The following is a 238,035-nucleotide window of genomic DNA, read 5'->3' as shown; positions in this document are numbered from 1 at the left end:
TATTTTGAGAGCATATACTTGTAAGAATTGTCTCTGTTCTCTCATTCTATCTCCATCTGTATCTCCCCTTCCTTCTTTTCCATTTGAATCTGCATTTTCTTCTTTTCCTTATTGCTCTGCAACTGTATTCCCCTTTCTTCTTTTTCTAGTTGTCTCTTTCTTTCCTCTCACTTTGCATTTGTTATTTTCTGTCTCTATGCATCTGCATTTCTTACCCCCTTTCTCCCTTTCTATCTGAGTCCCCCTTTCCTTCTGTTCCTTCTGAATCTACATTATCTTATTTTCCTTGTTTCTCTGCATCGATATCCCCCCCCCCCCCTTTCTCTCTCATTTCTTTGCATTTCTCTTTTCCTGCAGTTGCATCTGCCTCTCGTCATTCTCTTCCTTCTGAAGCTTTAATCATTCTAATTCCATTTGGTATTTTAGCTGTAATTTTAATTCCATCTGGTACTTTACCTGTAATTCTAATTCCATCCATCTGGTATTTTAGCTGTAATTCTAATTCCATCTGGTATTTTAGCTGTAATTCTAATTCCATCTAGTATTTTTGCTGTAGTTATAATTCCATCTGGTATTTTAGCTGTAATTCTAATTCCATCTATATTTAGCTGTAGTTCTAATTCAATCATGTATGTTAGCTGTAATTCTAATTACATCTGATATTTTAGCTGTAGTTTAGTTCCATATGATATTTTAGCTGTAGTTAATTAAATCTGGTATTTTAGCTGTAACTCTAACTACAACTGGCATTTTAGCTGTAATTATAACTGCATCTGGCATTTTAGCTGTAATTATAATTCCATCTAGCATTTAAGCTGTAATTCTAATTACATCTAGTATTTTAGCTGAAGTTATAATTCCATCTGGTATTTTAGCTGTAATTCTAATTCCATCTGGCATTTTAGCCGTAATTATAATTCCATCTGACATTTTAGCTGTAGTTTAATTCCATCTGGTATGTTAGATGTAATTCTAATTCCATCTGGTATTTTGGCTGTAATTCAAATTTCATCTGGTATTTTAACTGTAATTCTAATTCCACCTGGTACGTTAGCTGTAATTATAATGCCATCTGGTATTTTAGCTGTAGTTAATTACATCTGGTATTTTAGCTGTAATTCTAATTACATCTGGCATTTTAGCTGTAGTTATAATTACCTCTGGTATTTTAGCTGTAATTCTAATTCCACCTGGTATTTTAGCTGAATTGTAATTCCATCTGGTACTTTAGTTGCAGTTATAATTCCATCTGGTATGTTAACTGTAATTCTGATTCCATCTGGTATTTTAGCTGTATTTCTAATTCCAGCTGGTATTTTAGCTGTAATTCTAATTCCATTTGGTATTTAAGCTGTATTTCTAATTTAAGCTGGTATTTTAGCTGTAGTTCTAATTCCATCTATTATTTTATCTGTACTTCGAATTCCGTTTGGTATTTTAGCTGTAATTCTACTTCCATTTTGTATTTTAGCTGTAATTCTAATTCCATCTGGTATTTTAGCTTTAATTCGTTTAATTTCCTAACAAAACCAGATTTATCAGTCAGGCCCAATCGGTAAGACTGGTTCAACTTCAGATATTAAGGTAGGAATGAAGTAAACATTAATGTAACAAATTAAGACAAAATAGCAAAGCCATGATGTAGGTCAGTTTCCTTTCTGAAACATTCTCATCAGGAATTTACAAATGAAAAACTAATGGCATACATTCAGATAAAAATAAACATGTTTACTCCCATTAATAACGAGCGAATATTTAACCTATGGTCACAGAGACGTATTAGCTATGTATTATGTTGTTTACAAAATAAATTTCACTAGACAGGTAGACAATTAACTTGATTGTGGACAGAGGTCAATTACAAAATACAGAAATACATGACGTATAATTATGGAGAAAAGCCGACAAGCACTACAAATTAAATATACACAACACATTACGCCCACTGAACTCAACATTCGCTATTGGGTCATGTTTCAACAACAACAAATCAGTCGCAAAGCAGAAACATTTTCTTTATTTAGGCAAGTATCTGCGGTTTTGAGTAGGACAACAGCAAAAATACCTATGACTTGTCCCCTTTTTACAAAGGTCAAATGCACGAACTTTACCAATCATATCATTACAATATAAATATTTCCGCAGAATGCTGTATAACTTATGCTTTTTTTTTCTCTCGGAAATTTTGTTTCCAAGTTAGTGCATAAAATAAGTTAAATAGTTTTGGTAACGTGATCGATGACCCATCTCCCCTTAGACCAAAAAGGATAAAGAAAGCAATCAGCTCACTTTATCAACGACAATCTTAGAAAAGGAATACACATGATTGCTCAACCACTCCCTAAATAATAGAGATCTAGAACGTCCAAAAAACTGGAACAACTACAATCAACAAAGGAATTTGGTGACCAAAGTCAGACGTGAAGCTATAAAAATCTTTTGTTTAGAACGCTACTCGGGCGGAACAAAAATTAAGGATTTCTGACCAACCATTAGGTCCTTCCTGGTAAACAAAGTAGTTTTATCACATAACTCAATTATACTCCAGCAAAATGATAAGATCAAGCCTGCGTAGTAGAGGTATTTAATGAAGTCTTCATTCGTTTGCTAGCAGCATAGGCAATAATCACCAAACTTACGATGACCACCCAAGCATACGGGCTATCAAAAAGAGCTTCAAGATGTCTATAAAATTTGATTTCTCTCACATCATTGAAGATTTTACAGCTAAAGTCATATCAAACATCAGTATAAGAAAGGCACCAGGGATTTCACCCAAACTCCTAGAAATTGGAACTCAGTCACTGACTGGACCTATAGCCAAACTCGTAAACTACAGCCTTGACATACACATTTTCCCGACAAGACCCAAGGAAGCCCAGATATAAGAAAATTTACCACTTGCTAAACAAAACTATTATCACGTCTGTACTCTTAGAACGACTTGTCTGCGACCAGGTCACTAATTATTTTGAGAATATATTACACCCAGAAGGGGTTTCAACTGTCAAACAACGCCAACGCGACAACTAGAAGAGTTGCGCCTATCCCTGACAAAAACAAAAAGCTGCTGATATTTTTATGGATTTATCATAAACATTCGACAGTTTACCCCATCAACCCTTCCTCCAGAAAATGGCAGCATACTGACTTTCAGATTCGGCAGTAAAAGATACGGAAGATTACAAAAGCAATATAGTTCACAGAGTATACTGTATAGATCACAGAGTATACGGTATAGTTCTGGGTACGCATCACTCTGTGCACATTTAAATTGCTGCAAGCTGACAACAACTAGGAAATGGTCATGTTTCTGTCGTTAAATTTGTCCCAATAAAGAAAATAATTTGCTTTGTACAGTGTTTTATTCTGTTGTTTCAATTTTACCTTCAGACAGCTGATTATTTAGCACCTTTTGATAATCTTTCTTCCTTTATCCCGACATCAACGCAGTGGGAATTTATTTCTCCATCTTCTTTACAAAGGCATGCACATTACACAACCGAGTAAATAGGAGGTTTAACCACATGAAAAGTTGCATCTATATACCATATGTTTGCCATTGGTAAAATTTCCAGCCTTTGGTGTGTTGCAAAGAGTAAGTGGCGTCGACCCGTGTATTTAATGACTTTTTAAAGAACAGCTCTGGTATGTCCTCAAGCTCAAGATAAAAATCTAGATCGGGATCCACTGCACGTCTTTTTTATACATCTATTGGCTGTTCTAACTAAACAATTAGGAACAGGTTCGTTTAAAGGCAACAAGTTCACAACGCATTCATGTTCAATTGTTTTAGCTGACTTGTCGACTTCGTTGATAGCACTGTTATTTACTTCCTAATTTATTTTATGAATGGTTTTATAGGATAACAATGTCCGTATATTCCTGGCGAAAAATTACCCTCTCTCTAAAACTGTAGCTTGAACTTGGTGTGCGTGTTTCTCACTGCACGCTGCCAGAGTAGTGACATTTTTGTGCTTATCATTGCATGAAAAGCCTTCGCTGTCGACTATTTTTCATTTCTCTGATGAATGAGCTTCAATTTCCTAAGTTACTACATCATCACCAACAGCATCCAAACCAGAGGCTCCTATGGACAGTCTTGCGTCTATTTGTCCTCCTCCAAGTTCATTGGTTGGTCAGGTTCAATATCAACAGCATGATCAAGTGCCTAGAAATGGACAATAGTAATTGCAATAGTAGAAGATCCACAATATAGCCTCCTGTCAGTTTCCGTATGATGATTGTTCTCACTATTGACCATTGTCCTATGCATTCAAATCTACAGAATTACAGATACGGCATGTCCAGTGTGATCTGAATTGTTCCCTTTCTGCCAGTCGGTAGTCTTCTAATGAAATCCCATTTCTATGTTGCCACTTATTGCAGCCATCACATTGGGTTGCATGTAGTCCCTGTATAACTTCTTTTCACAATGTAAACATACTATTACTATCCATTTGGAAGTAATGATTGCGGTGGAGTAAAAACGTATCATTTCACATATAAGTATAATCGGGGGGTGTTCTTTAGTATTCAAACATGAAACTATAAAACTAGTCAATCAAATGTAAATGTAATGTAAACATTGTTTTCAAATACTTTTTACCGACATGCCACCAGTTTCGTGCCATGCTTTATTCTGTAATGGCTTTGATGTTGCCGCCGCATTAACGTAGACGCTGACTTGAGGACACTTTCTTTTGGTTTGCGCTTTCATCTACTGTCACCATAGTAAATACAGCACATTAAAAGAATGCATATGCCCTTCATCAAACTGGAATGAAACCAACAAAGCCACAATACATGATGTTTTGTAGCAATGCAGCTGTCCATGCACAACTGGGGCATATCCTTTAATAAATTTCATAGCCTATATTAATATAGCGTATACAACCTTGTAGCAACAACCGCACGCCTTGTGCAAAGAAAAATGTCTGTGCTAAGTCAATGTGAAACTGGTCTGGAAAACTGATCCCACACAAACCGCAGAAAGCCCCCAAAGCTTTGAAAAGATCCACAATGGACCATACAGTCATTTCAGGCTTGTCCAAACCAATATAATTTTCTCATACTTGGGAAAATATCACATCGGGCAAACGGAACAAAAGTGGGGCATTCCGCAGCAATGTAAATATGCATGCACATAGAATCCCATAGAATTCCACATTCTAACCCGAATCCTGTCTGCACAAGCAAGGGAGTTCGCCATGGCGACTTAAATGTACCAGTAGGCTATGGCGGAAAATCAATTGATGCATGTTGAGCAAAATCCCAACTTGGAATGAAAATTAAATTAAGAATGTTTTCAAACACATCCGCTCAGTTTACTTACCAGCCCATATATATATGTACTAAAGTAACACAACCAAAACCCAACTAAGATGTTTTCAATCATGTCCGCGTAACATGAAATTTCAATCATATACCTGACTAAACTGACCATGATTGCAAAACACAAATAGAAACAATATGCACCAAATCACGTAACCTAACCTTGAGACAAACAAGCTTCTATACGCTTTATTCTTTATTCTTATTTATATTTAACGATCCTTTTGGAAACATTTTCATTATCAATATAAATTCAAAAACATTATTTTCATCCAGTGCCATACTAAGGGTAAATGGCACCCAGAGCGACGATGATGGCCCAAAAGAGTTTTGGCGCCCGGTAAAACCGCCTTGTCTGCCCCCCCCCCCCTCCCAGAATTAAAATCCCACTGTGTGAACTTCAGAGAAGTTCTCTCAGACCAAGAACAACATTGCACTCATACTTGTACTACACAAGATGACAAATAAATATGACTCTTGCAAAGTCACTTCAATCCAAGTATGCGAAACAAAAACGGAATAATAGGTAAGGTAACCAACTCAATGATCCCAAGACTGTTCCAAGAGGGGAAAGTGAAGCACGACCCTAGTTCCTACTGAAGTGATAAAGAAACTACTTCATTTGTTGGAGCCAAGCCAGTGACAACCTGATCAAAACCTATTTCCAAATTCATCAACATTATTATTTTTATATAACAAAACAACAAGGGGGGACGGGAATTGAGAAACACCAAATGTAATATTTAAAAAAATAAAAGGGTGCCGTCTCCATGCCCTAACCAGCAATATATACCGGGATGGGGTTAGAGTGGTCTTAACATAATGCTGTGAAGCTTTGGATTGAATTTATAACAAAAAAAAAATATGAAATTTAAAATTTAAAAAATATTCGTTGCAATCTACGTTTTGCTCATAGCTCATAAACGCATCCATTAGGTTTCATGACTACATAAACCAGTGTCAGAGAAACTGAGCTAAATGCAGTGACATATTTTGGCCCATTCAAGTATAGAAAATAATGAATAAATTTAACTAATAATGGGTAATGAAATGGCAAACATATAATATAGTAACATTATAGTAACATTCAATTATTATATGATACATTACAAATGGGTGTGACTTAATTAGATACTTGGGTGCGACATAACTTGACCGGTGTAGTATATCTTGCTGTGTGCTATGACTGATTCGCTTGCACGAGTTCAGAGTATGGCTAAGGTGGCAGGGTACAGTTTCGTAAATTGGTCCTTGCACATTTCTTAACTTATTATTGTTTACTATTTATAGACATGGATATATTTGTGAACTAGGTGTTTCGGGCTTGTGTTGTTCTTGAAATTTATGTCAGGCATGTACACCTTCCATAGTTGCTCTGCAGTATGTTGATAGTGAAATACCAATGGTCGGCTAGGAAGAAGAGCTAGCCTCCCATAGCAGTAGACAAGTGGGTTCAAGGCAAGTAGAATATCTCAAAAAACGGCTTGGATGACAACTATTTTGAATTACATCAAGCTATTTAGTAGACAATGTTTTTCAAAATTTTCATCCAGGGAAAGGGCTTGCGTTTGCACTGTGAGCACCACTTGCTGACAAAAATGGCCTTCGATGTGAAAAGTGCATGTATAAAATAGTGGTTGAGGTACTTACATTTCTTCTGCTATTTACTGCCATTGACTTCTCTGGTCAAGTGGTTAATATTCTTATGCTTTGTTTTAATATAGGTATCTAAAAATATGGACCCCACTTGTGTATTTGATTTTTTAATGATTTTTTAAATTATATACTAGGTCGCTGATTGCGGCATTAAATTTGTAGGTAAAAACTGGCCCCTGCCCCATAAGTAGGCGTATGCTTTTGGCAATTGGAATACCTCGTATCTTTTCATGTGTTCAGGTTGCTCGTAACTCCAAAATATATATTCTTAGACTGGTCCCATATCGTAAATATGGTATGGGCTGATATCGAGTATATATCAGATAATCTCGATGATTTACGTATTAGAAATTGCACGAATTGACCGAAAATTGCGAATGCATGGATCTATTTATTTTTAATTCGCAAAGCACCAGTCTGTCATGTAATCAATCTATAATCATAGAAATAGCCGATGCAGTTCAAATAGATTGCAGTTTCTGAGACGTAGTTGGCGAACAAAATGTATGCATTTTTTTTCTTCTGTAAATTACTGCTCCGAGGCGTAACTTAACTCAGAAAAAGCAAATTATAATCTTTTGCAGAACTTAATATTGTAGATATACTACAGTATATTTCTTGGTCTTAGTGTATATGTTAAAATAGATGCGGGATCTGTTGAGGTCCGGAGACTACCGAAAACATAAGGAAGCAGTCTAATGTAAAGGTATCCGAAATATGTAAACATGGCAAGATGGCCGTTGCGAGAACATTTTCAACCGGACAAGGATTGTTACAGGACGATATAAGACTAACTAACATTCCGGACCAACTGACATGCCCCTTACGAAATAGTGCACATATACAAGGGCAAAAGCACCTCCATATTAGGTTCCCTCATGAGCCGCTGAGCCATTCACGAATGTCATCCTCGGACAGTGGTCGAATCGATCTATACGCTGACGATGTGGCAACGACACGTTGGGGAGACGACATCAGCAATGATACCCCCTCCCACTCTGGCCTTTCGAGATTGGAAAGGCAATCGTCCATCGTGGATGGCCTGCTTTTCGAGATCTATGACCGCTGGCACGATAGTCGTCGGGACAGTTTTGATAGCGATACGTTCACTGAGTGTTCCAGTACGTCTGAGGTCATGCATTGGCGGAAGAACTCGTGCTACCAGACCGAGGGGGAAGGAAGGCACGGAGGAAGACTCCACAGAACATTATTGGAATCACAAAGTAAATAATATGGATGTTCAATTTGTGTCCTTTCCCCAACAAATTTCATATTTCTTAGCTTTCATTCAACTTTTGGAAGGTAATTAGAGATAATAATAATAATAATAATAATAATAATAATGAGGACTTTGTATAGCGCCTAATCTTTAGAAGCTCTAAGCGCTTTACAACATTAGACAACACCTATAAGATAAAAATATATAATAATATTATTACAAAAACAAACACCATGAAATTAGAAAAAAATCATTAAAAAATAAAAAAACATGCTGAGAATATTTCAGGTAGGAAACATTATTAGATCTTTAAGTTTGTTCTTGAAGTCGAAATAAGTGAGTTTTGAGAGCCCTCATGAAAGTGATCACTGTGTCTAAGTTCAGTGGGTAATTCATTCCATGTTGCTGGGCCTTGGTATGCAAAAGAACGCTGTCCATGTGACTTTGTTTTCATAGTGGGAATAATGAGTATATGATTGTCAGAGGATGAGCATAAGTATCTTGCTGGTGTGTACACATGGGTGAGATCGGATAGGTATGTTGGACTAGAGTCTGACAGTGAAACGTAGCACAGAGAACAAATTTTGTGTTTGATTCTGGATCGAATGGATAGTCAGTGTAGGGTACAGAGCAGCGGGGAGGTGTGCTCTGATCGTGGTACTCTAAGTATGATCCAAGCAGCTGTGTTTTGAACTTTTTGAAGTTTCTGGAGTAGATATTGAGATGAACCAGACAGAATTGAATTAAAATAGTCCAGTCTTGAAAGTATTAATGAACACAAAAGTGTTTTAGTGGCATCAAGTGAAAGATATTTGCGAATGGAGCTGATGCATCTCAGCTCAAGATATGCAGCCTTACATATGTTCATGACATGTTGGTGCAATGTGAGAGTACTGTCCAGAGTAACACCTAGGTTTTGTACTGATTGTGTGAATTTAATGTTGGCGTTGCTGATATTTATTGTTTGAGGTAAAGGATCTGAATGAGAAAGTCTTTATGTTGTGATCAGAATGGCCTCAGTTTTATCATCTTTCATCTGCAGCTTGTTACATGTCATCCATGATTTCACATGAGAAATGCACCTCTCTACACCTTGGATGGTAGCATCAACTTCAGTTGGGTGGCTAGATTTGTATATTTGGGTGTCATCAGCGTACAATTGGTGAGACACTGGATGATGATCCATGACACTTGAGAGCGACTGAGTGTACAGAATGAAGAGAACAGGTCCAAGAACAGACCCCTGTGGAACACCACAACATAGATCAACTGGGCTGGAGTGTATTCCATTTGCAGATACAATTTGTGTCCTGTTGACCAAGGAAGACTTGAACCACAGTAAGGCTGATCATGAATGCCAAATACATGCTGGAGACGGTGAAGTAATACATCATGGTCTATTGTGTCAGATGCTGCAGACAAATCAAGGAGGGGCAGGACTGTAATCTTTCCGCTATCCAACGCAGAATGTCATTAACTACTTTTAGAAGAGTAGTTTGAGCACTGTGGCAAGGGTGATATGCAGATTGTACATTGCTAAAAAGACTGTTTGAATTTAGATGAGATACAAGCTGGGATAGAGCAACCTTTTCTAAGATTTTTTTTATGAATGGGAGATTAGAAACTGGGCAATAGTTCTTTAAATCGTTATGGTCTAGTGTTGGTTTCTTCAGCAGAGGCTTTACAATGGCAGTTTTGAAAAATGATGGGAATTCCCTGGATGAGAGAGAGGTATTAATAACATCAGTTAGTGAAGGCAATACTGGATATAAGCACTCAGGCAGCAGTGATGTTGGAATTGGATCAAGTTCACATGACTTTGGTGCACTCTTCATCAGGATTGTGCATATGAAATCCATAGAGACAGGTTCAAATGTTGCTAATGGTTGCCGCTGAAATTCTGTATCCCAACTATATGGTGATGACGAGTCAATTGAAATTGTGGTGTAAAGCTTATCTCTAATGGTTTGTTCTTTGTCACGGAAGAACTTTGCAAACATGTCCGAAAGGACGACTGGAGAGAAGGTAGTTGGAAGTGGTGTTCATTTGTTCCTTGACATTACCTTGTTAGTAATCTCAAAGAGCTCTTTGCAGCTTGAACTTTCCATGATCTTAGTAGTGTAGTGTGCTGATTTCGCTGCATGGACTATATTTGTGACATTCTTCTTAGCGACTTCATAGATTTGCTTATGAATAGTGAGTCTGGTGGAAAGCCAGAGCCTCTGAGCTTTACGGTGGTCTCTTTTAGCAGTGCGAAGCTGGTCCCTAACACTGCTATACCATGGAGAACACTTTTGAATTTGATAATCTGCACTTGGTAGCTGGGGCATGTTTGTCAAGCAATGAACGCAGACAGTTATCGAGTTGTTCTGCGGTAGGAGGTAAGCAAGTTGTTAGGTTAGCTTGGATGTTGTGCATTAGTTTGGTTCAATTTATCATACGGAGGTTTCTCTTAGTAGCAGATTAAGGTAGAGGGTTAGGGACTGATACGTCAATACGGCATATAATGCAGAGGTGATCTGATGCAAGGTCATGGGATACCAGGGAGGACCGTAGAATGTTATCATCAGGTCTATGAAGAATCCAGTGTAAAATGTGACCATGTTTATGGGTGGGTTGGTTAACTGACTGTTTGAGGTTGAAAACATTAATGGAACCTATGAGTTTTGATGTATTTGAGTTTCCGGGACAGTCAAAGTGAAAGTTGAAATCTCCAAGAATTATCAGGTTGCCACCTATCGAATTTCCATAGTCCAGGAGATTCGGAAACTGCTCCAAACAGAGAGAGTCAGCCAGCTTGTTTTTTTCTGCTAGGAGGAGGGCGGTATAGGCAGAAAAAATGGACTGACCTTTGCTCCAGTGTGAGTGTGGTTTGGACTAGTTGAAACTATGTGTGGTTGAAATTGAATGTTGTGATTTTAGTTAAGACGTTTTATCATGGAGTTCTTTGTGATGACAGCAATTCCACCTCTGCGAGAATTACGGGGGAACGACTTGATGGAGTAACCAATGGGTGTTAGATCCGCACACTTGGGTTCATCGCCTGATGTTTATAGCCATGTTTCTGTCAGGAATAATGTCAACATTTTGGTCGTTGATAAGATTAATTATTTCTATGCGCTTTTCCGGTGGTCCTATTGACTGGGCATTAAATAATGCAATGCATAGAGGTATTTCTTGGATAGTTGGCACAAAAGTTGACGAATTAATGGGGATTTGAATTAGGTTATCTAAAAAAAATTAACGGTAGAAATTTTTTTAAATTGTTGAGCCGAAATAAGGGAGGTAACTGGGATTCTTCTTCCTGTTCTACTCCGGCCAGCTTCTTTTTTCGCTTCTGTTTACATTTAGGTAATGATGAATATAGTCCCAGTTTGTTTAGTCTAGAGCACAATGTAGTGTGGAGAGCCAAGGAGTGATCATTTAAAGCAATTAATGAGGGTCCATCATAGCATAAATGGGTTGATTGGCGAGTATCATGTGATGGCGGTTTGTTCAAAAACAGTGGAGCAAGACAGCTGAGAAAAAGTCTAATTGTTCTCATTTTCAAAACAAGGAGATGAAGAAACATACAAATTTAACAGCCAATACATAATGAACACAATAACGAAGATGAAAACAGGCAACAAGCACAACAATCATGAAAACGGCACTAAAAAACGGAACAGCTGCTTCAAGCCGGTTAAGCGATAGCAGCCATCTTGTTTTATTTTCTTCAAATAGATCCAATGATATAGGATGCTATAGGCACTTTTGTAACAGCCTATGTTTATTGTTATTGCTGTTTCATTATCAGGTGTTTAAAGGTTTTAAATTTTGGTAACTTGAAGCTAGGTCATGCTTTAAATTGAACATGCTCTATATATCGATATTGCCAAATGCAATACTGAATATTGATTAGTGATGCAAGATGCAGTCTTTGGTTTAATAGACCTGTATAACTGCAAGAGAGATAAAGTAAATTTTCAGTCACATTAGTTATTCAACTATATTAAAAGGTAGACACATAAAATTTATTTTATGATGCTGGATGCTAACCTGTATGATTACAATGAGAATAATAAAAGAAATCCTGAAATTGCAAAAAGGCAATAATAAATAAATATGAAAAACATTCTAGACTGCATTGAGAGAAAACCAGTTTATGAAATTGATTGGGTAAAACATTGAAAGCTTTTTGTATTTATCATGACATCTTGAAATGAACATGTAAAGAAAACAGAATTTCAAAAAAGGACACAAATAAATCACCACAATGGAAATAGAATATCTTAACAATTGTCAGATTAAGACAAAGAAATATACTACATGTATAATGTATAATAATTTTTTTTTACAACTTCTGCCAAACTCATTCTTATGTAGTATGAATCTGTCCCAGAAAATAAAACAGTGTAATGTTTCTAGGTAACTTAGGCTGAACTCTTAAAAAGTTTTGTGCTTTTAAGTCTGTTTTCATTCAGCAGATGAAATAATGGCAGTTTTTATTTAGCACTGGAATGTTATCAAGAATCATTGAAATTTATTTATCAGCCTTTTCCAAATCTTCCTGTAACATGGTAGTCAACAGAGTTTCAGTATCAAGAGTCCTGGACTCCACTCAAGGAACAAGTTTCCAGCATATTTCTTAGAGGCCCTGGAATTAACTTGTGAGATCCTCATTGGAGAATGATAGAAAGGATAAATGAACAAGTACATGATCATTATTTGGTACATATCAGGATTAAATTCTCAGCCACTGAAGATCACATTAGAGAGAAACTATTTCAGTAATTGTCTAAGAAACTTTATATCATACTCAGGTTGCCAGTGATGTTGAAATCTTATGTAAAATTATGTGTAGTTCTAAATCAAGCCTGCAGTATGAAAGTGTTTTTGTGTGTGTCAGCAAACTTGTATCCATTTCTACAAAGCACATATAAGTTAATTAGTATGCATGGTATCCAAAAGGGTTGAAGTGTATGTACAGGGATTTATGTGAAGATGCATATGTTAGCAGACAAGGATATCAAGACACCTGTTTTTTGAGTGATAGTGCATAATGATGTGTGATTTGGATTTGTTACTTATCTTGAACAATTTTTCAGTCATATTGCAACAATATCTGCAGTGTCTCAGTTTATAATGATGTCTAGCACTGGGGCATTATGCTGCAGAGATGTAGCATGATGTCCCACCCATTCACAGTATCCTGACACCTGACCAACCAGTCCTAACACTAACATGGTGCAAAATGATTGTTTAAGCAAAAGAAAAAGTGCTTTAACACCACACCTTGATAAGCATTACTCATCACACTTTGAATCTATAGTAATTTAAATCCTTCAGCAATGTTTAGAACCCTTGCAGTATAGTGCCAGTGATTTTAGTAAATTTTTTGTTCATATAAATATTAACTTCTACACTAATTATCATAATTTGAAATAAGCAGTTCTTTTCTGCCATATATTTAAAGTAATCATCATGTGTATTTGTAATTATACTTAATTCCTTTGGTGCTAGGTGCAAGGCTGCAGATGAATCTGATTCTGACATGCTGAAAATGTTTATTGAATGTGGTTTTGATGAAGAAAACAGATTGTCAAAGAAACTGATAGATTCATGAAATGAATAGGACATTCCCATGGGCTGCAGAAGGAAAAAAACATAGATGTTGATTAAACATGTTTGTCATTCAAAGTACACTTGTTTGAATAGAGACTTGTATCCCATATTTTGTTGGGGTATGTTTATGTGAATGAATTGCTCGGCAATATCTCCTATTGTCATCAGAGGATCATGATCAGACTTTCTCAACAAGTGCTTCTGGGGGAAAAGGTCAAGGCCACATGTTTCACATGTGGCTGGGTACTATATTATTATTGTCATGTTTGAATTAACATCAAAGTAAAGATGTTAACCATGGGATATAAATATCACTACTGGTGTGGAAGTAAAACATTACAGACATGCTGTTTACTTACTTATTAATTTGATTGGGAAACACTTTTATATTATGTGTCTGTTGATCGGCTCTAGAGTTTTAACCTGATTTACCAGTGGACATGGCACATCTTTGGAGATGATGGGTTCAGCCATGAAAGGTCATGGTCACAGGGTGTATTGTTATTTAGTTTTGGGGGTAAATTATATAGAGTTGTATGGAGGATGCTAAATCTAAAATGTATGTACATGTAATGTTATCACAGTTGTAACTTATTAGCAGATTAATAGAGTGGTTAAAAGTTCAGAGATCAAGGTCATGGAGGTTGTTGAGTCCAGTTTACTTTTTTCTTAGGTAGCAGTGATGTCATGGCAGGACACAAAAAATGGAATTTTTATCAAAACAATGTAGCACATGTGACATTGACAATAAAGCACACGTGACATTTAGTTAGGTAGGTAGGTAAGGTAGGTAGGTAGGTCATATAGCAACTTTGCAATACAGCTACTTCTTTACTGTTTGTTATTTTAAAGATAACAAACATTGAAAAGGCTGATTTTTTAAAATACAATTTTGGTACTCTGTATTGTTTTTCTAATAGTGGATCGTCATATCAGTAAACACCAGCAGGTAATTGATTGAATTGACTACCAGTAGGTAGGTAGGTAGGTACAGCACAAAATACAATTTGGTACTATGTATTGTTTTTCTGAACAGAATGGATCTCATATCACTAAACACCAGCAGGTAATTGATTGAATTGACTTCCTTTAAACTTCTGTTGTTGATTATATGAAAATGAATATTGTTGTTGTTGTTGTTGTGGGGTTTAACGCCATTTTTCAGCACACGATAGGCTATACATGGCGGCCAGTATTAATGGTGGAGGAAGAACCCGGGAAAACCCCGGAAAGAACCACCAACCCTCGAGAAGCTACTGGCAAGCTTTCTCACATACCCACATTGGCTGAATCTTAGACTCGAACTGCCGCAGACAGAGGTGAGATGGCAGCGATCCGTAACGAAGAGCGCTTTAGACCACTCGGCCACTCGGGGCCCCAAAATGAATATTGACAGATGCTGTTGTGAAGATAGAATATCTTACTGAGACCTGAATATAGTCCTGCAGTTTTAAAATAAAAAAAGGTTTTAGTATATTTTATATTGGCTGCAGCAGAATTTGTGTGAGAATTTTATATGAAACAATTATAGTTACACACACACAAACCCTTTCTATGTTCAGAGAAGCAAAATTCATAACTGATATATACAAACACTCCAAAACATTTAGAATTCTTGGATTAGACACTGCAAACAGAAGTATGCTAGTTGGTGCAGTTTTCATTGTTGGATCATTTGAGCTCATTTGCGTCAGCATTGACTTAGGACACATTTTACTTAAGTTTGCATATTTTTTTGTAACTGGTTATTGAAATTGCAAGCATGTTTATTTACAAGACCTTCAAATAGTATTTCAGATTATCAGAACTGATGAGCTTACTTTTTGGGGTACAGTGTTCTTGCCCAATTAATGTGCACATATATAAAAAGTTAAGTGGCATTAAGATGAAAATATAAACTTTGCACCAGAATATATTATTACAAATACTGTAAATCAAATTTAATTGTGTTACCTGTACTTACAAGTACTACTGCATGTGCTGGTGAAGACTTCCCAAACCAATGGTTAGAAACACCCAATAATGTTATCAATTAGAGCATGATTTTCCTTGTATATAAGCATGTAGACTGTGAGCCAGCTCAAGAGAGGGATAAGGATTCCAAGAGATATTAAAAAAGCTGAGATACTTGTATGGTTAGGACTTTCTTCAAAAGCACCGCAGTTGACTGAAAAGCAACTTTTCAAAATAGTAGCACAGTATTACATGTATATCAAGATTCATGCATGGGTCAAGCAGAACAATATAGCATAGGTGGCTGGCAGTAAACAAAAGCAACAGCGCTGTATTAGAATTGTAGCATCCAAAGCCCAAGACCTGTAGCACCCAAAGCTTAAGGGCTATAGCACCCAAAGCACAAAAGAAACAAAAACATCAATCACCTACACTAGAACAGCAAAAGACTTGTAGCAAGATTGAATCAGTCAGTGGAAGAGCCTATTAATAATCAAGCAAGATTCCAAAATCTGCATGCGTGTGCATGCACTCAGCTCAGCTATCCTAATCAAATCTCTAACATTTGTGGGATGCGGATTACAGCTGTCTTGGAAAATATATTCGATGAATATTAGCAAAAATGATGGAAAAAGGTTTTCCCCGATACCATATGGGACATGTGTTTGCCTCAGAGGTTAGATTGCGGCAAGAAAATAGTTTTAGTTTTAATTCATATCTGGCTAGGGACTTCAGAATATTCAACCAAGAATTACAATCTCTGTATTTTATTTGAGGTAAGGCCTTCTTGGAAATAGAAGGAAAACTGATGCAGGCAGACAGTAATATTCATCCTGCCAATACCAAGGTTGAAATTATTAACATCTGAATCTGACAAACAAATATGATAATCTATTTTCTCAAAAAAGATCAGAAATATTTAAAATTCCATAGATGCTGTTATTATATTGCTAGGTATGATGCCAATTATCCGATTATGTTCAATATTTATTTTTATGTTCATTATTTGAGGCATGGCTGATATATTATTTCAGTTGCTTTTATAATAACCAGTCTTTTAGGAGCTTTAAAACTATTTTCTTCTGCTTTATGCGCAACAGTTTTATTGCTTTACTTCTTCCAAGCAACTTGTGAAATCCTGAAATTGATGTGCGAGGAAGAGGAGACTGATTTAATGAGAGTCTTGTTTGAGTTACTTCCCTTGAATAAATGAGACCCTGTTCCTTTCATTAACTTTAGGCAACACTGAGATCAATTAAAATGTTTAAATTCTTTGGAACAAAAATGAAAGGCTTGTATAAAATACTCCAGGAAGGACTTGGACCTGAATTGTGTCACAAATAATGACAAATTCAGATTATGCAATGATTTTATGATGAAGAATAATGAAAATATTTTAAAATCATGGCAGTCTGAATTAATAATACAATCACTTAAAAACTTTATAGATCTGCAAAAGAAAATGCTGCAAATGAGCTTTACAATCTCAAATCATAAAGTAAACAAAACACCCAAATGTTTCGAGTTGCACATAACTCAAAAAAATAACATATCCATTATCAACTGTAGATTTCTCGTACTTCATGCCATATTTTCATGTTCCATTATTACTAAAGGGCACCAACGTGCATGCATTACTGTTGGGTACTTTGCATGTGTTACTGTTGGGTACCTTGCATGTGTTACTGTTGGGTACTTTGTATGTGTTACTGTTGGGTACTTTGCATGTGTTACTGTTGGGTACCTTGCATGTGTTACTGTTGGGTACCTTGCATGTGTTACTGTTGGGTACTTTGTATGTGTTACTGTTGGGTACTTTGCATGTGTTACTGTTGGGTACCTTGCATGTGTTACTGTTGGGTACCTTGCATGTGTTACTGTTGGGTACTTTGTATGTGTTACTGTTGGGTACTTTGCATGTGTTACTGTTGGGTACTTTGCATGTGTTACTGTTGGGCACCTTGCATGTGTTACTGTTGGGTACCTTGCATGTGTTACTGTTGGTTACTTTGTATGTGCTACTGTTAGGTACTTTGCATGTATTATTATTGGGTACTTTGTGCTACAGTTGGGTACTTTACATGTGTTACTTTTGGGTACTTTGCATGTGTTACTGTTGGGTACTTTGCATCTATTACTATTGGGTACTTTGTATGTGCTACTGTTGGGTACTTTGCATGTGTTACTGTTGGGCACCTTGCATCTATTACTGTTAGGTGCTTTGCAGCTATTACTGTTGGATACTTTGCATGTATTACTATCGGGCACTTTGCATGATTATTGTGCAACACTCCAAACCTGTTCTACCAACACTGTTATAATGCACCAGTCAAAAACCACAGCATTTAAACTAATACAATGGAAGTTAATGCACCAATCAAAAGCTGAACCAGTTACACAAATACAGTACAAGCTATTGCATCACTTAGAACCCACAGCCTTTACAGAAACTAAATGCAAGTTTACAATCTGAAAGATGGTTTTCATCTTCTAAACATTGACAGGTTTATCCGGTTTAAAGAATTTGGCATCTGAAATTCAGAGACGTGTTAACCAGATATCAGCTCGTCTTGTGCGGCAACTGAAGCGCCGTGACCGCCGATTGGCCAAGCTCCAGCAAAGTTATGACATTGTGACAGCCATACTGCAGGCCTCATCTCTCAAAAGACGTGAGTACAGTAATTAAGCAAAGTAAAGGAAAATTAGGTGTGTTGCTTTTTATGTGCAACATTTTTTTACTTTAAATAAAATATGAGCACTATTAGTGGATATGGTCACCTTGCCATTTACAGAGCATTCTGTGATGGTTCCATAACAGCAGGGCATTATTGCATGCCTTTGAACTCAGGGTGTTTTTAACTAGTCCAATATCTGAATCAAGCACCTGCCATGGGCTTAGTCATGGGCATATGATGTTTTTTTGTGCTCCATCATGACTTCTTAATGGGCTTATGGTGTTAGCCTTATTCATCAGTCCATTTATCTGTCGCCTTTGGTTAAGTTTTTTTGTTTAGGTCATTTCAGGAACCTAGAATGGGCTTATGTGTTCCACTAACATTTCTATTAAAAAATTAAATTTGTACAAGTGAAATTTTTTAAAAACAGTAAATTCACTGATTACTCTTAATTAGCATTTGTTTACTTGTTCCTTGATCCAAGTATTCCTGTCATGTTGTAATTTCAGTCAGAAATTTTACCAGCAAGAAATGGGTAAGGTTGAGACAGGTTGACTACAAAAAAATGGTCTTGTAAGAAACTGATAAGGACATATCACTTTCCCAAAATCATTTGTGTTGACCAGAAGACCAATCCCATATACCGATATGTGAAAATTCCAAGGGGTAAATACAGTGGATTTGTTAAAATAATATTTATTTGCAGAAATAAGAGGTTAGTGTTAGGACTGGTCGGTCTGGTGTCGGGATAATTTGACTGGGTGGGACATCATGCTACATGTCTGCTGCATGATGCCCCAGTGCTAGGCATCACTGTAAACTGTCACATTGCAGACATTGTAGTGATATGACTGAAGAATTGTTAAAGCTACTTTAAAAATCCAAATCACACACACACTCACACACAACAAATGGTTACCAAAGTAAAGATTTGGCTGTAAAGGGGAATCAGTGATTTGTTGCAAGTCTACAAACACATAATTCCAGTCAACAAAGGGTTTCTTTGCTGCACTGGACTTCAGCAGCAAATAGTAAGATCCTCCACTGTTAGGCCAGAGTGGGCAATGGGTAATAGGCTAGAGTAGGCAATGGGTAATAGGCTAGAGTAGGCAGTTAGTAATAGGCCAGAGTGGGCAATGGGTAATAGGCCAGAGTGGGCAATGGGTAATAGGCTAAAGTGGGCAATGGGTAATAGGCTCTAGTGGGCAATGGGTAATAGGCCAGAGTGGGCAATGGGTAATAGGCTAAAGTGGGCAATGGGTAATAGGCTCGAGTGGGCAATGGGTAATAGGCCAGAGTGGGCAATGGGTAATAGGCTAGAGTGGGCAATGGGTAATAGGCTAGAGTGGGCAATGGGTAATAAGCCAGAGTGGGCAATGGGTAATAGGCTAGAGTGGGCAATGAGTAATAGGCTAGAGTGGACAGTGGGTAATGGGTATCAGGCTAGAATGGGCAATGGGTAATACGCCAGAGTGGGCAATGGGTACTAGGCTAGAGTGGAAAAAGAATATCACATTTATCACACTTACTAAAATCAAATAGTAAATACAAATTCACTCTTGTACCATAATCAACTACCATACAGAAATAAATAATTCAGTTTGTCTAGTGTTAAAAAATTATATGTAAAAGTATTTTTTCATAGAAGGCATATCTAACTATAGTACAACATTAAATAAATAGATTTAGCACTATAATGGTTGACTTAATCTCAGCCACAGAGCTTTATGTGACAAAAGTGACCAGAAAATTTGGATGCATTTTAGAGCAACTCCAGTAGGGGATTCAATGCAGTTTTTACCTGGCACTTACATGTTTTAAACTTCTATTAAACTGGCTTTTTCACATATGACACAGTCATGATGAATACACATCATGATCATGGTGGATACATATCATAGTTGTGGTGGATACATTTTATATACATGGATGCATAACATAATCACATGGATACATATAATCATGATGAATATGTATCATAATCATGATGAATATGTAGCATAATTGTTACGTGTTTAGGCTCGAATAAACAGTAGCACAGAAAGAGTGAAAACAACAAGCTTTTTAAAATTTAACAATTTATTTTGCTGGAAAATTCTGTACAAATTAAAAAAGGAGAAGAACTTAGTTTCAAGAGTCAAATCCAAAAATAATCAAAGAATAATCCACAAATTAAATTGCAAAAGTCCTAGTAATAAATGTTCTAATAATTTCAAGTTCAAATCCTGATGGAAAATCCAAGATGGATGACGATGACATATGCTGTAGTCAGTACTGTGCTTATCTACAGTTCCTTGTAGAAATACAAATAATGACACTCCAGTATTGGAAATCCAGATTAAATTTGGAAGCAATGTCTTTACAAAATTTCAGTGTGAGCACTCCTCAAAATATTTCCAGAGAATAAAGAATTAATCCTTTTGAAATCCAAATGGTTTGAAGATAATTAACTTAAAAATCTGGCAACAACAAAAGCAACTTAATACCAAGTGTAAAAGCCCAAAAACTGAGATCTCTCTCTCTAAAACAAAGGTTATATTGTATCATAAGACACAGTTTCGAAATTCCCCCAAGTTGCGAAATCAAAATTGGGGGTCGCATGATCGTGTTTATATCACGTACACAGAATATGGCCTTAATTAGACCAATGATTTTATTCCCAGAATAAAAATTTTAAAAAGTGTTTACTTCTTAACCCACGTAGTTCCATCATGACCTTGACAACAACTAATCATTTTAAAATATAAAAAAAATTTGTTTACTAATTTTGAATCAAGGTCCGCTTCTAGGCCAACACCTGGTGTTTATGAAAAGAATGATTCAGGTCAACCAATTTTCTGAAAAAATATCATCTCCAGTGAATAAATTTACATTACAATAGGATGTAAGAAAAATTACAAAAAAATTAAAATTGACAAATAAACAAATTAAATTAAAATAAATATATATTAAATCAGATATACGTAACATAATCATGATGGATATGTATCATAGTCATGGTGGATACACATGGTGCATACAGTAAAATGTGAAAAATTGACAAATTCAGATAATAAATCAGTAAAATGAAGTTCACTTGTTGAGCATATTTCATTTGAATTGTTTCGTTGGGAATTGTCTGTTTGATTCTGTCATAGAAAAACACAGATGTTGATTGATCATTCCTCTGCTTCTTATAACTGGATAGTAAAGCATAGTAATGAAACATCATATTACATATTTTATATAATATCTCTACATGTATGTAAGTCTATGGTTTACTGGCACATAAGGATGATCCAGACTACATAGTGTTGTGTAAGTATTGGCACCCCCCCCCCCCCCCCCCCGGGGTGTTATAATGCACCGTGAAAACCAAATCTGTACAGGTAAAAACCAAATCTACACAGGTAAAAACCAAATTTGTACAGATGAAAACCAAATCTGTACAGGTAAAAACCAAATCTGCACAGGTAGAAACCAAATCTGCACAAAAAACCAAATCTGCACAGGTAAAAACCAAATCTGCACAGATGAAAACCAAATCTGCACAGGTAAAAACCAAATTTGTACAGATGAAAACCAAATCTGCACAGGTAAAATCCAAATCTGCACAGGTAAAATCCAAAATGCATTACTTTCATGCTCCTTACATTTCTTTTTCTGTACTTGTTGAAAAATTTAAAGAATATTTTTTATATATATCACAAGACAGATGGTTGATATTAATTTTGGTTTCAGTTAGTTCACCCTTTGTTAGTGTTTAGAAAATGTATCTTTAATAAATTCCGAACAGTTTAGTCAAAAAGTTTGTTTTGAATTTAAAGAAAATCTAATCAGAGTACCGGTAGTTTATATATCTTTTTTCAATGAAGATATAGTTTTTATTTTATTATTTACATGAAAAAAAATCTGTTCTTGAGAAGTAAGGAATAACTTAAAGGTATGTGTTCCTAAGTTCTACCAAAAGCTGCCTGTTCAGAAAGTCCATTTTAAGTACTGAAAATTGTCAGATTGATAAGTTTGGTTGGGTTTTATTGAAAATTTTCAGATTGATAGGTGTTGTTGGGTTTTATTTAAAAGTTGTCAGATTGAATCGTGTGGTTGGGTTTTATTGAAAATTGTCAGATTGATAGGTATGGTTGGGTTTTATTGCAAATTGTCTTATTGATAGGTGTGGTTGGGTTTTGTGGCACATGATACAGGGAGGCCAGTATATTTGATGGAGGAAGAAACAATGACTCACATTTTGCTTGCTACTGGTAAGTTTTCCCACATACACACATTCATGGGACTGAGACTTTAGCTGCTGTAGAAAGAGGTGAGATGCAGGTGACAGGTAAAGGCGAGTGCCTTAGACCACTCAGCCACCATGGGTCCCCCAAAAATGTATAAACCGTACTTGTAAAAGTAATAGATATATAAAATAGTATTTTAAATAAATACTTAATGTCATTTATCAAAATTCAATTCCAGTTCTCTGTATGCTATCAGCTACTCTAAACATTGCTTGACTAGTCAGACTGGAGGGTAGTTCATAAATTCAGAAATAATTAAACCAGCCGGATAGTGAATTCACTTTGCAATAAAATAAATAAAATAATTTGAAACTTTTTTATATGTGATATATGGCACAATACAGTGAGCAAAATGGTCAAGTGAGATAAATCTCTGTTATACTGTTGTGCTATTAAGAGTTACCTAGCTTAGTAGTTCAGCACAGCTAACAGATTATTTTATCCAGATTAAAAACAAATTTAAGAAACTACCCCGATTAATATCAATGAAAAAAACAATTAGTTATGAAGGTTTAAACCAAGAATAAATATTTCATTCAGTCTGTTTAAAGAATTTCAAAAGGGTTTGTTTGCTTTTAAAGTTACTTGACAATAAATACTCATTTTAATGATTGACAGACATGTAACACCATTCAGTACATATTTTTGGAAATTAGCATCTTTATAACTGAGATCCAATTTGTTGATAGAAGGTCACTTTCTAACTGATCAAGCAGACTGATAAAATAAATAAATACAAGCTTAATGACTTTGCAAATTGTTTGATTGAAAATCTTGAGAATAGACCCTTGTGTCAGACCTTTATTACTCAAAGAGATTGTTTTTCTGCCAGAGCTTTCAAAAATACATCGTTTCCTTGATTGAGAATAGACCCTTGTGGCAGACCTTTATTGCCCACAGAGACTGTTTCTGTGTCTGAACTTTCAAAAATGCATTCTCTACCCTTTCAGCACAGCACGAAAGCAACTTTTTAACACCTTCTGGGAGAACGAAGTGCAACATTGATAAAATTGTCCTGGCTACCATGTTGATAAATCTGTCCCTTTTGATAAATCATAAAAGAAATGAATTGATGTTTGTATTTGGAATTAAGTGATTATGCAGTTAACTCCAAAGTAGTCATATCATGCTGGAGGCAGTAGGTTTAAGGTTCATAATTTTGGGTATCACTGTTTAATCACTTTCAAGGCTTTTGCAGATGTTGTGTTAAATCGGAGAAGAGCACAAGGCCAAAGTAAACAATGATTTGTTCTTATTAGGAAGATTGGTAGTCTAAACTTGTTACTAGACACTGCCAAACTTTAGGACAAGTATTTTTGTATCTGATCTCAACATTCCTAATCTTTTATAAATAATGCCTTTCTGTCACAAGTACCCAAATTGCTTACAACAGAATTTTTAGGATCTCCTTTTTCATTCATACGATTCACACAGACCTAGTGCAATAAATACCTGTCTTGAATGGCTCCTCTTTATGTGGATTATGGTACAGTTTATTTAACTTGTATCTTCTGTGTTTAGCTGATGGGTTATGAACCAAAAGAGCTGATTCTAAATGTGATTTCAGTCTATATATCTTTGCTGGTTATTGACTGTTGGATGGATTTTGGTCCATCGTTTGTGATCCGTCCATCCGTTAGCACAAGTTTGTTATCGCTACTCCAAAATTGCTTTGATGATTGCCATGAAACATTGCACACTTTCACCCTGTGGTCTAATTCGTCCTAAATGAAAATTATGCTTTTGTGACACCCATCATGATTGCAATACTCAACAGTGACCATCTTGAAAATCTTGTTATCGATACTCCTAAATAGATGCTCATGTCAACATGGACCACTCCGGTAGCCTAGTGGTTAGAGTGTCCGCCTCAGAAGCGGGAGGTCGTGGGTTAGAACCCTCGCCGAGTCATACCAAAGACTTACAAAAATGGTACTAACAGCTGTCTCGCTTGGCGCTCAGCATTAAGAGGTTAGTGTTAGGACTGGTTGGTCTGGTGTCAGGATAATGTGACTGGGTGGGACATCATGCTACGTGTCTGCAGCATTATGCCCTAGTGCTAGACGTGACTATAAGCTGCCACACTGCAGACATCATAGCGATATGACTGAAAAATTGTTAAACGCTACGTTAAAAAGCCTAATCACACAGACACACACATATACGGGGTTTTCAATGAAAGAGCTTTAAGATGATGTCAAATATGACCCGTGGAAGCCATCTTGAAAATCTTGTTATCTCAATTCCTTCAGAACAGAAAGGCATATTGATATAGGGTTTTCACAAAAAGACATTTTATTATGTCTGGTTGGTCGTAAATTATAATCGTGTCTATCTCGCATTCAAGATGGTGACATCACATCAGACATATTAAAAATCTTGTTATTCATACTCTTTCTGAATCCGCTCCGGTGGCCTAGTGGTTAGAGCGTCCGCCTCGGATGTGGGAGGTCGGGGGTTCGAACCCCGGCCAAGGCCAAGTCATACCAAAGACTTATAAAAAATGGTACTTACATCTGCCTCGCTAGGCGCTCAACATTCAGATGTTCGTGTTAGGACTGGTCTGCCTGGGTGGGACATCATGCTACATGTCTGCGGCATGATGCCCCAGTGCAAGACATCATTATATACTGCCACACTGCAGACATCATTAGCGATACGACTGAAATATTGTTAAAGCTACATTAAAAATCCAAAACACATACACACACGAGCACGCGCATATCTCCTTCTGAATTGATGGTTGTATCTACATCATGTTTTCGCTAAAAAACTCCTGATGATGTCTAGTTGGTTTTCGAAAGAAAATGGTGTTGATCTGATATCCTATAGTGCTGACACAGTAGCCATCTTGAAATCTTACGGTTATCCCTACTCTTTCTGAATGGATGGATGCTTGTATCAACGTGATTTTTCACTGAAATACTTCTTATGTTTTTTGGTTCTAGACCAAAATGGTCACCACAGCAGCCACCCTTTGTTGGATTTTGTTCATACGTTAGCTGACTCTTTTTGTTGCCAAGACAGTTATTATGTGACACGCTTGCTCAGTCTTTTGACCTTGTGGTAGCTTGGTTACTTTTTTTTTCTCTCAGAAATGCTTTGTTCGTGGACTTAGCATGCAGGTCTCAGCCATCTTGTTGAATTGGAATTTAACCTCGAGGATAGGTCATTTGATAATTGTTTAGTTTCAATTAATAGAGAAGTGGAATGTGAATTTCTTTATGTATTTATTTCAGGTCAAATAAGTTTTTATTTACCTTGGTCCTGGTTTTTTAAAACAAAAATTTGCTTATTTTCTTTTATCTCTATACAGGATGTAAACACACTAAAATATAATTAGTCAAGCACTTCCAATACTTTTACTATAACTTTAATTATGAAATTAGAATGATAAAGACTGGTTGATTAAAGTTTCTTCCATGGACTGTTGATGAGAAGCACAATTTAAAACTTGCATTTTCTAGCTTGTTGAACTTCCTGACATATAAATATAATATGATTTTATATCTCACCTTCTAAAGGTACGATATAATGGTCACCAGGTACGTTTGCCCAGATTACTTTATTACCGTTTTTAAGATTTGATTCAAGTTTTTCGTAAAATGGGACACGCTTCCTGCTTGACCAATGGATGATGGTCATTAAATTGTCCGCAAGAGCACGAGGGAGTTGAAGAATAACGCTGGAGTTTCTAGGCTGAAAAATATACGAAGGAGAATCTTGTAACGTTTGGGGGAAGGGTTTAAATATTTAAAGCTTTCTGATCTGGTTGTATTTCATGGAATGAGATTGGCTTAGAGCAATTCAGTGTCTCTATGCATCCAATAGATCTGGAGATTTCAAGATGTTAAAGATCACGGCCATACATTAATTGTTCAATGCTAGCCGTTTGTATGCAGTTCATACAGACATACACTCAGTTAAATCAGAATTAATTGTTCATTGCTAGCCATTTGTATGCAGTTCATACAGACATACACTAAATTAAATCAGAATTAATTGTTCAATGCTAGCAATTTGTATGCAGTTCATACAGACATAACACTTAAATAAATCAGAATTAATTGTTCAATGCTAGCAATTTGTATGCAGTTCATACAGACATACACTAAATTAAATCAGAATTAATTGTTCAATGCTAGCCATTTATATGCAGTTCATACAGACATACACTAAATTAAATCAGAATTAATTGTTCAATGCTAGCAATTTGTATGCAGTTCATACAGACATACACTTAAATAAATCAGAATCAATTGTTCAATGCTACCCATTTATATGCAGTTCATACAGACATACACTAAATTGAATCAGAATTAATTGTTCAGTGCTAGCCATTTATATGCAGTTCATACAGACATACACTAAATTAAATCAGAATTAATTGTTCAATGCTAGCAATTTGTATGCAGTTCATGCAGACATGCACTTAAATAAATCAGAATCAATTGTTCAATGCTATCCATTTATATGCACTTCATACAGACATACACTAAATTGAATCAGAATTAATTGTTCAGTGCTAGCCATTTATATGCAGTTCATACAGACATACACTAAATTGAATCAGAATTAATTGTTCAGTGCTAGCCATTTATATGCAGTTCATACAGACATACACTAAATTAAATCAGACATTGGATTTACTGCTATATGTATGGGTAACAAGAATAAGGTTCATGTGGTTCACATAATTTTCATGATAATTTTGTCATATATTGAGATGTTGAAGTTTTTTAATGGTACAATATATGGAGGATGGTTATTTTCCAAACTGCCGTTGAGCCATGTCGTGAATTTTTTGCTTAGTTGGTACACATTATATTTTTAACATCAGCCTCCTCCTCGTGAGACCAAATGTTCTATAATTTGTCACTGATTGAATACCACAATACATTATGTAGTATTGCTTTCGACGTCAGTCTTGTATCGAATTTACCATTTCAAAGCTCATCGTTTTTTTCTTCTTCTTCTTCTTCTACCAATTAGGCATTAGATCCGACCAATATACACAGTGCAAAGTAGCATTCCATAACGAGAAGATAATTGATTTTCCACCACAGTTGGTCTCGTTCTTCATTACGATTCCGCCCACAACACACATCCCAGTATTGTATTGACAAGAAACTCATTTCAGTGACGTTTCATCAGAATACAAATTGTGATAAATACACAAAACTGCATGCTTGCTTTGTACGGAGTCTGCGAAACGAACAGGTTTGATATGGCGTAGGGATCTGTCGAGGCCGTGAGGAAGATACGTATACATAACCCGTTATCAGACGATTTCTTTCCACGACTTAGAACAAAACACGAAAGCGGTTTTTTATTTATTGCATTCCCTTTCTTTTACATTTTCTAAATATGTATGGCTCTACTGTATGACTGTAGTTCACAATGAATTGGGTTGATAAAAGTTCAATTCACTGCGTCGAAGAATATCCACGCGCGTACATCAAAGAAACCGAAGTAGTTCGAATTCAGACTGTGTGTTACGGAAATAAGGATTGAACAGCTATCTCGAACACTAGATTAAGCATTTTTGATCAAATGAGTTTGTAATAATCACACAAAACTGCATACGTGTTTAGTTTCGAGTTAGCGAAAAGAACGAGTCTGATATGGCGTAGGGATACGTCGAAGCCGTTAGGCCAAGATATATTAATAAATCATATCAAATAAGTTTTTTTCTCCGAGTCAGAAAAAAATACGAATGCGGTTTTGTATTTTTTTACATATCGTCTCTTGTACGCTTATAATTTTTTTAGATTTATGGTACAATTCAAAACGAACTGGGTTCGAACCCCGGCCGAGTCATACCAAAGATTTTGTAAAATGGTACAGCTGCCTCGCTTGGCGCTCAGCATTAAGAGGTTAGTGTTAGGACTGGTCGGTCTGGTGTCAGGATAATGTGACTGGGGGGACATCATGCGGCATGGTACCCCAATGCTAGACATCACTATAAACTGCTACACTGCAGACATCGTAGCGATATGACTAAAAAATTTTAAAGTTACGTCAACAATCCAAATTACACACACACACACACACACACACACACACTGAGATTGATTTGTAAAGGTTCGATTAACTGCTGCTAAAAATATCTACGTCAAGGAAGAAACCTAAATAATTCGAATCGGGGTGTATGGTCGAGAAATAAGGATTGAACAGCTATATCGAACACCAGATCAAATATGTAAGTTCAAATTGAGATCTAATAAATGTCAGTATCCTATAGTGTCGAACAAGATGCATTTTATGATTTGTGAGCCAAAATTATTCTAAAAGAATGGCGGCGTATAAATTATTTCTATGCTGCGCCATTAGTTGTCAAGAGATGTGTCTTCTTGGTGCTCTAAATCAAATCCCATCTTACTCAAATACGATGCACAAGGTCACAAAAGACGAAGTAACTTGAACCCTCTTGGAACATGTATCACCGTTCACATTGTAATGGAAGATCATATTCCCCCGTGATTGTGTGTTTGTGTTTGATTCTTAGAAATTTTGCCATTTTCGATTTTTCCAAACGAAACCAAATTTTGCTTATATCTCGAAACAACAAGGATATACTGTAATAGGTTGGACTGTTCCAGCATTTTTTAAGAATGTAATTTCGTTATCTTTACTCGCTGCGATGTTATTCCAGTTGTGAATTCAGAAGCGATTCTTTGTTTCCAAGTTTTACAAAAGTTCAGCAGATGACGCTGTTCTTCATTAGCTAGAGCATATCAACTGATTAGTGATCAGAAAGAAAAGGTTGCCACTGAGTTATACCATATGTTGGAGTTTATGTTTTTATTCACACGACGTCTATTTGCCTGTACGTCCATCTGTCCGTTTCCTTATCTCCTGATAGAACACAGCTGAAATTCACTAAACTTTTAGACTGCTTGTTCATATAGAAACCACGTTCCTTTATTTACGTTCCTGGAGAGGATAAAAAATGGAAAACGGTCAAATATACTAAGATAATAAATACACTATCTTTTTTGTCTTCTCAAAACTTCTTATTTATTAAGTCATTGCAGAATATATGTATTGTAGGGAAAATGATATCGGAGTCCAATCCCTTGGTCAATTTTCAAGGTGTTTATTGTTATGGTTAATTACGGGATTATCCCGGTCTGTGTACGGGTCAAAAACGATATTGATCCATTTAGGCAGAATGTGACCCATCGAAGTTAATCTAGTTATCCTCACGCTTGTTTAAAAAAATAATGGGGATTATGTCTGTACTTTCTCTTCCGTCCTTTGGTAATGTAGTACATCTCCTCCAACACTTTTGAAGATACATACCTGAAATTTTGAGATATGATATGGTTAACGAGTGAGGATCTCGTCAGTTTCCAAGTTATGTCTGTGTTACAGTTGGTATACACAGTGGTTTTATGTTTTTTATTCCACTCCAGGGTTGGGGCTAGTAGCTTGGAATGGGCTTTAAGATCTCAAGCAGTTTGTTTAAATATCTTAGGTCTACCTCAGAAATTAGACATGCATCATCAACAAGGCCAGGGCTGCAATATATGTGATGGCATTTTGGGTTGAGCTGTTGAGCTCCCCATATAAAATTTTAAAAACATATGGAGGCGATGTATCCAACACAGATCCTGGTGTATCGGATTTGCACCCGAGTTATAACTCGGAAACTGATACGATCCTCAACACATTAACCACATATAGGTTTGGAGGACACATGGAAACGAAACAGATATATTCATTTTATACACTGTGTCATGCCCCTTCGATAGCGGACTTAACGATGTGTCATTACTTGGAAACTAATGAGATTAGCATCCAGTAACCACGTAGACATTTTATGTGCATGAGAATACGGACGCGCTTCTTCTGGCTGTTGTTTTGGGTTAAACGCCGTTTCTTAGCGCAAAACAGACCATACGTGGGGGGCAGTATATCTGGTGGAGGAAGACCAGGTAAGAACCACAGACCCTAGGGAAGCCACTGACAGCTTTCTTACATACCCACATTGGCCAAGCCTGCGACTCGAACCCACGCTTGACAGGTGAGATGGCAATGATCTGTAAAGGCGAGTGCTTTAGATCACTATTCCACACGGGGACCCCAAATGCACATGTAAATACAATGCAGGGAGGTTGGCCATGCCCATAGGGTAGGAGACTTGACTCGTAAGTTGGGACTATCAAGACCCCCACCGTACAACCATTCTGTAAAGAAATAAATAGAGCACGAAGAGACAATACACATTTCCAATGTAGCAAACATTACCCGTGGATCATGCCCTTGGTATCGTGGCTTGGATGGGGTGGGACGTATGATGACATGCAGTTGACCTTGTCTGGTTTTATTTTAATTTTGTCTGAATAAATATTAAATGGTACTAAAGAGTACATATCGCTACATCACTTTCAACGAAGTATTTGAATAGATGTCATTGTTACCAAGAAGCATTCCTTAGATGTTTTAGTTGCAAAAATTCTTTAGAAACAACTTGCACGTATTTTTACTATGGATTGTTATATGTGACCAATAATACCTATGCATCTCTGCCAGTTATTCCATGCTGTTAAAGCTTGGAGTCGTTATTGGATGTTACATCCATATTTCATGCTGTTAAGGCGGGGATGCGTACTGAATGTTATATTCAGTTTGAGATAATCTCTTATCTCAGCCAAAATATGTCTTTGTGTCTTGCCATTTGACCAGAAAAATTGATTGTTGAATACACACCCTATTTAAAAAAAATCAAAGAAAAGAATGAAATTTGCCTAACGATTCACTTGTATTCATTTTCCTGATTTAAAATTGAATCATATAGTGGTATATAGTAGTTATATTCGTAAGCAAATCTATGAAGCCTCTAAGAAGAATATCACAAATATAGTCCATGCAGCGAAATCAGCCCACTACACTACTAAGATCATGGAAAGTTCCAGCTGCAAAGAGCTCTTCGAGATTACTAACAAGCTAATGTCAAGGAACAAATGAACACCACTTCCAACTACCTTCTCTCCAGTCGACCTTCCGGACATGTTTGCAAATTTCTTCCGTGACAAAGTACAAACCATTAGAGATAAGCTTGACACCACAATTTCAATTGACTCGTCGTCACCATACAGTTGGGATACAGAATTTCAGCGGCAACCATTAGCAGCATTTGAACCTGTCTCCATGGATTTCGTACGTACAATCGTGATGAAGAGTGCACCAAAGTCATGTGAAGTTGATCCAATTCTAACATCACTGCTGCTTGAGTGCTTAGATCCAGTATTGCCTTCACTAACTGATGTTATTAATACCTCTCTCTCATCCGGGGAATTCCCATCATTTTTCAAAACTGCCATTGTAAAGCCTCTGCTAAAGAAACCAACACTTGACCATAACGATTTAAAGAACTATCGCCCAGTTTCTAATCTCTCATTCATTTAAAAAATCTTAGAAAAGGTTGTTCTATCCCAGCTTGTATGTCATCTTGATTCAAACAGTCTTTTTAGCAATGTACAATCTACATATCGCCCTTGCCACAGTACTGAAACTACTCTTCTAAAAGTAGTTAATGACATTCTCTCTGTGTTGGATAGCGGAAAGATTACAATCCTTACCCTCCTTGATTTGTCTGCAGCATTTGACACAATAGACCATGATATATTGCTCCACCGTCTCCAGCATGTATTTGGCATTCATGATACAGTCTTACGTTGGTTCAAGTCCTACTTGGTCAACAGGACACAAATTGTATATGCAAATGGAATACACTCCAGCCCAGTTGATCTATGTTGTGGTGTTCCACAGGGGTCTGTTCTTGGACCTGTTCTCTTCATTCTGTACACTCAGCCGCTCTCAAGTGTCATAGATCATCATCCAGTGTCTCACCAATTGTACGCTGATGACACCCAAATATACAGATCTAGCCACCCAGCTGAAGTTGATGCTACCATCCAAGGCGTAGAGAGGTGCATTTCTGATGTGAAATCATGGATGTCATGTAACAAGCTGCAGATGAATGATGATAAAACTGAGGCCATTCTGATCGCAACACAAAGACTTTCTCATTCAGATCCTTTACCTCAAACAATGAATATCAGCAACGCCAACATTAAATTCACACAATCAATACGAAACCTAGGTGTTACTCTGGACAGTACTCTCACATTGCACCAACATGTCATGAACATATGCAAGGCTGCATATCTTGAGCTGAGATGCATCAGCTCCATTCGCAAATATCTTTCAGTTGATGCCGCTAAAACACTTTTGTGTTCATTAGTACTTTCAAGACTGGACTATTTTAATTCAATTCTGTCTGGTTCATCTCAATATATACTCCAGAAACTTCAAAAAGTTCAAAACACAGCTGCTCGGATCATACTTAGAGTACCACGATCAGAGCACACCTCCCCGCTGCTCTGTACCCTACACCGGCTATCCATTCGATCCAGAATCAAACACAAAATTTGTTCTCTGTGCTACGTTTCAGTGTCGGACTCTAGTCCAACATACCTATCCGACCTGAGGTATGTGTACACACCAGCAAGATACTTACGCTCCTCTTCTGACAATCGTATAGTCATTATTCTCAATATGAAAACAAAGTCATATGGACAGCGTTCTTTTGCATACCAGGGCCCAGCAACGTGGAATGAATTGCCCACTGAACTTAGACACAATGACACAGTGATCACATTCAAGAGGGCTCTCAAAACTCAGTTATTTCGACTGCAAGAACAAACCTAAAGACCTAATAATGTTTCCTACCATAAATATTCTCAGAACGTTTTTTTTTAATGTTTTCTAATTTCATGGTGTTCTTATTTTGTAATCATATCATTATATGTTTTTTTATATATTATCTTATAGGTGTTGTCTAATGTTGTAAAGCGCTTAGAGCTCCTAAAAATTAGGCGCTATACAAAGTCCTCATTATTATTATTATTATTATATATTGAGTGGTTTTGAGGCATATATAATTGCTAATTAACAGTTTGAAATCAGGTCAAGTTAGATTGCCACTGAAATTGATTTTGAAGTAGGATGTTGCTCTATCAAAGATATGAGTGCGTTTTGTTACGATCCTCCTGAATTAAACAGGATTTAAATGATTGATGGAAAATCAATACGGCCAGTATGCCTTCATTTGTAATGGACCTATTTTCCATAGAATTTACGTATGTTAATAGTTACGGTTACGCACAACACTAATGGTCTAAAGCCACCAATTATTGATTCCTATGAGCCCGGTACTGCAACATCTCATTGGTACATTGAGAGACACAAGAGATCGGTGTCTGCAATTCAAGAATAAGCTACTGGAAGACCGAACACAAGGAATCGGTGTATGCATTCAGTGATAGGTTACTGGACGACCGAGCAAGGGATCGGTGTGTACAATTCAGGGATAGAATACTCGAAGACGGGACAGTTAATAGTATGTGAAAAATAGTACTTGTAGAGGTTACCCGTTGAAATAAGTGGCAGCAAAGATACAATACAGTCCATCTTTGTTCGACACTAAACATACTTTAATTTGGAGGTGACGAAAACCTCAGAATCGCCTGACCTATCAAAGGTCCGACAAAAAGAGATACAGACTATTATCATGTGGAAAACTGCCCATGAAGGCCTTCGTGTTGTCTTGATGTCATAAAACGTAGGGTACGTGCATTGATTAATAAAAGCAAGATACTTCAAAAGCATGATTCCAGAATTGTTTGGGTCGGCGATGTTTGGATTTGTTATGGAATCATCACCGTGTACTTTTGTAATTTGTCCGTTCAAATTAAACCCAGAACTTACAATTACGTTAGTGTCATTTTACCACGATACTAAGGGGCCCCGAGTGGCCGAGTGGTCTAAAGCGCTCTCCGTTACGGATCACTGCCATCTCACCTCTGTCTGTGTGGGTTAGAGGCCCAAAATCCGCCCAATGTGGGCGCGAGAAAGCTTGCCAGTAGCTTCTCGTGGGTCGGTGGTTCTTTCCGGTGGTTTTTCCGGGTTCTTCTTCCACCATTAATATTGGCCGCCATGTATAGCCTATCGTGTACTGAAAATGGCGTGAAACCCTACAACAACAACAACAACAACCACGATACTAATCAATTTTAATGTTTGCTCCAAAATGTGTTACTGTATATAAAATAAATATGTACTAATTCTTTTTTTTCTGAAAGTGTATTCAAGCAAGGACGAGATACTTAAGAGCAAAGCGTCACAAAGATTTACGGGCTTGTTTCCGAAGCATGTTCTAATTTTGTTTTAAACATAAATGTGTAATTTTCCTTTTTATCCATTTCATTATCTTTAGATGAGATAATTATGTTGGCATCATGTTATCTTTTAAGATAACTAAACATTTTTTAAAATCTATATTGTTAAATTATCATACCCCAAATGTACATCCCTCTTCAATGAATAGTGGGAAGTTTCAAGTATCGTAAAGAGAAGAGGAGCGTGCTTGCTTACCTTTATAAACTATCGTCATTTCGATCTTTTCATTGCATTTGGGTATTCAGAATATATCTCCTCGAAACCATGTGCGTTGGGAAGACTTTCTTCAAATCCATGTATTATCGCTTTTCTACTATTTAACAGTGGTGAGGAAGATGGTATAATAATTGAAATATTCTGGAATGTCACCCAGGTGTTGGTCACGTCTTTCTTCGTTTAAGCAATGCATTTCATTCTTTGGGTTAATGACAACCAATATTTCCTGCAGTTCCAAACCATCCTTTATTACCATATATAAGTGGTCAGTTGTTGTATTGAGTCATTTGGTAGAAATCAAGTAGATTAACCGATTCCACACACGTCATCGCAGGTATAATAATGCCATATCACGGATATGACGCACATGTTCAGCAGAAATAGCCATGTCTTATGTACAAGAAATAGAAGCAGTCGATCAGCTGATCGATATTTGTTAGTACACGAGTGGAGTGATTCCCCCAGTTTTTCACAAGTCAAAGGCACTGTTGCAGATAATCTATAACCAGAGTAGCTTGGTTGCCACACAAGTACGGTCCACTGTGCTTTGGAGTGGTTAAGATACATCCTTCGTTTATGTGGTGATGGATGTTTGGCTGATAACACTGCCCACGCAGTAGTCGTTAAGCAGAGACTTTGAGTTTACATTCTCAGAAGTTCTGGTGGTTTACAGAAGTGAATTATTACATGTAGCCTTTTATACTGCGGTAATCAACGAATTTTCTCAAGGTTTTTGCCAGGTGTGGCATCTTGTTCACATAGACCCCACTTGTTGTATGCACACGTAACTGAAGATTGTCAACTTACAAGATCGTTTTTTTTAGTTCGAGTTTCGCGTCAGTTGAACCTGGCTTAAAATTGATGTAAAACTTATTTATAGTGTTTTGGAATTTTAAACATGAATTTCACTAGGACAAATGGAATAAATGGTTTAGGTAAACAAGAAGGAAAGTCTGGTAAGTTTATTGAATCGTCACGTTTACTACCAACATCTCTCTCTCTCTCTCTCTCTCTCTCTCCATATGTTCATTGATTACGTTTCTTTTTTTCTTCTAAGTGTTTATTGGCTGGCATCACGTGAGGAGATTTAAATTATTGTTGGAGACTGCGATAGAAAGGGAAAGCGGAGGCAGGTTCTGAAATGTCACCTTTAATTGAATGTTATCTTTTATTTCCAACTTGTCGTAGAATGCCAAAATTTTATTATGGTTATATTACATAATTGATGTGACTTTTCTTAAACCATGTCATGCATTTTGAATGACCACTTGTGTAGTATCATATCAGGACGTCACATAATGTCTGTCAGACTAAATGCAATGTCCGAGGTTTTCGAATGCGTTCAAGGCATATTCCACATTTTAAGGAAGTAAAATATCCCACTTTCTTACACTGAAATTCTCAGTAGGTGGATGCTGAGAAACCCGTTAAATAATTTAATTTTTAGTTCGCAAAGCCTTTCAAAGCGCATACTACTTTCGTAAACTTTGTATTTGATGTGCACATGTGTTCAGTCCTCAGCATGAACTTTATGATAAATAATAGTAGTCAGGAGATAAAACACCCTGTAAACGAATTTGTACATTCTGCGTGTTTATTACAAACACTCTGACAAGGAATTTATACACTCTGCGTGTTTATTACAAATACCTTGTCAACTAATTTATACATTATTACAAACACGTCATATATGAGAATGAAAATAGCGTTAACTGTACCAGAAATCGAGGATGATTGATAATCAGTTCATGCAAGAAAGAAAATTACTTGTATTTCCATTTGGAATACACGTGACTGTTAGCCAGTCATTGGTCTTGACTGAATGGGATAGCTTATGATGCTGCAGAATTCAGGCAAATCGTTTGGTGTTTAGTCGTTTTTCTAATAACTTAATAATTAAATCTCATTTCGTTCCATTTTTGAAAGGACATTGGTCCTTGCATTGAATGTTTCATGAAAGCAACGTTTTGTAGCAATTTCACATCAACCTTCTCTATACTTGTATTTCTTTATATAAGGAGAGAACTCCGTCCTGTTCGAGAACTTATATTCGATCCGATTTTGGCGTTTTTATTCACGGCATACAAGTCTTTTGCTAATATATACCCAGATGCCAATAATGTAAAGTTAGCAGTCATTTAAAACAAGTACCGACGAGAATATTGTCTGAGATTTGTTAATTATATGGCTTTGTTTCAGCCCCGTAAACTCATTTAATTTGAAGATGTTCTTTTGTAGAATCATGCTCCAATGTTTGATACACGTGACCACAATACGGAGTTAGAACTGCGGTGTCGTGTGCGGTAAATGGTAGTTTATTCTTTTGTTAAGCACAACAGTCGCTTGGCACTGACGCTGCATTTTTGGAAAATAAAGTCTTTCATTTTCCTCTTTTTATACCGAATTCTCTTGGTGTAATACAAAACATTTAGTTTCCATCCAGTGAAATACTTTCAATAAAATGTTAGCAAAAACATGACCTTAAAAGATGCTTTAATTTCAAGTGGAAACTTGTGCTGGGAGGTCCAATTTTACATTCCTTTTTAAAAACGTAAGGACGGTCATTTCTGTAATGAAAGTTTTGGTAGACTGCAGCCTTTAATATCTATAGTATTAGTTAATGTGCCTGACATATCCGTGAATTTGACCGTTTATTAGAATATTTTCAGTTGGAGGCTCAGTTCTAGGAGACCCTGTTCATCTTAATTTATCTTTTATTAGAATAAATCATAGGGTACTCCCACAACTAAGTTTTCACTGTCCAAGGGAGAAACATACATCAATGATGTGACAAGCACAAATTGCAGTACATCAGTATTTCTTAGTCAGAACTAACAATCATGCTTGTAATTTTTGAAGGTTATTCTCGAAAAGTTTCACTTTTAATTCAGGCTGGTCGTTTTCGTTAACTTTCTTGTGGTTGTGTGATGGCATAGTTCCGACTAAAGTGTAACTGAAGCCAATACTCTGTTCGACAGAAACAATATGTGGGAACACGCGGGGTAGGGTGGGATGGGATGTTTAGAACCTTAGATAATCCCTGTTTACTAAAGCACCAGGTGAACATGAGGTCGCCGCCTTTGCTCTTACTGAGATTTTGCCCATGTGTGCGATACACTTTTCCAGTTTGATTAGGGACCAGACATTTAATCTATTTTAAAAAATGGGGGGGGGGGGCCTGAGATTAATTTCCAAATGAATTTTTCTCCTTTTTTCTCGACAATTTTTATTTTTTAAACAGATATGATGAATAGAATAAGTTTTTTCTTTTTACAAATATGGGGCCGAGCGGTCTAAAGCGCTCACCGTTATGGATCACTGCCATCTCACCTCTGTCTGCGTGGTTTCGAGTCTCAGGCTTGGTCAGTGTGGGTATGTGAGAAATCTTTCAAGTAGCTTCTCGTGGGTCGGTGGTTCTTTCCGGGGTTTTCGTGGGTTCTTCCTCCACCATTAATACTGGCCGCCATGTATAGCCTATCTTATGCTGAAAATGGCGTTAAACCCAATAACAACAAAAACAATTCCATCCCCGTCCGCCTCCACGCCCACTAGTTTGAATTTTCTCAGACCCTTCCCACCCCATTTTAGATATTTTACATTTATGTTGCATTTTTTGGGTTAAACCCAGTTCCCTATTTAAAAGTTTGTATTCGCCACCACCGCACGGTGGCGGAATAGGGTATCCAGTAGTCACGCCGTCGGTTTAATTTGAAATTTATATGAGACATTAAAGAGATTTGCTTTGCTATGTTGCTGATTTGTTTGCATCATTCTGACATTCCAAAGCAAAACACTTTATATATAAAGATCGTCAGATCTTGTACTTTTTTATGAAAATTTAAATAATTATCTAAGCAGAATCTAGGTATGCCGCTCCTTGAAAAGGAAACAAAATCAATAAAAAAAAAAGAGTTATAATTGTTACGTGTTGTAGTTTCGCACGATGAAAGTCACGAGTCACGTGCTCTTGTTTTGTAAATACGTACATCTTAATGAAGGCAAATGGGGTCACCTGTCAATCCTAAGTACACAATTTATACGCATGATAAAATAGAAACATAAAACATTCGACATGGTTTATTGATAAAGCATTGCATTAAACTACATGCGTTTGTAGCGGTGGAATCAAAGTAGCAAGGCAAAATGTTTTTTTTTTATTTTTTATTTACGTCAGCATTTAACGAAGAGTTGCCGAGCAACAATGCTGTTTCCTCCTCGGAATAAACGGAAAAAAGCCATTATTGTTGCGAGCATAACTTGACGTAGTTATTATTACACTGTACACAAAAGATAACACATTAATTGCTTTTTTATTGTGATAATCTCGAAGATAAACACGTGGATGCATGTTTTTCCACTCTTATGACAAAGCACACTATCACATACAAATTGATCGCCATCAGGTATGTCTTTGTATCATCTCCGAATTAATGGATCGGCATGGTCATGTAATTAAATATATTAATGGCGCTCCAAGTATGGAACTTTTACGTGCAGGTCAAGGTAAAAACAAATGCACAAGGGGCTGGTGCCGGTGGAAATTAATAGTTAATAGTACGAAACTATTCTGGAACCTATATGTTCGGATCAGAGTGAAAGAGTTACCGTCGAACTCTTTTGGGAATGTAGATAGTAATATCACTACGAATGTATCTCTCTCTGGCGAATATAGGACGCCAAAGAAATTAACCGATAATCGAGATCTCGAGAAATGTATACGCCTACAACAAAACTACATAATTCATATGTTAATAGCACTGCCACCCACAAGTAATATCCGTTTCTTGATGAAGCTTTTTTGTGCGGCTGCTTTGCTTTAGTGTCACAATTACCGATATATTATGTGTCGTCTGCTTCTTTTGTGGGCGTTTGAAGATTCGTTTAATGCTGAGTATGGCGATGTATTATTGATACAGAATGCGGGTTGTATTTCGAGTCTTTATTGCTTCCCTTTTTAAAATCTCTGGATATTTTTTTTCAAAGATTTCAAGATTTGACATTTTGATTGTGATAATCACGTGGAGCTTGTACATAATTTGTGTTTCATTATGTTTTAATCCCATTAGAGACTTTTGACAGTATTTTTTATACACGACCATGTGTAAGATGTTTTAAAATCTTCGCGTGACACTATTAGTTTTGGTCTCAGTGTTCTTGATGTTAAACGTGCGACGAAGATTACTATGGAACGGATCATCATTTCATTTCCGGGGCTGGGGTGGTGGTGACTGGTATTATGTTCTACATCACTTGCTGCGTTCAACTTAAACTAATATTGTATAATACAAATAAGGTGATATAACATGTTTTCTTGTATCATCTGCTTTAGAATAAAGCTACGAAAGCTACGTATCGTACCAAGGGTTCGCCCCCCCCCCCCGAAAAAAACGACACACCTACGCGAAATCAGATATCACAATAATTGAATAAATAAATATCAACGTGTCTTGTAACTATTTAAAATTTTCGCCAACGCGCTGCCATTGATACTGCACTGTAAAGTCTAACCCTATGAGCGATGATCTCCAAGGGATTTTCATTTACGATTTAAAATGCTGTAGTTCAACATAACTTAGTGTTCTATTCGATGCTGCGAATGGTAATTCCAGACAAATATTAATCATTTTGAGTCTGAAAGTTTAATCCAAACGTAATATTTCTTTGTTGAATGTCATTCGAATTTTATTCATACAGTAAGTTAGAGGAGAATCATATTGGAAGATTTGCACCAGAGACTGCAGTTTCAGCGGGCTTAAGACAAAATTCCACTATAATACTAGTTGATTTTCTAGCTGTTGCACTGAGTCCACATTTTCCTGTGTCGGAGGACCCTGCGGTTAATCATTTGCTTTTGTGACATTAGCGTGGGAGTCGAATTTTCTGTGATTAATTTTTTTCCTAAGGACAACACCGGGAACCAGTAAATGTGAATACACTATTATTCGGTGACTACTATTTTTATTATTATTACTTCATGAATGTTATAAACAACGAATATGGAAAGATGAATGTTACATGCTTCATGCAAAATGCATGATGAGTTCTATATTATGTGCCATGCTTTATGTCAAATCTAAACTGTATGTTTTATGCACATGCGAATTTCTTTGTATATTTTTCAAATCAGGGAAAACATTTTCACTCGATGCAAGCAAATTGCTAAATGCGACATGCTTCATGCGAATAGTTCCATGTAAAATGCATGCAGCTTTTTAGCTCACCTGACCGTAAGACCAAGTGAGCTTTTGGGCCGTACATGCATAGTGCGTTTTGCGCCGTCCGTCCGTCAGTTAATAATTGCTGGTTACCAGTCTGGAGGCCATAATTTTGGTCAGATTTTGTTCAGACTTGTAATAATCCTTATTAAGGTCTCTGATATGATCTTGCATCTGATTGGCTGAGCTTACCACTAGTTCAGTAATGAGCGAGATTCACACATACTCATTATGTGATCTTGCGTCTGATTGGTTGAGCTTGTAATGACTTCAGAAGCCATATTTCTGAGCTGATTTGGATCAAACTTGCTACATGGACTTGTACCCTGATGCTTTTGGGGTCCCGAGTGGCCTAAAGCGCTCTCCGTTACGGATCATTGCCATCTCACCTCTGTTTGTGTGGGTTCGAGTCTCTGATTCGGCCAATGTGGGTATGTGAGAAAGCTTGCCAGTAGCTTCTCATGTGTCGCTTCTCATGTGTCGGTGGTTCTTTCCGGTGTTTTCCCGGGTTTTTCCTCCACCATTAATACTGGCCGCCATGTATAGCCTATCGTGTGCTGAAAAATGGCGTTAAACCACACAACACCAACAACAACACCCTGATGTTTTTGTATAGCTGCCGTCGTAAAGAGCGAGATCCATGCATATTAGTGAAGTAATCTCGCATCTGATTTTCTGGTCTTGTTGCCATTATGGAAACTACATCTGATCCAATTTTGATCGAACATGGATTATATTGTTACAAGCCAGGGGTCCTTACTTGACCGAGCGGTTGTCAAACCCTGGCGCGATTCTCGCTAGAAGACATAATTTTACCCCAGCCTTCCAAAGACTTCCGTACAACTTTAGTTGTAAATTAGAAAGCCTGACGTGTCCATTCTGTACCTAAATTTTACTCTAATTAATGCAAGACCACAGATAAAACAACCTGCCAAATATCTGTCAACCGCACATCTGCATGGTTTATCTTCATCAGGTTTCCGTACCGACAGCCGTTCACGCCTTAGAAAATATACTAGTATCCCCTAACACTGGGAACTATTTTAACTCCGCCACCTTAGGCCAGTCAGTGTCTGCTTTCCAGGCACATTTCGCCAATATAACTGCACCAGATTTGCCCCCATGGCGACATAAACGGTATCTGCCGAGTCCCTTCTTATTTATTCCTTTGTGTAATTTACCGGTTTCCTACCGTAAATACTGCCACTGCAGTCACAATACTAATGTACACCACTAGATTTTAATATGGACTATCTTAATACAGGGACATTCATTCGGTTTTTGCCTGAATTCACTACTAGTGAACCATGGCATCGTGGAAACTCACTAACACTTCACTCCGTGACGTTTGCTTCTGGTAATTGGCAAATTATTTCGGGCTAAGGATATTTCCATTGCGCCGAATTCCAATAATCACATAAGTACTCACACAAATCTAAGAAATCCTTAAAACGGGGTGCTATAATCAAATGTGCATACTCCAAATTTATTAGAATCCAAATTTATTAGAATATACTTGTATTGTCATGCACTCATATGACATCATTTGTGAGCAAGATCCACGGATAATAATGAGGTGAGCTTCAGTCTTATTTACAGAGCTTGATATTACCTGGTGGCAGTATTTCTGCCAGTTTTTCTCAAGCTTGGAATAAATGCTTATGTCATAAAGATTATACAAGATAATGAGCGAAATACATGCATATTATTTAGGTGATCCAGTGCCGCGATTGAATTTTCAAGGAATTTTTATAAAAGATTTTTTTATAGGAATATAACTAAATTTTATGTAATTTTAATAAAGCTTATGATTTTTGGAATTCTTACTGTCGAACTCAAAATCGTATACTTTAATAAAAAATGTGATTGTGTTTATATACTGCAACACTTTTAATTGGCACAAATATATTACTGTGTTTATCACATATTGAAATAAAATAGGTAACAATTACAGTACAATACAAGAAAAGTATATATCTTAGCAGATTCTCCGATACTTACGTCCGTAACATAAAAATAGATGTCACGAGGTTAGATTAGTTTCATTTGATATAATTTTGGTAACTAGCCTGAAATATTTGATTCAGAAGTATTTTGGATATCACTAATTCATTCGATATTATTCACGTTATATTCTAAAAATACAGAAATTTCAGATTTTTATGAGGTTGGAAAGCTTGAAATAGATATAATGATTCTGTATTTAAAATATATAATTTCATGTGTATGTGATTTGTTTATATTGAGTGTTGTTTGCTTTGAATAAAAAAATTGCTGTGCCAGTAGCTTCAGAATCTGACTTCCTTTTTGCAGTTTGACCCTGTACCTATCTGCACCCCAGCAATCCCATACTAATCCGCACCCCAGCACCCCAGCAATCCTGTACCTATCTGCACCCCAGCAATCCCATACCTATCCACACCCCAGCAATCCTGTACCTATCTGCACCCCAGCAATCCCGTACCTATCCGCACTCGAGCAATCCTGTACCAATCCGTACCCCAGCAATGTAAAAGTAACATCTCATTGCTAGGTGTGACACTACCACAAAAGAAGGCCAGAATGATGTCTCTGTCTGTCTCTCTTAAATAAACTGACCATAAATGATGTGATAAAAGAATTAACCAATATTTTTGTAAAAGTATAATTCCAACAATCATAATTTGTATTAAAATTACAAATATTTAAGCTATGATGAAAATTTCTTGAAAATTAAAATAGAAAGTCAATTCCTTTACCACATCATTATGGTAAGTTTATTTAAGTAAAGTTCTTTTAAAAATGCCCAATTTAATGGCAGCACAACTCTCAGGGAGATTGAGAGATCATTCTGGCTTCCTTTTGTGTAGGTGCAAATGCTGACGATGACGATGTTATTTTACATTGCTGTGGTATGAAGAGATACGGGTTTGAATTGCATTAACGGATATCAGACCCTGCAGCTTGTTGACTATATTATAGGGCATTATATATATATATATATATATATATATATATATATATATATATATATATATATATATATATATATATATATATATATATATATATATATTCCGTTTCTAAAAATGGTTTGCTTATCTGATGTTGATGTTCACGGTTCTGACCTCATGACATCTATTTTTATGTTACTGACATAAATTTTAGGGAATCTGCTGGTAAATACACTTTTCTTGTGTGTGTGTGTGTGTTGGATTTTTAATGTAGGTAATTAGCTTTAACAGTTTTTCAGTCATATCACTCCATTGTGAAAGTTTCCAGTGATGTACATAATGCCGCAGACATGTAGCATGATGTCCCAGCCAGTCACATTATCCCGACACCAGGCTGACCAGTCCTAACACTAACCTGATAATGATGAGAGCCAAGCGAGATAGTTGCAAATACCATTGTTGTAAATCTTTGGTATAACTTAGACTGGGTTCGAGGCAGACATTCTAACCACTATGCCACCGGAGTGGTACATTTTTAAAATCATTTTTCTGTATTTGTGAACTGTCTCACTACAGTATAAGAGAAACAATAATATATGTGCGCAATGTACAAGTGTGTGTGTGTGATTTAGATTTTTAATGTAGCTTTAAAATTTTTCCAGTCTTATTGCTACGATGTCTGCAGTGTGGCAGTTTAAAGTGATGTCTAGCACTGGGGCATCATGCAGCAGACATGTAGCATGATGTCCCACCCAGTCACATTATCCTGACACCAGGCCGACCAGTCCTAACACTAACATCTTAACGCTGAGCACCTAGTGAGGCAGCTGTTAGTCCCATTTTTAGAAGTCTTTGGTATGACTCAGCAGGGGTTCAAACCCACGACCTCTCGCATCGGGAGGGATGTTCTAACCACTAGGCCACCAGAGCAGTCACAATGTACAAGTGTTGCTGTACATAAACACAATCGTATTTTTTATTGAAAGTATATGATTTTGAGTTACACAACAAGTATTACAACAGTTATAATCTTTATTAAAATTATACAAATTAAGTTATAATAAAAAAATTGCATTTAATTAAAATTCATGATAATTCAATGATGATACTTGCATCAGATTGGCTGAAATTGTTTTCCCTCAAGAGTTCATATTTCTTATTTTCTTTTAATAAAACTTGAACCATTGGGATTTTTTCATGGTGATCTTGGTTGGGTTAGATAATAAGCTAAAAACAACGCATATTAATAATGTAAAACTTGTTACCACTATGGAAACCATATTGTTGGTCTGATTTTGATCAGACTTGGAATATATGTTTAGGTCCTCATTGTCTTGGATTGGCAGTGCTTATTTACGAGTTTCATGGAACAGACTGAGATTATTACCACTCTGGAAGCCATGATTCTGATCCAGTTTCATCGCAATTGGAATATAATGGCTTATATCCTAACAAATCTTGGGCTGTTTAAAAAATAATAGGTATCCATGCATATTAATCTTGTGATATTACATCTGATTGACTGACATAGTTATCACTCTTCAAGGCACATTTGCACTGTTGGTGTATTGACAGTCATATCTGGGTGGATTCGATTATGAGCAAGAAATGGATGGCTTCGAGTATGAGCATGAAATGGATGGTTTCGATTATGAGCAAGAAATAGATGCTTCAATTATGAGCATGAAATGGATACTTTGAGTATGAGTAAGAAATGGATGGCTTCGATTATAAGCATGAAATGGATGCTTCGAGTATGAGCAAGAAATGTATGGCTGCGATTATGAGCATGAAATGGATGGCTTTGAGTATGAGCATGTAATAGATGCTTTGATTATGAGCATGAAATGGATGCATTGAGTATGAGCAAGAAATGGATGGCTTCGATTATGAGCATGTAATGCTTCGATTATGAGCAAGAAATGGATGGCTTCGATTATGAGCATGAAATGGATGCTTCGAGTATGAGCATGAAATGGATGGCTTCGAGTATGAGCAAGAAATGGATGCTTCGAGTATGAGCAAGAAATGGATGGCTTTGATTATGAGCATGAAATGGATGCTTCTATGTATGAGCAAAAAATGGATGGCTTCGATTATGAGCGTGTAATAGAAGCTTTGATTATGAGCATGAAATGGATGCATCGAGTATGAGCAAGAAATGGATGGCTTCGATTATGAGCATGTACTAGGTGCTTCGATTATGAGCAAGAAATGGATGCTTCGAGTATGAGCAAGAAGTGGATGGCTTCGATTATGAGCATGTAATAGATGCTTCGATTATGAGCATGAAATGGATGCTTTGAGTATGAGCATGAAATGGATGGCTTCGAGTATGAGCAAGAAATGGATGCTTCGAGTATGAGCAAGAAATGGATGGCTTTGATTTTGAGCATGAAATGGATGCTTCGAGCATGAGCAAGAAATGGATGGCTTCGATTATGAGCAAGAAATGGATGGCTTTGATTATGAGCATGAAATGGATGCTTCAAGTATGAGCATGAAATGGATGCTTCGAGTATGAGCAAGAATGGATGGCTTTGATTATGAGCATGAAATGGATGCTTTAAGTATGAACAAGAAATGGATGCTTCGAGTATGAGCAAGAATGGATGGCTTTGATTATGAGCATGAAATGGATGCTTTGAGTATGAACAAGAAATGGATGCTTTGAGTATGAGCAAGAAATGGATGGCTTTGATTATGAGCATGAAATGGATGCTTTGAGTATGAGCATGAAATGGATGCTTTGAGTATGAGCAAGAAATGGGTGGCTTCGATTATGAGCAAGAAATAGATGCTTCGAGTATGAGCAAGTTACAAAATGGATGGCTTCAATTATGAGCAAGAAATGGATGCTTCGATTATGAGCAAGAAATGGATGGCTTTGATTATAAGCATCTAATAGATGCTTCGATTATGAGAAAGAAACTGCATATTAATTATGCCTTTATCTTTAGAATGAACTTTTATCTGGATATGTTAAAGTAGGTAATTTTGTTACCATTACTTCTCTTTCATGAATCATCATATCGACATGGGGTTTTCATAACGTACCTTTGTACAATGTCTGGTTGATCCTTTTTACAATAACTGGTTGATCCTAAATGAAGGCGATGCCCCTATGACATCCAGTATAGCCACTATGTCATGATGTCACTACTTCTGCTAGCGGATGGTCATATCAAAGGGACTTCTGATGATGTAAAGTTGGTCCATTCTGTAAATGGTGCCCTTGAGTCATCCAGTAAACTTTTAATTATGCCTAGTTGGTCATACATGCAAATGGTCTTAATCAGAGTTCCAGATTATGGTTATGGTGCAGGCATTGGATTGATTACAGGTGCTTGATTACGGTCCTAATGAATATAGTTCTGATTGAATTCTCGTAGTGTTCAATATAGGATCTAGTAATAAAGGTAATGATGTGCCTGTAGTTTCGATTGTTTTAAAGTACCAGTAACCTGAAGTGTGATGATGTGCAAAAAGCCTTTTGATAAATCACAATATAATCCAATATATCTTTGTCATAATTCACTCTAATTTCAAGTTAATGTTTCTGTCCAAGAATATTATTGAGCACTTTGTAATCCCAGAGAATAATAATTGAATAAATAATTCTAGTCCAAATCATATACGCAACACAACAGTAAGACTGATTCTGCCTAAAGATATTAAAGCAAGAATGAATAATTTCTCAAGTTTGCAAGATTATATTTTATGTAAAAAAAAGATGTAAAAGAAGAACCAGGATGTCAGACAAAAGTTAATTTCCAGAACAATCCAATCTATAATTAGAATGGTCTGTTACTAAAATTATAATAAAGAACAAGGTAAACATAATGTCCTTGACTCAGACCAAGATAATAATCCTAATATTTAACCTACACTCTAATAAAGTTATTAGTTCTGAATTATTTGTTTACAAAAAAACAACAGGATTAGTTTCTTTTGTTAGGAACACAATGAACTTGATTTTGGACAAGGTCAAGTAGAAAATACAATTATTCATAGCATATAATGAAAAAGAAAACAACAAACTAACAAACAATACAAATTAAATATAAACAACAAAATGCTCATCTAAAATTGTATGACACATTATATTTCTAGACAAATTAGCTTGTATATTGGCCTATTAAAATTACCCAATCCTTATTGTGTTGCTCAACATTCATGGTCTTAAAATTACCCAATCCTGATTGTGTTGCTCAACATTCATGGTCTTAAAATTACCCAATCCTGATTGTGTTAGTCAACATTCATGGTCTTAAAATTACCCAATTCTTATTGTGTTGCTCAACATTCATGGTCTTAAAATTACCCAATCCTTATTACATTGCTCAACATTCAAGGTCTTAAAATTACCCAATCCTTACTGTGTTAGTCATGGTCTTAAAATTACCCAATCCTTATTGTGTTAGTTAACATTCATGGTCTTAAAATTACCCAATCCTTATTGTGTTGCTCAACATTCATGGTCTTAAAATTACCCAATCCTTATTGCATTTCTCAACATTCATGGTCTTAAAATTACCCAATCCTTATTGTGTTGCTCAACATTCATGGTCTTAAAATTACCCAATTCTTATTGTGTTGCTCAACATTCATGGTCTTAAAATTACCCAATCCTTATTGTGTTAGTCAACATTCATGGTCTTAAAACTACCCAGTCCTTATTGTGTTAGTCATGGTCTTAAAATTACCCAATCCTTATTGTGTTAGTCAACATTCATGGTCTTAAAATTAGCCAATCCTTATTGTGTTGCTCAACATTCATGGTCTTAAAATTACCCAATCCTTATTGCATTGCTCAACATTCATGGTCTTAAAATTACCCAATTCTTATTGTGTTGCTCAACATTCATTGTCTTAAAATTACCCAATCCTTATTGTGTTGCTCAACATTCATGGTCTTAAAATTACCCAATCCTTATTGTGTTAGTCAACATTCATGGTCTTAAAATTACCCAATCCTTATTGTGTTAGTCAACATTCATGATCTTAAAATTACCCAATCCTTATTGTGTTGCTCAACATTCATGGTCTTAAAATTACCCAATCCTTATTGTGTTGCTCAACATTCATGGTCTTAAAATTACCCAATCCTTATTGTGTTGCTCAACATGCATGGTCTTAAAATTACCCAATCCTGATTGTGTTGCTCAACATTCATGGTCTTAAAATTACCCAATCCTTATTGTGTTAGTCAGCATTCATGGTCTTAAAATTACCCAATCCTTATTGTGTTAGTCAACATTCATGGTCTTAAAATTACCCAATTTTTATTGTGTTAGTCAACATTCATGGTCTTAAAATTACCCAATCCTTATTGTGTTGCTCAACATTTATGGTCTTAAAATTACCCAATCCTTATTGTGTTAGTCAACATTCATGGTCTTAAAATTACCCAATCCTTATTGTGTTGCTCAACATTCATGGTCTTAAAATTACCCAATCCTTATTGCATTTCTCAACATTCATGGTCTTAAAATTACCCAGTCCTTATTGTGTTGCTCAACATTCATGGTCTTAAAATTACCCAATTCTTATTGTGTTGCTCAACATTCATGGTCTTAAAATTACCCAATCCTTATTGTGTTAGTCAACATTCATGGTCTTAAAATTACCCAATCCTTATTGTGTTGCTCAACATTCATGGTCTTAAAATTACCCAATCCTTATTGTGTTGCTCAACATTCATGGTCTTAAAATTACCCAATCCTTATTGTGTTGCTCAACATTCATGGTCTTAAAATTACCCAATCCTGATTGTGTTGCTCAACATTCATGGTCTTAAAATTACCCAATCCTTATTGTGTTAGTCAGCATTCATGGTCTTAAAATTACCCAATCCTTATTGTGTTAGTCAGCATTCATGGTCTTAAAATTACCCAATCCTTATTGTGTTAGTCAGCATTCATGGTCTTAAAATTACCCAATTCTTATTGTGTTGCTCAACATTCATGGTCTTAAAATTACCCAATCCTTATTGTGTTGCTCAACATTTATGGTCTTAAAATTACCCAATCCTTATTGTGTTAGTCAACATTCATGGTCTTAAAATTACCCAATCCTTATTGTGTTAGTCAACATTCATGGTCTTAAAATTACCCAATTTTTATTGTGTTAGTCAACATTCATGGTCTTAAAATTACCCAATCCTTATTGTGTTGCTCAACATTATTGGCCTATTAAAATTACCCAATCCTTATTGTGTTAGTCAACATTCATGGTCTTAAAATTACCCAATCCTTATTGTGTTGCTCAACATTCATGGTGTTAAAATTACCCAATCCTTATTGTGTTAGTCAACATTCATGGTCTTAAAATTACCCAATCCTTATTGTGTTAGTCAACATTCATGGTCTTAAAATTACCCAATTTTTATTGTGTTAGTCAACATTCATGGTCTTAAAATTACCCAATCCTTATTGTGTTGCTCAATATTCATGGTCCTAAAACTACCCAATTCTTATTGTGTTAGTCAACATTCATGGTCTTAAAATTACCCAATCCTTATTGTGTTGCTCAACATTCTTGGTCTTAAAATTACCCAATCCTTATTTTTTTGCTCAGCATTCATGGTTTTTTTCTTATGAAAACTTTTATTTTTCTTAAAATTATTAAGAATATAATTAGTGATTTTTTTTGTTGCAGTCATTTGAATTCACGATGACACTATGCATTTAAACTGCCAATGAAGGACAATTATGATTATGATTACAATTATAGAGCTTCTGTAATCAATGATAACAGTTATAATTACAGATCACAATGTAATCAGTTGCAATCTTAATCAGCTCCATGCCTGTTACGGTGACCATATTTTGAATCTTGTTATTGCCACTTGTCCAGAATTGATAATTTTAGTGATATGGAGATTTCACTAAAAGACTTCTTAAGATGTCTCGTTGGCCCATCCATTGTGGTCTCATTGTTGTTAACACTTTCTATTCCCAATGAATGGATAATCATACAGATACGACATTTTGAATAAAAGTTTTCTTATGTTGTTTAGATGGTCCTGAAAGAAAAACACACTGCCCCATGGACATTGCACTGCCCCATGGACATCCATTTGGATTTTTATTGTTTAGTTGATCCTAAATGAAAATTGATGCCAATAAGACCTTTGTCTTTTCTGGATATAGTGTATGACAGAATCTTGTGAATGCAATGGATGTAGTGTATGACAGAATCATGTGAATGCAACAAGATGTAGTGTATGACAGAATCATGTGAATTAAACTGGATTTGATGTATGAGAGAATCATGTGAATGCACCAGGATATAGTGTATGGCAGAATCATGTGTGTGCAACTGGATATAGTGTATGGCAGAATCATGTGAATGCAACTGGATGTAGTGTATGACAGAATCTTGTGAATGCAGTGGATGTAGTGTATGACAGAATCATGTGAATGCAACAAGATGTAGTGTCTGACAGAATCTTTTGAATGCAAATGGACGTAGTGTATGACAGAATCATGGGAATTCAACTTGATGTTGTATATGACAGAATCTTGTGCCAACATGATGTAGTGTATGACAGAATCTTGTGAATGCAACTTGATGTAGTGTATGACAGAATCTTGTGAATGCAACTTGATGTAGTGTATGACAGAATCTTGTGAATGCAACTTGTTGTAGTGTTTGACAGAATCTTGTGAATGCAACTTGACAGAGTATGACAGAATCATGTGAATGCAACTAATCTCTCAGTTTTCAGTGAATTGTTATGAAACTTTATACATCTTATGGCCATTTGAAGATATGTCTAACACCAAAATACTTTGCTAAGCAATTTATTTGGAGTTAAAGTGGTTTTTTTGTCTTGTAGCTGAATGCATTGTTAGATGTAATCTTTTGAATGCAACTTGCAATTTTTGGGGGATTACTGCAAGCTTTGCTGCATATTACTGTCATCACAATGTGCATATTGATACATTTTTGTACTCCAGTGATTTATCTAAGAGTTGCTGTCATTTTTTATTTCAAGACAGAATTTTGTGAATGCACTCTTGCAGTTTTCAGAGACTAACTGTACACATTACCGCCATCATCAGAAGATAATCCTGTAGATCATATTTAAACTATTTTTAGTAGAGCTATGCATTTACTTTTACTGTAAACTCATCTTTGTGATGGTGCTGGGGAAGTGATGCCAGAGAGGTGAGTGTATATTTACATCAATGACTCCGTCCGTTCCTTTGTGACTTATAGACTCGAACTACCTGTACTTGTTGTAATGTCAGGAAAAGTTTTGAAAGTTTGATGTTTTACCAGATATGTTGATGAATGTAGGAAAAGTTTTGAAGGTGATGTTTTACCAGATAGATCATTGTGATTATCATCTTCACCTCCAAGATTCCAACAGTTAAGTTAAGATCTGTCAAATTTAAAGAGTGAAATTTTTTTTTTAGTCATTTGGTCATGTAAGGACTTGATGTTAAAGGTGCTTATATCTTTGATTAATAAATATCAGCAACGCCAACATTAAATTCACACAATCAGTACAAAACCTAGGTGTTACTCTGGACAGTACTCTCACATTGCACCAACATGTCATGAACATTTGCAAGGTTGGATATCTTGAGCTGAGACGCATCAGCTCAATTCGCAAATATCTTTCAGTTGATGCCACTAAAACACTTGTGTGTTCATTTGTAATTTAAAGACTGGACTATTGTAATTCAATTCTGTCTGGTTCATCTCAAAATCTACTCCAGAAACCTCAAAAAGTTCAAAACACAGCTGCTCGGATCACGATCAGAGCACACCTGCCCGCTGCTCTGTACCCTACACTGGCTATCCATTCGGTCCAGAATCAAACACTAAATTTGTTCTGTGCTATGTTTCACTGTCGGACTCTAGTCCAACATACCTATCTGATCTTACCCATGTGTACACACCAACAAGATACTTCCACTTCTCTTCTGTCAATCGTATACTCATTATTCCAAGTATGAAAACAAAGTCATATGGACAGCATTCTTTTGCATACCAGGGCCCAGTAATGTGGAATGAATTGCCCACTGAACTTAGACACAAAGACACAGTGATCACATTCAAGAGGGCTCTCAAAACTCAGTTATTTCTACTGCAAGAACAAACTTAAAGACCTAATAATATTTCCTACCTTAAATATTCTCAGCATGTTTTCTAATTTCGTGGTGTTTGTTTTTGTAATCATATCATTATATGTTTTTTATCTTATAGGTGTTGTCTAATGTTGTAAAGCGCTTAGAGCTTCTAAAGATTAGGTGCTATTCAATGTCCTCATTATTATTATTATTATTATTATTATTAAGCTGGGTACAATTATTTCTTAAAACATGCTCTATCAAAGTGGTCCTTAATGGTGACACCCATAGCAAGTTAATACTGCATTTCTGATTTTCAGAAATCGACACAAGGATGCGGTTTAGTATTGAACCTCCCCCTGGGAAAAGTGCATTTGACCAGTGGAAGGATGCCATGAAAGCTGTGGCTAGACTCCCACTGGGCATTCCAGATGAATTCAGAAAAACAGTAAGGTCTTCTTATATATTCTGTCAGCTTTTAGGCCATATACATTTTTGTAAGCTGTTAAGGCTGCATATTACCTGTGAGAACGTGTAACAATCAGATGTTCTATCCATGTCTGTGTATTCATTCGCTGCTTACAACAGCCATATTTCTCAGTAACCAAGTGTCATATTATCATGTCAAGTGGTTTGTAAGTTGCCCATCACATGATTTTGTGGTCTTTACAAGTTTTATTGCTTTGATAAAGCTAAGATCCTTTACTGTTAAGTATTGTCTCCACATGGGGAGTTTGTATCTACCTTGCACTACTAAAAGCTAAGTAAAACTTGACCCATATTTGCTAGACGATGTTTTGGTAACTTGTGGAAGGTTACAGCATGGTTCTTTAGATGTTGATGTTTGTTACCTTGCTTAAGGTTACAGCATGGTTCTTTAGATGTTGATGCTTGGTACCTTGCTTAAGAGTACAGCATGGTTCTGCATGGTTCTTTAGATGTTGATGTTTGTTACCTTGCTTAAGGTTACATCATGGTTCTTTAGATGTTGATGTTTGGTACCTTGCTTAAGGTTACAGTATGGTCCTGCATGATTCTATTAGATGTTGATGCTTTGGTACCTTGGTGAAGGTTACAGCATGGTTCTGCATGGTTCTTTAGATGTTGATGTTTTGGTACCTTGCTTAAGGTTACAGCATGGTTCTGCATGATTTTATTAGATGTTGATGTTTTGGTATCTTGCTTAAGGTTACAGCATGGTTCTGCATGATTCTTTAGATGTTGATGTTGGTTCATAAAGCAAAAGGTATTTTAAGGAACTTTTATTTTAATGCTGTATTTAATCTCTTATAAGTCAAGTCAAACTGATCATAAATGAAAATGGTGCCAATCTTATATCCAGTATGGCTGCTATGACCTCCAATAAAGATCCTGATCTGCTGAAGCATAATATATTTGCACATTACGGTCTTTGTTGTTTTGTTTTACTGATTGGTTCTAACAAAATGCACAAACCCAGATCTGCTGGCTTATTATGTGGGGTCAGATCTGGGTCTGTGCAGCTTGTAACTGCTCTGGTGGCCTAGTGGTTAGAGCATCCGCCTTGGTTGCGAGAGGTCGTGGGTTCGATCCCTGGCTGAGTCATACCAAAGACTTACAAAAATGGAACTAAAAGCTGCCTGCTTGGTGCTCAGCATGAATTAGTTATTGTTAGGACTGGTTGGTTTGGTGGGACATCATGCTACATGTCTGTGGCATGATGACCCAGTGCTAGACATCACTATAAACTGTCACACTGCAGACATTGTAGTGATATGACTGAAATTTTTTTAAAGCTACGTTAAAAAATCCAAACCACACACTGTGCAGTTTGTAGTTGGATTCATCTTATGAGTGAGCACATACAGTACATAACACACTTATGTAATATGATCATGTGACTGGTCATTTGGATCCTTCTCTGAATGGCAGAGCAATATAGTTTAGACTAAGTGTGGACAACATATATATTGTCTCAAACCTATAAAAACCAATATACCTGGTACTTCTTCACTTCTACATTTGGATTAAAATAATGCTCACTCATCCTGATTTTTGCACTTTGGTACCATATATAAAAAAATTTGGAACAGTTTTTTAACTTTTGAATTTTATTTATCACCAACTTTTACAGTTCCCATATTTGTTGCCATTCACCCTGGTACTGCAGTGACATGATCTTTGTATATTGTGAAAGAAAGGATCCCGTATGTGATATACCAGATTTCATGTGTACATCTTTTGTGATCATAGACACCTTTGGTAATGAGCAATATCCACAGATGAGGTAATCTTGCATCTGATTGGTTAAGCCGGTTACTGCTGTGGTAGCTATGTTTTTGCCCTTTGATCAAACTTGGAGTAAGCTTATATCATTAGAATCTCAGACAAATTTCATAATTAGTGAATTCCACCAATTTTTAATAAGATGATCATGTGTCAGATTGAGTGATCTTGATGAGGTAATCTTGCATCTGATTGGTTGAAGTTGTACCATTCTAAATATCATCAATGAAATAATCAATGATAAATATAATCATCTTATTATATAGCAAGGTTTAATCTTGTAAATGAGATGCGATTTTGCATCTGATTACACTTGATAAATGGGCTTATATTATTGAAATTTTGCATCTGATTTCATTTGATAAATGGGTTTATATTATTGAGATTTTGCATCTGATTATACTTGATAAATGGGCTTATATTATTGAGATTTTGCATCTGATTACACTTGATAAATAGGCTTATATTATTGAGATTTTGCATCTGATTACACTTGATAAATGGGCTTATATTATTGAGATTTTGCATCTGATTATACTTGATAAATGGGCTTATATTATTGAGATTTTGCATCTGATTATACTTGATAAATGGGCTTATATTATTGAGATTTTGCATCTGATTACACTTGATAAATGGGCTTATATTATTGAGATTTTGCATCTGATTACACTTGATAAATGGGTTTGCATCTGATTACACTTGATAAATGGGCTTATATTATTGAGATTTTGCATCTGATTACACTTGATAAATGGGTTTGCATCTGATTACACTTGATAAATGGGCTTATATTATTGAGATTTTGCATCTGATTATACTTGATAAATGGGCTTATATTATTGAGATTTTGCATCTGATTACACTTGATAAATGGGCTTATATTATTGAGATTTTGCATCTGATTACACTTGATAAATGGGTTTGCATCTGATTACACTTGATAAATGGGCTTATATTATTGAGATTTTGCATCTGATTATACTTGATAAATGGGCTTATATTATTGAGATTTTGCATCTGATTACACTTGATAAATGGGCTTATATTATTGAGATTTTGCATCTGATTACACTTGATAAATGGGCTTATATTATTGAAATTTTGCATCTGATTTAAGTTTGTCCAATTACAGTTATGAACGTGATCCATGCAAATGATGGAGTTGATCTTGCATTTGATTGACTTAGGTTGTCAACACTAGCAATGCTGTTTCTGACCAGAGTTTTATCAAACTTCTAGAAGTCATGTTTCATTATGATCAGGTCACATTTGTTGAAGTTATTTATCATTATGATCAGATCAGACTTGTTGAAGTTATGTATCATTATGTTGATTTGAAACTTGTTGAAGTCTTGTATCATTATGATCAGGTCAGACTTGTTAAAGTTATGTATGATTATGAGCAGATCCAACTTGTTGAAGTCATGTATCACTATGATCAGATCCAACTTGTTGAAGTCATGTATCATTATGGTCAGATCAGACTTGTTGAAGTTATGTATTATTATTATGATCAGATCTGACTTGTTGAAGTCATGTATCATTATGATCAGATCTGACTGGTTGAAGTCATCTACCATTATGATCAGATCCGACTTGAAGTCATGTATCATTATGATCAGATCAGACTTGTTGAAGTCATGTATCATTATGATCAGATCAGACTTGTTGAAGTCATGTATCATTATGATCAGATCAGACTTATTGAAGTCTTCTGTCATTATGATCAGGTCAGACTTGTTGAAGTCATGTATCATTATGATCAGGGCAGACTTGTTGAAGTCTTCTATCATCATGATCAGGGCAGACTTGTTGAAGTCATGTATCATTATGTTGATTTGAAACTTGAAGTCATGTATCATTATGATCAGATCCAACTTGTTGAAGTCATGTATCATTATGATCAGGTCAAACTTGTTGAAGTCATGTATCATTAGGATCAGATCAGACTTGTTGAAGTGTTCTATCATTATGATCAGGGCAGACTTGTTGAAGTCATGGACCATTATGATGATTTGAAACTTGAAGTCATGTATCATTATGATCAGGTCAAACTTGTTGAAGTCATGTATCATTATGTTGATTTGAAACTTGAAGTCATGTATCATTATGATCAGATCCAACTTGTTGAAGTCATGTATCATTATGATCAGGTCAGATTTGTTGAAGTTATGTATTATTATTATGATCGGATCTGACTTGTTGAAGTCATCTACCATTGTGATCAGATCAGACTTGTAGAAGTCATGTATCATTATGATCAGATCAGACTTGTTGAAGTCATGTATCATTATGATCAGATCAGACTTGTTAAAGTCTTCTATCATTATGATCAAGTCAGACTTGTTGAAGTCACGTATCATTATGTTGATTTGAAACTTGTTGAAGTCTTGTATCATTATGATCAGGTCAAACTTGCTGAAATCATGTATCATTATGTTGATTTGAAACTTGAAATCATGTATCATTATGATTTCGAATGAGTTTCATCATGAGAAGAGTTGTACATGTTTTTGAGATATTCTTGTATCTGATTGGTTGAGCTTGATACCATTCGATAGACCAAATTTTGATAGGATTTCACTCAGACTTGAAAAAATAAACTGTCTCTCGATACAAAGAACTACTCTAGATCTCTAATAAATCTCTACCAAAGATAAATTTAACTTTTGAATACATAAAATCTTTCTTATTACATACGCGTCATATGGAACCTTAATTGTTCATTATAGCAAGGGACCATAATTGTTCATTATAGGAAGGGACCATAATTGTTCATTATAGCAAGGGACCATAAGTTTTCATTATAGCAAGGGACCATAAGTGCATCTAAAAATGACATGTTATAAATGATGGGAGATAGCTTACATAGGGTTGGGTTTTATTTATAATACTATGTAAACATGATTAGTGCAATGATAAACTTAAGTAATGTAACAGTTAAGTAATGTAGTCAGGTAAGAGATATCAGGCCCACTTGGGTTACATGTCAACTCAAATGGACATAAGTCAAATAAGTGAATAGTATGGTCCTGCATGCACATTGTGTGTTGTCTCAGCTGTCCACATTATTGCTGTCTTTTCTAAAGCCACTCAGCAGAATTGTGTATTGCCTCAGCTGTCAACATTATTACTATCTTTTCTAAAGCCACTCAGCAGAATTGTGTGTTGCCTCAGCTGTCCACATTATTGCTATCTTTTCCAAAGCCACTCACCAGAATTTGACCAAATAATGGAAAGCATCGTGGCATCAATGTATATCAGATTTATACTAGCAATGCTGATTTACTCACACATTTGGCTGTTGATACATAAAAACGGGCAATTTTAATCACTTAATCTCTAAAACCATTCAGCAGAATCTAACCCAATTTGATAACAGACATTCTGGTATCAGGCTCGATGACGTTAAGACAAATGTTGCGAATTCACCATCAGATATGACTACTGATCTTCAAAATAGAATGGCCCTCAAATGACTTTTATTTTTATTTTTTTAAAAGTACACTCATCAGGATCTTCTAAAATCGTGGCATCATTTTAGCAACTTGAAATAATTTGATACCCACTTAGGCCTCGCCTTAATTAGTTGATCATCAACTCAAGGGGATAGTAGTACTGCCCCAATTGATAAAACTTTAAAAGGCATTAAATTAATACTTTCAAAGACATAACATAACACCTTGAAGTATTGTTGTTGTTGTAGGGTTTAATGCCATTTCTCAGCACACGATAGGCTATGCATGGTGGCCATTATTATTGGTGCAGGAAGAACCCAGGAAAAGCCCGGAAAGAACCACCAACCCACGAGAAGCTACTGGCAAGCTTTCTCACATATCCACATTGGCTGAATCCTAGACTTGAACCCACACAGACACAGGTGAGATGGCAATGATCCGTAACAGAGAGCGCTTTAGACCACTCGACCACTTGGGGCCACTGAAGGATTGTTAAGTTAATGATGAATGATAAGCCCACCCCACGCCTTATTGTTGTATGGATATCTTTGATAACACGTTAACTCTCATCTGACAAATTTACTAGACTGGTTACCTCATTTGCTTACTGGAAAAACATGAAATTGTTTCATATTTCGATTTTGTAAACCCAAGTTTATTCTTTTTGTTTGTCACAGTTTAAAATAGCTCATCACTTTGATTTGTACAACTAGTGTACATTTGATCTGTTTAAGATTGTTGATAATTTGCTGTAAATATTTTAGGTTTGGTTGAGCCTAGCCGACAGTCATATTAGTGAACTTAAAATTGACTGGGAGAAAACAGTTCGGCTTGCATTCAATGAGAAAAGCAACCCAGATGACAATAAACTTGGACTACAAATAGTCAAGGTACGCTGTTCTTACAACTGTTTTCAACAATTGTTGCATATTCTTCACTGGTAGAAAGTAATCATAGCAGAATGTTTAGAATTATCATACACACACACCATGATTACTACATGTATGCAGGTATCCTGAGTATGACATTTACATGTACACAACTGTTTTGAGTATGACATTTACATGTACATTGGTATTCTGAGTATGACATTTACATGTACACAGGTATTTTGAGTATGACATTTACATATACACAGGTATTTTGAGCATAACATATACATGTACACAGGTATTTTGAGCATAACATGTACATATTAACAAGTATTCTGAGCATGATACTGGCATGTACATGGGTATTCTGAACATGACAATGCAAGGGATGATTAAATTGTAATAAGAACTAGGAGAATCAGATGTCAGTTTCACTACAGAGAAAGTTAAAGCACAGTTATATTGCAGGTAAGTGAATTATGCAAAATATGATGTTATTTTATACATAATTTAATTACTTTCATAGATTTAACAATTGTATCATATCTATCATGCTCAGTATATTTTACCAGATGTGTATCTGCTGCAAATAAAAATCAATGCTGCTAGCATTAATTAAATATACAAAACACAGCTGGACATAATTAAATATACCAAACACATTGGACATAATTAAATATACCAAACACATTGGACATACTTAAATATACCAAACACATTGGACATACTTAAGTATACCTTACACATTGGACATACTTAAGTATACCAAACACATTGGACATAATTAAATATACCAAACACATTGGACATAAGTATACCAAACACATTGGACATACTTAAATATACCAAACACATTGGACATAAGTATACCAAACACACTGGACATAAGTGTACCAAACACATTGGACATACTTAAGTATACCAAACACATTGGACATAAGTATACCAAACACATTGGACATACTTAAGTATACCATACACATTGGACATACTTAAGTATACCAAACACATTGGACATACTTAAGTATACCATACACATTGGACATACTTAAATATACCAAACACATTGGACATACTTAAGTATACCATACACATTGGACATACTTAAATATACCAAACACATTGGACATACTTAAGTATACCATACACATTGGACATACTTAAGTATACCATACACATTGGACATACTTAAGTATACCAGACACATTGGACATAAGTATACCAAACACATTGGACATACTTAAATATACCAAACATATTGGACATAATTAAATATACCAAACACATTGGACATAAGTATACCAAACACATTGGACATAAGTGTACCAAACACATTGGACATACTTAAGTATACTAAACACATTGGACATAAGTATACCAAACACATTGGACATACTTAAATATACCAAACACATAGGACATACTTAAGTATACCATACACATTGGACATACTTAAGTATACCAAACACATTGGACATAATTAAATATACCAAACATATTGGACATACTTAAATATACCAAACACATTGGATATACTTAAATATACCAAGAACATTGGACATACTTAAATATACCAAACACATTGAACATACTTAAATATACAAAACATATTTGACATACTTAAATATACCAAACAATTTGAACATAATTCAGTGTTTCCCTTTATGCACATTTGTGTGTCAGGGATGCACGCTGGAGAAAATTGATGTACACATTTTGTTGCCATGCATTTTTTTGACACAAAGGATTTTCATAATGTGATCAGGATTTATTTAATACCCAATGCATTGGACGATGGATCTCATAATATATACGTCGAGCATAGGCATTGACTGGTTCCCTGCTTTGTTTGCTTCCTGCCTTGCGCTCCTCTATTCATATAGCAGAGTGCGATGCAGGGAACATTCGAAACAATGAATCAGACTAGCATAGGCAATGTTATGACAGAGTAGCTTCCCCATATCTTGTGAGCTCTCACGCGATTTTCATCGAGCTCAGCAAGCTGTCATCAAGATGTTTAATCTCAATGCATGTTGCACTAGAAAGTGATCTCCAGATTAAAACGCCGTGCACTAAAAATCATTAGGGAAGAAAGTGAAAGAAGCAGTACACAAAAGAGTAACTGTGGATCTAACTTTAATGAAAAATAATGCCCTTAACTGGAATATGGTATTCATACATTAGGATTACCGGTGTGACTTACGATCATGTGATTGCAAAGACTGCAAAAGTGAATAATCCTTTCTTGACAAGGTTTTAGAATTTTTTAAAATCTGCCCTCATTTACTACAAGATATCTGGAGAACACATTATAACCCAAGACATTCTTTCAAAACAAAGAAATCAGTAAACTTGCAGAGACAAATGTGTTGTTTGGATTACAAAGTCAGCGGGCCATTGCAGATTTTGTTGGTTTTTAACTTTGCTGCAATAAATGATAGATCTTAATATCAAGTGTAACTTGTTAGAAAGAAGATGAATCATTATCCTCCTTGATATTTGGATAAATATGTTCTAGGACGAAGTACAATTAAACCGATGATAGATCACATTTTATGAAAGGCATTAATTTTACTGCCATTTTGTTAAAAAGATTTATTTGGCTTTTTGTATTGGCTTGTATGTACTGTGTTCGGCTATAATATTGCTTCATATTGATTATAAAGAGACTGTTAAAAGTACGACTTTAAAAGAAAAATGAACTAATAAAATTCTTTGAATGGACAATGTATTTGTTTGTTAATTGTGCATGTTGATTTATTTGTATGTTTAGAGAGAGAGAGAGAGAGAGAGAGAGAGAGAGTATGTTGTGCAAGTTGCAATATCCTATTTCAAGCTGAAAAAGTATGAGTCATATGAAAAATTGTCAGTACATTTTTGACCCCAACATTTGTTATTTGACCCCCAGTTCGGAATCCGAGGTTTTTTTTTAACCCTCAATTTTACACCCCTAGGGGATACACTGATAATTAAATATACCAAACACATTGGACATACTTAAATATACCAAACACATTGGACATACTTAAATATACCAAACACATTGGACATACTTAAATATACCAAACATATTGGACATACTTAAATATACCAAACAAATTGGACATACTTAAATATACCAAACACATTGGACATACTTTCTTTCCTCCGTAGCATATTATTCCAGGCTGCTGAAGTGAAACATTTCTCACTACTATATAAAGAAACATTAATAAAACTGCATTATTTATAGCTGCCTTCACCATACACAACTATGCATACTGCTTTCTCTGCTAAATGTCCTCAAAGTCTTTATTACTGAATGAAATAAGACGATTTATGAGTCGAAAGAGCCCACTTCCTTCAATAATTATGGGTCCAATCAACTGTTATTGATTTTTCCATTTCACACACTGAGGGTGTGAACCATTAACTAGAACCACTTCATTCTTTACTTCACTGCCGGTACTGATCATTGCATAGTTTATTGTTTTTGCCACACTTTAAATCATGATATGCCTGTCACTGCCTTAAGCACATGAGCAAATTGGATTTTGGTGTGGTATTGAAAGAAATTAATGGAAGACAAGTTGATTTTGGTATGGTATGGAAAAAGATGTCTGATGGATAGCTGAAAAGGAATTTTTTTTCCACGTTAACAAACTGCTTAAGTTACCTACAAGTGCAATTGCATACATGCCAACTTTTAAACTTTTGGCATAATCATTATGCTTCCTTGGTGCATTCCAAAATAAAAATAAAGTAATAAAAAGCCTTTTTGTCATTTTTATTATCATCACTTTATTTTTCACTCATAAAAATGAATGATGTGTAAGAATAGCGTAAGCATAATTAACTTATTTGCTATTTATAGCAACTGTATATGACCCCTTTTCCAAGAATACAGATCTGTTTCCTCGAATATGAACTTTGCCTCACAGATTCATTATATAGACAAACTAGCTTGTTAGCAGACCAGTCTATACTTTTAAAGAAAAAGGCACCATATGTCAAGTGAAACGCTTTACGGTGTCAGTTGTGGATGTTAAACAATGGAAATTGTTAGAGTAGATCAAGCTTTGCAAACTTTAAAACAGGTCAGAAAAAATGACAAATCAACAAATCTTTACAAACTTTAAAAGAATTAGAGAGTAATGTAATACAGCACTCAGAGTACAATACATGATTTTGCTCATTGCAAAATTTCTGTTTATGATGATTCAGCAAAAGTTACCACACAATGCTGAATATGAATAATTTTTCAGTAGATTTTGTGTTCTTATTCTGGTTTTAGTCCATATACATTTTGCTCTTTGTGATAAGAATTTTGACGAGCTGCAAAATGATGTTAGCTGAAAAAGTAAATGTATCTTTTTCATATGTTCTGTCATGTAAAATATCCTATAGATTACAGTTTTTATGGCTTAATTATGCTAGATGTTGAGCAATACTATGACTAACAGGAAAGCAGAATAGGCACAAGTACTTGATAATTTACCCAAAACCAAATGTTGAACAATGTTCAACAAAATTAACTTTTCTTAAAGGTATGAAATGGACACAAGCTTTCTTCTAATGGTGTGAATCTGCATCTGCTGGGGACAAGTGGTTAGGTTTTCCGTGGCAATTTTACTTGGTCAGGAGAGGAGGAGTCAGCCCTGATTAATGGAAGGGAAGTTGAGTTTGTGATGGTAATCTGTATATTCATGGAAGGGAAGTTGATTTTGTTATGGTAATCTGTATATTCATAGAAGGGAAGTTGATTTTGTTATGGTAATCTGTATATTCATGGAAGGGAAGTTGATTTTGTTATGGTAATCTGTATATTCATGGAAAGAAGGTTGATTTTGTTATGGTAATCTGTATATTCATGGAAAGGAAGTTGATTTTGTTATGGTAATCTGTATATTCATGGAAGTGAAGTTGATTTTGTTATGGTAATCTGTATATTCATGGAAAGAAAGTTGATTTTGTTATGGTAATCTGTATATTCATGGAAAGAAAGTTGATTTTGTTATGGTAATCTGTATATTCATGGAAGGGAAGGTGATTTTGTTATAGTAATCTGTATATTTATGGAAGGGAAGTTGATTTTGTTATGGTAATCTGTATATTCAGGGAAGGGAAGGTGATTTTTTATGGTAATCTGTATATTCGTAGAAGTGAAGGTGATTTTGGTATGGTAATTTGTTGATTCATGGTATGGAAGTTGAGTTTGTAGGTAATCTGTATATTCAGGGAAGGGAAATTGATTTTGTTATAGTAATTTTTTATTATCATGGAAGTTAAGAAGTCACTGTTAGGACTGGTCGACCTTGTGTCTGGATAATTTGACTGGGTGGGACATCATGCTACATGTCTGCAACATGATGCCCCAGTGCTAGATGTCACTATAAACTGTCACACTGCAGACATTGTAGCGATATGACTGTAAAATTGTTAAAGCTACATTAAAAATCCAAATCACACACACACATACACACATTTTGTTATGGTAATCTGTATATTCATGGAGGGTAGTTGATTTTGTTATGGCAAACTGTATATTCATTTAAGTGAAGTTGATTTTGCTTGGTATTCTATATATTTATCTAAGTTGATTTTGTTATGGTAATCTGTATATTCATGGAAGTGGATGTGATTTTGTTATGGTAATCTGTATATTCATGGAAGGGAAGTTGATTTTGTTATGGTAATCTGTATATTCATGGAAGGGAAGGGGATTTTGTTATGGTAATCTGTATATTCATGGAAGGGAAGTTGAGTTTGTTATGGTAATCTGTATATTTATGGAAGTGAAGTTGATTTTGTTATGGTAATCTGTATATTCATGGAAGGGAAGTTGAGTTTGTTATGGTAATCTGTATATTCATGGAAGGGAAGTTGATTTTGTTATGGTAATCTGTATATTCATGGAAGGGAATTTGAGTTTGTTATTGTAATCTGTATATTCATGGAAGGGAATGTGATTTTGTTATGGTAATCTGTATATTCATGGAAGGGAATGTGATTTTGTTATGGTAATCTGTACATTCATGGAAGGGAAGGGGATTTTGTTATGGTAATCTGTATATTTATGGAAGTGAAGTTGATTTTGTTATGGTAATCTGTATATTTATGGAAGTGAAGTTGATTTTGTTATGGTAATCTATATTCATGGAAGGGAAGTTGAGTTTGTTATGGTAATCTGTATATTCATGGAAGGGAAGTTGATTTTGTTATGGTAATCTGTATATTCATGGAAAGAAAGTTGAGTTTGTTATTGTAATCTTTATATTCATGGAAGGGAAGTTGATTTTGTTATGGTAATCTGTATATTCATGGAAGGGAATGTGATTTTGTTATGGTAATCTGTATATTCATGGAAGGGAAGTTGAGTTTGTTATTGTAATCTGTATATTCATGGAAGTGAATGTGATTTTGTTATGGTAATCTGTATATTCATGGAAGGGAATGTGATTTTGTTATGGTAATCTGTATATTCCTGGAAGGGAAGTTGAGTTTGTTATTGTAATCTGTATATTCATGGAAGGGAATGTGATTTTGTTATGGTAATCTGTATATTCCTGGAAGGGAAGTTGAGTTTGTTATTGTAATCTGTATATTCATGGAAGGGAAGTTGATTTTGTTATGGTAATCTGTATATTCATGGAAGGGAAGTTGAGTTTGTTATGGTAATCTGTATATTTATGGAAGTGAAGTTGATTTTGTTATGGTAATCTGTATATTTATGGAAGGGAAGTTGATTTTGTTATGGTAATCTGTATATTCATGGAAGGGAAGTTGAGTTTATTATGGTAATCTGTATATTCATGGAAGGGAAGTTGATTTTGTTATGGTAATCTGTATATTCATGGAAGGGAAGTTGAGTTTGTTATTGTAATCTGTATATTCATGGAAGGGAATGTGATTTTGTTATGGTAATCTGTACATTCATGGAAGGGAATGTGATTTTGTTATGGTAATCTGTATATTCATGGAAGGGAATGTGATTTTGTTATGGTAATCTGTATATTTATGGAAGTGAAGTTGATTTTGTTATGGTAATCTGTATATTTATGGAAGTGAAGTTGATTTTGTTATGGTAATCTGTATATTCATGGAAGGGAAGTTGAGTTTGTTATGGTAATCTGTATATTCATGGAAGGGAAGGGGATTTTGTTATGGTAATCTGTATATTCATGGAAGGGAAGGGGATTTTGTTATGGTAATCTGTATATTCATGGAAGGGAATGTGATTTTGTTATGGTAATCTGTATATTCATGGAAGGGAATGTGATTTTGTTATGGTAATCTGTATATTTATGGAAGTGAAGTTGATTTTGTTATGGTAATCTGTATATTTATGGAAGTGAAGTTGATTTTGTTATGGTAATCTGTATATTCATGGAAGGGAAGTTGATTTTGTTATGGTAATCTGTATATTCATGGAAGGAAGTTGATTTTGTTATGGTAATCTGTATATTCATGGAAAGAAAGTTGATTTTTTATGGTAATATGTATATTCATGGAAGGGAAGTTAATTTTGTTATGGTAATCTGTATATTCGTGGAAGGGAAGTTGAGTTTGTTATGGTAATCTGTATATTCCTGGAAGGGAAGTTGAGTTTGTTATGATAATCTGTATATTCCTGGAAGGGAAGTTGATTTTGTTATGGTAATCTGTATATTCATGTAAGTGAAGTTGATTTTGTTATGGTAATCTGTATATTCATGGAAGGGATTGTGATTTTGTTATGGTAATCTGTATATTTATGGAAGGGAAGGGGATTTTGTTATGGTAATCTGTATATTTATGGAAGTGAAGTTGATTTTGTTATGGTAATTTGTATATTCATGGAAGGGAAGTTGAGTTTGTTATGGTAATCTATATATTCATGGAAGAGAAGTTGATTTTGTTAGGTAATCTGTATATTCACGGAAAGAAAGTTGATTTTGTTATGGTAATCTGTATATTCACGGAAAGAAAGTTGATTTTGTTATGGTAATCTGTATATTCATGGAAGGGAAGTTGAGTTTGCTATGGTAATCTGTATATTCATGGAAGGGAAGTTGAGTTTGTTATGGTAGTCTGTATATTCATGGAAAGAAAGTTGATTTTGTTATGGTAATCTGTATATTCATAGAAGGGAAGTTGGTTTTGTTATGGTAATCTCTATATTCATAGAAGGGAAGTTGAGTTTTTTATGGTAATCTGTATATTCATGGAAAGAAAGTTGATTTTGTTATGGTAATCTGTATATTCATGGAAAGAAGGTTGATTTTGTTATGGTAATCTGTATATTCATGGAAAGGAAGTTGATTTTGTTATGGTAATCTGTATATTCATGGAAGTGAAGTTGATTTTGTTATGGTAATCTGTATATTCATGGAAAGAAAGTTGATTTTGTTATGGTAATCTGTATATTCATGGAAAGAAAGTTGATTTTGTTATGGTAATCTGTATATTCATGGAAGGGAAGGTGATTTTGTTATAGTAATCTGTATATTTATGGAAGGGAAGTTGATTTTGTTATGGTAATCTGTATATTCAGGGAAGGGAAGGTGATTTTTTATGGTAATCTGTATATTCGTAGAAGTGAAGGTGATTTTGGTATGGTAATTTGTTGATTCATGGTATGGAAGTTGAGTTTGTAGGTAATCTGTATATTCAGGGAAGGGAAATTGATTTTGTTATAGTAATTTTTTATTATCATGGAAGTTAAGAAGTCATGTTAGGACTGGTCGACCTTGTGTCTGGATAATTTGACTGGGTGGGACATCATGCTACATGTCTGCAACATGATGCCCCAGTGCTAGATGTCACTATAAACTGTCACACTGCAGACATTGTAGCGATATGACTGTAAAATTGTTAAAGCTACATTAAAAATCCAAATCACACACACACATACACACATTTTGTTATGGTAATCTGTATATTCATGGAGGGTAGTTGATTTTGTTATGGCAAACTGTATATTCATTTAAGTGAAGTTGATTTTGCTTGGTATTCTATATATTTATCTAAGTTGATTTTGTTATGGTAATCTGTATATTCATGGAAGTGGATGTGATTTTGTTATGGTAATCTGTATATTCATGGAAGGGAAGTTGATTTTGTTATGGTAATCTGTATATTCATGGAAGGGAAGGGGATTTTGTTATGGTAATCTGTATATTCATGGAAGGGAAGTTGAGTTTGTTATGGTAATCTGTATATTTATGGAAGTGAAGTTGATTTTGTTATGGTAATCTGTATATTCATGGAAGGGAAGTTGAGTTTGTTATGGTAATCTGTATATTCATGGAAGGGAAGTTGATTTTGTTATGGTAATCTGTATATTCATGGAAGGGAATTTGAGTTTGTTATTGTAATCTGTATATTCATGGAAGGGAATGTGATTTTGTTATGGTAATCTGTATATTCATGGAAGGGAATGTGATTTTGTTATGGTAATCTGTACATTCATGGAAGGGAAGGGGATTTTGTTATGGTAATCTGTATATTTATGGAAGGGAAGTTGATTTTGTTATGGTAATCTGTATATTTATGGAAGTGAAGTTGATTTTGTTATGGTAATCTATATTCATGGAAGGGAAGTTGAGTTTGTTATGGTAATCTGTATATTCATGGAAGGGAAGTTGATTTTGTTATGGTAATCTGTATATTCATGGAAAGAAAGTTGAGTTTGTTATTGTAATCTTTATATTCATGGAAGGGAAGTTGATTTTGTTATGGTAATCTGTATATTCATGGAAGGGAATGTGATTTTGTTATGGTAATCTGTATATTCATGGAAGGGAAGTTGAGTTTGTTATTGTAATCTGTATATTCATGGAAGTGAATGTGATTTTGTTATGGTAATCTGTATATTCATGGAAGGGAATGTGATTTTGTTATGGTAATCTGTATATTCCTGGAAGGGAAGTTGAGTTTGTTATTGTAATCTGTATATTCATGGAAGGGAATGTGATTTTGTTATGGTAATCTGTATATTCCTGGAAGGGAAGTTGAGTTTGTTATTGTAATCTGTATATTCATGGAAGGGAAGTTGATTTTGTTATGGTAATCTGTATATTCATGGAAGGGAAGTTGAGTTTGTTATGGTAATCTGTATATTTATGGAAGTGAAGTTGATTTTGTTATGGTAATCTGTATATTTATGGAAGGGAAGTTGATTTTGTTATGGTAATCTGTATATTCATGGAAGGGAAGTTGAGTTTATTATGGTAATCTGTATATTCATGGAAGGGAAGTTGATTTTGTTATGGTAATCTGTATATTCATGGAAGGGAAGTTGAGTTTGTTATTGTAATCTGTATATTCATGGAAGGGAATGTGATTTTGTTATGGTAATCTGTACATTCATGGAAGGGAATGTGATTTTGTTATGGTAATCTGTATATTCATGGAAGGGAATGTGATTTTGTTATGGTAATCTGTATATTTATGGAAGTGAAGTTGATTTTGTTATGGTAATCTGTATATTTATGGAAGTGAAGTTGATTTTGTTATGGTAATCTGTATATTCATGGAAGGGAAGTTGAGTTTGTTATGGTAATCTGTATATTCATGGAAGGGAAGGGGATTTTGTTATGGTAATCTGTATATTCATGGAAGGGAATGTGATTTTGTTATGGTAATCTGTATATTCATGGAAGGGAATGTGATTTTTTTATGGTAATCTGTATATTCATGGAAGGGAAGTTGATTTTGTTATGGTAATCTGTATATTTATGGAAGTGAAGTTGATTTTGTTATGGTAATCTGTATATTTATGGAAGTGAAGTTGATTTTGTTATGGTAATCTGTATATTCATGGAAGGGAAGTTGATTTTGTTATGGTAATCTGTATATTCATGGAAGGAAGTTGATTTTGTTATGGTAATCTGTATATTCATGGAAAGAAAGTTGATTTTTTATGGTAATATGTATATTCATGGAAGGGAAGTTAATTTTGTTATGGTAATCTGTATATTCGTGGAAGGGAAGTTGAGTTTGTTATGGTAATCTGTATATTCCTGGAAGGGAAGTTGAGTTTGTTATGATAATCTGTATATTCCTGGAAGGGAAGTTGATTTTGTTATGGTAATCTGTATATTCATGTAAGTGAAGTTGATTTTGTTATGGTAATCTGTATATTCATGGAAGGGATTGTGATTTTGTTATGGTAATCTGTATATTTATGGAAGGGAAGGGGATTTTGTTATGGTAATCTGTATATTTATGGAAGTGAAGTTGATTTTGTTATGGTAATTTGTATATTCATGGAAGGGAAGTTGAGTTTGTTATGGTAATCTATATATTCATGGAAGAGAAGTTGATTTTGTTAGGTAATCTGTATATTCACGGAAAGAAAGTTGATTTTGTTATGGTAATCTGTATATTCACGGAAAGAAAGTTGATTTTGTTATGGTAATCTGTATATTCATGGAAGGGAAGTTGAGTTTGCTATGGTAATCTGTATATTCATGGAAGGGAAGTTGAGTTTGTTATGGTAGTCTGTATATTCATGGAAAGAAAGTTGATTTTGTTATGGTAATCTGTATATTCATAGAAGGGAAGTTGGTTTTGTTATGGTAATCTCTATATTCATAGAAGGGAAGTTGAGTTTTTTATGGTAATCTGTATATTCATGGAAAGAAAGTTGATTTTGTTATGGTAATCTGTATATTCATGGAAGGGAAGTTGATTTTCTTATGGTAGTCTCTATATTCATGGAAGGGAAGTTGATTTTGTTATGGTAATCTGGACATTCTTGGAAGGGAAGTTGATTTTGTTATGGTAATCTGTATATTCCTGGAAGGGAAGTTGAGTTTGCTATGGTAATCTGTATATTCATGGAAGGGAAGTTGAGTTTGTTATGGTAATCTGTATATTCATGGAAGGGAAGTTGATTTTATTATGGTAATCTGTATATTCATGGAAGGGAGGTTGATTTTGTTATGGTAATCTGTATATTCATGGAAAGAAAGTTGATTTTGTTATGGTAATATGTATATTCATGGAAGGGAAGTTAATTTTGTTATGGTAATTTGTATATTCCTGGAAGGGAAGTTGAGTTTGTTATGGTAATCTGTATATTCCTGGAAGGGAAGTTGAGTTTGTTATGGTAATCTGTATATTCCTGGAAGGGAAGTTGATTTTGTTATGGTAATCTGTATATTCATGGAAGGGAAGTTGATTTTGTTATGGTAATCTGTATATTCATAGAAGGGAAGTTGAGTTTGTTATGGTAATCACAGTGCTTTTGGTATTGTAATTTTGTATATTCATGGAAGGGAAGTTGATGTATATTCATGGAAGGGAAGTTGATTTTGGTATTGTAATTTGTATATTTTTGGAAGGGAAGTTGATTTTGTTATGGTAATCTGTATATTCATGGACGTGAAGGTGATTTTCTTCTGTATATTATTGGAAGGGAAGTTGAGTTTGGTATTGTAATCTGTAAATTATTGGAAGGGAAGTTGAGTTTGGTATTGTAATTTGTATAATTACAGTGCTTTTAAAGCTAGTAGATGTGAAATCCATTTACTGAGGCACTGATGAGACTTGGATCATGATAAGTTCATTGCAAATTATATTCCATACTAGAATCAATAACAAATTTAAATATTATATTCCATATTAGAATAAATAACAAATTTAAATATTATGTTCCATATTAGAGTCAATAACAAATTTAAATATTATATTCCATATTAGAGTCAATAACAAATTTAAATATTATGTTCCATATTAGAGTAAATAACAAATTTAAATATTATGTTCCATATTAGAGTCAATAACAAATTTAAATGTTATATTCCATATTAGAGTAAATAACAAATTTAAATATTATTTTCCATATTAGAGTAAATAACAAATTTAAATATTATATTCCATGTTAGAGTCAATAACAAATTTAAATAGTATATTCCATATTAGAGTCAATAACAAATTGAAATATTATATTCCAATTTAGAATCAATAACACATTTAAATATTATATTCCATTTTAGAGTCAATAACAAATTTAAATATTATATTCCATATTAGAGTCAATAACAAATTGAAATATATTCCATATTAGAGTCAATAACAAATTGAAATATTATATTCCATATTAGAGTCAATAACAAATTGAAATATATTCAGTATTAGAGCCAATAACAAATTGAAATATTATATTCCATACTAGAGTCAATAACAAATTTAAATTACATAGTAAGGGGTTGGTTTTAAACCTTGTTAGAGTTTATGTTATTTGTTGTATTTAATCCATTGAATGTACTTGAACTTCCTTGGATTTGTAAAATTCCTTCAACTCAAATCAGTATTTAAGGCATTCATGTGGCACAATTGTGTAGGACATGCTATAATTGTGTTTTGCACACAGAATTATTTTCAAATGGTATTTGCTGTAACTTGTGCCAACTTGTATCCAAATTGGCAAACATGGACATTGATGTTATAGGAACATTGACATTGATGCCAAATAAACAATAACATTAATGCCATATAAAGATTATATTGATGCCATATAAACATTCTATTGATGCCATATAAAGTGTATATTGATGCCATATAAACATTATATTGATGCCATATAAAGTGTATATTGATGCCATATAAACATTATATTGATGTCTTATAAACAATGACGTTAATGCCATATAAACATTCTATTGATGCCATATAAAGTGTATATTGATGCCATATAAACATTATATTGATGTCTTATAAACAATGACGTTAATGCCATATAAACATTATATTGATGCCATATAAACATTATATTGATGCCATATAGACATTGAAATTTATACCATATACACATTGACATTGATGCCATATATAAACATTGACATTGGTGCCATATAAACATTGACATTCATGCCATATAAATATTGACATTCATGTCACACATAAACATTGACAATATATATGTACCCAATTCACAGGACTTGCACCGTACAGGCTGTAGTGGCTTCAGTGGGCAGGACAACGAGGAAGAGAGGGCACTTTTGAAGAGAGTCCTTTTGGCATATGCTCGATGGAACAAGCATGTGGGTTACTGCCAGGGTTTCAATGTCATTGCAGCCCTTATCCTTGAGGTCATGAACAGAAAGGAAGATGATGCCCTAAAGGTAAGTTCATGTTTCCATTTTTACCTCACCTGGAAGCCATACATTCCTGATCTGATTTTGATTAAACTTAGAATATTTCATTATATCATGTATATTGCAGGTGAGTTAGATAACAAGTAAAATTATCACATATTACTGAAATGATCTTGCATTTGGTTCGGTAGAGGTGGTGGCCTATTTTTGGTCTCAATTTTATCAAACATGGAGTATCGGCTTACATTTTCATGATCACAGACAGGTATGTATATTAATGTGTGAAGTCATTGCATACTAACAATGTGATCTTACATCTGATTGACTGAGCTTGATACCACACTGGTGGTCATATCTCATGTCTGATTTTGACAAGATTTGGAATGTGGGTTTCTGTCATTAAGGTCTTGGAGAGGTTTGATAATGAGCAAGGCAAGGTATCTGAACATCTTGACTGCTCTATGACATGATTTCTACTAGAGTTGTTAAATACGCTGTATAGTTACTGAAGAGGCAAGTGGTGTGGGTGTTGATTTGGATGAAAATATAGAAAATGTATGTGGGGTAATTGATATTTTAGGAAGTGGGGATTGTGAGCATGGAAATAAATTTAACAAATGATACCTAATTAATTGGTTTGTTTAAGTCAGATATTGGCAATGATGAAGACTTTGTTGGTTTTCAATCTAACTGGACATTTGAGAACTTCACTGCTTGTAAAGCTCACTCAGATACCAAGGTTGGAGGGACAGTGATTAGACACCCAGACAAAGTTTTATCTTGTCATTATTTTGATTTGAAATGGGAATAAGATTTTGGGCAACATATCATTGCTTTACACAGTACAGGACCACTCACCCTCTGCACCATTGCTTTACACAGAACAGGACCACTCACCCTCTGCACCATTGCTTTACACAGTACAGGACCACTCACCCTCTGCACCATTGCTTTACACAGTACAGGACCTCTCACCCTCTGCATCATTGCTTTACACAGTACAGGACCACTCACCCTCTGCATCATTGCTTTACACAGTACAGGACCACTCACCCTCTGCACCATATTTGATGCCAATTAATATTCCAACTTTGAAGGTATTTATAGTTTTATGTCTTTGCATGTGTTTTATGTCCCTCATCCATGAATAACTGTTCGGGATATATAAAAAAATGTCTGTTCAACAATAATTTCAATAGCATTATGTCCCGTCATCATTTTAATCAAATATGGAACTACTTACTAAAATCATGTCGAGTAACTCACATTTTTCAAATAATTAAACTTTTAAAAATATTAATATTTGAGCATAATACTATGCAGTATTACTGCATTCCTGGAAATGGACCAAAATAAACCCAACAAAACTCTTATATGTTTACATTAGAATTTATTGTGGAATAATGATACTAAAAGAAAAAGAACAGCTATGTCAACTTTCTAGTAAGGATCTACTCATGTGAGTAAATTTAGTAAAATGTTAATAACCTTTGACATTCTTGATGGATGTATATTATGTATTCACATCTTTAATCTATATTGGGATTATGATTAAATTTGGTAAAATTCGTTATGTTCCTGCAATACTAAAATAGTCAGATTAATGAAATAGTCAACTGTAATGTAAACCAGGTTGGTGATATCAGGCCAGTATGTATCTCTTGTTTAATTTACCACATCCGGGGGAACCTGTTCTGCCCATCAGTCTTAACAAACAGTTGGTTGTCCATCCTGGGAAGCTCATTAGATTGACACAAAAACTACTTAATGTTGACCAATTTTTTATGCATATGTAGATTTCACACAAGAGAGCAATATTTTTTGTACATTTTGGAATGTTCTGACATACTTTTTTTGAAACCATGTAGGCAAAATTTTACACAAATCACGACACAGAAGATGCTACTTGGATTTAAATCGTATTTGATGATGGGCTTACAGTCAGGAAGTTCTAGGTCAAAGTTCATTTCCGTCTTTTCAAGGTTTCGTTTGAGTTATGGACTCTGTGCGATATAGGTTTTAATCTTGAAAATATTGAACTTGTTTTCATCAGTTATACCGTGTAGCAGGAACACCTTTATGCTTAAGACACATTTTTTTATTTTTGTTTGTTTGTTATTGGTTTGTTTCTTTTTTTTTAAAGCATGCAATGTTTTGCAATATCATTTGTTTGTAGGACTTGTTTGTACATAAGAAAGTTGTATTATTGAAAGGACTCATTTGTACAGAAGAATGTCATTCATTTATAAAGGACTTGCATATAAAACATCAATTTTTGGTAAAGAACTTGTAACGAAGAATGTCATGTCATTTGTTTGCAAAGGACTTGTACAGAAAAATGTTATGTCATTTGTTTATAAAGGACTTGTACAAAAGAACATCCTTTGTAAAGAGGTTCATTTCTTTATCTCTAAGATATCTGCATATCTATAGGAAATACTGTGAATAAAACTACAGACTACTGCAAAGACACAAGTACAAACTATTGCAAAGATGCAAGTACAAACTATTGCAAAGACACAAGTACAAACTATTGCAAAGATGCAAGTACAAACTATTGCAAAGACACAAGTACAAACTACTGCAAAGACACAAGTACAAACTACTGCAAAGATGCAAGTACAAACTGCTGCAAAGATGCAAGTACAAATTATTGCAAAGATGCAAGTACAAACTACTGCAAAGATGCAAGTACAAACTATTGCAAAGATGCAAGTACAAACTGTTGCAAAGATGCAAGTACAAACTACTGCAAAGATGTAAGTACAAACTATTGCAAAGATATAAGTACAAACTATTGCAAAGACACAAGTACAAACTATTGCAAAGATGCAAGTACAGACTATTGCAAAGGCACAAGTACAAACTATTGCAAAGATATAAGTACAAACTACTGCAAAGACACAAGTATAAACTACTGCAAAGACACAAGTACAAACTACTGCAAAGACACAATTACAAACTATTGCAAAGATGCAAGTACAAACTATTGCAAAGACACAAGTACAAACTATTGCAAAGAGATAAGTACAAACTATTGCAATAAATGTAACCACACAGAAGACTAAAATATTTATGTATTCCGTTCATGAGAGAGCCTGTGTGGTCTGCTCTTACTTACAGTCTGATCTATAGACTTTAAAATGTATTTGCTTGCACATGCAATATTGGTTTCTTGTACGTATTTTTTTCTTTTTTTTACAAGTGCAATTTGTGTAATCAAATAGATTCACATCTATGCATTAATTAACTGTTGATATTGATCTACCTCTTTAAGGCGTTGTAAATAAATAGCAAATTTGCATATTTATTTTACACTGACAATTCATCTAGAAACATCAGGTTTGAAGCTTTTAGTCCAGAATGGTATTGCTCTTGCCAAAAGCACATTCCATAGTGTATGGGAAATTGGTGATGACCTATGTCACCGTGACCACATTCCAGTTTTTTAAGAAGTAATATTTGCAGACCTCAAGTGTTTGGGAAAAGATGAAAATTGAACAAGACAGATTGAAAAACGTTGAAATACCTTTGTAATCATTTGGACAATGTAGTAATCCAGTATTCAGATTTACATCATATTCCAGGAGGATGCTGGGGATACAGTACTAAAAACTGATTTGATGATGCATGCAAAGATCAGGCAATGAAAAATTACAATATACACCAAGCTAAAGCTTGTCATACCATGAGAGAGAGAGCAAGAGGAAGACATGTAGATCCTGTGTCTCCAGGCTACACTCACTCTTCTCCATTAAATTAAATATTGACAAAAATAAAAGCTGTTTCAAGCAAGAAATCTGATGAAGTGGTCACAGAAAACTCAACTATACTGCAAAGCACTCTTCGCTAAGGCATTGTTCTGAAAATTTCTGTTATTTAAAAAAACTAGAAGGAAAAGGTTTTCTCAATGTCAGATCTGCTTATACAGCAGATTACAATAAATGTTTAACTCTCAGAAAGATGCAGGGCTCTTGTTTGAGTTTATGACACTTCAGCAGGACCAGATGGTGTCCACTATTAACTTTTGAAACACTTACCTGTCACAGACTTAACCACACTTACCTGTCACAAACTTCACTACACTTACTTGTCACAGACTTCACAACACTTACCTGTCACAGACTTAACCACACTTACCTGTCACAGACTTCACCACATATACCCATCACAGTCTTAACCACACTGACTTGTCACAGACTTAACCACACTTACTTGTCACACACTTAACCACACTTGTCACAGACTTGATCACACTTATTTGTCAGACTTAACCACACTTACCTATCACAGACTTAACCACACTTACCTATCACAGACTTTACGACAGGACTTAACCACACTTACCTGTCACAGACTTAACCACACTTACCTGTCACAGACTTAACCATACTTACCTGTCACAGACTTAACCATACTTACCTGTCAAAGACTTAACCACACTTACCTGTCACAGGCTTTACACTGCTAAAGATTTTCAGTAACATTTAGAAAACTGGCAATTTCCTCCAGTTTTGGTTAGGAGCAACAGTGATACTTGTACACAAACCCAGAAAGGACCAAACTGGCCAAACTGAACTTACCAGCTCTTGTCCCATAGCATTAGCAAGCTGTAATTGTAAAATATAGAATGGTCATGTTCTTATATCTCGAGTTCAGCAACATATTATCTGATGTTAAAGGTGGATTCAAATGGTGGAGAAGCACAATAGACCACCTTGTTAGACCAATAGACCACCTTGTCAGACTCTAAGCATTTACTAGTAAAACTTTCATAAAGGAAGAACATGTAGTTGCAGTTTTATTCAACACAGAGAGCTTAAAGTATGGTATAGTGAATGACTTTTTCAACTCAGAGAGCTTGAAGTATGGTATAGTGAATGACATTCAATTCTGAGAGCTTGAGGTATGGTATAGTGAATGACTTATTCAACTCAGAGAGCTTGAAGTATGGTATAGTGAATGACATTCAACTCAGAGAGCTTGAGGTATGGTATAGTGAATGACTTATTCAACTCAGAGAGCTTGAATTATGGTATAGTGAATGACATTCAACTCAGAGAGCTTGAGGTATGGTATAGTGAATGACTTATTCAACTCAGAGAGCTTGAAGTATGGTATAGTGAATGACATTCAACTCAGAGAGCTTGAGGTATGGTATAGTGAATGACTTATTCAACTCAGAGAGCTTGAATTATGGTATAGTGAATGACATTCAACTCAGAGAGCTTGAGGTATGGTATAGTGAATGACTTATTCAACTCAGAGAGCTTGAAGTATGGTATAGTGAATGACATTCAACTCAGAGAGCTTGAAGTATGGTATAGTGAATGACGTTCAACTCAGAGAGCTTGAAGTATGGTATAGTGAATGACATTTAACTCAGAGAGCTTGAAGTATGGCATAATGAATGACTTATTCAGCTCAGAGAGCTTGAAATATGGCATAATGAATGACTTATTCAGCTCAGAGAGCTTGAAGTATGGCATAATAAATGACTTATTCAACCTAGGTCTTAGGGGCCCCTACCTAACTTTATCTCGACAACTTAGAAAGATATAAATTTTATGGTTAAGGTTTTCTGAGAACTATCCTCAGGAAATGAATGTACTTCAGGGCAGCGTATTGTTAGTCACCCTGTTCAAAATTAAAATACGAAATGCCTTAGTCCAGGAATTGCCTGATCATTATGTGTTGACCACTTTTAGAATATGCGTATTATTGAATATCAACTAAAGATGAGCATAAAAAGTTCAGAAATGGGCAGATGAAAATGGGTTTAAATTCTCTGTATCAAAACTGTACACTGTATGCATTTCTGCCAATTGCATCATATTCGCAATGATCCAAAGCTATAACTTAATGGTTGTATTATTCCTGTTGTGGAGAAGAGCAAATTTTTTAGGGCCTGTATTTTACCATAAACTAACTTTTCTTTTGCATAATAGATAGTTCAGAGCCTAATGTCAAAAGGCCTTGGATTTAATTTGAGTCATGACAAACACAGATTGGGGAGCAGATCAGAAGGTCATACTTCAATTGTACAGGCTATTACTAAGATGAATACTTGATCATAGGTTGACTTTGTACAGATCAGTTTGTAAATATTACCTGCACATCCTTGATCCAATATAGTCAATGTGGAATGCTGTACAGGGCTTGAGTATGAGCCAAGACTGAATGTGGCACAAGGCATTGCAAACACAGGAAGATTGGAATGCTGTACAGGACTTGAGTATGAGCCAAGACTGACTGTGGCACAAGGCATGGCAAACACAGGAAGATTGGAATGCTGTACAGGACTTGAGTATGAGCTAAGGCTGACTATGGCACAAGGCATGGCAAACACAGGAAGATTGGAATGCTGTACAGGACTTGAGTATGAGCCAAGACTGACTATGGCACAAGGCATGGAAAACACAGAAAGATTGGAATGCTGTGCAGGAGGTCATTACTTTGATCTGATGGATCAGCTTGCAAATCTTACCTGTAGATGCCTGATCTGATATAAATTCAGAGACTTAAACTTTGTGAGCAATCAGAACTTGCTTCTTTGTTGTGGAAAATTAATTGTTACTTGATCTGAACTGAACGAAATTCCCAAACTATAATCTCAAAGTCCATCTACTTCTGCATATGATGTATGCCCAGAAATAAATTTAATTCCAAAATCACCACCTTGGTTATCAAGAACCCACAATGCTAAATGATCTTTACAAATTCAAAAAGTCCTCAACAAAACCCTCAACAGTAACATTTTGACCCTTGCCAATTCAAAAAGTCATCAATAAAAACCTCAACAAAAATATGTTGATCCTTGCCAATTCAAAAAGTCATCAACAAAAACCTCAATATATTTTGATCCTTGCCAATTCAAAAAGTCCTCATCAAAACCCTCACTAATAATATTTTGATCCTTGCCAATTCAAAATGTTCTCAAGAAAAACCTTACCAATAATTATTTTGATCCGTGCAAATACAAAAAGTCCTTGACAAAATCCTCACCTTTTTTAGAGTAAATTCAATAAAATCATGCCCATTGTTATGTATATTTGATTTAATTATATCTGATTTAATATATATATTTATTTCAATTTAATTGTTTGTCAGTTTAATTTTTTATATTTTTCATTTCATGGTATTGTAATGTAAATTTATACATTAGGGATGACATTTTTTCAGAAAATAGTTTGATCATGACTGTTCGTTTTATAAATACCAGGTGTTGATCTAGATCCTGACCTTGATTCAAAATTCGTAGCAACCACGTAAACAACTTCTATTTTTATTTTAAAATGATTTTTTGTTGTCGAGGTCATGATGGGACTACGTGTTTAAGATGTAAACAATTTTTATATATTTTTATTTCTTAGAGTAAAATGATTCATTTTCATCAGGGCCACACTGGGTGGACGTGCTCTTTAACAAGTACCTAATTTCTATAAGCTTTTAGAACATGATCGTGTGACCCCCTGTTTATGTTTTAAAAGACAATATAACATCTGTTTTGGAGAGTTATTCTCAGTAGAAGTTGGGCTGTTACATTGGAAGTTGTATGTTGTGCTGTTTGGAGTTATTTCAAATTACTTGGATTGGAGTTATTTCAAATTATTTTGATTTAAAAGGATTAATTCTTTTTTCCTGGAAAATACATGTGCTCGTGTGAGATTCTTAATCTAAGACAATTCTTATAAGAAATTTGTTTTGCTTTTCAAAATTGGAGTGATAATTCTTGTTTCTACATGGAACTTGTTGTTGTTGCTGTTGTGGGGTTTAACGCCATTTTTCAGCACACGATAGGCTATACATGCATGGCGGCCAGAATTAATGGTGGAAGAAGAACCCGGGGAAAATTACAAGGAAATTTAGGCTTCAAAACTACCGATTATAGCATATGTCAGCTTCCATTTTGGATTCTTTGTCAGGATTTGAACTTGAAATGAGTAGAACATTATGTTAATAGGCCAAAAATAATTGTATTGTTGGAATATTTTTGGATTTGATTCTGTAAAACCATAAGTTCATATTTTTTTATTTTTACAGAATTTTTCCAGGGAAATAAATTGTCTTTTTTTCCCAAAGCTTGTTGTTTTCACTATTTCTTGTGTTAGTGTATATTTGAGCCTAAACACGTGAGAAAAGAATTGTTGAGCTCATCCTAAGGATAATTTTGAATTTTGGATAGAATATTTCAGAATTTTTTATAAAAAATTTGAATTCCTCATGTTTTTGAAATCTTAGTGAAATCGGCAAAATTTTTCCCCTAAAATGTCATCAAAAGTAGAACTCTTTCTTTCAGATCCTGCCCAGGAGCTATTAGATCTTTTAAAAAAAATATGATTTGATTCAACTTGCCAGAAAATATGATCTTTCTGAAGTAAAGGTTTCCTTAACAAAACAGGAAATAAGAAATATTTTGGTTCAGTATTTGGTAGAAAAGAATGTTTTTGGATAAAAGTGCTTTGGTTTCGGTCATTAAGTCTGTATCAGACTCTAGCATAAAATGAAGTAATTAGAATTAAAATACAAGATGGAATTGGAGTTGAAGAAGCTGGAGCTTCAGAAAGATAAAGAAGAAAAACAAATGCAAGTGCAGTTGCAATTGGAAAAAGAGAAAGAATAAATGAAATTGGGGAAAGAAAAAGAACAAATGTTCTTATAAAAAGAACAAATAAAGTTAAGATTTGAGAAAGAGCAAAAGAAAACATACAAATGCAGTTAGATAAGGAAGAAAGAGAGAAAGAAAGACAAATGCAGTTACAAAAAGAGTAAATGCATTTACAATCAGAGAAGGATGAAATGGAATTTCAAATTTGGTTCAGATAATTAGAGCTGTCAAAGGAAAAACAGTCCCCAACTTTTGATGTTTTAAGAAATATTAAGTTAGTACCTCCTTTTCTGGAAGAAGAAGTAGACATGTTTTCTTCATTTTGAAAAAGTTGCTGAAAATTTGAAGTGGCCAAGGGAGCATTGGACTCTGTTATTGCAATGTGTACTGACTGGTAAAGCTTGTAATATTTACATTTCGTTTTCACTAGAGCAGGTCACTGACTATGATGTAGTTAAGGAATATATCTTGATGGGTTATGAGTTAGTCCCTGAGGCTTATTGGCAAAAATTGAGGAACTATAAAAAAAGAAACTGACCAGATCTATGTCGAATTTGCAATGGAAGAAGCATGACAATTTGATAGGTGGTGCACGTCTAGAAAGGTAAATAAAGATTATGAAAGTCTCAGACAACTCGTATTGGTAGAAGAGTTTAAGAACTGTATTCATAGTGACATTAATGTCTATCTTGACGAGCATAAGATTGAAACCTTGGAAAATGCTGCTCGTGCCGCTGACAATTATGCTTTAACTCATAAAGTTCCTTTTGTAAATAAGACTTCTACACAACAGTCTTTTTGACTGAAAAGTATTTCAGTCTAATACAAGCCCTTCTAAAACTAAAACTGGCACAACTTAACAACAATCAAACTTCAGAGAAGCTTGATTCATGATCCTTGTCTCATCCTACGTGTATCCATTGCAAGAAAAAGGACATGTTATTTCTGATTGCTACAAATTGAAAAATAGGCATCAGAATCAAGACAGACCTATTCCAAATGCTTTATTTCTAAGAGGTCATGGTAATGGTCATGTATTGAAAGCAATACATTTGTTGGGTCTAATAAACCCCAGTCTGATTTTATTATGGGAAATTATGAACCATTCATATTGAAGGGTTCTTTATCACTCTTAGGTGATTCGACCAATCCTATCCCTATTAAAATTTGAAGGGATATAGGATCTTCTCAGAGTCTTTTATTGTCAGGTACTTTGCCTTTTTCTGAGAAGTCTTCTTTTAATGAAAGTGTTCTTATTCAGGAAATAGAGTGCAGCTTTGTTAATGTTCCTCTCCATTGTGTAAATTTATCATCAGACAAGGCTTGTCAGTTACAAGTGGATTAACCACAACCTTGTCTCCAGCTAGGGTTTTGCCTAGTAATAAATGAATGTCCTAAATGGGTAAAACAGAGACTGGCCCATGAAACTCTATTGGTTGGTCATTTAGGGATCAATAAAAGTTATCACAGGATCCTAACTCACTTCTATTGGCCAAAAATAAAAAGTGATGTTGGTAAATACTGTAGATCTTGTCATACCTGTAAAATGGTAGGAAAACCAAATCAGAAAATTCCCAAGGCTGATCTACGAACCATTCAGTAGAATTTTGGTAGTCAAATACCTGTTGACCATTATGTGTGCATCAACAAGGTTTCCAGAGTCAATTCCCTTGAGAAATATAAAATCTAAAATAATAGTAAAAGCTTTGATAAAGTCTTTTACTCAGTTTGGCCTTTCCAGATTTATCCAATTGAGTCAAGGGTCAACTTTTAGGTCTGGAATTTTCCAGCCTATTCTGCTTGAATTTGGCACTCAACAATTCAAGTCAGAAGTGAAATCATGGCTTGACAGAACTGTTATAGAGAGAACTTTTGAGTCTGGTAATAATGGAGTTATGTCTCTCTTGCTCGTTCTGCAAGTTTTTCTTCAGTTTGGATATTATGTCCCCTACAAGGTTAAGAAGAAAATGAATGAGATAAATTATAATATTAGTGCTCCTGGGATCTAAATAAATTATAGGAGTACCAGCATATTGAATGAGATAGCCAGGTTAAACATGCAATTAATTTAGTTGTACCTGTCCCATTCAGTGAAGATTTATGTGAAGGAATATTATTGGATTCTACTGATATTGGAGTGACAAATCTTTGGAATTCTGAAATTATGAAAGATCTGGACCAGAAACTTTCACATTTGCAAGAGCAAGAAAGAAATGAACTTAAACAGGTATTATTTGAATATGAGTACTTATTTCCAGATGTTCCTACAAGGACAAACAAAATTTTCCATGATGATGAAATTGTAAATTCTAAAACTTTCAAATATCAGCATTTTTAGAACTTACCTGTCCATGGGCACCATTAGTTGCATGGTGTTACCAACCAGCTGGTGATTATTTATTGATTTTGAATTAACAGATAGGCATGGCTTTGGTCCTACATTTGATAAAGAGAACACATTGCATCATTCTGAAATGGTTGAGATTGCTCAAAGTGAGGAAACTAATTATGTACTGACCCAGTTTGGTTGAGATGGCTCTTTTTATCTAGTAATATGGCAGTTGGTTTGAGATTTAAAAAACATAAAATTAATGATTAGTTTATTAACATGGATCAATTAGTCCTGCCACATGATTGAATAGAAAAGATGAGCAACATTTCCCTATAAACAGGAAAATTATTAAAACGACATTATGATCTCTTATCATGTAATTCCCATACAGGACACACGGTACTAATTATATGGAAGAACTGTGAACCAGTCTAGAAATGGGTGAAGAAATAATAGAGTATTTACAGGTTTGGTGGTCCATAATTGGTTAATAATGAAAATTAAAATTTTAGGAAAAATATCTTTTGAGAGCTTATCCTATATGTAATGTAAAAAAATATTGACAAATTTCTACTGATGCAATTTTAGCGTTTTTACAGGCTTGACTCAGGAGTACTCAATACTGAAAGTAGCACCTGATTCATTTGGTGCAGAATCAATAACACGTGTTTCATGCACATGTATGTAAACAAAGTGCCGCGGGTCATATGGTGTTCTCCACACATAAGTTTACACCAAGGTTAGATGTGCATGAAGAATTATAGGTGTCATTATCAGCACCCAGAAATTTTAAGTTATTGAATTTTAATATGATAGTGTTTCCATATGTTTACCATTGGAGTTGAATTAGTACTGTGAGTCCTACAGGTTTGGGAATAGGCCCCATGTGCCTACCTGCATGTCATATAAGGCAGCTAATGATAGCAGCATTACTGCTATGGGATGGGTCCTGTGAAGATCATCCAACTGACATCTTGGGCTTTTTAAAAGAGCAAGGTTTACATAATACAATGTTGGTCTCATTTAAGTTATAAATTAGCCCATTTGTCCCTTTGTTTTTTATGATGTTGGAGAGGATGCAACATATCTGATGATACTCTTAGCTTGTATTACACAGATACTTTTGGTTACAGAGCTTAATTATTATCCTTTATATCTGGGCAAGGGTTTTGTTTCAGCCATTTTTGCTTCAAGCTCTTAGCTTGGATTATTTATCTTCCTATAGACTTTTAAATTTGTTTACTTTTACTATTTTATAGCCATGATTGTGCCATCAAATTGTATTGAGACATGTTTGCTTACTCTTGTCCAGCAAAACATGTAGTACTTTTCAGCTAGACATGTGGCATTTTTGTCTGTCAAGATATGCAACACTTTTGTTAAGCAAGACATGTAGCACTTTGTCGAGCAAGACATATAGTACTGTTCAGCTAGACATGTGGCATTTTTGTCTGTCAAGATATGCAACACTTTTGTTAAGCAAGACATGTAGCACTTTGTCGAGCAAGACGTGTAGTACTGTTCAGCTAGACATGTGGCATTTTTGTCTGGCAAGATATGCAACACTTTTGTTAAGCAAGACATTTAACACTTTGTCGAGCAAGACATGAAGCTTTTTTGTCATGCAAGACATGTAACACTTTAGTCCAGCAAGACATAACACTTTTGTCAAGCAAAACATGTAGCACTGTTCAGCAATACATGTAGTACTTTTGTCCAGCAAGACATGTAGACATGTAATACTCTTGTCCAGCCAGACATAGCATGTTTGTCCAGGATGACATTTTGGACTTATGTCAAGCAAGACATGTAGTGCTTTTGTCCAGCAAGATACGTAGCAATCCTTTAAAGCACCGTTGTGATCAAATTTTGCCTGAAGTGTTTTTTGTTACCTATGAGAATGTACTTCATTTGGTTGGTTGGTTGGTTGGTTGGTTTGTTCATTGGTGTTTGGCAGGTCATCAGCACATGAAATATTTTATTTAATGCAGTGGTTATGTTTTAAAGTTCTAGACATGCATGATGGCAGCAAGCCAGTCTTGGTCAGGGCAGGATACTTTGACTTCCATAGCACTAAGATAGTGATAGTGAGCTCACAACAAAGATTTCAGTCAAGTTCGATGACAGGTTGCATTTAAATAATTTTATCATGAATGGTTGTCAGTCAAGTTGCTCAGAATGTTTCATTAGCACAGAGAATATGAGACTGCAATCCAAGCACATACAAAATGGGTTTATGTCAGTTTACTTTTCTGTATTGAACAATTTGTATTGTTTATAGTTTTGCTTCTTTGTGTGCACTGTTATCCAGTATTATGTTAATGCAGTTTTAGAAATAGGCTTGTTTACTGAAATACAGAATACATTTTGTTGTAATGTACTTGTTTTTACAACTGAACCAATAACGTCTTGTCATCCTGATATCAGTAATGTAAATAAGATCTGCATCAGCCTTCCTGACAACATTTTATTTCCACCTCATTTGAAGCTGAGATCAGACTGATTGAAAACAGGTATCCCTCGAGAAATAATTAACACTGCTGATACACATTTGCAAGAGTCTTCAATCTATTTATTTGCTAGTCACAAATTGTTAATATCCAATATTAAGGACATGCCGAATAAATTGTGAAAAGTCAGTGACTGGAAATTGACATAATGGTATGGTTTGTGCCTTAGAGGAATCGATTGTTTTCATTACATCTGTCTTTGTACCTGATAAGCACTATATGAAAAGATGTCCTGATACAGAATGGTGAGGAGCCATATCCCGTGAGGTAAAGCAAAGAATATACTTACAAATAAAACCTACAATCAGAATGTCAATCTTTGTTATAAAACAGTGCTGTCATACTTGCATACTCTGGTTAATGTTGGGGATGCATGCATCAAAAGTAAACATATAGTTAAAGTATGTATAGTGAACCATTTATTCCCTTAATAATCAATTTATCAATTGGGAGAGTTGTGCAGACAGATAAATTAAATCAACAAGGTTTGACAAATGCATCTACGTTTTATGTATTTAATTGTAATTGAAAAAATATAGTTCTTAAACAAAAAGGTCCAGTGTATATCATTTTTAAAGCAATTTAAAGGCATGAAAATATTTATATGACATTGTATAGACTTAGCACATATAGTACTGTAGGTTATTTAGATTTAATTTATATTGTTTGCTTGACTTTTGTCCATGGTTGAGGGTAAAGTTTTTGTTCTATCTGACTATTGTCATGTTTTGCCTACCTGATTTTTGTCATTATCATAAGCGGTAATCAACATATTTAAAATTTAAGTTCAAGGCCTGACCATGTTTACCAATTAGCAAATTGTTCCATTAGAAATTATAAGTTTTACAGAACATTATGTTACTTCATCAGTCAGGTTACAGTTTGTGTATAAATAGAGGTTTTGTAAACAAAGTCTTCATTCCTGTTGTATGATCAGTCTTGGCTATTATTGTAGTTAAGATATAAATTGATAGTAATTTATTATAATTATTGATTGGAATTACAAAGTGAAAATTGACTTTTAGGACTTTTACTTTGGGATTACTGAGGACTCATTCAAAGATCTTCAAGATTACATCATTGTGATACATAAAGACATTCAAGACTACTGGAATTCATTTGGAACATTCTATACTTTTGGACTTTGATAGGACATATAGGATTATTTGGGGATTCACAATACAGTAAGGTCCTCTTAAATTTTCACTTTGTAACTTAGATAAATAAATAACTTTTTGATTTTATTGATCTTGTTGGTTCTTTTTTCATTCTGTTATATAATTTAAGACCTGTAGTCATAAAATTTAATAATAAAGTTCAGTTGTAGAGATGTGATCTGATTGCTAGATAAATATATACATGACTTGTTGAGATTTTGTCTTGTTTGTATTTAGTAGACAGAAAGAGAGAAGTGTGTATCAACATCTTAGCTGAGAGCTTGTCATTCCTGCATGAGTGAGAGAGAGAGAGAGAGAGAGAGAGAGAGAGAGAGAGGAAGGTTCAACTTCCAATCTGAGATCTCTTGCATGCATTTACTAGATGCAGAGAGCCATGTACATCATCTTCTCATCACCTATCATTTGCTGAAAAATGGCATTAAACACAGAAAATCCAAACCAAACCAAATTTTTTCTTCTTGTGAAAAAATGTTATACAGAAAGTAAGTAGACTTAAGTCTCATTGGTATATGCTTTAATTGCAGTTTTAGCTTTGCAGTGTAATTATTAGCAGTACACCCATTCATGACAGAATTAGGTCATCATTTAAATGTATTTTTGTCATTAAATTTGACATTTTAAATGAAATCTATTTTGTGAGCTGTTACTTTAATTTTGATCAATATCTAAGTGCTGATATTTATTCTTCTACAGCAAGAAAACTCCAATCTACAAGGAAATATCCCCACACAAATATGAACAATTTAGAAGTTTTTACTTTTTATCTGACCTGGTTAAGGTCTAGTGAACTTGTGGTATGGCCATTATGTCATTTATCCATCTCAGGTCCATCCTTCAGATGTGCTTATTACCATTTTAGAGACTGGGTTTCTGATTTGATTTTGATCAAACTGGAAATATAACATCTCAGATAAGTTTGAATACAAGTCAGATTAGTTTATAATAATCACTGAACTTGCTTCTGATTGGCCGAGCTTACTACCACTCTTAGATCAGGATTTGATTTTTATTAAAGTTGGAATTTATGCTTATGTTATATAGATCTTGGACAAGTTTCATAATTAATGAAATCCATGCATATTAATAAGTTGTTGTGCAGCTGACTGACTGAGCTTGTTAACACTCTGGAGCCTGCATTTTGGATCTGATTTTGATCTAACTTGGAATATGTACAAATGTTATCAAGTTGCTTAACAGATTTGGTTAAAAAGAGCTTGATACACATATATTAAAGAGGTGATGTTGCACTTGAGTTTGTAAATACTCTAGATGCCATATTTCTGCCCCATTTGGAGCATATTTGGTTACATAAGCTTATATCATCAAGATCTGAGTTGAATTTGATCATGAGTGACATCTACACAGATTAATGATGTGAATTTGCATGTGATTGGCTGAGCATGTGAGTTCTTTGGAGGCACTAATTCTGACCAGATTTTGATTGTATTTGGTATGTAAGCTTATATCATGAAGCCCTCAGGAGAGTTTGATTATGAGCATTACATGTGTCTAGTTATTATTTTATGTGATCTTTAATCTGGTTGGTTCAGCTGTTGAAGATTCTTTTGGTCATATTTCTCATCCGATTTTAATCTTATTGGATATGTAAGGTTATAGCATTAAGATCTACGATGCCTTCATTTATGAAGTACATCCACACTTATTAATGAGATGATACTGCATCTGATTGAATGAGCTTGCAAACACACAAAATGTTTTATTTCTGATCAGACCTTGATCTATGGCAACACCAAGTAAAGTGTATGTACTATTAGAATGGGGTATGGGCAGTTGTGAGTCAGGGTCTAGTCTCAGAAGCCAGGGAATCATCCATGGTGAATAATTATATCAATGAATTATCAATTTTATGAATAGACATTAATTATGTATGTATGTTTGGCATAGTAAAGAAGACAAATGACAACAACAATAATAGCAAATAAGCAGCTATGTGTTTCAAGATTTTTTTTATTCTTTACAGTTTCAGTATGTTTGTGAATTAACACTGACAAACTGTCATGTCAACTACACATGTGTACAATATCAGGCCCACATGGGCATTTTTTGTTTGGTGTTTATGGTTTATTAGAACAAGTAGTTTATTTGGTGTTTATGGCTCATTAGAACAAGTAGTTTATTTGGTGTTTATGGCTCATTAGAACAAGTAGTTTATTTGGTGTTTATGGCTCATTAGAACAAGTAGTTTATTTGGTGTTTATGGCTCATTAGAACAAGTAGTTTATTTGTTGTTTATGACTTATTAGGACAAGTAGTTTATTTGGTGTTTATGGCTCATTAGGACAAGTAGTTTATTTGTTGTTTATGACTTATTGGGACAAGTAGTTTATTTGGTGTTTATGGCTCATTAGGACAAGTAGTTTATTTGGTGTTTATGGCTCATTAGAACAAGTAGTTTATTTGGTGTGTATGGCTCATTAGAACAAGTAGTTTATTTGTTGTTTATGGCTCATTAGAACAAGTAGTTTATTTCGTGTTTATGGCTCATTAGAACAAGTAGTTTATTTGTTGTTTATGACTTATTAGGGCAAGTAGTTTATTTAGTGTTTATGGCTGATTAGGACAAGTAGTTTATTGTTTATGGCTCATTAGGACAAGTAGTTTATTTGTTGTTTATGACTCATTAAGACATGTAGTTTATTTGTTGTTAATGACTCATTAGGACAAGTAGTTTGTTGTTTATGACTCATTAGGACAAGTAGTTTGTTGTTTATGGCTCATTGGGACAAGTAGTTTATTTGATGTTGAGTTAATTGGAGCAAAATCTCCATGGATGAACCACAGTAGCCAACATCCTAGGCTTCTTTGATGGTAAGATTAAGTTGTGTGTCAGGCATGCATACATTCCAATTGCATAAATTGAACACAAAGATCAATCTACCAATGTATGCTTCGAGTCATATGGTCCAATGTGAAATTACTCTTCTGACGACATTACTTCTAATGAACTGAATTATATTTTTTTATGACATTCTATTTCATGCTTTTTATTGATAAGAGAATATAGTTTTTAGAAGAGTATGCTAGTTGTTAAATTTTGGTCTCTTTGTTAAATAAGCGATAAAAGATTCCAACTTCTAGAAGAAGAAAAAAAGCAACAGAACTTTAATTTGCTGTTGTTATGTATATTTGATTTACTTGTATCTGATTTAATATATATTTATTTCCATTTAATTGTTTGTCAGTTCTAAATTTTACATGATATTGTAAAGTTTATTTATTCACTAGAGATGATACTTTTTAGTTTATAAACACCAGGTGTTGATCTAAATCCTGACTTTGTTTCAAAATTTGTTGGAAGCCATGTAAACAATTTCTATCTTTATTTTAAAATGATTGATTGTTGTCGAGGTCATGCTTAAGATGTAAACAGCTATTTAATTTTTTATTTCTTAGAGTGAAATGATTGGTTTTCGTCAGGGCCACACATGTGCTTAAATTTCTATAAGCTTCTAGAAGATGATCACGTTGACCCATTGTTTGCATTTAGAATACGAGATATGTTTTGGAGAATTGTTCTCAGTAGAAGTAGCTGGCTGTTAAACTGGAAGTTATATGTTGTGCTGTTTGGAGTTATTTCAAATTACTTGGATTGAAAAGGATTAATTCTTTTATTATTCTGGAAAATGCATGTGCTCATGTGAGCTTCTTAATCATAGACAGTTCTTATAAGAGATTTATTCAGCTATCAGATACCGGAGTGATAAATCTTTTTTTATACATGGAACTGTAGAATTCTACACTACAGATTTCACCATAGGTTGTCACCTTCCATCTTGGATTCTTCGTCGGGATTCGAACTTGAAATCATTAGAACATTTTGTTATTAGGACTTCAAAATTTTACTCTTGGATTATTTTTGGATTTGATTCTTAAAATCTTAAGTTCATATTTTTTCATTTTTACATAATTTTTCCAGGGAAATAAATTATTTTATTTTTTCAAAGCTTGTTGTTTTCACTCTTTCTTGTGTTACTGTTTATTCGAACCAAAGCACATGACATAACACTATGAAACTACCTTAAGGTACTTCAAGATACTGGAGTACATTTATTCTAAACACATGCAAGTGACACAGATTCCAGTAAAATTTATGTTTTAAGAATAAACTCACAGATTTGGTGATTGCAAACCCTGTCTTATATTAAGAACTTGTTCTGAAAAAGCTGTTTCATACCAAAAAAAGAACATCTAATGTCGTCATTTGTATGTTGCACTTAAGCACTATTATCTCATCTGAAATAGTCTCCACACAGTGTAATACCTCTTGTTAATTTGAAACACCATGCATTTAAAATGTCATTGATTTTATTTTAGTAAACCATGCATTTCAAATGCCATTGACAGTTATTTTAGTAAGCCATGCATTTCAAATGTCATTGATAGTTATTCTAGTAAACATAGATGTTTATAAGAAAATAATAATTCTGAGTTTCTCAATTGCTAAAAGAATCAAATTGGGAAAAAATCACCATGGTATTCTTAATTTGTAAGCAGACAATTTCAGGTTAATCTTATGAATTTATTTTTTTGTACAATACCAGTATCAGGTCTCCAGGGTTTAATGTTTTGGAACCAGTCATCATACTTAGTAATTCATATCTCCATAAGTGCAAAGTGTCAGTAACAAAATGCATGAAGGTACAGGAGAAAGGTATTATTTTAACTGTATTAATTATTATAATTCTTATAAATTAAATAGTTAAAATAAGTTAAACATCAAGAGTTAGTTAAAGGTTTAGGAATTTGTTTTAGTATTCAAGTAAAATTAGCCATTGGTTAGAAAAGGCCAGTACTTTTCTACAAACAAAAAAAAAGGGTGGATTGGATGTGGATTGAACTTTAAAATGTTTGGTAAATTGTTTTTTCTTGTGAATATGCACAAGTTATAATACTAAAAACCACCTCTAAACTTCAGTGTTGACAGCTCCACGTGACACTTGATAATACAATACACTACTGCAGTGAAATCTTATTGCTGTCAGATGTTGAGTAGCTAATGGCATGCCAGTTATGATGGGATGATGACATAATTTTCTGTCTATTTGAATCATTGGTGACAACAGTAAACAAATGTTGTGTTCATTGTTAGATATGTTTTCTTGAGAAATTGGAGTTTATGATACTGCATTAAAACTAATCAACATCAAAATGGGACAGGATGTTACAATGACACTGCATCAAAACAATGTCAGAGTGGAACAGGACAATACTTTGACACTGTCAAAACTAATCAACATCAAAATGGGACAGGATGTTACTATGACACTGCATCAAAACTATCAGAGTGGGACAGGACAATAATTTGACACTGTCAAAACTAATCAACATCAAAATGGGACAGGATGTTACTATGACACTGCATCAAAACAATGTCAGAGTGGGACAGAACAATAATTTGACACTGTCAAAACTAAGCATCAAAATGGGACAGGATGTTACTATGACACTGCATCAAAACAATGTCAGAGTGGGACAGAACAATAATTTGACACTGTCAAAACTAAACATCAAAATTGGACAGGATGTTACTATGACACTGCATCAAAACAATGTCAGAGTGGGACAGGACACACCTTATACTACAACAAAAACCACATACATGTGTAATATTAACTTTGTTTTTAATGATCTTAAGAATGTGATATATTTTAATTTTGTTTTCCATCCTTGCTCGGTTCAGATTGATTCAGTTGTTATTGTGCATTATTAGGAACTGAAAGGATCAGGTTTGAATCCTGTCCTTGGATCAGCTACCATTGTGTGTCCATACTAAATGATGTATTTGTGGTGTACCATACAAGACAAAAGCAAACTAACCCGCTGTGAAATGCTCAAATAGACATAAACAGGGTTAAGTTTAAACATAGCTTGCAGAATGATTATGTCAAGGGAAAAACATAGAAGCATTATATCTTTGAGGATTTAAATTTTTGACTTTTTGTACTGTATTTTCTTTCCAGCCAATAAAAATGTTTGTAGAAAGCAGGTTATCCTTACCAAGTCAGAAATCTTCCTTTTATGAACTTGATATTCTAAGACCTTTTATTATACCTCATTACAGTTGATATGTATATTTAATTTATTTGCTTGTTGGCTTTTCTCCAGATTATATGTTATGTCTATCAGTATTTTGCAATTGACCTTTGTACAACTTTACGGGGCAAGAGGTAGTAGCCTACTGCCGAGCTCTGTAGTGTCAAGGTCATGCATGACACACTAACGTGGATGGTATTATAGAAAGGTAGACAGATGTAGCTCTACAATGATACCAAATAATCTGGAATATCTAGTTGCACTACAAAATACAGATAGAAAAACCTCATTTATTGGACCCGACGTTTTTTTACACAAAATTTGCCCGTGGTCGGAATCCCATTTTGTGTCCAGATTTTAGACTTTTTGGTCTCACATCTAAGGCAAACCGGTAAGAACTGCAAGCAGACAGACGAGCCTTTGCAAAAAGTAGGATAAGATGGGCATTTGGAATAAAGAGTGGTCTCCATACGAAAATAATGGCTCCGTTTAGCAAAAAAAACAAAAAAAAAACAAGTCCAACTTTTACCCTTCTGCTCATGCGCGAGTCAAATAGCCAATGAAAAATGATGTTTCTAACACAACTAGGCAGTATGTTATTGAAAGATGACCGGGGATTTGGTGTTTTCAAGTCTGTTCAGAAATAGCTTTCAAAATGTGTTTCATACTCGATTTTCAGGCAAAAATGGCAAAAACCTCCAGGGGTTAATGTGTTAATGGAGGTTAACATATTTGAATCTGAGTCTTGGATATCAGTTTTCAACTTAAAATGTTTTAAAAAGAAAACTGACGTAGATCCTGGCTCAGTTATTGTGGCCTAGCTATTTATATGAATGTTGTTTATTTCAAAATTACTTATTCCTACCTTAACATCTGAAGTGAAATCAGTCCTGTTGCAGTGCTCAGTCTTTGACTGAATTTATTTATTTAAGTTGTTCACTGGAATTACAATGTGCTTGTTGATACTTCTGGATTAAATAGTTGACTTGGAATTATGGTGAATTCATTCAAGAACAGTTTGGATTATACCATTGTGATACATTAAAAGACTGATTGGCACATTAGCACATTCAGGACTAAAGGCATATTAACACATACACTATTGGAACTCACTTGAAACACCACTGGAATTCATTTGGACCTTTATACATTTGGATTTGTGATAGAACTTTCAGGATTCTTTGAGATTTTATTTACAATCTTGTAATTTAAAAAAAAAATTCACTTTGTATTCTTGGGAAATAAATTATTATTTAATTTTACAGAACTGGTTGGTTTTCGCTTTTTTCTGTTACCTAGTTTAAGACTATGGTAACAGTTCAGTGATTGGTACATAGAATGTCACATTTCAGGGAACGAAACATGTCTCCATGATACTCATGGAATCTATGTTTGGATTTGGAACAAGACAAGGAAATCCCAGTCAGGTGGTTATAATATTTGCAGGATTGATAACTTTCATCATTTCTTTCTTCAATTTCTCCATCTCGTTTTGAAGTTCTTCCAGCTTTGTATGCTTCTTGATGTATGTAATTTGTTAAAAGTCTGCGATATCGTAAAACTGCAGTATTTCAACTAAATTTGGAAATGCTTGGATGAAACTTATTGGAATGATTTTTATTTAAACACTCACCTGCAGTGTTCATCTATGAGTAGGATATTCAATTTAGCAGGTGTACTTTATTGTTTGTCCTATTGATTGATAGTATCCTGGTTATTTTATGAGGTAGCAAATTTCAAACCGAATTGTGGTAAAAGACATGGTGTGGAGAGACTAACAGCTGGACTCCAAATAATATTGGAATATTTTAGACTAGGTGTCACAATAAATTGAATTCCAGTATTATTTAACTAATAATTATGTACCTTGTGATTGCCACAGTCTTTTCAAATATCAACCAACAAAAGAAGAGTATGGCCATATGATGCAAGAACCAATTAAAGTTAGAGATTTAAGTGGCAAGACTTGTTAAGCTGGATAGAATTGTACATAGTGAACTTTTGTTTTTGGTAAGTTCTAGCTATTTGAATTTACATTTGTAAGTTTTATGAAGTAACTGGTTTTATCAGTACATCACTGACCACTGATGCCTGATGAATGCAGTTTTTAATTAATTACAGTACCATAAGGCCAAGTGTAGCATGATGAAGAGGGATTGGGATTGGATTTAAGTTTTGTGAATGAGTTGTTTATGGATAATGTAATTGAATGATGAATGAATCTGACACCCTTTTATTGTACAAATTATATAGATTTACAATCAAAATTGAACACCAATACAAATCTTTAAACAAATTCTTTAAAAAACCCACCTCATGAACAGAATTGGACCAAGTTTTATAGAAAGCACCCACACATGTTGAGATTTCAAATTTGTACATGTGATCCATCATTAGATATGGCTGTTGTTACTAAATATAAAAAAGCTTTTGAACAGTTTCTTCTAAAAACCAGCTCAGTAGAAGTTTGCCAAGTTTGACCAAAAATGTCCAAGTTTGAAGGCCTCTCAAATGTACATGAATCATGTAGATTCACTATCATGTAGATTCACTGTCATGCAGATTCACTGTCATGTAGATTCACAGTCATGTATGTTCACTATCATATAGATTCACTATCATGTATATTCACTATCATGTAGGTTCACTATCATATAGATTCACTATCATGAATATTCACTATCATGTAGGTTCACTATCATAGATTCATGTCATGTAGATTCAGTCATGCAGATTCATTGTCATGTATATTCACTATCATGTAGATTCACTATCGTGTATATTCACTTTCATGTAGATTCACTGTCCTTTAGATTCACGATTATGTAGATTCACTAACATGTATATATACTGTCATGTAGATCACCTAGATTCACCATTATGTAGATTCACCATCATTTGGATTCACTGTCATGTAGATTCACCATCATGTAGATTCACCATCATGTGGATTCACTGTCATGTAGATTCACTATCATGTAGATTCACTATCATGTAGATCATGTAGATTCACCATCATGTAATTCACCATCATGTGGATTCACTGTCATGTAGATTCACTATCATTATGTCTTCTGTTACTAAATATAGGGAAATATTTAAACAACTTTAATTTACACACAAAAACATTAAACAGAACTAGACTTTGAAAGAAAGAACCCTGACACTAAAACCTTTTAGTATTGGACAAAACAATGCTGATTTACTACCAAATATGGATAAAAATAAAAAATGTAAAGAAATATTGAAACAATTGTTTTAATTCATAGCATATGGAATCAACAGCACTGGAAGAAATTTTTAATACATCTTTTGCTAATAGGCAGATATCAGGGCACCTCATTTACCCAATCTTCTTCCATTGTCTGGAATTAAGAAAACCATGTCTTGTTTGTTTGAGTCTCAGGCTTGTGAGAAAATGTGCTAGTAGCTTATCATGGGTCGGTGGTTCTTTCTAGGGATTTCCCTGGGTTCTTCTTTCACCAGTTAATACTGGCTACCATGTCTAGCCTATCTTGTGCTGAGTAGTGGAGTTAAATCCCAAAACAGCAACAACAACCAAAAATGATATTTCATTTGCTTTATTCAGCATGTCAATATTAGGAAAGACATGATGCAACTCCAAAGATGAGAACTCCCAATGTAATAAAAATGTACCTATTTGTTCTATAGACACATGATTTGGTTATTACTTTACTTCTCCTGTGCCATTGAAGCTAGTAGAGACATACATACATACACACACACGCATGCACACACACACACACACACACATGTTCTCTATTTCAGTAGGTATTTCCATGTAAACTGACCTGTACAGATAGATATACAGATATTACTAAAATGCATTCAGGAACCAGAAGGATTTAGCTACATGTATAAATTATTACTGACTTTAATGCCCACATTGAAAAGTCTTAGCTTCATGAAATTTATAACAAGCAATATTGATTGATTTCAGCTGTAATGCACTAAAATAATCAATAGTCCTTAAATTAAGAAAATTGATCTTGTTTATGTCTTATAAAGCATTACTAATTAAAAACTGATCACTGTGTTCAGACTTCGAGCTATTGGATGTAATGCAGCATTGATACCATTTCATAAATGACATCAGTATGAAGAGTATTCCTTAGTTGATTTTGTATAAAGTTAGATTGAAACTTTATATGACTTTTTTCCAAAGTTATTACATTCTATATTTGACCCAATCCAGGATTATTCCAGATGATTTCAACTTCATAGTTTTGTAAAAAAAAGAAATAATGAGTCCAAGAGACGTCACTTTTCTTGGGTTTTGGTGCCCTTACACTTGAATCCAATATTCATGTTTCAACATTCAGTTAAAGTTACAGTAAGTGCATTTCTTTTCTGTCTCACCTATTTTTTCTTTCATCCCTGAGAATTGCCAGTAGAATGTGTGAAACACTGTCAATGATATACTCCTGCTTAGTATAGCATGATACACTGGCAGTGATATGCCTCTGCTAAATATGTTATACACTGGCAATGATATAGTCCTGTTTGGTATAGCATCATACATCGGCAGTGATATACTCCTGCTTAGTAAAGCATGATACATTGGCAATGATATGCCTCTGCTAAATATGTGATACATTGGCAGTGATATACTCCTGCTTAGTACAGAATAATACATTGGCAATGATATACTCCTGCTTAATATAGCATGATACGTTTGCAGTGATAAAATCCTGCCTAATATAGCATGATACATTGGCAGTGATATACTTCTGCTTAGTAAATCATGATCCCTTGGCAGTGATATACTCCTGCTTAGTAAAGCATGATATGTTGGCAGTGATATACTCCTGCTCAGTTATAACATGATATATTGGCAATGACATTCTCGTGCTTAGTATAATGTGATACATTGGCATTTACATACTCCTGCTTAATTTTGTGGGATACATTGGCAATGATATGCTCCTGCTTAGTATAGCATTATACATTGGCAGTGAAATTCTCCTGCTTGGTATATTGGGATACATTGGCGGTGACATTCTCCTGCTTAGTATAGTGGGATACATTGGCAATGATACAGTCATGTTTAGTACAGTGGGATACCTTAGCAGTGATATTCTCCTGCTTAGTATAGCATGATATATTGGCGGTGACATTCTCCTGCTTAGTATAGTGGGATACATTGGCAATGATACAGTCATGTTTAGTACAGTGGGATACCTTAGCAGTGATATTCTCCTGCTTAGTATAGCATGATATATTGGCAGTGAAATTCTCCTGCTTATTAAAGCATGATATCATGGCAATGATAATAATTCTGCTTAGTAAAGCATGATACCTTGGCAGTGATATTCTCCTGCTTAGTATAGTGGGATACATTGGCAATGATACAGGCGTGTTTAGTACAGTGGGATGCATTGGCAGTGATATACTCCTACTTAATATGTGATACACTGAGGATCCAAAATGGGTAATGATTGCATATGAATTATGAAATGAGCTGATCAGTGTCCTGCTCTTGTGAGCTTTGGCATCGAAAAGTCAAACTCACACCTTTTTAAGAACAACTTAACCATCAAAAGGTCGAAATCACACCTTTTTGAGAATAATTTTACAATCAAAAGGCTGAAATACATTAAAATAAATCTCACCTTTTTAATAACATCTTTACCACCAAAAAGACATAATGATGTGTAAAGTTTTTGTTAAGTCAGCACATGATTACTTAAAAAGTACTTTTCTGTGCAGAGGATCCAGTAACACCCCAAATCTTAACATCAGTGACATTACTAACCTTATGAATTCCACAAGCAAAGAAAGAATCTTGATAGGCCATTCTCATATTTCAGGCCCATTATATGGCATACAATCATAATAGGCCATGTTCATATTTTGGGTCCATCATATGGCATACAATCATAATAGGCCATTCTCATATTTTGGGCCCATTATATGGCATACAATCATAATAGGCCATGTTCATATTTTGGGCCCATTATATGGCATGCAATCTTAATAGGCCATGTTCATATTTTGGGCCCATTATATGGCATACAATCTTAATAGGCCATGTTCATATTTTGGGCCCATTATATGGCATACAATCTTAATAGGCCATGTTCATATTTTGGGCCCATTATATGGCATACAATTCCAAATCCTCTTTAGCTGATTGTAGATGAAAAAAGAAATTATGAAGCCATGTTCTAATTTATCAGTTTTTTAAAATAGATGTATTAAATCCAAGTCATATTTACTATCATCATGCCGATCCATCTCCACCTGCTATTTTTCTCTATGCAAGTGTATTTTGGCTCATGTTTGCACAAGTTATCTTTACTAGTGAACATACAGAGATATAATTACTTTGGTTACATACAGTTTTGTTGTGTAGTTGCTTTGTTTGGTCATAAACAGTTTTATGTATAGTTTGTCTGATTATATACAGTTCAGATGTGTAGTTACTTTGTCTGGTGATACACAGTTTAGATGTGTAGTTACATTGTTAGGTTATATATTGTTTAGATGTGTAGTTACTTTGGTTATACACAGTTTAGATGTATAGGTACTTTGTCAGTTTATATATAGTTTGGATGTGTAGTTACTTTGTCTGGTTATATACAGTTCAGATGTGTAGTTACTTTGTCTGGTTATATACAGTTCAGATGTGTAGTTACTTTGCCTGGTTATACACAGTTTACATGTGTAGTTACTTTGTCTGGTTATACACAGTTTACATGTGTAGTTACTTTGTCTTGTTATACACAGTTAACGTGTAGTTACTTTGTCTAGTTATACACAGTTTACATGTGTAGTTACTTTGTCTTGTTATACACAGTTAACATGTGTAGTTACTTTGTCTGGTTATACACAGTTTAGATGTGTAGTTACTTTGTCTGGTTATACACAGTTTACATGTGTAGTTACTTTGTTTGGTTATATATAGTTTATATGTGTAGTTACTTTCTCTGGTTATCCACAGTTTAGATGTGTAGTTACCTTATCTGATTATACACAGTTTTGATGTGTAGTTACTTTGTCAGGTTATATATAGTTTAGATGTGTAGTTACTTTGTCTGCTTATACACAGTTTAGGTGTGTAGTGATTTTGTCTGCTTATACACAGTTTAGTTGTGTGGTTACTTTGTCATGTTATATATAGTTTAGATGTGTAGTTACTTTGCTTATACACAGTATTGATGTGTAGTTACTTTGTCTGCTTATACACAGTTTAGATGTGTAGTGACTTTGTCTGCTTATACACAGTTTAGATGTGTAGTTACTTTGCTTATACACAGTTTAGATGTGTAGTTACTTTGCTTATACACAGTTTAGGTGTGTAGTGATTTTGTCTGCTTATACACAGTTTAGTTGTGTGGTTACTTTGTCTGCTTATACACAGTTTAGATGTACAATATGTAGTTAATAAATGCTCATTTTTTTCTCCATTAACTTTACATTGTCAGAATCGTTTGGTATTTTACAATGTTGCACTCGTGTGCACAATTCATATTGCACTCATAAAGGAACTATTTTCTATTATAAACAAACAGTGGATGCAGAGGCCAGCACTTTTGATTTTTTTTGTCTGTGGATGAAGTAAACCAACTGTTTTTGAAAGCAGAGATGCCAAGTTGACATTGTGGATGAATTCATAGACTCACAAAAGAAACTTTCAACTAAACAGGCAACTGAACGTGATATCAGAAATGTGTAGCAATTCCTGTATGATAACTACTTTGTAAACAAATCATGTACACTCATGTAGTAGGCACTTTACATTTTGGTTGAATAAATTTATTTCTGATTGAACCAAAGCATATGTTTCATAGACTGCCACATACCAGCTGCTTTTTTACATTCTGTGTTAACTTTTTTGATACAATGTTTCAGATTTAGGCGGGTGACAGATGCCAGATTTCATATAATTGCTGAGTCCCTACAAATAACATGCAAGTGACAAGGCATAAACTGTCTTCTTTAGGTGGTAATAAGAATGGCAAAAAATATACTTACCGTTTTACATCCTGAATTTCCTCAAGATGTACTCTCTTAGTTCTGCAAACCCAAATTATATTAGCCATGTCATGGTACTCAAGCTTGATTACACATTTCAAAATTGTACTGTAATTTCCAGTATAACTGCATTTACATCCTTCTTACTGCACTAAAAATGAAATAAACATTATATTCCATAGTCTTTTAATAATTGCAATTGAAAGACTTCATATTTTTCCCCACATTATGATTTCAAACATTCAGTGACAGAACAGAAACACTTGCAGATGTCAACATACTGCTCTGTCACTGCTGAAATCCGATGTACTTCATGTAGAATTGGCACAGATAAATTGAGTCCATAATCACAAAATTTCATAGGAACTACACAAATACCAAAATCTATTCATTCCAGATCAAATGGAAACGTTGTTGCAACGTGCATTCATTCACAATGTGACTCCAATTTTCAATTTTAAGTAGACCAAAATACCATTTTCTTTTGAAAGTTATGTCTAGCATGTGACTAAGATAAAATTTATCTGGGCAGAGTTATGTGCCCATTAATAATGTTGTTGTGTAATGATGAATCTGCGCTTTTGTATTTAGTTTGGAATATGGCATACATTCAGTTACTTTGTTTCTTGTAGTGTATTTTGTTAATATAATTAGGCATTAGGTAGAATAAAAAAATGAGCACATAATAAAAAGGTTATTGCATTTGTGTGGGAAAATATGAACTCATTTTGTCGGATGGATATACTGCACTCTCAAGGTTATGCAGTATTTCCATCAGAAAAACTCATTCATATTTTCCAATACAAATGCAGTAACCTATAATTACTTGGCCTGGATATATATATACAGTTTAGATATGTAGTTCCTTGGACTGGTTATATACAGTTCAGATATATAGTTAGTGTATCCCCTAGGGGTGCAAGACTGTGAGTAAAAAATCCCCTTGGTGTTAAAACTGGGGGTCAGACTGAATAAAACACAAACTTTGGTATCAGAGCTGTGGGTCACAAAAAATTGGGAGTCTCAGAAGCACAAATGAAGGTAAAGGGTAATACTGGTTACTTAGACTGATTATATACAGTTAGTATGCGTAGTTACTTTGGTCATATATAGTTTAAATTTGTTATTACTTGGTCTGGTCATGTACAGTTTAGATATGTAGTTACTTTGTCTGGTCAAATACAGTTTATATGTGTAGTTACTTAGTTTGGTTTTCTAACTTGTGTTTACATGTGTGTGTGTGTGTGTGTGAGAGAGAGAGAGAGAGAGAGAGAGAGAGAGAGAGAGAGAGAGAGAGAGAGAGAGAGAGAGAGAGAGAGATAAGTAGGGATTGATTTAATCCTGTTATACCTGTCTGTTCATCATAACTAATCTCAAGCTTAATTAGTATATTTTTGAACCTAGTAACCCTTGAACATTTTAACTAAATCCATCTGAAATATTTACGCAGATTATGGTTAATTGATGCTGTTTACTGTCACACTTAGTGACAATCTGCTGAAACAGTCGTTTGTACATGAATGTTAGTAGGACAAAAGCATAATGAAGTTGTATGGGTATATGCGAAAACTTGCCAGTATCTTCCCCTGGGTTGTTGGTTCTTACTGGGGTTTTCCTGGGTTGTTTCTCTGCCCGTTACACCGGCCATCATATATATAGCCTATCTTGCTTTGAGAAATGGCATTAAATGCCAAAAACAACAACAATAACATCAACACCTGTATTTAGGTGGATAAGGTAAAATGTAGGTGGATAAGGTAAACTGTCAAATGATATTGTTTGTACAAATATAGTTTAAGTACAACATACATTGAAGTGGATATGGTAAACAAAGGCTTGGAGTGGAAATAATGAACTAGGTTGGGAAATGTGTTTACATGCATCATTCTTCTTATGTCCTTTAATATTATCAGTACAATACATTGTAGTTGACATGGGAAAGAAAGGCTTGGAGTGGAAATAATAAACTAGGTTGTGTTTACATTCATCATTCTTCTTATCTTGTCTCTTAATACTATTGATCTCATTGGTTTCTTTATGAAATATTTATAATAACACTACATCAGATATTGTATTTTCCTTCACAATAGAGTGTTAATATATTTACATATTTATAAACTTTCTAATTCTAGCTAATAGGAAGACCAAATAGATATATGATGTTTGGAATGAATAATTTCCTACCTCCCTCCAGTGTATTTTTGTTTGACATTAATTTGCCCAGCTCTGGTGCTGTGTTGGATCAATGGAACTAGAATTAATTAAAATCATGGGCAAAGACTTCAGTACAGATCCTGTTACAAATCAAATGGGTTAATTAGGAGTCAGTTTCATATAAAACAGGAAAAGTATAACAGTAACTGTGTCAGTATAATCATATTATTTTTGTACATGATAATCAGAGTGTTTGCATCGCATGATGTTCTGATTGTAGGCAAATCAAAGAGATGCTAGATGCATATACAAGAACAAAGTTGTTACATATCATTGAATGAGAAATGTTAAAGTATCTTATTTTTGACACCTTTTTGAATAGCAGCAACATTTCTTTGAAATCAGATTTCACTGTATATATAGAATGCAGAACATGAACATTTCATTTGTCAGAATAGTGTTCAACTGTAATTCATTTCTGAAGCCAATTTAAGAAGCAATTAGCTTTCAGCAAAGCCCAACAAAAATAAATTTCAGAACTCTTGATTGACCGAGTTTTACTTTGTGAAGCACACCAGCACACAAAAAATAAGATGGTGGGAGCTATTAATTCTTTGCACATACTGCAAACAACACATCAACTTATGTCAGCTTGGTTCTGACCAGGATTCACTCAGAGAATCCAGCAGAGAAGTTTGAACACCAGAATCATCCAGTCACTAGTGACTGTAGTAATGAACACTAATGACCTTCAAACCCCCTTTGAATGATATTGAATTTGTATTTAAAATTTTAGCTATTGCAATGTTGTGCAACCATATTAAAAAAGGGGAAATTTTGGGCATGTGGAAATTGGAGTCTGGGCTTGTGAAATTTCAGTCAGGGCTTGTGAGTTTATTTAAGTCACCAGCCCATGGCCTGTGTTTAAAAATAATTCTTTGAGCACTGCACGCATATAAATTTGAGAATATTGTTCAAAAGATGACTGCTGCATAAGAATAGCAGAAGAGTACTTTCCTTATTTGCTATTTATAGCAACAATATATGACCCATTTCCAAGAAAACAGATGGGGGTGTCTTCAGATGTGAACTGTCTAACAGATTGATTATATTGATAAACCAGTTAGTTAGCAGACCAGTCTATGGTGCCAGATGTGAAGTGAAACACGTTATGGTGTGAATTGTTGATGTTATATGATGGAAAATGTAAGAGCAGTTAAACCTTTTCAGACTTGGACACATGTCAGATCAGAAATTAAACAAATGAACACTGCTTTACAAACTTTAAAAGTATATGAGAGTAATGTAATACAGCACTCAGAGCACCTGACCATGATCATTACAGAATTTCAGTTCATAATCATTCAGTGAAAGTTACACATGTAGACTATAGTTAAAGTGAGTGCTGAATATAAATAATTTTTCAGTATATTTTATGTTTGTATTCTGGATTTAATCCATATGGATTTTGTCTTTTGTGACAAGAAGGTTGACCAGCTGCAGAACCAGGTTAGCAGTAAAACTATCTTTTTTCATGGGTTCAAGTCATGGGTTCGGCCAATGTGGGTAAATGAGAAAACTTGCCAGTAGCTTCCTGTAGTTGCGTGTTTCTTATGGAGGTTTTCCTGAGTGTTTCTTATGGAGGTTTTCCTGGGTTCTTCATCCACCATTTACAGTGGCCCCACATATAGCCTATCATGTACTGAAAAATGTAGTTAAGCCGAAAATAGCAACAGATGGTTTCTGCACAAAATTTCAGTTCCCAACCTTGTACTTTCACCAGAGTTTGTGGATGACTTGTACATTGTTTAAGTAAGGAGCCTATTGATAATGAGGCCAGACATGATAGTCACTGTGACCACCAGCAGATAAATGGTTTTTGCATCAAAATTCAGTTCTACACCATGTTCCTTCACCAAAGTTTGTGCATGAATTGAACTCAACATACGGATGAGGCAACTTGACGTGGGGGTCAGATTAGGTAAGACTTTATGATCACTTTGACAAAAACAAAAATGGGTTTTACGGAATAACATTTGTTTGAGAGTAACGTCCATGACCAAGCTTTGTGGATGGTTTACACAATAAAGAAAGCGGGTCTAAAGTAAAAAGTATTATGGTCATGATAAATTTAAGAAGAAATAATGATTTCTGCATAGCAACTTCAGTTCCAGACTGATACCATGACCAGTGGTTCAAGACATTGAGACAGTGGCCATGGTCATGAATCTCCAGACTGGACCATGAAGTACTGGTGCTGAAAGAGAGGACTCTGACACCTGGGATGGACATGTAATGTACAGAGAAGGAACTCTTGTTGATTAAAATTGCAATGAAACTTGGAGAAAAAAATATGCTCATCACATCAAGATGTGCATCTGAACAAACCACTTCATGCAGTGAAACTTAGTACCTATTATGGTAATCCATCATGCATTATACGAGAATACTCTGACCACATCAAGTCTTTCAGTTTATGATGGTTCACTGTGAAACTGAGTACCTTATATGGTAATCCATCATGCATTAGAAGACAGTACTGTGACCACAGCTAGTCTTTCTGTTTTTCATGGTTCACTGTGAAACTAGGTACCTATTGTGGTCATCCATCATACCTTATATAACAGAATACTGTGACCACAGCTAGTCTTTCATTTTTTGATGGATCACTGAGACTGAGTACCTATTATGGTCATCCATCTGAAGACATTTACATTGACAAATCCCAGTACTCTATGAGTATTATGAGAGTCATCTCCCATTTTTTTACTTTGAGCTGGCTGTAGTTTATGACTGAATCTTGCAAATGGATTGCTGTGAAATGTAATACATATTATGATGATGATCAGAAGATTTACCTTGTGAACAGTTATTACTACATATTTTGTGCAATTAAAATGGGATGCAATATATGACAATACTTTTGTAAACTCAGTTCTGATGTTATTGATGGATTTTTGTTATACATATAAATGGTACATATCATGATGTTATATATGTGAATGGTACATATCATGATGTTATACTTGTGAATGGTACATATCATGATGTTATACATGTGAATGGTACATATGATGTTATACATGTGAATGGTACATATCATGATGTTATACTTGTGAATGGTACACATCATGATGTTATACATGTTAATGGTACTTATCATGATGTTATACTTGTGAATGGTACATATGATGTTATACATGTGAATGGTACATATCATGATGTTATACTTGTGAATGGTACATATCATGATGTTATACATGTGAATGGTACACATCATGATGTTATATTTGTGAATGGTACATATCATGATGTTATATATGTGAATGGTACATGTCATGATCATCATATGAAGATTTACATGATTGCAATATTTGTAGGAAGTCATGCCTTTTTAACTTGCATCTTGAGGCAGTTAGTCTCACAGTTAAGACTTTACTATGAACTTGATCATCTCTAAATTTCCATCATATTGTTAATAGTGAGATATAGGAGAGGTACAGGTAAATTTATGGCAGCAATTGCTTACCATACCTCTACTCTACTTTGTTTTCAGGTGATGATCTACTTGGTTGACCATGTCTTACCACAAAGTTACTTTTCCAACAATCTGCGAGCACTGTCTGTAGATATGGCTGTGTTTCGAGACCTCCTCAGAATTACAAACATCAGACTTTCTAAACACCTGGATTACCTACAGCATGCACAGGACCAGACTACAGGTAAATCTGCAGGATATACAGGTAACCTGCAATGTATGAATAGCGTAGCAAATTTGATCATGCTTTGGAACAAGTAACAAAAAAATACTTTTGGAGGAATGAATGAACACATTAAAAATCTCAAGTATACCCTGAAACAATCAACAGTCACTTGAAAACTTTGTAGCACAGTGAAAAGCAAGCTAAATTAAGGTAGTCATACTAAGTTACTGTTAGCAAGATATGTACCAGATATGTCTGTTTATAATAATAATAATGACCCCAAAATATGCATCAATATGACTGGCAATACTAGATCATGGAAGATATGTACCAGATATGCCTGTTCATACTAATGATCCCTAAATATGTATCAAATATGCCTGGCAGTACTAGGTTAATGACCCCAAGTAATGGACTAAATACATCTGGTCATACTAGGTTACTTGCCCCAAACTATGGACTAAATACATCTAGCCATACTAGTTTACTGGCCCCAAACTATGGACTATATACATCTGGCCATATTAGTTTACTGGCCCCAAACTATGAACTATACACATCTGGCCATATTAGTTTACTGGCCCCAAACTATGGACTAAATACATCTGGCCATATTAGTTTACTGGCCCCAAACTATGGACTATATACATCTGGCCATATTAGTTTTCTGGCCCCAAACTGTGGACTATATACATCTGGCCATATTAGTTTACTGACCCCAAAACTATGGACTATATACATCTGTCCATATTAGTTTACTGGCCCCAAACTATGGACTAAATACATCTGGCCATATTAGTTTACTGGCCCCAAACTATGGACTATATACATCTGGCCATATTAGTTTACTGGTCCCAAATTGTGGACTATATACATCAGGCCATATTAGTTTACTGGCCCCAAACTATGGACTAAATACATCTGGCCATATTAGTTTACTGGTCCCAACTATGGACTATATACATCTGTCCATATTAGTTTACTGGCCCCAAACTATGGACTAAATACATATGGCCATATTAGTTTACTGGCCCCAAACTATGGACTAAATACTTCTGGCCATATTAGTTTACTGGCGCCAAACTATGGACTATATACATCTGTCCATATTAGTTTACTGGCCCCAAACTATGGACTAAATACTTCTGGCCATATTAGTTTACTGGCCCCTTACTATGAACTATATAGATCTGGCCAAACTAATTTACTGGCCCCAAACTATGGACTAAATACTTTTTACTGGCCCCTTACTATGAACTATATAGATCTGGCCAAACTAATTTACTGGCCCCAAACTATGGACTAAATACTTCTGGCCATATTAGTTTACTGGCCCCTTACTATGAACTATATAGATCTGGCCATACTAGTTTACTGGCCCCAAACTATATACATCTGGACATACTAAGTTGGTGGCCAGAAGAAATGTAATTGACTGAGGCTTCAACTGAGATCAGACCCTCATCAGGATAAATCAAGTTTTCCTGTAATGTGATCCTTGGATTCTAAACTCTAAAAGGTCAGATCTTCGAATTTTAAATACAAGTTCTGCTTCGGTCTGTTACTGGTCCCAATATATGTATCAAATACACCTGCCCATACAAGGTTACTGGTCCCAATATATGTATCAAATACACCTGGCCATACAAGGTTACTGGTCCCAAGATATGTAACAACTACATCTGTCCATACTAGGTTACTGGCTCATAGATATATAACAAATACATTTGACCATGGCTACAGGATGTACTAAATGTGTCTGACCATATTAGATTACTGGCCCAAGATAATATACCAATTAATCTAACAATACAAGATTACTGGCCCAAGATATATACCAAATACACCAGTCCATACTAGATTACTGGCCCCAAGGTATGTACCAAATACATCTGTCCATACTAGATTACTGGCCCCAGTATATGTACCAAATACATCTCTCCATACTAGATTACTGGCCCCAACTTATGTACCAAATACATCTGTCCATACTAGATTACTGACCACAAGATATGTACCAAATACCTCTGACTGTATTGAATTTCGGGCCCCAAGATAGATAACTAATATATTTGACCATGGTCTAAAGAAATGTGCCAAATACATCTGACCATTCTAGGGTACTGGCCACAAGATATATACCAAATGCATCTGATCTTGCTAGATTACTGGCTATAAGATATATACCAAATACAGCTAACCTTATTAGATTACTGGCTACAAGATATATATACTAAATAGCTCTGACTGTACTTGATTACTGGCCACAAGAAATAAACCAAATAGCTCTGATCTTACTAGATTACTGGCCACAAGACATGTACCAAATACATCTGACCATTCCAGGTTACTGGCACCAAGCTACGTGATTCACTGAGGCTTTAGCCGAGTATACTGATTGAGTGTTTCAGTAATGTGATCACTGGATTCTTTACTCTAAAAAGTCAGATCTCAAAATTTTAGATAGTTCTGTTTAAGTCTGATTTTAGGAGATTTAATTATGGTTGTATTCAAAATTTTGATTGAAGTTAACCATGTTTACACGATTTACCTAACAAAATGTTTTCTTTAATTGATTTCCTCATAGCATAAAAGAAGTTTTATTTCAATTCTTATGGAAAAATGTTTTAAAATAGCTCCTATTGTTATTGAAGTGGTTATTATTTCTTTCTTTTTTAATATTCTTTGCTGCGCAGGTGGATGCTATGAGCCACCATTGACCAATGTGTTCACAATGCAGTGGTTCCTGACCCTGTTTGCCACCTGCCTGCCAAAAGCCACAGTGCTTCGAGTATGGGACTCCATTCTCCTGGAAGGCTCAGAGATTCTCCTCAGGACAGCACTTGTCATCTGGGGAAAACTGGCAAGGTGAGGAAACAAATTTGAGGCTGAAGCCATGCATAAAGGGAATCAAGCTCCCAGTCTTTTGATCCTGATTGAGCCTGCAGTGCCAATCATTACACCACTTGACATCTGGGCATAATTCTAAAACCTGTCATACATATAGCCATATCATGATGCTAACCTGTATTTTGTTGAAAGATGTCACATTACTGTACAATACAATATTGTGATGTCATTGCAAAAATGCACAGCTGGTGGTCAAGAGAGACACTTCTAGCAACTAGATCAAAAGAGTTTAGTCAGATTGAACAACCAAATATTCTTTTATCCATGCCAGATTTGAAATAATGACTTGAAAAGAAGTTCAGATTCAAATCCCTCTTTGTAATGTGATATTACTCTAATTCCCTCATGCTTATGCATTTGGGAATTATTTAAAATTTGAACATTACAAACACATATTAAAATAAATGCCTTATTCTGAGTCATTACTTTTTAGGTATTAGGCTGATTGTTGTAAATAAGTGAAAAGCTATTTCCGTTGCATAATATCAACTAGATGACATTTCAATTAATTTCTGTCAGTTGCTTAAAAGAGGTGTTCACTTTTATAGGTCATAAAAATAATGATTTTTTAAAATTAATATGCATTGGTATTTTTATATTAATACTGGGCCCTTGGGTGGCCGAGTGGTCTAAAGTGCCTGTATTTACTGGTCACTGCAATCTCTCCTCTGTCCACATGGGTTTGAGTCTTGGGCTTAGTCAATATGTGAGAAAGCTGGTCTATAGCTTCCTGTGGTTCACCTGTTCTTCTAGGGGTTTTCTGGGTTATTCCTCCACCAGTTGTATTGGCTGCCATGTATAGCATAGTGTGTGCTGAAAAGTTATGTTAAGCCCAAAACAACAAAGCATATTAATATGAATAGGCATTTTTATATTAATGTGAGTTGGTATTTTTATTAGCCCTACAGGTACTAGACCAGAAGAGTTTATGGAATGGTCTGTTGTCTGGTGCCCATTCAGCCATTAGCTAAAGTTATCACTACTTCTTCTGAACTTCTTGGTGCATTACCATGAAACATTACACATGCATTCATCCTATTGTTTAGTTGGTCCTAAAAGAAAATGGTGCTGCTTGGAATTGCAATATGGCCACCACTGTAGCCATCTTGAAAAACTTGTTATTGGTTCTCCAAATGGATGGTCATCCCTGTTTTGTTTTACTAAAAGACTTTCTATTATGTGTAGATGCATCAGAATGAAAATGGTGATGATCTGTTATCCAATATGGCCATCTTGAAAATATGTTATCATGATTTCTCCAGAACAGAAAGTCATATTGACATGGGGTTTTCACCAGAAGTCTTATTAATGAGCTCTAGTTCTTCCAATATGTAAATGATGCCAGCCTGTTATCCAAGATGGCCACTAGAATGACCTTGAAAATCTTGTTATTGCTACTCCTCCTGAATGGATGATCATATCAACATGGGGTTTTCGCTGATGAACTTCTTATGAAGTCTAGTTGGTCCTACATGGAAATGGTGCTGATCTGATATCCAATATGGCCACCAGAGTGGCTATCTTGAAAATCTTGTTGTTATTCCTGCTAAAGGCACTGTCACATCAACATGGAGATTCAACTAAAAGACTTCTTATGATGTCCTAAATTAAAATTTGGAAACTCTGATGTCCAATATGGCCACCACAAGAACCATCTTGAAAATCATGTTATCACTATTCTCTTGATTGAAATGTTATATTGCCATGGAATTTTCACCAGAAGACTTATTGTATGTTTAGCTGGTTCTAAATGAAAACAGTGTTGACCTGATGTCTGATATGGCCGTCTTGAAAATATTGTCATTGCTATTGCTTCTGCCATGGAGTTTTCACAAGACTTCTTTTGGTATATAGTTGGTTGAAATGAAAATGGTGTCAATCTGATGTCCAATATAGTTACAGTAGTGGCCAGCTTAAAAATATTAATACTACTTCTTCTGAATAGATGGTCATATCAAAAAAGGGCTTTTACTAAAAACCTTTTTATGATGGTGCCATTCAGATATTCAGTATGCCTGCCACAGTGGCCATCTTCAAAATCTTATTATCATTATTTCTCATGAATGAATGGTTGTTGTTGTTGTTGTTATTGTAGGGTTTAACGCCATTTTGCAGCACATGATAGGCTATACATGGCGGCCAGTATTAATGGTGGAGGAAGAACCTGGGAAAACCCCGGAAAGAACCACCGACCCATGAGAAGCTACTGGCAAGCTTTCTCACATGAATCTGAGACTCGAACCCACACAGACAGAGGTGAGATGGCAGTGATCCGTAACGGAGAGCACTTTAGACCACTCTGCCACTCAGGACCCCTGAATGAATGGTCATATCAGCATGGGGTTTACACTGAAAGATTTTTTTGCTGTTGAGTTGGTCATAAATGAAATTGATGTCGCTCTGACTTCTAATGACTACCACTGGCCATTTTAAAATGTTTTTATGAATATTTTGGCTGGTCATATTGACATTGTACTTTCACCAAAAGACTTCTTATGATATTTCATTGTTACTAAATAGAAATAGTGTCAGTCTGATATTGAATATGGCCACCATGGCATCTATCCTGAAAGTATTGTTGCCATAGCTCCTTCAAAATGGAAAGTCATATTAACATGGGGTTTCCAACTGAAGACTTCTTATGATGCCTTGTTGGTCCTAAGTGAAATTGACATCCAGTATGCACACCACAGTGGTTAATTTGAAAATTTTGTTATTTCTGAAGAGTATCAAAGATAGTTTCAACACTCCATGATTAGAAGGAAAGAATGGTTTTATCTCGAATTCATGTAAATTCTTTTCAGACAGTAGATCATCAGTCCATTCAAGGGACTCTTGTTTACTTAAATGCATTGATATGCTTATATTAATATGCATTGGTATTAAGTTTAATAACAGAATAGCTTCAGAACCTGATCCATACTGCAATACATCTACTTTATCCCACAGTTATCAAGATAATTGATTTCCTATATACAGAAAATTGTTATTGGCTTTCCAAAACCTTTTGGTCTCTTCTTTTTCCAAGTTTCCTGCCTTGAATGTTCACACAGAGATGTTCCTAGGCAAGTAAGTCACTGAAGGAATATTGATCTTTCCTAAAATCACAGGCTTACAATTTATTTTATTCAAAACATCTTGATACCCAATGAAATAATTGCCTTGTCAGAAAGGGACATAACTCTAGAATAACTTATTGGTGCATTCAGAGGTTTATTCCAGTGTGTAAGAGTTAAATCCCCTATAGTTCAGCTGTACGTTTTACTACATTTTATTCTTACAGATTCAGCAGCACATGTAGATTGATTTAATACTAATTATTTCATTTGAGGAACATAATATCAAGATCTGTTCAAGTGTTTAACAGGAGGGTCCATAGCTTCCTGTATTAAATCATTGAAACTAATCCAAAGATTTAAATAGCACTGTTCTATTTGAGACTAAAATTTAAGGATGATCACTTGTGAAATTTCAAGTTCAAACAATACAAAACTGAAAAGGAATATTACAGAGTTCTGTGATATCAAAGAAAGTATATGGATGAACTTTTCTCTCATTATGACACTATTATTCAGATCTCATCAGAATTCTGAGACAATTTACAGAATGGCATAAATCGTTAATGATTTCCCATAGTGTCATATACCTTTCATTGACTATGGTTTTCTTTCACAGCATTGTCCTTGTGTCATTAAAACATTAAATGCTTGCATGATTAAGACCTTGAAGGAGTTTGATAACAAGAGAGATCTGTGCATACTGATGGGGCGGGGTGACATTTCTGACCCAGCTTTCAGGAAACATGGAACATATGCCTATATCATTAAGATCTCAGATGAGTTTGATAATAAAAGAGATTTGTTCAAGCTAATTTGGTGTCTGATTGTTGAAACCTATTATGCCTCTGCAAACCGTATTTCTGATCTGGTTTTGATGAAACTTGCAATGTTAGCTTACATCATTAGGATCTTGGATGAGTTTGATAATGAGTAAGGTCCATGCATATTATTGAGAACACACAATTGGCCTGCCTTGTTACCACTCTGGATGCCAGATTTCTGATCTAAGTTTGAACCAACATGGAACATTTGCTCATATCATCAACTTAGAGTCTGGTAAGGAGCAACATCCATGCATGATAATGAAGAGATCTTGCTTCTGATTGGCTGAGCTTATTACCACTCTGGAGGCCCTATATTTTATATTTAATTTTGATCAATCTTGCAATACATGTAAATGCTTATAACATCAAGCTCTTTGCTCAATAATGAGCAAGATGCATGCACACTAATGAGTTGATTTTGTATCTTTTTGCCTTTGATTATTACCAGTCTAGATGCCATGTTTCTGATCCCATTCTTAGCAAACTTGAAATTTGGGTTTATATCATCGTTATAATTGGTGGCTTTAATAGTTAAAAAATTCCATACATATTAATGATGATATCTTGGATACGATTGGCTGGACTTCTTACCACTCTTAAAGCCATATTGTTGATTTGAATTTGATCATGTTTGGAATATATACATGTATCATAAAGCTCTTTAACTCTGTCATAAACAGGTAAGGTCCAGGCATATTTATGAGATGAACTTGCATCTTACTGGTTGAGCTTATTGCCTATCTAGAAGCCATAACTTGGATCCAGTTTTGAAAAAAGTTGAAATATTGGTGCCACAGGTGGCTGAGTGGTCTACAGTGCTCATCTTTTCAAATATCTGATGTCTCACCTTTGTTTGCATGGGTCTGAGTCTCGAGCTTGGCCATTATAGGTATGTGAGAAAGATCGTCTTTTGCTTCCTGTGGGTCTTTGTTTCTTCCTAGGGTTTTCCCAGGTTTTTCCTCCACCGGATATACTGTCCACCTTGTATAGCCTATCATGTGCTAAAAAAATGGCATAAAATCCACAACAACAACAACAAAATTTAAGTATGGTCTCATATTACCAAGATCTTGGACAATTTTGAATGAAGGCAGGAGCCTTGCATATTAATGAGGTGATCTTGCATTTGATTGGCTGACATTTTTATTACTCTTGATGCCATATTTTTTATATGTTGGGTGTTTTATGATCCAGATCTGGATAACTTTGATTTTGAGCAAGAGACTGTGCATATTAATTTAGAAATAATCTTTATCAGGATGTGTTAAAATGGGAAATTAGTAAACTTTATATAAATGTGGGAATAATTAAATGGTCGACTGTTAAGTTGTATATGCCAGGTGAGCAGTATCAGGCCAGCTTGGTCATCTTCTTAGTACAGTATTTAAACAGTTTTAGGAGCAGCGAGGTCATCTTTCATCCTGTTTTACACAGTTCACGGGTACTAAGGCATGCTGAGGTTAAAATTGATGTTTTTTTGATGATACAATACTGTAATCACCATGTCATTTTGAGCTGTGCAAGAATAATGTGTTTTCCAAAAGCAGACATCTTTATCTCCTGATAAAAGGAAATTTTAAGAATTTAGAACATATACAATGTTGGGGTTTTGCGAATTGCCTGTAATGTATTAAAATATGGGGGATATTAGAATGAGCAAAATCAAATCATGTAGCATGGAGAGACCAAATTTTGAGGTTTAAAATTGTGTTCCCATGATGGAAAGTTTTACTGTTTAAAATTATGTGGTACCACGATGGAAAGTTTTACTGTTTAAAATTATGTGGTACCATGATGGAAAGTTTTAATGTTTGAAATGATGAGGTACCATGGTGGATAGTTTTTCTGTTTAAAGATATGTGGTACCATGATGGAAAGTTTTACTGTTTAAAATTATGCATTCTCATGATGGAAAGTTTTGCTGTTTAAAATGATGTGGTACAATGATGGCAAGTTTTAAATTTTGATATGATGTGGTAACATGATGGATAGTTTTACTGTTTAAAATTATGTGGTACCATGATGGAAAGTTTTACTGTTTAAAATTATGTGTTCTCATGATGAAATGTTTTACTGTTTAAAATTATGTGGTACCATGATGGAAAGTTATAATGTTTGAAATGATATGGTACCATGGTGGAAAGTTTAACTGTTTAAAATTATGTGGTAACATGATGGAAAGCTTTACTGTTTAAAATTATGTGTTCTCATGATGAAATATTTTACTGTTTAAAATTATGCATTCTCATGATGAAATATTTTACTGTTTAAAATTATGTGTTCTCATGATGAAATATTTTACTGTCTAAAATTATGTGTTCTCATGATGAAAAGTTTTACTGTTTAAAATTACGTGTTCTCATGATGAAATGTTTTACTGTTTAAAATTATGTGGTACCATGATGGAAAGCTTTAGTGTTTGAAATGATGTGGTACCATGGTGGAAAGTTTTACTGTTTAAAATTATGTATTCTCATGATGGAAAGTTTTACTGTTTAAAATGATGTGGTACAATGATGGAAAGTTTTAATGTTTGAAATGATGTGGTACCGTGATGGAATGTTTTACTGTTTAAAATTATGTGGTAACATGATGGAAAGTTTTACTGTTTAAAATTATGTGGTAACATGATGGAAAGTTTTACTGTTTAAAATTATGTGTTCTCATGATGAAAGGTTTTACTGTTTAAAATTATGTGTTCTCATGATGGAAAGTTTTACTGTTTTAAATGATGTGGTACAATGATGGAAAGTTATAATGTTTGAAATGATGTGGTACCATGATGGAAAGTTTAACTGTTTAAAAGTATGTGGTACCATGATGAAAAGTTTTACTGTTTAAAATTATGCGTTCTAATGATGAAATATTTTACTGTTTAAAATTATATGGTACAATGATGGAAAGTTTTACTGTTTAAAATGATGTGGTACAATGATGGAAAGTTATAATGTTTGAAATGATGTGGTACCATGTTGGAAAGTTTAACTGTTTAAAATTATGTGGTACCATGATGAAAAGTTTTACTGTTTAAAATTATGCGTTCTCATGATGAAATATTTTACTGTTTAAAATTATATGGTACCATGATGGAACGTTTTACTGTTTAAAATGATGTGGTACAATGATGGAAAGTTATAATGTTTGAAATGATGTGGTACCATGATGGAAAGTTTAACTGTTTAAAATTATATGGTACCATGATGAAAAATTTTACTGTTTAAAATTATGCATTGTCATGATGAAATATTTTACTGTTTAAAATTATATGGTACCATGATGGAAAGTTTTAATGTTTAAAATTATGTGTTCTCATGATGAAAAGTTTTACTGTTTAAAATTATGCGTTCTCATGATGGAAAGTTTTACTGTTTAAAATGATGTGGTACCACGATGGAAAGCTTTACTGTTCAACAAAATTGCAAGAGTGCATTGCTATTTTAAATAGTGGAAGAAAGTACCCTTGAGATTCCCTATGTAGTGAAACGGCTTTATTTGTTTTGCAGCCGCATTGTGACGGTGAGCACAGCTGACGAGTTTTATACATTAATGGGGGATCTTACTCAGGAGATGCTTGAAGGAAAGAAGCTGGATGCTGATTCAATGATCAAGGTACTAAGCAGGCACAAAATGACATTCTGACACTGATATTCAACACTGCATGTTTCTCTTGCTAACTATTCTCTGGATTGGAGAAAAAAATTGCAAGAAAGGTAGATTTAATCACCTTAGATTTTATAGCATTAGGGAACCCACTGATAGCAACTAAACATTTTGACATGTCCACCATAAGGTGGAGTGTGTTATGGTATATTGTCTTCCTGTCCATCTGTTAGCAGTTGGTTTTTGTGTGGATGGCTTACACTTATGTTAAGGATGAAACCTTGTGATTTTGGAGTCAAGTGCTCAAAAGTCAAGGTCAGTGGGACTAAAAAAATAAAATGTGGTTTCAGCACTATAACATTAGTTCTACACAATATACCTCAACCAAAATTTGTGGTTATCTTGCATATATTTTAAAGAATAAAACTTGGTCAATGGAATTACAAGGTTATAGGTCAGTATTGCTGACTTAAAGAAGAAAAGTACCTTCTCTGCAAAACTTTTAGTTATATACATAGATAACTATTATTCATGGGGCAGTGATGTTATTTGCCATTCGTACTGCACTTGTTACAGTTATATTGGTATCTTTAATTTAATTAACCCTTTACCTCATAGAGCATAGTGACAAAGTGCAGCACGCTATAAATAGAACACCTGTTACCTAGTCATACGCATACGCCTGTCTGTGAACTGTTAAGCAATGTAGTGTATGTTACGTTTAACAGCAATTTTAACCTTTTTGCATTTTGGCACACATCTATTATATGTGGAAAAATTTAAGAGTAAAGTCTGATTGTTATAGCTGTGTAATTATTTTTCATGGAAGAATTTTTTATGTGCTTTAAAATCTTGAGAGAACTCGTTCACTGTCATGTCAAATCTTGAGAGAACTCATTCACTGTCATGTCAGTGAGGCCGCGTGACCAACCGTAGCTGCCATTTCCCATACTCGAAATTTACGTTTCTCGTCTGCGTCTTCATCACTAAGTCATCTGAATTTGATAATTTATAAAAACTAATTGCTGCCTACATCAATATCAGAGCCTTTACCTAAGTTATTGAATCTTTCATAGTTGTGACTCTAATCATGAAAACTTTGTAAGTACTGAATGAAATCTGCTACCGCCATTTTGGAGAGTGGAGATTACAACCCAGTTACTTTAAATAGCAGATATCGACCAGTGCATAAACAGCGACCATGTGATCTGATGTAATTGTCATTCACAGAAATGAATGTAGTATCTAATGGGGGGGGGTCCCCAAAGGTGGCGCTACAAAAACCAGCTCAAAATAGCTGATGTGTACAGCAGGCGTCAAAAGGCGCTTCCATGCAAATGGAGTAGAGGTGTCAAAAGGTGCTTCTATGCAAATGGAGTAGAGGCATCCAAAGACGCTTGCATGAGGTAAAGGATTAAATAATCTTTTTTTATATGGATGAATGTTAAAAAGGTAATCATTGTTATATATTTAGTTATATTGAGTATCAACATGGGAGAGTCTTTAAAGTTAAGATGGTTGAGTAAACAGTGTACTTATTTAGGGAATTATGGGATAATTATTTTTGAAACTAATTCAGATGTATTTCTTTGAGAATTTAAAAATCTTTTAATGTTGCTTGATGCTGCTTTAATTCAACAGGCTGTAAGAAGTTGTGAGTTTATGGTTTAACCCTGCATCCATTGCCCCCCCCCCCCCCAATTGTTTTTCAGCTCTCTTTGCCCATTAGCAATTGCTGTTTACCATATTTCTAATCCAGTTTTTATTAAACTTGGAATATAAGCATATACCATCAGGATCTCAGACAGGTTCAGTAATGTGTGAGATCCATACATATTAATCATGTATTTGATGGCTGAGATTGTTACAACTATGGAAGCCATATTTTTGATCAAACGTGAGACAAGCAGTAATGAGCAGCAAGAATTGTGCGTATTATTGAGGTGATCTTGCATTTGATTGGCTGAGCATGTCAGTACTGTAGCAACTATGTATGAAAAGATTTTACCTAAGTTATTAAATAGTCTTCGTCAGGGTGTTGGATGAATTTTGTTTACGAGTAAGATCTATGCATATTTTTTAAGTAATCTTGTATTTTACTGGCTGCACTTCTTACCGCTGGAGACTGAATTTAGATTGGATTTGGTTCTTAACAATTGAGATTTGCCCATATTGATGAATCTGATTGGCTTGTTACTTCTCCAGGGATTATATTACTCTTCTGATTTTAATCAAACTTGGTAAATAGGTTACTAGCATCAAGTTCTTGGTTGAGAGTGATTGTGAGCTTCAGCTGTCTTATTACGTATGCCATTATCTTTAAAAAAAAAAAGATTTTTTTAAAAATTTTAGTAAAAGAAAAGAAAATCTACAATATATAAGAGTTGGAAGATAATCATAATATTCATTGATATAATCACATCAGGGTGCAGGCCATTTTAGGAATTTTTAAGGAGAAAAGAGCATATTGGCTGTGTTAGCAGTAATACTATAATAGGGCTTGGACAATCTTGCACTTGAGTTTTAGACTCCACAACCTGTCAGTGGGCTTGAACAACCTTGCACTTGGGCCTAGGACTAAACAATCCTTCCATAAGCCATACACTTTACACTTGGCCTAGGACTAAACAAACCTTCCATGGGCCATACAAACTTTGCACTTGGCCCAGGACTAAACAATCCTTCCATGGGCTATACAAATTTTGCACTTGGCCCAGGACTAAGCAATCCTTCCATGGGCCATACAAACTTTGAACTTGGCCCAGTTTTAATAAGTGTTCATTATGCTTGGACAACCTTGTAAATGGGTCTAGGACTAAACAAACCATTCAGTGGGCTTGGGCAAATCAACATTTCACTAGGCTTGGACAACCTTGTAATTGGGTCTCGGACTAAACAAACCCTTCAGTGGGCTTGGGCAAATCAACCTTTCACTAGGCTTGGACAACCTTGTAAATGGATCTAGGACTAAACAAACCCTTCAGTGGGCTTGGGCAAAACAACCTTTCACTAGGCTTGGACAACCTTGTAAATGGGTCTAGGACTAAACAAACCCTTCAGTGGGCTTGGGCAAAACAACCTTTCACTAGGCTTGGACAACCTTGTAATTGGGTCTAGGACTAAACAAACCCTTCAGTGGGCTTGGGCAAATCAACCTTTCACTAGGCTTGGACAACCTTGTAATTGGGTCTCAGAATAAACCAATCTTCAGTGGGCTTGGGCAAATCAACCTTTCACTAGGCTTGGACAACCTTGTAAATGGGTCTCAGAATAAACAAACCCTTCAGTGGGCTTGGGCAAATCAACATTTCACTAGGCTTGGACAACCTTGTAATTGGGTCTCAGAATAAACCAATCTTCAGTGGGCTTGGGCAAATCAACCTTTCACTAGGCTTGGACAACCTTGTAAATGGGTCTAGGACTAAACAAACCCTTCAGTGGGCTTGGGCAAAACAACCTTTCACTAGGCTTGGACAACCTTGTAAATGGGTCTAGGACTAAACAAACCCTTCAGTGGGCTTGGGCAAAACAACCTTTCACTAGGCTTGGACAACCTTGTAATTGGGTCTAGGACTAAACAAACCCTTCAGTGGGCTTGGGCAAATCAACCTTTCACTAGGCTTGGACAACCTTGTAATTGGGTCTCAGAATAAACCAATCTTCAGTGGGCTTGGGCAAATCAACCTTTCACTAGGCTTGGACAACCTTGTAAATGGGTCTCAGAATAAACAAACCCTTCAGTGGGCTTGGGCAAATCAACCTTTCACTAGGCTTGGACAACCTTGTAATTGGGTCTCAGAATAAACCAATCTTCAGTGGGCTTGGGCAAATCAACCTTTCACTAGGCTTGGACAACCTTGTAAATGGGTCTAGGACTAAACAAACCCTTCAGTGTGCTTGGGCAAAACAACCTTTCACTAGGCTTGGACAACCTTGTAAATGGGTCTAGGACTAAACAAACCCTTCAGTGGGCTTGGGCAAATCAACATTTCACTAGGCTTGGACAACCTCGTAATTGGGTCTAGGACTAAACAAACCCTTCAGTGGGCTTGGGCAAAACAACCTTTCACTAGGCTTGGACGACCTTGTAATTGGGTCTAGGACTAAACAAACCCTTCAGTGGGCTTGGGCAAATCAACATTTCACTAGGCTTGGACAACCTTGTAATTGGGTCTAGGACTAAACAAACCCTTCAGTGGACTTGGACAAATCAACCTTTCACTAGGCTTGGACAACCTTGTAATTGGGTCTAGGACTAAACAAACCCTTCAGTGGGCTTGGGCAAAACAACCTTTCACTAGGCTTGGACAACCTTGTAATTGGGTCTAGGACTAAACAAACCCTTCAGTGGGCTTGGGCAAATCAACCTTTCACTAGGCTTGGACAACCTTCTAAATGAGTCTCGGAATAAACCAATCTTCAGTGGGCTTGGGCAAATCAACCTTTCACTAGGCTTGGACAACCTTGTAAATAAGTCTCGGAATAAACCAATCTTCAGTGGGCTTGGGCAAATCAACCTTTCACTAGGCTTGGACAACATTGTAATTGGGTCTCGGGATAAACCAATCTTCAGTGGGCTTGGGCAAATCAACATTTCACTAGGCTTGGACAACCTTGTAATTGGGTCTAGGACTAAACAAACCCTTCAGTGGACTTGGACAAATCAACCTTTCACTAGGCTTGGACAACCTTGTAAATGGGTCTAGGACTAAACAAACCCTTCAGTGGGCTTGGGCAAAACAACCTTTCACTAGGCTTGGACAACCTTGTAATTGGGTCCAGGACTAAACAAACCCTTCAGTGGGCTTGGGCAAATCAACCTTTCACTAGGCTTGGACAACCTTGTAAATGGGTCTAGGACTAAACAAACCCTTCAGTGGGCTTGGGCAAAACAACCTTTCACTAGGCTTGGACAACCTTGTAATTGGGTCTAGGACTAAACAAACCCTTCAGTGGGCTTGGGCAAATCAACATTTCACTAGGCTTGGACAACCTTGTAATTGGGTCTAGGACTAAACAAACCCTTCAGTGGACTTGGACAAATCAACCTTTCACTAGGCTTGGACAACCTTGTAAATGGGTCTAGGACTAAACAAACCCTTCAGTGGGCTTGGGCAAAACAACCTTTCACTCGGCTTGGACAACCTTGTAATTGGGTCTAGGACTAAACAAACCCTTCAGTGGGCTTGGGCAAAACAACCTTTCACTAAGCTTGGACAACCTTGTAATTGGGTCTCGGAATAAACCAATCTTCAGTGGGCTTGGGCAAATCAACATTTCACTAGGCTTGGACAACCTTGTAATTGGGTCTAGGACTAAACAAACCCTTCAGTGGGCTTGGGCAAATCAACATTTCACTAGGCTTGGACAACCTTGTAATTGTGGGCTTGGGCAAAACAACCTTTCACTAGGCTTGGACAACCTTGTAATTGGGTCTAGGACTAAACAATCCCTTCAGTGGGCTTGGACAAATCAACCTTTCACTAGGCTTGGACAGCCTTGTAATTGGGTCTAGGACTAAACAAACCCTTCAGTGGGCTTGGACAAATCAACCTTTCACTAGGCTTGGACAGCCTTGTAATTGGGTCTAGGACTAAACAAACCCTTCAGTGGGCGTGGGCAAATCAACATTTCACTAGGCTTGGACAACCTTGTAATTGGGTCTAGGACTAAACAAACCCTTCAGTGGGCTTGGGCAAATCAACATTTCACTAGGCTTGGACAACCTTGTAATTGGGTCTAGGACTAAACGAGCCCTTCAGTGGGCTTGGGCAAATCAACCTTTCACTAGGCTTGGACAACCTTGTAATTGGGTCTAGAACTAAATAAACCCTTCAGTGGGCTTGGGCAAATCAACCTTTCACTAGGCTTGGACAACCTTGTAAATGAGTCTCGGAATAAACCAATCTTCAGTGGGCTTGGGCAAATCAACATTTCACTAGGCTTGGACAACCTTGTAATTGGGTCTAGGACTAAACAAACCCTTCAGTGGGCTTGGGCAAATCAACATTTCACTAGGCTTGGACAACCTTGTAATTGGGTCTAGGACTAAACGAGCCCTTCAGTGGGCTTGGGCAAATCAACCTTTCGCTAGGCTTGGACAACCTTGTAATTGGGTCTAGAACTAAATAAACCCTTCAGTGGGCTTGGGCAAATCAACCTTTCACTAGGCTTGGACAACCTTGTAAATGAGTCTCGGAATAAACCAATCTTCAGTGGGCTTGGGCAAATCAACATTTCACTAGGCTTGGACAACCTTGTAATTGGGTCTAGGACTAAACAAACCCTTCAGTGGGCTTGGGCAAAACAACCTTTCACTAAGCTTGGACAACCTTGTAATTGGGTCTCGGAATAAACCAATCTTCAGTGGGCTTGGGCAAATCAACATTTCACTAGGCTTGGACAACCTTGTAATTGGGTCTAGGACTAAACAAACCCTTCAGTGGGCTTGGGCAAATCAACATTTCACTAGGCTTGGACAACCTTGTAATTGGGTCTAGGACTAAACAAACCCTTCAGTGGGCTTGGGCAAATCAACATTTCACTAGGCTTGGACAACCTTGTAATTGGGTCTAGGACTAAACAAACCCTTCAGTGGGCTTGGGCAAAACAACCTTTCACTAGGCTTGGACAACCTTGTAATTGGGTCTAGGACTAAACAAACCCTTCAGTGGGCTTGGACAAATCAACCTTTCACTAGGCTTGGACAGCCTTGTAATTGGGTCTAGGACTAAACAAACCCTTCAGTGGGCTTGGACAAATCAACCTTTCACTAGGCTTGGACAGCCTTGTAATTGGGTCTAGGACTAAACAAACCCTTCAGTGGGCGTGGGCAAATCAACATTTCACTAGGCTTGGACAACCTTGTAATTGGGTCTAGGACTAAACAAACCCTTCAGTGGGCTTGGGCAAATCAACATTTCACTAGGCTTGGACAACCTTGTAATTGGGTCTAGGACTAAACGAACCCTTCAGTGGGCTTGGGCAAATCAACCTTTCACTAGGCTTGGACAACCTTGTAATTGGGTCTAGAACTAAATAAACCCTTCAGTGGGCTTGGGCAAATCAACCTTTCACTAGGCTTGGACAACCTTGTAAATAAGTCTCGGAATAAACCAATCTTCAGTGGGCTTGGGCAAATCAACATTTCACTAGGCTTGGACAACCTTGTAATTGGGTCTAGGACTAAACAAACCCTTCAGTGGACTTGGACAAATCAACCTTTCACTAGGCTTGGACAACCTTGTAAATGGGTCTAGGACTAAACAAACCCTTCAGTGGGCTTGGGCAAAACAACCTTTCACTAGGCTTGGACAACCTTGTAATTGGGTCTAGGACTAAACAAACCCTTCAGTGGGCTTGGGCAAATCAACCTTTCACTAGGCTTGGACAACCTTGTAATTGGGTCTAGGACTAAACAAACCCTTCAGTGGGCTTGGGCAAATCAACCTTTCACTAGGCTTGGACATACTTTATCTTGGGCCCAGGACTGAACTACTTTGGTGCAACAATTAAATGATCTATTCATAAATGTATCTAAGTGCAGTATGTTAGTTGCAGTTCTTAATAAAAGTTTAATAAATGGGTATAGATATTTCTTTTTATTGATGGCTGCTTTTTCAAAGTTTTTGTAACCAGTGAAATTTCACAATGAGAAACAAGTCATGATGGCATGCTTGATTAAATTATCTTGTAAAGAGGGTATATTGAAAAAAATCTGTAACATTTTATCAACAATTTTTTAAAAATCATTTCATTTTTGCATCTCAGCAAAAGCCATAAACACCGTTCTTGCAGTCTGTTAGAATGCACACAGTCCTTGTTGTTCTAGTGGCAAGTGAGTAGAGGTCTTCGGGTGTTATATAAAGTAAGAGTACTAACAAGTTACCATAGGCTGTACTATTTGTCAGGTTTCAGTTCTAAGTTGTTGTTGTTGTTGTTGTTGATCTAGGGTTTAATGCCATTTTTCAGCACAAGATAGGCTATACATGGCGGCCAGTATAACTGGTGGAGGAAGAACCCTGGAAAACCCAGGGAAGAACCACCGACCCACGAGAAGCTAGTGGCAGGCTTTCCCACGTACCCACGCTAGCCTAGCCTTGGACTCGAACCCATGCAGACAGAGGTGAGATGGCAGTGATCCGGAACGGTGAGCACTTTAGACCACTCGGCCACTCGGGGCCCCTCAGTTCTAAGTAAATGAAGTTGTGTTCCCCTACATAATCCAAATTAATTGATTATGACAGAATTTATTTTTGTTTGTTGATATATTATTAGAACAGAATTTTCATGACTATCAGAAATTTTTGTCCTAGAAATACATGCCACATTCAGTCTTGTGGAAAAAAAAAAGAACTGGTTGCTCACATATAAGCCTGACACCCTCATTCTTAGGAAACAAATATGGGCTAACGTGGTGAAGATTTTTGTAGTTTGGATAGGCTCTGTTTTTTAAAAACCAATTGTGGTTTGTGAAATACTTGATGATTAACCAGGTGTAAACCAGGTGTGTCATATCAGGTCTAGGTTGGGCTCTTGTTTGTATAATTGGATATATGTAAATAGATATTATTTTTTTGAAATCATTCAGACATGTTTTGTGATATTCCTGCCTCATTAGAGGCAGGGATATATAGGAATGGTGTCTGTCATTCATAAGTCCTTCCATCCATGATATCATTATGTAGTCCCCTAGTTCTTGATGAATTGCCATGTTAACATTTTAGTCATCACCTGATGATGTGCATATGACAAATCACTGTTTCTACAATTTTTAGCTTTTCTCTTTCTGTCCGAAGAACTTAAGGTATGGCCTGCTATCTGTTGTCCATCCAACCATTAGCACCAATCTGTCACCGCCTGTCCTCAGTCCATCCATCCATTAGCACATATTTTTCACCGCTTGTCCTCAGTCCATCCATTCATTAGCACAAATTTGTCACTGCTTGTCCTTGGTCCATCCATCCATTAGCACAAATTTGTCACTGCTTGTCCTCAGTCCATCCATCCATTAGCACAAATTTGTCACTGCTTGTCCTCAGTCCATCCATCCATTAGCACAAATTTGTCACCACTTGTCCTCAGTCCGTCCATCCATTAGCACAAATTTGTCACCACTTGTCCTCATCAACTACTCAGAGGATTAGCATGAAACCATACATACACACACATTCATCCCATTGTCTAGTTGTAGCTGAAAAATAATCAAACTTTAAATCCCCAGTTCTCGTTTTGATATATAAAGTTAATGAAAATGTATCGTGATAACTCTTTATTACTGTGTAGTTCGCATTTGGAAAAGTGTATTAAACATTATCATCAATAGTCACCTTCAAGTCCATTGCAGTGAATTTTACTTAGATCTTGCTAAATACCTTAGGGATGATTAAAACTATAAAATTTGGGGGATCCTATTGCTAGACTTGGGAAATCTGTCGTTTAAAATAAGTATCTTGGTGAGTTTTAAACACAGTTATTTGATTTCTAATATCAAATCCCTCATCACTTGTAATTTTCATTATCTTATAATTTTAGATCTCCCTTTATAGCATTAAAAAAAATTAATATTATAAGTTTTTTAATTTAAGACCAATTCCCTAATATGCATTAAAATTAATCTGTTTATTCATCTAACATAATATAAATTTGTCATTGTTTTGTTTGCTTAAAGATGTTACTGAAATAAAGGTGTTACTGGATTAAATGTGTCACTGAAATAAAGGTGTTACTGGATTAAAGGTGTCACTGAAATAAAGGTGTTACTGGATTAAAGGTGTTACTGAAATAAAGGTGTTACTGGATTAAAGGTGTCACTGAAATAAAGGTGTTACTGGATTAAAGGTGCCATATCATCATATAAGTCACCATTAATTCACATCAAATTAAAGTTTGTTTCAGGATGGCAGTGTTTGCAGCATGTTTAACAACCAGACCCAAATCAACAAACTAGAATGCTGATAAAAACTATATTCCCATTAACATTAAATAGAATGTCAATAAAAAAAACAAAAGCATAGTTTGGTCAATTAGAAGCAAATTTCTGGAAAGAGTTGTTTGGTTTTACACACTAGATAATGTGACTCCAAGCACATCTTGGTAAACAAATTGCAGGCTCTCTGTTGAATTGTTCATAATTCAAAGTACAAAATGAGTCTATCTATCATTACCACTATGTATTGTCAACCATCAAAACTTCTTGTAAAAATTTTTGTAATTAGGGAAGACACACACATATGCATCACTATGAAAATGGTGTAGCTATCTGCTCACTTTTCAGCTTTTTTACATTGCACATATGTTGGAGAATATGACTGTTAGCATGGACAATGCTATGGGGTGATTAAAGTGAAAACAATCACATTAGAGATGTCATTTCACCTAAACAGGCTCAGAAGCCAGAGTGTACATTGCTGTGTATTGATTTCAAGACACTCCCTCTACTTCATTTTTGTTTCAGTACAGTGTATTAGTAATCAATGGAAAAGGTTAGCATTTTGTAAATTTTCCCATCAGAGAGGAATGTCAAATATAGAAAAGAACTTTTTTGTTATGTTGTCAATTCTGGTGCTACCAGTAATTCATTTATCATAAATATCAGAAATTATATTTTGAATTCCAGTTGAAAATTCACACATGCTCTATGAAAAATAAATTTAATTTGTTTAGCTCAGTCAGAAGCAAATTATAACTCAGTTGATGTTTCCATGGCCATTGCTAACAAAAAGAATAATATTATCCAATATTGCATCATAGAGACATGAAATGGGTATGGAAACGGTTGCTGAAATTTGACTCAAACCTATTTTCATGGTTGTGGTTTTGTGTTATACAACACCTGTAGTGAATCAATATAATACAGGTGTCATTAACTTTGTAAATTTCTGTCTCTTAAGAAGTTTGATAATGTGTTGTTCAAATATACAAAAGTTTCAGGTGACTGTTTTTGATCTTTGTACACCCACTTCTCACTTGTTCATCCATTTCACCCTATTATGGCAAGAGAAGATAATGTCTTCCAGATATTTTTGTCCACTTTTGACCCTGATTTATTATGATAAAATGGCACATGAAAGCAAATGTCAAGCTGTATAGAATAAAGTAAAGATTCTAGCAAGCAAAATTCATTTGGAACATTTCAAAATAAAACTGCTGGGTCTACCAGACAGCCCCAGTTAATATTGCTGACTCATCCTTGTACTTAAAAATCTACTGCCAACATTTGCCTAGAGGTCTTTCTTCATACCACTATGTGCAGTTAAAGAGACTAAAGTTAAAAATTTCTGTAGATTTAAATGAGTGGCATGTTAATTTATATGAATTTCAGTAGTTATCCTTGTTTTCTAATGATACGTATATTTTGGTACATGGTCACTTGATTCATTTAGATTTTATGGGAGATTCTCAAAAAGAAACGGTTTTGATTTTAAAAAATGCATTTTTTCTGAACCAGAATGATTTTGTATTCCATTGAGAAGGGAGGGCATAAAATAAAAATCAATTTCTCCTTGGAAAAAAACTCAAAAAGACCTGACAGTATTTGTTCTGGGGACCTCGGTTAGTTCCAAATGAAAATGGCGCTGATCTGATCTGTTCTTCAACATAACTGACATGGTGGCTGGCTTGAAGAAAAAAAATTGTCACTAATCCTCCCAGCTGAATGATCTTATTGACAGCTGTGGTGATCAAAGCGATATTATTATTGGTATTTTTAAATTTATCATTATGCTATAATTTACCAACAGAGAAAATTATCTCGTTGCAGAACATCTACAGTCTTGTTCCTTTCCCTTTCCCACAACTGGTTGAACTGAGAGAGAAGTATACATACAACATACGACCTTTCACCTCCAACACCACTACCAGTTCTGATAAGAGGTCATCCCTGGGAACATTAGCCTACAGTGATGAGGATGAGTTTGATGAAGAAGATATGGAAGCCATTACCTGTTTCACCGGGATTCTTGCCACCCCACCCACCAAGGGAAAAGGTAAGGATGCTTCCATAAACATATTTTAGTATAGCTCACCAATAATCTTTAAAACAAGCTAAAGTGGAACCCCACTATAATTTGATAATTGTGGTCCAAAAAATTGGATCACGTTAATATCGGGGTCGCGTTAATGTGGGGTTTTACAGTATTTTACTTTTTTCAGAGAACAACTCATTGGCACATATACGTGTATTTATGTCTAATGTATACGATGAATAGGGTATCAACACCGTTTACTATCGTGCCATTGTGGCATTCATGTCATCAATAATGCATGTAATTCCATTGAAAAATTGCACACAGATTTACAATATTCAATAATTTTTATCCCAGATCATTGTGCCTGAATTCAACATCTAATATACAGCATGAACAGAGTGTCAACACCGTTTACTTGCTGTCTGATATCGTACCGTCGGGGCTTGAAATTAATCCATAACATATGTAATTCCATTGCCAAAATTGCATACATATTTAAACTATTCAATAATTTTGTCACACATCATTATGTGTCTGAATTCAATGGGAAAAATTAACCGCAAAATTAGGTTAAGAAGATGAAGCATGTGTACGGTTCATTACATTCCTTGGTCTCTGAATGGTGTCTGTACAAATTTCATACTAACAAAATTTTCTCATATGCATTTCCGTGTACATTTATCCATTGCAAATTTCCAATAATTAACACTTGTATGCCTATTCGTTTGAATGACTACAGCGATAATAATTAACAATCAACACATGCTTTCAGTATGCATATAACTTTTACTTCAGATTTTGTGAATATCGAAAGAAACATGAAAACTACTATACTAATCATTATACAAAGTGCAGAGACTTGTGTTTGTGAACTTATATTTTTAATATTTTTATAAAAATAGGAAATTAATAATGAGTTCATAAACAAACACCATACTCATGTAAAACCCCGAGAATTAAGCGCAGTAGGCCTGCAATGGTCATGAGTCACTTTTATATATAAAAATTTAAGCTGAACGCATGTACAATTTTATACTCTTTCAATTTCCAGCTAATAAAGTGGACATTATTTACTGGTCAGCTGATTGCATCTAATAACACTGCCAAGCCCAGCAAACATGTTGGCAGATTTTTTTTTTTTATGTTTTTTAAATTGTGAGAATCTTTTACCAACCACTGCATTGTCTGCTGGTTGGTTGTGTATGCAGTGAAAAAAGAAACACATGTTGGCTATTGTTTGAGCAATGATTGTATACAGAATTAATTGAAGACAATCACAAAAACTACTTAGTGGCTTTACTCATGGATCAGTAACAAGTAACATTTCCGATAATGTTTATTTTGGCATAACACTTTACAAAACTGGTGAAATTGTTAGATTTCAGAAGCCAAGGCACGATCGTATTATATTCAAATTCGTATTCGAACTCTTCCGCAAAATGATAATAAACGTTTTATACACTATTTCTCAAACTTTATAAAAAGTATTTTTCCAGATACGAGAAAAATTCACGTACAGTACACATATTTAAAATTTCAGAAACCACGTTGCAATTATATTATATATCGTATTATATTCGAATTCATACACTATCTCTTCCCCAAAATGATAATAATTTTTTTTTGCGCAAAATGCAGAGAACGAATTGTGTTTGTGGACTTAATTTTTCATAATGGTAAAAAAAAAAAAGGAAATTAATAACGAGTTCATAAGCAAACCCCATACACATGTAACACCCGAGGACTAAGTGCAGTAGGCCTGCGATGGTCATGAGTCACTTTTATAAAAAAAATTTATAGCTGAACGCATGTACAATTTCATACCCTTTCCATTTCCAGCTAATAAAGCGGACATTTTTTCACTGGGCAACTGATTGCGTCTAATAACACCACCAAGCCCAGCAAACGTGTTGGCAGCTTTTGTTTTTTATGTTTGTTAAATTGTGTGAATCTCTTATCAACCACCACATCGTCTGCTGCTTGGTTTTGTATGCAGTTAAAGAAGAAACACATGTTGACTATTGTTTGAGCAACGATTGTATACAGAATTAATTGATGATAATCACAAGGACGACTTACTGGCTTTACTCATGGACCAGTAATAAATAACATTTCCGATAATGTTTATTTTGGCATAACACTTCAAGAACCTGGTGATAGTGTTAAATTTCAGAAGCTACACCACAATTGTATTATATTAAAATTCATATGCGAACTCTTCCCCAAAATGATAATAAACATTTTAAACACTATTTCTTGTACTTAAAAAAAAGAACAATTTCCCGGTACGAGAAAAATACACATACATGTAATTAAAATTGCAGGAACCACACCATGATCATATTAAATTTGAATTCATGCATGATCTCTTTCCCATAATGATAATAAACTTTAAACAAAAAATATTTTTTCATGTGCAAATGAATATACAAAATTTCAGGAGCCACGCCACGAATGAAAGTCTCAGATTTGGCGAGTATAGGTGTGTGAGAAAGCTTGCCAGTAGCTTCTTGTAGTCAGTGGTTCTTCCAAGGGTTTTTCTGGGTTCTTCCTCCACCATTTATACTCGCCACCATGTACACATATAGCCCATGTTGTGCTGAAAAGTGGCTTTAAACCCTACAACAACAACAAGACAGGTTTTAAGATAATAATAGTGTAGAACTTAGAAAAGCCATAAAGGAAATTAATAACCTCTCGACCAAATCAGGACCTCATTGCCATAATGTAACAGCTGTATCAGTAAATCTGCAAAATCTTTCTTGAAAATATTTTGGAGATTCCATGCCCAGCAAACATCAAGAGATTATCTCATAACTGTTTTTCATGCCAAATTCTGTATTTTTGCAGTGAGAGACTAATAATGGCAGATGCTATACAAACATTCTTTGGCATCCATACTCAGGATGCTTATATCTGTCATTGCAACAATACCTGTTGTACATCATTCAGTTTGAAGATGACCATATCAACTCTGATTGGTTTCTTTGAGTACACGAGTAGCTGATCAGGACAATTTTGTGCTCAGAACTATCTGTGGCACACCTGATAGGAGATGCCACTGAGGTTTGTTTGATCAAACACCTGACAGGAGATGCCACTGAGGTTTGCTTGATCAAACACCTGACAGGAGATGCCACTGAAGTCTGCTTGATCAAACACCTGACAGGAGATGCCACTGAAGTTTGCTTGATCCAACACCTGATGGGATGCCACTGAGGTTTGCTTGATCAAACACCTAACAGGAGATGCCACTGAGGTTTGCTTGATCAAACACCTGACAGGAGATGCCACTGAGGTTTGCTTGATCACATACCTTACAGGAGATGCCACTGAAGTCTGCTTGATCAAACACCTGACAGGAGATGCCACTGAAGTTTACTTGATCAAACACCTGGCGGGATGCCACCGAGATTTGCTTGATCAAACACCTGACAGGAGATGCCACTGAGGTTTGCTTGATCAAACACCTGACAGGAGATGCCACTGAAGTCTGCTTGATCAAACACCTGACAGGAGATGCCACTGAGGTTTGCTTGATCAAACACCTAACAGGAGATGCCACTGAGGTTTGCTTGATCAAACACCTGACAGGAGATGCCACTGAGGTTTGCTTGATCAAACACCTGACAGGAGATGCCACTGAGGTTTGCTTGATCAAACACCTGACAGGAGATGCCACTGAGGTTTGCTTGATCAAACATCTGACAGGAGATGCCACTGAAGTCTGCTTGATCAAACACCTGACAGGAGATGCCACTGAAGTTTGCTTGATCCAACACCTGATGGGATGCCACTGAGGTTTGCTTGATCAAACACCTAACAGGAGATGCCACTGAGGTTTGCTTGATCAAACACCTGACAGGAGATGCCACTGAGGTTTGCTTGATCAAATACCTTACAGGAGATGCCACTGAAGTCTGCTTGATCAAACACCTGACAGGAGATGCCACTGAAGTTTACTTGATCAAACACCTGGCGGGATGCCACCGAGATTTGCTTGATCAAACACCTGACAGGAGATGCCACTGAGGTTTGCTTGATCAAACACCTGACAGGAGATGCCACTGAAGTCTGCTTGATCAAACACCTGACAGGAGATGCCACTGAGGTTTGCTTGATCAAACACCTGATGGGATGCCACTGAGGTTTGCTTGATCAAACACCTGACAGGAGATGCCACTGAGATTTGCTTGATCAAACACCTGACAGGAGATGCCACTGAGGTTTGCTTGATCAAACACCTGACAGGAGATGCCACTGAGGTTTGCTTGATAAAACACCTGACAGGATATGCCACTGAAGTCTGCTTGATCAAACACCTGACAGGAGATGCCACTGAAGTTTGCTTGATCCAACACCTGATGGGATGCCACTGAGGTTTGCTTGATCAAACACTTAACAGGAGATGCCACTGAGGTTTGCTTGATCAAACACCTGACAGGAGATGCCACTGAGGTTTGCTTGATCAAACACCTTACAGGAGATGCCACTGAAGTCTGCTTGATCAAACACCTGACAGGAGATGCCACTGAAGTTTACTTGATCAAACACCTGGCGGGATGCCACCGAGATTTGCTTGATCAAACACCTGACAGGAGATGCCACTGAGGTTTGCTTGATCAAACACCTGACAGGAGATGCCACTGAAGTCTGCTTGATCAAACACCTGACAGGAGATGCCACTGAGGTTTGCTTGATCAAACACCTGATGGGATGCCACTGAGGTTTGCTTGATCAAACACCTGACAGGAGATGCCACTGAGATTTGCTTGATCAAACACCTGACAGGAGATGCCACTGAAGTCTGCTTGATCGAACACCTGACAGGAGAAGCCACTGAGGTTTGCTTGATCAACAGAGGATGTGAGGTTTATGCTGTTTTCCTCCTTTCAAATTTTTTAGCTCCAGTATGGATGAGACTCTGCCAGGTGGAGCAGTTATGTGTGAGATCTTCTGAAAACTCTGGATCATTGTTGAAATGTTTCAAAAATGTCTTGAGGGACTGAAGCATTTCTTCTGACCACCCAATGGTTGCTTTTCCTTCTTCCGTTTGCACAGAACATGTTTTGTACTCACTCTTGTTCACATCAGCAGATTGTGGATGCTTGGAATGCTTGCTAAGTTGAGAACCTCAGTGTCTGGAACTCTGTCCTGCCATCTTATCCATATCAGTTTCTTCAGACAGCCCATGTGAAAATGGTTCAGCTTCTTGTCATGGCATCTGTACACTATCCAGGTTTGACAAGCATTCAGCAGGGTTGGGAACATAGTGGCTTTGTAGACCTTCAGTTTTGTTTGTAGATTGATACCTCTGCACTCCCACACATTGCACATTGTCTGCCAAAGTTCACAATTGCTGTAGAAATTCTGGCATTGGTTTCATCATCGATGTGGACTGCACATGACAGGGTGTTGCTGAGATAGGTAAACTTGTCGAATGCCATTAGTGTTTGATCTTTTACTATGCATAAAGGGCTTCCTGTTGCAGGTTGGTGCATCACCTTTGTCTTCTTGATACTGACTGTAAGACCCAAAGTGTATGAGGCTGAAGAGAAATGTCCATACCATATTGCCTGTCAGACTCAGATTCGACATTCAGGGAACAGTCATCAGCAAATCGGAGATCATGAACTGTCACTTCCTGTGAGATCATCTTCACCAATAGTCTTCTTGGATTGAACATTAATATGGTATTTGATGTTGATCCTAGTGTCATAGTCCTGGAAGGCATCAGTAAGCATGGTGGAGACTATCATGCTAAAATGTTGGAGCCATCACACAGCCTTGTTTGACTCCATTGGTGATTAGGAATTGTTCAGGTGAGTGACCGCCATTCACAACACCGGCAAGCATGACATTAATGGCAATGCAAAACCATTGCAATGAATTTCTCTAGGCAACCAAATTTTCCCATGATCTTCGAAAGGCCTCCACAGCAGACTGTCTCAAAGGCTTTTGTCAGGTTTTTGAATGTCATGTAAAGATTGGAGTTCTGTTCCTGGCATTTTTTTGTGTAGGGTTGATGCTAGGTAGGTAGGTAGGTACAGAGAGAAGAAGATAACAACAAAATTGGTGTAAAATACACTTATATTATTGGGTGAAATATGTAACTATAAAATTTACAACTTACAATTTTTGCACGTTAAAATCCACAATACTGGACATTTTATATCTATTTATGTGATAAATCCATGAATTTTAATTATAGGTCACATACTGGTATAAAAATAGCTCAGAATGATTCGATTCATAATATTCTGTAATATATTAATTCCAACCTTCTTAAAAATAAATAATGACAGTTAAGTCCACATTTTTTGCTCTCCACCTTCTCCATTAACAACTTGGTATAAAACTCCAGGGGGCCCCGAGTGGCAGAGTGGTCTAAAGCGCTCTCCGTTATGGATCACTGCCATCTCACCTCTGTCTGTGTGGGTTCGAGTCTCAGATTCAGCCAATGTGGGTATGTGAGAAAGCTTGCCAGTAGCTTCTCGTGGGTCGGTGGTTCTTTCCGTGGCTTTCCCGGGTTCTTCCTCCACCATTAATACTGGCGCCATGTATAGCCTATCGTGTGCTGAAAAATGGCGTTAAACCCCACAACAACAACAACAACAACAAAACTCCAGCATCTTTTCACATGACAATCATCAAAGACCAGTCAGCATTAACTGTTATCATTGTTAGGTCAAGTGGCTGACTTGGAGAGCATTACAGACAGAACACATTGATGGGAAAGGTGAAGCCCCTGTTAATAATCTCCTCAGATTCCAACTTATACTTTCCAGTTATAACAAGTTTTGTAGAGTACATAACCTATACTTACAGTGATCTGGATCTGTATGGATACACACTAGGGGAAAACATCCAGTTGAGACTTACTGTTTAGTACCATGCCACTCTATAGCTAGTTAGTGCCTTGGTGTCCAGTTCCTATTATAGACTGGGGGTATCCAAAAGCTTCAGTTCTTACAAAAAAAACGTCTCAACATTTCAAGAGTCTTTCACCATTGAGGTTTACTCAGTGTGACAGATAACACCACTGTAATAGGTCATCTTTGCATGAGGCTTTTACAATTGTCCCAACGGCACCCAAAACTTTGCTCCTCAGAACAAGCAATGCTTACGAGGTCCTATCTCAGGAATTGGAGTACTTCATTTGGGTTACATCAGGTTGTCCCTTGCAGTTACTACCTTTGAGTTAACAGTTTGTATTGACATAAGCACTGTGTGCTGGGATGCACATCTCCTTTCATCATTCCAGGAGGCCAGAATAGAAAGGCTCACGGGACTATCCATCACATATCAATATCTTAGAGATGATTGCCATACAGAAAGCATTCCTTTGTTGGCAGGAGAATCTACATGAAGGGCATTCTCATTCTCTGTGACATCACTGTCCAATTTCTAGCACTTGGTATCTCTTCAGGCATCTTAATGCTTCATAATATAGTTCCTACTGTTTCTTACCATAATTCACAGTGTTTACTAAATGATTCTTATTTTAGATATTTTTGGTAAGAAAATTAATGAAAATTCTTTATATAAAATAGAAGTTTTTAACTTAAGGGAAATCAGATGAGTCAGTCTTTTACATGTTGATAAATTTATAAAAATTTACTGCGGATAATTTGTGATATGTACTGGGCTTAAGTCTCATTCCTATGCTTCCATTACCATGGTTTTCTGATATTTTGGATCAATATTTTTCATAAATTCATATCTTTAGGCATGGATGGATAAAGGTGGGTGGGCAGTGTCAAAAGATGTCATCATGCAGTAAATTGGTGGCATCAGAAGGCATCATCATGCAGTAAATGGTTAATTAAGGTTAAGCTTTTGCATTTAGCTTATGACCAAATATTTTTGTATACCCTGTGTTTATATTGTTATACCCAAATTCATGAAACTTGACAAAGGGAGCCAACTTACTAAGTACTACACCCCATCATGAAAGTACTGTAGGTTGTTGTGACATATTTCATGCTAGAGCCATCAAACTTGATAATTACATGCATCTCTATAAGTACCACAGCCTTAAAACAAGGTTCTTGTGACCTTCATTTCATGTTTAATGGCATATGTTAAGTGTTTGCATTTAGATCAAACCAAAAGAGGTTTTTAGCACCCAATATACATACTGTTATACCAAGATTCATGAGATCAATTGAGAAGAACTAAAAAATGAGGACTGTATGAACCATGAACAAATTTGATTATGATGCATCCATTTTTAGTTGATATGTATATATTGGAACATTTTTTGAAACTTTTTCTAACAGTTGGTTTCATCTCATGTTTCACACATTAAAGCTTTGTGTGGCATTGTCTATACCATATGGGATTATTTAGACTGTTGTTAGGTGGAATCAAGTGTGGAAGTACTGAATTTATCTTGGAGTAACCATGTATTTAGCAAGTAAGGTGTCTGAAATAAAATTGATATGCTGAGTTCATTGCTAGAGCTCCATCTTGCTGGAGTTTCAACAGAACTACTTTTTTAATTGGATCTAAACCATTTTCGGAATGGACCTGAAATTCAAAAAACTTGGCTTATTCTCATGTGATGGAATATTATTATAAGTGAAATGAACATAAAAAAAATAGAAAACTGGTATTCCAGTTTATAAACAATTAACCTGATAACAATAAAGCAGCTGTTACCATGCCCTGGAGTAAGGCAAAGGTAATCAACATGCATAGTGTCATTTTATCTCTTCAAAGAGCCTCGTCTCAGCATTTGTAAATGGGGGCAGTGAATGTTGGTAAATATGCTTTTATCATTAAGACATATCATGTGTTGTGTTGGGTATTTTTGGATAGCATTGAATTTTATGCACCAGGAGGATTTCATTATGAATGGTATGAAAAAAGTTATTCAGTTGTCCCGCTAAAACAGATTAGTGGGGTGCAGCAATCTGTCTGTATTCCAGCAAATTAAATTACTCTCAACCCTTCTTCTAAAATAATACCCTGAAACTGTCAATTATACAGTATGTATCAAGCTAAAAGAGAAAACTGACCCTCCAAAGGAAACAGGAAATATTTTTTATGCATAGGTTAACAAGCTGAAGTTAGCCATTTAATCAGTATTATGAATTCATAAAGTAACCTTTTGATGCAGATGTTGCCTATCCTTTCTAAAGCCTAGCAGTAACACTGTAATGTCTATTTTTGTTTTCAGAATAGGCCATATAATGAATTTATAGCATGTTGTAAAGTGTTACAGCTTGTACACTATAGGTAAACTTGAAATGCGGTAAAACTAGGAACAGAAGTCAATCATTAAACATGTTACATATTACTTGATCTTTCCTTGCAAAATTGTACTTTGTTTCCAGGCAGATCAAACATAGAGCACTCCAAAACTGTCAACATAATATCATAATCTTGTCAATGGAAACAAGATCCTTTCCCCAAAAATCCATTAATCTTCTTTGTGTATTAATCTGTATGGAAGTGTCAGATATATTGGCAGCTGGCCCCAGGTTGTCATGGGCAAATGTTGCATCAGGAAAATTAGATCCAGGCACTGCAATACATAAGTGCTCCTGTTACACATTATGAGGCTCTTGCACACAAACTATTTATAATTGTATAATCAAACTTAAAATTGTACTATATATCACTCAATAACAACATCAGTGGACATGTTTCAGTCTTATTTTTTTTAATCATAGATGCCTTTTGTTTATATAGCCCTTCATAATTGGACACATTTTACCCTAATTATGACCAGCAATACAAGCTTTATTTATTCTGAAGAGCAACATGAAAACATATGTTGAAAACTTCTGAAACCAAGAACTGATGTTTTAGAATTGTCTTTTACATATCCTGAATCTACTGCCTGGAGAGAGCTACAACTTAAGTCAGCTGACAATATTATCTGTTCAGAGCATGATGTTTTAATTACCTTTCATTAAATATTCCATCAGTTTACTGTTACAGTTAAAACCATGATAAAATGTGTGTACATTGTGCAAGCATAAGGTTAAATATTTGTGTAACCCACATATTGATATATTTTTCCTTTTGTTTTTAAATATTGTGTATGTGTTTAGAATATTGGGTACATGTATAGACTATTATACACATGTATAAATATTGTTTATGTGTACATAATATTGGGTATATGTATAGACTATTATGCACATGTATAAATATTGTTTATGTGTACATAATATTGGGTACATGTATAGACTATTAGGTAGATGTATAAATATTGTTTATGTGTACATAATATTGGGTACATGTATAGACTATTATGCACATGTATAAATATTGTTTATGTGTACATAATATTTGGTACATGTATAGACTATTAGGTAGATGTATAAATATTGTTTATGTGTACATAATATTGGGTACATGTATAGACTATTATGCACATGTATAAATATTGTTTATGTGTACATAATATTGGGTACATGTATAGACTTTTATGCACATGTATAAATATTGTTTATGTGTACATAATATTTGGTACATGTATAAACTATTATATACATGTATATATATTGTTTATGTGTACGTAATATTTGGTACATGTATAGACTATTAGGTACATGTATAAATATTGTGTATGTGTTTAGAATATTGGGTACATGAATAGACTATTATGCACATGTATAAATATTGTTTATGTGTACATAATATTGGGTACATGTATAAACTATTATACACATGTATAAATATTGTTTATGTGTACATAATATTTGGTACATGTATAGACTATTAGGTAGATATATAAATATTGTTTATGTGTACATAATATTGGGTACATGTATAGACTATTAGGTAGATGTATAAGTATTGTTTATGTGTACATAATATTGGGTACATGTATAGACTTTTATGCACATGTATAAATATTATGTGTTTACAGTAGTGTGTATGTTGTTGTTGTTGGGTTAAATGCTATTTTTCAGCACATGATAGGCTATGCAGGCAGCCAGTATTAATGGTGGAGGAAGAACCTGGGAAAACCCCAGAAAGAACCACCGGCCCATGAGAAGTTACTGGCAAGCTTTCTCACATACCCACGTTGATAGTGTGTTTGTGTATATAATATTGGGTACATGTATAGAATAGCATGTACATACATAAATATTGTATATGTATATATAATATTGTTTGTCCCAGAGGGCCTCACGGGAGATTTGCTAATGTTTGTCTGATTGAGTTGCTTCCTCTCATAAAAGGTATTTTTTACCTAAAGTCAAGCTAATTCTGGAGGTAGTTCTTACAAAATGTGTGCAGTGATAACTTCCATTAAAACCATACAGTTTAGTGTGACTGTTGGAGAACTAAATAAAAGTTCAGGTGTTTTGTATGATGACATTATTTAAACAAAAAATGTTGACAGTTGGATGAAGTCTGCATGTGTATGCCAGTGATACATTAACATGCCTGCTTGGTTATGGCATATGTGTGCCAATTGATTTTGATAGATTAACATGCCTGCTTTGTCATGGCACTTGCATGCCAGTTCATATAGGACACACAGTACTAATTATACGGAAGAACTGTGAACCAGTCTAGAAATGGGTGAACAAATAATAGAATATTTGCGGGTTTGGTGGAACATAATTGATTAATAATGAAAATTAAAATTTTTGTAAAAATGTCTTTTGAGAGCTTATCCTATATGTAATTTTTTTAAAAATATAGACAAATTTCTACTGGTGCAATTTTAGTATTTTTACAGGCTTGACTCAGGAGTACTCATTAATGAAAGGAGCACCTGATTCATTTGGTGCAGAATCAATAACATGTGTTTCATCCACATCTAGATAAACAAAATGCCGTGTCTCGTATGGTGTTCTCCACACATAAGCTTGCACCAAGGTTAGATGTGCATGGAGAATTATAGGTCTCATCATCAGCACCCAGAAATTTTAAGTTCTTGAATTTTGAATATGATAGTGTTTCCATATGTTTACTATTGGAGTTGAATTAGTACCACGAGTCCTTTAATACAATAACATACCCAATATACTCTCGTATAAGCCGAATAATTTAGGAAAAAGTAAAGGCCTTGTAGAAGGGGGTGGCTTATCCGTGAGCCAACGTATAAACTTGACAGTTTTTAAGTGTTTTTTTTTTTTGTTGACTACTGTAATGGCTGTAATTCTTGGGACATGAAACAATACTTTTTTCTGTGTCCTAAGACATATGCATGTAAAAAATTCAGTTTCGGTGACCCGACACTTATTAAACTGTTATAAGTAGTACAATTGATTTCGTTAATTTTTTTTTATGTGCATATTTCCTGATTTCTCCAGCATGAAATTAAATAAACGTAAATACAGACTTCATAACTCGCGGGCCAGTTGAGTTTACCCAGGAGACAAAGTTGAACTATAATGCACAGTACTTACACAGTGCAAAGCGTGCATAGCATCACTTAAATCCTTACTTATTCCCAAACATCTTAGATGCAGCTTTTGCTTTATCCATTGTTTTGACCAAATTGCATTCTTTTAGATAACATTTCAGCTAGTCGTTCATAGCGGTTTCATTTACGTTGGATGACGCACTCATGAGATACTTATTTTCAGTGATATAAGCGGTCTTTCAACTTGAGGTAATATTTATGAAAAGGTATGCACATTTAATTGTACAAGGCACATCACCAGCATATTAACTAATGTTCAATAAGAGTGGTAATAATAAAGGCTAAAATTCTCATTATAGATCATCTAAGATAATCATCAATTGATTTTAGTTTTGAGTTTTGGCTGAACAACATCATAACTTTTTACACACCATGGAAAGCTTGATGTTTCAGCATGTCCTTTGTTGATAGTTAGCAAATTTGTCATTCGTTTTCCGACAGCAATACAGGCCAGTTAATCATTAAAACCCTGAAACTGGCTTGTGTTAAGAGGGAATTTTGACCAGTAACTATATGAGTACATTGATGTGTAATTAATTGCCTGTTATTCCATAACATTAGCACGATTACCGTAGTTTTGTAAAACAGGGTGTAAGGCTAACCTTTAAACTTTTCAAAAGCCAAGTAGGGAGACTGAATAATTTTTTTATAGAAGGATTGGGCCCTAAAATCAGAAGGTTTTTCATGGTATTTTTAAAGCCTTGTTTTCACTAAATATTGATCGATCCTTCTGGTCCAATATGCATGAAATCCACAAAAGGGCTTGCCATTTCTCCCAGTGATGTGCCCTATTTGCCCTCTGGACGTGCCCTATTTTCATATTCTGGTCAGCTGTGGCCAAACTACACAATAGATAAGGGTTAGTCTTAAAAGAAAACAAGCAAGAAAGCCAGCCAGACTAATTAAAAGTTAATCCTTATTGATTCAACTATTTTGTGAAAATGACTGGCCCTCCATAATAATTCAGAGAAACCATGTTCGACACTACTGTGCATTATGCAAGCACCATCAAATAAAGGATTCCCAATTTTATTGAACGAAAGGTACTTAAAAAGGCAGCTTCATGGTACCATTCATGTCGCAACTATTTTTTCCTCGTTGTATATCCAACCTTATTCCCTTATTGTCAACTCGTAAGGCATTTAGTATTGTTTACTATTAAACAAATGTATTCTGAATTTTTTGTGGACACATTTGCTGCATCGTATGTAATTTCATTCCTTCTTTTAATTTAACAATGGTAATTAACTTTGGTATATATGGTTTAACTTTGGTATATATGGTATAAAAATGCCAGGTGTTCACTCATGTTAAGTTTCTTTGGTGGGAATGGCGCTATAGCATATGGAGTTACAGCATTCGTAGTGATCATTCTTGGGATTGAAATTAATTGTCAACGACTTTATTGTTGTGGTTTATTTTTTGTTTTTGTTTTAATTTTTTATTTTTGTGTTGTGTTGTGATGTCTCAGAGATGAGGGTCATGCACTTTTCAGTCTTTATACTGTTTTGTATAGTGTTTACATTAAACAGTGGGAGGGTGCTTTTATACAAATGGGCTTTTACGCAAGTAATACAGTACCAGCTTTGTCATTGCATAGATATGCCAGTTTGTTTGATACAGTAACATGCCTGCCTAGTCATTGCATCTGTATGGCAGATCATTTGATACAATAACACGACTTTCATAATCTCGTTCAACTTTCTTGGCTTAGTACCATCTATGAGATAATTGCTCTTTTTCTTTAGCAAATTTGACATGAGTTTGTCCAGCTTCTTTTATTTATAGTTTCTGAATTTATGCCGATAATCTTCAGGGACTAACTCATAACCCATTAGGATGCATTCTTTAACCAAATCATAATCACCACTTTTGTGAGCTGACAGTGAATTGTAAATATCACTAGCCTTGCCAGTGAGTATACATTGTAATAATCGAGTCCAATGCTCTCTTGGCCATTTCATATTTTCAGCAACGTTTTCAAAGGGAGTAAAATATTTGTCTTTTTCTTTTTCTCTGAAAGGGGGCACTAGTCTAATATTCTTTGCAAGATCAGAACTTAAATTTGGATTTGAAGTATGAATGTGCTGTTCCCTTGCCAGTTCTATTTCCTTTATTTTGCATTGGTGTTCCCTCTCTTTCTTTCTTCCATTTGCATTTGTTCTTTTTGTAACTGCATCTTTTGTTCTTTCTCTCTTTTTTCCCTTATCTAACTGCATTTGCATCTGTTTTTCTTTCTGTCTTTCCCCCTCTTTCTCTCAAATTGCATCTTTATTTGTTCTTTTTGTAATAACATTTGTTCTTTTTCTTTTTCTTTCTCCAATTTCATTTGTTGTTTCCCTTTTTCCAATTTCATTTGTTCTTTCTCTTCCTCCAACTGTAACTGCATTTGCATTTGTTTTTCTTTCTTCTTTCTGAAGCTCCAAGTTCCTCAACTACAATTCCAGCTTGCATTTTAATTCTAATTCCTTCATTTTAATAACAGAGTCTGATAGACTTAAATGTACTGACTGAAACCAAAGCACTTTTATCCAAATACTGAACCAAAATATTGATATTTCCTGTTTCTTTATGGAAGCCTTAACTTCAGAAAGAACGTATTTTCTAGCAAGTTAAATCAAATAATCTTTTTTGAAAGATTTTTCCTTGATTAGAAAGAAAGATTTCCACTATTGATGACATTCTATAAAAAGCTTGCCAATTTCACAAAAAATTTCAAAAACTATTGGAATTCAAATTAAAAAAACAACAACAAAGTTTTCTGAAATATTCTATTCAAAATTCAAAATTATCCTTAGGATGAGCTCCCCAATTTTGCTGTACCACTTTTTTAGGCTCAAATAAACAGTAACACAAGAAATAGTGAAAACAACAAGCTTTGAAAAATATACAGTAATTTATTTCCCTGGAAAAATTCTCTAAAAATGAAAAAAGTATGAACTTACAGTTTTATAGAATCAAATCCAACAATAATCCAAAAATGCAATTTTAGTAGTCCTAATAACAAAATGTTCTACTGATTTCACGTTCGAATCCCGACGAAGAATCCAAGATGTAGGACGACGATGTATGCTGCAATAAATAGTGTTGAAGTCTACAGTTCCTTGTAGAAACAAGAGTTATCGCTCCGGTTTCTGCTAGCTGAATACATTTTTATTAAAAAAACTGTCATTGTTCCGCAATATTACATGAACACACATATTTTCCAGAAAAATAACGGAATTAATCCTTTTGAATCCATGTAATTTGAAATAACTCCAATCAGCACAACATAAAACTAACAGTTTAACAACCCAGCTTATACTGAGATTAATTCTCCAAAACATGGGTTATATGGTCTTTCTAAAATGTAAACATGGGGTCACATGATCATCTTCTGGAAAGTTGTAGAAGCAAGTACTTGTTACAGATCATGTTTACCCAGTGTGACCCTAACGAAAACCAATCATTTTTACTCTAAAAATTAAAAAAAAATTGTTTACATCTTAAAGACAAAGTTCCATCAAGACCATGGAAACAACCAATCATTTTAAAATAAAATAGAACTGTTTATGAAGGTTAGTACAAACTCTGAAACAAGGTCAGGATTTAGATCAACACCTGGTGTTTATAAACTAAACAGTCATGGTCAAACTATTTTCTAAAATGAAGTATCATCTCTAGTGAATAAATTTACATTACAATATCATGAAAAGAAAAATATATAAAAAATTGTAAAACTGACAAACAGTTAAATTGAAATAAATATATATTAAATCAGATATAATTAAATCAAATATACATAACAGATAAAGTTCATGTACTAGGATGAGCAGTGTTATCTTGTCTTAGATACAGTTCATGTTGTACTAGGTTGGGCAGTCTTACCTTGTCTTAGATACAGTTCATGTTGTACTAGGTTGGGCAGTCTTACCTTGTCTTAGATACAGTTCATGTTGTACTAGGTTGGGCAGTATTACCTTGTCTTAGATATAGTTCATGTTGTACTAGGTTGGGCAGTGTTACCTTGTCTTAGATACAATTCATGTTGTACTAGGTTGGGCAGTGTTACCTTGTCTTAGATACAGTTCATGTTGTACTAGGTTGGGCAGTCTTACCTTGTCTTAGATACAGTTCATTTAGTACTAGCTTGGGGATATTACCTTGTCTTAGATACAGTTCATTTAGTACTAGCTTGGGCAGTGTTACCTTGTCTTAGATAAAGTTCATGTTGTACTAGGTTGGGCAGTGTTACCTTGTCTTAGTACTAGCTCATTTAGTACTAGCTTGGGCAGTATTACCTTGTCTTAGATACAGTTCATGTTGTACTAGGTTGGGCAGTGTTACCTTGTCTTAGATAAAGTTCATGTACTAGGATGAGCAGTGTTACCTTGTCTTAGATACAGTTCATATTGTACTAGGTTGGGCAGTCTTACCTTGTCTTAGATACAATTCATGTTGTATTAGGTTGGGCAGTCTTACCTTGTCTTAGATAAAGTTCATGTACTAGGATGAGCAGTGTTACCTTGTCTTATATACAGTTCATGTTGTACTAGGTTGGGCAGTGTTACCTTGTCTTAGATAAAGTTCATGTACTAGGATGAGCAGTATTACCTTGTCTTAGTTACAGTTCATGTTGTACTAGGTTGGGCAGTGTTACCTTGTCTTAGATACAGTTCATGTTTTACTAGTATGAGCAGTGTTACCATGTTTTATATACAGTTCATTTAGTACTAGGGTGAGCATTGTTACTACGTTTTATATACAGTTCATTTAATACTTGGATGAGCAGTGTTACCTTGTCTTAGATACAGTTCATGTTTTACTAGTATGAGCAGTGATACCATGTTTTATATACAGTTCATTTAGTACTAGGGTGAGCATTGTTATTACGTTTTATATACAGTTCATTTAATACTTGGATGAGCAGTGTTACCTTGTCTTAGATACAGTTCATGTTTTACTAGTATGAGCAGTGATACCATGTTTTATATACAGTTCATTTAGTACTAGGGTGAGCATTGTTACTACGTTTTATATACAGTTCATTTAATACTTGGATGAGCAGTGTTACCTTGTCTTAGATACAGTTCATGTTTTACTAGTATGAGCAGTGTTACCATGTTTTTAGATATAGTTCATTTAGTTCTAGGATGAGCAGTCTTACCATGTTTTATATGCATTTCGGGGCCCCAAGTGGCCGAGTGGTCTAAAGTGCTCTCCGTTATGGATCACTGCCATCTCACCTCTGTCTGCATGGGTTGGAGTCTAGGATTTGGCCAATGTGGGTATGTGAGAAAGCTTGCCAGTAGCTTCTTCTGGGTTGGTGGTTCTTCCCAGGGTTTTCCCGGGTTCTTCCTCCGCCAATAATACTGGCTGCCATGCATAGCCTATCATGTGCTGAAAAATGCTGTTAAACCCCACAACAACAACAACAACAGCCTCATATACAGTTCATTTAGTACTAGGTTGAGCAGTGTTACCTTGTCTTAGATACCGTTCATGTTGTATTAGGATGAGCAATGTTACCATTTTTATATATACAGTTCATTTAGTACTTAGGTGAGCAGTGTTACCATGTTTTATATACAGTTTATTTAGTACTAGGATGAGCAGTGTTACCATGTTTCATATACAGTTCATGTAGTACTAGGGTGAGCAGTTGTTACAACACTTGCTTTCTACTCCCAGAAGAGGAAAAAAGACAAGTCTAGTTTTGTTGCACAAAGAAGTGGGTTTATTGTGCATGAAATGGATAACTAATGACAAAATGTAGTATTTCTCCCGCTTTTTACACAGCAAATACAGTAAAATAGATTTAATGCAAATATACATAACAATACCATCATCAGCACATCAGGGTTTGGCATGTACATATTGATTCAGCTTACAGGATATTCAATACGAATGACTTACTACCTCTTATATTGTTAATTATCCATATAGACAGATAATGAACCAGACAAATCTAAATGTAAGCATACAGATTACAGGTGTAAAGCAAACATTGAGGAGCAAAATAGAAAGCAGACAGACAGACAGACCAGTGTATGGACAGAATTATAGGCCCAGGAAAAAATAGGCAGATTGATAACCTATCATGTGTACTAAAATACATCAACATACATTAGTTCCATTGGAATATATATATGAACTAACTATCACATACATTGTGGAGAAATATACAGTGTATATACAAAAACTGTTACATCAACAATATTATCTCGTATAAATATTGGTTCTTTATCATGTGGGACAAAGGTCAAAGTCACATGTTTCCCTTGATGCAAAATCATCAGGCAGTCTTCTGGGTATGCAAAGAGTTTAAAATATTAATAATTACCATAGACCTAAATACATTTGGTATTGAAATTTACCATCAGGTCAAAAGAGTGATCAAATACATAAAAGAAAAACATTTTATCAGTTTTTGTACTGCACAAATGAATGACGTAGATTTCAAAATCAATGTGCCGTTAAATACCATGTAAAATACAGTAAAACCTGTCTTGAGAGACCACTGCTATGAGAGACCACCTGTCTTGAGAGACCAGGTTCTCCATGTACAAATTTAGAGATTATATAGTGCTATAACCTGTTATGTGAGACCACCTGTCATGAGAGACCATTATGTTTTGGCAGAAGGGGCAGTCTTTCAAGACAGGTTCCACTGTATATATATTTATATTCTGTCTTATTCCTTATGTCAGACTTCTCCACAAAATACTACCTTGTAATAATATCATGAAAACAATAACACACGTGGCAATTTAAGGTGATCATACAGTTCATCCCAAAGAGATTATAGCTGGAAAAAACTAAGATCAGAGCAATGTCCACTTTACAAATGGAAACATTACCAGTGACATGATAACTGCCAACCTTTTTGTTATCCTATCACCAGCAAAGGTAAGAAACATTCTATTGGACTGACTGTTTATCACTTGTATTCTGTTCACACTATATTGTTTATACAGACAAGTTGTAGACTGACCAATAGGAAAGTTACTTAATACTTGAATGTCCTGTAATTAGAACACAGCAGCAGGATAGTAATCAGGGTGGCCTAATTGCTCAGATAGTAATAAGGGTAGCCTAATTGGTCAGATAGTGATCAGGGTAGCCTAATTGGTCAGATAGTGATCAGGGTAGCCCAATTGCTCAGATAGTGATCAGGGTAGCCTAATTGCTCAGAATGAACAAAACTTAAACAGGTAATCCTGGTTCAAGGTATCCTAATTTGAACAAAGTAATTGCACAATAATTACAACTGGTGACTTTATTTCAGCTAGCAATAAACATTAATTATATAAGTTAATAAAATACCTAATTATGCTTAATTAAAGTATGAATATATAATGTTCTAAAATATATGATCCTGCTACACAGTTGTAATGTGTTTTAGAAAAGATTTAATTAAACAATATACAAGCTTACACCATTAAGATCTCAGTTTGATTATGTTGTTGTTGTAGGATTTAATGCCATTTTTCAGCACATGATAGGCTATACATGGCGGCCAGTATTAATGGTGGATGAAGAACCCGGGAAAACCCCGGAAAGAACCACCGACCCTCGAGAAGCTACTGGCAAGCTTTCTCACATATCCACATTGGCCGAGTTTGATTATGAGTGCCACATGTGCATATAAATGACATCATCTAGAGTCTGATTGGCTCAACCTGTTACCAAATCAGAGACTTTTAATGGTTGATGCATATTTCTGAACAGATTTGATCAAACTTTGAAAATAAGCTAGCTTCAAGATCTTGATAAATTTTATCAAAGTGAAATGGATGCTTATTGATCAGTGAATTATGCTTCTTATAGACAGACATTGTTACTGGGGCAGGGGGGCACAAAAAAGGTGTGATTTGACACACACACACCAAATGACATTGTCCAAATGAGAATAAGATATCTTTTCGTATATTACCCAACTGGAAATTCACATTGGAATGAAAAAAAAAAGCATTTTCTTTGACACATTTAATACACTTGCATATAAAAAAAATGGTTGGTAGATTTAACATTGACCAGACCACCACCACATACATTCACACGTGCCCACACTGACATAATCAAAACTACACAGATATTAGATACAAAACAAAATTATATCAAGTTTCTGTCTGTAAACAACATTTTCTGCTCTAATTCATTACAGGGATTGAAGGTAATGTGAATTTCATTTTTGTTCCTCTCTGCATTCATTAGATGGTACTGTTGTTCAGACTTCCAAGATTTTGTTGAATTTTTATTAGCATAGAGAATTATCTTTCCGCTTCTGCATTTGTGTGAGGGAGTGGCAGACATGATGGGTTGTGTTGCTATGTCAACAAAGTTGAAAATTTTAATTTTGCTGGGCTTTGCTCACTTTGCAGATAGCTTATCCTTTCCTAAATCACAGCTACATTTCAACATTTTAACTTCGTTTACGAATCAGACTTGTATAATTCTGACTACTGGAATAATTGTTTTGAGTTTTATACATGAAATAAAATCGGAGTTAAAAGAAATGCCACTGATCATGAGGTTGCCAGTAAACTTAAATAAAGATTGCTTAAACATTCTCATTCAAGGCAGTGATATGTAAAAGCTTGTGTTCTAGAATTTATCTGACTTAAAATAAATTGAGTTGTTCTGTTTAGGGTACTTTACCTATGCAGGTAATGGCACTCCCACTGCAGTTCTACAAGGATTTAATATGGATTCATTCTCAGCCAGTTAAATAATGTACAAAATGGTGGTTGCTTATTTCGGACCACTTACGTTGTTAATTCCTCAATGTTAATTTATTGTATAAATTGTCCCTGATAGTTTTGCAAGGGTTATAAGCTTACTGTTTATACAGACTTCCATGCTAGGGTTCTAAGCTTACTGTTTATACAGACTTCCATGTTAGGGTTCTAAGTTTACTGTTTATACAGACTTCCATGCTAGGGTTATAAGCTTACCGTTTATACAGACTTCCATGCAAGGGTTCTAAGCTTACTGTCTATACAGACTTCCATGCTAGGGTTCTAAACTTACTGTTTATACAGACTTCCATGCAAGTGTTCTAAGCTTACTGTTGATACAGACTTCCATGCTAGGGTTCTAAGCTTAATGTTTATACAGACTTCCATGCAAGGGTTCTAAGCTTACTGCTTATACAGACTTCCATGCTAGGGTTCTAAGTTTACTGTTTATACAGACTTCCATGCAAGGGTTCTAAGCTTACTGTTTATACAGACTTCCATGCTAGGGTTATAAGCTTACTGTTTATACAGACTTCCATGCAAGGGTTCTAAGATTACTGTTTATACAGACTTCCATGCTAGGGTTCTAAGCTTACTGTTTATACAGACTTCCATGCTAGGGTTCTAAGCTTACTGTTTATACAGACTTCCATGCTAGGGTTCTAAGCTTACTATTGATACAGACTTCCATGCTAGGGTTCTAAGCTTACTGTTTATACAGACTTCCATGCAAGGGTTCTAAGCTTACTGTTTATACAGACTTCCATGCTAGGGTTCTAAGCTTACTGTTTATACAGACTTCCATGCTAGGGTTCTAAGCTTACTGTTTATACAGACTTCCATGCAAGGGTTCTAAGCTTACTGTTTATACAGACTTCCATGCTAGGGTTATATAAAATGCTGGTCAAAAGATATCTTCATTTATTTTTTGTTTACCTCATTTTAATTTTTTTTCTTCTAAGATTATAGAAACTCATATTTTTCAAAGCATGATGGTGTCAGTGGCTTTGAGAAATAATTTTTCACATGACATGTCGTGTTATGCCTGATATCAGTAAGGTATCTTGTCATGGCAGGTATAATATCAGTAAGGTATCATGTTATGGCAGGTATAATATCAGTAAGGTATCATATCATGGCATGTATGATATCAGTAAGGTATCATGTCATGGCAGGTATAATATCAGTAAGGTAATCCACCATTTGATTGGCTTAGTTAAACCTTCTTTTTTCTGTAGAGTTTATGTAAGTGGGTAACAGGACTATAGCTAAACCAAGGCATTGTATACTGTGATTTTGAGCAAAGAATTTTGAAAATAAATATTAGTTTGTAACCAGATAGGTCACAAAATATATTTTCAGATAAGTTTGACTAGTTCCATATAAAAGTCATCTGTATTAGTATAACATTTACCGTGTACATAATCACATTCGGCCTGGTCAGGTTCATTGCTCTTTTTCATGTACACTGTTTAACTTTTTTGCTTCACTATAAATAAATCATATTAAATTTTCACAATTTATTCTCATCATGTTAAATGGACTATTTTTGTATATTTAAGAATTTTGACATGGACAATTTAAATAAGTTATAAACTTTCTGTTAATTACACATTGTAAAGTATACCATGGCAATTATTTTGTATTGAGAATATAAGTGATGAATGTGTTCCAGTTTGTAATGATGCATTTCATAGTTACTCCATCACTTTGTAACTGTATCAGTGTGTGCATCACAGACAAATGATTTGGGCATATATACTTCCCCATGCATAAACTAAGCATAGAAGTATGTACATGAAGATAACTGTGACAGCCCTTCATGCTATGTACTAGGCAGTAGTGAAGGTCCTTTACATTTGCATTAGTTTCTCATTACACTCAGGTAAGTATGATCCTTTCAGACTGATTGAACATGCTGTAATGTAAAGATGTTGTTCAGTACAACAGTGGTGCAAACTCATTGACAAGGATTTCATTATTTTCCGGGACAGTTTTATTTCAGTCTTGTGGCCAGTTTCACCCTAGTTTATGGACATTATTATGGCATCATGATGTTTTCTCTGAAGATCATGCATAGCTTTGTGCAAATTTTAAGCAATTATGGGACTTGCTCATGCACTAATTGATCTAGTGATGTTGATGTTGACTTCACACAATTAGTAGGGAAATGCCAGATCTGAGATTAAAACCAAGTTCTAAGGCTGCAGATTGGAAAAAAGAATTTGTAAAAACAGTACTATTGATTTTTCTCCTAATTACAAAAATTATTTGTTAATACTGCAGGCCAGATTAGTAAATGCTGATTTAATGGTAATTAGTCAAAGTAAATGGTGATTTAATGGTGATTAGTCAAGATAAACGGTGATTTAATTAGTTCCCCCCCCCCAAACCAAAAAAAAAGAAATATCTACTTGATGGTATTTTCTGGGACTGATAAGAGTTTTTGTGGTTTTAACATTTTTTGTTGTTTTTTAAATGAATGGACAATCAGTAAATGCATGCATTCAGTTGAAACAGATTTTCTGTGTATTGGCATTGTGCAGTCTGTAACAGTTACTGCAATTTCAATCTAGCCGTAGCAACAAATGATACATGGGAACGGAGTTGGTATTGATTAGTGTCATGTTCAGGTGGTGTCATTTTGTATCAGTTACAAATATATTATATGATGGCAACACTGTCAGCCCATGTGATATGTAAATTGCAGCAGCAGTTGTGCTAATAGGATGTTCAGTCAATTGTTTATGTGCTGGTTACAGTGGTTGCAGGCTACAGCTTTTATCTGCTATAAAGGGGAATGTCACAGAGGTATGAAGTCTTGATAGGAATCAGTGACTGCAGAGGATGATATTTGTGAGAGAGGATTATAAGACAGATGTCCATTCATTTCTTAGCAGGTGCACATAATGGATAATACTTAAACAGGAGCTTACACAAGAATTTGGATCATTATATTTGAGTTTCTTAAGTTAGACTTACACAAGACTTTATATTGCAATGTATTATGTCACACAAGACTTTATATTGCAATGTATTATGTCACACAAGACTTTATATTGCAATGTATTATGTCATTTCTACAGATTCTAAGAACCTAACAAATAAGATCAGAGTAAAAAAGACTTGGTTTATTTTTTTTTTCATTGCAAGACCACATAGCTAAAAATCTTTAATTTTTTAAGTTTACCTGGCATTTTGCCAAGAGAGTTGCTGGTCTAGCACACCTCATGCCATATATCAACCACCTTGCATCCTTCAGCATGTTTTAATTTGAATTCCTTCTAAAACAAATTCTATACTAAAACTCAGTTTTAGCACCTGGTATGAACACCTAAAGTTTGTACCCTAATCATAGTGACCCAGGATGGCCAAGTGGTCTAAAGTGCTCACCGTTGTAGATCACTGCCATCTCACCTCTGTCTGTGTGGGTTCGAGTCTCATGCTCGGCCAGTGTGGGTATGTAAGAAAGCTTGCCAGTAGCTTCTCGTGGGTTGGTGGTTCTTTCCAGGGTTTTCCCCCATGTTCTTCCTCACCATTTATACTGGCCGCCATGTATAGCCTATCTTGTGCTGAAAATGGCTTTAAACCCTACAACAACAACAACCCTAGTGATACTGATCAGCCATCTAATATGGCTGACATTACTGAAAACTGAGGGGGGCCCCGAGTGGCCGAGTGGTCTAAAGTGCTCACCGTTACGGATCACTGCCATCTCACCTCTGTCTGCGTTGGTTCGAGTCTCGGATTCGGCTAATGTGGTTATGTGAGAAAGCTTGCCAGTAGCTTCTCGTGGGTCGGTGGTTCTTTCCGGGGTTTTTCTGGGTTCTTCCTCCACCATTAATACTGGCCGCCATGTATAGCCTATCTTGTGCTGAAAAATGGCGTTAAACCATACAACAACAACAACAACTGAAAACTGAAGAAACCTTTAACACTTGAATGGCTTCCTTCCTGAAACTGCAGGACAAATGTCATCAGGTTTGAGAGAGTATCTGAATATGCCATTAAGTAACTCAATTGATTTAAAGCTGTTTCCAGTAAACTACAAATCTGTGGAATATATAAATTTATGTTTTACATTTTTTCTGCCTCTTAACTGAAAACCATCCTCCTTAAATATGTTCCAAACTGCCAGTCATGCTGATCAGCTTTCTTAAGTTTTACTTGTTGATTTAAAATAAACTCAGGATATTTTCATACGGAATTGCAGGTCTAGATGGTGATCAGAGAGCTGTTAGTGTGCCAGACATTTCTGCCTTAGGCCCAGGAGCTTATGGAATTGGTAATGAACCAAGCATGATCACAGGGGTACCAGCTTACATGGAGAGGATGACCACAGACATTAGCGCCCTCAAGAAACAGTACCAGAAACTTCGCCAGAGACAAACCCAGGCCCATATCATTCTCACAGGTAAGCCTTCATACTTTGGTGCTTTAAGGACCATAAGTCTCTTTTGAATGTACATGAACCCATTGCTTTAGTCTGACAGTAGGACTGACATGGCAGTTTTGGTCTTGGCTTTATTCTGACAGTAGGACTGACATGGCAGTTTTGGTCTTGGCTTTATTCTGACAGTAGGACTGACATGGCAGTTTTGGTCTTGGCTTTATTCTGACAGTAGGACTGACATGGCAGTTTTGATCTTGGCTTTATTCTGACAGTAGGACTGACATGGCAGTTTTGGTCTTGGCTTTATTCTGACAGTAGGACTGACATGGCAGTTTTGGTCTTGGCTTTTCTTAAGTCAGTCTTTTCTAATGTTAATTTTGAAACTTGTTCCAATTAAAAGTAGGTAATTTAAATTTAAGCAGCACAAGAATTCAGACTGAGATTTATATTGAAACATCCTTTTTTCATGCTATTTTGTATCATTCTGCCAGAATTATTGGCTGATTCGGATACAACTTTTGAATACTTCTCTTAGTTTGCTTGACTTGAACCATTCTTACTTTTCTAGAGAGTTCAAATAATGGATGTTAGTTTGTATTGAATTTTATTCGCTTGCATTAATAAAAGAAATAGAAGGCACAGAGAAACATGTCAGTTATATTAATGTGTATGGCAATCAAAATGTGTACCTGAAACAGCTGATGCATACAGTTTTAGAAATTTAGTTTTGCAATGAAGTTAAATATCATTGTCATTTCAGCTGCCTCTGCCAAGGTCAAGGCTATTGGACCAAATATAGAAACACCTACAGCCATGAACCACCTATTCGTTGGCAAACATGATTCAAAAGGTAGGAATCGCCTTGTAGCTGAGGGACCTAGAATTACTCCAGTGTTTCCCACTCCCACATTTGCTAGTGTAAGTCCACAGAAAGTAAGTGGCTCACAAGGGTTCACTGTGGTTGAAACACAGAAGAAATGGATGCTGAAATTAAAGGGCAAAACTGAGGTTAGAGGAAGCCAGTATACCAGTCCAGTTCACAGTCCTACCAAAGAGCATGCTCAACAGTTGGGAAGTAGCCCTATTAACATAGACCAGGTACAGAAAAGTACAGAGAGTCATGCAAAAGAAAATGTGTCTCTGACTCTGAAAAACACAGGGAAAGAACTAAATTCTGAATTAGGTAACAGTTTAAAACTATCATCTGATTCTTTAGCAGAGAAAAGTCCAAAGGAAGACAATGAACCAAGGATCGACCCTTGCCCTCTGCAGAGTTCTATGAAAGAGCAAGAATTTATACCTGGTCCTAGTTCTGCCTGCAGTCCAACAAGGCAAAGGAAAAATAGTCCCTACAGAGAAAAGCCTTCTACAGTTCCATGCAGTCCTATTATGAATTGCAATTCAGACATAACTAGAAATCCTTCAGCAACCAGCCAGAAGCATCAGGATATGTTATGTTCACCTGACAACAATCCCACAAAAAAGGTAAAATTGAAAGATTTAGCTAAACTCTACTCAGAATCCCAAAAGATAGTTCATGGGAAGAAAAATGTTGTTGCCTGTAATAGTGAAGAAAAGTGTACTATTATATCAAACACTGGTGTAGAAAACTCAAGTGGAAATATTTCATTGCAAATATCAGGAACTTCCAAATCTGATGATTCAAGTTATCAAATATCAGCAGCTGCCAAATATGATGATTCCAGTTATCAAACATCAGGATCTGCAGGATATGATGGTTATCAGAATATAATGATTGTTTCAAGAGCCTCAAATTGTGCAGAGGCTCAGGTTATTGAAGAAAATCCAAATGCTCTTAGCTGTGGAAATATCGACTGCAACAGTTGTGCAACAGACAGTTCAGAAAATGCTCAAAATGAAATCTTGTCCTCTCTTAAAGATACAGATGTTTATACTGCCCATACACAAGACATTGAGCAGCAGGCAGATAAGAAAGAGATTAATATTAAACAACATTCATTGAATCAGGAATCTGAAAAATGTTCAGAAGTGTTTCGTGTTCAAAGCATTATTAAGCAGGTTGACCCAGAGGCCAAGTCTTTACCATGGGGCACAGAGGAAAGCTCCTCAGGTAACAAAAATTGCAATGATAATCAGAGTAATCTCAGAAATAAGTCACTATCAGTCTCTGCAGACGATGATTCAAAACCAGCATCGGAGGAATCCCTAACCACTATTGGAACTGAGATGTCAGTCAGTGAAAGTGATGTGATACCAGAGACAGAAAGCATTCCAGAAGGCCATAAGCAAATATCTGGTAATTGGGATGTGGAGGGAGAGGAACAAGAAGAATCCTCTATTAGCTGGTCATCTCTATCTCGTGTCAAGGCCAGGACTATGTTAAGAGCTGCAGACAGCCTCAGTAAGGACAGTATAAGTACCAGGTTAAAAAGTGGTAGTTTCTCAGGGAAAGAGTCAGAAAAGGAAATAGAAAAAAATGTATTAACTAAGAGCATGTCAGATTCAAGTAACCTTCAAGATTTGCAGCCTGTGACAAAGACTCTCTCTGGGAGCACAGAGTTGACCAAATCAGAAGTGACACTAAACAGTATTGACTCTGATAGTGGCTCAGACGTGATTGTGAGCTCTGGTAACATCCATCAGAGCAAGTCCTTCCAACAGTATTATTCCAACAAGAGATCTTTGTCAGCCACTTCAAGTCAGGCACTGGACAACCGCCAGCTAAAGAGTCGTCCATCAAGTAAACCATTCAACCCATTCCCCATCAAACATGTGAATCAAAACAGGGCTCGAACTGGAGTCAAATTAGGGCTCTACAAAATGTCCACTCTGGAGGAATTTGAAAAGAACATCAGACAACCTGTCTGGGGAAAGTAAAAAGGGAACAGCTGGACATTGGGATGATTCATATATCTTCTTAACATTCCTCTTGCGGTCTGTCTCATTGGCTTCATCTTGAATTTCAGACTCAGTGACATAATTGGCAGAGAAGGAGTTAGATTGCCTTATCTTGATTAGTAGACTGTATTTGATAGTCATCATTAGACTACTGGTTTCCTCACTTTCTTTACTGAAATGTCAACTTTGCTAGAACCATAGCTGTAGTAACTACTGGGATTTTTTCTGGATGAAATTCTGAAAACAAAAACTAAAATGTGTTACTCGGATGTTGAATCCATAATTTTCTCATATGGGTTCAAGTTGAAAAGGGCTTTTTTTCACATGAAATGGCCAAAATGTCTTAGTTTTACTTTGAAAAGTGTCATATTTAACAAGAGGGGAAGGGACTAAACCCACTCTAAATCTGCATACTGTGTTATTTTTGTTCATTTCTTGTGAGATGTTTTGTTTCTTTAAGAAATTACAATTTACCAAGTTAGAAATCCATATTTCTGTGCTTTAAACATTTTCTGCATAATACATATAATTACAATATATTATTGAAGATAAATTTAAAATTTCTTTTCCCATTGGAATTATGTGTAATAGCATTTGTTCTGTATTTTATGATATACAAAAGTCTCATAAATTCTCCAAAAAAGTATTCATGGATTATCAGAACATAATTTTTTCTGGATTATATTAATTCATTATGAGTTATCAGTATTTCTGTATATCGAATGTTACTATAATCATTATAATAACATCCACTTGAGGTTAATAATAATAATAATTGATATCTGACTCCTGACATGTTTTAAATTTTAATTTTATTTTGGTTAATTTTAATTTTGTAAATCAAAAATCATCAAGTTCTAAAATGTACAGGATCATTACCCAAGGCCATGTTGTAGATATATCACCATTTATAGTCTATATGATGTAGATATATCACCATTTATAGTCTATATGATGTAGATATATCACCATTTATAGTCTATATGTTGTAGATATATCACCATTTATAGTCTATATGATGTAGATATATCACCATTTATAGTCTATAAGATGTAGATATATCACCATTTATAGTCTATAAGATATAGATATATCACCATTTATAGTCTATAAGATATAGATATATCACCATTTATAGTCTATAAGATATAGATATATCACCATTTATAGTCTATAAGATATAGGTATATCACCATTTATAGTCTATAAGATATAGATATATCACCATTTATTGTCTATAAGATATAGATATATCACCATTTATAGTCTATAAGATATAGGTATATCACCATTTATAGTCTATATGATGTAGATATATCACCATTTATAGTCTATAAGATATAGATATATCACCTTTTATAGTCTATATGATGTAGATATATCACCATTTATAGTCTATAAGATATAGATATATCACCATTTATAGTCTATACGATATAGATATATCACCATTTATAGTCTATAAGATGTAGATATATCACCATTTATAGTCTATATGATGTAGATATATCACCATTTATAGTCTATATGATGTAGATATATCACCATTTATAGTCTATATGATGTAGATATATCACCATTTATAGTCTATATGTTGTAGATATATCACCATTTATAGTCTATATGTTGTAGATATATCACCATTTATAGTCTATAAGATGTAGATATATCACCATTTATAGTCTATATGTTGTAGATATATCACCATTTATAGTCTATATGTTGTAGATATATCACCATTTATAGTCTATAAGATGTAGATATATCACCATTTATAGTCTATATGTTGTAGATATATCACCATTTATAGTCTATATGATGTAGATATATCACCATTTATAGTCTATATGATGTAGATATATCACCATTTATAGTCTATATGATGTAGATATATCACCATTTATAGTCTATAAGATATAGATATATCACCATTTATAGTCTATAAGATATAGATATATCACCATTTATAGTCTATATGATGTAGATATATCACCATTTATAGTCTATAAATTGTAGATAATTAGGTCAAAACATTAAATTGGTGTATGTTTTGTACTTCTGACACTTTTTTGGCATGATGATTATTTGTTCGTAGATTAACTAAATCCCCGTGGGCTTGGGGGTATAGAATAGGTAACTAAGCCCCTGTGGACTTGGGGGTAAGGAATAGATAACTAAGCCCCTGTGGGCTTGGGCATACAAAATTGGTAACTGATCTTCTGTGGGCTTGGTGACAGAATAGGTAACTAAGCCCCTGTGGGCTTGGTGATATAGAATAGGCAACTAACCCCCTGTGGGCTTGGGGATATAAAATAGGTGACTAAGCCCCTCTGGGCTTAGGGATATAAGATATGCTTGATGTATTCTTTCTGCATAAGAGAAAACTAATGGAGGCAAAAGCTGCAGTGGCTCAATTGTTATGGCACCAGACTCGCCACTGAAAAGATGTGTTTGAAATCCTGCCATTGGATCAGCCCAAGTTGAATGCTGTGGTGTGTCCCTGGGCAAGGCACTTTATTATATTGGTCTTGGCACTAAATAACCTACTTGTGTTGCCATAGTGTAAAACACTGAGGCAAAGCAAACCAATTATGAATTACAAAAAGTTTTAACAGCAGTATGATTTCATGACTGAAAAAAGGAGTTTGTAAAATTGATTTTATTGTAGTTTGAAGAAAATCTTATTCCAGTGTTACTAAATTGCAGATTTACTCTAGAACTCTTTTTAACTTTTAAATTGGAGTCATAATGTGAATTAAGTCCGTAATTTGCACATGCAAGAAAAAAAAACGGTGCGCACTGTGTATTGTTCTCCATGGCAGGCATCTCAACACAAGTCAATATTTTCGTATCATTAAGTTGTTAGCTTGAAAAACAGGAGCTAAGAAATATAGGTTCTTGCATTTACTAGAAATATTACTGTTCTGAATTATCATCATGTCAGCTTGAATTTTAGGTCTTTCTCCTCTTGGAAAATGAAGTGTAAAAGTCATAAAATCAAGTGCTTGTTGTTGACTGCTTAAAAAATTATTTGGCCTTAATTATAAACTTTTGAATTTCTTCTGAAAACTATCTGGTGATACAAGCAAAACAAGCTGTAAAGTTTCTAAAAAGCCATTTGATTTTTCTTGTGACAGTTAGAAAAGGTAAAACACTACTCTACTGATGGTGATTCTTCATTATCATTTTATAGGATATCATAACTTTTCTCCACAGAAGAACAGTACTTTATTGTTTGCTTGTTTTGCAAATAATTAGTATATGAAAAATAATTGTAAGAATATTATTGTAACAGTGTTACTTATCAGGCATCATGCTTTTTCTTAAAATTTGTGCAACAACAACAAAATAGGATCAAATGTTGTAAGCATGGTGTAAAGTTGTTAAACATTTTATCAAGTAGGAGGAATAAATTGTCATTGTGAATTCCCTCTTGTGCAAGTTCAAGGCAAGAAGCTGCTTGAGGAGGGTTCCGAATGTTGACAACTAAATGTTACTTTCCTCCCTATTTTGTGTGATAAGTACATTACTCACATACTACGACATTTTAGTTTTTCCTATCAGTAATTATATAATTACATTATGTAATTCTAACATTTCATTTGGATGTTTTGCTTGAATTATTTTTAACTCACCTGGCCTTTAGGGCAAGTGAGTTTATGGAATGGCCCTTCGTCTGTTGTGCATTGTCTATTATCCATTCATGATTGCTGTTTACAACTTTCTCGCAAAAACAGAATTTTAACAAATTTGAGAAGAAAAAAAAATCATACTAGCTTGAACATCTTTCAGATTTATTAAAATGAAGGATGATCTGCCATCAGATACTAAGATTAGAAAAAAATCAAATATGGCTACCTTTTACTAAAATTAGACAAGCCTTTAAACAACTTATTCTCAAAAACAACTTAACAGAATTTGACCAAATAATATCCTAGCATAATGGTCTTTCAGATTTATTCTAATCAGATATGGCCACCATTACTAAAGATTGAAAAATCTTGAAATGACTTCTCAAAAACTGCTCAGCTGAATTTGATAAAATATGTTGGAACACATCTTGGGAATAAAGTTTTCAACTTTATGTGTATGATAATAAACACAGTTCAGAGGTTTGTAAGATAGGATTCCAGGGGCAGGGTACAAGTGGATAAGAACAGATACAGGAATTCATGCTGACTACACAGCTTGCTCTGTCTTGTAATGCCATTTAAGTGATTGGTCATGGTATAGATAGTTTTAAAGTCCATTAATTGCATCCAAGTCCTCCAGGGCTGGGAGATAATGCTAGTTGTATAAATGTATATTTCTATGCCAATATATATATATATATATATATATATATATATATATATATATATATATATATATATATATAGAGAGAGAGAGAGAGAGAGAGAGAGAGAGAGAGAGAGAGAGAGAGAGAGAGAGTCTAGGATAGAATATAAATAACACCAACATTAATAGACTTTGTAGCAATTATGTGCTTCAAGATTTTCTTTCCATTCTACAGCTTCAATATGTGTATGAATTTACATTCACAAGCTTTCATTTACCCTGGTGAGTGACAACAGGCCTCCTTGGGCCTGTTGTTTGTTGTTAGGCCTTTTATCATTGCTAGCTAATCTTGCTATAAATTAATGAGGTTACGGTATGGCCCAACATCTGGTGTGTAGCCTGTGGCATCTGGTGGCTTTTGCTTCTTTTCAAAACCCATGTTCAGATTTCAGCCAAATTTGACAGAAAGCATTCTACTGACTGAGATTTTCTTTACCACCTGTTCACATGTTTGGTTATTATGCAGATGCCAACCAGGTTTGGGATCTCAGAACCACTTGCACCTCTTTTTCCAATTTATATGTACTAATATCATGAAATGGTTTAGTCTTTCTTGTCCTGTTGTGCAGGTGGTGGTTTGTACTCATGTACTGTATGGATATCTTTAATAATTACAGCAGCATTAAATTATTATGTTTTATTTCCAATGTTCAGTCCAGACACATAATGTGTTACACAAGATTTATGTACATATACAGCTCTGTTTAATAGATTGCACTTATGTTGCAACAGTGTAGTACAATATTTTATCATTAATGAATCTGGTGCAACAATCTATTTCCATGCTTTATCATTAAAAGTTGGTTGCAACAGTGTAGTACCATGCTTTATCATTGATGCACTTGGTTGCAGTAGTGTAGTACTATGCTTTATCATTAAAAAAGATTGGTAGCAATAGTGTAAAACCATGTGTTATCATTAAAACGTGGTTGCAACATTGTACTACCATATTTTATCATTAATGAACTTGGTCGCAACATTATAGTACCATGCAATATCATTGATGCACTAGGTTGCAGTAGTGTAGTACCATGCTTTATCATTAACAAATTGGTAGCAATAGTGTAAAACCATGCATTATCATTAAAAACATGGTTGCAACATTGTACTACCATGCATTATCATTGATGCACTAGGTTGCAGTAGTGTAGTACCATGCTTTATCATTAACAAATTGGTAGCAATAGTGTAAAACCATGCGTTATCATTAAAAACATGGTTGCAACATTGTACCACCATGCTTTATCACTGATGAACTTGTTCAACTAAAACCAATAGTACATTTTTAGAGTTCATTTAGATGGAAAGGCCAATTGTGAAAACATGTTGTACACAGATTTTGTCTAGTACATTTAGTAACATTATGCTAAATCAGCATTAAGATATGGGTGATCTGAATGAAATCTGTTAATTAGTCTTCTTACTTAACCTTTAAAAGTTATTGATTAAATCTTTGTGTGTTCTTAACTTCTTGACATCAATTCACTACCAGTACATACTGTATTTATTATTATACTCCTGCATAGTTTATGTAGGTAATACTGGAGGCAGTTTGTCAATCCATCACTCTTTTGTCTGGGTAATATCTCCTGAACTGTTTTAATTGTATAATGGCAAGAGTTCATGCCACATGTAAGATCAGTACATTTAGAGTTATTTCCCCATTTATTAAATGGTTTATAAACTTAACATTGGGTGGGAGGGGGTAATTTCATACACACTTACTTACTGGCTAAGGATCTGTCTTAAAGTAAAACAGAATATTGTACACAAAAGGAAGGGAAAATGTTATTTAAAGAATTAACCTAGTTTTAAAAAATTACTATTCCCTGAATGCACGAAGCACTTAGATAAAAACTCTTCCATCAAGAAGTTAAGTTTCCAGAAATGGTGATGATCCACGATATATATTTATAGGTTACTGCAGGCATTATATTTATAGGTTACTGCAGGTGTTATATATATATGTTACTGCATTTGTATGGGAAAATGTGAATAAGTTTGTCGGATGTAAATACTGCACGACCTTGGAAGTACAGTATATCCATCCGACAAAAGAATTTCATATTTTCCCATACAAATGCAGTAACCTTTTTATTATATGCTAATTTTTTTTATTCTACCTAAGGCTTAATTATGAAAACAAAATAACACTACAAGAAGCAAAGTAACTGAATGTATGCCGTATTCCAAACTAAATACACAAGCGCAGATTCATCATTACACATCATTATTACTGCGCACAGAACTCGCCTAGATAAATTTGAACTTAAGTCACACACTAGACATAACTTTCAAAAGAAAATGGTGTCTAGTTAAAATTGAAATTTGGAGTTATATTGTGAATGAACGCACATTACAACAACTTTTCCATTTGATCTGGAATGAATAGATTTTGGTATTTTTGTAGATTCTATGAAGTTTCATGATGATGGACTGGATTTATATGTGACCATTCCACATGAAATATATCGGATTGAAGAAGCAAGGGAGAAGCGTGTTGACATCCGCAAATGTGTTTCTGTTTCTGTCATTGAATGTTTGAAACCATGTGGGGGGAAATATGAAGTCTTTCAGTTGCAATTATCAAAAAGACGCTCTGGAATTTAATGCTTATTTCATTTTGAGTGGAGTAAAGAGGATGTAATTGCACTTATATTCGAAATTACAGTACAATTTTTAAATGTGTAATCCAGGTTGAGAACGTATGACATAGCTCATGTAATTCGGATTTGTAGAACTAAGAAAGTACATTTTGAGGAAATTCAGGATGTAAAATTGTAGGTATATTTTTTGACAGTCTTATCACCAGCTAAAGAAGACAGTTTATGTTTGGTCACTTGTATGTTATTTGTAAAGACCATTTCTTGCGCCTTTGTATAGCTAACCTAAATCTGAAACATTGTATCAAAAAGTTCACATAGTATGTGCCAAAGCAGCTGATATATGGCAGTCCATGAAACATCTGCTTTACTTCAATCAGAAACAAATTTAAACAATCACAATGTAAAGCATGTACTATGCGAGTGTACATGATTTGTGTACAAATCAAAAGTGGTGGCATCTGTGTCCATTATTTGTTTGTTTACAATAGAAGGTAGTTCCTTTATGCATGTGAATGCAATATGAAGGTGTGCAATATCGTAAAATACTGAATGATTCTGACAATGTAAAGTTAGCGGAGAAAAAAATTGAGCATATAATAAACTCATATCTTTGAATGAAACTTTATTTAAATTCTTTTTTTTACATGGACTTAATGATTGTTTTCACTGCAGCATGTTGTTCTAGGGTATGATTCCAGTGCACACAAAGTAAATGTTGAGCAGTTGTCAAATTAGATAATTGGCCAAAAGGCAGACAGCAATTGTTTTAGTGAGGAACAGTGTGATACTGCATAACTTGCATTAAAACATCCATGCTTCACATGTAGTGAAATATTCTTTTACAATCTCCTGTTCTCTGTAGCTACCAATTCTTTTCCCTATTAAGCAACATATATCAAGACATTTTGGCTTAATATACACTTTGTATTATATAAATGCATTTCCTATTTTGTCAGTTTGGTATGATTTATAGTTTATTATTCATTTATGAAAGAAGTTCATCTACATTCCAGATTATATACATTTGTCTCTCAGTAGGAAATTATTTATTGAAATTTTTCATGTTGCTCTTATTTAGTTAAATCCAAATTGTACAGATCTGTTTCTGACAGTTCTACTGGATTTTTTTTTACATGAATAATATAATTCCAGTAAGTGCACTAAATCAATCTATAAAGGCCATACAAGGGACAACATGTGTCCTTTATAGAAAGGTAGCAATTTATCATAAATGCAAGATGTCCTGTATTGATAGCTATTGTTTATATTGATGTTCAGACTGGATTCAGTGCATTTACTGTACAAAAAATAGTATAGCCTGCTTTGAAGCAGGAAAATAGGAAGTAAACATTTGATTAATTTACTTTGTTTCCTGATGTAGTTCAATGTCAATTGTGCTAAAAATGAATTGCCAAAAGTAAATTAGGTCAATTGTGCTGAAAAGGAATTGCCAAAAGTAAAATAGGTATCTTTCCAATTCCAGGCCAGGCAAGTTCTTTTTATATATGTGTGCCTTTTGGCACATCATGTTATTATCCTGTCTGTCCATAAACCTTTTACTTTTCTCTACAATAACATCATTTCTTCATCATCTACAGTTAGCATACTTTGTGGATGACTTGTACTTGTGGTAAGGAAGAACTCTATCAATTTCAGGGTTAAAAGGTCAATGGTAAAGGTCACTGTAACTGAAAAAAGAAAACAGGCTTGCACAGTTACACAAATTCTGCATCATGTTCCTGAAGCAAATTGTGCAAAAGCATGCACCTTGTATAAAGAAGAAACCTATTTATTTTGGGGTTAAAATATCACAAAGGTCAGTCATTAATTGAAAGGAAAAAATAATCTCTACACAACAACATTAGTTCTGTATCACAAACATGCACCAAACTCTGGATGTAAAAGGCAGAAGCAGATTAATTTAATAAAAGTTCTGCATCACCGACCTGGACGATTAACACTTGGGGTAAGGTAGAAACCACTTCATTTTGGGATTAAAAAGTCAAAGGTCAATGCAAGTGAAAGAAGAAAAATGAATTATGCACACACATTTAATTTTTCAACTTTGTACCGTCGCCAAAGTTTGTGGATGAATTGCTTGTTGGGTAAGAAATGTCTGATTTTGAGATCTAATGGTCAACGGAGAAGGTCACTTTAAAAGAAGAAAAAGTGTTTTTTTGCACAAATAGCATTGGTTCTAGACAACACACCTTGAGTTTATATGTAGGTCTTGCATCTAATGTATGGATAGAGGCTTATTAAGTTTAGGATAATAGGCTTCAATATTTTGTTATTTACCCTCTGTACCCAAATGTGTGGATAGAAGATACGGATCTTGTATCCCATAATGCATGGCCAGATCAGAGTCTAGACTTTCCATTTTATATACAACATGAATCACTCTGCCCCCACTGTTATAAAACAACTAATTCTAAAAGCTTTGTTTAAATTTTGGTTATATATTAAAACTTGTAAACAACCTGATAATTTCAGGTCTCACCATTCTGAAATTTGATCATAGTTTTTTTTTGTAGTTGGGTACATATTATGGAGATCTTTTCAGAAAATGAGGCCTGATCTGCCAGCCAGTAGTGTGACAGCAGATTTAATTTGTATTATTCATGTTCGATATGGTAATTTGAAAAGGGAGATAACTCTTGTTATTTATGCATTGAATGCAGGAAGAGATCTATCTGATATAGGTAACTAATTCTCTGCTGCTACATCATAAATTCAACCAACATTGCTATCTCCACAAAAGTTGCAGCAGAGGGGGTGGTGGAAGGAAGTACCATGGTGCCATACTGAGAGTACCTCTTGAGTGTGTCATTCTCCTTTGGAACTGCATTTATTTATAGTCTTATCAGTTATTTATAGACTTGTCAGTTATTTATAGTATCAGCAGTTTACATTGGGTCAATTGTTTTACACTTTTAATCTATGACACTCAGATTTTTGGTACTAAATGTTATCAAAGTATGTAACTATATAAATAATAACCATAGTTTGGAAAATGTCAATTAAAATCTTAAGGTAATTAATGAATGCAGTAAACTTACTTTATTAAAATAAAGTATACATACTGTGTACAAAGGCACCAATTATTTGGTAGGTTAGAGTGAATTTTCCTCATTGCTGCAATTTTTTGGGGCTACATTTATTTTCACTGAAGCACAAAGGAGAAGCACAAGATATTTTGTCTGGTAAATTAAAGACAGGATGAAATTTCCAGTCACCATCCCCAAAACGTAGTTGTTCCTTCAGCTTTATACAAATAGTTTTGGTCTCCCTATGCTATTATTTAAGCTTTTCTTCACATATAAAAATGCAGACAAATATGCTTAGACAGAAACTCATCATGTATTTGCATGAAATGATGTAGAATTTAGTAGAGCTAATGTATATACAACTCGAATGATAAAACATTGTGACCTAGTTTACACCCAAGAATGTTGGAATGATTGAATACAACTTGTAGAAGACCAAAAATATATATTCTTTGATTACTGAGATTAAGACAAGTAATTATTGTTCAAGTTTTATTCCAAAATAAATTGTTTTTAAAACCTTGTTGATTTCCCTTTTTTCATTTACCTAGTCTTGTCCATTATCCATAGATCTGTCTGTCTGCTTATTGCTCAGTGTATTCATAGTTACCAATATTCCCCCCGCCCATGTCACTTCATTCAAATTTTTTTCTAAAAGATTGGATATTTTCTTGATGTGGTCACATATTTGGAATAATTGGCCAAGATACCTATGCACTTGCGACAGGTGCACTCACATTGTGGTGCGGATTATCTCATTAATATTCAGAGGGCTCATCCAAGATCCTGCTTTCATACCATTGCTTAGCTTGTGCATACCTTGGATGCCATATCATTTTATCAGATTTTGGTCAATTTGACATCTAGGTTTATATCATTAAAATCTCGAAGAGTTCAAATACAAGTGACATCCACCTATACTAATGATGATTTTGCATCCGATTGACTGAGCTGTCAACACTCCAAAAGTCATCTTTCAATTTATGATCAGATCTGATATTTAAGCTTGTATCATGAAGATCTCGGATGAGTTTGATTATGATCAAGATCCACGCATATTAATGATGATCTAGGGTTGGTATCACACTTGCAATCTTCTGGAGACGAGTTCAACACCTTAATTACAGAGTCATTGTAGCTCCCTTTGGTGGAAATTTCAATGGTTTTCAAGTTATAACTCCCAGGATGGGACCTGGTATAGGTCAGAATAGACCAAGTAATCAATACTGACTTTACACATCAGCTCCCCTTAGAATGCCAAGTGCATGTTCTCTATGGGGTGAGCCTATAAACAGTTTATATGTTTTTAATCAGGATCTTGTTCTCTGAGGTAGGGAGAGATCCATGGGGAGAATGATTGTTGTATAAATGACCAGGCCTTTTTATGCAAGGAAAATAATCCAATATATATGTGGTCTAGGAAAAAAGATAATGACACAGTTTCAGTACATACGTAAATTTACAGGTTGACATGTGTAACCTACTAAGTGAGTGAAACCAGGCCCACTTGGGACTTATTTTAATGTTACATCTATCTAATTACATTAAAAAATGACAAGTGAAATAACAAAATTACAGTCTGCTCCATTTGATGTGACTAAATTTCAGGATGATCGGTTCATAAAAGTTTTTAAATGATGCCAGGGTCTCTCAGTAAAGTGCCACGCAAGTTAATCATGATGAACGTCATTGTGTAGCTTATCATAACACTTGGAGACCTTTCCAATACAAAATTTCATCCAAGTTCCTTCAGAAATAAACCCAAAAGGATGTTAATGAACAATTAGTAATGAAACCAATATTGCACAAATGCATGACAGACAATGCCCAACCATAAATGCACAACAGACATGGACCATACAGTACTCTCACCTGACACTGAAACAAAAACTATTTTCACTTGGCCTTAACCCATTCAGTACTCTCACTTGACCTTTACCCATACAGTACTCTCCCTTGGCCTTTAACAATACAGTATTCTTACTTGGCTTTTGAGAGACAGACAATTCCATTCAAAATGGAACATATACATTTTGGTAAAGGTTATATACCAAATGAGATTAAAATATGTCCACTGTTTGCAGGTATGTCATACTGATTACAGGAAATAAATGAAAACATGCATTAACCAAGCATCTAAATGTACAATTCAAGCCACTTCATTGGCATCAGGATAGAGTCAATGGTTGCTTAAGCTGATTCACTTGTATTTTCATTTGAAATACTTCAAAAGTTAACCCTTGTCATGCATTTAAGCCATTAATAATGGCAAATGGCCTCCAAGTACACTTGACTTCTTGTTGCAGAGTGCTTTTACTGCAAACTGTTTTACTGAGTAATTCATTATGCCAAATAATAAGTCTGCAGTAACAGTTCCATTAGAAAGGCTGGACAAAAAGAAGTTGCCATTGTCTGACAAATGCTGAAAGGTAAACTTCTGGTGCGTGATACAAGCATGCAAACTCAATCATGGCCAGCACCTGATCTCTTTGCATAAAACTCATCCCATATCTTGCAAAGATGATGATTCACAGCAAATTTTCTCAACATCAAACAAAAATGTGGATGATTAAGTGTTCACAAGCCATTATGATGCATATTCAGAATCAATATATCACAATACCTATATAATCATGATCAGTATATCACAATACCTATATAATCATGATCAATATATCACAATACCTATATAATCATGATCAATATATCACAATACCTATATAATCATTATCAACATCTGCTGGTCATCAATTTCATCCAAGATCTTCTTGTTGTGGGGTTTAACGCCATTTTTCAGCACACGATAGGCTATACATGGTGGCCAGTATTAATGGTGGAGGAAGAACCTGGGAAAACCCTGGAAAGAACCAATGACCCACGAGAAGCTACTGGCAAGCTTTCTCACATACCCACATTGGCTGAATCTGAGCATCTGAGCATCCAAGATCTTGTGAAGATAACCTTTAGAGCAAGTTGAGATGAAACAAAAACATCAAATGCAGGCGTGTTCACATTAGCATGCCTCTTCTGAGTCGACCAAAGGATTTAATTTCAAAGGAATATATGGCAAACAAACTCCTCATAGAACTGATCTGAGGCCTTGTAAGATAAAGCTTTATAGGAAATACAGTTGAAATCAAATAGAAAATGATGATAAGCTTGTGCATTGAACTAATAAATGAGCTTTATGAGTCCAATTTATCCAGAGCAAGAAAAACACTGTTCTACAAGCTTCTTTACAATTTTAATGAGAAATCAGAAAAATGATGTTTGTATAAAACAAACACGTTCAAAAACGTTAACTCTTAAATACTAATTATAAAAGACAATACACAAAATATATGGTCACAAAACATGCTGTCTTCCAATTTATTAATGTAAAATGTTATGTACAGTATTTGTATCACTGATGTGACAAGTTCATGAGTTCAAAGCTGACACATTTAACATACAGACATGGAGAAATACCAGCTGTTGTCACACAATACTCCATAAATCAGGATCAACAGAACTCCCTAGTGACTATTTCTCTTGTCAACCTCTCATCTTTAGGGCATTCTGGAATGGAATGAACAGTTAAATATTGAATGACAACACAGATATACAATCCTATAAGCTGTGGACCAGAGCTCTTCTTTTCTATATGGTAAAACTTGTAATAAAGCAAAGTCTTTTAAAATCAGTAATACATTAGCTGTCACTATTATTTAGCTTAACCCTTCTGCAATGAAAAATGGGACCAGATGGGGATGGGGTGGTGCCATCTGGGATTTCTGAACACCCCCACCCCCAGGGCTAACAAAAATAAAAAAATGCACACACACAATTTAGTCACTTCTCACTTGAAATTTAACCATTTTATTCTTGCACATGTATATTATGTATTTTGAGTAAATAGGCACAAAGACTTCTGTTTATGTGGTCTTTGTGGAAAAGCAGGGCTCTTTTGAAATTTTGGAAACCCCAACCCAACATTTGACCTAATTCAGCCCCGGAAAAGCCCTTCATCTTTGCCACATTCACTGTCCTCCTATTATAGAAAGCTCTTAGAACATGTGCATAGACCCAGTCTGACTCCATGTCATGGGAACATGCACAATACGGCTTAATTCTTCTTCTTTGCACCACATTTTGTCACTGGTCTGTTCAGAAACTTCTATGCATATTACTCTTAATTTGTGAATATTGCGTTGCTTATCTAAAACTCTTCTGAAAGTCCAGAATGATGACTTTCAATGCTTTTATTCATGAATACCTCCCTGCCCTCCATGAGGGTCACCAGAATTGAATTCACTTGAATATTATCCATATCACTTTTAGTGTTTACGTTTAGTATGAGGGTACATGTTTTCAATTTCATTACTGCTATTTAATGCTATGTGCATTATAAACAGCTGTTTTACCTCCTGGCATGTTAGTGGAGATTACATGTTCCTCCATTCATTAATAGTGGCAAGTTTAAATTCACTAGCAATGCTCGTTTACCTCTGTTTACATCACAGTTAAAAATGCTACTGTGAGGTTTTCACTCACTGGTAAGTAAAAAAAGATAACAACTTGGCTAACACAATATATCTTCTTTTATAGAAATTTTATTTCTGAAGTCATAAAGTGTAGGAAAGTATGGGCAAAAAAGGCCCCATGGGACAAACACACCAAATGTATTTCATGCACAAAATAAACACAAACGGATTGATGTCCAATTTATTGTTTATGGTCAAAAAGCATCTGGGACCTTGTTGGAAGAAAAAAGGTATAATTATAAAGGGAGCAAAGGAAGCGTTTTCTCCCTCCTATCACTCTGAATCTTGGGATCTAAGTATGTACCTTGTCATACCGATATCAAGTGCATCCCCTGAATCAAAGGAGGGATAGCACATTCTCTGAGGGAAAATCTGTAGCCTATCTAGAGTAGGAAACAGTTTCTAAGATTGATGTTGACAATTATGTACCTTGTCATACCGATATCAAGTGCATCCCCTGAATCAAAGGAGGGATAGCACATTCTCTGAGGGAAAATCTGTTGCCTATCTAGAGTAGGAAACAGTTTCTAAGATTGATGTTGACATCACATGTGCTCCCCCTAATGTAAGAGGGAAGAGCAGCACCTTCCATGACACAAAGTGTGACTTCTATGAAGATGGAAGAAGCACTCGTTAAGGGTTATAGTCTTATACCTGGGACCAATTGTGCCCTCACCACTGCCTACCTGAGTGAGGGGCAGCACCATCCTTAGCATGAAATTTGTTTTACCTATGTCAGGTGGATTATGCCTTATCATGGAGAGTGATTGCCACTCCATCCCACCCCAAACATTTTCCAAGTACCTGAAGTCCTTTTACAATGATGAACAGTTTCTGCTATGCCAAGAGAATATGCTTCATTCTAGCTTGTAGTTCTGTATTTCTCCCTCAGATCTGAGTCACCACTGGGTTTAGGTGACTGGTCAATGGCCACAATACCAGCCACCATTCACCAATGGGTGGTCACAATACTGAATACATAGTACACATTGGCCAACAGTCATGAAAACTCTGAGCCCACGCTATTTCCAAGAATTATGGGAATAGTGGTTGCTCACCTCAGGTGTTTTTTTAAATAGCTAAAATAGCTAGTAAGGACAACCTGTAAAAGTATTATTCTTTAACCATCTAACCCTATGCAAAATATGACACTGTAAAGTGCCACTTTGAAACAAATATGAAAATGTGTGCAAATTTTGTCTTATTTTCACATCATTATGCATCATTTTCTCAACAAAACATTGAAATTATGAATGAAAATAAGCTAATTATGCTTATTTTGCTCTTGCATACACAATTTACCTTGTGTCAGCATTGTGTGTGCAATGAACTTAATAACTGGGAAATGTGAAGTCTCAAAACACAGGAGTGAAGTCAACATAAATTGAACTGTTGCATTAAGTAATAGAGAATATAGCAAAATGATTTATTTCATTCATTTGTAATGAAATGATGAAAAAGCAGATTTGCTTTCTTACATATACTAGTAAACAAATGTACCCTCTGACCTTTGATCTGTGTGAACCTTATTTGTTCCATCCCTATTCAACCTGTAAAATTTATTAGTGACATCTAAGGAACAATTCTGGCAATTGCATTTTTAAAACAGTTCACTTTTCATGGGGGTAGGTGGCTGGTCTTGTGTGGGACTATGCTACAAATGAGTACTGTTCTACGGAAAATAAAGACATGAGAATTATTCAAGGGACTATATGTTTCAGCCATAAAACCAAAATTTAATCACAAAATAATCATACCTATGTGGTCTTTATGGTGACACTACAGATCTTATGTACTTCTGAGGTGTGACAGGTGTTAAGTTAAGTTTGAAGTTGTTTGCATTTGCAACATACACAATGGACAGAATGTTGGCATAACTCTATGCTGTCCTCATATACTGCGGCTGAAATCTCTTTACATACTGTACTTGTGAAAACTGCACACAATCGAAGCGCAAAGATAACCAAAATGGCTGCTCTCATGTGCTTGAATAATCATCCTGAATTAGTCAAAAGTACACTATCTTTTGCGGTTATTAAAACATGGACAAGAAACTTTGCCAGAGTAGGCAATACCAGCTTCTAAAAGTGCAATGAATGAATTACAAAATAATTAAAAAGCAAATAATGTTATCAGATCCTTTTTCACAATCTACTTTTGAAATCCATGAAGTAAAAATAACGAAGCAGAGCAAGCATTTTTTGATAGATGCAAAGTAAGGCAAAGTTGTATACTCTTTAACCCAAATTACACCGATCAATCATACGCCAAATAATGGGAATTAAATGTTCTTTTAACAAGAACTAACATATACTGGGCCATTTTTCAATGACCAGGATAACCAGTCAGGAAAACCTGCAAAATTCTTTTTCATTAAAAATCTAACCCTATGCAAAATATGAAACTGTAGAGCGTCACCTATACAATCAATTCATTTCAAAGAAGAACCCAGTATGCTGCCAATCTAACAATTTCAAGGGTAAATACAGTAAAAAATAAATCAATTTCAAGGGAGAAACCAGTTTTACTACTCTACTGTCTTCAACTAAGTTACAGATAAAAACAAAATGCAACAAGTTTATTAAAATTCCATAAATAATATATATCCAAAGAATACAAAATGAAAATTAAAAAGAACTCAAGAATATCATGAATTAAATCCCAAATATTCCTAAAAGTACTATCGCAAGCTCAAAAGTATAGTGTTCTGAATTAATTCCAATGGTCAATTCCAAAGTATAATTAAATGAATCCTCTCTAATTTTAACTAAACACAACCAAAAGATTGATTTGACTACACATGATAAGAATGAATAATTCTGATGTATGTGATTTGGATTTTTAAAGTAGCTTTAAAAATTGTTCAGTCTTTCCGCCATACCGTTACAATGTCTGCAGTGTAGCAGTTTATAGTGATGTCTAGCTCTGGGGCATCATGCCACAGACATGTAGCATGATGTCCCACCCAATCACATTATCCTGACACCAGGCTAACCAGTCCTAACACTAACCTCAGTGCTGAATGTCTAACAAGGCAGCTGTTAGTACCATTTTTAAAGTCTTTGATATGACTCAGCTGGGGTTTAATTCTGATGTAGACAACCTCAATATAAAAACTTATAATACAATAACAGGACTAAAATGAGGGTAAAAAGTTTACTTCCAGAAGATTGTAAACTAGGTCAGGCCTTTTACTTAAATTTTAGTAAAAAACATTACAATTACCACATAAGTTTTCCCCATGCAAATTCCTGGTCTATGTCCTAAACTCAGGTCCAAGTAACCTTGTTTACTCACTTATCTGACCAGAGATGAAGCTATAAAGCATTATAGACAGGTTCCCTATATCACACACAAAAGCTTGCAAATAAAAATAACTGAGGCACCCTACAATACAGGTGTAACTGTATCATTTATGAGTAAATTTACCTGCAATTGGCCCAATTATGTTCTATATATGTAAACTTCATAATACAAATACATTATGCCACAAATCAGATAATCTGAATGATCACCCAGTATACAATAAACAATCTCAAGGGAGAACCCATTATACAATAAACAATTTCAAGGGAGAACCCAGTTTACTGCAGATCAGAGAATTTTGAGGGAGAACCCGTCATACCTCAAATTAGACAATTTCAGTGTAATACTGAACAAACAGTTTCAAAGAAGAACCTAAAATACAGTAAATCTGAACATTTCATGGCAGAACAAAGTATATAGCAAAATAGAGACAGCATTACACTTTAGCAAATTTTGTGAGTGAATTAAGTTTTGCTAAAGAAATGCTTGCCTGCTAAAGTTATTACGAAAGTATATAACATAAATGATGAATACCACCTTAACAGACAGTTCTGTAAGTAAGCAGGGATAGATATTATTGAAAGATTGTTTCATCAGCACATTATTATACTAACGATGTCAGGAAGGGCATAGCCAAGGTTAATTCCTCATATGCAACTATTCATCATGAAGGTAGCGCACAAGCTACAAATACTTACTAAAATAAAAAGATGAGACCAAGAATTTTCCAGGAAGAAAAAAAAAGGCTTTTTCAGGGGAAAAAATTAGAATATTTAATAAATCATTTAAATATGAAAATTATTCTCTTTGATATTCTACATAATTGCAAAATATGTTATTTTGTTTGTATGTATTTACTTCTTTGTTTATATCTGAAAAACATTTGAGACGGTTGTCATAAAAAACTTCTGATTAACTTTATCTTTGTAAGAAAGTCAAAATAATGAAGTTGATCATTATAATTAAATTAGGTAGTGTTCCTGTACCTCATACATTCTACCTCAGTTTTTAGTATGGCCAATATGGCGGAATGTATGAGTATTTGTAGCAGCAAGAATTAAATGTTAATATTCTCCTCTTAATTAAGCAATGAATCATTCTGATGATATGACTATGAGGAAAACATAGGCAATAAATCATTCTGATGATATGACTATAAGGAAAACATAGGCAATGAATCATTCTGATGATATGACTATGAGGAAAACATAGGCAATGAATCATTCTGATGATATGACTATGAGGAAAACATAGGCAATAAATCATTCTGATGATATGACTATGAGGAAAACATAGGCAATGAATCATTCTGATGATATGACTATGAGGAAAACATAAGCAATGAATCATTCTGATGATATGACTATAAGGAAAACATAGGCAATGAATCATTCTGATGATATGACTATGAGGAAAACATAGGCAATGAATCATTCTGATGATATGACTATAAGGAAAACATAGGCAATGAATCATTCTGATGATATGACTATGAGGAAAACATAGGCAATGAATCATTCTGATGATATGACTATGAGGAAAACATAAGCAATGAATCATTCTGATGATATGACTATGAGGAAAACATAAGCAATGAATCATTCTGATGATATGACTATGAGGAAAACATAGGCAATAAATCATTCTGATGATATGACTATGAGGAAAACATAAGCAATGAATCATTCTGATGATATGACTATGAGGAAAACATAGGCAATAAATCATTCTGATGATATGACTATGAGGAAAACATAAGCAATGAATCATTCTGATGATATGACTATGAGGAAAACATAGGCAATGAATCATTCTGATGATATGACTATGAGGAAAACATAGGCAATAAATCATTCTGATGATATGACTATAAGGAAAACATAGGCAATGAATCATTCTGATGATATGACTATGAGGAAAACATAAGCAATGAATCATTCTGATGATATGACTATAAGGAAAACATAGGCAATGAATCATTCTGATGATACAACTATGAGGAAAACATAGGCAATGAATCATTCTGATGATATGACTATGAGGAAAACATAAGCAATGAATCATTCTGATGATATGACTATGAGGAAAACATAGGCAATAAATCATTCTGATGATATGACTATGAGCAAAACATAAGCAATGAATCATTCTGATGATATGACTATGAGGAAAACAGGCAATAAATCATTCTGATGATATGACTATGAGGAAAACATAAGCAATGAATCATTCTGATGATATGACTATGAGGAAAACATAGGCAATAAATCATTCTGATGATATGACTATGAGGAAAACACAAGCAATGTATCATTCTGATGATATGACTATGAGGAAAACATAGGCAATAAATCATTCTGATGATATGACTATGAGGAAAACATAAGCAATGAATCATTCTGATGATATGACTATGAGGAAAACATAGGCAATGAATCATTCTGATGATATGACTGAGGAAAACATAAGCAATGAATCATTCTGATGATATGACTATGAGGAAAACATAAGCAATGAATCATTCTGATGATATGACTATGAGGAAAACATAAGCAATGAATCATTCTGATGATATGACTATGAGGAAAACATAAGCAATGAATCATTCTGATGATATGACTATGAGGAAAACATAAGCAATGAATCATTCTGATGATATGACTATGAGGAAAAAATTAATGCAGCAGATTTCTGGCATGGGTTGTTCCAGTAAAACATATACTGTTCCCAAGGGAAGGCACTTTCAATTTCAACCAACCTATGACAAGCAATTTAAACAAATTATGATCGACTATCTGATGTATTTTAATCAAATAAAATTGCCTGAAGCATATTATTTTACATATTTTCTGGTTAGTGGGTGGTAGAAGCTAGGCTAGGTACATATGTAATGACATCTGACTGGATGTAAACTACTGAACTCTTATAGATGATATAATCCACTGCTATTTTATTTGTTGCATTCATTCTTTTTAATCAATCACATTTTGTTCTTATTTTTGTTTGTCTGATACTGTGAAATCACAAATTTTCTTGGAGGCTTATTATCAGGAGATGCCATGGTTTAGTCCCTTAATACCTACTAAGTTAATGTCAATGAATACAGATTTTATGATAGGGATTTCTGGCATTCCTAATGACCATATATGTTTGCTTATTTCAGTGGTCGCTATGTTTTTCTAAATCTTCTGTGTCCTGTCATGCAGCTTTTAATCTGAAATCAAAGCTAAATCTAGTATTGTTTTAAATGCTTTGTCAGTGCATGTCTTGTGATTGCTTGCCTCTCATTGGACAGATTAAAATTCCACTCATGTATGAGAATGTTGCCAGTACCTGTGGAAGGTCAGTGGTTCAACCCAGGTGATCTTTGGTGCCTGAAAAGTACTTAGGGGTTTTCTTCAACAGTAAAACTGGCTACCATATACAGATTCTCCTGAGATGAAAATGATGTAAACCCCATAGTCATCAAACTGAGATGAAAATGATGTAAACCCCATAGTCATCAAACTGAGGTCTAGTTTCTAAATGACCTCAGGCAAGACCTATAACAACACACCAATGCCTCATGTGCTTGAGTGGTATAAGGTGCGCACCTTTACAGATCACTCACACATCTCACCTGTGTCAGTGAGAGTTTGAGATTGATTGATGTGGGTTTGTGGTCTTTCATGGTTCTTCCTCCTCCATATATACTGGCCACCATGAATAACCTATTATGTGCTAAAAGAATGGCATTAAACCCAAAAAAGACCAAACCAAACCAAACCAACCAACTAATCAAGTGCAACACCAGTTCATCATTTTTTCCACAGCTGCAAGAGTTCATCAATTTTGACCATAGTAACTGTTTTTAAACTATGAATATCGTCAATTATGTTTTTTTGACATTTATCTGAAAAGTCATCATCAGTCAGTATTCATGGTTTTATAGGTTAGCAGCTTGTGTCAGTTTCAGGGGCGAGCACAGGATACTGAGAAGCTTTTTTAAACCTGTATCACATGCAACCAAAACTTTAACATTTTTAGTTTGCAAATTTAAATTTTTTCTAACCAAAAATTGTCTATTATTCTATTACAGATTATTCAAGCTATATTTAGCAGTATCTGGAAATGTGCAATCTGTTAAGTATTTTAACAAACAAAATCTAAAAATGCATAAAAATCTGATAACTCTAGACCAATGAAATCAAATAACCTGGTCAAGTTATCTTCCCTGCAGAGATGCTGTCAGGATTTTATCTAAGGGAGGGGGAGGGGCTCATCACCCATGTCAAAATACGGGGGTGGGGGAGACAACAAAACATAATGACATAATGGGGAGGGGGGGGAACAGCCATAGTTCAACATTTTGCCCAACACTTAAATATCCATTTCTCTCGCTGCTCCTTTCTGTCAAGGCTCTACTGAAATAACAAAATCTTCGAAAGATGTCGGGGGGCCCCGAGTGGCCGAGTGGTCTAAAGCGCTCTTCGTTACGGATCACTGCCATCTCACCTCTGTCTGCGGCGGTTCGAGTCTAGGATTCAGCCAATGTGGGTATGTGAGAAAGCTTGCCAGTAGCTTCTCGTGGGTCGGTGGTTCTTTCCGGGGTTTTCTCGGGTTCTTCCTCCACCATTAATACTGGCCGCCATGTATAGCCTATCGTGTGCTGAAAAATGGCGTTAAACCCCACAACAACAACAACAACATCGAAAGATGTCCCCTCTAGACGAATAGCGATTATCATCTTTATGTCATAGGGTACAGTCACATGAGGGGTTTCTTGGTCTGTTTGGCAGAAAGACCATAGGCTTACACCATATTTGATGATTAAATGTGATATTGTCAAAAGAATTATATCTCTTCTTTTCTAACTATCATAAAATCTGACTCTAATTACATACTTGGTTTAAAGTTGATAAAACTGATTCTAAAACTGATGATGATGTTTGTTTCTGAGTTGTCTAGGTTTCTCATTCAAGGTTTAATATAATAACAATGACAGATTGCTGGTATCATGCAAAGAAATGATCTTATTGATGTTTGACCATAACGTTATTTGAAACTCCCTGTAATTCTGAGTAGCAGAACGCCGTCCCCTAAATGATCATTTCAAGTCTCAATTGGTGAGCTTCACAAAATCTCAAGCAATATTACTAGTTAAATTAAGTACTGTAATACATTCTAAACCTCACCTGTCTAGCTGTTTCTACACAAGCAGAGAACTTTTTGACGACTTCCGAGCAATGAAGAGTTTGCTTGGGGTTGGCCTGGTAACAATCAAATACCTCTTGTTGCAAATCTTGTGCAACTGGGGAACCGGTTTGTTTGCTGAAAAAAGGAGAAATGTTCTTTAAAAAATTACATTTTCATATCATCTGGCTTGATATCAGTACTAAGTAAGAAATATTTTCTACTTTAAATTCAAGCAGAACAATGTCTAAACTGGAACTGATTAAGTACCTTAATATCTACTATTAGGAATGAAGCAATTTAAAACACACAGCAGAAATGTTTAATTATTGTTGCAAACTATAAGCACTAAATATTTGTCTTAAATTGAAGAATGATCAAATATGATCCATTTCATAATTGGAATGCAGTACAGTAGTCCCCATCTTGAATGGCCCCCCTGACCAGTGGCCACCCACTCCTTACGGCCAGAATCCATTGGCACCGACGAGTTTGTGTTCAAAAGTACCCCTCACGAAAGGCCACCCGGCTAATGCCACCAGCATATTAGTGCAATAATATACAAATTACACCTCACTAGAGGCCACATTTTATTTTGATATGTATCCAGAACCAGTATTTTATTCATAACGTGTGTTAAGTAATCTGATTTGTTTCCCGATGTCAGGTTTTCGTTACTGAAAGAAGTGTTGACTAAAGTCCATGTACCACTAAGTTAATATTATATCATTTATGCCTCATGAGAAGCCACATTTATTCCATAAAGCCGAGCAAGACTCAAATTGTAATCTATACACTTTGTAAGTACATGTAATCCAATTAGCCTTAATGATGTGTTATCATAAGATGTCCGGTTTAGTCACTTTGATAATTGTTAAGATTACAATTATTGAACAGTAGTAACAGCTGAGAAGTGGCAGCATCGATGTACAATACACAAGTCAGCAGGAAAATGGTTTGATAGTCTTTATGGCTTCCCTTAGTAAGATGTTCGCTTTGATAATTAGTGGCTAATACTACTGACAATAATTGTCAAAATTACAAATCCTAACAGCCGCGACGTCAAATCTGTGTGATGTTAAATGGTACATATCAAAGCCGTTTTGGCTTCACTCACTTAGTGTAAAGAAATGTATAAAAACAATAAGGTACCAGACTGTGACTAACAAATCACATGACAAGATCACTTCCTTTAAAAACACACGGCAATTTGTTTAGATGCATAAAAAATTGTTTTATCAGTATTGCAGTTGGCAATATGAATAACTTACTACAAAAAGATCAACATGTCATCAAGGAAAAGAAAAATGATCAGTTCAGAAGAGAGAGTAAATCAACTGACCGAGAGGTTCGGGGGGGGGGGGGGGGGAGGGGGGTCGAGGATCCTTTGCAGAAAATTAATGTCAGAAAGACTCAGAAAAACAATATCATGAAAGATAAGGAAACAATTCTGCAGAAGTGGGAATGTTAAATGGACAGAGAAAGGAAGATTGTTTGAGCCAGGAGATGTTTGTATCCTGGTTTGAATGACAAGAAAAAGCAACAATTTTGTCAGTTGAATTGGGATATGATGACTTTCCTGCAAGTAACGGATGGTTGCACAGATTTCAAGTGCGACACAATATTAAGTGGAGAATCAGCTGATGTTAATAAAGAAGTTGTCGAAGATTGGAACAAAAGACTAAACGATATATGCAGGGATATGACAGCATGGATATTTTTAATTGTGACGAAACTGGTTTTTTTATATAGATGATGTGATCTGTAACATAATTATAAAGACAGTTTTAAAACTTTATCAATGGTTATTCATAACATTCTTTTGAAAACATGTTTGTTTTTCATTTATTTCACAACATGCATGTGATATTTTAATGAAAATATGAAATGTTTTAAAATTAAATGCACTTGTGACTTTCTTCATATGTATTTACTATTCACATTTGTCATCCCCCTTTAGAAAGGCCACCCTCATTATAAGGCCATTTCCCTGCTACAGTAGGGGAGGCCTTATAAGAGGGGGACTACTGTATAATAAATATATGGTGAATTCTTCATCCTTTTACATTCCATGGTTGGTACACACCATCAATTTTTAAAAAACCCAAAACAATGAATAATGATATTTCTGTACATCTTTTCCAACCCATGAATTTGAGAACCAACAAAAATGTAACTTTTCACAAAACTGCAAAATTATAAACCAAGAAAACTAATGAATTCTGGGTATTTTAAATATACTGAAAACAACAATGATATATTTTTAAATAGCTGTAAATATATTACACTATAATGACTATATCACCATATGATGGTTCCATGCCAAAATTGATGAGAATTTATATATATATTAACCAATACCTGATACTGATAAAACAGCATAAAGGGAAGGACTAAACATATCAAATCCATATTCCACTGCAAAAATGTAGACCAGTGCTTAACAACACAGACAATGCATATGACAAAATCACAGTCAGAAAAGTGACAACTATTTCTGGCTTTTCCACTATAGTAAGCTCCACAAAAAGACTCATGGGTCTACACCTTGTTTGTACAAGGACTTTCCACTAGGATGGGCTCCATAACAGACCCATTTGATGGCACCATATTTGTACAAGGATTTTCCACTATGATGGGCTCTACAAAAAACCCATGAGACTGCACCACCTTTTTTGTACAAGGATTTTCTACTAAGGTGAACTCCCATAAAAGTTACATGGGTCTGCACCTTATTTGTACAAGGATGTTCCACAGCAGGTGTTCCTAAATCAAACCTTTAAAACACTAGAAAGAAACCCACATGCACAGTTAATTATGTTTGTTTCCATCACCCAAATTACAGCTAAGACCTAAACTGGTTCTACATACAGAAACTTTTGCTCCACTTCCTGTACAGCTCTGGAAAACTCCTCTAGACTAACTCTTTTTAGCGTCTCACTCTGGAAAAATAAACAGAATATGATAAACTGAAAATACAAGTCCTGGAGAAAGTGTGAATGGTTGGAGCAAAAGAAGTAAACAAGTCAGGTATTTTATTGACTTTCTAAAGAGACTAAATATTTAAGCAAGCTGCCATAGGAGACTATTTAAGAGTTCAATGTTGTTTTTTCTGAGTTTATGGTAGTATAAACTGTCAGGTGCCAACTCACACAGCAAATAATGCCTGAAGGGCATTATGTGAGCTGTGTGAGTCAGCAACTGACACTTTATACCACGATAAACTCAGAAAAAACAACGTTAAACTCTTATAATTGAAATTTCAAATATTTGTTATGTTATTTTGTTTGCATCATTAAAAAACAGAAATCATAATTGAGCATAGTAATACATGTTAGGGGTTTTCTGCTACATAGCTATTCATAGCACTTGGGATTGTCCTGCTTTATCATAATAAGATCATCATAACACCAGTCCTTCAACCAATGAAAACCAAATTTATTATTTTTTAAAAAATTTGTAAGAATGATCTTTTCCTTTACTGCTTACTTCATGTCTGCCTTCACTGGCAGTGTTTATCTTATGCTGTACATGTGACTCTATTTATAGAAGTGGGTATTCTTAGAAAAGTAGTTCTCCTTACATTTTATACAGAAATGAGCGCAATTCATTTTGATCACGTGTTAACATTCTGACACATGGAAATGTTACTTTCCTTTACCAGCTACTGGCATTGCAATTATTATAGAATATTCACCATGTTTAAATTTAATGAGATATTTTTACAGTCCATATATTTTACGACCTGTCTCAAAATTGGTGTTAGGTCAAGTACCATTTATTTTAACTTGTGACTTTCCAATAAAAGACACATCCACTATGCATCCATTTGAATAATTACACACTATGTAGGAGAGCCGCAAGCAATTTGAAATGATGGTGACAGCAGGTGGTCAAAGAATGGCCATTACAATGAATTTGTAATGATGGTGACAGCAGGTGGTCAAAGAATGGCCATTACAGTGCAATTTGAAATGATGGTGACAGCAGGTGGTCAAAGAATGGCCATTACAATGAATTTGAAATGATGGTGACAGCAGGTGGTCAAAGAATGGTCATTATAATGCAATTTGAAATGATGGTGACAGCAGGTGGTCAAAGAATGGTCATTACAATGCAATTTGAAACAATGGTGACAGCAGGTGGTCAAAAAAATGGCCATTACAGTGCAATTTGAAATGATGGTGACAGTAGCAGAAATAGGTGGTCAAAGAATGACCAGTACAATGCAAAGACAGTGGCACCATTCACCGATAATTGATTATTGCCAATCTTCTATACAGTCAAATTTCATGAAGGACAATAAATATTTAAAAAAATATTGGAGTAAAATATCAGTCTGAAATGTTGATAAAGAAACCTCAATAATTATCAGAATGGATAGTGCTAGTAGGATTATAGGTGAACAGTCTTCTCATTACTGTCTGCCACCGCTCTATTCAAATAATGGTTATACAAACAATGGATGAATGATGTTGCAATTTTTGAAAATCCAGTACAATGAAAATACTGGACCAGGGTACAAAAGATGACATAGAAAATTGGTTATTAAAAAAAATGGGCCTGGCAAAAACCTGTTCAACATTCTTATTAAAGAAATTTACATTGCAGAAAGCCTGCACATTTTGTCTAGTGAATCTCATGTATAAACATTTCAGTCACTATTCCACTCAAGGTCTATTTTACAGCCATCATACCTTCTCCTCAATCTGTTTTAATCGTTGGTAGTAAGCTTCAAGTTCTGCTGAGCTAGCCTCTGTGCTTGGTTGCAACCGTGGACTAGGACCTGTAAACAGGGATTTCATTTACAAACAATATCAGACCTAGTGATGTTATCAAATAAGTGCTAATGAGAATTCCATTCTCTCCTATATGAAATATACATATTCCATCTTTCTTACTATTGCAATTGAAAACTACAGACCAACAGACAGTAAGAGCTATACTGTTGCATACCTTAGATTTTCTGTCTAATTCTAAGGGATTAGGATTGTCATTTCATCCATTATCACATGGCCTTCTTAGTGAGGCAGTTTACTAGACTGGCTGAATTTCAAAGAACTAGTAATTGAAGTACATTTTTACCTGATTTCCCTCAACATCCCTTGAAATAATGAATACATAACTATCTATTACAATTCAAAGTGTGTATTGTGACTTATTCTAAAACAACTATAACATATACCATTTTATACTCTCAATCACTCTTAATTTAGCATGTAGTTCTTTTTTTACCATTATTAAGGTACACAAATTTCCTGTGCCTTAGTAGTCTATTTCATGTGTTTATGCTTAGCTTAGAAGTGTGTGTGTGTGTGATTTGGATTTTTAACACAGCTTTAACAATTTTTCAGTCATATTGCTATGATGATACAGTGTGGCAGTTTATAGTGATGTCCAGCACTGGGACATCATGCCACAGACATGTAGCACGATGTCCCACCCAGTCACATTATCCTGACACCAGGCCAACCAGTCCTAACACTAACCTCTTAATGCTGAGCGCCAAGCGAGGCAGCTGTTAGTACCATTTTTTAAAGTCTTTGGTATGACTCAGCTGAGGATCTAACCCATGACCTCCCGCATCTGAGGTGGACGCTCTAACCATAGGGCCACCGGAGCTGCACTTAGCTTAGAAGAAAAAAATGAATAAATTGGCAAAGATCTGATAATTATCAATCAAAAAATGTTTGACATCGGTTTTGAGGACAATATTCTTCCATATTTATTAATGAAAGAAATACTAAATCACATGCACTAACACCCACTGAGAAAAATACTGAATCACATGCACTAACACCCACTGAGAGAAATACTAAATCACATGCACTAACACCCACTGAGAGAAATACTAAATCACAGGCAATAACACCCATTGAGAGCAACAGTAAATGATTGTTGTTGTTGTTGTTGGGTTTAATGCCATTTTTCAGCACACAATAGGCTATACATGGTGGCCAGTATTAATGGTGGAGGAAGAAACCAGAATTACCCCGGAAAGAACCACTCACACATGAGAAGCTACTGGCAAGCTTTCTTACATACCTACATTGGCTGAATCCGAGACTCAAACCAGTGTAGACAGAGATGAGTTGGAGGTGATTCATAATGGAGAGCGCTTTAGACCATTCGGCCACTCATGGCCCCAATAGTAATTGATAAGTGCAACACAATAATCAGGAATGACACATCAGCTGTAAGAACTACTAAATCATCAGGCATGACACAGTAATACCTACTAAAAAAAAAATACTGTTTCCTCCAGACTTCATTTTACTACCAAATTACAGCATTGTGGCACTGTTCTAACAAAGAGAGGTAACCCATTCTGATGCACATGATGCAGAGCACAAAAACAATCTGGATGTGATACTTTTCTCTGTGTTGAGTCCTCACCTTCAGGACCTCATATTTCTGGTCCTGAACTCATAGTTTTCACATAATAATCTACACCCTTCTATATACAGAATTCTCTGTCGGGGGAGAAATATAGCCCCAGAATTGCACTGTAAAAAAACAGCTCTGTCTGGGGAGAAATATGGCCCCATAACTGCACTGCAAAATCCTAAAAACAGCTCTGCATTTCTGTCCTAATACTGAAATGTGTCTCTCACTAAAAATAAAGAAATTTGTTTACCACATTTCACACAACTAACAGAGGACACAATTAAAAAAGTCAGAGCAGCCATTTGGAACAAAATCTGATACTAAACTGGTATTCCAACAGTGATAGATTCTTGAAATAAACTTTTTGATGTGTCAACATCCTAAACTTGTCAAATTCTAGCATGTGTTAAGCAACATTATCAAAGAAGGAATAACTGTTTTTTGTTTTACACTGATAAACTGATGCTAAAACTATATGAGGTCTTATAATAATAATAATAATAATAATAATAATAATAATAATAATAATCGTATTTCAAACCACAGTCCATTGATACATACAGTGCATAAAAATCACAAGTCCTGAGAAAAACAACACACAATTTGTTCCAACAATTAGTGGCAAATAGTACTGTACCCTGCTATGAGTCTATGCTCTTAAAAAAAGTAACAGAAAAGAGTGACAACAAGCTTAGAAAACTTTGTAAAAAAATTTAGTTCCCCAGAATACAAAGTGAAAAATGAGAAAAAAGAACTTATGGCATTGCAAATTAAATCCAAATTATAATCCAAGAATTAAAGGCACAAGTCCTAGTAATAAAAAGTCCTGAATGAAACTTAGTTCAAGTCCCAAAGAGATCCAAAACTTAAGGCAATGACATGTCTGTTTTGGTCAGCAAAGTGCAGATGTGTCAGCAGTCTCTTGTTAAATCACAGAAATATCATTCCAAGTTTTAATTCAGTACAAACTCTAGTGAATTTCTTTATCCAATAATTTTTTCAGAGCACTTTTGCATTTCCAGAAAAAATAATCACTTGAATTCAATAATTTGAAGAAAATAAAATTCAGCCCAAACTGGACACAACATAATATAACTTAAAGTGCTGTATGTTAAAGCACAACTGGTAAAATCTTCACGGTCACAAAATAATATAGTTTTCTGCTTGACCTCAAGTCACATTAGCATTTTCAAAAATCAACCACTACCTAATGGAAAATAACCTTCTAGAATGGTCTAATGAGCCTTGTTTACTTACAACACAATAACCTATAAAATTCACATGGTAATCTCCAAAACCCTGACCCTGATCAACACATTTATCACTTCTTGTTTACCTGAATAATAATTTGGTTAATAAGCTCATACACATAGAGTATAATGAAGCTACTTTTAGTTGTTTAAATAAACGAAATAAAACAAAATCAATCAGGTCAAGCAGAAATTAACTCAATTTTGGACAAGGTCAAGTCCAGCACGCAATGTTACATTACAATAACATGTAATGAAATTCAAATTTTTTTTAAAACTAACAGACAAACAAGTAAATTAAATATACATAACACTTCCCCTCATAAAGCAAAAGAGTTAAGCAACTCATCAAATACATATGTGGTAAAAAAACATAAGATTAAATCTCATAAATGACACAAATTATACATGAAACAATATATTTCTATATACGTGAAAGTGCATCTGCTTTTAAATTGTCTTTTCCCTTGATAACTGAAATATTCTCAGCATGTTTTTTATTTTTTAATGTTTTTCTAATTTCATGTTTGTTTTTGTAATAATATTATTATGTTTCTTTGGCACACAAAACATCACTCTGTGCTGCCTGGAGAGCATATAAAAAAGCCAAAGAAAAAAGATAAAAGATTGTTACAGTTGACTTTAGACTGAATCGAGTGCACTCATTGTCAAAGAACCATAAGATGATAAACTGTATTGGCTGACTGAAATGTCCAATTGATTTTGAATATCCTGGACATCATAGTGGATTATTAATTGAAAACACACAAATAATCAGTGAAAACAATGCTGCATTTATTTCCAAAGGGGCAAAAACTGAAAACTCAAATAACCAAAATAAATTTCTAGAGGGGAATGGTTACTAGAGCATGAGGAATTCAAATACCAGTACAGATTACTCATGACAGGGGTGGCTGATATGGACCACAGGTACTAGGGTTGTGGATTTATTAATTTCTGCAACAAATATTCACTTTTCCAGCATTATATATTTTGAATCATTGCATGAATCAGACTATAGCATGGTTTGCAAGTTTCCTTGTCAACAAGAAATAAGTCCTGAATACTGGACACAGTTGTTTTAGCAGACATGGAAACAACGGAAAACTGTGTTGTGGTCTAAGACCACACACGATCTGTTCAAGCATGAACTGCTGGAAAATACAATATATATTGCAAAAAATAATAAATCATGACATGAGTGAGAAACAGGTAAGAGTATTTTTTGTAAATGACCCCACTTTTTCATTTCTGGTATTAACACTGTTTAAGGTGAATACCTCTTCTTGTTCCTTGGGCATCTGATTCACCCATTAGACGCTTGGACACTGACTCTGTAACCTGAAAACAGAACAAAATAAATCTGAGATTACAGATGCTAAAATGAATGAAACCAACTCGCATGATTGGTACAGACTGACCACCACATTATCACTTTGGTAAGCATTTCACTGGCATAAGAGTGAAGTGTTTAAGGAGAAAAGATTATCCAGATGAGCGATCAGGCTTTGTGATACCTGTGCCAGATAATTATTGCTAATTTGCTATCCTGCAGTTAGTGATTTTGGGAGTGGATCAGTAAAACCCTGCAGTCACTAATCCATTTGTGGCAGCGAAAATTACCATTCAGCATCTATCATAACAGTTAAAACATGGCAGTGAGTCTGCATTCCTTTTAATGGCTAATTTGTCTGTTTGTTGTGTGAAGTGAGTATATGTACCTACCAACATCCGTGCAATTGATAAGGTACCATAAATGCTTGCAGTGCAAATGGACAGGTATTACACTGCTTATCCAGTACATTAGTATGATTATTGTCAAAACAGTCTTCATGCATGTGACACTAGCCTGGTGAACTGCTCCCAAGCATTGATCTCACTACTGATGATAACATAAGATATAGGCTAGTATTGTCCAATTGGAAAAGACTGGCAGATAATTCAAAATTATACTGAATGATATGTCTTTAATAAACATTCAATACATTGTGCTTTGACAACTGTAAACTGTAAATATGTGGAAGTATTTGCAAGGTGCACAGCTTCCACGAAATGGAAGAAACCAGATGTAAGAGACAGAAAGAGTGAGAGATATAGTGAGTGAGTGATCACAAATGATGAAGAGAAAAGTCTAAGAAAGTACCAGAAATGCTGGCCTAATGAACACAAAAGACTGCACAGATGGACTTAAAAACTCATAAATCATTCCTGGAATCACACAGTGAAAGCTCCCTACACATAATGGCAGAGGAATTCAAGAAATCAAAACAGAATGTTGGTTTCTCATAGCAGAGCTAATTGTGGCATCTTTGAACAAGAGGACGCTGAAGAAACATGAACATGAAATTTCAACTTTGCATTAGTCTTGTTGGTGAAAAACAATTGTTATTGTTTTGAGTCAATGCTAATAAATAAATAAATGCTGAATTTAAAATGTAGGCACCTTGTTTCATTTTAGCGGGAACAGTGAAATTTAGATAGAATCAGTGAACAGTTCAGTATGGTGATCCCAAAGGTTTGTGAAAAAAATCATGATTTTGAATATTGTACATATACATACATAAATATATAAATGTTATAAAATATAAACACATCAACTTATCTTAGATAAGTTTTTCCATTAAACTGCACACAAAAACCGACCTTAACTAATTAAAAAAAAACAAAGGTCACTCGATCTAGATAACAAATTGATTCTTTGCCAGGAAATTAATAAAGATGTTGCTGTCCAAGCTTGATTCTGAGGTGACTGTCAAGTTTACATTTTGTTTCTTTGCTGGACAGTCAGTAGAAGTGTTGCAGACTAAGCTTGTGTGGTCATTTTGTTTTCCTAACTGCTATGTCTAGAGCAGGCATGGGCAACTACCTCCAGGATATGGGAAGGATAAATGACTTTTAAAGCCTTACCTATGATGTAAATTAAAGGATAAAATCATGTCAGGAGCTGGATCTGGCCCATAATTTGCCCACCCCTTCTCTACAGTCAGAAAACTCAAAGCAACAGAGATTTATTAAGCAACCTCCTGGGCTAATTAAAAGTCTATAATTAAATGTTTGCCACCTCCACCCAATGACTAATTAAAAGTCCTATAATTAAATGTTTGCCACCTCCACCCCTGGACTAATTAAAAGTCCTATAATTAAATGTTTGCCACCTCCAACCCTGGGAGTCTGTACTACAGACATAATATCAATCTCACACTGCATGATTTATTTTGCTACGTCAGCTCAAGACACCGTCAAAACAAAATATGTGAAACCTTGTCTAAAAAAAGAAAAAAGAAACAACTAACTTCTGTTATCATCCTACAAGACTTATTGGGGACCTAATCAAATAAAACGTCACCATCTGACTTTACCAGAAATGCCCATTAATTTACTTATTCTTAAAGACGTAAAGTTAGCTTGTTGTCAATTAACTTTTAAAAAACTGTTGACCATAACTGGTTGAAAATATGTGGTATAGTTTCCTGAAAGAAAGAAAAAATTAGTTTTACAAATAATTAGCTGAAATCAATTAATTATGGAAGGATTATACGCACATTAAATCAATAGCCAATGATCTCAACAGAATATATTTGATAGCATCAGGGTAAGCATACAGCAGCATCAAGTTTTCAAAACAATACTTTATCATCATAAAAAAAATATTAATATCAATGAAAGATAATAGAAGTACATAGTATTCTTGATTTTCAAACACCATTAGTCCTTAAAGTTAAATAAATCATATCCAGTAAGATATATAAAAAAAAATCACCTTTTCTTACATGGATAAACTAAGGTTTACAAGCCTACACTATATTTTTTTCCCTTATACAGGATTTACTTTGTAAATATAAGAGCAACATATGGGTAAGATGCAATTTTTTCATGAAATCTAGCTCATCACATTTTCTGGAAAATAAGAACTGCAACAACAACCACTACTACTATTACAACTAAAAAAACAAATAACAAACAGCAACAGTGCTCTAGTAATGGATAATTCTGAACTGTCAATCAAACTGAGCATATTGACCAATCAAAAATATGTATAGATTTCACTGCATAGTTACACATTACTATCCCTGTATTTGCTCACAAACACAAGACCACGCTTGATTACTCTCTCATTACACTGCTGAGAAATTTGAAAGATTATTTTAAAAAATGGTTCGCTGTTGTGCCTGGGGCACATGTGATGCAGACTGTCATTATTATGAACAGATTCAAGAGGGAATTTTCATTAAATTTTCCTAAACCAAGCACCAACATGGGAAAAATATATGCATCAGAAGTGACGCATTAGGCATAATCATATTTCATATACAAATACACAAAACTGCTTTTAAATAATCATAGTATTTGTTACACTTGTGAAGATGTTGAATACAATTTTATGCTAATTGTATGCTTATGATTGAATTGTATATCTTATTTGACTCATGCAATAAAGAGACTATTTGTATACTTGTTTTTTATTCTTTTATTTTTATTACCTTGTTTTCCTTTTTCTTTTAATTAAATCTGGAATATCAAAATCCTGCATTACTAGTGATGATTAAATATTCTAAACTGACTATTTACTTGTAACTAGTTTCGAGCTGACAAACACACCACCCTATACTTTAAATTCTGGAATGGCCCCAATCCTAAACATATCTATAATTGCAAAGTTTAATTTTTACATAAATTATTTTAAAAAATTTAAATTTAACTATTTTGAATACAATTTTTAGTATGTAAGGTTTCTTGAAATATATTTTAAACTTATGAAGAGGTGAAACTAATAAAATTTCTATTTTGATATTATTTGGCTTGGGACTACAAATAAGCTGTCTAATAATATCAAGTTTTGTCCGTGACTTGAAACAAAACTAATTTCTTACAAATTACAGATTTTGAAACACCTGCATAATGTTTGGATATAAATGAAACAAAATAAAACAAGTCATATTAATTACCAAACCAAGGTTTAATATGATGCAGTTATATCCCATTAAAATGCCTGTAGTAGCTTACATCAATATGCCATTATTATTTCCTTTTTATTTTTAAGTGATTATGATAAATGAGCATTTTACATGAATCTGATTTAATTTAAATTTATTGGTTTATCAATGATATCCCAATGAAATATTTTATCCATCCAACTAAAGATACATGTTGATGCCTCATAAAGAACGTAAAACATTCCCTTCAATATCTTACGCAACTTTGTATAAAGTATTTATGTATTTATTGTAACTTTAATATTTGTTTTCCTAAACATAATGAAATTATTAAATGTAGATACAAAAATACTTAATTTATTCTTACATGACAATTATACATATACGATATATATTTAATGGGTGCAAACACATAACAAAAGCTTTATTTTAAATTTAAAAAAAAAATATTGAAGCCCTACTAGAAATTCTAATAATTTAATAAGTATGCCTAACTTTGCAAGAACTGAAAGATTTTTTTAATTTGTCCTCTTCAGGCAAAATTTTATTTTGAAGTTTGTCAGCATGTACGTCCTTCTTCACAACTATTTCAGCTCTGACCTGATTTTCGCCATCAAAAATTAAGTTCATGAATATATCCTTATGCGTTGTAGTTCAAGCCTTTCTATAATACACAATTTGAATGAATCTTGCAATCAGGTAGGATTGTTTCAGAAATATTGTCCAAAATATTTTATGCTGAAATCTATTGCTGATGCTTCTGGATCTGCCATTTTTACAATAGCTTGTTAACTAGTGGGCAGAGCTTTTCATACGATGCTGGAACTATCCATTGTACACCACCCTCTTTCCTGGCCACATTTCAACAACTGGTCACTAAGTAGACTTGAGCCCAAATTTAGCAACATGATGAATTTAACATCCAATCCAGCATTTTCACCCAAGGATAAGAAGTCATCCATTTAGTGACACTAGTCTCTGATACTCACACCCTGGCCAACATGGAGCTAGCCTGGTACTAGGTAATTAAGCAATGAATGTTTCAAGTGGTATGTCCATTTTTAAATTGAACATTAGGAATTTGAATAACTTAAATAATAATGTTTAACCATCTGAGCTGGTAATGGAAATAACTGAATTGTATATAACACATACTACCAGTAGTACACTCCATTACCACTGACCAATAACATCACCATATCTGTGCAAAGACAAAACCAGCTTCAAAGACTGCACATAATCAGTCAGGCCAAGGCAGATAAAAAAAAAATATAATAGTGAAGTGAGTGAGTTGGTGAGTTATCTTAATTACACACTCACAATGTAGTCCTACATGTAAGACCATGATGCTGTTATTTACATTTTGGGCATCAGGGTCTTACTGCCTAAGTAACAGTGCTGTGCAATGTGTTTGGATGTCGACTAACATCGTAATGAAAGTCAAATTTTCTACAAAGTAAAGTCATAATGCTTTAGTCAGACTTTACTTACTCTGATGTCTTTTCTCTAATAAATTCAAATTCTCACAAAAGAAATGGACCTGTTTTCAAGTTTTGTTGGCCTACATTTCAGCTGACTGGAAAGTGATGAAAGCCAGGAAAGCCAAAATCGGGTTAAGTTGAAATATTATTCTTTAACGAAATGAATAAAAATATACTAACATGAAAATGCCTCCATTTGCTTGTGTCACATTTTCATTCTGCCAGGACAAAGACAGCACAGTAAGTATATTAATTACACATAAATTATTGGAAGTGTGTCGATATATGCTGCCAAATGTGTGAGATATTCCTGAAACTTTGACTAGTCATTCTGATGTCAATGACATCGGAACACACTATACAAGGCTGTTATTTGGATTGTGAGTGTGTGTGTGATTTGGATTTTTAACATAGCTTTATACAATACTGCAGTCATATTGCTTCGATGTCTGCAGTGTGACAGTTTATAATGATGTCTAGCTCTGCGGCATCATGCCACAGACATGTACCATGATGTCCCACCCAGTCACATTATCCTGACACCAGGCCGACCAGTCCTAACACTAACCTCTTAATGCTGAGCAGCAAGTAATGCAGCTGTTTAATTGGATAGTAAGACACAGCACTAAAACAAAACCAACATGTGCTATGTCTTACACTGTAGGACTAACCGACAATGAGGCATGTCTGGAGTTATCTCAATTATACACCCACAATGAGCCATGAATATTTGTCACTTGAGTGATTGAGTAATTGTCTGGAGTAATCTTAAGACTGATGTTTGAAGTAGATGACATGATATTTAACAGATTCATTTTTAGTGGATATTGAGAAAAATGAATGCACATAAACACTGGCAGATAGTGAATCAACTGCTTGTAATATATTATGGAATGATCTAATAGAATATCAGGACCAATAAGGTAAAGACTCTGTGAGGAACACCAGCAGCATATATGAAACATGATTAAAATATGATATCAACAGCCACACAATACACAGTAGTTCTGTTCTGACAGGGATAAATACTAAAAAGTGAGTGTTCTTTAGGATTTCATGGATGAATAGAATTTGGATAATACTTACAATCTGGACACCATATTCAGTCAGTTGAAATGCATTAAATGATAGCAAGCAGCCCAATAATCCATATTCAAAACAAAATGTACCCTTCAAAATGTAGTCTTTATTATTTATACAGTGTTCGCTGTTACCAGTCATGTGAGAAGATAAAGAACAAGGCAGAAAACAGCTGGCTGGTCTACAATAGATCCTAGACAGAAAACAATTATGTTCCATGTTTATTGTGCACGTATCTTATTATACTCGGAATTATCAAGTCGTCTGGTTTTATACCCTACTCATATGTGTGTTGAAATTCATGATATAATTTTGTAAATCTCCTGATGGGCCTTTTGGGGCTCTAACAGGTATTTGTGATGCCAGATAGACATGAATGTGTACCCGTCCGAATCTGTTTAGAACGGCATTTTACCCTGCAACACAGTCTACTGTGTCGGATGGAGGGGGAGGGGTTGGTGGAAACAGCTATTTCGATGAAGAACGGTAGGCTAAAGTTTTCGACAATTTCTTAGCTGGTACATACATACAATTACCTTAACAACTCCATCTAATTCCGTTACAGTCACACTTCTTGTGCTCTGATTGCCCCCCATTTGTTAAATTCTATCCAAAGGGTTAATCAACCGGCTTCACCTCGAGAAGGTCAATAGCAGCGCGCAGCAAATAGCTAGGTACGGACAAAAGCCTTTATTTACTTTTTGATATTATAGGTATCTAATTATATTGCCACTGTATTAGACCAAATTACAAATTATGAAATAATAAAATATTAGGCTTGATATTAAAGAAACTTTTTTTCTTCTATTATATTCACCAGCCTGCTGGTCGATCTAGTCCACAGGGGTTCGTAGTAGTCCTACAACGTAGACACATCACCCGATATTGTTGTTCCGGCGGGGTGAATGGTCTTACCGCCTAACGAACGGTGCAGTGTAGCGTGTTTTTATGTCGACTAACAGTGTAACGAAAGTCAAATTTTTAGGAATATCACACACAAGTGGCAACCAATAACGACACTTTTCTACAAAGTAAAGTTATAATGTGTTTGCCAGGCTTTACCTACCCTGATGTCTTTTCTCACAGAAATGGACCTGTTTTGAAGTTTGGTTGGCCTATATTTCAGTTGGCTAGAAAACGATGAAAGCCGGGAATGCCGAAGTCAGAAATAATATTATCACAAATTTCAGAGAATTTTGAATTCGTACTCTACTCAGATTCGAACACAGTCCTGCGGGTTTCGGCACCCATCGCCTTTTCTGCACGCACCAACCCTTATTTTAAGGAGATTATAACCCGGGTAGGAATCCGGAGTATTAATGTACTTAGATTAGAATCGATTCCTCGGTTGATATGCAGGGTATCTGTGCTACACAGGAGTGCATATAGCAGCGGCTTTGTAGTACGATCAGGGCCGGATTAAGGCCTTTGGGAGCCCTGGGCACAGCCAACATATGGGCCCATAGCTATCTTGTCTTGTCCATAGATATGGTTACAGTACTATTAACAACACTGTCTGTGAAACCAGACGATAATATACGGGGACCCTTGAGCACTCAGGGGTCCTGCTGTGAAATCAGACGATGATATACGAGGCCCCTTGAGCCTTGGGGGCCCTGGCACGTTGCCCATTTTGCCCTACGAATAATGCGGCCCTGAGGTCAATTGTTTTGTGTACGACGTATGCATGGTAGAACTGGAATATGATTTGGGGCATGTATGCAAGGTGATGGAGAACCGCACTAGTTTACTGAGCGTGTACACTGTAATCGTTTATTATTCAATGTTCTTGTCCCATTTTTATTAGGATCCGCTGCAGTACAGAATATGATTACGAGCTTAAATAACACGCTGTTGTTCGTCTTTCGAGTTGAAAGATGACGATGACAGCATTAACTGGTTTATTTTCAGTGAGTACATGATCGGGAAAATGTTTGCTCTAAAATGTATGTGGCATACTTGACAAGAGATGCCGCTTGCGTTTGCTAGTTCAACAGATAACGCGCTGTAATTCTGAGATTTACGCTGCTCAGGCTTTTGCACTGCCTCTGCAGTTCTTATCCTATCGAAATCTGTAGCTCCAGTACGGATGATACACCGACAGGTGGGGCGAAATCTTCCCAAAACACAGGGTAATTTTTTAAAAAGTTTTTCAAGGATGACTTTAGGGAATCTTTGAAGCGTTTCTACTGTCCACCCTGAGACCACTTTCCCTTCTTCAGCTCTCCGAAGAAGATCTTTGGTATTTGCTCTTCTGACATCCCGGTGACGTGGCCTGCCAAGCTCAGCCGTGATTTCAGCAGCAGCTTCTGGATGCTTGGATTGCCTGCTTTTGTGAAGTCCTCGTTCTCTGACACCCTGTCCTGCCATGTTATCCTCATCAGTTTCCTTATGATAATGACTCAGCTTCTTGGCATGGCATCACCGTCCAGGTTTCATAAGCATACAACAGGGTCGGCAACATAATGGCTTTGTAGACTGATGCCGCAGTGGTTATTGAATTTTGGAGCAACTAATTTTATATGTTTAATTACTGTAGCGATATAATATTTTCGTTGGTATTTCTAACTATTTTAAACGAATCTTCGTATTATTTCCGTTTTAGTAACATATATCTTCACCGGGTATTATTTAAGTCTCTAAAATAGCCTCAGTCTTGATGGACTTACTTGTCAATCATGCCTGCCAATTCTATCTGACCATGTAAAATATACTAAATTGTATTGTATATTTAGAAGAATACACATTTACACTTGTATCCACATAAAGTCTGTTAGTTTTTCCTTTCTTTTAAAACCAAATTGCTATCAAAGGTTGATGTTGCTTATTTCAAAACTGTTATAATGAAATGAACTCTACAAATTTACGTCTTTTCTAAAACATCGCAGGATATCCTTTTTTATGTTTGAAATCTAGCAATCAGTATGTTTTCATGACTGTAACTTTGACCATCTTTCTCTACCATCCAGGCTTGTAATCAAATACACACTATCTTCTAGTAACAAGAGCGTTGCTTTAATGTTAAGCTCATGAAATAATTTATCACTTGAACGAAAATTGTTGAAGTTGCCTATATAACAAGATGGCCGCTATCGCTTAACCGGCTTGAAGCAGCTGTTCCGTTTTTTAGTGCCGTTTTCATGATATTTGTGCTTGTTGCCTGTTTTCATCTTCGTTATTGTGTTCATTATGTATTGGCTGTTAAATTCTTATGTGTTTCTTCATCTCCTTGTTTTGGAAACGAGAGCAATTAGACTTTTTCTCAGCTGTCTTGTTCCACTGTTTTGAACAAACCGACATCACGTGATTCTCGCCAGTCAACCCGTTTATGCTACGATGGACCCTCATTAATTGCTTTAAATGATCACTCCTTGGCTCTCCTGCTACATTGTGCTCTAGACTAAACGAACTGGGACTACATTCATCATTACCTAAATGTAAACAGAAGCGAAAAAGGAAACGTTGTTTCAAAGCTGGCCGGCGTAGAACAGGAAGAAGAATCCCAGTTACCTCCCTTATTTCGGCTCAACAATTTAAAAAATTTTCGACCGTTAATTTAGATAACCTAATTCAAATCCCTATTAATTCGTCAACCTTTGTGTCAACTATCCAAGAAATACCTCTATGCATTGCATTATTCAATGCCCAATCAGTAGGACCACCGGAAAAGCGCACAGAAATAGTTAATTTTATCAACGACCAAAATGTTGACATATTTTTCCTGACAGAATCATGGCTAAAAACATCAGGCGATGAACCCAAGTGTGGGGATCTAACACCCACTGGTTACTCCATTAAGTCGTTCCCCCGTAATTCTCGCGGAGGTGGAAATGATGTCATCACAAAGAACTCCATAATAAAACGTCTTAACTACACCACAACATTCAATTTCGACCACACATCGTTTGAACTAGTCCAAACCACACTCACACTGGAGCAAAGGTCAGTCCATTTTTTCTGCCTATACCGCCCTCCTCCTAGTAGAAAAAACAAGCTGGCTGTCTCTCTCTTTTTGGAGCAGTTTCCGAATCTCCTGGACTATGGAAATTCGATAGGTGGAAACCTGATTATTCTTGGAGATTTCAACTTTAACTTTGACTGTCCCGGAAACTCAAATACATCAAAACTCATAGATTCCATTAATGTTTTCAACCTCAAACAGTCAGTTAACCAACCCACCCATAAACATGGTCACATTTTAGACTGGATTCTTCATAGACCTGATGACAACATTCTACGGTTCTCCCTGGTATCCCATGACCTTGCATCAGATCACCTCTGCATTATATGCCATCTTGACGTATCAGTCCCTAACCCTCTACCTTTATCTGCTACTAAGAGAAACCTCCGTATGATAAATAGAACCAAACTAATGCACGACATCCAAGTTAACCTAACAACTTGCTTACCTCCTACCGCAGAACAACTCGATAACTGTCTGCGTTCATTGCTTGACAAACATGCCCCAGCTACCAAGTGCAGAGTATCAATTCAAAAGTGTTCTCCATGGTATAGCAGTGTTAGGGACCAGCTTCGCACTGCTAAAAGAGACCACCGTAAAGCTCAGAGGCTCTGGCTTTCCACCAAACTCATTATTCATAAGCAAATCTATGAAGTCGCTAAGAAGAATGTCACAAATATAGTCCATGCAGCGAAATCAGCCCACTACACTACTAAGATCATGGAAAGTTCCAGCTGCAAAGAGCTCTTCGAGATTACTAACAAGCTAATGTCAAGGAACAAATCAACACCACTTCCAACTACCTTCTCTCCAGTCGTCCTTCCGGACATGTTTGCAAATTTCTTCCATGACAAAGTACAAACCGTTAGAGATAAGCTTGACACCACAATTTCAATTGACTCGTCGTCACCATACAGTTGGGATACAGAATTTGAGCGGCAACCATTAGCAGCATTTGAACCTGTCTCTATGGATTTTGTACGTACAATCCTGATGAAGAGTGCACCAAAGTCATGTGAACTTGATCTAATTCCAACATCACTGCTGCTTGAGTGCTTAGATCCAGTAGTGCCTTCACTAACTGATGTTATTAATACCCTCTGTCTCTCTCATCCGGGGAATTCCCATCATTTTGCAAAACTGCCATTGTAAAGCCTCTGCTGAAGAAACCAACACTAGACTATAACGATTTAAAGAACTACCGCCCAGTTTCTAATCTCCCATTCATATCAAAAATCTTAGAAAAGGTTGTTCTATCCCAGCTTGTATCTCATCTAAATTCAAACAGTCTTTTTAGCAATGTACAATCTGCATATCACCCTTGCCACAGTAATGAAACTACTCTTCTAAAAGTAGTTAATGACATTCTCTCTGCGTTGGATAGCGGAAAGATTACAGTCCTCACCCTCCTTGATTTGTCTGCAGCATTTGACACAATAGACCATGCTATATTACTTCACCGTCTCCAGCATGTATTTGGCATTTATGATACAGCCTTACTGTGGTTCAAGGCCTACTTGGTCAACAGGACACAAATTGTATCTGCAAATAGAATACACTCCAGCCCAGTTGATCTATGTAGTGGTGTTCCACAGGGGTCTGTTCTTTGACCTGTTCTCTTCATTCTCTACACTCAGAAGCTCTCAAGTGTCATAGATCATCATCCAGTGTCTCACCAGTTGTACGCTGATGACACCCAAATATACAATTCTAGCCACCCAACTGAAGTTGATGCTACCATCCAAGGTGTAGAGAGGTGCATTTCTGATGTGAAATCATGGATGACATGTAACAAGCTGCAGATGAATGATGATAAAACTGAGGCCATTCTGATCACAACACAAAGACTTTTTCATTCAGATCCTTTACCTCAAACAATAAATATCAGCAACGCCAACATTAAATTCACACAATCAGTACGAAACCTAGGTGTTACTCTGGACAGTACTCTCACATTGCACCAACATGTCATGAACATATGCAAGGCTGCATATCTTGAGCTGAGACGCATCAGCTCAATTCGCAAATATCTTTCAGTTGATGCCACTAAAACACTTGTGTGTTCATTAAGACTGGACTATTGTAACTACATTCTGTCTGGTTCATCTCAATATCTAGTCCAGAAACTTCAAAAAGTTCAAAACAGCTGCTCGGATCATACTTAGAGTACCACGATCAGAGCACACCTCCCCGCTGCTCTGTACCCTACACTGGCTATCCATTCGATCTAGAATCAAACACAACATTTGTTCTCTGTGCTACGTTTCACTGTCGGACTCTAGTCCAACATACCTATCCGACCTGAGGTATGTGTACACACCAGCAAGATACTTACGCTCCTCTTCTGACAATCGTATGCTCATTATTCCCACTATGAAAACAAAGTCATATGGACAGCGTTCGTTTGCATACCAAGGCCCAGCAACGTGGAATGAATTGCCCACTGAACTTAGACACATAGACACAGTGATCACATTCAAGAGGGCTCTCAAAAATCACTTATTTCAACTGCAAGAACAAACTTAAAGACCTAATAATGTTTCCTACCTGAAATATTCTCATCATGTTTTTTTTTTATTTTTTTAATGTTTTTCTAATTTCATGGTGTTTGTTTTTGTAATAATATTATTATATGTTTTTTATCTTATAGGTGTTGTCTAATCTTGTAAAGCGCTTAGGGCTTCTAAAGATTAGGCACTATACAAAGTCCTAATTATTATTATTATTATTATTATTATTATTATATATACATACATATATATATATATATATATATATATATATATATATATATATATATATATATATATATATATATATATATATATATATATATATATATATATATATATATATATATAAACATTGATCTAGCTTAGTTGAGAAAAGATATATATCGGTACGAATGCATTGTTGCATTTATAAAGATTTCAGAACACTCAATTAGCACGGATGGAAACTGTCTTAAAAAACTCATTGGTTGGGGAATTAGCGAAGCAGATTATCCGTATATTAATAATGTTATAAAACATATTAAATTAAAATATCTTCGTGATTTTCACGACAGATTTGTAATTAAAGACAATTTAGTGGTATGCAATGGTATTGCATAATTAGAAACGTATGTATTAATAATAACAAACTTGTACCAGTATATCGCTTTTGATCACATGATGTGAGTTTGAAAATAAGGAAGGATTAAAATTAGTAACAGATAATGGAGCGTTTCAGATGATTTAGACAAGGAATTCTTATGATACCAAGTAGATCTACTAAAGCAAATCATGAATACTGTAATGATAGTAGTTTTAGACGTAACACTGAATACGATAATTTAAGATCAAGGTCATACATAAATGTTCCTAAAAGCAACACAAAAACACAACATTAAATGTGCCAACAAACTGACAGTAAAAGTAATCGAAGAAAATTTGTTGCGTTGGAAAGTGGATGAAACATTTGCTGGCGGTTGGAGGCATATTTGAAAGTACCAACGTATCTACATGACTATGCAACAGAAATCCGATTTACACCAGGAAAAAAAACAAACGAATTCCTAAATAAGTCTGATTTATCTCCACCACAGAAATTTTTATGGAAGATAAAATGAGAATGAAATATTCAGTGCCTACGTCATTGTGCACATTAATAAACAAAGAGGAACATGTTACCCACTTTCTTAATTTGAAGTTGCATGTTAAGTTATGAAGAAATTAAAAAACGCTCATGAAGTAGTTTTATTTCATCAAGAGCCATCGCTAAAATCCAATATTGAATATAATACTTCTCTCAGACAAGTATTGATCAATGTGTTCTGCAAATAGATATTTAAAAAAATGTAAGGAAGAGAACGAATGTAAAATTATGTACTAACGTAGATACATATTTTAAACTTCAAAAGGATATTCTATTTTCAAGGAGACCCATAGAACAAAGAGAGATAGTGTGAGTTAATTTATAAGTAACCAAAACAATTGATGCTGGTTTTGCAGTGTTAGATTTAAGTTGTTACATATAACTTTTACCTCAACTATCTCGCAACGATTATAGCCATAAAATGACACTTTAATTAAACTACTTGGTAGACCCATATCTGTGTTATGTAGTCTTAAATGTTTCTATTTTCTTTCTATTTGCAATTTAAGTGTTTAAAATTTTTCTAACTTAATTCCAAACTCTTATTATCGATACTAAAACTATTGCAAGAAATGCGTTGAGAATAACTCTTTCGGTTGCTTACGTTTTCTCCGTTTCATTAAAATCTTTTCTTAAACGTTTTAACCTTATGTCTACTTCATCTACACTTTATTCTATCACGCCTATATTATTAACTTGATATCGATTTGTATATCCTTTGCTATCTGTTTTGATTTTCTTAATCCAGAAGTATGCAAAAGTTTGTAAATACCGATCATTTGATGCCTTAATCTTGTCACATAAGACTTTAATAGACAAACTGTAGGTTTTCATAATGGTACGATTCTATAGTCTTAAACTCTGTAACAGAAAGAAGCAACACAAACAAGTTCATTAAATTTAATAAATAATTATTTCCCTGGAATACAAAGTGATAATTCAAAAGACACTTAAATATTGTGAAATAAATCCCAGCTAATCCTAAATTTTCTATTACATGTCATAAAGTATAGACGTTCAGAATGAATTCCAATAATCTTGAACGACCATATATACCAAAAGTCTTGACTCTCCCAATTAACCACAGTCTTATAATCCTAAATATCTTTGAATGAGTTCTCAATAATCCCAAAGTAGTGTTTTAGTCTAAAAGGTTAACGAGCACTTTGTAGTTCCAACGAATAATTTAAATCAAGAATTCATCTCAAATTATATCTGAACACAACTATAAACTTGGATGATAGATTCTCATGAACTGATATTAAACAGGAATGAATAGATGTTTACAAAATCATTTATATACATAGTTCACTGGACATATGTCGCGACAGGGTGTTCTGGAAAATCATATCATCCGAATGGAAAATTACACGAAATTGTAACTAAGTTCGCTTCCAGAATCGTATAAGCTCGAAAACAAGGATAGTCTTTGAATTTAGCTTTTCTTTACTCCTTAGAATCATAAAAAAATCTGTTAGGCAAAAGCTCCATTTTCACAAACCTCAATGACGGATATGATAAAAGTCAGCTTCACAATATAAATTAAAGAAACTTAACAATATATCTAATCATACTTCAACTCACGAACCGCTCCGGTGGCATAGTGCTTAGAGAGTTCGCATCGGATGCGAGAGGTCGTGGGTTCGATCCCCGGTTGAGTCATACCAAAGACTTGAAAAAAATGGTACTAATAGCTGCCTCGCTTGGCGCTCAGCATTAAGAGGTTAGTATTAGGACTGGCCTGCCTGGTGTCAGGATAATGTGACTGGGTGGGACATCATGCTACATATCTGCGGCATGATACCCCAGTTGCTAGGTATGCAGTAATCGTAGCGATATGGCTGAAAAATTGTTCAAGCAACGTTAAAAGTCCAAATCACACACACTTCACACACGCTTATTTTTGTCTTTGTTCATCTGTCTTTATGCTTATTTCTTTGTAATCATTCTTTTCCCCTATTCACATTTTTGTTTTTGCAACGGCGACAAGGTATCAGCATTACCAGTTCCAATGTAATCACACAAGATTTAACGTCATCAGATAACATGCTAATATCTCTATCGTTCGTCTGCATTTTATTATCGTTTAAATATTTATGTAATTGTTAAAATTGAGACTGTAAAGAATTGCTAATTTTCAAGAGTCTTTTTAATTTATTTAATGTGTTATGTGCATTTAATTTGCATTGTTTGTTGGCTTTTCTTAATGGTTATACGTTATGTACATATTTTTTGCACGTGACCATTTTTTGTGCTTGACCTTGTCAAAAATAAAATACATGGTGTACCTGACTAGTGACATTTATTTTGTAGATAACAGAATACATAACTAAATATTTCTCTACGATTGTGGATTAAATATTAAAATTAATATTAGCAGTAAACGTTTACTCCAATCGGAGTTAAAGAACAGTCTTGATTCTGTCCTTGGAAACTTCCAGAATGAAAATGTAATGTTGAGTTGACATAGTATTTTCAGAAACTGGTTATTGTGATCTAGATCAAGTAGATTGGTATTATAATCTTGTTACCTAAGAATACTCATTGTTAAGTAAACAGCTGAAGTATAATCAGTCTTATTGATGCATTGAGATTTTTTTTTAATTTTGATCGATTTGTTTACTCAGATTAGTATTCACTATAATTTTATTATTGGACTATAACATTAAATTGGAATATTAGTGAATTCAGTCAAGAACATTTTGGATTATATTATTGTCATACTCAAAAGCCTGTTAACACATCGCCACATGCAAAGCTATTGACACATAAGCACATGTGAGACTTTCATACACATCAACACATACAATAAAAGAATTGATTTGACAATACCAATTGGAATATCATACACCGTGACTTGTGATAGAAATTTAGAATTATTTGGGATTTAATTCATAATATTGTAAGTTCTTTTTAATGTTCACTTTATATTTGAGGGGAAAATACATTTTTCGCTGAATTTTACAAGATTTGATAGTTTTCGCTTCTTTCTATTACTTAGTTTAAAAGAACATAAACTCGTAACAGGAAATTGGGAGCCCGTCAAATGTAACAATTTTCTCTAAAATGTTTCAGGAAACAGTTTTGTGACTTAAACTGACTTTTTCAGGATTTTCTAAGTCCTAGGCTTTATTTCGCATATTTTGATAAATCTATACTGAACTCAATAAGCTTTTAAAATGTCATCTAAAGTGGAGAAGTTTATTTTAAATCCTTCCCGAGAAGGGTTAGAGTCCTTTAAAAAGGACGAATCGATCTAGCTTGCCAGATAATAAGATCTTTTTGAGATGAAGGCTCCTTTCACGAAGCAAGAAATAAAAAATATTTTGGTCCAATATTTGGCGGAAAATATTTCTTTGATCAAAGTGCTTTGGGTTTGAATAATGAGTCTCCATCTTGTTCTGAAATGAAGGTAATAGATCTGAAATTAAAACACAAGATGGAAACAGAGCTAAGTAAGTTTCAGCTTCAGAAAGAGGAAAGAGAAATGCAGGTACAGGAAGAAAAAAGAGAATTGCAGTTGCAGAGAGAGAGAGAGAGAGAGAGAGAGAGAGAGAAGGGGGAAGGGCGGGGGGTAGGGTGAGAAATGTAAATTCAGGTGCAAAGAGGTGCAAATGTACAGGTCTCGCCCTAAGATGTGCGGGGCCCAAGGAAGCAAGGGATGAGCGGGGCTCCAAGCAAAAAATTGCATAGCGGAGTTGATTTCATACCAATACGGTATTGGCAGCGAGGGGCCCCCATAATGCGGGGCCCAAGGCGGTTGCTTCGTTCGCCTTGCCCTAGGACTGCAAATGTAAATGCAAGTGCAAAGAAAAAAGAAGAGATGGAAATGCAAATGCAAATGCAAAGAGAAAGAGAAACGGAAGAAAGTGAATTTGAATTTCGGTTAAAAGAACTAGAGCTGGCAAGTGGACACCACCGCATTACCCTGCATTACACAAAAGTTCTTTTTTTGAAGTTACCAGAAATACTAGGCTAATACCCCCTTTTAAGGAAAAAGAAGTAAATAAATATTGTCCTCATTTTGAAATAAATTCAAATGGACAAAAGAGCGTTGGACTCTAATATTACAATGTGTGCCTATTGGCAAGCTCATGAAGTCTATATTTCGCTCTCATACAACAAAGTGCTGACTATGATATATGGTTAAAGAATTATCTTGAAGGGTTATGAGTTGGTACCTGAGACATACTGACAAAGGCTAAGGAACTGAAAAGCGAAGCTGGACAGAACAATGTCGAATTTGCAAGAGGAAAACAAAAACAAAAGTATTTGAGAGGAGGTATTCAGCCAATTAAGGTTGCACAAGACTACGATAGAGGTTATCGTAGTCTGAGGTATACAACTCACATTAACTTAAAAGTTCAAGAATTGTGTCTACAGTGACGTTAAGACCTACCTTGATTAGCAATAGGTCAACACTTTAGAAAATGATGCTGACGATTATTCATTGACTTACAAAGTGTCTTTTGTCAGCAAGTCTTCTAATCAGCAGTTTGTTTGGTTACAAACCCATCTCAGTCTCTTACAAGCATTTCTGAATCACAATTTGGCACAACGTTTAGGAATAAAATTTCTGATAAGACTGATCAGAAATCCTTATTATCTCTTCCAACGTACACCAATTGCAAGAAGAAAGAGCATTTTACTTCGGTGAATCGTAACAATGTCAGCCACTAAGTCCGATATCTCACTCTGTATCCGTTATTTAATGGGTCGCAAGTATTGTAATGTTTTCTCTCTCTCTCTCTCTCTCTCTCTCTCTCTCTCACACACACAGACAGAGTTTGTAAAGCTTCTACTGGATGTAGTAATTAATCTTACAGTACAGTAAATCGATAGTAAGGACCTGACATTTTCTTATTGTCTTCTATTTGCTTCTGCGTTCTTAGGTCTGCGTTGTTTTAGGGGCGGGGGAGGCTTTATTTTTTAAATTTTAGTTTTGCTCTGTATTTGTGCGTTTTATGGCTACATTTTCTCTCTCTAGGTTTTAATATATTTCAGTTTGTTAACTTTAAATGTCCTAAGTATTTGATTGTCAAACCTTTAAAACGGAAAAGTTCACTAGATACGTCAGATTTTGTTCACCAGATCACCTAAATTTGTAATAAGGTGATATTTAATAATTAGTCATTGATCGACCTAGTGCGTCATCTTTCACACCTGGTTTCGCCAGAGATTTAAAACTTAAAATCAATGTGATCTCATACAGCTATTCTCTTATCGTATTAATGAGCCTGTTTTCTTAATGAGAAATACATATATAAATGTGAATACCATGAACATCTATCACTTTCCCTTCTTCATCTTTAAGGCTGATATTCAGCCTGATAGTATGCATTGTATATTAATATATTCAAAATGTCATAATGACATATATTTTTTTAATGACTCTATCATATATACATACATACATGCATATTGCCGTTTAAGTAATTTTGGTGTTATTGGTCAGGTCCAGATAAACGTAAAAATATCTTAAGTCTTAAAAAAAATCACAAACTATCCGATTTAGTTAATGTCTGTCTTCATGATTTTCAATTTATTTTAACCTTGCCAGGTCGATCTGTACTGACTCGACAAATGCAAACATTGAGTTTTCAAACAATACAGTTACAATTTTCAACGGAAATTCAACATTGGAAATATTTTAAACTTCTTTATTAAATCAAATAACACAAAAAGCAAATTTTCAATCTATATGAAACAGTTCACTTTCTAACGAGATAAATAAAACGATGTGACATTTTTAATGTTGCAGTAATATTAGATTCTTTCTTTGTATGTCACTTAAAGATGAATTGACAAATTTTGTCTGTTCATTTAATTTATTTATCCAATTAGATTGATGTAGAATAAATGAACATAGATGAGTTCATTTATTATATTTTCAGCCATTTTCATGTCTTTATTATTAGAACTTGTAACATCTAAACTTACTTTAATTATTCTAGTATGACGTTATATGTTTGTTTTATTGTTGTTGTTGTGTTTATATATATATATATATATATATATATATATATATATATATATATATATATATATATATATATATATATATATATATATATATATATATATATATATATATAACTTTATCCTTAGTTTCTGCATTCACCACTGTTTTACTATCCCCAGATATATCATACTCCCAAGCAAGGCGTATTCTGAGAATCTTCATAGAATAATTCAAAACCTACTGGCTGATTTAGAGTCACTATATTATCATACCGAGGTGCACAAATAAATATACAATCCACCAGACAACAAAAGCGTGTTATAATCATTTTCATAACACCTTTAAAAAAGTAAATATGTCAATTTCCTTAAATTAACGTGTTTTTATAAATGAATGGTACATGCTATCACTATGCATTTATATAACCTGATTATTTAAGTTAGAAATTCTAATAAATTCAGTTTACAGCATTCTAACACTATAAACTGTGTGTATTAACTAATTCCTACCTTTTTATAACTTCCTCATTCACGGTATTTAAAAAAAACCTGTGTGTATAATGTCTTGTTTCTACTTGACATGTATGCTTCCTAGTTTACGTCATAGAGTACTACATACACGTTACATTGACCAGGTTGATACAGCCAAACGGTATTTCTTTTAATATGCGATCTTAAATATTTGATTCTCCTTTGCATGTGTTATCAATGTTATAATATGACATAATGACTAGCAGACATTCATATATTATTTTAGAAAATATTCTGAAACTTATGTGGCATCTAAAATGAATGGCAACGGGCAGTATTCGCAGGTCGCATCTTTCATACTAACGGTAAGCCTTCATATTTTATGTAGTAAAGATCATGACGTTGGGGATTTTATATCATTTTGATATATCTATAATTCAATGGTTTGTAATTAGACGGAGTATGAGGCGAGAGCGACCAACGCTTTCAACAGTGACGCTCCAAGCAGTATGTCATATTGATGTAAAACACTAATAACAAGTGATATAATGTGGTGCATACATTTTATACATTTTTGTTTATCTTCCAGGACAAGGACGGTCTAAAGCAATGTTACCGTGTAGGATAGGGTAATGGTTTTTGAAAATGAAAGGTTAATTGTGGGTGGCTCAGCATGAAGTATGTCAATAATATCTCTCTGAAAACTGTTGATTTTAAAACTTTGTAGCTTCGCTTCATCATTTATATTGTGCTAAAGTATTTTATATTATTTTGTAATCTCGAATATTATTGCTTTCTAGTAAAATCGTACCCAAGAAGTTTCGTACCCGTGTAGGTGGTTTCATACCAGAAGGCCAGAAGTTTTGTATCCGCCAGTGGAGAACAGGTACCCTTCGTAAACTATATATATCTATATATATATATATATATATATATATATATATATATATATATATATATATATATATATATATATTGTTCTTATAGATATTCATAATAGTTGAGTTGTTTTTGTTTTTGTTCGTTTCAGATATCAATGGCGAACTGCAATTTCACTGGTTCAATCCATGGCAACTTCGACATGTTGCTATCATCGTAATGGAAGACAATAACACAGTTGATATCATAGCACAATGTACATCGCTCATCCATACATGATAGCCCATAAGAACAAAATCGCATTACAAGAAAAATCACATCAGAACTACAGAAAAAGAGAAACAATATTCATCAAATCAGAAAGAAAACATTTTAGGTGACCGACTTAACGTGTAACATAATTCTTATAGTTTCCCCAGATTTATAAATGTTGCGAAAAGCATTTAAATAAATGTTTACAGTTGTAGTTTCAGAGACACTTTATAAATTTTAAAACATTGCCCAAGTTTTCGATATTTAAACCGACATTGGGCAGGTTTCACGCCAGTTTTGCACTGTTTTTCTTCTGTGTTTGTTTCATATAGTTAGTTAGGGGGTTTTCATGACCGACACGATATTTTTGATCCAGTGCAGTTTCAAAAGACTGCTATTAACCGTGTACGTTTTAGGTAATTCTAAGGAATAATCGAATAAACCTTCAGTGTGCGGGTGCAAAAGCAACAACCATTGGGTAACAAACCTCCAGTCTCTGGATGATCCGAACCAACTTGCGTACAAACACACCTGCAAACATGGTATGTGGATGTACAGTGAGTTGGTATGTGATAACGTTCTGGTAATTTGAATTAATTAGCACCTCCATTTTATACATACTGTGCCAAAATAATATCGTATTAATTTAAATGTAATTAGTAGTCTTACATTTTTTTTTTGGGAGGGAGCCCTTCAAGTGACTGCGATAACTAAATATTTGCAAGTGGTCTCGCATTCTCATATGCATAGAAAAAGCAAAACAAATCTGATCCTCAATTGTTTTAGAAATAGGTTTTTCTACACATCCTGCCGTAAAATTTATTTTAAGCATTACATGTTGTCTCGCACTCTCATTACCTATCTACTGTGAGTACAATTCGTAGAGTAAACATCTATGTAAGTCATTAAACCCAAACTCACTTCCTTGTACATGAACGATCTTGTCTATTGAATTCTGATATATTGATAACACAGAAAGGTGGATGCCATGTTGTCCTTAAATCCGCTAAGTACCTGAAGACGGCTGTAATCCGTATTGGACGGTCGCCAGTAACAAAACTGGGGTGCAAACGTCAGATGCCGGCAATCTATAACACTTATCTTGATACTTAACACTACCTGTTGAGAGCCATAAAGAAATCAGGTATTTGAATTCAGGGGCTACCTGTACATATTGTCAATATTAAAAGAGAAATCGTATGATCTCTTCATGGCGTACCTAGACAGCTTTTATTCCCTACCTCTGCTTCTTTCCATTTGTTTGATCGGTAAGTATATTTCACGCCTATTACAAAGTGAGATGTTTGTCATCATAGCTGTTCCAAAATGCATCTTAAATTTATGTTGTGATTTTTAAAAGTTTGCCTGATATGAGTCTGATACAACATTGTGGCGATATATTCATTGTCGTTTCTGTACTGTAGGTAATATTTTCTTTGATGTGACATTAGCTATAGTACTTAAAGCACATCACATCATCTCTGGAAAATAATTTATTAATATAATATCTTTAAAACAAAATATATAGGCTCGAGTCTCAGATTCGGCCAGCTGCAGTTGAGAGAAAGATTGCCAGTAGCTTCCCGTGGCTGGTGACTGTTCCCGAGATTTTCCGGGTTCTTCCTCCACAAGATATACTGGCCGCCATAAAGAGCCTATTATGTGCTGAAAATGGCGTGAATCCAACAACAACAAAAAAAAAAAACCATAAAAAGATCACATATGTGTGTGTGATTAAATAAACTCTCGTTGATCAAAGTTATTCTGATCTTTAAACTAATATTTTTTACACACATACACACGAATACATAAACGAAACTACAATATGTCGTTTGAAGGTCATGCCACAAATATCTAAGGATAATGTTTGAACAGTTATCTAAAGAAAGGCAAAACAAAAACAACAACAAAAACACCAGCATCTGTTTTATTCCTCAAGTTATATGGACGTCTCCTTGAAACCAATTTTACATGGTGATTTCCAGAATGTGATATATATATATATATATATATATATATATAAGTAAAGGACATTTTTTCTATATGATGCGATTAGTTATATCCGGCCTGAACCAATTATTATTATTATTATTATTATTATTATTATTGTTGTTGTTGTTGTTGTTGAACACGGACAATATTTACCACAAGTTTACTGTACTCTTTATTGACATATTGTGCTATTTCACATACATGGGGATAGACAACGTGATTGTATAAAGTATAATGTTATGAAAGTATGCAATAATTCTCAGAATAGGATACTTGTGTTAAAAGATCTGTGCAATGAGAGAAGAACGGTCAATACACGAATATGCTTAATTGTTCATTAAGTACATCTGATTCCTTTCTAATTTCCCGATCTGTTTTAGTGTAAAAAGAACTATCAATTAAAAAAGTAAACACTTCTCATTTGAAGATTAAAACATGATATACAATTTTGAAGGTATATAACTGCACAATATTTTAATTATGGATCGTCTAGAGATCAAAATGACGCGTCTTTTAATATTGGGATGATATAAGGTTTGCTTTTGTTGGAGTTCGAAGAAATTGCTTGAACCCCCTTGTTCGAAGTCTTTCTTGACTGTGTTTGCCAAAGCCATTATTTGAGAAAACTTTTAAAGTCTTTCTCGACTGCTTTTGCCGGAGCACAAGAAATGAGTCAGATCCCGAGTGTTCAAAGCTATGCCGGATTGCTTCGGCAAATCTTTGCATGTAGCAAACAGTGCATGATCGTTATTTTTATTCGATCAATTCCATTTTAAGACACCCACAACCACGCACAGCCTCATGCAGTACGTGCAGTTTAGACTTTCGTCAATGAAAACCACGCTTGGTTTTAATTTAAGGAGCATGAAGAAACTCTAATTTATGAGATTTTACTCCTGAGTCACTATTGCTGCTTTGCTTCTTTCGTATAGCTGAATAATGATGGGACGTTTCATTCTAGACCAAACGGTCCACTATGGAAGGGTATTACAGCCATGCATGTATATTATATTAGTATATATTGTTTATCCTATTCTGCACTATTCTATTGTGCATTTGCTATGTGTGTAAGAGGTATATTCAAGGTTGCATCCTTATATCTGAAAATAGCTCTTTCTCAATTGCATATGCATGATATTTTTATATCTTCACATTCCACTTGGTGCACAAAAAACGATAATAAAACTCCTTTAATTTCAAGTCCCCAGCTTTTGTGAGCACTGTGCTTATGACGGCCCATCAAAGGTGGAGTACACCTATTGTTACAATGGATGCTGTGGGACCTATTACAACAGATACTGTTGTATGAGGTAACTATACCTAAATGTTTCCAGTATGGGTTTATTTTAGAAAAGTGTATATATATATATATATATATATATATATATATATATATATATATATATATATATATATATATATATCGAGACAATTTTAATTTTACGCGGGCAGGTATAATTGAAAGCAAGACCTGTGCATCATTTGCATTTTACTTACAATGAATTTAATTGGTATGCATATTTCATATTTTATTCACTGTTCACTGATTATTTAAACGGTCAATGATGTGAAAAAAGAAACACCTATTAAAATTATTCATAGATGCGTTACTCATTTTCTTTTAAAGTTATCTTCACAATTACATATTGGATTATTGCCGAGAGGATCCAAAACGAGGGGAAAAAGGAAGCATCTATTTCGGCTGGCCTTCTGTAGTGAGGATATCTATCGGAAGATACCGTCAATCACTTTTTGTTTTTCTTCTTCTTTTCAAAAAATAAATATCCTTCAAATGCCTTTTTTTAATAAACATCATATGTCCTGCCTCTTCTATCTGTCACCCCTTTTATGAACTCTAGTGATACTTGATTCTCGCCATTTCTCTTATCATTTCAGCTATTGGGCTATAGTGGGAATTGTGTTTTCTGGATTACTTGCGTTAGGTGTCATGGCCTCCATCATCATCGCCTGCTGTTCGCACAAAAATAACAAGCGAAGATCTACACATCCATTCATCGTTAATCACAGAAGTCCTAATTCTGACGTAACAATCATATCTACAGGTATGCTAAGATGATAAGATGAATCTATTATTTCCGATTTATTTGAGAGAGAGAGAGAGAGAGAGAGATGCATGACTAATAGAGGATATCATAGCTATGAATTGAAGATTGTACAGAAACATTGCAGAAAACACAATTTGAAGCGTAAAGACTTATCAAAGCACAATTAATTGTAAAGGCGTATGTTGAGCAAAAGTATGTTCATTTTTGCATAAGTTTCTATTACGTCTGGTAAAATACGCCGTCACAAATTCTATTCAACTATTTATAATTTTTCAGGACAATATGGCATACATCCAGGCAGAGGAGATAATGAGACGGCCACATATCCCCATACACTTGACACCCAGCCTCCTCCCTACAGTGCCAAATCTTACATGCCTCCAACTTATGAAGAGATATCACATTTACACCCGTCTGTTCCCGGTTGTAATCGTGATACTTCACGGCCACCACCAAACATGCAATAATAAAAACAACTTCATATGTAAAGTTATAATATAAGAAACATTTTAACACTTCTAGCCCACATTTCGACATCATTAATCGTTGCACATGCTACCGCAAAACCCCGTGTTCTCTTAAACTCATTCTTCAACATCTGTTGTCTCCATTTAAACATTTTGACAACTAATTGTTGATATCAAATACCATCGATGATCTAATGGTATTCACAGTATCTTAGACAATGATCAGATTTGTTTGCTTTCTCCGTGGTGCAACGTGCAGATTTCCGCTTCCCTAATATTGGCAATGGCATAGAGGTGCAAATAAGAAAATAAAACTAACACTGTAAGTTAATATATTGGCCCAGATTTGACACAAAACAACTATTCATTCTGGACTTGGTCCCTGATTTAGGGGGGGAGGGTAGGTCGGTGCGGTCCAGAACTTCTTGATACACTACAGATTGGCTCATTTAATGCCAGATTCAATATTAACGATAATCATTTATTGTACACATTCACCTTTGTACCTTAGAAGTAACAGTTAACAGTTGCACAACAATCAAGTAGCAATATACTGTCTACAAAGACAATTTGTTGTCATCTCATGAACTATACATTCTTCCTATATAACTTTGCTAAAAATATATGCCTGGAACATTTTCTCTTGAATGATAAAATGTACGAAAAACTAGTTCTTTCAGCGTTAAACTGATGTGTGTCATCAGCTTTCAAATTACGAGAGTCTGACGATTTGTGGAGTAATCTTCACAGAGAAAACAAAACTGTGTCGCTTATTTTCATAATCACACGTGCTCTCTTTGCACCTGCCCACGTTCAAGATTTGACAAAAGGGAAAAGGATAGTAAAATGCAATTCCAGATTTCCTTTGACTAATCTGAAAAGCTTTTAAACGCTGTTTTCTCTTAAAACACTATACCAGAGACTTTCAAAACGCTATTATAGTCTCATAAAAAGCTATTTCAGAGTCTCTTAAGACACTGTTCCAGAGTCTTTTAAAAACGCTATTCCAGAGTCTTTTAAAACGCTAGTCTAGAATCTATCGAAAACACTATTCCAGAGTCTCTTTAAAAACTATTTAAGAGATGTTTAAAACGCTATTCCAGGTTCTCTTAAATAATTATTCCAGAGTCTATAAAACGCTGTTCCAGAGTCTCTTAAAACACTATTCCAGAGTCTTTTAAAACTTTATTCTATAGTCTTTTTAAACGCTGTTCTAGTCATGTCATCGATTTCTTTGGGAGGGGAGCAGATGCATTCTATATGGGATATATCAATTCCAAAAATAGTTTGATTAATATTGGTAATTTCTTAAATTATTCACAAATTGTCCTGTTTTAATCATTGCAATGATGTAATTATTATGAAAATAAAACAACAATAATTAGTTTACTATTTTTTCTTCACTCCATTCCAGCATCCGTGGCATCACCTCTTTACATGAGTGATATTCTCCCATGGCAAAAACAAAGTGACCAGATTGGTTGCTATATATATGTGTTTGTCCAATTGATATAGATGATATAGGTTACATTTTAATCATAGTAGATAGGTAATAATCTGAATGACGTAAGACCTGTAGGTTTTTTTTTGATCATACAGCCTCATCCCTTTTATGTTTCACAAGAAAAATGTAACAAGACTGACCTATAATAATAATAAAAAAGCTGTTTTGACTGTAAGTGCGTTGTACAACTAAGTTTTTTTAAAAAATTATTATTAGCGAACAGTACGTTATCTATCCCCTGAAAGAACTCTTCATCCACCTCTACTCACTTCTCAGTCTCATTGTGTTATTATAAAATGCGATTTTATATTTCTTTTTTCGTATTTTGTTCGTATGATGGACAACTGTACTTCCAACTGCATGGCTTAATGCCTTCATTTTCTGGGCATGATGGGCTATAGTAAACACGGCGAAATAACCAATGAAAACACAGAGAAGAACCATGGACCCACGTGAAGCTAATAACATGCTTTTTCACATACCCACACAAGCAGAGTCAAAAACTCGAACCTACATGTCAGAAGTGAGATGGCAGTGATCGGTAAAGGTTAACGCTTTATACCACTCGGCTACACGTTGCCCTGACGGCAGATTTACCCGCCGGTGCGCTGGTGAATGGAGTAGATGGTTACCATGATTACCTGTGCGCGAAGGATGGTTCAGTAATGTCCGCAAATCTTGGCAACACTTTAGATATATAAATATGTCAAGTAACAAAGGTGCCTGGACGACAGTGTCATTTGCCCCTTCTAGATCGCCATAACATTTCCTCATGTAAACGTTTTGCACGTGTGTGTATATGTGATTGTAACCTGAGTGTGGACAGTACATCCGTCTACAGAACGATATATGCTGACAACTGTTTGCCTGATATTTACTGCCTGTAAGTTAATTACCTGTTCTGGAACTCCCCAGTTTCGTATCTGTGAGCGAGGTCATCGTTGGTTTTCCATTTCGACCACTGTCATGATAATCGTTTTATCTTCAATAGCTTGACAATAAATTCGTGGAATTTATAAATGATTTTCCGAATGAATGTGTACGTTGTCTGCGATTACCGGCAAACCTTTAAGTTTTATATCCCGATGAGTAATTAATGTATGTCTTGGCGACAATTGACAACTATATTCTCGCGTACGTGTTTGCGTACATATTTGCGTGTGTTGTTGATCATGGTCAGGTCTTTGTCTTCTGGTGGCCACAAATCAGACAGATGCCCGCCATGTCCGTCATGCACGTGACAATCATGGTCAAGGATGATCGGTCAACCCTGTAGAAAAAAAACTTAGAGAACCATGTGCAAAAGTGATTCTGTCGTCATGTACAACAATACTGACCGATTGGCACGTTTATTTGACCGATCAACAACCTGATACAATAATATAGACCGATGATAAAAAAAGAGCGGTTTATTAAGTCACCGCCGCAAGGTGTCTCTGCAATAAATAATCAAGTAACATTAACGCGCGTTGCTGTTTGAATAAGTATCATTGGTTGTAAGTAGTGAATGGGGATACCGTAGGGACTAGGGGACTTTAATGTTAAAATAGGGAATTTGTACCGTAGGGGCTATGGAAATATAACATGGAGAGCACAGAGTTTGTACCGTAGGGACAATGGGAATTTAACATGGTGGGATGGGACTGTTGAGGGGCAATGGGAATTTAACATGGGAAATTTTAACATGGATGGGACTATAGAGGGACAATGGATTGGGTGTGTCTAGGAACAATGGAAATTGAACATGGTAGGCCTGTCTAGGGACAATGGAAATGGAACACGGGAGATGGATAGAACACAGACGATAGACAACAGACAATTGTTTAAAAAGAAATTTAGGCATGAAAGTTAATGTCTTTTCGAGGCATAGGATTGGCCCTAGCAGCAGAGAGGGTGAACAGACCAATTTTGGAAGCGTCCAAAAACCGAAATAAGCCTTCCTACGAACCATCAAAAAATAAAAAAGCGTTGACAGATTTTTAAAAAAGCGTCGACACTTTACTGAGAAAATCTCTCCGCAATTTGTCTAATTAATATTACTCCATTGTCGTTGGTGATTTTTTCTAGTTTATTATGTACGCGCTTTACGCAATTACGTCTCAATTGAGGTTCCCACCCTCTCTGCTGCTATAATTAAATCATTATGTTATATTAAAATAATGGTACATCCGGAATCTTATACTGCAAGGATAGCTCGAGAACGATTAGAAGCAATCAAAAAATTTCTTCCTGTCAGAGACTCATTTAGAGAAAACTTACGAGCGCAGCAACAATCACAAGTTGAGTACAAAGAAGACACTAAAAAGTATTTAAACCCGTCACTACAGCTACTGAGAAAGCTGCAGCGGCTGCTGAAAAAATTATGTGGGGAGATATTAAGGAGGAAGATGAGAAGAGAATTAAGGTTATTTTTCCAGTATTAGAACAAACTGCAGCGCAGACTGAAAAAAATAGCAAAAAGAACCAAACAAACAAAAAAAATTGTACGAGATCTTCCAACTGATATAGCTTCGGCTCAGCCTCCACCTGTCGGTGAAGAAATACTTGAAGATATTGGAAAACTTCGTACTGAAGTCGCCGACGTGAGAAAAGAACTTGCACTTGAACCCAAACCAATAGAAGAAAACTTAGAATTGATTGCAAGATTTAGGAAAGGGTTTGTCGAAGATATTAGAAATACTAAAAGAGAAAAATTACCCGAAACAATATTATTTGGTATATTTAATAAATCTGATATTTTAAAATCCCGTCATGAAAACGTAAGTGATGATAATCTTATTAAATGGATATATCGCGTATATAGAAACAAAAAACAAGCCAGAGATCTGGAATATAAAAATCTTGATAAAGAAGTAAAAAGACTTTATAGAGAGAAAATAAAACAACTAGAACAAGAACAACTCTCCCAGCAGGAACCTTCATATCAACTTCCTCCACCTCTGCAACAAATAGAACAACAGCAATCTTTTTCACCGCAGAAGGAGATGATGTTGAAACCATCTAGAGAGGAAAGGAAACAGATGACAAAAGAAATGAAGCAAAAAGTAGAAGAAGAATGGAAACAAAGAGAAGAAATATTCAGAGATATAGAAACTAAACAACGGGAGAAATTAAGTTCATTGGGTAAAGAAAGAGATCCTGGAGATGATTCTTTTGACGCTACTGGAAGTGGTCTTTCTTCCCTGAATACAGTGGGAAATAATTTTGTTTGTCCTAATAATATCCTCAATGATGTGTCACGGTTAGAAGTTCTCATAGGGGGAAAACGTGCCGGAAATAACTCACCAGAAATAACCAATGAAGCAGCTGATATTTGTCGGCGATTATTTCAAGGTGGTGTCATGGACATCAGCGTTTACAGAAAACTTATCGATGAACTTGTTGATGATTACAGTTACTAGTTATTAGATAAATGGTAAATAAAATAAGATGATCGTACATAATAATCATCGTAAATCCGTATCGGTCAAAGCAGTAAACTCACGATTACCAATCTACGGAGCTATTTACGGAGATGGACTTGGTAATATTGTACGGGGATTATTTACAAGAATAGCTCCAAAAGTAGCACATGTTGCAAAACAATTATCGATGAAAGCTATTGATATTGTTCGTGAAAAAACTCCTGGTGCAATTATCAATGTTGCTGGTAAGGTGATCTCGGCGATCAAAGATAGACTAGCACGATTAATGCGACGAAGATCACAACCAGTAAAATTACCAAGTACTGAAATTATGTCCGCAGACGTAAGTAAAATAATAAATCAAGCTGCAAATCAAAAACTGGCAGCGTTAGGAGATCAAGGACTCGGTGAACCAAGGAATAATATTTCAGGTTTGATATCAGGAAGTGGAACTTCCCGAAGTGGAATTTCCCGAACGCGGTAATCAACGTGTTAGACGGAAATAATTATAATAAAATGTTCAAGCGCGTATCCGACGAAGCATTTGATATGGAAGCACCTGTCATTAAAGATGAATCGGTACGTTATTATCAGTTTTATTCTTATGACGCACGAACACCAGATCAACGTGGAGGAAGAATTGAACTACAAGTTCATGACACAAGTAGATATTTTCTACCCGCTGAGGCTTTTATTGAGGTAGAAGGTACAATTGTAAAAACGGATGATACTAATTACATAGATACAGTAAAAATTGGTTTTGTCAACAACGGGATCATGGCATTATTTGATAGCGCCACATATATGATCGATGGAAAAAATATTGAATCAATTCAGAAAGATGTCGACGTTGCTACAACAATAATAGGGTTGGCAAGATACTCTGATGATTATACACGATCAGCAGGTCCCACGATGATGTTTGTAAAAGATAATTCTAATCACCCCAATGATAATCCGTATAATATAAGACGACCAAGAAATTTTGCCAATAACGCTGATGCTGATGTGTGGGCGGTTGTTCATGGTGCTAACCCAGATTTCAACTTGGGATTTACAACGCGTAAAAATATGTTGCTAGGAGACAATAGAAGTTTTTCATGTACAATTCCACTATTGCATATTTTTGGATTTTGTAGAAATGTTAGAAAAATTATTTTTGGAGCTAGACACACGGTTGTTCTTGTAAGAAAAAGTGATGATAACGATGCTCTGTGGAGACCTGCTGGTGATGCTGGTAAAGTAATACTAAAAAAACTATCGTTGTGGATGCCGGTAATGACTCCAACGATCGCAGAAGAACAAAAATTGATTTCTTTCATGGACACAGGTGGTAAATCCTTGTTGTCATGGTTAACAACAAGCACAGATAGCATACAAACTGATGTTAACGGTCAGTTTACATGGCATATAGCATCACAACAACGTGTTTCTGCACCACGGCATATTTTTTTTGCGTTTGCCATGATCGATTAGGCTCACAAACTCACTCTCATATGATATTTGACAGACTAGGTATCACAGATATTTCTTTACGGATAAACGGACAACAATAACCAACAGAGGATATACAAGTAAATTATGAACAAAATTTTATAGGACGTGTATATCATCGTTTGATGTCATTCATGGGACGTGATCAAAATGTAGATACTGGGTTGCAAATATCACAATATGATTTCAGAACTTTGTATCCGATTTATTATTTTTCACTGGAGCATCTTGATCTATCAAAACAATCTGTCGTTGATACACATCTTAAAGCAACGTTAAATACAGGTGGTGTTGATTATAGAGCAATCGCGGTTATACTCAGCGATAAAGCCATGTTACTTGAAAGTGGTAGTGGTCGAATGAGAGTCGTTGATGAACCAGTGGAATATCTTTAATCATTATTTGGAGCGTGGCAAGTATTTATCATAAAATGCCATATCATCACGTTAGTGTCAGTCTGACTCCTGGTCAGATTAAAAACCTTCAATCAAATTCAGCAAAAAACTGCGGAATGAAAATATCACTAAAGCGAGATCAGATCACGGGTGGTCAAAATAAACTATCATTATCAGAACGTCAACTTAAACATTTCAACGGCGCAAAACAATCAAAGACAGACGTCAAACTTAATCTCTCTGCGGGTGCGGTTAAAGACTCAATTAAAACAAGCGGTATTTTTCCACTTCTCGCGGATATTCCAGCGTTAAAAGCTGCTGCCGCTCCAGCCTAGCAAAAAACATCCGCATTAGGTGCTGTTGGAACAGCTGCTGGAAAGGCTCTAAAGAAAGCAACAGGAAAGGGGTACAAAAAAAAGGACGCTGCCTAAGATTACCGGGATCTCGTTGGGGAAGAGGTCTAAGGCTTCCAGGATCACTTCGTTAGATGCTCCAGCATCAAATTTTGATTTACTTGATGCTGATAAACGAATAAAAATAAAAAACTTCAGAGGTGTTTTTATGCGAGATCAATTATCGAAACAACCGAATGAATTCGAAACAGGTATTATTAATCTTGACTCGAATTCAGGACCCGGTACTCATTGGGTATCATACGCCGTTGATTCACGTGGAATCGTTTATTTTGATTCATACAGGTTAGCTCCGCCGCGTGAGTTTATCAAGTATGTTGCACCACTTCACGCGCAAGTTTGGTATTCAACGTTACCCACACAAACAATGACAGATCCGCCAATATGCGGCAGTGAAGTAATTAATGTACTTAACGCTATATCAAAATCATCCAAACCACCACATAAAGTCGTGCATGATTATACAAGCAACCAATTCGTTTTAAACAGATCTTAGATCTTATATAATGGTTGATATTTACGGAAGAAGATCTTCTTCAAGCGTTAAGAAAAAGTCCGATGACATTGATCTGTCAAAGTAGGCGACTAAGGATGAACTCGCTGATATTATGAACCTGGCTGGCGTTGACCCAGATGAGGTTGTTATTTTTCAGGATCAATATGGTAAACTAAAAACCAGCAATATCAAATGGAATGATATAATTCGACGAGTACTCGGTGCGGTCACGGATAATATCCCTGTGTTTACTGACAGCGGAAAAATCAGGGATTCAAGTGTATCGTTTACAACTATCAGAGATCAAATTACAGCAAGTGTTGCTAATCGCGTGAAAAATACCCGTGACACAATGACAGGTGAACTCAGCATGAACGGGAATAAGATAGTAGTTTTAAGAGATCCAACATCCGACGAAGATGCCGCAACAAACAAATACGTTGACGTTAACTACAACACCGTAGATGGTAAATTATCCACGTTGCGGGCCGAGTATGATGTTCACGCAAACGCGTTCACAAATCTTCGCAGAAACTTTAGAAAAATTAATGAAACCGCAGAGGAATTTTTTGGTGATCCGTTGGCCGTTGACGTAAAACTCGTTGATATCAAGACGAACGTCGACACGATCAAACAAACACAGCAAAACATCGTAGCGGGTATTCCTGAGATCGTTAATAAAACCAGTTTGATTAAAATTCTCGGCGGGTTTACTCCCGGATATATTACCAACATCGTATACACAGCATCATCTGGATTTGCAACATGGTCGCAGCAAAATAAAACTATCAAATATACCGCATCAGTCACTGGCGTGTACAGGTTGTCTGTGTTCAGTGCTGCAAAATTTGAAATATTTACAACGTATCCATGGCGTCATTCAACTAATAAGTTTCCGGGGTTGTATCTGTTATATTAACTAGGGGAAACGAAGAATTATTTATTCTGGAAGCAGATAATAAGAAATTAACCGCAACATCTTACTGGTGGTGTCTAGAATTTGTAGCTGAAACACCTCAATTGGTTACTGCATAAAATATGATGAGCACCTTAATCGACGTTGCATCGCAACATTACAGGTACAATCAAGCGCGTGAATGGCAGGCAGCGTTAAAAGATCGAGTCGAACAATACACGGTAAAAGTAAAGAAATATCGACGACGACTAGTTATGGTTGATGTGATCGTTTATTCAGTATCCGCTGTTGTTGCTGGAACCGGTGTGATATTATCAACAATGACAATGATGGCACCAGTAGCTGTAACTATTTGTATTTCAGCTACAACAAGGATTGTAGGTGTACTCAATATCATTGCAAAAAAATATGTACTTGCACGAATGAAAAGTTATCCGATTACATGATAAGATTACATACAGCGACGGTCGCATACTCGAAGTTATCTTCGTTGTTATCAGCGAGTCTCAGTGATGGAATTATATCTGATTTTGAGTTTTCAGAAATGATTAAAATATATAACAGTGCTGTTAAAGGTACGAGTATTAATAATGACGAAATTACTCCAGCAGATCGTGACAAACACAACCCCGCACAAGACCACGATGTTCGATTAATCCTGAATTTAGCATCAATTTTCCAACTGCGATTCGCGCAAATGAAATTGCACTAGCGCAGTTACGAGTATACCATAGCTGGCCAAATATCAGATCGAAATCATTTAATGGTACACCAGCAAATAATTCGCTTGTATTTGCTAATAAGAATAAACCCGATGGAACACCTGACTGGGTTGTTGTTGGAATACCAACTGGTAGTTATGAGATCGAACAAATCAATGAAGAATTTACGTGTAGAATAAATTCAATAACAGGAAAAGAATAAAAAATATCGATTAACGTTCATGAGCTGACGCTATCTTCTGCAATCGAAATAAACTCGCCTGATTCCGTCGTTGATATTTATCAGTCCACGATAAGATCCGTACTAGGTTGACCGGATGTTCCCTCAGTGCATGAAGGACCACCAGAACCCAAAATTTCTCACGGACGAAACAAAGTTTATAACAACTCCAGAATACCGAAATTTGTATCCATGGACTGGTAGGGATACTCGTATTATTCATGATGGAAAATTATATCCTATAACACCGTTTTCTATCATTGATCTTGATATAAAAACTTCAACTAATATTGTTTATGAAAGAGATTTCAGATCAAGGGCTCACGAAATTAAAACTGAATACACAACTACATTAACGACATTAGCACATTTATTTAAAAACTATATCCTGGAGTATCCCAATATCAATCTAAAACATTAGATCATTGCAACGATACAACATTTAAATCAAATTGTATTAGATCTTAAATATTTTAATCAGTTACTTTGGATCGTTTGATCAGTAACGAAGTTACTCGCTGACATAATTTTTCTTAATTGTCTTATATGAGTACTAATCGTTTTCTTTGCCTAGTATTCGTGGGATAACTCCGATCTAATTTATTCTACTGCGGCAGAGAGAGGAACGAAGTCCATGACCTGATCATCTTTTACTGCAGCTAGTGACCGGAACATCGCTGCCTGAATTCGTTTAACAAACTTGTATTCAGACGATAGGGTAAAACCACCATCAATTTTACGTTCTTGTAAGATTTTAAAATCAGAAATAATCTTCTCAGGATTCAGTTCATCACATATATTAATACTGTCTTTTTCTAATTTTTTAATAGCTACAATTACATCATTGATATTTTCATGGTTCATTATTTAGCATATATATATATTTAAAAGAAAAAATATATCCCAATGTGAACCTCTATTCGAGTCTTTTAGCAAGTTCAGGAGGATGTTTCAGGAGAGCACAACATATACAATGAATGACAATCCCCACATGAACCTCTATTTGAGTCTTTTAGCAAGTTCAGGAGGTATATGAAATATATACAATGAATGACAATCCCCACATGAACCTATATTCGAGTCTTTTAGCAAGTTCAGGGGGTATATGAAATATATACAATGAATGAATGACAACACTGGACAACAAATTTTTACAAAAGTCATGTTACTGAAATAAAATTAGTCGATTCTTATCAATTTTTATGTGCTGAACACAAATATGACAGTCAAATTGCAAAATTGGCTCTAGTTTTTTTGTAATCTGCAAGAAATTAATGTTTACATAACGAAATGCATTCCAATAGTAAAAGGTCAACTGTAATAGCCTACCTATAAAAAATCAAGTCATTGACTACATCTTAGATTTCTTCGCCTGTCTCTTGTACAGCTGTTCGGGAGCATCTCTGAGGAGTGTCCAGCAGTAGTCAGCCAGCATTGTAGTGGACCATCTTCCCTGGTATCTTTGTTCCATTGTTGCGATATCTTGATGAAAACGTTCGCCGTGTTCATCACTAACAATACCACAGTTGCTAGGAAAGAAATCCAAATGGGAATGAAGGAAGTGAATCTTTAGAGACATATTGCAGCCAAGTTTCTTATACTTCATCAACATGTCTTCTACTAGTTCCTTATAGTTTTCTGCCCTAACATTTCTGAGGAAGTTCGTAGAAACTAGGCGAAAAGCATTCCATGCTTGTTTCGCGTCACCTTCCAGCAAGTTGTTGAACCGGTCATCTTTGAAAAGCTCTCGAATCTGAGGACCCACAAAAACTCCCTCTTTAATCTTTGCTTCGCTGAGTCGAGGGAATTTTTCATGCAGGTATCGGAATGCTGGCAAAGTCCGGTCAATGGCTTTCACGAAGTTCTTCATCAAACCTAGTTTGATGTGAAGGGGTGGTAGCAAGATTTTCTGAGCCTCAACCAGAGCTGGGTGTTGGATATTCTTCTCTCCAATGGCTACATTCTGCCTGTGAGTCCATTCCTTCCTCATGTAGTGCATTTCCCTTGCTCGGCTATCCCACTCGCATAAGAAACACATGTATTTTGTATATCCTTGCTGCAGTCCCATTAAAAGGGCAACTACCTTCAAATCACCACAGAGGTGCCAGCTGTACTTGTTATACTCAATGGAATTCAGTAGCTGCCTTAAGTTATCGTATGTCTCTTTCATGTGGACAGCATACGCTACTGGAATAGATGGAAGAATGTTTCCATTGTGCAAAAGCACAGCCTTGAGACTCAGTTTCGAAGAGTCCACAAATAGTCTCCATTCTTGTGGGTCATGAGTGATTTTTAAAGCATTCATGAGGCCCTCAATATCGGAACAGAATATCAGATTACTTTCCTTTCTGAAGAAAGGCTCCAATTGCTGGTGGCGCTTTCGATATGCAGTAATTGTGACATCTTCTTCTAGAAGATTCCATTGTTGGAGTCTTGATCCTAGCAATTCTGCCTTGTTCTTTGATAAGTCCAAATCACGAATCAGGTCATTTAGTTCTTCCTGTGTTATTCTGTGTGGGGTTGATGATGCACCACAGTGAAAATCTGGATCACTGCATGCTGATGGACCAGGAGAAGAACAGGTCGACTCACCTTTGTCTTCGTCAGATGAATCAAGAGAATATTCTGCTGGAGGTTCTGGAATAGAAAGTCCCTCACCATGTGGAACTGGTCTCAATGCAGACGGAATGTTTGGGTAGACTATTCTCGACTTCTTTCGCTTCGTTATTCCGCCGGAAAGAGGAGGAACCAAGCAGAAGTAACAGTCATTTAGGTGGTTGCTTGGCTCTCTCCACACCATTGGGACTGCAAACGGCATTGATGACCTTTTGCAATTCAACCACTGTGAAAGCTGTGTTGTACATGTAGCACAGCATATATGCGGAGCCCAAGGCTTGTCTTGGTCACCAACCTTGCATCCGAAGTAAAGATGATATGCCTTCTTCACTTGAGAATTGATACTTTTCTTCTGGTTGGCAAATGTCACTTCCCCACAAATATAGCAAAAATTGTCCGCGGTATTAACACACTTTCGAGGCATTACTGTTTTTTATTGTACGTAAATGGATAAAATAATAAGTTTTATGTAACAGTAGCTTGAACTGTCTCGCACAACGTCTAAAATATTTTAAATGCTGAACCTATCTGATTGGGCTTTATATAGTACACTGCTTACGTCAGCTTCAGCAGCCGCCTGGCATTAGTATAATAGGCCTACACATGTATAGTACACTGCTGACGTCAACTTACTTCAGCAGCCGCATGGCATTAGTATTGCATTGCATCAGAAAATGATGCAATCAACTGTGGATGATGTGAGCATGATGGTATTATGCAATGTTACATCATTATTCCGGATGTTGCTGCAGTCCTACTGGAAAAATTTACACAGTGAAACATAGAAAATGAGGTATATGAATATCTTCAAAACGAGAGCCAATACAAATTTTTCACGGTTATATTCGTGTTCGGCACACCAAAATACTACAGATTAGGGCCTTTTCAAGTCAGTAATGATTTCACTGTTGACCAGTGCAATACAACACGTAGTATTTATAATATATACAATGAATGAATGACATGAAATATATACAATGAATGAATGACAATACAACACGTAGTGTTTATAATATATACAATGAATGAATGACATGGAATATATACAATAAATGAATGACAATACAACACGTAGTATTTATAATATATACAATGAATGAATGACATGGAATATATACAAGGAATGAATGACATGGAATATATACAATGAATGAATGACAAGGACGGCACAACATGTACGGGACCATTCCTTACGCTCAACAGAATACCCTCCCCAATAATCAGCCCGTGGGTGATACAAAGCATAACCACCGACAGTTGTCAGCCATGGGGATTCGATCGCCAGACCTCGAGTATCATGGTCGGATACGTTATCAACTGAGTTATCGAATCATCTAACAATATACGTTTCAGAAATTATTATATAGCTACGGTTTTTTAATAGATTGTAAGTTATACATATTTCTGCATTAAAACAGAGATTTCTGAATAGACTGTAAATATTTCTGTATTAAAACAGCAGTTTCTGAACGGATTGTAAATATCTGCACTAACAGCGTGTTCTGCCTTGATTTCTCGTCACAGATTGTAAATATCTGCACTAACAGCGTGTTCTGCCTTGATAAAATATATGTACATCTCCTATCACTGCACCATCAAACGTTTTATCACCTACAGATCGGTTTAAATATTTGTGCATTATAACAACGGTTTCTAAACAGATTGTAAATATCTGCACTAACAGCGTGTTCTGCCTCGATTTCTCATAACAGATCTAAAAAAAACTCCGCTATATTGTACGATGTAAAATACGTTTATTCTTCTATTTTGTAAGCTGAAAACCATAAATATCTTTCTACGAGTATAATTATTGATATTAATTACGACGTGGATGGTTAATTGACTAATTACGACCGTAAAAATCAGAAATCTACGGATAAATATATATTTAGAGAATAATCTCCCTTTCGCATAAGCCAAAAAATAAGTAGTATAAAAGTGAGGATCTCTGCCAAAAAAATAAAATAATTAAAAAATAGTTAATGAATATAATTTAAGGTAATTACTTGATAGCGATGATAGTTTATCTCATTAACAATATTGGAAGGTGATTTTCTGTTTATATTTCTTGGAAAGAGTGGATTTGGTTATATTTTCCGCGACAAATTGTACTGAAGGCGGATTAATATTAAAATATTTCGCAGCTAAATTCTTTGATTGAAATATAATTTCTTCTCCAGTTTCTATGTTTGTAGATTTTACCGCCCTCTTTCCGGTTGTTTTACATCTCCCAGTATTACCACGTGTATTATTCTCGCTCTGTGTAACAGCTCGAAGGTTGGATAAATAATTATTTTGAGGATTCCCGTCAATATGATCAATCACAAGACCGTCTTTGATCAACCCCTTGTGATATTCATACACAAATCGATGACAGAGATAAGGTTTCTTCCCAGCAGTAAACAATAGGTAACCAGTATTATTAAAATAACCAACTGGCACTTTCTTCTGACAATTTCTGATCATACCATTAATATTTGATTCGTAGTTTGTTATTATAGGATGTGGGACAAATTCATTTTGCTCCATAATACAATAATATCATTTGTTTAAATCATAATTTGTCTGAAAACTTAGTTAGATAATCCTCCACGGATTTTATAGAGTTGTCATTGACTCTGTCAGGGTCATTAAGTTTTTATCATAATATCTTTTAAGCTCTCTGTATCGTTTACCACAACAACACGCACACAACTGTGTTTTTCTTCGTACTCCAGCACCACATCGCAGACATGGTATTGGTCCTAAGCTTCCACGGTGAACGTTTTGCAAGTGTTGTCCGCAGAATTCCTTCCTGCAGGATTTATTACAACGAGTTAATGATCCGATCATCAACCATTTGCAGTTGTTCTGTTGAGACATTGTATATATAATATTTTTTATTTAAATACTTGTCTGAACTATAATATGGATGAGTTTGAGAGATTATCCAGAATCAAGCCTTGGAAAACAAGTAAATTCAACCTCGACAGGATATCTCCTGACGTGCCGATACGAGATTTGGTTGATCGGAAAAATTAAAGTTTGATCAATAAAATTCACGACGCCAAGAAAGAATTTCACGCAAATGGTGCATCTCATGTTTGGTCAACGTTCAAAATTATTCGCACTGACAAAGTCAAGGCCAAAGGTGTCGATGGTATCATCGACGCTACGATGAATGACAAAAGAGCAGCAGCTATTATTAAACAGCTCGATGATAGAAGTTATCTTTTCAGAATAAAATTGCAGAAACAGATAACTGGATTATCCGTGACAAATATGATCCTGTCCACGGTAATAAAAAAAACTGTCATACTAATTAGAAATTCCAAACCAGGTCTATTGATCGGTATTGACAAACCGTATTATGAGCGAGCGTATCCTGTAACAGCAGTTGTTTATGGAATCTATGTGATAAATGAAAAACCTAGCGTTGATAAACTTTCGCCGATGAAATTTTCAAAAATAAACTGTGTAGCTGAACGAATAATAGAACATTTTACAAACGCGGCCCGTAGAAACGGTTTAACAGATAAAAGACGTAAAATAATAAACACGTGGGGAGAAACAGTTAAAGATACCGGGGCGTCTATCAAAGATGTCACTGAGTTAGGAAAAAAAATTAAAATTCCCAATAACCGTAGCGAAGATAACAGGAGAGATTTTGCATGAATCAAAATATAAATCAAAAGGAACTTCGATCGAAATTATTGATCATAACGCACACGCGTGGACTAGCGCAGTAACAATATTTCCACGAAATCGAACTGTTAAATTTTATGATGATAACATGTTTGATTTTATTAACAAAATAAGTAAAAACGATCCTGTGTCAGTGTGGTTATTTAAGAGCTCAGATGACGAAAAATATGATCAATTTGTGCGACATAACGGTCAAATATATCGTAAAGAATCCCTTCATGAAGAAATGAAAAATCTTGCTCAAAAATATTCAGAAAATATTGATGAGTTGCTCAGCAAAACTGTTTTACTGTTCCATCTATTGCAGCTTATGTTGCTAGAGAAAAAAATTCGTGGAAACCAACCCGAAATGAATTTATTTCGGATATACAATCAAGTTGTGTCGAGTATTGCCACGGCGGATTGTGGAATACCAAATATAATTACAACGATATGATATCTGTTGATATGGTTGCGTGTTCTCCAGGAAGTTTTATCGGATACGGAGATTGTTCTAAGTATTTTGCAAGGTTCGGTCATCCAACACATGAAATGACGCGAGTATCGATAAATGGACCATTGCCGGATTTTGATCTAACTGGATTTGCTTGTGTTGAATCATTCGAGTTTGCTATGGATCTTCATACGATATGTTATGTTTGGTTTGGTAGACATTTCTCAGAAAAGCGCTGGGCACCAATAGTTTTATTACGATATATGCTCGATTGTGCGATATTGGTATCGTTGGTGGTTAGTGAGGCAATTATATCATATAAGAAACAAACCTAGGTTTGGTTACCACCCAGGGAAAATATCAGTCTCAATGAGGTCATTAAAGAATTTAGAGAAAAATGTCTGATGCTTTCAAGGATGATATCATCATAGAAGCTCCTAGAATCCTCGAGATTAAACTCAATAATAGCGATAAAACAGCAAAGGATCTTGGAAGAAAAATAATAGGAAAATTTACTCAAGGTGGAACATATGATCATAAACAACGTCATGCACGACTAATACTGGATGATACCGAATACGATTTTATAGTTGCTGATGCAGCAGCGAGAAATATATTTATAAACCGCGAAGATGTTTATTTATTAAATGAAACACGATTAGGTACGATTGTAAGCTATACGGATGGAGAATCGCCTCAGTATACTCATTTAAGATCATCGATGTTGGCCTACGTGAGCATAAACATGCTATCTATGATAAATAAATTTCCTGATACCGCAGTTAGGGTTGTAACGGATTCGTTCTACATCGATAAGAAATATGCAACGTTGTTGGATGATTTTACGGACGATGATGCACCGTGGGGTTCATGGAGAATAAGGAAAGAAAATATACTTGATTATTCAGAATCAGCAGATGTTACGATTAAAGATGATTATTATAAAAATCAACTATCAAATATATCATCGACAACTTCGTTGTTACCATCGGTATATGATCCAATAGCTTGATATAAAACGATATACATAAACGGACCGAGTAGTTCTGGTAAAACCACTCGAGCGATCGAACTATTTCAGAAGTCAGATATGATCGTGCTGACACCTACACACAGACTCGCGCGAGAGATGAAACAACGAGGAGAGCAATCATGTACTTATCACAGCTTCTTTCGATGGAAGGGTGATACATGGACATCTTTAAGGATGGGTGAGAAATACATTCCAAGGATCATCATTTGGGATGAAATATACACGGTGCCGTTAGAAAATTAAAAACATTTCTAGATTGGTTATTAACGAGAAATACTGCTGTAATAATGTGCTGCGATCATGGTCAACCACCACCGTTTGTTGGACCATCTCCACATGGATGGCTAAAGAACTTTGTCGATTATTACGAAGAAATGAATGATAATCATAGAGCACTTGATGCAGAATTAAAACAGTTAAAAAAATTAATCAGACTACAACCGAATAAAATTCAGTGTGAAGTAATGCGTGGAATAATTTTAGAAACATCCATGAACGACTTTCTACAAACATGGAGACCAACCGATTTAATAGTTGCAAGTAGAAAGATAGTTCGTGATACACTTCAACGGGAATTGTTTCAGTTGCATAAAGAAAAATATCCAACATTGCCAGTTCCGTTATGTTATCGACCAGCAGATACGCGACGACAAAATATTGACGTTGATATACCAGGACAGACCGAGTCAAGGAAACAGAATCTTGTGCTGAATGATATTGTCGCAGTTGATGTTGATGTTGTTGAAGATGCTCTACGTGCTGATAAATCCCCTTGGACGCTAGGATACGCAATGACGATTCATTCATCTCAGGGATTAACTATTACTGATACAGTTGTTTGGATCGTCGATGATCACATCGAATGGTCAGACTTAGTTTATCTCGCAGTGTCTCGAGTTAGAAAAATATCTCAACTGAGACGAATCGTCTTGGACGAGTCAGTGATTAGTGATGATATTGACAATGATATAATATAAAAAATTACCTGGTTATAAACAAAGTAACAAAAAGAACAAACGCGATTTTGATCTTGATATTTAATATATCAGCTCGTTGAAACAACAACAGAATAATCATTGTGCAAGTTGTAACTGTATAATGTTATGGCGGTATCTGAAAAATGATCCAAGACAATTTACCGTAGACAGAAAAAATAACAATCTTGGTCATACACGAGAAAATATCATGTTGACCTGTCTTGAATGTAACCGACATAGAGGTGCTGGTGCTAGTTAAGTGATCGCGGTTTTAATTATGTATCCTCGGGAATTACTTGTAATTGTTCACGTACAAATCCACGTTGAGGAGCAGTTGAATCCAGCCTGTAGATTGCGGGTCTACCTGAGGATCTTGTCACGGTGGATATCTTGTGTGTGGTAACACTCCAGAGAGGATCAGTCGCTCTTTTTTTACCGCCTTCAAGTTCACCGGGCTCATATAAATACCTTACAGTGATATTACCTAATACTGGCTGTGCTGAAAGATCACGTTGTTGTGTAGGTATATTTTTTTTGTAATTGCATTATTAGGTTTCATTTTGGTCGTTCGAGTTGTTTCATTATTTAATGCAGTTATCACACTTGGTAATCTTGCCACCCATTCACGAGATCTCGTATCCTGAATAAATTCCTTCCCATATTGATATCCAAATAACCGCTCCGCGAGTGTTCGATTAAATCGTTCAACAATTGCCTGATCACGATGAATCGCAGTATGTCCTCGTCGTATTTTGGTATTATGTTGTTTCATCAGCGATGATACTGGACCAAGAAATTCCTTGCCAGGATCAACCTGTAGCAGCTGTGGCCATCGTAGACCACCTCGTTGATAAATTCGTTCAAACGTATCGGCTACTTCAGATGCTGTTTTCGTTGATAGCGGTTCTGCATCTTTATATCTACTTGCAACATCAACAACAGTTAGTGCGCATTTGTACGTTTTTCTACGTACAACATCATGTGGTAAAAACAGAATATCAGCTTGATGAACTTCATTAGGAACACTGACATTGAAATGTGCAAAGTGAATTTGCTTAGGTGGCGGTAGGTAAATTTGCCATATTGCCTGTTTGGATAACCACGCTTTAGCAGTAGAATGTTTAACCGCTGCTGCATCAGCGAGTTTACTAATTGCTGCTTTACCTTTCCAGTATCCAATTGGAGAATAATAAATCGATTCCATTTTATATATTACCAGCCCTTAGTGCTAATTTACCTTTCATCGCGGATCTTACTAACCAATTAGCTAATTTTTCTTTGATATTTTTATTTTTTATAGAATTTAGCGCATGAATTAATTTCACATCTGCAATATGCCTATGTTGTAGATCATTGCTTTTATACGCAACATCATGAGCATGACATGCTTTATCAATAGCGTTTATTGGTTCCTCCCCTGGTTTTGGTTGATCCTGATTATCAAGCCTGATATCGAGTCGAGTACCAGGACCGCAATAATTATATCCTGGTAGATGTTTTTCTCCTGGATATTTAGCCCACGGAGTTCCCGGTAATTTTTCTAATTTTGCTGCAATATCACCCCCGTGTTGCTTTTTTTTTACTTGACATTGGCTTTGACTTTGGCTTTGGTTTTGACTTTGGTTTTGGTTTTTGCTTTGGTTTTTCACCTGACTGCCTGGAGATAAATTTGAATTTCTTTGTACCACACCGCGTACACTTACCCGTAACCGCTGATCTATTATTTTTTGTGGTAATAGTTGTTAGTGTATCCGTCGGGGTACGCGTCCTGCACTTCACACAATATAAATCCATAGATATTTTATACAGCATGGATATAATTGATTTCTCAGCGACAAGAAAACGAGAACCTGTCAAGCACCATCCTGCGTTACCAAATTCCATCAGAATGATAATAATAGGACCATCTGGAAGTGGAAAGACACAGTTGTTACTTAATCTTATAATGAGATGGTTAAAGTGGGATAAATTGTATTTGTTAGTCCTGTCAGTTGATGATCAACGATATTATGATGTGCTCCAGGATTTTAATGAAAACGCGCGATGACTGGATGACGATGTTATCAAGTTTATAACCGATGTTGATGAAGCACCATCAGTTGATTCCATAGACGGATTTATTAATAATTTGGTTGTGTACGATGATGTGATGCTGGATAAACAAACAAACCCAGCTAGGATTTTTTCTCAAGGTAGACATAAAAACACTGATGTCATTTATGTTACTCAACGATGCACAAAAATACCAAAAGTGATCAGAGATAACTGTAATATTTTAGTTGTGTTTAATGTTGATACACACACGATGAGAAATATTCATCAAACTTGGTGCAGCGGTGACATGGATATAATTAAATTTAAAAACTTCTTCTCATGAGCGCAAGCTACTCCGCATGGATTTATAACAATAGCACTACATGATCCCAGAACAAGATGTCGTGTAGGTCTTGATAAAATATTTGGATAAATTAATAGCAGCAGACAGGGTGGGGATCTCAATTAAGACGTAATTGCGTAAAGCGCGTACATAATAAACTAGAAAAAATCA

The 238,035-nt window shown here is 35.2% G+C and overlaps 3 protein-coding genes across 3 annotated transcripts; 2 read left to right on the top strand and 1 right to left on the bottom strand.

Annotated features, from left to right (window-relative positions):
* Window positions 1-7,725: 7,725 nt before the first annotated feature.
* On the top strand, window positions 7,726-160,249 carry LOC149788618 (uncharacterized). The gene is made up of 11 exons (XM_089974700.1): window positions 7,726-8,213; window positions 18,271-18,435; window positions 53,738-53,865; window positions 59,908-60,033; window positions 73,920-74,105; window positions 108,469-108,634; window positions 111,313-111,484; window positions 118,913-119,018; window positions 130,771-130,996; window positions 156,312-156,512; window positions 157,252-160,249. Exons 1-11 carry the CDS (start codon window positions 7,892-7,894, stop codon window positions 159,348-159,350), a joined length of 3,897 nt encoding a protein of 1,298 aa, XP_089830826.1. The 5' UTR covers window positions 7,726-7,891; the 3' UTR covers window positions 159,351-160,249.
* A 12,453-nt stretch (window positions 160,250-172,702) lies between these two features.
* On the bottom strand, window positions 172,703-198,179 carry LOC149788617 (MICOS complex subunit mic25a-like). Its single transcript, XM_089974699.1, has 6 exons — window positions 198,032-198,179; window positions 191,281-191,341; window positions 187,061-187,149; window positions 185,235-185,305; window positions 182,366-182,501; window positions 172,703-172,920 (listed from the first exon to the last, which is right to left on the bottom strand). The coding sequence occupies exons 1-6, from the start codon at window positions 198,089-198,091 to the stop codon at window positions 172,897-172,899; spliced, it is 441 nt and encodes a 146-aa protein (XP_089830825.1). The 5' UTR covers window positions 198,092-198,179; the 3' UTR covers window positions 172,703-172,896.
* Window positions 198,180-213,794: 15,615 nt separating this feature from the next.
* On the top strand, window positions 213,795-218,564 carry LOC149788616 (uncharacterized). The gene is made up of 4 exons (XM_089974698.1): window positions 213,795-213,923; window positions 215,849-215,957; window positions 216,544-216,710; window positions 216,990-218,564. The coding sequence occupies exons 1-4, from the start codon at window positions 213,866-213,868 to the stop codon at window positions 217,178-217,180; spliced, it is 525 nt and encodes a 174-aa protein (XP_089830824.1). The 5' UTR covers window positions 213,795-213,865; the 3' UTR covers window positions 217,181-218,564.
* The last annotated feature ends 19,471 nt before the right edge of the window (window positions 218,565-238,035 follow it).

This window comes from Sinohyriopsis cumingii, chromosome 11, assembly GCF_028554795.1.
Source record: "Sinohyriopsis cumingii isolate HCF-2022 chromosome 11, ASM2855479v2, whole genome shotgun sequence".
In the NCBI taxonomy this organism is placed as follows: domain Eukaryota; kingdom Metazoa; phylum Mollusca; class Bivalvia; order Unionida; family Unionidae; genus Sinohyriopsis; species Sinohyriopsis cumingii.
The sequence above is the reverse complement of the archived record's forward strand: the minus strand, read 5'-3'. Positions and strand labels throughout refer to the sequence as shown.

What these genes read in the sequence shown, in the direction of transcription:
- LOC149788616 (XM_089974698.1), top strand. Translation starts at nt 213,866, where the DNA reads ATGGCGTACCTAGACAGCTTTTATTCCCTACCTCTGCTTCTTTCCATT. An exon ending in TCTTTCCATTTGTTTGATCG is followed by an intron (nt 213,924 to 215,848) that starts GTAAGTATATTT and finishes TTTAATTTCAAG; the next exon opens with TCCCCAGCTTTTGTGAGCAC. An exon ending in AACAGATACTGTTGTATGAG is followed by an intron (nt 215,958 to 216,543) that starts GTAACTATACCT and finishes TTATCATTTCAG; the next exon opens with CTATTGGGCTATAGTGGGAA.
- LOC149788617 (XM_089974699.1), bottom strand. Translation starts at nt 198,091, where the DNA reads ATGGGGGGCAATCAGAGCACAAGAAGTGTGACTGTAACGGAATTAGAT. An exon ending in AATTAGATGGAGTTGTTAAG is followed by an intron (nt 191,342 to 198,031) that starts GTAATTGTATGT and finishes TTCTGTTTTCAG; the next exon opens with GTTACAGAGTCAGTGTCCAA. An exon ending in GTGTAGAAACAGCTAGACAG is followed by an intron (nt 172,921 to 182,365) that starts GTGAGGTTTAGA and finishes ATTCCATTCCAG; the next exon opens with AATGCCCTAAAGATGAGAGG.
- LOC149788618 (XM_089974700.1), top strand. Translation starts at nt 7,892, where the DNA reads ATGTCATCCTCGGACAGTGGTCGAATCGATCTATACGCTGACGATGTG. An exon ending in TGCACAGGACCAGACTACAG is followed by an intron (nt 108,635 to 111,312) that starts GTAAATCTGCAG and finishes TTTGCTGCGCAG; the next exon opens with GTGGATGCTATGAGCCACCA. An exon ending in GGCCCATATCATTCTCACAG is followed by an intron (nt 156,513 to 157,251) that starts GTAAGCCTTCAT and finishes TTGTCATTTCAG; the next exon opens with CTGCCTCTGCCAAGGTCAAG.